General features: G+C 43.6%; 2 protein-coding genes, 1 long non-coding RNA gene and 1 pseudogene across 7 annotated transcripts; 3 read left to right on the top strand and 1 right to left on the bottom strand.

Annotated features, from left to right (window-relative positions):
- The first annotated feature begins 5015 nt into the window (after window positions 1–5015).
- Window positions 5016–97476, top strand: LOC115158132 (ankyrin repeat domain-containing protein 13C). The gene is made up of 13 exons (XM_029706706.1): window positions 5016–5681; window positions 19021–19062; window positions 50976–51080; window positions 72669–72754; window positions 73937–73982; window positions 75301–75367; window positions 77769–77913; window positions 78145–78276; window positions 78569–78730; window positions 90235–90314; window positions 94331–94429; window positions 95006–95106; window positions 95248–97476. Exons 1-13 carry the CDS (start codon window positions 5300–5302, stop codon window positions 95376–95378), a joined length of 1578 nt encoding a protein of 525 aa, XP_029562566.1. The 5' UTR covers window positions 5016–5299; the 3' UTR covers window positions 95379–97476.
- Window positions 97477–97478: 2 nt separating this feature from the next.
- On the bottom strand, window positions 97479–105461 carry LOC115158133 (serine/arginine-rich splicing factor 11). 5 transcript variants are annotated; one of them, XM_029706709.1, is made up of 13 exons: window positions 105142–105261; window positions 104459–104569; window positions 104171–104304; window positions 101437–101546; window positions 101227–101313; window positions 100242–100291; window positions 99984–100114; window positions 99742–99817; window positions 99432–99545; window positions 99224–99313; window positions 98982–99071; window positions 98705–98870; window positions 97479–98527 (listed from the first exon to the last, which is right to left on the bottom strand). In XM_029706709.1, the coding sequence occupies exons 2-13, from the start codon at window positions 104491–104493 to the stop codon at window positions 98297–98299; spliced, it is 1314 nt and encodes a 437-aa protein (XP_029562569.1). In that variant the 5' UTR covers window positions 104494–104569; window positions 105142–105261; the 3' UTR covers window positions 97479–98296. The 5 variants fall into 5 exon arrangements, with proteins under 5 accessions (XP_029562569.1, XP_029562570.1, XP_029562567.1 ...); XM_029706710.1 differs by having other exon boundaries at window positions 104565–104569; window positions 105142–105218; XM_029706707.1 differs by lacking the exon at window positions 104459–104569 and having other exon boundaries at window positions 105142–105461.
- A 5968-nt stretch (window positions 105462–111429) lies between these two features.
- LOC115158952 (xyloside xylosyltransferase 1-like) lies at window positions 111430–166587 on the top strand (annotated as a pseudogene).
- On the top strand, window positions 119758–143160 carry LOC115158131 (uncharacterized). Its single transcript, XR_003868622.1, has 3 exons — window positions 119758–121037; window positions 139033–139166; window positions 143032–143160. It is a non-coding gene; the product is annotated as an uncharacterized LOC115158131 (long non-coding RNA).
- Window positions 166588–229942: the final 63355 nt, after the last annotated feature.

Below are 229942 nucleotides of genomic sequence, written 5' to 3'. Positions count from 1 at the left end.
GGGTTTTTCACACTCAACAGATTCCCGTGTGTATCAAGAATGGTCCACCACCCAAAGGGGGTGGAGACAAGCACAAAGACAGGTGAAACAGATCAGGGTGTGACAGTACCACCCCTCTAGGGGCGCCACCTGGCGTCCTACCTGAGCGCATACCTGGTTGACCGGGGTGCCGGTGTTGGAAATCTGCAAAGAGGCCTGGGTCCAGGATGTCTCTGGCAGGGACCCAGCACCTCTCCTCCGGGTCATAACCCTCCCAGTCAACAAGGCACTGGAACCCTCTGCCCCGAGGTTGAACCAACAGGAGACAAAGGGCTGTGAGACATGGGCTTAACTCTGGACACATGAAAGGTGGAAAGTATATGAAGGGTACGGGGCAACAAAAGACGAACAGCAGAGGGGCTAATGATTTTGGAGATGGGAAATGGGCCAATAAACCAGGGGAAGAGTTTGTGGGATTCCACCCGGAAGGGCAGATATTAGGGTTGGCAGAGAACAGGCAGCGCAGAGTAGTCTCAAGGTCCTGGTTGGCTCGCTCCGACTGGCCGTTGGACTGGGGGTGGAACCCGGAGGATAGGCTAGCTGACAACCCAATGAGGGTGCAGAATGCCTTCCAGAACCAGGACGAGAACTGAGGACCCCGGTCGGAGACCATGCCAGCTGGCAGTCCATGGATCCGGAAGACGTGCTGCACCATGAGCTGGGCCATCACTTTGGCAGAGGGTAACTTGGGAAGAGGAATGAAGTGGAAAACCGATCCACAACGGTCAAGATGGCGGTGTTGCAATCAGATGGGGGAGACCCGTGACAAAGTCCAGTGATGGTGAAGGACAGGCAGCGGTTGGAAGAATCCAGCCGGAACTTGCCGATGAGTCTTGTTCTGTGCACAGACCGTGCAAGGGGCAACAAATGTGGAGACGTCAGGAACCATGGTAGTCCACCAAAAGCGTTGTCGCACAAAAGCCAGGGTCCAACGGGAGCCTGGGTGGCAGGCAAGCCTAGAGGAGTGGACCCACTCCAGGACCACGTAAGGCACGAACATCTGGTTATCTGGACACCCTCCCCCCCCGGAGTTTGACTGGGAAAGCTGCGCCTCCCAAACCTGGTTCCCTATTCCCCAGCTGAGTGCCATCGCCAGGCAAGAGGCGGGAAGGATGGTCTCAGGTTCCGGGGTAGTAGTCGTGGGGCTATAGCGGTGTAATAGTGCATCCGGCTTGACATTCTTGGATCCCGGCCGATAGGAGAGGGAGAAGTTGAACCGGATGAACAGTAGGTTCCATCTAGCCTGCCTGGAATGGAGGCGCTTAGCGGTGCAGAGATATTCCAGGTTCTTGTGGTCGGTCCACACAATGAATGCATGTTCTGCCCCCTTCAGCCAGTGCCTCCACTCCTCCAATGCCATCTTCACCGGAGGAAGCTCACGATTCCCCACATCGTTGTTCTTCTCCGTGGCATTGAGGCGGTGGGAGAAGGCGGCGCAAGGATGCAACTTGAGGTCCAGGGCAGACCGCTGGGACAGAACAGCCCCCACTCCGACATCCGAAGCATCGGTCTCCACTACAAACTGGCGGGACGGGTCAGGATGAACCAAGATGAGAACTGTGGTGAAGCGGTGTTTGAGATCCCGGAACGCCCGGTCAGCAGCTGGGGACCACATGAACGGAACCTTTGGAGAGGTGTGTGCAGACAGGGGGAAAGCCAGTGTGCTGTTGCCCCAGATAAAGCAGTGATAAAAATTGGTGAAACCCGGGAAACGCTGCAGCTGTACGTAGGACGTAGGCTTGGGCCAATCCACCACCACTCTTACCTTCCCGGGATCCATCTGTACGCTCCCTGCAGTGATGATGTAACCCAGAAAAGGGATGGTGGAGCGATGGAATTTGCACTTCTCTGCTTTTACAAATTGCTGGTTCTTCAGGAGGCGTTGGAGAATCTGTCGGATGTGGAGCACATGTTCTTGGGTGGAGCGGGAGAAGATGAGGGTGTCATCGAGGTAGATGAAGACAAACCGGTTCAACATGTCATGGAGAACATCATTAACCAGAGCCTGGAACACAGCAGGGCTGTTGGTAAGGCCAAAGGGCATGACCAGGTACTCGTAGTAGCCGCTGGCCGTGTTGAGGGCAGTCTTCCACTCGTCCCCTTCCCGTATCCGCACCAGGTGGTAGGTGTTCCGTAGGTCCAGCTTGGAGAACACTGTGGCCCCCTGGAGCGGCTCGAAGGCTGAGGAGATGAGAGGTAGCAGTTAGCGATTCTTCACCGTGATGTTGTTGAGACATCGATAGTTGATGCACGGGAGCAGCGATTTGTCCTCCACAAAGAACACTGCGCCGGCAGAAGGACGGATGAACCCAGCAGCTAGGGAGTCCTCTATGTAGGTCTCCATAGCCTTGGTCTCTGGACCCGACAGAGAGTACAGTCGTTCCCGTAGCGGAGTGATGCCTGGAAGAAGAACAATCCTGCAGTCATATGGTCGGTGTGGCGGCAGCGAAGTGGCCTGGGCCTTACAGAACACCTCCCGGAGGTCCTGGTACTCCGCGGGAATGGTGGAGAGGTCCAGGGCAACTTCTGAGGCCCCAGGAAGATGAGCGTAGCAGAACGGGCTCCAGCCCATGATGGCACCGGCAGACCAGTCAATAAGGGGATTGTGTCGCTGGAGCCAGGAGAATCCCAATACCACGTGAACCTGAGGAGATTTGTTACGGCTAGACGTTCCGCTTTTCGACAACATCCGGTGAAATTGCAGAGCGCGAAATTCAAATTAAATTATTAGAAATATTTAACTTTCATAAAATCACAAGTGCAATACACCAAAATATAGCTTAAAGAGCAGGAGTTGGATCATCTCGCTGTGGTTCCCTGACACACGTAGATTGATGGGTGGTATTGTGGGTGACCTGGCCTATAGAGCGCCCGTCCAGTGCTCTAATGTCCATGGGAATGGAGAGGGGCTGAGTGGGGATATCCAGCTCGGAAGCCAGGGTAGCGTCCATAAAGCTCTCATCGGCCCCAGAGACGATGAGTACCCGGAGAGATTTCGACTGGTTCTCCCACAGCAACATGGCATGAAAGGGGATGCGAGTAAGGGGAGAGGAAAAGTTCTCCGTATGGCCCACCAGAGTACCCATTCCTACCAGTGTGCCTGGTTTTTTAGTGGACAGGTGGAGACGAAATGACCAGTAGTCCCTCAATACAGACAGCTCTTAGTGTGAAGCCTGTATAGCCGTTCAGCTGGAGACAGCCTAGCTCTGCCTAGTTGCATGGGCTTGGGAAGAGGTGGATCAGCAGTCTCCGGAGGCTCCCGGGGAAACTCGGGTAGCCTTGGGTTCTCTCGGTAACGGAGCCGTTGGGGACTTCCAGGATACTTCAGAGGCGAGGTGGAATCCTTGGACGGGCGAGTGAAATCGAATCTCCTTCCTTCCTTCATTCTCGTAGTCGCCCATCGATCCGAATGGTCAAGGCGATGAGCGAGTCGAAATCCGCCGGTAGTTCCTGGGCAGCAAGCTCGTCCCTTACTTCCTCGAAACTCTGTGCAGGAACATGTCGAACAGTGCTTCCGGGTTCCAGGCACTCTCAGCTGCCAACGTGCAGAAATCCACTGCGTAGTCTGCTACACTGTGGGAGCCTTGCCGAAGCTGGAGTAACTTCCGGGCAGCCTCTCCCCTACAATGGAGCATCGAAAACCTTCTTAACCTCTGCCACAAACTCCTCCCGGCTGAAGCATACGGCTGACTGTTGTTCCCATACTGCCGTAGCCCAGGCGAGAGCCCTCCTGGACATCAGTGTGATGAGGTATGCTATCTTAGAGCAGTCTGAGGGAAAGGATGAGGGCTGCAGCTCGATGATGAGTGAACACTGAGCGAGAAATGCTCAACAGGTGCCCGACTCTCCATCTAAGTGCTCCGGCGGAGGTAAGTGGGGTTGCCGGGAAACAATGGTGACTGCGCTGCTACCAGCCGGGTAACTGAGGGAGGTTACCGTCATGGTAGGCTGCATAGTAGACAACCCACGGAATTGCTCTAGCAATGTGTTCAATGCTTGGTCGTGGCGTTCGGCCAAGGTCTGGAACCCTTCCATGAGACCACAAAGAAACTCCTCGTGCCTTCCAATTGTGGCTCCTTGAGAGGAGTTGACGTGGCAGAGCTGGTCTGAGTCTGCTGGGTCAGTCATGGCCAGTTCGTACTATCACAATTTCAGGTATGACCCAGATGCAAATGACTGCTGTCTGAACACGCATAAATCTGATTTAGTTACTTGTAACATGCTGTTTGGACCATCATTATTCCAAAACAGATTTGAAAAACAAGCATTAAAGCCTTCAGTGTGAACAAGGCTTAAGTGTCACCTATGAGTTGTAACTGTGGATGCTATATCGGTCTATGGTTGAGATGAGTTGAGCAGTGTGTCATTTTATTGGGAACAGGAATGATGGTGGTCATCTTAAAACATGTGGGAATTGCAGACTGGGACAAGGAGAGGTTGAAAATAACCGTGAACATACCTGCCAGCTGTTCTGCACATGCTCTGAGAACACGCCCTGGAATACCATCGGCCCCGCGGCCTTGCGGTATTGACCTGACTAAAGACTTTACTGACATTGGCCTTGAAGAGCGAAATCACCTAATCTTCTGGGTCGGTGGTGGCCCTCACAACCAACACAATGTTGTTATTGTCAAAGCGTACATAAAATGCATTGAATTCCACTGACTGTGCGTGTCTGTCAGTCAAGTGTTGTAACCATTAACTTTTTGAGGACACTACAATTTGACTTGCAGTTGCTAGTGTCCTAGTTTGCTTTGCAACATGTTTTTTACAACTAATGTTAATAACTTATTGATCCTTAGTGTGCATAATAGTAGCCAATGCATTTCATGATGTGTAGGCCTGAACACTGTAGCTATTGGGTTGTAACATTGTAACCACACTGGTTTGTAATATCCCCTGATACAATGTAACAACCAGAAAATAAATAATGTAAAATCTGTAACCGTAAACTCTCGCGATACTACTGGCGGAAGATGGCAGATGCGCTCTGTAGGAGCCGCTTATGCAGGGACAGTTTCGGCAATGAGAAGAAGGGGACAGAGTTATGGTAGTTACTTAGTTATTGTGGAGTATTTGCTACCGATTTAAATTGCATTGTTATTTCATTGTATTCATTGAAGAATTTGTGGTTTTCATGTTATGCAATCTACAGTTTTTGGGTGAACTACCATTGGCATTCTTGCCAACGAAATCCATCTATTTGCCCAGAGGGTCATCGTCAACGGCACCCTCAGTTCTGCTGTCAATTGTTTAGAAAATGACCGGAGAAAAGATCCGCTCCCTGCGCAAGGATCATAAACCGAGCAAAGAAGAGGATTTACTGGAACCGGACGAGGAGGCTGCAACTGGGACATTTACTTTAACCAAGACTAATAATAAAGGCAAAGCAAGTAAAATCTTTAGCAATCACAAGTTGGTCAAATCTCCATCGACACAGCAACAACATCAGAATCAGCAAGCGCAGATAAATGCAAACACTAACACATTATCTACGGCGGACGTTATCGATGATAACAACAAAAACCCTATCATACGAACCCGCGAAGACTTTCCAGTCCATGAATGTGTATTCAAGGGGGATGTCCGACGCTTGTCCTCGCTCATTCGAACTCAGAATATCGCTCAGAAAGATATCCATGGTAAGAATCGAATTGCTCTTTATCTCCATGTTCCAAACTAGGATACTTGACCCGGATGACACCAATACCGATACCGTCGGTAATATCGTTTTGTTTGAACTTTTCAGCTGATTAAATTGACAAACCATTTTTTATTTTGGACGCAGTAATTACAGATTAACTGCAGTGTACTGCAGTTAAAATGCAGTTATACTACTCTGTAACTGCTGTTAATTTGCAAAATGACTGCAGTAAAAAAAACGGTGTTATTTTGGAAGCAGTATTTGCAGCATACTTCAGTTTTACTGCATTCTAACCACAGTTATACTACAGTGTACTGCAGTTATACTGCACTCAGACAGCAATCTTTTTTCAACAGGGAATTTAGGGACACCGCAATTTACTGGAGAGGGTGGGTTTGGCAGACTTTTATTTTTGCTTTGGGGAGGGTTGTGTGTTTTCTTTATTGGGCACAGGGAAGGGTAGTGTATTTTCCCCTAGTTACATTCGCTAGTTGCAGGTTTTACTATATACTTTCTTCTATCCTAGCCAAACTTCTTAATCTGCTAGCATGCGCCTCCCCTAAATTAATGTGTTTTGGTACTTCCCATATGCACTATGCTTTTCCTTTTCAGTGTGCTAACTCTTATTGTAAACTGGGTGGTTTGAGCCCTGAATGCTGATTGTTTGAAAGCCGTGGTATATCAGACCATATACCACAGTATGACAAAACATGTATTTATACTGCTATAATTACGTTGGTAACCAGTTCATAATAGAAATAAGGCACATCATGGGTTTGTGGGATATAATAATATTTATTTAACAAGGTAAGTCAGTTAAGAACAAATTCTTATTTACAATGACGGCCTACCAAAAGGCAAAAGGCCTCCTACGGGGACGTGGGCTGAGATTAAATAAAAAATAAATAAAATAAAAATATAGGACAAAACACCCATCACGACAAGAGAGACAACACAACACTACATAAAGAGAGACCTAAGACAACAACATAGCATGGCAGCAACACATGACAACACAGCATGGTAGCAACACAACATAACAACAACATGGTGGCAACACAACATGGCAGCAGCACAACATGATAGCAGCACAAAACAGGGTACAAACATTATTGGGCACAGACAATGGCACAAAGGGCAAGAAGGTAGAGACAACAATACATCACACAAAGCAGCCACAACTGTCAGTAAGAGTGTCCATGATTGAGTCTTTGAATGAAGTGAGAGAAAACTATCCAGTTTGAGTGTTTGTTGCAGATCGTTCCAGTCACTAAGCTGCAGCAAACTGAAAAGACGAGTGACCCAGAGATGTGTGTGCTTTGGGGACCTTTAACAGAATGTGACTTGCAGAACAGGTGTTGTATGTGGAGGATGAGGGCTGCAGTAGATATCTCAGATAGGGGGGAGTGAGGCCTAAGAGGGTTTTATAAATAAGTATCAACCAGTGGGTCTTGCGATGGGTATACAGAGATGATCAGTTTACAGAAGAGTATAGAGTGCAGTGATGTTGCCAATATACCACGACTAAGGGCTGTATCCAGGCAGTCCACGTTGCATCGTGCCTATGTAACCGATGTGAAATGGCTAGCTAGTTAGCGGTGGTGCGCGCTAATAGTGTTTCAATCGGTGACGTCACTCGCTCTGAGACCTTGAAGTAGTTGTTCCCCTTGCTCTGCAAGGGCCGCGGCTTTTGTGGAGCGATGGGTAATGATGCTTCGAGGGTGGCTGTTGTCAATGTGTGCAGAGGGTCCCTGGTTCGAGCCCAGGTTGGGGCGAGGAGAGGGACGGAAGCTATACTGTTACGTTGGTGCCGTGACCCGGATCACTGGTTGCTGCGGAAAGGAGGAGGTCAAAAGGGGGGTGAGTGTAACCGATTTGAAATGGCTAGCTAGTTAGCGGTAGTGCTCGCTAATAGCGTTTCAATCAGTGACGTCACTCGCTCTGAGACCTTGATGTAGTTGTTCCCCTTGCTCTGCAAGGGCTGCGGCTTTTGTGGCGCTATGGGTAACGATGCTTCGTGGGTGAAAGTTGTTGATGTGTGCAGAGGGTCCCTGGTTCGTGCCCAGGTAGGGGCAAGGAGAGGGACGGAAGCAATACTGTTACACCTAAGAACAACTTTGAGCAGTTGGTATATTGGCCATATACCACACCCCCTCTGACCTTATTGCTCTAATATACCACAGGTCAGTATAGTCTACCAGTCTAACAGTTCATCCTGCCCTCCATCCACCATTCATTGTGACAATAGTGCTGGTTGGATAGTTTGTCCAGATCTGCAATAGGCTAACAATCATACCACACATAAAAGCATTCAAAGCTGCATCCATTTTGAATAATAACCCACAAGAACAAATAGGAATAGTTGATAGGCAGCAGAGAGGCCAGGTACTGTGTGAGTGAACAGTGAAGACATGACACACAGCTCAAAAAGCTCCCCGTATTGATCATGTTTAGGGACAATACAATTCTATTCTAGGCTGCAGTGAAAATGTCATTTGAATAACGTCTCAAAAGCCCTGTGATTTGAATATTTAATTCGATTTGGATCAGTTGTGGAACTACTCTGGAAAGCTTCAATATACCCTTAATATTTATAATTTAACTTTTAAATTGTATGACCTTTTATATGTGGCAGAAACACAACCAGTCACAATGTTTTAATGTGATTCGGCCACTTCAAAAGTCTCCTGTAGGCATGCACATGTTCATCCATGGTTAACCAGGTTTCCATTCAACCTTTTTATGCGAGTAAAGTAGCCTACATGTCAGATATGTTTTTTTCATGACATCATGACAAAGCATGCAGTTTATTAGGCTACAGATGAAATAAGTTATGATGAACTTCACAGGGTGGTGAAAGTGCACAGTGATGAGCTTGATGCTCCTATACAATAAATATCGAGGGTCTTATTCTGGTGACATGACGATCAATGCTTGGCTGCCATTTGACCAAAATAATTCTTGCACTTTTGTCCATAATCTCATCATGTAGTAGGCTATATCTGCGATGTATCTGCAAGCTGTTGGCTAGAGTGCATGTGCCAGTACCAGAATGGGCACATAAAATTAAATGTATTGGTCACATACACATGTTCAGCTGATGTTATTGCGGGTGTAGCGAAATGCTTGTGTTTCTAGCTCCAACAGTGTAGTAATATCTAAAAAGTAATATCTAACAATTTCACAACAATACACACAAATCTAAGTAAAGGAATGGAATTAAGAATATATAAATATTTGGATGAGCAATGTCAGAGCGGCATAGACTAAGATACAGTAGAATATAATAGAATACAGTATATACAGTGCCTTGCAAAATTATTCACCCCCTTGGCATTTTTCCTATTTTGTTGCATTACAACCTGTAATTTAAATGGATTTTTATTTGGATTTCATGTAATGGACATACACAAAATAGTCCAAATTGGTGAAGTGAAATGAAAAAAATAACTTTTTTCCAAAAAATAAAAAACGGAAAAGTGGTGCGTGCATATGTTTTCACCCCCTTTGCTATGAAGCCCACAAATAATATCTGGTGCAACCAATTACCTTCAGAAGACACATAATTAGTTAAATAAAGTCCACGTGTATATAAACTCAGCAAAAAAAGAAACATACCTTTTTCAGGACCCTGTCTTTTAAAGATAATTCGTACAAAATCCAAACAACTTCTCAGATCTTCATTGTAAAGGGCTTAAACACTGTTTCCCATGCTTGTTCAATGAACCATAAACAATGAATGAACATGCACCTGTGGAACGGTCGTTAAGACACTAACAGCTTACAGATAGTAGGCAATTAAGGTCACAGTTATGAAAACTTAGGGCACTAAATAGGCCTTTCTACTGACTCTGAAAAACACCAAAAGAAAGATGCCCAGGATCTCTGCTCATCTGCGTGAACGTGCCTCAGGCCTGCTGCAAGGAGGCATGAGGACTGCAGATTGGGCCAGGGCAATAAATTGCAATGTCTGTACTGTGAGACGCCTAAGACAGCGCTACAGGTAGACAGGACGGACAGCTGATTGTCCTCGCAGTGGCAGACCACGTGTAACAACACCTGCACACGCCTTCCCTGTAGCTCAGTTGGTAGAGCATGGTGTTTGCTAACACCAGGGTTGTGGGTTCGATTCCCACGGGGGGCCAGCACAGGAAAAAAAAAAATGTATGATATGTATGAAATTGTATGAAATGTATGCATTCACTACTGTAAGTTGCTCTGGATAAGAGCGTCTGCTAAATGACGTAAATGTAAATGCACAGGATCGGTACATCCGAACATCACACCTGCGGGACAGGTACAGGATGGCAACAACAACTGCCCCGAGTTACACCAGGAATGCACAATCCCTCCATCAGTGCTCAGACTGTCCGCAATAGGCTGAGAGAGGCTGGACTGAGAGCTTGTAGGCCTGTTGTAAGACAGGTCCTCACCAGACATCACCAGCAACAACGTCGCCTATGGGCACAAATCTACCGTCGCTGGACCAGACAGGACTGGCAAAAAGTGCTCTTCACTGACGAGTTGCGGTTTTGTCTCACCAGGGGTGATGGTCGGATTCGTGTTTATCGTCGAAGGAATGAGCGTTACACCGAGGCCTGTATTCTGGAGCGGGATCGGTTTGGATGTGGAGGGTCCATCATGGTTTGGGGCGGTGTGTCACAGCATCATCGGACTGAGCTTGTTGTCATTGCAGGCAATCTCAATGCTGTGCGTTACAGGGAAGACATCCTCCTCCCTCATGTGTTACCCTTCCTGCAGGCTCATCCTGACATGAACCTCCAGCATGACAATGCCACCAGCCATACTGCTCGTTCTGTGCGTGATTTCCTGCAAGACAGGAATGTCAGTGTTCTGCCATGGCCAGCGAAGAGCCCGGATCTCAATCACATTGAGCACGTCTGGACCTGTTGGATCGGAGGTTGAGGGCTAGGGCCATTCCCCCCAGAAATGACCGGGAACTTGCAGGTGCCTTGGTGGAAGACTGGGGTAACATCTCACAGCAAGAACTGGCAAATTTGGTGCAGTCCATGAGGATGAGATGCACTGCAGTACTTAATGCAGCTAATGGCCACACCAGATACGGATTGTTACTTTTGATTTGACCTCCCCTTTGTTCAGGGACACATTATTCAATTTTTCTTGTTCAGTTTATGTCTCAGTTGTTGAATCTTGTTTTGTTCATACAAATATTTACACATGTTAAGTTTGCTGAAAATAAACGCAGTTGACAGTGAGAGGACGTTTCTTTTTTTGCGGAGTTTATATACCTGTTCTGAAAGGCCACAGAGTCTGCAACACCACTAAGCAAGGGGCACCATCAAGCAAGCGGCACTAGACCAAGGAGCTCTCCAAACAGGTCAGGGACAAAGTTTTGGAGAAGTACAGATCAGGGTTGAGTTATAAAAAAATATCCGAAACTTTGAACATCTCACGGAGTTCCATTAAATCCATTATTAAAAAATTTAAAGAATATGGCACCACAACAAACCTGCCAAGAGAGGGCCGCCCACCAAAACTCACGGACCAGGCAAGGAGGGCATTAATCAGATTGGCAACAAAGAGACCAAAGATAACCCTGAAGGAGCTGCAACGCTCCACAGCGGAGATTGGAGTATCTGTCCATAGGACCGCTTGAAGCCATACTGGGCTTTACGGAGGAGTGGCCAGAAAAAAATAGGCAAACATGTTTGGTGTTCGCCAATAGGCATGTGGGATACTCCCCAAACATATGGAAGAAGGTACTCTGGTCAGATGAGACTAAAATGTAGGTTTTTGGCCATCAAGGAAAATGCTATGTCTTGCTCAAACCCAACACCTCTCATCATCTTGAGAACACCATACCCACAGTGAAGCATGGTGGCAGCATCATGCTGTGGAGATGTTTTTAATCGGCAGGGACTGGGAAACTGGTCAGAATTGAAGGAATGATGGCGCTAAATACTGGGAAATTCTTGAGGGAAACCTGTTTCACTTCCAGAGATTTGAGACTGGGACGGAAGTTCACCTTCCAGCAGGACAATGACCCTAAGCATACTGCTAAAGTTTTCCCTTGAAGAATGGCCCAAAATTCCAGTGGCTAGATGTGCCAAGCTTATAGAGACAAACCCCAAGAGACTTGCAGCTGTAATTGCTGCAGAAGGTGGCTCTACAAAGTATTGACTTGGGGGGGGGGGGGGTTGAATAGTTATGCACGCTCAAGTTTTCAGTTTTTTTTGTCTTATTTCTTGTTTGTTTTACAATAAAAAAATATTTTGCATCTTCAAAGTGGTAGGCATGTTGTGTAAATCAAATGATACAAACCCCCCCAAAATCCATTTTAATTCCAGGGTGTAAGGCAAGAAAATAGGAAAAATGCCAAGGGGGTGAATACTTTTGTAAGCCACTGTACATATGAGACGAGTAATGCAAAATATGTAAACATTATTAAAGTGACTAGTGTTCCATTTATTAAAAGTGGCCAGTGATTTCAAGTCTATGAATATAGGCAGCAGCCTCTAATGTGGTAGTGATGGCTATTTAACAGTCTGATGGCCTTGAGATTGAAGCTGTTTTTCAGTCTCTTGGTCCCAGCTTTGAAGCACCTGTACTGACCTCGCCTTCTGGATGATAGCGGGGTGAACAGGCAGTGGCTCGGTTGGTTGTTGTCCTTAATGATCTTTTTGGCCTTCCTTTGACATCAGGTGCTGTAGGTGTCCTGGAGGGCAGGTAGTTTTCCCCTGGTGATGCGTTGGGCAGACCGCACCACCCTCTGGAGAGCCCTGCGGTTGCGGGCAGTGCAGTTTCCGTACCTGGCGGTGATACAGCCCGACAGGATGCTCTCAATTGTACATCTGTCAAAGCTTGTGAGAGTTTTAGGTGCCAAGCCAAATTTCTTCAGCCTCCTTAGGTTGAAGGAGGGGTGGGTGGATCATTTCAGTTTGTCAGGGGACTGCTCCCTCTGCTGTTTCCTGAAGTCCACTATCATCTCCTTTGTGTTGTTGACATTCCTGGCACCACACTCCTAGAGACCTCACATCCTTCCTGTAGGCTGTCTCGTCATTGTTGGTAATCAAGCCTACTACTGTTGTGTTGTCTGCACACTTGATGATTGAGTTGGAGGCGTGCGTGGCCAGGCAGTCATGGGTGAACAGGGAGTACAGGAGGGGGCTGAGCAAGGGCCCCAGTGTTGAGGATCAGTGAAGTGGAGGCGTTGTTTCCTACCTTCACCACCTGGGGGTGGCCGTCAGGAAGTCCAGGACCCAGTTGCACAGGGCGGGGTTCAGACCCAGGGCTTCAAACTTAATGATGAGCTTGGAGGGTACTATGGTGTTGAATGCTGAGCTATAGTCAATGAACAGCATTCTTACATAGGTATTTCTCTTGTCCAGATGGGATAGGGCAGTGTGCAGTGCGATGGCAATTGCATCGTCTGTGGATCTATTGAGGCGGTAAGCAAATTGAAGTGGGTCTAAGGTGTCAGGTAAGGTAGAGGTGATATGATCCTTGACTAGTCTCTCAATGCAATTGATGATGACAGAAGTGAGTGCTGTGGGGAGATAGTCACTTAGTTCAGTTACCTTTGCTTTCTTGGGTACAGGAACAATGGTGGCCATCTTGAAGCATGTGGGGAAGGCAGACTGGGATAGGGAGAGATTGAATATGTCCGTAAAGACACCAGCCAGCTGGTCTGCGCATGCTCTGAGGACATGGCTAAGGATGCCATCTGGGCCGGCAGCCTTGTGAGGGTTAACAAGCTTAAATGTCTTACGTCGGCTACGGAGAAGGAGAGCCCATAGTCCTTTGTAGCGGGCCACGTCAGTGGCATTGTGTTATTCTCAAAGCGGGTGAAGAAGGTGTTTAGCTTGTCCGGAAGCAAGACATCGGTGTCCGTGACGTGGCTGGTTTTCCTTTTGTAGTCCGTGATTGTCTGTAGACCCTGCCACATTAGTCTTGTGTCTGAGCCATTGAATTGCAACTCCACTTTGTCTCTATACTGAAGTTTCTCCTGTCTGATTGCCTTACGGAGGGGATAACTACACTGTTTGTATTCTGCTATATTCCCAGTAACCTTGCCATGGTTAAATGCGGTGGTTCACACTTTCAGTTTTGAGTGAATGCTGCCATCTATCCACGGTTTCTCGTTAGGGTAGGTTTTAATAGTCACAGTGGGTACAATATCTCCTATACACTTCCTGATAAACTCAGTCACCGTATCAGTATATTCGTCAATGTTATTCCAGCTACCCGGAACATATCCCAGTCCGCGTGATCAAAACAATCTTGAAGCGTGGATTCCGATTGGTCAAACTAGCGCTGAATAGTCCTTAGCACGTGTACTTCCTGTTTGAGTTTCTGCCTATAGGAAGGGAGGAGAAAGATGGAGTCGTGATCAGATTTGCCAAAGGGAAGGCGGGGGAGGGCCTTGTAGGCATCCCGGAAGTTGGTGTAGCAGTGGTTGAGTGTTTTAGCAGTGAGAGTACTGCAGTCAATATGTTGATAGTACTTCTGTAGTGTTTTCTCAAATTTGCTTTGTTGAAATCCCCAGCTACAATAAATGCGGCCTCAGGATATGTGATTTCCAGTTTGCATAAAGTCCTGTGAAGTTCTTTGAGGGCCGTCGTGGTATCGGCTTGAGGGGAGATATACACGGCTGTGACTATAACCGAAGAGAATTCTCTTGGGAGGTAATACTGTCGGCATTTGATTGTGAGGTATTCTAGGTCGGGTGAACAAAAGGACTTGAGTTTCTGTATGTTATCACAATCACACCATGAGTAGTTAATCATGAAACATACACCACCGTCCTTCTTCTTCCCGGAGAGATATTTATTCCTTTTTGCGCAATGAACTTAGCACCCAACTGGCTGTATGGACTCAGACAGTATATCCGAGAGAGCCATGTTTCCGTGAAACAGAGTATGTTACAACCCTGGATGTCTCTCTGGAAGGAAATCCTCACCCTCAGCTCATCAACTTGATTATCCAGAGATTGAACACTAGAGAGTAATATACTCGGAAGCGGTGGGTGGTGTGCGCGCCTCCTAGTACCTCTTCTCCGCCGGCGATGTTTTGGGTCAGCCTCTGTAATCAGTTCAATTGCCCTGGGGGGTACGAACAAGGGATCCAATTCAGGAAAGCCGTATTCCTGGTCGTGATGCTGGTAATGCTGGTGAGTTACCGCCGCTCTGATATCCAAAAGTTCTTCCCGGCTATATGTAATAACACAAAAAAATGTCTGGACTAATAATGTAAGAAATAACACATAAAAAAAACCGAAATCTTGCAAAGTTGCCTAGGGGCTAGAAGCTCGGCTGCCCTATCTATCGGCACCATTTTTCACATTTCACATGTTTTACTGTGTTCAGAGTTTGTTATTGATGTGATTATGATATGCTATAGGTCAGGCCTTATTGGTCACGTGCCTGCGATGCATAAGTGTCACGTAAAGAGAGTGAGGGCTGAGGGAATCAGGAATGTTTTTCCTTAACAAAAATGAAAGATTTCGGTAACAGAACTTTTCAATCAGAAAAAAAATAAGTAAGAAACGTATTAAAATATAAAACGCAACATGTAAAGTGTTGGTCCAATGTTTCATGAGTTAACATAAAAGATCCCTGAAATGTTCCATATGCACAAAAATATTATTTCTCTCAAATGTTGTGTACAAATTTGTTTACATCTCTATCAGTGAGCATTTCTCCTTTGCCCAGATAATCCATCCACCCGACAGGTGTGGCATATCAAGAAGCTGATTAAACAGCATGATTATTACACAGGTGCACCTTGTGCTGGGGAAAATAAAAAGGCAACTCTAAAATGTACAGTTTTGTCACACAACACAATGCCACAGACATCACACATTTTGAGGGAGTGTGGAATTGGCATGCTGACTGCAGGAATGGCCACCAGAGCCATTTCCAGATAATTGAATGTTCATTTCTCTGCGATAAGCAGCCTCCAACATAATTTTAGAGAATTTGGCAGTACGTCCAACCAGCCTCAGAACCGCAGACCACGTGTAACCATGCCAGCCCAGGACCTCCACATCCAGCCTCTTCACCTGCGAGATGGTCTGAGACGAGCCCCGACAGCTAATGAAACTGTGGGTTTGTTAGAAACCGTCTCAGGGAACCTCATCTGCATGCTCTTCGTCCTCACCAGGGTCTTGACCTGACTGCAGGTTGGCTTTGTAACCGACTTCGATGGCTACTGGCATGATGGAGTAGTGTGTTCTTCACGGATGAATGTATGGCGTTGTGTGGGGCGAGCGGTTTGCGGATGTCAACGTTGTGAACAGAGTGCCCCATGGTGGCGTTGGGGTTGTGGTATCGGCAGTCCATGAACACAATTTAATTTTATCGATGGCAATTTGAATACACAGCAGTGGAGGCTGCTGATGGGAGAACGGCTCATAATAATGTCCGGAACAGAGCAAATAGAAGGGCATCAAACAGAGATACCGTGACGAGATTCTGAGGCCCATTGTCATGCCATTCATCCGCCGCCATCACCTCATTTTTCAGCATGATAATCCACGGGCCCATATCGCAAGGATCTGTACACAATTCCTGGAAGCTGAAAATAGCACAGTTCTTCCATGGCCTGCATACTCACCAGACATGTCATCCGTTGACCATGTTTGGGATGCTCTGGATCGACGTGTATGACAGCATGTTCCAGTTCCCGCCAATATCCAGGAACTTCGCACAGCCATTGAAGAGGAGTGGGACAACATTCCAAAGGCCACAATCAACAGCCTGATCAGCTCTATTCGAAAGGAGATGTGTTTGAGCTGCATGAGGGAAATGGTGGTCACACCAGATACTGACTGTTTTTTAATCAAATTCTAACAACTTGTTTTAAATAGGCTAAACAGACTTACAGGCACCATAATTGCTTCCAGTGGGCATATAATATTGCAACAACACAAGACTATGGATGGTTTTATGCACATCCAAACTTTTCACATTAGCTAGACGAAATCCAATATAAAGAGAAGAGGAGAATGTCCACTCACTGTTATAATGCTCCCAAATAGGCCTGTTTTATATACATATTGGAACCATCTTACAGATCGCATTTACACTTCTCCAGAAGTTGCATTGCATGCGTGCCACGGACATTGTCACCATAAACCCAGGACAGTGAATCATTCTAATAAGTTTGGTTTTAATAAAATTAAATAAAAAACAAGCAATCGATTTGTTTTTTAAACAACAACAAATACATATAAAATCTAATGACATTATAAAATCGGCAGTATAAAAAATTACTTGACGCATTGCTGTTGAACCAGCCTTCGTTATACAGTTGAAGTCGGAAGTTTACATACACCTAGGTTGGAGTCATTAAAACCCGTTTTTCAACCACTCCACAAATGTCTTGTTAACAAACTATAGTTTTGGCAAGTCGGTTAGGACATCTACTTTGTGCATGACACAAGTCATTTTTCCAACAATTGTTTACAGACAGATTATTTTACTTATAATTCACTGTATCGCAATTCCAGTGGGTCAGAAGTTTACATACACTAAGTTAACTGTGCCTTTAAACAGCTTGGAAAATTCCAGAAAATGATGTCATGGCTTTAGAAGCTTCTGATAGGCTAATTGACATCATTTGAGTCAATTGGAGGTGTACCTGTGAAATCAAATCAATCCCAGAACAACAGCAAAGAACCTTGTGAAGATGCTGGAGGAAACAGGTACAAAAGTATGTATATCCACAGTAAAACGAGTCCTATATCGACATAACCTGAAAGGCCGCTCAGCAAGGAAGAAGCCACTGCTCCAAAACCGCCATAAAAAAGCTAGACTATGATTTGCAACTGCACATAGGGACACAGATCGTACTTTTTGGAGAAATGTCCTCTGGTCTGATGAAACAAAAATAGAACTGTTTGGCCATAATGACCATTGTTATGTTTGGAGGAAAAAGGGGGAGGCTTGCAAGCCGAAGAACACCATCCCAACCGTGAAGCAAAGGGGTGGCAGCATCATGTTGTGGGGGTGCTTTGCTGCAGGAGGGACTGGTGCACTTCACAAAATAGATGGCATCATGAGAAAGTAAAATTATGTGGATAAATTGATATATCAGTCAAGAAGTTAAAGCTTGGTTGCAAATGGGTCTTCCAAATGGACAATGACCCCAAGCATATTTCCAAAGTCGTAGCAAAATGGCTTAAGGACAACAAAGTCAAGGTATTGGAGTGGCCATCACAAAGCCCTGACCTCAATCCTATAGAAATGTTGTGGGCAGAACTGAAAACACGTGTGCGAGCAAGGAGGCCTACAAACCTGACTCAGTTACATCTGCTCTGTCAGGAGGAATGGGCCAAAATTCACCCAACTTATTGTGGGAAGCTTGTGGAAGGCTACCTGAAACGTTTGACCCAAGTTGAACAATTTAAAGGCCATATACTACTACCATATACTAATTGAGTGTATGTAAACTTCTGACCCACTGGGAATGTGATGAAAGAAATATAAAAATATGAAATATGAAATAAATAAATAATTCTCTCAACTATTATTCTGACATTTCACATTCTTAAAATAAAGTGGTGATCTTAACTGACCTAAGACAGGGAATTTTTACTAGGATTAAAGGTCAGGAATTGTGAAAAACTGAGTTTAAATGTATTTGGCTAAGGTGTATGTAAACTTCTGACTTCAACTGTAGTAGGCTTAGGGTAAGGGTAGCCTATGGGGGGCTTGATTTAAAAAAAAAATGAAATGTAAAACAAACCATTGTTACAGGAAAATAACTTCTAAATACGAGGTTCACTGATATACACCGAGGTTATCATCTCTCGTTTCATGATGTGCATGGACATGTAGCCTACATCACAGAGGGGGTTTTATGCACGTCCAAAGCATGGCTAAAATAATGTAGGCCTGCCTACAATACATAGATAAAAATGGGATGTCACATCTTGTCCCATGCACATATCGGCAGTGTGCACCACCGCTATATAGGCTGCATTTCCGCTGTCAAAATTCATGCCATAACCAACTGCCTTACTGCTAAAACCAGCTTTTGGTTGGTCTTAAATATCCCTACCAGCACTGCCTGAAATTAGCACTTTGGATAATGTTTTTAAACACACCTCAATTATTTCCACCCCTCCCATCTGAACACAAGCGTGCTGATGTTAGACAGGTAAATTGCCGAACATGGCGTTAGTGCTGGAAAATGCCAGTGTGCCAGTTTTTACATGACGAAATTGCAAGCTAACGTGCGTATGACACTAGCGCTTCTTTAATGGCAGCCAGAAATAGAGCCATCAGAGTGTTTGTATGTTGGCCTAACTGTAATGCACAGTCTAAACTCTGTATTGTATTTATCCTCTTCAGGAAACACACCCCTACACCTCGCTGTCATGATGGGTCACAAAGGTGAGTAGTGCACTGAGTTCATTAGGGTGTTTGTGTGTCTGTGTGTGTGTGTGTGTCTCTGTGTGTGTGTGTGTGTGTGTGTCTCTCTGTGTGTGTGTGTCTCTGTGTATGTGTGTGGGTGTGGGTGTGTGTTTCTGAGGGTGTTTGTGTGTGTGTGTGTGCGTGTGTGTGTGTGTGTGTGTGTGTGTGTGTGTGTGTGTCTCTGTTTGTGTGTGTGTTGTGTCTGGCATGTGTGTGCCTGGTATGTCCATATGCGGAGGGTAAAGTGCCAGACTTTTGTCACAGATCACAGTTCTCTGAGGCAAACTCTAAAAGGCAGGATGCTCAACAGGTTGATCTTTTGGATTTATAACTGACCAAAATAAGTTTGCACTGGCAACCCCTTTTAATGGACTTGCCTTCAGACTAAAACCTCTAGAGTGGACTCCCGTGCTAGAACGGACTGTCACGAGAGTAGTGAAGATTGCATAACTAGCCTACTATTGAATCTAAGGCTGCACAAAACAGAGACTCTCCATTGCCGCTTGTCTATGATTGAGATGGGTAAATGTGGCACATTTGGCACACACATACCCTGACAGATGGAACTTGGCAGTGATGATGATTAGCTGTACAAATGACTAGAGATTTGTTTCTCCTAAATGTAGTCTGCTATGACTGTTTCAGATCCTTCATGTTAGTGATCATCTCTCTGGATCAAGGGATTTTGTTCAAAGTCAGACTGTTCAAAAGGTAGCTAGTCTCATCCAATGATTTATACAGTATATACACGTCATTGGCCTCATCCCAGAAATATCTAGGCAGAGACCATACCCTGTCTCATCAGTTCTGGCATGTTGCATATTACGGAAGTTACATATTTTTTATTTATTTACACAGTGGGATAATATATAGCCTATGTGGGTAGTTTGACACAAATAACTATCCCCACAACTGCTAGAAGGCTTTGTGGAATCCATTAGTACATCTATATTATTGTGTTGAGTTATATTGGCTCGACCGGAAACATACTTCTGAGTAAAATATTAATGGAATACCCCTTTACTAGATGCCTACATGCAATTTCACTGGGAGACTAAAGTACATGCTATTGAAAGATTCATGCGTTTTTGCAGGGGACTTTCAGTGCACGATCTAGGCTTATGTATTTTGATTTATATATTTTTTTATTTCACCTTTATTTAACCAGGTAGGCTAGTTGAGAACAAGTTCTCATTTACAACTGCGACCTGGCCAAGATAAAGCAAAGCAGTTTGACACATACAACAATACAGAGTTACACATGGAATAAACAAACATACAGTCAATAATACAGTAGAAAGAAATCTATATACAGTGTGTGCAAATGAGGTAAGATAAGGGAGGTAAGGCAATAAATAGGCCATGGTGGCAAAGTAATTACAATATACCAATTAAACACTGGAGTGATTGATGTGCAGAAGATGAATGCGCAAGTAGAGATACTGGGGTGCAAAGGAGCAAGATCAATAAATAAATACAGTATGGGGATGAGGTAGTTGGATGGGCTATATTACAAATGGGCAGGTGCAGGTGCATTACAGGTGCAGTGATCTGCTCTGACAGCTGGTGCTTAAAGCTAGTGAGGGAGATATGAGTCTCCAGCTTCAGTGATTTTTGCAGTTCGTTCCAGTCATTGGCAGCAGAGAACTGGAAGGAAAGGCGGCCAAACATGGAAATGGCTTTGGGGTGACTAGTGAGATATACCTGCTGGAGTGCATGCTACGGGTGGGTGCTGCTATGGTGACCAGTGAGCTGAGATAAGGCGGGGCTTTACCTAGCAGAGACTTGTCGATGACCTGGAGCCAGTGGTTTTGGCGACGAGTCTGAAGCGAGGGCCAGCCAACGAGAGCATACAGGTCGCAATGGTGGGTAGTATATGGGGCTTTGTTGACAAAACGGATGGCACTGTGATAGACTGCATCCAATTTGTTGAGTAGAGTGTTGGAGGCTATTTTGTAAATGACATAGCCGAAGTCGAGGATCGGTAGGATGGTCAGTTTTACGAGGGTGTTTGGCAGCATGAGTGAAGGATGCTTTGTTGCGAAATTGGAAGCGATTCTAGATTTAATTTTGGATTGGAGATGCTTAAAGTGAGTCTGGAAGGAGAGTTTACAGTCTAACCAGACACCTAGGTATTTGTAGTTGTCCACATAATCTAAGTCAGAACCGTCCAGAGCAGTGATGCTGGTCGGGCAGGCAGGTGCTGGCAGCGATCGGTTGAAGAGCATGCATTTAGTTTTACTTGCATTTAAGAGCAGTTGGAGGCAACGGAAGGAGAGTTGTATGGCATTGAAGCTCGTCTGGAGGTTAGTTAACACAGTGTCCAAAGAGGGGCCAGAAGTATACAGAATGGTGTCGTCTGCGTTGAGGTGGATCAGAGAATCACCAGCAGCAAGAGTGACATCATTGATGTATACAGAGAAGAGAGTCGACCCGAGAATTGAACCCTGTGGCACCCCCATAGAGACTGCCAGAGGTCCAGACAACAGGCCCTCCTATTTGACTACTCTCTCAGAGAAGTAGTTGGTGAACCATGCGAGGCAGTCATTTGAGAAACCAAGGCTGTTTAGTCTGCCGATAAGAATGTGGTGATTGACAGAGTCGAAGCCTTGGCCAGGTGGATGAATACAGCTGCACAGTAATGTCTCTTATCGATGGCGATTATGATATCGTTTAGGACCTTGAGCATGGCTGAGGTGCACCCATGACCAGCTCTGAAACCAGATAGCATAGCGGAGAAGGTACGGTGGGATTCGAAATGGTCGGTAATCTGTTTGTTAACTTTGCTTTTGAAGGGTAGGATAGATATAGGTCTGTAGCAGTTTGGGTCTAGTGTGTCTCCCCCTTTGAAGAGGGGGATGATCGCGGCAGCTTTCCAATCTTTGGGAATCTCAGAGGTTGAACAGGCTAGTAATAGGGTTTGCAACAATTTCGGCAGATAATTTTAGAAAGAGAGGGTCCAGATTGTCTAGCCCGGCTGATATGTAGGTGTCCAGATTTTGCAGCTCTTTCAGAACATCAGCTATCTGGACTTGGGTGAAGGACAAATGGGGAGGCTTGGGCGAGTTGCTGTGGGGGGTGCCAGGCAGTTGACCAGGGTAGGGGTAACCAGGTGGAAAGCATGGCCAGCCGTAGAAAATTGCTTATTGAAATTAAAGGGCAGAAGGCGAGACCCAAATGCAGACACAGGAGGCAGATGGTTGAGCTCCGATATTTATAATACCAAAAGGGGTAGGCAAAAGGCAGGTCGGGGACAGGCGAGAGTTCATAAACCAGGTCAGAGTCCAAACAGTACAAGGCAGGCTCGAGGTCAGAACAGGCAGAGTGGACAGGCAAGGGTCAAAACCAGGAGAGCTAGGAAAAAACAGAGACTGGGAAAAATAGGACCTAGGAGAAACACTGGTTGACTTGGCAAAGCAGGATGAACTGGCACAGAGAGACATAAAACACCAGGATAAATACACCGGGGACTAATGGGGAAAACAGGAGACACCTGGAGGTGGGTGGAGACAATCACAAAGACAGGTGAAACAGATCAGGCCATGATATTATGTTCCTTGTTCACTGCTTTGTGTTTGTCAGATCTAAACACAACTGGATTGAATTTACATGGAAATCTCATTCCCACTAGAGTATACAGTGCCTTCAGAAAGTATTCACACACTTTGACTTTTTCCACATTTTGTTGTGTTACAAAGTGTGATTAAAATTGATTTCATTGTCATTTTTTGTCAACAATCAACACAAAACACTCTATGATAATGAATGAAAAATAAATCACAAATAAATATTTATATTAGATAAGTATTCAACCCGATGATGATAGAATCAGCTATGAGTCTTTCTGGGTAAAAGGCTTTGCATGGTCAATCTGACATCTGCAGTGGCCAAAATGCTAGCTGAGATCTACCGCACAGATCCATTTTTTTTATTTACTTAAAAAAAAATTACCAATTAAAAACAGTTCTGTAGCAATGAGGTTTGTGCAGTAGGCTATAGGCCAAATACATTATCACAGCATATTGGATATGCTTGAATTACCCTGCCAATGTTGTTCCTCTCAGACCATTTTGAAATATATATTTCTTAATTAGGTATATTTTAAAAAACACATTTTTAATTTAACCAGGCAAGTCAGTTAAGAACAAATTCTTATTTACAATGATGGCCTACCAGGGAACAGTGGGTTAACTGCCTTGTTCAGGGGGAGAACGACAGATTTTTACCTTGTCAGCTCGGGGAATCGATCCTTTCGTTTACTGGCTCAATGCTCTAACCCCTAGGCTACCTGCCGCCCCAGTATATGACCACAATGGTAATACATTATTTGTTGTATTACTTGAGGCACAGCTGCGTGAGCAGAATTATGATTTTCTTTTTTTTTACTGGACTGATGGCCTGCATCTGATGGTCAGTCTGAGGGGAGGGAGGGTGCAACGGTGAGGCTGACACCGTCCCTCCGCTCTCCCTCCCTCCCTCACTCCGCTGAGAAAATGGGACACGGTCTTCCAGCTGATGGAGAAACTCAAGTCGCACTGCGTTATTTCTGCCTCATACACCAATTCATATTGTTACTCCTATGACCAGAGAAAGTGAAATATTCCTTGATATTAAAAGGATCCATGCTGCAAATAATAACAACGCAAGCTTATCGGAAAACTTTGCTATACTCATTAATTGCAGCTGCAGTGCTGGCCGTAGGGAGAATGTGCATTTTATGGCTTATAGAAGTGTTGAATACAAAGTGTTGACAGTGCTGAATAACAACTTAAACATGAACTTACTCATAAAAACAGCAGCTCTTTGTTCTAATTTTTGAGTCTCTCTCTAGTCATGTTTTTAAAAGTTTTTAAATCTCACAGTATCAACTTTGCTTTGAGTTCGAGGTTTCTTTTTACAGTCTATGACTTGAGGAAACTGTGCAGACACGGTGATCTGAGCTATCTGATTGGCCAGCGGTAGGCCTATAGGTGCACTTAAATTGCTCTCTGGGCTCTGCCGGATAGGCGGAGTTCTACCTTCAGACACATGAAATGGTTCAAAATGGGAACACGTTGCCTTCCCGGCGCTGGGACGGCTGAATCAAGAGCCAACAGCATGAAATTAATACAAAAAATAGTAACGCAAGATTTTATCGTTGGGTTTTTAACAAAAATGTTGGGTGATCGACTAGGAATGCCTTGGTGATCAACCAGTCGATCATGATCGACCAGTTGGTGACCACTGCCCTACAGCATTTACTGCGATGTGACTTCCGCAGACACAAGGACATTCATACTTCTTGCGCTTCGCGGGGCAGAGGTATAGTGAAGGAAGCAACAGTTGAAGTCAGAAGTTTACATCCACTTAAGTTGGAGTCATTAAAAATAGTTTTGCAACTACTCCACAAATTTCTTGTTAACAAACTATAGTTTTGGCAAGTCGACTAGGACATCTACTTTGTGCATGACACAAGTAATTTTTCAAATAATTGTTTACAGACAGATTATTTAACTTATAATTCACTGTATCGCAATTCCAGTGGGTCAGAAGTTTACATACACTAAGTTGATTGTGCCTTTAAACAGCCTGGAAAATTCCAGAAAATGATATTGTGGCTTTAGAAGCTTCTGATAGGCTAATTGACATAATTTGAGTCAATTGGAGGTGTACCTGTGGATATATTTCAAGGCCGACCTTCAAACTCAGTGCCTCTTTGCTTGACATCATGGGAAAATCTAAAGAAATCAGCCAAGACCTCAGAAACAAAATTGCAGTCCTGCACAAGTCTGGTTCATCCTTGGGAGCAATTTCCAAATGCCTGAAGGTACCACGTTCATCTGTACAAACAATATTACGCAAGTATAAACACCATGGGACCACGCAGCCGTTGTACCGCTCAGGAAGGAGACGCGTTCTGTCTCCTAGAGATGAACGTACTTTGGTGCGAAAAGTGCAAATCAATCCCAGAACAACAGCAAAGGACCTTGTGAAGATGCTGGAGGAAATGGGTTCAAAAGTATCTATATCCACAGTAAAACGAGTCCTATATCAACATAACCTAAAAGGCCGCTCAGCAAGGAAGAAGCCACTGCTCCAAAACCGCCATAAAAAAGCCAGACTACGGTTTGCAACTGCACATGGGGACAAACATTGTACTTTTTGGAGAAATGTCCTCTGGTCTGATGAAACAAAAATAGAACTGTTTGGCCATAATGACCATTGTTATGTTTGGAGGAAAAAGGGGGACGCTTGCAAGCCGAAGAACACCATCCCAACCGTGAAGCAAGGGGGTGGCAGCATCATGTTGTGGGGGTGCTTTGCTGCAGGAGGGACTGGTGCACTTCACAAAATAGATGGCATCATGAGGCAGGAAAACTATGTGCATATATTGAAGCAACATCTCAAGACATCAGTCAGGAAGTTAAAGCTTGGTCGCAAATGGGTCTTCCAAATGGACAATGACCCCAAGCATACTTAAAATGTGGTGGCAAAATGGCTTAAGGACAACAAAGTCAAGGTATTGGAGTGGCCATCACAAAGCCCTGACCTCAATCCTATAGAAATGTTGTGGGCAGAACTGAAAAAGCTTGTGTGAGCAAGGAGGTCTATAAACCTGACTCAGTTACACCAGCTCTGTCAGGAGGAATGAGCCAAAATGTACCCAACTTATTGTGGGAAGCTTGTGGAAGGCTACCCGAAACGTTTGACCCAAGTTAAACTATTTAGAGGCAATGCTACCAAATACGAATGGAGTGTATGTAAACTTCTGACCCACTGGGAATGTGATGAAAGAAATAAAAGCTGAAATAAATAATTCTCTCAACTATTATTCTGACATTTCACATTCTTAAAATAAAGTGGTGATCCTAACTGACCTAAGACAGGGATTTTTTACTAGGATTAAAGGTCAGGAATTGTGAAAAACTGAGTTTAAATGTATTTGGCTAAGGTGTATGTAAACTTCCCACTTCAACTGTATATGGCGCTCTCCCAATTGTTAAAAAACTTGAGAGGCACACAGCAATGCGGGCGGAGCATGATTTGGCCTTTGCGTGCCTCCGGGGCCTCCGCAATTGCGTCACACCCTCTATACAGAGCCTCCAGACAGTCTTTCCAGAATAAGCATAAATAGGCTATAAGTCTCTAAGAATATTCCACACCTGGATTGTGCAACATTTACCCATTATTCTTTTCAAAATTCTTCAAGCTCTGTGAAATTAGTTGTTGATCATTGCTAGACAACATTTTTCAGTGTTGCCATAGATTTTCAGGCAGATTTAAGTAGAAAATTAGGACCATTCACTGTCTTCTAGGTAAGCAAGTCCAGTGTAGATTTGGGCTTGTCTTTTAGGTTATTGTCCTGCTGAAAGGTGAGTTCATCTCCCAGTGTCTGTTGGAAAGCAGACTGAACCAGGTTTTCCCCTAGGATTTTGCCTGTGCTTAGCTCCATTCCATTTATTTTTTTATCCAGATAATATCCCCTGTCCTTAACAATTATAAGCATATCCATAACATGATGCAGCCACCACTAGGCTTGAAAATATGGAGAGTGGTACTTAGTAATGTGTTGTATTGGATTTGCCCCCAACATAACACTTTGTATTCAGGACAAAAAGTGAATTGCTTTGCCAATTTTTTTTAGGTTTACTTTAGGGCCTTGTTGCAAACAGGATGCATGTTTTGGAATACAATGTATTGATCCATCCTCAGTTTTCGCCTATCACAGCCATTAAACTCTGTAACTGTTTTAAGGTCACCAATGGCAACATGGGGAAATCCTTGAGCGGTTTCGTTCCTCTCCGGCAACTGAGTTAGAAAGGATGCTTTTATCTTTGTAGTGACTGGGTGTATTGATTCACCATCCAAAGTGTAATTAATAACGTCACCATGCTCAAAGGGATATGTATTTGTATTTTTACTGATCTTCCTCTAAGTACTACCCTTCTTTGCAAGGTATTGGAAAAACTCCCTGGTCTTTGTGGTTGAATCTGTGTTTGAAATTCACTGCTTGACTCAAGGACCTTAAATATAATTGTATGTGTGGGGTACAGAGATGAGCTAGACAGTAAAAAATCATGTTGAACACTATTATTGCACACAGATCCATGCAACTTATTATATGACTTGTTAAGCAAATGTCTACTCCTGAACTTATTTAGGCTTGCCATAACAAAGGGGATGAATACTCATTGACTCAAGACATGTCAGCTTTTCATTTTTTATTAATTTCCACTTTTACATTATGGGGTATTGTGTGTAGGCCAGTGACAGAAAATCTAAATTTAATCCATTTTAAATTCAGACTAACACAACAAAATGTGTAAAAAGTCAAGGGGAGTGAATACTTTCTGAAGTCACATTAGATATTGCTTAGTGCTTTCTAGCCAACTAAGTGTGTATAGTGTTTGAATTGATTGTTGTAATGAGCCTAGCCCTAGCTAATGACACTACCCTATTCTCTGGAGATTCCTCCGGAGATTCCCTGGCTAGACAGGCGATAGCAACAACATCTCATGTTGTGGGTGTGGTCCTCCTATTGGGATTTCTGTTTTGGAAGGAGACACTGCACTGCTTTGTGTGTATGTGTGTAATGTGTGATTGCCCCTGTAGCATACAGTGAGGGATGTGTCTTGTTTGTGATTAGGTGCTGGATACTGACACTAATACACACACTCTACACACACGTATATATATATGGATTTGGTTTTGTAGATATGTTGTAGTAGTGTGTAATAATGTGTAATGTTTTAGCTGAATGTAAATTGCCTTCATATTGCTGGACCCCAGGAAGAATAGCTGCTGCCTTTATAGCAGCTAATGAGGAATGGGCATTTCCATGTAAAGGACCCATGAACACCAACATGTGAAGTTCATAGGAGCATGTCAAATTTGGTGTGAAATGAAAGCTAAGAGTCTATATTTTTGCTGTTGAAATGAAGGCATATACATTTTTCAACCATTTCTTTGCATGCTTTGATTTCTGGTCAAACAGATGTAAAAAGTATTAAAAGGAATTAGAAATACATCAAAACACAATCATTTTGAAGTAAAGACCAATGCCAACTAATATTACAACTTATATTTAATTTTGAAGAAATTATTTTCCTTGTGGAAGTTTAAGAAACATTGCCCTGTGGATCGAAATGAATTATATTACCAAATACCCACATATATTTAAGATATTATGAAAGTTCACAGAAGTAACAAGTCAAATCAAATGAAATGTATTTATAAAGCCCTCTTACATCAGCTGATATCTCAAAGTGCTGTACCCAAACCCAGCCTAAAACCCCAAACAGCAAGCAATGCAGGTGTAGAAGCACGGTGGCTAGGAAAAACTCCATAGAAAGTAAAGGCAGACCTACCAATTAGTTATATTATTTTGACTGATATCTATTTGGTTTATGAATTAATGATTAAAACCAAATTGGTAATAGAATTTCAGAAAAATCTGTAACGGAATTACTGCAATTTAATTGGCTACAATGAGAAATCATAGTAGTCACAAACCACAGTTGGGTCACCTGCTACAGTCCTCCCTTCCACTGGCATCGTCCACTGGCATGTTCCACTGGCATACTGTTATTTTTCTTTTTGTCATCTGGTGGTCAAAGCAAGTGTGAAAACAGTCTGGACAACCCCCCCCCTCTGTCTCCCTCTGTCTCCCTCTCTCTCTCTCTCTGCCCCTCTCTCTGTCTCTGCCTCTCCTGTCCCTGCCTCTTTCCCTCCCTCTCTCTTTCTCTCTCTCTCTCTGTCTTTGCCTCTCTCCCTCCCTCTCTCAATTCAATTCAAGGCATGGGAAACATATGTTAACATTGCCAAAGCAAGTGAAGTAGATAGTAAACAAAAGTGAAATAAACAATAGAAATGAACAGTAAACATTACACTCACAAAAGAATAAAGACATTTCAAATGTCATATTATGTCTGTATACAGTGTTGTAACGATGTGCAAATAGTTAAAGTACAAAAGGAAAAATAAATAAACATAAATATGGGTTGTATTTACAATGGTGTTTGTTCACTGGTTGCCCTTTTCTTGTGGCAATGTGTCACTAATATGGTCATATATTTGGTAGGAGGTTAGGAAGTGCAGCTCAGTTTCCACCTCATTTTGTCTCTCTCTCGCTCTCTCTCTGCCTCTCTCTCTGCCCCTCTCTCTTCTCTTCTGTGGTCAGTCCACCCTGACCTTGATTTCAACGTCCATAGATGTTGATTTTTGGTCCGGAATAGGGCTGTGGCGGTCACAAAATATCGTCAGCCGGTGATTGTCAAGCAAACAACTGTCGGTCTCACAGTAATTGACCGTTAATTAACATAAACACATTTAGCATCTCCTGGCTTCCCCACATAGCCTACAAGCCATTGATGCAGACCTTTAGAACATCTACATTTGATAAAGTCTAATAAATCCATTTAATATAGCCTACACCTTCACAATAAATCCGTTATTTATTTTAGACGGGTCTAAAGAAGCATGAAATGAAGAAAATGTAGTCTATTTCTGTCACGACTCCCGCCGAAGTCGGCCCCTCTCCTTGTTCGGGCGGCGTTCCGCGGTCGACGTCACCGGCTTACTAGTTGCCACCGATCGATGTTTCACTGTTCGTTTGGTTTTGTCTTTATTGTGTACACCTGTTTTTGATTTTCCCTAATTATGTTCATTATTTAAACCTCTGCATTTCCTGTTTGTCTTGTCGGTGATTGTTTCCTGTTTTGTATGGTCGGAGGTGTTTCTCCGCAATATGTATTTTCCTAGGAGAAGATTTATTGATTTTTTCAAGTAAACACGTTTGTTTACATTGATCCCTGTGTCCTGCACCTGACTCCTCTACTTCTCCTAAAGATAATCATTACAATTTCAGAATAACAGAATAGTATAATCTGAGTTTTCCTTATGTTAGGGCCAGATCTGGCTATGCCAAATGGCTGTGGGCTACACTAGTTCATTTAGCAGACCAGATTTGCTTAGAATTCCATTGCATTATTTTATAGAATGAATAATACAATTGAACAAAGCTGAATAAATTAGAAAGGTTATTTTCTCCTAACGATTTTGCTTAATTTTGAGATATTAATGTTATTTTAGTTGTTCTACAAACGTTGGGCTATATGTTTGGATTTTAATACATTGTAAGGCTACAAGATGCAATTCTAATGATAATTTGAAAAACATTGCTTGAAAAGGCATGAGCTCTGCTTTGTTTTTTGTGTAGGTTGTACACACTACATCAGTCACTCATTCACAATTTGACAAGCACTTGATAATGCCTAGAATTTGACGCCGGCATCCCCTTTGTGTGGCCGTAATGCACCCTAAAAAAAGTCCAGGCCTTTTGCGGCCAGTGGCCGTTGTGCCCTTCTCCCTGAGTGCTGTGCACTCCATCACGTGATTGGGTCTTTCTCACAGGCTACAAGTGAAGACCGACACATCGGGGACTCAACTGCGTGCGCCCTTATCCAATTCCGAGGTGCATATTGAAGATATTAGAAGAACTGTTCACATTTACTTTTTGTCAGCCAAAAGAGATGAGTAGGCCTAACAAACAGCAAAAGCACTAGCCTATGTCATACTGTCCCCCATAGTACAAAAGTCGACCTATTCTGTGCGATAAATAAATATTCCAAACATAGTCTTGGACAGTTTTGGGATGCGATAGATCCCAAATTAATACAACCACCAGCATCAAAAAAATGTTTTTATGCAATGTGGCTGACGCAACAGATCAGAACGTTTAGCTTAAAATGTTAATAAACTATTAGGCTATTTTTTCACATTATAAGCGCAGCAATGCGCACATGATAGTAGGCCATAAGCGTGAATGTTCCATTAGCGGAAAACACCATTATCCTAAGTGACCGCAATTGCAATTATGCATGTAATGCTTTTATTATAAAGATGCATTTTATGGCGAAAATTATCTTCCCCAAACTTGAAACTCATGCGCTGCTTATGTATGCCAGTTAGTCTCTACACCCCTTGTAAAGCGGATTAATGTGCTTAATTTTAAGAAGTCATATGGCCACTTTAGTTGTGATACAAACCTTATTAAAGCATACAGGCCTTTGGACTAGGCTACATGAGGTTTGCGACTATGATTACAAAAAGTCGGGGGGGGGGGGGGAGGAATAAGGCATCTTTTCTAATGCTGGGCATCATTCACAAGTGATAATATATAATTCACAAGTGATAGGCTAATATTGTCCCCCATCAGACTATTCTTGATTGAGTCTTGTCTTTACATATACTAAATAATATATGTGTGAAATTTGTTTTGATTTAGAATGGACCATTATCATGCACCTTTATCGAAACAGGGGCAGCGGGAAAAATACATGTCATTTATGCACTTAAACAGCGAATGGAGGACGCTTTTCCCCATGGTTTATTTTCATGCCAGCCATGTAGGCTATACTCTTGTTGTAAATATAAGCAATGTGCTTAATATTAGGCAAGTTGAGAAATAAATATAGTAGGCCTAGCCTATAGAAAGCTGATGGGATACTCCTCTTTTTAGTAGAGGCCATCACTCTGTTTTCTCGCGCAATTGCATAGCCTATAGAAATGTTGCGCAAAATGAGCTCATGGGATATCATGAAGTGTTTGATTAGATTTTCGAAGACATTTGCATTGATGTCAGAGTGATTAGAGGGACAATAGAGTGCTGAGTACTGTATCGGTCACATGGAATTTTACTGCCTTCTTGACTCGTGACCGCCTGTGTTGCGGTAATATGGCCACCGTAACAGCCCTAGTCCGGACCGGCCTTGACTTGGCCCAAACATAGACGTCCATGACTGTTTCAGATTTGGTCCAGTCCGAATCTGAACCAATCATAGACGTCTATGGTTTACAAGTTTGGAGAGTACAGTACAGTACAGTAGAGTACATACAGTAAAGTAAAGTAAAAAAAATGTATGTAAGGGATAAACACAGAAGTTCTGTACTAATGGACGACACAGCGGGACGAGGGGGAGCTGAGTCCCTTTGTGGAGTTTATTTTTCTAAGGTAATGTACAGAATGGAGGTGTTTATCCTGCTTATACCACAGTTGCCAAAGAAAACAACACTAAAGCACACATTTACCGGTTGAAATAAAAATAAATCATTTATATTTTCATTTTTATGGCGTCGGGCTGAACAATTCCATTTACCTGTAACTGTATTCATGCCTTTTGTGCGTTTTTTCTTAAGTACAGTACACAGTAGAGCACACTGAAGATGAGTACACTATAATGTACTGTATTGTACTGTACTGAACAATACTGCACATTACTGTACTCTACTCTACTGTACTCTACAGTGCTGTGCCGTACTTTGATGTCCAAACTTAGACGTCTATGATGTAAAACATAGATGTCTATGATTGGTTCAGATTTGGTCCTTCTGCATAACGTTTCCTACAGGTTTCCTCGTTGTTCTATTTAAAGTCATGTTCTCAAATTGTTCAGAGAACGTTAAGAAACAACGTTCTTCTTTGGGAATTTCATTACTTCAGCATAACGTTTCCTACATGTTTCGTCATTGTTCTATTTAAAGTCATGTTCTCAGATTGTTCAGAGAGTGTTAACTAACAACATTCTTCTGTGGGAATTTCAATACTTCAGCATAACGTTTCCTTCAGGTTTCCTCCTGGTTCTATTTAAAGTCATGTACTCAGAACGTTCCGAGAACGTTAAGAAACAACGTTGTTTTATAGGAATTTCAGTGCTTTAGCACTGTGACGTTAAAAGAACATACGTTATTTCAAAACATACATTCTGTTCTCAACGTCATCCAAACTCCTCTATCTTGTTAAGTGTGTTCAGGTGTTTTGGCCACACCCACTAATTGGCCACACCTGATCTTAATGAGGGATTGTTTCCTTTGAAATAGGGTCTGTTTGAATAGACTAAAATGAACAGTTTTGTATGAGTTAAAAAAACACAGCATGCTAGCCCCATCCTGGTGGCACAGTGGACTAATTCCCTGTGATAGCAAACAGAAGATCATAGGTTTGAATCTCACTGATTAATTTCCATGTGTCCTATCTGTGCTTGGAGTTCAAAAATCACTAAACAAAAATATAGATTTAAAGTGTTGGTCCTATGTTTCATGAGCTGAAATAAAAGATCCCAGAAATGTTCCATATGCACAAAAAGCTTGTGCACAAATTTCTTTACATCCCTGTTAGTGAGCATGTCTCCTTTGCCAAGCTCATCCATCCACCTGACAGGTGTGTCATATCAAGAAGCTGATTAAACAGCATGATAATTACACAGATGCACCTTGTGTTGGGGACAATAAAAGGCCACTCTAAAATGTGCAGTTTTGTCACACTACGCAATGCCACAGATGTCTCAAGTTTTGAGGGAGCATGCAATTGGCATGCTGACTGCAGGAATGTCCACCAGAGCTGTTGTCAGAGAATTGAATGTTCATTTCTCTAACATAAGATAATTTTAGAGAAATTGGCAGTTTGTCCAACCAGCCTCCTAACCACAGACCACGTGTAACCACGCCAGCCCAGGATCTCCAAATCCGGCTTCTTCACCTGTGGGATCATCTGGGACCAGACACCTTGACAGCTGATAAAACTGGGGGTTTGCAACTGAAGAATTTCTACACAAACTGTCAGAAACCGTCTCAGGGAATCTCATCTGCGTGCTCATCATCCTCACCAGGGTCTTAACATGACTGCAGTTCGGCGTCGTAACCGACTTCAGTAGGCAAATGCTCACCTTCAATGGCCACTGGCACGCTGGAGAAGTGTGCTTTTCATGGATAAATCCCGGTTTAAACTGTACCGGGTAGATGTCAGACAGTATGTATGGCGTTGTGTGGGCAAGCAGTTTGCCCCATGAACTTTGTGAACAGTGCCCCATGATGGTGGTGGCGTTATGGTATGGGCAGGCACAAGCCATGGACAACGAACACAATTGCATTTTATTGATTGCAATTTGAATGCACAGAGACTCTGTGATGAGATCCTGGGGCCTATTGTCATGCCATTTATCCGCCACCATCATATTAAGTTTCAGCATGATAATGCACGGCCCCATGTTGCAAGGATCTGTACTCAATTCCTGGAAGCTGAAAATGTCCAAGTTATTCCATGACCTGCATACTCACCAAACATGTCACCCATTGAGCATGTTTGGGATGCTCTGGATTGACGTGTACAACAGTGTGTTCCAGTTCCTGCCAATATCCAGCAACTTCACACAGCCATTGAAAAGGAGTGGGACAACATTCCAAATGCCACAATCATCAGCCTGATATCAACTCTATGCGAAGGAGATGTGTCGCGCTGCATGAGGCAAATGGTGGTCACACCAGATACTGACTGGTTGTCTTATCCACACCCCTACTGTACCTCTTTTTTTATAAGATATCTGTGACCAACAGATGCATATCTGTATTCCCGGTCATTTGAAAACCATAGATTAGGGCCCAATGCATTCATTTAAATTGACAGATTTTCTTATATGAACTGTAACTCAGTAAAATCTTTGAAATTATTACATGTTGAGTTTATATTTTTGTTCAGTGTCGTCAACCCAAACTAGCAGTGTTATTAAAAGTCTTATTAAAACATTTTGTGAAAGTTGTAAAAAGTTATTCAAAACCCTCCAAATAACCTTTACATTTCAATCAAAACATTCACAACATTTAGAAAATGTTCTCAGAATGTTATTTAATTACCTTCAAATAACCTATAATTTAGTAACAGAACATCACTGAGCTGCCTGTATCTGACGTAGTTGTTAGGATGGTGTTTGTTTGGCATCCTGTCCTGTTGTGCCTCTAATCCTGTAGTGCTTGCACAGAGAGACAAAATGATAGGCCATCTCAAATGGATTTGTAAGATCCAGGATAACGAGTTGCGTGTTTGGTACCAAGGTACGAGATAGAACTTGTCGACAGACAGCAAAATCTGACATTCAAGTGCATCAAATCAAGTGCATCAAATCAGAGAAATGCCTTCAACATCAGGAAGGACAGTATCTATTTAGAAGATAGATGAGAAAGCCCAAATACGTAGAAGTTAGGCTAATTATCGAGGAGTGCAACCAATAAATTGAGATATTTATTTGCTCCTGTCCCTAACCAGTGACTGTTGCAGCATCTCACTTCTGTTAGAGATTATGGAAAAAATGAAAATAAGACAGAAGAGAATGAATGAGAAAGCCATATATATTTAATTCTCGATTAAATGTTATAGAGCAGGGGTGACAAACTCATTCCATGGAGGGCCTAGTGTCTGCAGGTTTTAGTTTTTTCCTTTCAATTAAGACCTAGACAACCACGTGTGGGGAGTTCCTTACTAATTAGTGAGCTTAATTCATCAATCAAGTACAAGGGAGGAGCAAAAACCTGCAGACACTCGGCCCTATGTGGAATGGTTTTGACACCTGTGCTGTAGAGATTGTGATAAGATAAGTTATCTTACCAATGAGGTTGTACAGCAGTGGTCCACTCAGTAGGACGAGCCCACCCTAGCCTAGTGCTCCTATTCCCTGAAATGCCAAGCCCTGCTCTTGGGGCCTTGCCAGAGAGACATGCCGTGCCGTGCCCTGCCCTGCCCTGCCTAGCTGGTCTGCTTGCTTGCTCAGGCTTACATAAAGCATTTCTGCTAAATGCTGTGCTTATTACACAATCAGGGAATAGGCAGGGAAATATAGGCCAGAGGGGTGAGTGCTGGCTGGCTTATGTCACCCGGGTGGATGCTAGTCGTGCACTCAACCGCCTGGACCACGGTGGTCGGACAGGCGAACTCTGTTTCCTCTACATCAGGGGTGTCAAACTCATTCCACGGAGGGCTGAGTGTCTGCTGGTTTTTGTTTTTTTCCATTCAATTAAGACCTAGATAACCAGGTGAGGGGAGTTCCTTACTAATTAATTACCTTAATTCATCGATCAATTACAAGGGTGGAGTGAAAACCGGCAGACACTCGGCTCTCCGTGGAATGAGTTTGACACGTGATCTACATTAACCAGTCTTATCAGCTGGCCCTGGGTCAAGAAGAGGCATGTGAGCATTTTTCTTTTCAGTTCGGAGATGGATGCACGACCTTTTGTGACCCAACGTCACCTCATTAGTGGAGGACAACTTTATTATTATGAATCATTTGATTTAATCATGCAATAGGCTATATTACCCAATTTCCTATAAACACTGGCCCTGTCCGAATACATATATTTGCATCCTAAATAGTAGGTTGTTTGAGTATGCGGGAAAAATCTAGTTTAATACTATACTTTAAATGCCCGGATCTCATACTAATTTCTGCTTTGACAAGAGCTGATCAGTTAGATATGGGGATGCGCTACCAAAATCAACAAATAGTGGGAAGCGACGCAATCACGTGTGACCTGTTCTCAGCATGCGAACATTTCGAAAATCATTTTTGAAAATAGTCTTTAAAAAAAATGTTTTACCCAAAGTGGATTTGTGTTTTTTCATTGAAGAGTGTTTCTTGATCTCTTGGGCTTCGTCAGAGCTTTTTAACTAAATACTAAACCATGTTCAGATTTGGAATTGAAAATGAACTATTATCAGGCTGGTTAATGCTTTGCCAGTCTGTTGAATTTGGAAAGATCCACCTGCACTGGGCCCCGCCCAACCTACTCAGCCAATCAGAAGCTTCTACTGCGTTACGACCGTGGCATACTGCATACTTTTTACTAAACAGTACGTGCTAAATAGTATTCGACGATGAGTAAATAGTATGCAGTTTAAGTATGTGGTACGCTAGTATGGGTATTCGGAAACGGACAGTATGTTCCCCTTCTCGTTACAAATGTTTTCTTCCGTTCTCATTTTCCGCTCTTTCCTCACAGTTACTGACCTCTTCAAGAGGAATTGACTAGAAATGCTGCTCTAATTCTCTCTAAGTATGTGGAAGCTGAGCTCCCAACTGTCCTCTGTACCTAATACCTCCCATTTGTCCAATTATTCTGAAATGTATCATTTCCATTTTCCTTCTTCCACACTCTGGCCGACATTCAGTAGTCATCCAACCCATCTTATTACTTTATTAGGTTGTAATTGCACTCAAGGGGGACACCCAACCCACTGGGCACAAACTGATTAAATCAATGTTGTTCCAACGTAATCTGTCAATGTATTGTGACATTGAATCACTGTGGAAAATACATTGGATTACAAAAAAGTCAACGCAACTGTTGTTTTGAAGGTAAAATCATCATCATTATGGTAACCAATTTTCAACAAAGACAACATTTGTATAAAATATGTTGAATTTTTGCCTTTGAAACAACGTCAGATCTTCAACATAATATCCACTATACAAAAAAACAATAGACTGGGCAGCACCTCAGATCCTACTGGAGAGTTGATCTTTCTACAGCTAACTCTTCGGTCTCCCATCCAGGGTTTTAATCAAGCCCTGCATAGCTTTGATATTTGTCACTGAAATCTCCACTTAATAGATTCATTGTTGCTATCAAAGTAATTCCAAAGAGTCAGTTAAACAAAGCAAATGTAACCATACTTTATCAATCAAACACTATACAGTATATACAAAAGTATGTGGACATCCTTTCAAATTAGTGGCTTTGGCTATTTCAGCCACACCCGTTGCTGACAGGTGTATAAAATCGAGCACACCGCCATGCAATCTCCGTAGACAAACACTGGCAGTAGAATGTCCTGAAGAGCTCATTGCCTTTCAATGTGGCACCGTCATAGGATGCCACCTTTCCAATAAGTCAGTTTGTCAAATTTCTGCCCTGCTAGAGCTGCCACTGTCAACTGTAAGTGTTGTTATTGTGAAGTGGAACGTCTAGAAGCGACAACAGCTCAGCTGTGGCAACAGTTTGGGGAAGGCACTTTCCTGTTTCAGCATGACAATGCCACTGTGCACAAAGCGAGGTTCATACAGAAATGGTTTGTCGAGATCGGTGCGGAAGAAATTGACTGGCCTGCATAGAGCCCTGACCTCAACCCCATCAAACACCTATGAGATGAATTGGAACGCCGACTGTGAGCAGGCCTAATCGCCCAACATCACTAATGCTCTTGTGGCTGAATGGAAGCAAGTCCACAAGGAAACATTACAACATCTATAGGAAAGCCTTCCCAGAAGAGTGGAGGCTGTTATAGCAGAAAAGAGGGGACCAACTCCATATTAATTCCATGATTTTGGAATGAGCAGGTGTCCACATACTATTGGTCATGTAGTGTATGCCATCAATTAAGCTATTTAGGTCTATATAGCATTTGGGAAGTCATCAACAGCTATTGTTTAAATTCAGCCCAGGATTCAACAAAAATAGACAATACATATAGGCTTAGGGTTTCAAGCTTTAGTTGATTTCAAATGGAATCTACAAGGTAATAATACATTTGTTGGATTCACGTCTCCACCTCCAATAAAAGTTAAAGAATAGGATCAAATCAAACTATTTAAAGTGCATTTAAAATGTGATTTTATTCGATTTAGTTCCTATTCTTTAACTTAGATTTTTGGTTAAAATGGTGTGAATATCCAACATATCAATTATTAATTTGTAGACAAAATGGTATTAAAGCCAGACTCAGTGGCACAGATGGAGCTATCAAAGCAGAAGATACATCTCCTTCAAATGTTGATATTTGGTTTAATATCACTTTTGCAATACAGTAAATAGCCTATTAACTTGTCGACAATTTAACTAACTTTATGTTGGATTCACATCTTCATTTCAACTAAAAATAAAAGTTAAGGAATCCCAGCTAGCACATTTGGTTTCTTGGAAGTTTTGGTTTCCCATTGGTTCTGGGAACAAAGCCATACGTTTCCTGGTCTGTAAAACTGATTTTTTTTTTTAACAGAAATTAAGATAAATTAATCAAATTGGAAATTAGCTATAATCAAGCTGGTTAATGCGATGTATGTCTGTTGAATTTGGAAAAATCCACTGGAACTCGGCCCCGCCCCACCTACTTGTTCTAAGAACAGAAGTGAACATTTTGCCTGCTGTGGGAAAGTTCATTTTTAGGTTGCAGGGAGGTTTTAAAAACGTTTTACTATGGTTCCCTGAAAGTTTTCCAGGGAGGTTTTATTAACTTTTTGAAAACGGAAATAGGTTATTTGAAGGTAATTAAATAACGTTCTGTAGACATTATAACATTGCTAGCTGTTTGAAGCTGGCGGACCAAAACCAAACTTTTGTTTTGGTCAACCAGCTTCAAACAGCTATAAAATATATTTCACAGCGATTTTACGGGACTTTGAGCAAACTGGAAACCGCACATCCCGAGGCCACATTTGTTGTAGCTGGGGATTTTAATAAAGGAAATCTTAGGAAAATGTTCCCGAAATCTCCTGTGCCACACAGGGAGAGAAGACGCTTGAACAATGTTATTATCCCTATTCTGTGATGGTTACAAGGCCCACCCCCGCCCGCCCTACAGCAAATCAGATCACTCCTGGGATATGTTCCGAGTCGCCTCTGGGAATATCATCGACGTCTACACTATCTCTGTCACTGGTTTCATCATCAAGTGCATAGAGGATGTTGTTCCTACAGTGACGATTAAAACATATCCAAACCAAAAAAACGTGGTAATTGGCAGCATTCGAGCAAAACTAAAAGCGTAACCACCCCATTTAACCACGACAAGGTGACTGGGAACATGGACAAGTACAAACAGACCAGCTACAACCTCTAAGTCAATCAAAGCAGCAAAAATATATTAAAGGGGAAAGGTGCAGTCACAATTCAGTGGCTCAGACACAATACGCATGTGGCAGGGACTTCAGACAATCACAGACTATAAAGAGGAAACCAGCTATGTTGCGGACACCGATGCCTCACTCCCAGACAAACTTAACACATTCTTTGCCAGCTTCAAGGAAAACAACACAGAGCCGCCATCGTGGGCCCCCGCTGCTCAAGAGGACTACAGCTTCCCGATTATAGGACTTTCAAGCATGTTAACCCTCGCAAGCTGTGCACTCAGTGTATGATGCAGACCAGCTGGCTGGAGTGTTTACGGACATATTCAACCTATCCCTATACCAGTCTATTGTCCCCTCTTGCTTCAAGATGTCCAGCATTTTTCATGTACCCAAGCAAGCTAAGGTAACTAAACTATGTGAGAATGCTATTCATTGACTACAGCTCAGCATTCAACACCATAGTGCCCTCAAAGCTCATCAATAAGCTAAGGACCCTGGGACTAAACACCTCCCTCTGCAACTGGATCCTGGACTTCCTGACGGGCCGCCCCCAGGTGGTAAGGGTAGGTGACAACATACCCGCCACGCTGATCCTCAACACGGGCCCCTCAGGGGTGCGTGCTCAGTCCCCTCCTGTACTCCCTGTACACTCATGACTGCACGGCCAGGCATGACTCCAATACCATCATTTGCCAATGACACCACAGTGGTAGGCCTGATCACCGTCAACGACGAGACAGCCTATAGGGAGGAGGTCAGAGACCTGGCCGTGTGGTTCCAGGACAAAAACCTCTCTCTCAACGTGATCAAGACAAAGGAGATGATTGTGGACTACAGCAAGAAGATGACCGAGCACGCCCCCATTCCCATCGACGGGGCTGCAGTGGAGCAGGTTGAGAGCTTCAAGTTCCTTAGTGTTCACATCACCAACAAACTAACATGGTCCAAGCACACCAAGATAGTCATGAAGAGGGCACAACAAAACCTATTCCCCCTCAGGAGACTGAAAAGATTTGTCATGGGTCCTCAGATCCTCAAAAGGTTCTACAGCTGCACCATTGAGAGCATCCTGACTGGTTGCATCACTGCCTGGTATGGCAACTGCTCGGCCTCCGACCGCAAGGCAGTACAAAGGGTAGTGAGAACGGCCCAGTACATCACTGGGGCCAAGCTTCCTGCCATGCAGGACCTCTATACCAGGCGGTGTCAGAGGAAGGCCCTAAATATTGTCAAAGACTCCAGCCACACTAGTCATAGACTGTTCTCTCTGCTACCTTTCTGCTACAAGCGGTACCGGAGCACCAAGTCTAGGTCCAAGAGGCTTCTAAACAGCTTATACCCCCAAGCCATAAGACTCCTGAACATCTAGTCAAATGGCTACCCAGACTGTTTGCAGTGCACCCCCCCAACCCCTCTTTACACCACTGCTACTCTCTGCTGTCATCTATGCATAGTCACTTTAATAACTCTACCTACATGTACATACTACCTCAACTAACAGGTGCCCCCGCACATTGACTCTGTATCGGTACCCCCCCTGTATATAGTCTCGCTATTGTTATTTTACTGCTGCTCTTTAATTAGTTGTTCATTTTATCGCTTATTCTTATCCGTATTTTTTGAAACTGCATTGTTAGTTAGGGGCTTGTAAGTAAGCATTTCACTGTAAGGTCTACACCTGTTGTATTCGGCGCATGTGACTAATAACATTTGATTTAATTTGATTTAAATCGCCCCGTAGCACTCACCTCTGTTATCATGAAGTGCTTTGAGAGGCTGGTCAAGGACCATATCACCTCTACCTTGCCCGACATCCTAGACCCACTCCATTTTGCATACCGCCCCAACAAATCCAAGGATGACTCATTCGCCATTACACTGCACATTACCCTATTCCACCTAGACAATAGGAATACCTATGTGAGGATGCTGTTCATCAACTACAGCTCTGCTTTCAACACCATAGTACCCACCAAGCTTGTTACTAAGCTCAGTGTTCTGAACCTCTCCCTGGGCAACTGGGTCCTAGATTTCCTGATGGGTTAACCCCAAGTGGTGAGGGTAGGCAACAACATCTCTGCCATGCTGATCCTCAACACGGAGCCCCCCAGGGGTGTGTGCTCAGCCCCCTCCTGTACTCCCTGTTTACCCATTACTGTGTGTCTACGCACTACTCCCAACTCAATCATCAAGTTAGCTGAAGACACGACTGTGGTAGGCCTGATTACCAATAATGACGAGACAGCCTACAGGGAGGAGGTTAGAGCCCTGGCGGAGTGGTTCCAGGAAAATAACCTGTCCCTCAACGTCAAAAAACAAAGGAGGACTACAGGAGACAGAGGAGGCAGCACGCCCCCATCCACAACGACGGGGTTGCAGTGGAGAGGGTCAAAAGCTTCAAATTCCTTGGCATGCACATCACTGAGGACCTGAAATGGTCCCACCACACCAACACTGTGGTGAAGAAGGTGCAACAGCGCCTCTACAACCTCAGGCGGCTGAAGAAATTCGGCATGGTCCCTAAGACTCTCACAAAGTTCTGTAGATGCACCATTGAGAGCATTCTGTTGGGCTGCATCGCTGCCTGGTAGGGAAACTGCAGTTCCTCTGTCCAGTGTCTGTGTTCTTTTGCCCATCTTAATCTTTTCTTTTTATTGGCCAGTCTCAGATATGGCTTTTTCTTTGCAACTCTGCCTAGAAGGCCAGCATCCTGGAGTCGCCTCTTCACTGTTGACGTTGAGACTGGTGTTTTGCGGGTACTATTTAATGAAGCTTCCAGTTGAGGACTTGTGAGACGTCTGTTTCTAAAACTAGACACTCTAATATACTTGTCCTCCCACTCCTCTTTCTACTCTGGTTAGAGACAGTTTGCGCTGTTCTGTGAGGGAAGTAGTACACAGCGTTGTACGAGATCTTCAGTTTCTTGGCAATTTCTCGCATGGAATAGCCTTCCTTTCTCAGAACAAGAATACACTGATGAGTTTCAGAAAAACGTCTTTGTTCCCTGTAATTGAACCCACAAATGCTGATGCTCCAGATACTCAACCAGTCTAAAGAAGGACAGTTTTATTGCTTCTTTAATCAGAAGAACAGTTTTCAGCTGTGCTAACATAATTGCAAAAGGGTTTTCTAATGATCAATTAGTCTTTTAAAATGATAAACTTGGATTAGCTAACACAACGTGCCATTGGAACACAGGAGTGATGGTTGCTGATAATGGGCCTCTGTACGCCTATGTAGATATTCCATAAAAAAATCTGCCGTTTCCAGCTACAATAGACATTAACAACATTAACAATGTCTACACTGTATTTCTGATCATTTTGAAGTTATTTTAATGGACAGAAAATGTGCTTTTCTTTCAACAACAAGGACATTTAAAAGTGACCCCAAACTTTTGAACGGTAGTGTATGTACTGGATTCTTGACATAGCTAACTGTAATACAGTATATATTCTGCTGAACAGTGCCTTCAGAAAGTATACACACCATTTAACTTTTTCCACATTTTATTATGTTACAGTTGATCAAATTTAGATTTTTTTGTCCCTGGCCTACACACAATACTCCATAATGTCAAAGTGGAATTATGTATTTAAAAATGTTTACAAATTAATAAAAAATGTAAAGCTGAAATGTCTTTAGTCAATGAGTACTAAACCCCTTTGTTATGGTAAGCCTAAATAAGTTCAGGAGTAAAAATGTGCTTAACAAGTCACATAAGTTGCATGGACTCACTCTGTGAGCAATAATAGTGTTTAACATGATTTTTGAAGGACTACATCATCTCTGTACCCCACACATACAATTATCTGTAAGGTTCCTCAGTCAAGCAGTGCATTTCAAACACAGATTCAACAACAAAGACCAGGGAAGTTTTCCAATGCCTCACAAAGATGGGCACCTATTGGTATATGTGTAAAAATAAAAGAAAGCAGACACTGAATATCCCTTTGAGCATGGTGAAGTTATTCATTCCACTTTGGAGGGTGTATCAATATACCCAGTCACTACAAAGATACAGGCGCTCTTCATAACTCAGTTGCCGGAGAGGAAGTAAACCGCTCAGGGATTTCACCAGGAGGCCAATGGTGACTTTAAAATAGTTACAAAGTTTAATGGCTGTGATAGGAGAAAAACTGAGGCTGGATCAACAACATTGTAGTTACTCCACTATACTAACCTAACTGACAATGTGAAAAGATGGAAGCATGTACAGAATAAAAATATTCCAAGACCTGCACAAGGCACTAAATTAATACTGCAAAAATATGTCAAAGCAATTTGCTTTTTGTCCTGAATTCAAAGTGTTATGTTTGGGGCAAATCCATTACAACACATTACTGAGTACCGCTCTACATATTTTCAAGCATAGTGGTGGCTGCATCATGTTATGGTTATGCTTGTAATCGTTAAGGACTGGGGGGGGTTCCAGGATAAAAAAGAAAAGGAATGCCCAATTTGACAGAGCTTGAAGAATGTTGAAAAGAATAATGCAAATGTTGCACAATCTAGGTGTGCAAAGCTCTTATAGGCTGACCCAGAAATGGGGTTGGGCGGTACCTTACCAGGGTATATGGTATTACTGGAAGTGCACACAAGGGGCACTATTTGTTTTCGAATCAAATCAAATTTTATTGGTCACATACACATGGTTAGCAGATGTTAATGCGAGTGTAGCGAAATGCTTGTGCTTCTAGTTCTGACCGTGCAGTAATATCTAACAAGTAATCTAACAATTTCACAACACCTACCTTATACACACAAGTGTAAAGGATTGATTAAGAATATGTACATATAAATATATGGATGAGCGATGGCCGAACGGCATAGGCAAGATGCAGTAGATGGTATAGAGTACAGTATGTACATATGAGATGAGTAATGTTGGGTATGTAAACATTATATAAAGTGGCATTGTTTAAGTGAATAGTGATACATTTATTACATCCAAATGTTAATTATAAAAGTGGCTAGAGATTGAGTCTGTATGTTGGCAGAAGCCACTCAATGTTAGTGATGGCTGTTTAACAGTCTGATGGCCTTGAGATAGAAGCTGTTTTTCAGTCTCTCGGTCCTAGCTTTGATGCACCTGTACTGACCTTGCCTTCTGGGTGATAGCGGGGTGAACAGGCAGTGGCTCGGGTGGTTGTTGTCCTTGATGATCTTTTTGGCCTTCCTGTGACATCGGGTGGTGTAGGTGTCTTGGAGGGCAGGTAGTTTACCCCCGGTGATGCGTTGTGCAGACCTCACTACCCTCTGGAGAGCCTTACGGTTGTGGGCGGAGCAGTTGCCGTACCAGGCATTTGTAAAAGTGCATTTGTAAAAGTGTGCATTTGTAAAAGTGTGCATTTGTAAAAGTTTGTGAGTGTTTTTGGTGACAAGCCAAATTTCTTCAGCCTCCTGAGGTTGAAGAGGTTCTGTTGCGCCTTCTTCACCACACTGTCTGTGTGGGTGGACCATTTCAGTTTGTCTGTGATGTGTACGCCAAGGAGCTTAAAACCTTCCACCTTCTCCACTACTGTCCCGTCGATGTGGATTGGGTGGTGCTCCCTCTGCTGTTTCCTGAAGTCCACGATCATCTCCTTTGTTTTGTTGACGTTGAGTGTGAGGTTATTTTCCTGTCACAACACTCCGAGAGCCCTCACCTCCTCCCTGTAGGCCGTCTCGTTGTTGTTGGTAATCAAGCCTACCACTGTAGTGTCGTCTGCAAACTTGATGATTGAGTTGGAGGCGTGCATGGCCATGCAGTCATGGGGGAAACAGGGAGTACAGGAGAGGGCTGAGAACACACCCTTGTGCTGCCCCAGTGTTGAGGATCAGCAGGATAGAGATGTTGTTTCCTACCCTCACCACCTGGGGGCGGCCCGTCAGAAAGTCCAGGACCCAGTTGCACAGTGCGGGGTTGAGACCCAGGGTCTCGAGCTTAATGATGAGTTTGGAGGGTACTATGGTGTTAAATGCCAAGCTGTAATCGATGAACAGCATTCTTACATAGGTATTCCTCTTGTCCAGATGGGTTAGGGCAGTGTGGTTGCGATTGCGTCATCTGTGGACCTATTGGGCGGTAAGCAAATTGGAGTGGGTCTAGGGTGTCAGGTAGGGTGGAGGTGATATGATCCTTGACTAGTCTCTCAAAGCACTTCATGATGACAGAAGTGAGTGCTACGGGGCAATAGTAGTTTAGCTCAGTTACCTTAGCTTTCTTGGGAACAGGAACAATGGTGGCCCTCTTGAAGCATGTGGGAACAGCAGACTGGAATAGGGATTGATTGAATATGTCCGTAAACACATCAGCCAGCTGGTCAGCGCATGCTCTGAGGACGCGGCTAGGGATGCCGTCTGGGCCAGCAGCCTTGCAAGGGTTAACACGTTTAAATGTTTTACTCACGTTGGCTGCGGTGAAGGCGAGCCCGCATGTTTTCGTAGCGGGCCGTGTCAGTGGCACTATATTGTCCTCAAAGCGAGCAAAGAAGTTGTTTAATTTGTCTGGGAGCAAGACATCGGTGTCCGCGACGAGGCTGGTTTTATTTTTGTAGTCCGTGATTGACTGTAGACCCTGTCACATACCTCTCGTGTCTGAGCCGTTGAATTGCGACTCTACTTTGTCTCTATACTGATGCTTAGCTTGTTTGATTGCCTTGCGGAGGGAATAGCTATACTGTTTGTATTCGGTCATGTTTCCGGTTGTCTTGCCATGATTAAAAGCAGTGGTAGGAGAATTTCCCATTGTCATGACTAAGGGAGGAATGTTTTGGCCATTTTCTGTGACGTTTGGCAGAGTAACTAGGCAGAACAATACGTTTAGACTTGATTGAAAGAGATTAAACTTGGGTTCAATTAGTTGGGTAACAGGGTTGTCTGGTTGACACACGTGCCCAGGATAAAGAAACACATTATTGTTCCACACAGAAGAGCATCCATGTGGCTTTTCTTCAATGATTAGAGTCATGCATTGTAACAGGTTGCCAAACAAGGAGTGATGAAAGTCCCAATTCCAGCCCATGAAACACCTGGCCTATATATTTTCCATTCAGCGGATTGTTGACACTTTCCGCATTTGACCTGCTTGTTTTTTGGCATTAGCCAAAAAACATAGTTGCATGGAAGCCACCATTTTAATTAGAGATGTCACTCCTATATTGACAGTCGGAACAACGGGCTCCATTTTCTCTATTGTTGTTGACAAGTTGCCCAACCCAGGAAGTAGAAAACTTATGTTATTCACATGCTGCTGTGCTGCTTCCTGTATAAATATAGGCAAGGCCTGGGGGTTTGGGCTGTTGTATTGTCCCATCAGAGTACACATGAATTTATGTCTGTTTACTTCCTGGCCTAGGATATGTTCTGGTCAAGCCAGAGATCAAAAATCTAATTTCCTACAGACTTCATCCCGCTGGGCAAAAACTGGTTGAATCAACATTGTTTCCATGTTATTTCAACGCCAAAAAATCTATGCGATGATGCTGAATCAACATGGAAAACTGATTGGATTTGCAAAAAGTCATTAACGTAAGGGCATTTCGTCTTTATTTCACCTAACTTTGAACCTAAATGCAATCACATGGTGAGCTTCTTTGTTGTTGAATTCACATTAGTTGTAAACCCAAGCATATGCAAATCAAAACTAGACGCTGAACTGACGTCTGTGCCCAGTGGGATGGTTGTTTGACATTGCATATGTTGTTTGTGTATGGCATATCGGAAGGGATCCTAGCTTTAAAGTTATAAGCCTGTATGAATGCATGAGGTCATGTGGTTTAACGGAATAGTTCTGAGTCATCCCACAAAATGAGTCCCTTTTGGGTAGTTCAACTTGGGGAAAAAAAACATTCACTTAATTATAACATTTTTCACGACGAACACGTTCAACTTAATAAAAAACATGTTTTCCCATTTTAAGAGGTTAAATAAAGAATGGATTATAGTAAGTGCATATTAAAGGGGAATAAATTCCGGAAATTTGTCTATGTGCCTAAACCTCTGACTCATTGTTGGACTGTCTGTCACAGTGCGCACCTCTCTCACTCAGGGAGAGTGGAGGCAGAGCTCGAGCCTGCTATGTCACAAGGTTATGTTACTGCAACGCTAGATAGAACTTTGTGGAATAATGCAAATCTACGGAAAAAATGTTGTCACAGCGATCATACTAAATTCTGGAAGCCCAATCGATTGTGAGATATGGCATATACATTTTATGTGATAAACGTCGCAATTTGAACTTTTCTGAGATCTGTGCCAAGCAAGGAGGAAACAGCAGCCCATATGCTTACTGCTCATGCGACAACACACACACACACACGTGGGAACTCCTCATAAACACAACACACTAGGAAGTTTTCAAAATACATCAGACTTTAGCACATCACCCAACACAACACGCCTTTTACTATATTGTCAGAAGCATCATCAGATGTTGGTAGTAGCCTATTTCAAAACTCTCTTTCAATGCATTTATCTGGAAACCAAGCAGAAATGCTGTGCGCTAAAGATGGCATTGTAGACACACAAATACATTCAAATATAATTGTCGATCTGATCAGAAACTCTTTATCTCCTAAATGGTGTTGCTGTTTTTTTGTTGTAATCTTTGAATATATTGCTCAAAAGCTATAAGGGGGAGGGGGGAACATAGCCTGCTCAAGCTCTGCCTCTGCTCTCTCTGAGTGACAGAGATGCGTACTGTGATAGACAGTCCAATAGTAAGTCAAGAAGTTTTAGGCACTTAGACAAATTTCCGAAATATGCAATTATTCCCTTTTAAGTGCCAAATAAAGTAGCAGGGTTGACTGTAACAGGGTTGACAAGTTCATTTTAAATCAGCCATAAATCCCCTTGTGTGCAACAAGGAAGGGCAATTGAATGCAAGCTTCACAAAAATGTTAAAGCATTTCTAGCATGTCTATCTATGGGTAACAGGATGTGTTCTGCTCGACCCACTCTGTTTGCCACCACAAAACACCAGAAAATTGCCAAAAAGAGTAGAACCAACTCACCTGCTTTTACGCTATGATTTGACTATTAGATGTGCAATGTTTATTTTGATAATTATAATACAAAATGAATAGTTTCACCGGTGGCGTGTATTCATGGATGCCAAAGGGAAGCCAGACTCCCCCCCCCCAAACATTTAGCAAGAAAAATGTTTTTCAAACATTTGAAATAATGTATCTTTCGTCTCTGTGTTTCATCATTTTCCTTCAATTCGCAATAGGATGAATGTATCTCACCGGAGATAGCATCCGAGCGAGCAAAACAGCACTCCTCTGTCTCTGTATGTGTAGGCCATCTATTTGACGCTGTCTGGTCAAAAAGTGTATGACATTGTTACCGCCCGTAGCATTGAATGCAAGGGAAGCCAGCAAGCATTTGACCTCCCTTGATGTAAAAAGTAAAAAATAATAGCCAATCAGTGTTGAGCTAAACTGAGTGAGCTCAACTGTGAACGTTCCGGGCGCACCAAAAAAAAGTGTCAAGGGAAGTGATGTGATGTGATTGGCTTCACACCAATCACATCACATCAAAAGCAAAACATAATTGATGAAAAAACATGAATTGTTGCATCTCCTTGTGTCATTGTCCTCCGGTAGCAAGCTCGCTAAAATTGGCCCTTTCCTAAATTAGCCATGGATGGAGATAGGGATTTGGACTTGTGGTTTTACTCCTGTTTTCTTTGCGACTTGCAGTAACTCTCCGTGGTTGTAAATCAATACTTGTTTAGTAGTCTGAAAATGTGGGAAACATGAACTTACTTTACCATGTTGTAGGTCATGTAACTGTTTGTTACATGCAATATGCTTGGTGTACTTCACCGGACAGAGGTTGCTCTCTGGTTTTGTGATGAAACAAAGGTGTGGTTATAATTTTGTGTTCTTATTGTCTCTGCATTAGGTCTATATATCACGGTGGCAAGGCATATGAAGTAACAGGTTACAGAGCAAATAACACAATTATCACAACACAGGTTGTAATATGGCTTTTATTTACCTCCCTACCGCTACTGAGTTTCACCATATTAAAACAAGAGTTTGTTCACAGGGTTGACCTTAAAATGAGGGACAGGTTGTTGTTGTCTTTTTTTTTCTTAAAATGAATCACTAATCACATGAAATAAATAATCATCTTCAGAAATGACTTTATCGAAGTAACAAAATAACTAGGGCTTTACAGTGATGGTGAAAACTTGGAAAAACTTTGGGGTTAAGTGGGTAAAACTCTTCCAAGATGTCAGAAAGACTGCACAGAGGGACATGCTGAATTCTGACACATTACCAAGTCTTTATTAATATAAAACGTGATGTATTGAATTGTCCACGTGGTCTCTATATTAAATAGCACTTCATTTAATATATAGGCTTTTAAAATCCAATATTGGTGCACAATTTCTACTTAAAATACCTAAGGGACTCAAAACGGACTCATTTCGTGAAACGACCCTTCTATTTCCATCCCATTCTTACTCCCTATCTGACCCTCCACTATTCTCAGGTTTAGATGAATGATGCTCTACTGCTACAAAGCATTTGTCTCCTTTATTATTCGACATGAAAACTGTCACACAGAAAGAGAGAGCCTCACAGTGGAATGTATGACAGTACATTCCCTTTATAAAATCAGAATGAAATAGTCGGATTGGGATGGCTAAGAATTCAGATACAATCCTATGAGGCCTTTTCGAAGGTCTATGTGACCAAAATGTTGCATTTTGTCAGTAAATATATGAATTTGAAGTGAAGCATACACAATGTCTCACTTTATTGCAAAATTCAATTTCAGGAAGCTTTCCCTGGAGAAGGGAAGTTAAATGTCTAAATTAGAGCTTGTTCCGACATGGGCATGGTGTCAGGTTGGAGATAAAATTAGCTTCCAGGGCCTCTTTTGTCTGTTTGATGGGAAAGCTCAGTGGAGTTTGAATGAAATACTTCACAACAGAGGGCTGGTGGGACATTTTTGGTGGGAAACCTGGTGTACTGTTGACTTGTCATTCTTTGTTCGTTTCAGGCTATGAAGAAACCGTTACACAGAACACAGTTGATAAAGATTTTGGAGGTCAATAATTTTGTGTCTTTTCCATGCTCGACCTTTGTCCCCTCTAGTCGGTCCACACTGGGCCATGTAGCAGCGCAAATCAGATTAACCATTGATAAATTGTCAATTAACCAACAAGGCAGTACTCTCTCCCACTAGCTCTAACTCTGTAATAAGTCAATTACTGTTTCCTCTTGTCTCTTTTTCCCACAGAGTGTGCCCATCTGCTGCTGGCTCACAATGCACCAGTGAAGGTGAAGAACGCTCAGGGATGGAGTCCCCTCGCCGAAGCCATCAGCTACGGAGAGCGACAAATGAGTAAGCAACTACTTCCTGACTCATATACTGCCACTATTGTCACTGTACTGAGACCATCAATCCTGACCAGAATCGTTCCACCTATCATAGAAGGGGGTGGGTGGACGTAGCCAACACACCGATTGCTATTGCCTTCCTAATGAAAATGATTTGGCCTCAATTGGTGTCCATGAAGGATTTTGGTATCAGAAGTGCATCTTTTCTTGAGGGCCCCACCTGTGTGCGAGAGAAATCAACAAGTAGGGGGAAACACGGTGCCACTTCCGATCAACAGATGTTTTGTGCTTTCCTCCACATGGCTCTCAGAGTGGGCACCAAGCCGTCCTCTTTGTCTGTCAGAGAGGCGGAAATTCCTCACGGATCTCAGGCTTTTGTGTTCAGATGAAAAATAATACATTAGAAAATGCAAGCCTCTCTCTCAGCGCTGTGTGTCCCACAGACATGGCCTGGCAGTGTTACAGTGCCTGCAGAAGGTATTCGTACACCTTGACCTATTCCACATTTGGTTGTGTTACAGCCTGAATTTTTCTCACCCATCTACACACAATACCCCATAATGACCATTTTTTGCAAATGTATGCAAATTAAATACAGAAATATAATTTACATGAATATTCACACCCCTGAGTCAATACTTTGTAGAAGCACCTTTGGCAGCGATTACAGGTGTGAGTCTTTCTGGATAACTCTCTAAGAGCTTTCCACACCTGGATTGTGCAACATTTGCCCATTATTATTTTCAAAATTCTTCAAGCTCTGTCAAATTGGTTGTTGATCATTGCTAGACAACCATTTTCAGGTCTTGCCTTAGATTTTCAAGTAGATTTAAGTCAAAACTGTAACCAGGCCACTCTTGGTAAGCAACTCCAGTGTAGATTTGGCCTTGTGTTTTAGGTTATTGTACTGCTGAAAGGTGAATTCATCTCCCAGTGTCTGGTGGAAAGCAGACTGAACCAGGTTTTCCTCTAGGATTGTGCTCCATTCCATTTATTTTTTATCCAGAAAATATCCCCTGTCCTTAACAATTATAAGCATATCCTTAACATGATGCAGCCACCACTAGGCTAGAAAATATGGAGCGCGGTACTCAGTAATGTGTTGTATTGGATTTGCTCCAAGCATAACACTTCGTATTCAGGACTAAAAGTGAATTGCTTTGCCACATTTTTTGCAGTATTACTTTAGTGCCTTGTTGCAAACAGGATACATGTTTTGGAACATTTGTATTCTCTATAGGCTTCCTTCTTTTCACTCTGTCAATTAGGTTAGTATTGTGGCGTAATTACAATGTTTTTCATCCATCTTCAGTTTTCTCCTATCACAGCCATTAAACTCTGTAACTGTTTTAAAGTCACCATTGGCCTCATGGTGAAATCCCATGGTGAAATCATGCAAAGGTGCAGTATTCTGTGGGAATAGGAAAACCGTGAAAACAAGTGTTTTTTTCTCCAAACTGATTCAGCTTCACACGGGTGACGCAGATTGGGACTGCATTCTGTCACTTTGACCGTATTCTGTCACTCTGACCATGGCCAACCACCGGCCACTGTTATGGACCTTACTCAGCACAAAGGGAGCTTTTGAAGTGTTAAAGCGAGTGAGAGACAGAGCAGGCGGCCATAATGGAAAATTGCACTCAAAAAGGGACTAGAATGACGTATCTTTTGAAAGCTGTTCCTCTTTCTTCCCCTTATTTCATTTGGCTGTCCATCACTGTCTCTCTAGCCTTGTGAACTTCTGCTTGTCAGAATAATGATAGCTGAGTTAGCATTAGCCGTTCTAACTCTTCAAGAACACACCGCCCCAACTTCTTCCCTCTATGGCCAGCTTTGATGTCTTTTGGGTGTGTAAGAAGCCAGAGGTTTTGTATACTTCCTCTTTTTTCCCCATGGATCCTGACTGTACAACTATGAGAGGAGGAGTGTGCTTTTATGGATTTATTTGGGTCTTTGGTTGCACTGCAGCCAATGCTCTGTGGTATGAACCAGTGTACACCATGGCTGACCTCTGTAGTGTACATGGCTACCCAGCATCCATTTGGTCTGTGTGACTTAGTAACTGTTTCAAAAGAGAGGCACTCTCATTCATTTTAAAAACGGATACTTTTTAAATAAATTCTAGAATTAAATAAACAACTAGGTCTACCAGTTTTGAAAGGAGCAAAAATTGCACATCTCTTTTGAAATGACTATGATGTTCGGCTACACTTCGACTTGTGTTGGTCGATACATGCACCTACCAGTGGTGGAAAAAGTACTCAATTGTCATACTTAAAAGTAAAGATACCTTAATAGAAATTGACTCAAGTAAAAGTTAAAGTCCCCCAGTAAAATACTACCTGAGTAAAAGTCTAAAAGTATCTGGTTTTAAATGTACTTAAGTAGAGTGGTGGGAAAAGTAATTCATTGTCATATTTGAGTAGTAGTAAAAAGTAAAAGTAAATGCTATACATCAAATTCCTTATGTTAAGCAAACAAGATGGCATGATATTTTTATTTATTTTTATTTACGGACAGCCAGGGGCACACTCCAACACTCAGATATAATTTACAAACGCAGTATTTGTGTTTATTGAGATCAGAGGCAGTAGGGATGACAACGTGTTATATTGATAGGTGCATAAATTAGACCATATTGCTGTCCTGCCTAGGCATTCAAAACGTAACGAGTACTTTTGTGTGTCAGGAAAAATGTATGTGAGTAGAAAGTACATATTTTCTTTAGAAATGTAGTGGAGTAAAAGTTGTAAAAAATATAAATAGTAAAGTATAGATACCCAAATAAAACTACTTAAGTAGTACTTCAAAGTATTTTTACTTAGTTCATTTACACCGCTGGTACCTACCTTCTGACTCACTAACTGTCTAATTTCAAGGCATCATGGGGCATTGTTATCACACTGATATCCTCGCTTAAATGAATCACTTTTATTCCTGGCAGTTGACTTCTGGGAATGTTGCACATTGTAAATGATTACAGTAGGCGCATAATCCTGGCCCTGTGATAGGACCTGGTAGGAGAGTAGCACTGAAGGAAACAGTGGCTGCTTTCCCTATTCAGTAATATAAAATGGAGTAGGTAGTTAACATGGTTCGCCTAGAAAAGCACTGCCCAGTGTTTCTGACACATTAGCAGGTTCAGCACTTTTCTGGATATGGTAGGGAAGTGGGAGGGGATGTCTGTGAGAGGATGGAAACATCTGAGTGAATGAGGCCACTGAAAGATGCTGATATCACACTTTTCCAGGAAGAACTGGTCTGGTCTTTATAGAGATTCTAAAACCCCGTATTCAGGAAGAACTGGTCTGGTCTTTATAGAGATTCTAAAACCCCATATTCAGGAAGAACTGGTCTGGTCTTTATAGAGATTCTAAAACCCCGTATTCAGGAAGAACTGGTCTGGTCTTTATAGAGATTCTAAAACCCCGTATTCAGGAAGAACTGGTCTGGTCTTTATAGAGATTCTAAAACCCCGTATTCAGGAAGAACTGGTCTGGTCTTTATAGAGATTCTAAAACCCCGTAGTCAAAGTGCCCTTTCTGATTTCTAAAAAGACAAGACCAGTACTCTGCCCTACAAAGGCAAATCGCAGTAACTACATTTTTCAGACTGAAATCAGTCTTTATAGTATCTGTTTTATCTTGTGATAAAGTGTCCTTGTTCAATTATGCTCAGTTTCAGAGAAAATATAGTGTAAAATGTGCAGTAACTTCAAAATCCAAGTAAAAACCAAGGCAAACAGCAGTTACTGAAGTTACTGTACTTTGGCTTTGTGCCACCGTGTTGTGACTGTAGTTATCCGCTCTGCCATACAAAGGCAAAGAGCACTAACTACACAAACAGTGAAACTGAGAAAAATGTATTTAAAGTTTATTAGCTGTCCAGCTAAGTATGTTGTAGGTAGATAAGTGATAATGCACTGATGTATTATCTTATTATGAAGTACATTTTTATGCATATCAACAATGACTACTGATTTGACCTATGACCTCTAAGTCAATAAATGACCATTCCAGGCTGTATCACAACCGGCCGTGATTGGGAGTCCCATAGGGCGGTGCACAATTGGCCCAGCGTCGTCTGGGTTAGTGTTTGGCCGGGATAGGCCATCATTGTTAATAAGAATTTGCTCTTAACTGATTTGCCTAGTTAAATAAAGGTAAAAAAATAAATAAGTGAAACAGAAAAACACAAGGAAATTGGGTAAACACATTAAGATTGTAAATACTGCACAAAGTAGTATAAGTATAAACATTCTACGTCATGAAATTGTACCTTATGGAGAAAAATGCTTAAGGTGTTACTGCAATACAACATAAAAACATAACTACATAAAACCATTAAATACAGTTGGAATATAGTTAGAACTGTCCAGCAAACAGCAAAACAACAAGGAAGTTTAATAAACACATTTAGATTGTAGATACTGCACTTTGCCTTTGTTTTACCCGTATAGTTGTTTAAGGTCATGCAAAGGTGCAGTATTTGTGTCACGGTTGTCGTCTTCGTCTTCCGACGATATAACGAAATCGTCGTCTGAAAATGTAGACCAATACGCAGCAGGTACGTGTATGCTCATTTTGACTTTTATTTAAATTATCCAAAAGAGCACTCCAAAACAACAAAACAACAAAAACACGAAAACGAACGAACAACTAACAGTCTGGCAAAGCCTAGGGCTGAACACAGAACAATCACCCACAAATCACAAACACACCCTCATATATGAGACTCTCAATCAAAGGCAGATAGACAACACCTGCCTTCAACTGAGAGCCCCAATCAACCAAACATAGAAACACACACACTAGATTCCACATAGAACTACCTAGACATAAACCAAAACCCGGACATACTAAATCAAACACCCTTTACACAAACACACCACCCCGAACCACATAAAACAAATACCCTCTGTCACGCCCTGACCAAACTACAAAACAATTAACCTTATATACTGGCCAGGACGTGACAGTACCCCCCCCTTAAAGGTGCTACCCCAGAAGCACCTTAACACAAAAAAAATGTAAATACCCCCAAACAATACCCAAAAGAAAAATTCCCCCTTTCTAAAGGGAGGGAAGGGAGGGTGGCTGCCGTCAACGACGGCCCTGTGCTACACCCCCCCTCCCCAACCCACCTATATTGGAGGCGGCTCCGGCTCAGGCCGTTCCAGGCTGTCTGGGCAGTCTGGCAGCTCGGGACGGTCAGGGCAGTCTGGCCACTCGGGACGGTCAGGGCAGTCTGGCCACTCGGGCAGGTCAGGGCAGTCTGGCCACTCGGGCAGGTCAGGGCAGTCTGGCCACTCGGGCAGGTCAGGGCAGTCTGGCCACTCGGGCAGGTCAGGGCAGTCTGGCCGCTCGGGCAGGTCAGGGCAGTCTGGCCACTCGGGCAGGTCAGGGCAGTCTGGCCACTCGGGCAGGTCAGGGCAGTCTGGCCACTCGGGCAGGTCAGGGCAGTCTGGCCACTCGGGCAGGTCAGGGCAGTCTGGCCACTCGGGCAGGTCAGGGCAGTCTGGCCACTCGGGCAGGTCAGCGCAGTCTGGCCACTCGGGCAGGTCAGCGCAGTCTGGCCACTCGGGCAGTTCAGCGCAGTCTGGCCACTCGGGCAGTTCAGCGCAGTCTGGCCACTCCGGCAGTTCAGCGCAGTCTGGCCACTCCGGCAGTTCAGCGCAGTCTGGCCACTCCGGCAGTTCAGCGCAGTCTGGCCACTCCGGCAGTTCAGCGCAGTCTGGCCACTCCGGCAGTTCAGCGCAGTCTGGCCACTCCGGCAGTTCAGCGCAGTCTGGCCACTCCGGCGACTGTTGACTGGCGGGCAGCTCCGACGACTGTTGACTGGCGGGCAGCTCCGACGACTGTTGACTGGCGGGCAGCTCCGACGACTGTTGACTGGCGGGCAGCTCCGACGACTGTTGACTGGCGGGCAGCTCCGACGACTGTTGACTGACGGGCAGCTCCGACGACTGTTGACTGACGGGCAGCTCCGACGACTGTTGACTGGCGAGGCTGGGTTTACGCACTTGCCGTTTAGTGCGGGGAGCGGGAACAGGACGAGTCGGACTGGGTGGACGCACTTCCGGGTCCGCACGAGAGACAGGAGCTGGAAACCCAGGGCTATGGAGGCGCACAGCCGGTCTAGATCTTACCTCCTGCACAACCCACCTTGGCTCGATGGAACTAGTAGCCCTGCACGAGCGGAGTGCTCGTACAGGGCAGACTGGGCTGTGCAGGGGCTTGATGGTAGCCGTGCGTAGAGCGGGAGTTGGGTAGCCTGGTCCTCGGAGGCGTACCGGCGACCAGATGCGCTGCGCAGGCATCCTCCTACCAGGCTGGATGCCCGCTCTAGCACGGCACCTGCGAGGGGCTGGAATAACTTGCACCGGACTGTGCGTGCGTATGGGTGAGATATTGCGCTTCTCAGCGAAACATGGCGCTCCCCACCTCATACGCTCCTCCATATAACCACGGGTAGCTGGCTTCCGGCTCTTCCTTCGCCTAGCCAAACTACCCGTGTGCCCCCCCAAAATTTTTTCTTGGGGGTGCCTCTCGTGCATCTCCTTCAGCGCGTCCACTCTGGCCTCGTACCAACGCCTCTCTGCCTTGGCTGCTTCTATTTCCCACTGCGGGCGGCGATACTCCCCAGCCTGATGCCAAGGTCCGGCCCCGTCCAGAACTTCTTCCCAAGTCCACTTCTCCCGCCAGTCCAACTCGAACGCCTTCTGCTCCTTCCTCTGCTGCTTGGTCCTTGAGTGGTGGGTGATTCTGTCACGGTTGTCGTCTTTGTCTTCCGACGATATAACGAAATCGTCGTCTGAAAATGTAGACCAATACGCAGCAGGTACGTGTATGCTCATTTTGACTTTTATTTAAATTATCCAAAAGAGCACTCCAAAACAACAAAACAACAAAAACACGAAAACGAACGAACAACTAACAGTCTGGCAAAGCCTAGGGCTGAACACAGAACAATCACCCACAAATCACAAACACACCCTCATATATGAGACTCTCAATCAAAGGCAGATAGACAACACCTGCCTTCAACTGAGAGCCCCAATCAACCAAACATAGAAACACACACACTAGATTCCACATAGAACTACCTAGACATAAACCAAAACCCGGACATACTAAATCAAACACCCTTTACACAAACACACCACCCCGAACCACATAAAACAAATACCCTCTGTCACGCCCTGACCAAACTACAAAACAATTAACCTTATATACTGGCCAGGACGTGACAATTTGCATTTTAGGGGTCAAAGGTTAAATCAGTGGTTATGGTTTATATGCATTCAAATGACTTTATAATAAGATGATACATTAGTGAATTATCACTTATCTACCTACAACATATTTGTCTGACTAACCCCAAAAATGTAAAGCCATTTTTCTGTTTCACTGTTGGCGTAGTTACTGCATTTTGTCTTCAAATCAAATCAAATGTTATTGGTAGCATACACATATTTAGCAAATGTTATTGAGGGTGTAGCAAAATGCCTGTGTTCCTAGCTCCAACAGTGCAGTAATATCTAACAATACACAACAATACACTGCATCCACAATTATTAGGCAAATTGTATTGATCAGGATTCATTTTATTGTTGAACAAACACAATGCTCTCAGTCAATCCAAAACAAAATGTTATTGAACCTCAAACCTGAATGTTTAACAAAGGAAAAGTGAGTTTTGTCTTTCTCAGGGGAATATATGTGTGCACAATTATTAGGCAACTAAATGACAAAAATAATTTCTCCCAACTCACTTGTTTATTCTCAATTTTTAGAGTAAGTGTTACAAATAAATAACACAAAATGACAACAAATAACATTTTTGGCCAATATAGCCACCCTTCTTTTCAATAACTGCCATGAGCCTTCCATCCATAGAGTCTGTCAGTTTATTGATCTGTTCACAATCAACTTTCGCTGAAGCAGAAACCACAGCCTCCCAAATGCTGTTCAAAAAGGTGTATTGTCTTCCATCACAGTAAATCTCACGTTTGAGAAGGGCCCACAAGTTCTCAATAGGATTTAAGTCAGGTGAGCAAGGGGGCCAGGTCATTATTCAGGCATCTTTGAGGCCCTTGCTGGCTAGCCAAGCAGTGGAGTGCTTGGATGCATGTGATGGAGCATTGTCCTGCATAAAGATCATGGCCTTCTTGAATGCTGAGGACTTATTCCTGTACCACTGCTTGAAGAAAGTATCTTCCAGAAACGGGCAGTAGGTTTGGGAGTTGAGTTTCAGTCCATGTTCAACCCGAAAAGGTCCAACTACCTCATCCTCAATGATAGCAGCCCTCCTTCACCTTGCTGGCACCTGACTCGAAGTGGTGCCCTGTGTCCATTACTGATCCAGCCACGGGCCCATCTATTTGGTCCATCAAAAGTCACTCTCATTTCATCTGTCCATAAAACCTTTGAAAAATATGTCTTCAGGTATTTCTTTGCCCAATCTTGACGCTTCAACTTGTGAATCTTATTCAGTGGTGGTCTTGTTTCAGTCTTCTTGACCTTGGCCATGTCTCTGAGCACTTGACACCTTGTACTTCTGGACACTCCAGGTAGGTTGCAGTTCTGGAATATGGTGGCACTGGAGGATAATTGGTTCCTGGTAGCTTGATGTTTAATTCTTCTCAAGTCTTTTGCAGTTAATTTGCGCCTTTTCTTCTCCATGCGTTTTTTTGCGCCTCCAGTTGACTATTCGCAACAAAACGTTTGAATGTCCGGTGGTCACGCGTCAATAGTTTAGCTATTTGAAGTGTGTTGCATCCGTCTGAAAGGCATTTTCCAATTTTTTACTTTTCAGTGCCAGTTAAATCTCTTTTTTGGCCCATTTTAACTGAGGTAATGAAGCTGCCTAATAATTATGCACACCTTGATATAAGGTGTTATTCACTTTCGCCACACCTTTACTCATTACTCATTACACAAATACATATCACCTGAAAATGATTAAATCCAATAAGCATTCAAGTTTTTATGGTTTGGAGTTGGAAAATGTGCATAGAAGTAATGATAAGATCAGAATACTCACTTGCCTAATAATTGTGCACGCGGTGTACACACAAATCTAAAAAGTAAAAAAATTGAATTAAGAAGTATAGAAATATTAGGAGTATAAATATATATGTAATGGGGTGAATAGACAATATGGACAGTATATGGATATAATATGTAGTATATTAATAACTATGTACAGCAATAGTTAAATTGGATAGGCCTTAACTAGAAGTATTTACAGTGCCAGTCAAAAGTTTGGACACACCTACTCATTCAAGAGTTTTTCATTATTTTACTATTTTTATTACATTGTAGAATAATAGTGAAGACATCAAACGATGAAATAACACATATGGAATCATGTAGTAACCAAAAAAGTGTTAAACAAATCAAAATAGATTTTATATTTGAGATTCTTCAAAGTAGCCACCCTTTGAGTTGATGACAGCGTTGCACAATCTTGGCATTCTCTCAACCAGCTTCACCTGGAATGCTTTACAGTCTTGAAGGAGTTCCCACATATGCTGAGCACTTGTTGGCTGCTTTTCTTTCACTCTGCGGTCCAACTCATCCCAAATCATCTCAATTGGGTTGTGGTCAGATGATTGTGGAGGCCAGGTCATCTGATGCAGCACTCCATCACTCTCCTTCTTGGTCAAATAGCCTTTTCACAGCCTGGAGGTGTGTTTGGTCATTGTCCTGTTGAAAAAAAATTATATTACCACGAAGCGCAAACCAGATGGGATGGGGTATTGCTGCAGAATGCTGTGGTAGCCATACTGGTTGTGTGCCTTAAATTCTAAATAAATCACAGACACTGTCGCCAGCAAAGCACCCCCACACCATCACACCTCCTCCTCCATGCTTCACTGTGGGAACCACAGATGCAGAGATCATCCGTTCGCCTACTCTGCGTCTCATAAAGACACGACGGTTGGAACCAAACATTTCAAATTTGGACTCATCAGACCAAAGGACAGATTTTCACCGGTCTAATGTCCATTGTTCGTGTTTCTTGGCCCAAGCAAGTCTCTTCTTCTAATTGCTGTCCTTTAGTAGTGGTTTCTTTGCAGCAATTCGACCATGAAGGCCTGATTCACGCAGTCTCCTCTGAACAGTTGATGTTGAGATGTGTCTGTTACTTGAACTCTGTGAAGCATTTATTTGGGCTGCAATTTCTGAGGCTGGTAACTCGAATGAACTTATTCTCTCCAGCAGAGGTAACTCTGGATCTTCCTATGGTGGTCCTCATGAGAGCCAGTTTCATCATAGCGCTTGATGGTTTTTGCGACTGCACTTGAAGAAACTTTCAAAGTTCTTGAAAATGTCCATATTCTCTGACCTCCCTGTCTTAAAGTAATGATGGATTGTGATTTCTCTTTGCTTATTTGAGCTGTTCTTGCCATAATATGGACTTGGTCTTTTCCCAAATAGGGCTATCTTCTGTATACTAACCTTACTTTGTCACAACACAACTGATTGACTCAAATGCATTAAGAAGGAAAGAAATTACACAAATTAATTTTTAACAAGGCACACCTGTTATTTGAAATGCATTCCAGGTGTCTACCTCATGATGCTGGTTGAGAGAATGCCAAGAGTGTGCAAAGCTGTCATCAAGGCAAAGGGTGACTACTTTGAAGAATCTCAAATATAAAATATATTTTGATTTATTTAACACTTTTTTGGTTACTACATGATTCTATATGTGTTATTTCCTAGTTTTGATGTCTTCACTATTATTCTACAATGTTTAAAATAGTAAAAATAAAGAAAAACCCTTGAATGAGTAGGTGTGTCCAAACCTTTGATTGGTACTGTACTTGTGAAGTTGGTAAAACACTATATAAACATTATTAAAGTTGCCAGTGTTCCATGTCTAACTACATAGGGCAGCAGCCTCTAAGGTGCACGGTAGACTAACTGGGTGTTTACCAACTAGTGACAGTGAATAAAGTTCAGGGCAGGGTACTATTTAACAGTCTGATGGCCTTGAGGTAGAAGCCTTTTTGTTTTTCAGTCTCTCGGTCCCAGCTTTGATGCACTTGTTCTGACCTAACCTTCTGGATGGTAGCGGGGTGAATAGGCCGTAGCTCGGGTGGCTGATGTCCTTAATATCTTCTTGGCCTTCCTGTGACACCGGGTTCTGTAGATGTTGCGGATGGTGCAGCCCAACAGGATGCTCTCAATTGGGCATCTGTAGAAGTTTGTGAGGGTCTTGGCCAAGCTCAATTTTTTCAGCTCCTCAGGTTGAAGAGGCGCTGTTGCGCCTTCTTCACCACACTGTCTATATGGGTGGACCATTTCAGATGGTCAGTGATGTGTACACTGAGGAACTTGAAGCTTTTTACCTTCTCCCCTGTCGATGTGCTCCCTCTGCTGTCTTCTGAAGTCCACAATCAACTCCTTCATTTTGTTGACATTGAGGGAGAGGTTATTTTCCTGGCACCACTCTGCCAGGGCCCTCACCTCCTCCCTGTAGACTGTCTCGTTGTTGTTGGTAATCAGGGCTACCACTCTTGTGTTGTCTGCAAACTTGATGATTGAGTTGGAGACGTGTGTGGCCACGCAGTCGTGGGTAAACAGGGAGTACAGGATGGGGCTGAGCACGCACCCCTGAGGGGCCCCAGTGTTGAGGATCAGCGTTGTGGAGGTGTGGTTGCCTCCTTTCACCACCTGGGGTCGGAAAACACGAAGTCCAGGACCCAGCTGCACAGGGCGGGGTTCAGACCGAAAGCCCCGAGCTTAGTAATGAGCTTGGAGGGTACCATGGTGTTGAAGGCTGAGCTGTAGTCGATGAATAGCATTCTTACAGAGGTATTCCTCTTGTCCAGATGGGATAGGGCAGTGTGCAGTGCAGGGCAAGGCAGAGCTTTGTATGTCATTCTGTGTCTGGAGTAAAGGTGATCTAGAGTTTTGTCTCCTCTACAGTAGTTGCACAGGTAGTAGTTGCACATGATGGTAGAAATGAAGTAAAACGGATGTCAGTTTCTCTGCATTAAAATCATCGGCCACTAGGAGCGCCACCTCTGTATGACCAGCTGGTTGAGTGCTGTCTTAGAGCCAGCATTGGTTTGTGGTGGTAAATAGACAGTCACGAAAAATATAGATGAAACTCTCTTGTTAAATAATATGGTCTACAGCTTACCGTGAGGTCTTCTAACTCAGGCGAGACTTCCTTAATATAGATTGCACACCAGCTGTTGTTAACAAAGAGACACACCCCTCCTCCCTAACCTTACCCGACGATGTCGTACGGTCTTGACGATGTGTCGAAAAAACATCTAGATGTATATTATCCATGTTCTTGTTCAGCCATGACCCTGAGAAACAAAGTTATTCAGGTCCCATAGAAAGGATTGTTTTTTTTTCACCCCTATTTTATCCCCAATTGGTAGTAGTTACAGTCTTGTCTCATCGCTGCAACTCCTGTACGGACACAGGAGAGGCAGAGGTAGAGAGCCATGCATCCTTCGAAACACAACCCAACCAAGCCACACTGCTTCTTGACACAATGCACATCCAACCCAGAAGCCAGCTGCACCAATGTGTCAGAGGAAACACCGTACACCTGGTCAGTGTGCACTGCGCCCGGCCCACCACAGGAGTTGTTAGTGCACGATGAGACAAGGATATCCCTGACGGCCAAACCCTCCCTAACTCAGACAAGGCTGGGCCAATTGTGCACCGCTCCATGGGCCTCCCGGTCGCGGCCGGCTGCAACAAAGCCTGGGCTCAAACCCAGAATCTCTGGTGGCACAGCTAGTATTCAGTATTCAGATATAAAAAAAATAGTCAGACTCACAACAACACCAACAACAAAAAGACACCGAACGTCTCGAAGGCGAGGGAGGGGCCGTACTGTTCGGTAGGTGTAGAGTAGACAGTACTCCACCCTGCCTATGGGCAGTAGAGTAGACAGTACTCCACCCTGCCTATGTGCAGTAGAGTAGACAGTACTCCACCCTGCCTATGGGCAGTAGAGTAGACAGTACTCCACCCTGCCTATGGGCAGTAGAGTAGACAGTACTCCACCCTGCCTATGGGCAGTAGAGTAGACAGTACTCCACCCTGCCTATGGGCAGTAGAGTAGACAGTACTCCACCCTGCCTATGTGCAGTAGAGTAGACAGTACTACACCCTGCCTATGGGCAGTAGAGTAGACAGTACTCCACCCTGCCTATGGGCAGTAGAGTAGACAGTACTCCACCCTGCCTATGGGCAGTAGAGTAGACAGTACTCCACCCTGCCTATGGGCAGTAGAGTAGACAGTACTCCACCCTGCCTATGTGCAGTAGAGTAGACAGTACTACACCCTGCCTATGGGCAGTAGAGTAGACAGTACTCCACCCTGCCTATGTGCAGTAGAGTAGACAGTACTCCACCCTGCCTATGTGCAGTAGAGTAGACAGTACTCCACCCTGCCTATGTGCAGTAGAGTAGACAGTACTCCACCCTGCCTATGTGCAGTAGAGTAGACAGTACTACACCCTGCCTATGTGCAGTAGAGTAGACAGTACTACACCCTGCCTATGTGCAGTAGAGTAGACAGTACTCCACCCTGCCTATGGGCAGTAGAGTAGACAGTACTACACCCTGCCTATGTGCAGTAGAGTAGACAGTACTCCACCCTGCCTATGGGCAGTAGAGTAGACAGTACTCCACCCTGCCTATGTGCAGTAGAGTAGACAGTACTCCACCCTGCCTATGGGCAGTAGAGTAGACAGTACTCCACCCTGCCTATGGGCAGTAGAGTAGACAGTACTCCACCCTGCCTATGGGCAGTAGAGTAGACAGTACTACACCCTGCCTATGGGCAGTAGAGTAGACAGTACTCCACCCTGCCTATGGGCAGTAGAGTAGACAGTACTGCACCCTGCCTATGGGCAGTAGAGTAGACAGTACTCCACCCTGCCTATGGGCAGTAGAGTAGACAGTACTGCACCCTGCCTATGTGCAGTAGAGTAGACAGTACTCCACCCTGCCTATGGACAGTAGAGTAGGCAGTACTCCACCCTGCCTATGGGCAGTAGAGTAGACAGTACTGCACCCTGCCTATGGGCAGTAGAGTAGACAGTACTACACCCTGCCTATGGGCAGTAGAGTAGACAGTACTGCACCCTGCCTATGTGCAGTAGAGTAGACAGTACTCCACCCTGCCTATGGGCAGTAGAGTAGACAGTACTGCACCCTGCCTATGTGCAGTAGAGTAGACAGTACTCCACCCTGCCTATGGGCAGTAGAGTAGACAGTACTCCACCCTGCCTATGGGCAGTAGAGTAGACAGTACTCCACCCTGCCTATGGGCAGTAGAGTAGACAGTACTCCACCCTGCCTATGGGCAGTAGAGTAGACAGTACTCCACCCTGCCTATGGGCAGTAGAGTAGACAGTACTACACCCTGCCTATGGGCAGTAGAGTAGACAGTACTACACCCTGCCTATGGGCAGTAGAGTAGACAGTACTCCACCCTGCCTATGGGCAGTAGAGTAGACAGTACCACACCCTGCCTATGGGCAGTAGAGTAGACAGTACTCCACCCTGCCTATGGGCAGTAGAGTAGACAGTACTGCACCCTGCCTATGGGCAGTAGAGTAGACAGTACTCCACCCTGCCTATGGGCAGTAGAGTAGACAGTACTGCACCCTGCCTATGTGCAGTAGAGTAGACAGTACTCCACCCTGCCTATGGGCAGTAGAGTAGACAGTACTCCACCCTGCCTATGGGCAGAAGAGTAGACAGTACTCCACCCTGCCTATGGGCAGTAGAGTAGACAGTACTGCACCCTGCCTATGGGCAGTAGAGTAGACAGTACTCCACCCTGCCTATGGGCAGTAGAGTAGACAGTACTGCACCCTGCCTATGTGCAGTAGAGTAGACAGTACTCCACCCTGCCTATGGGCAGTAGAGTAGACAGTACTCCACCCTGCCTATGGGCAGAAGAGTAGACAGTACTCCACCCTGCCTATGGACAGTAGAGTAGGCAGTACTCCACCCTGCCTATGGGCAGTAGAGTAGACAGTACTGCACCCTGCCTATGGGCAGTAGAGTAGACAGTACTACACCCTGCCTATGGGCAGTAGAGTAGACAGTACTGCACCCTGCCTATGTGCAGTAGAGTAGACAGTACTCCACCCTGCCTATGGGCAGTAGAGTAGACAGTACTGCACCCTGCCTATGTGCAGTAGAGTAGACAGTACTCCACCCTGCCTATGGGCAGTAGAGTAGACAGTACTCCACCCTGCCTATGGGCAGTAGAGTAGACAGTACTCCACCCTGCCTATGGGCAGTAGAGTAGACAGTACTCCACCCTGCCTATGGGCAGTAGAGTAGACAGTACTCCACCCTGCCTATGGGCAGTAGAGTAGACAGTACTACACCCTGCCTATGGGCAGTAGAGTAGACAGTACTACACCCTGCCTATGGGCAGTAGAGTAGACAGTACTCCACCCTGCCTATGGGCAGTAGAGTAGACAGTACCACACCCTGCCTATGGGCAGTAGAGTAGACAGTACTCCACCCTGCCTATGGGCAGTAGAGTAGACAGTACTGCACCCTGCCTATGGGCAGTAGAGTAGACAGTACTCCACCCTGCCTATGGGCAGTAGAGTAGACAGTACTGCACCCTGCCTATGTGCAGTAGAGTAGACAGTACTCCACCCTGCCTATGGGCAGTAGAGTAGACAGTACTCCACCCTGCCTATGGGCAGAAGAGTAGACAGTACTCCACCCTGCCTATGGGCAGTAGAGTAGACAGTACTGCACCCTGCCTATGGGCAGTAGAGTAGACAGTACTCCACCCTGCCTATGGGCAGTAGAGTAGACAGTACTGCACCCTGCCTATGTGCAGTAGAGTAGACAGTACTCCACCCTGCCTATGGGCAGTAGAGTAGACAGTACTCCACCCTGCCTATGGGCAGAAGAGTAGACAGTACTCCACACTTTCCATGGTGCTGATACAACCAAGCCGAGATACAGATTTTGTGCCAACCTGTCTCTTCAAAATCCCTAAATGGTCTCAGCATTGGAACGTTTATGTTTATTGTGGTATAGTGTGATATAAGCAGAATTCAATCTAATTCCAATGTAAGAACTCAAATGACGCCCCTGGGTATAGCAATGTATCGTTATGTTTCATCATAACTACTTTCAGCATTTAGTTTGCATTATTTTGGTAAGACAGCTGTGTGAACGGCCGCATTCCCATAGGCTGTTTGTAATAGGTTAATTACCCTATCTATCTTGTAGCCTATATCCTCAAATTAATTGTGCCCCCTTGCTGATTTCAAATGCCCCCGTAGTCACTTTATCCTGGTGCCGGCCCTGCTAATAAGTGAAGAAAAACAATAATTAAAAAAACATAATGTTCTCGCTCCTGATAATTGCATGAAAGTCGTTAGTTAATGACTCACATTGTGCTCACATCAATCGCCATGTAGCCTATGAAATAGTTCAAAAGCAGCCTCTGGTCCCCGGGGCGGGGGTCTATGATGGCTAATTGTCTATGGGGCTTTTACTGTCCAGTGCCCCGCTGGGTGCCCTGCTGGGTGCTTTGATGAGACTAACAGGGGACTTTATCCATCAAAGCCCAGTAGAGATGGAAGGGATTTGTCCCATAGCCTCTGATGTGGCAGCTGAACTGGAAAACTGGAGCACCCTGGCCTGCCTTGCCATGCTCTGTCTGTAACTGACTGCTAGCTTAGCTTGGTCTGTGAGGTAACCTAGCTAGCTGTCGTCTTAGCAGTTGTGTAACCAATAATGAGTAGGCCCTTGGCCCGCAGTGAAGCCTGGTGCAGCCTACACTGTGTCAATATTTACTGTCCTATCTCTGCTACTCGGAAGCTGGCTGGTAGCCGTAGTACATTTTTCACCAGTGGGGGTTGGAGGAGTGTTTGATAAACAATATTGCCTCAGGTCTTTTGCCTGTTTCATGTCTTGGTTATGTGGGTGATTCTTTAGCATTAATAATACATTATTTAATATTATTAACACTCCAGACCCCTTTCAGACAGGACATTTTCCTATTCTATTGCTTCTATTACATCTACAGTGCATTCGGAAAGTATTCAGACCCCTTGACTCGTTCCACATTTTGTTATGTCACAGCCTTATTCTAAAATTGATTAAATAGTTTTTTTTATCATCAGTCTACACGCAATACCCCATAATGACAAAGCTAAAACAGGGTTTTAGACATTTTAGCAAATGTATATTTTGAGAAACATGGTCTGATGAAATCAAGATTGAACTCTTTGGCCTGAATGCTGAGTGTCACATCTGGAAGAAACCTGGCACCATCCCTACGGTGAAGCATGGTGGTGGCAGCGTCATGCTGTGGGGATGTTTTTCAGCGGCAGGGACTGGGAGACCAGTCAAGATCAAGGGAAAGATGAATGGAGCAAAGTACAGAGAGATCCTGGATGAAAACCTGCTCAGGACCTCAGACTGGGGTGAAGGTTCACCTTCCAACAGGACAACGACCCTAAGCACACAGCCAAGACAACGCAGGAGTGGCTTCGGGACAAGTCTCTGAATGTCCTTGAGTGACCCAGCCAGAGCCCGGACTTTAACCCAATCGAACATCTCTGGAGAGACCTGAAAATAGCTGTGCAGCAACGCTCCCCATCCAACCTGACAGGGTCTGCAGAGAAGAATGGGAGAAACTCGCCAAATACAGGTGTGCCAAGCTTGTAGCGTCATACCCAAGAAGACTCAAGGTTGTAATCGCTGCCAAAGGTGCTTCGACAAAGTACTGAGTAAAGGGTCTGAATACTTATGTCAATGTAATATATCAGTTTTGTTTTTTAATACATTTGCAAAAATGTCTAAAAACATGTTTTTGCTTCGTCATTATGGGGTATTGTGTGTAGATTGATGAGGGAAAAAAACAATTTAATCAATTTTAGAGTAAGGCTGTAACATAACAAAATGTGAAAAAAGTCAAGGGGTATGAATACTTTCAGAATGCACTGTATTTGCCTCAGACCCCTTTCAGAAAGTTATGGCAGCAAAATAGCCATGATGTGTGAATGAGGGGGAATAGGCCTAAGCCTAAGTAGCGAGGGGAGGTCCGGTGGACGGACCACCGTGTACGGTGGGTGGTCCGTGGGCAGATGGTGAGTTAGTCCTCCCTCCTCTCCCCCTCTGGTCTCCCACACCGATGGGTGGTAAGGATCAGGAGGCTGTCGAATCTCATTAGGCAGCCAGGCCTGAGAGGGAGAGAGAGAGACGCCTGGCCCCCAAAACACCAAAACATAGCCCAGCGTGTGTAAGGAGTGGAGCCCAACCCAGCCTTTGTTTGTGTATTTGTGTGTGTGGGTGTTTGGCCCCAGACTGGGCCTCCGTGGCCTAGTTTCATTAGCAGCACCAAGGTCCCAGCTCCCTTTGTTTGCGTCTTTAGGTTGGTGGACTGGGGTTACACAGGATTAAGGGTACCAGTGTAGGACTACAGTCAGCTCATTATTGGGGGATGTATTGTGTATGTATGTGTGATAGGAAAACATCCTGTATGATTGAATACAGTAGGTTAGGCCTACTTCAGCCCCTGCATTTGAAGTGACCATATCAAACACTAGGATTGATCTGTGACAGTCAGTCATAATTCCATACCTTGAATTACAGGTTTGTTGTTTTGATCTAATAAAATGCTGTGTTTTCTTCTAAAAGCATATTACAGGTGGATCGCCCCGTTGTCGTTTATTCCCCTGACACCTCACTAACTGCAATTAGCTCTTGTTCCCACCTCTTTCCAGTAAACATGGGTAAACATTAGTCGAATGTGGCTGTTTCAGCTCGGTCTTATTTGTCTGAAAACAAGCGAGCTCGTATTAGCCAGTCAGTCAGGAAAGCTGGGCCGTCATGGTTAGAAGTCTCTATTCTGTTTGGCTTCCTTCGGGTCATTAAAGCGCTTACAGACGTATCTCATTAACGGTCAACTTTATTGTTTATCTCCCAGACTCTTCACCTCTTTGAACTTCCTGGAATATATGTGATCCTACCGGCGGTGTAGTGGGCGAGGTCCTGTTATGCCATTTCACCACGGGAAGCCAATATAGTGTAGGAACTAGAAATACCAGTCTCACCACGCTAGGCGAGCCTCTCCCATTATTGACATTCATCGACAGTCCTGTATGTGCTTTGATACTGTGGAATACTGTACTGTGTGATCAAGTTTTGCATGATGTGATATTTAGTTACCCGGCGGCCAAATGATTCAGTCATCGCAACTTAGCTTACACACATAAAGTATAAGGTGGGGTTTGCATGGTGAAATGTGGTCCTCTATTTAGCAATACGCAATGCAGTTGATTGGATACCTTATCTTGATTACCTTTACCTACACTCTCAGAAATAAAGGTTTAGATTTGTTCTTAAAGGGGTACAAACTATTCACTGTAGTGGTACCCTTTAGTCCTTTGTACCTTTAGTTATAGGTACATAATTGTACCCTTGCAGTTCATACCTTAAAAGAGCCAATAGTGTACCTTAGGGGACAAGATAGTACAGGTACAAAGGGTACCTTTGGAAAAGGTTAAAAAAAATTGCCTTTTTAGGGGACCGCCACCATGACAAAGTCGTTTGTTCTCTTTAAGTGGCTGAAATGTACCTCTAAAAAGGTTTTTGGATGTTGTTTTAACACTGTAGGGTGTAAAGCCTTGTTTGCATGTTTCCCAGGGTGCCTTTCAAGTGAATTGTAGAGTTACCAATACCACCCATGACTGTGTTTGCTAGTGGTTGTTGCATTCAAAGGCTTTCAGTCCTGTAGCCTAAACCAAGTGAGTGCTTAAGTGAATATTTTATTAGCGAAATTATACTCTTTCATTTCTTTCTTTCATCAAGATGCATTTGCCGAAAAGAAACCCATACTTTCTGTAAAATATCTGTGGTGGATCTTTGATGTTATGGGGCTATTTTGCTTACACTAGCCCTGAGGCCCTTTGTTAAGGTCAACAGCATCATGAACTTTACCCAGTAACAGGACATTTTAGCCAAAAAACCTGGTTGCCTCTGCCAGGAGGGTGAAACTTGGCCGCAAGTGGATTTTCCAGCAAGACCATAACCCCAAGCACACATCAAAATCCACAAAGAAATTGTTAATTGGTTGCAAAATCATCATTTTGCAATGGCCATCTCAGTCTCTGGACTTGAACCCCATTGAAAACCTGTGGTTTGAATTGAAGAGGGCAGTCGATAAGAGCAGACGATGGACATCAAGGAACTGGAAGGATTCTGTATGGAGGAATGGTCTAAGATCTCTCCCAATGTGTTCTCCAACTCATAAAACATTCAAGAAAAAGGCTCAGTGCCGTTATCCTCACAAGGTGAGGTAATGAAAAGTATTGAAAATAGAATAGTCAATCATTTTGAATCCTACCTATTTGAGATTTTTTGTATTACTTTTTAAACACAAAATTTTTGTCTGAGCAATTGTACTAGCATAAAATAATATAATTTCCCCATACAATTTCCCTATACAATATAGCTCAGTATTTGAATTATTTATTTTATACAGTAATTTTTGCTCATCTTTATCAAGGGTGTCAACCATTTCAGACCCCACTGTATATCATAAGCCACTACTTTGACAGCCTAGTTTTTACCTCAACACAGTGGTCTGAAACTCGTGGTTTGCAGGCCACATCGGGCAAGTAACATTATGCTGGCTTGCAAAGTGATATGTACAGTAAATCCTACTTTTAATCACGTGCAAACTGTACTTAGAATGATTGCCAAGGTTGAGAAAAATGATAAATGAGACCACCTAAACTATCTAAATGGGAACAACCATCTCAGTAATGGGTGCAATAAATCCAACTACTAACAGATTGTATTAGTTTAGAAAAATGTATGTTATTTATCTTTGTGTAGCATAAGATCAATTAATCAATGTATGTGCAAAAACACACATATTGAAACAAACTATTTTAGAAAATTGACCTGCAATAGGGCATGCTGGGAAATATGATAATGATGGGTATGAGATTGTGATGTTTGTACATTTATATTTAAAATATTGGGTACAAACATATACCATTATACTACATTATCCACACCCTTAAATGTACCAAACAGTATCATGCAATGATGTCTATAAACCCTGGATTGCTAATGCTATCTATTGGCCAATAAGAGCCTTTGAAGCCACCGGTTGGCCATATAGGCACTCCTCAGAAGAAACAGTCCTTCATAGGAATGAATGGAATTCTACAGTATTTCAATTAAATGTTTGAAGGACAAAATGACATGTATTTCATTATTTTTGTAAAATAATTGTATATATATTTTTAAATGTGTTTCTATAGCTTCCAAAATATGTTTTACAATGATGGGGGAGTACCAAGATGGATTTGCGGTGGCTTCAAAGCAGCACCCCCTGTCAGTCATCTAGTGTATATATAAACCATGTGTACTTCGGGAGGTACATTGTGTGCATTTTCCCATTTTTGTACCCCCAAGAACAATACTGTACCCTAACCATACCTTTTTATCTGAGTGTAGAGATTCCAGTAATGATGCTTGATGTTACTGTATGTAAATGTTGTGGTCTCACCCCTCCCTCCCTCCTCTCTTCTCTCTGTCAGTCACAGCGCTGCTAAGGAAGCTCAAACAGCAGTCCAGAGAGACTGTGGAGGACAAGAGGCCAAAGCTACTGAACGCCCTCAAAGAGGTACGGTACATTCTCTCTCTCTCTCTCTCTCTCTCTCTCTCTCTCTCTCTCTCTCTCTCTCTCTCTCTCTCTCTCTCTCTCTCCCTCCTTCCTCTAGTTTCACATCCCTGATCCCTCATATCTGAAACCGATATGAAGGCTGATATACTGTGTATTCCCGTCTCGTCTCTACCCTCTCCACCTCTCCCCTCCCTACCTTACTCCTCTCCCAAAATGAAGCATGATCCAATGCGCTGTGGGGCAGGCTGTGTACTCACTCCACATCTGCCAGCAGAGTCCTCCCAGTCAGAAATGCCACTCTGCGGCACGCACACAGACACGTACAGACCCAGGCCCTCTCTCAGTCACTCAGTCACACGCTATCTATGGTCATCACAACAACGCGGCCCCTTAGCACAGCCCTCGGCATGCAGTAAGCATTCCCCCAGGCCTACGCTCAAGGAATATGCAAACAGACAGCAACATGGGCCCTGGGCGGGAGGGAGGGTCAACCTGCAGGAGCGGTGACATTCTCACAAACCTCCCTGGATGGCATGGCACAGGGGAAGGCAGATGCTTCCACTCCACACCCATACACACGCATGCGCACGAACGCATGTGCACACACACACGTACACACACACACACAGTTGATCGTCTGGGCTTTGGGGAGCCTCGCGGTGCTGCGGCTGGCATGATGTTATTGAGGGTTCTGTGGGCATAAACATCTGGTGCTCTGGGCGTAGGCCACAGCCAGGTTAACTGTGACTCCCCAAGGGGAGTGATAAAGGGAAGGAGAGGGCGGTGGAGGAAAGGGATAAAAGAGCAGCTTTAGGCATGGCCTTGGAGCCTGTCGTGTGTTCGACACGAGAATTTCATACTGTAACCCCTGTGATGAAGCAGGCGTAGATGTCACCGATAGTTTTTCTCCTGACTCCAGGGGATTATATTTCCTCAGAGATGCGCAATCATTCATATTACGTCACTGGAGTTTTTTTTTATTTCCGGTCAGTATTACCCTGAGATTAGGTGGGCCAGCTGTGTAATTTCAGAGCATTTGAACTACATATTGGATCCTAAACTCATTCGAGAAAATATATGTTTGATACGGAAATGTTTATCAGTTCTACTGTTCCTCCACTTTTACTCTCTATGGTATATTTTGATTGCTAATCATATTGTTATTCTATTTTCTTTCTCCAGCTGGGAGACTTTTATCTTGAGCTTCACTGGGACTTTCAGAGTTGGGGTGAGTTTGCTTTGCATCTATACAAGTATCTGATAAGTATATGATCAGGCCAACTCACTACAATGGTTCAGTTTCTTTGCAATTTTCAACTACACAAAGTGCATTTAACCAGATTAAAGTTGATTTAGAAGCGCTAGAATGGTTGATGTTGTTAAACTGTGTGTGTGTGTGTGAGAGAGAGAGTTAATGTGCTAGCATCTCTGAGAGCCCAGTTATGTGGGTGTCAGTAAGGGCTCTCTGCCCAGCTGGTTGGGGACAGAGTGATACTGAGAGATTGTTTACAACACTGAGGTAATCCTCTGTAGGGAGTGGCCTCGCCTCCCCACACAGGCAGACCCTCCCCCTGGTGGTGGCTATACGTCCTTACAACGTCGCACCACCAGCATTACTAAGGCCTATGAACGCTTACATCAATTAAGCTTATGTTTTAGATCCATTGATCTTCCTACCGTTTCACTGAATTAATTACAGAAGAAATGCTGTTACAAATGTCCCACATTTCTGTGGCTAAATGTCTAGTGGACTCCAGAGAGCATGCTAACAGAGTGTCAACATGTCAAGTTAAATATTGACCTGCTTGGAAAGATTACATGACTGTTGACAACAGTAAAGAAAGGGTTGCTGATTGTGTAAGTGTTACCTGGTAGTATTTGACAGGGGATGTAGTGCCCCTGATTGGCAAGAGCTCAAATCCAAAGATTGTATTGGATTTCTATTAGGACTGTTCAGGAGGGTGAAACTTTACAGAACTAGATAGAAATGTATAGTGCAGAGCAGATATAATAGGGAATTGTGCCAGCTCTATTCATTCCATTTCTATCTGCAATGTTCTGAACGTTTCACCTCACAGAATACACCCCAAGTGTTATGCACTGCACACACATTGAGAGAAGCCAGGGCCCCACCAGCCCTATACAATATGCTGGGGGTAGAACAGTCTCAAACAGACACATTGTCCAGTCTGTACTAGTGCAGATCAAACGGAATTCATTTCCTATCGGAGAGGTGCACTGAGTGCACACATGGCATTCACAGGCTCTGTTCCAATATCCACACTAGCATACCTACATATACTGTACATTATAATTAAGCAATATATTATAGCATGTTAGTGTGGTGATTGGAACATGGATGGTGCCCTCCAAGGGTTTGAATTGGCCTCATACCGTACTTGTAAAAAGAGCATTACATATTCAACTGCAGAACTACATATTCTGTTGCTGGTATGGGCTCTGAAGCGGTTGGTGATTTTCATTATTAAGCGGAGTTTCAATACCTAGGCCTATCGATATCCCTGTGTCTTTTTTCCATGTTGCAGTGCCTTTGCTCTCCCGAATCCTGCCCTCTGACGTGTGTAAGATCTACAAACAGGGCATCAACATCAGGTAAGTCAAGTAATCCTTTTAATAATCCCTTGTTTTCAGGAAGTTGTAACAAGCAATAATTAGCGTGAAGCCAGTAGATAAGGCATAAGATGAGATCATTGTAAGATATAAGCATGTCAAACAGATCACCACACACGTAAGAATCAACACAGTATCACTGAAGGACCCCTTGGCTATGCCTTGGACAGATCTGTCTGTCTGTACTGGTCTCAGCTGTCACAGCCTATGTACAACTCTCCCACACACACACGGTACACAATGTTGCTTGTCCTCCTCAGCTGAGTTGATACACTGATCATCACCAATCTTTAGTCTTGGTTGTGTGCCAGTCTGTTTCTGCCCCAGCCATCTGGTTCAGTCTTGGCAGAGCATAGATGCAGTCTTATTGGATGGAAAGAGTCAGGTACTGATGGTTGCCCTGTTGACATACCAACAACATTTACTAGACTGGCGCCTCTACGGCGTGATGTCCACAGCCTTCAGTATTATACTGAAAAGGGCAACGTGATATGGTAAAACCCGCGATAATAAAAGTAAATATGCCTTGACAAAGCCCTTTTTTGAAGCACTTTCTGGCTTTTAGGGCCCTTTTTCAGTTGATTAGAAAACCCTGGCTTTGAACACTACACCCTCTCCCAGCTTATGGGAAGCTGTAGTGCCAGCCCCAGCACGGCGGCTAACGACAAGCTTGGTTAACCAGAGTGTGAAATCCGTTCTCGCACTGCTGTGACTGAGTAACACAGCATCTGTTTGCAGATCTATTACCTCTGCGCCCCTCTCCAAATAATTACACTTAGATCGAGGGAACCAGCACGTACCTTTGCCTTAACTTTTACCCACCTACCGGCTCCATCATAATTGGACCAGCGCCAAGTAGTACCGTCCAGTAACAAAACACGATTCACTATTCACAGTTGGAATACACAGTGCGGTTAGAATTGCTTGTCTGATACAGACCCGGGTTCGGTCCCAGGCTGTATCACCACCGGCCCTGATCGGGAGTCACATAGGGCGGCGCACAATTGGCCCAGCGTCGTCTGGGTTAGGGGAGGGTTTAACAGGAGGTGCTTTACTTGGCTCATCGCGCTATAGCGACTCCTTGTGGCGGGCCGGACACCTGCAGGCAGACCTTGGTCGTCAGTTGAACGTTGTTTCCCGCCGACGCATTGGTGTGGCTGCCTTCCGGGTTAAGCGGGCGGGTGTTAAGAAGTGTGGTTTGGCGGGTCATGTTTTGGAGGACGCATGACTCGACTTTCGCCTCCCGAATCCGTTGGGGAGTTGCAGTGATGAGACAAGATCGAAACTGGGGAGTAAAAGGGGGGTAAAATACAAACAGAAAAAAATGTAAAATAACAAGAACGAAAGACAATTTGCTTGTCTGGCTTTGATGTGCTAGCAGGCTGGTTAATGTATGCTGATCTGCTGAGCTTCGGTGTTCAGTGAGAAGAAACCAGGTTTAGGCTGTTTTGTTCTTCAAATGGCCTGTATTTTATCCCACACAGCAATGACACACACACACACACACACACACACACACACACACACACAGACAAATGAATGAGTTTTAAAGTGTTGCTAGGTTACCTGCCTCACAAATTGCCCCCCTCCTCCCCACCCCCTCTACCATGCTCTGAATCTATCCAACACTGGAGATTCAGGGCAAATCATTCTCAGGCACATAAAACTGTGTGTGTGCGTGTGGTGGTGAGAAAGTGGTGAAGGGAGGGCGTAGGTTGTCATATATTTACCAGGGTTGAAAGTTGTCTAATAGACTTTCATAACGTCTGTTTGATATTCCCGAGGCGGGGAAAGAAACCGACCGAGGCATAACTTCATTTACATTCCAATGGTTGAAATTCTCCAGCTCTGTCATACCTCTCACTCTCCACTTTGTGTCTATGTGCAGCCCATAAAGTAGTTCAGTTATTTTCTTTGTTGTGACACCTCATTCCCCCACTACTCCATGAAACTAGCTTTTGTCGGAAAACATGGAAATGGGTTGTCGCCCATGGCAACTATTAACACAAAAGCTGTCTCATAGCTTTTAGAGACCAAGTTTGAGTTCTTTAGTTTTATTGAAAAAAGCTTTACTTTTACGCTGTATGTTGCTTGGTAACAAGAACGTGTACTTATACTCCGTGTGTGTGTGTGTGTGTGTGTGCCCCTCACTGTTGTCTCTCTATTTCTCTATTTCTCCTTGCTTCTTTCAGTCTCCTTTTGGTTTCTGAGGGGTGTGGAGGGATTATGTAGATGCGATGAAGCAATTAGTATAGACATGAACTAGACGCAATATGTGCTGTTTTAATGTGCTGTTGCTGGTGCTATTGACATTATGTTGGCCCATGAAGTGGTTTGAATTTCAATTCTATCCCTCCTTCCCCTTCTTTCTGATTGGTCATAGACTGGACACCACCCTAATAGACTTCACAGATATGAAGTGCCAGCGTGGTGACCTTAGTTTCATCTTTAATGGTGACGCCATCCCCTCTGAGTCCTTTGCGGTGCTGGACAATGAACAGAAGGTGTACCAGCGGATACACCACGAGGTGAGACACACGCACGCACGCGCACACACAAACACACGTGCACATACACGCACGCTCGCAGACGCACAAACCCGCACGCGCACGCACGCAAGCCTACCGTCGTGCATTTCTGCATGCAGAAGTCGAGCTAGTGACGCTCGATGTCTCGTACTCTGCCTTTCAAAATGATCCCTGTGTCTGTGAAGTGTGTGTGTGTGTGTGTGTCAGAGGGCTGTGTTCCCTATGTTGCAGGAGTCAGAGATGGAGACAGAGGAAGAGGTGGACATCCTTATGAGCAGCGATGTTTACTCTGCCACTCTCTCCACCAAGTCCATCACCTTCTCCAGAGCCCAGACCGGCTGGCTGTTCCGAGAGGACAAAACGGTTGGTTTTCATACATCTTGGTCTTGTTATTCAATGCCGTACAGGACGCCCATGTCCTTTTCACGTTAACCGAGCCGTATCTCCCCACCACAAAGTTCAGGGGCAACAGAGTAACCAAAACATAGTGGTCGTGTTTGATAAGCCTCCTGGGAGAGCCACAGGTGTTCACCTGAGGGCAGAGTTCATGTGGGGGGGGGGGGGGGGGTATTGCTGTCTGTCTCGGTCCTTTGAAGTGTATTGAAGGGAAATTTGTGACTCAGAGGTTTTATTTTCTTGTCCTTTGTGGCTCCAGGAGCGTGTGGGAAATTTCCTGGCGGATTTCTACTCAGTGAACGGGCTGGTTCTGGAGTCACGGAAGCGTCGGGAGCACCTGAGTGAGGAGGACATCCTGAGGAACAAGGCCATCATGGAGAGCCTGAGCAAAGGAGGGAACCTCATTGAGCAGAACTACGAGGTGAGCTCTGCTGTGAGGTCCTCTGGCTGCAGAGTACGGGAATATGGTCACAATGTAAACATTTACCCAACTCTTAACCATATTTTCATATCCAGAACGTTCTGCTGGGGCCTACTGGTATGATGTCACCTGTTGCGGTTGTGAGCTGGCTGCTATGTGTTAAGTGAAGATACTGTTTGCTTGTACCTGCAGCCTAAGTGTGAGTCCAGTCCGGAAACTCTCCTCTCCTACTGGACCCTCGGGGTAGGCCCTCTGGCTTGCCACTCTTATATCACCATCCTATGGGATCTCCTCTCACCTCCAGTCACTCCTACCAAAACACGAGAGCGTTATATTTTTCCCCTTAGCATCGGGCTCTGTTGATGTAGAACACGTCTGCATGGTTTAATTGGAAATACTTCAATTGGACTCCTCACCCCTCTTCGGTTTCTTTGTAGTTTTATATAGACATACCGTCTGTCGGAATGAAAACCGCCCTTCTGATCCTCGTCTGTGGCATTCCGACCCCTTTCCTCCACCTTTGCGCATATATACCAGGCACAGCACCCCCCTCTAGTGATGGAAGCTCACAGCTGAACTTTACACAAAGCTCCAGTGCTTTCCCTCTCTTTCGGCCTCTAGATTGTTCGAGAGTTTGCTTTGGGAGCCCTTGTCTATGCACTGTACATAAAGCTGTCACACAGGGACGTCACTGCCTCACAATGCTCAATAGATGCTTTTTAGTGGCTCTGTTGTTTTCGTTAGTCCTGTCCTGTCATGAACTGGGTTTTGTGTTGTCGATGTGTCCTATGGTATTTACTTCTTGTGGTATTGTTGTCTTTGTACTGTGACGGTAAATGCTTTTAAGCATTTTTCATCTGTTGTCCAAAGTTTATTTTTACTGTGCATTTAACCGGTATTGAAACATGTGAGCATATAGGTCAAGGTCAGGTCAGCACAGTATTGAACGGGAAAAACTGCTTACACAGTCCGTTGTGCATCCATCCATCCATGTTTGTACAAGTGCTTCCCTGCTCAGTGTAAACTGTTTCGCAGAAGTAGGTTGAGGGAAAAACAACAGTCCAAGTTCATCCAAGCACTGACGTCCCCCTCTGTTTACTCCGACGGCAGTGGCATAGCAGAGCGGGTCAGCGCGGCGCCTGGGGACACGGATAGCAGGGGGTTTAAAGTAGGGCTCTGCACTATTGACTGTGTGGATGAAGGCTAAAACCCCTGGTGCCACAGAGCGACGGGGGGGGGGGCACCGGCTGACAGACGGACTGGCATACCAGGAGATCACTGGCTGGAGGCTGTGTGTACTCTGCCCCCGTCACAACAACAGCGGCGGCGGGAGCGAGAGGCGTGCGAGCCAACGGCCATCATGATGCCACAGCAAATGCATCAAAACACTGTGATCCACCACCGCTCAGTGTCACATGGGGATAATAACATTGTCCGGTTTGAAGTAAAGGGAACCCTACGTTTGAATGATGAGATACTGACAGTGTCATCTGGTGCCAGTTCTGTCTTTCTTCTCTTGAAGTAGGCCATAGGTACATTATAGTGGATGCTTCTCAATTCACGTTTCAGAAAACACAGCCATTCCTAGTGAGGGGTCAGTTAGAGAGAGTTCAGTATTAGTGTGGGTGTGCTTGTGTTTTTGTGCATACGTGCGTATTTGCGGACGTGCGTCGGTTGGTATCCTCGATGTGGCCAAGTCCTCAGTATTGGCAGTAGCCTACTGTTGAGTAGCCAGGAGTCCTGGCCAATGTGAGGTAGTAAGCCTCACAAGCCACTTAATAAATCTCGCTGGATTGATTGCTCTCATTTTACTCCTGCGACTCTTTCCTACTCTTGCTTGTGCCTGTGGTTTGTTTTTCGTTAACGTGTGTGATGACCTGTCAAACACGCCGGTAATGGCTGAAACGGGCTCGATGGAAAATACTGCCTTTCCGTTGAATCTATAAGAACGTTAAAGCGTTGTTGGGAATTTAACACACCGTCTCGACACCTACATCACAAGAAAGAGAAGGAATTTAAAAAAAGTAACCATTTAATACAGTCGAAATGTTTACAAATTAGATGCGCTGGAATGAAAGCAGCTTTCGAAAATGAACACTGATTAGAAATAATCATATTATGTTTGATCTCGCAAACAATGTAAAGGATGTTTAGATAGGTGTAATCTAGAGCCAAGCCTGTTGGTTTTTAATCCCAGGGTTTTTGATTTTTAATCCGAGATCCGAGGGTTTTTGATTTTTAATCCGAGGGTTTTTGGTTTTTAATCCGAGGGTGTCCTGCTATTGACAGGCACTAGGCAGTGCAGAGGTGCGTTCAGTTCAATGGTTTGTACTGAATGACACGTTTCCCCAAAATGTTCTTGTACATTCTTGAACAGACTTTGAGGTACGTCCGTTTGGTGGGTGGGGTTGAGGTGTGGCTTGAAGCAATGCAAGTGACGTATTTAAAGGGCAGTTGCCATGCTGACAGCGTTCCCCTGCCCACAACCCGACGCCTCCCCGTTTTTCAACAGGTCATTCAGTACAGCACCTTTTCTGTTCAATTTAACGTTTGAGAATGTAAAAACGTACTGGTCACATTTCAACTGTCCAGAACATAAAAACACCCCGTTTGATTGAACCTTTGCTACGTTGCAGAACAGTTTATACTGAACGACACATTTCCCCAAAACGTTCTTGAACAGACTTTGAGGCATGTTTGCTTCCGTTTGGTGGGCGTGGCGCAGTGTGGCTTGAAGCAATGAGTGACGTTTCTAAAGGGCAGTGGCCATGCTGACAGCGTTCCCCAACCCACGTTCCCCAACCCCCAACTGGTCGTTCAGCACAGCACCAATTACGTTCAATTCAACGTTACAGAACGTAAAAACGTACAGAATGCAGCCCTGGTGAGTGCAGGTACGGTAGACAGCCCTGGTGAGTGCAGGTAGGGTTGACAGCCCTGGTGAGTGCAGGTAGGGTAGACAGCCCTGGTGAGTGCAGGTAGGGTAGACAGCCCTGGTGAGTGCAGGTTGAGTGGACAGCCCTGGTGAGTGCAGGTAGGGGAGACAGCCCTGGTGAGTGCAGGTAGGGTAGACAGCCCTGCTGAGTGCAGGTAGGGTAGACAGCCCTGGTGAGTGCAGGTAGGGTATACAGCCCTGGTGAGTGCAGGTAGGGTAGACAGCCCTGGTGAGTGCAGGTAGGGGAGACAGCCCTGGTGAGTGCAGGTAGGGTAGACAGCCCTGGTGAGTGCAGGTAGGGTAGACAGCCCTGGTGAGTGCAGGTAGGGTAGACAGCCCTGGTGAGTGCAGGTAGGGGTGACAGCCCTGGTGAGTGCAGGTAGGGTAGACAGCCCTGGTGAGTGCAGGTAGGGCAGACAGCCCTGGTGAGTGCAGGTAGAGTAGATAGCCCTGGTGAGTGCAGGTAGGGTGGACAGCCCTGGTGAGTGCAGGTAGGGTAGACAGTGCAGGTAGGGTAGACAGCCCTGGTGAGTGCAGGTAGGGGCGACATCCCTGGTGAGTGCAGGTAGGGTAGACAGCCCTGGTGAGTGCAGGTAGGGTAGACAGCCCTGGTGAGTGCAGGTAGGGTAGACAGCCCTGGTGAGTGCAGGTAGGGGAGACAGCCCTGGTGAGTGCAGGTAGGGTAGACAGCCCTGGTGAGTGCAGGTAGAGTAGACAGCCCTGGTGAGTGCAGGTAGGGTAGACAGCCCTGGTGAGTGCAGGTAGGGTAGACAGCCCTGGTGAGTGCAGGTAGGGTAGACAGCCCTGGTGAGTGCAGGTAGGGTGGACAGCCCTGGTGAGTGCAGGTAGGGTGGACAGCCCTGGTGAGTGCAGGTAGGGGAGACAGCCCTGGTGAGTGCAGGTAGGGTAGACAGCCCTGGTGAGTGCAGGTAGGGTGGACAGCCCTTGCGTCTTCCTTACGCACATACATACACACGAACAGTAGATATCCTACGCACATACATACACACCAACAGTAGATATCCTACGCACATACATACACACCAACAGTAGATATCCTACGCACATACATACACGCGAACAGTACGTAGGATGTATCCCTCCACAGAGTTGTCACCACTGTTTATCACTACCCAGCGCTGTCCGTTCCATTCCCCCGAGATTAGAGAAGCCTTGAGTAGTACTTCCTGTCCTATCATAAGTTTCTCATTGTTCTAGCCAAGTCGAGCCAAACACAGTCTTAATTGTTCTCGGTATTTTCTTAGGCACACACACACACACACACACACACACACACACACACACACTTCTCTTCCTCACAGGTCTCTACTGAACCTTATGGGACTTACGTTTAGTACTTTATTATTCATTATACATGCTGCATGAACTAATAATCACTAATAGTTAGGTTTCAGGGTAGAATTATTTAATCATTACATTTAAACATATAAATCCCTTATCAGGTAGACAGCCCTGGTGAGTGCAGGTAGGGTAGACAGCCCTGGTGAGTGCAGGTAGGGTAGACAGCCCTGGTGAGTGCAGGTAGGGTAGACAGCCCTGGTGAGTGCAGGTAGGGTAGACAGAGCAGGTGAGTGCAGGTAGGGCAGACAGCCCTGGTGAGTGCAGGTAGAGTAGACAGCCCTGGTGAGTACAGGTAGGGTGGACAGCCCTGGTGAGTGCAGGTAGGGTAGACAGCCCTGGTGAGTGCAGGTAGGGTTGACAGCCCTGGTGAGTGCAGGTAGGGCAGACAGCCCTGGTCAGTGCAGGTAGGGTAGACAGCCCTGGTGAGAGCAGGTAGGGTAGACAGCCCTGGTGAGTGCAGGTAGGGTAGACAGCCCTGGTGAGTGCAGGTAGGGTAGACAGAGCAGGTGAGTGCAGGTAGGGTAGACTGCCCTGGTGAGTGCAGGTAGAGTAGACAGCCCTGGTGAGTGCAGGTAGGGTTGACAGCCCTGGTGAGTGCAGGTAGGGTAGACAGCCCTGGTGAGTGCAGGTAGAGTGGACAGCCCTGGTGAGTGCAGGTAGGGTAGACAGCCCTGGTGAGTGCAGGTAGAGTGGACAGCCCTGGTGAGTGCAGGTAGGGGAGACAGCCCTGGTGAGTGCAGGTAGGGTAGACAGCCCTGGTGAGTGCAGGTAGGGTAGACAGCCCTGGTGAGTGCAGGTAGGGTAGACAGTGCAGGTAGGGTAGACAGCCCTGGTGAGTGCAGGTAGGGGGGACAGCCCTGGTGAGTGCAGGTAGGGTAGACAGCCCTGGTGAGTGCAGGTAGGGTAGACAGCCCTGGTGAGTGCAGGTAGGGTAGACAGCCCTGGTGAGTGCAGGTAGGGGGGACAGCCCTGGTGAGTGCAGGTAGGGTAGACAGCCCTGGTGAGTGCAGGTAGAGTAGACAGCCCTGGTGAGTGCAGGTAGGGTGGACAGCCCTGGTGAGTGTAGGTAGGGTAGACAGCCCTGGTGAGTGCAGGTAGGGTAGACAGCCCTGGTGAGAGCAGGTAGGGTAGACAGCCCTGGTGAGTGCAGGTAGGGTGGACAGCCCTGGTGAGTGCAGGTAGGGAAGACAGCCCTGGTGAGTGCAGGTAGGGTAGACAGCCCTGGTGAGTGCAGGTAGGGTGGACAGCCCTTGCTTCTTCCTTACGCACATACATACACACGAACAGTAGATATCCTACGCACATACATACACACCAACAGTAGATATCCTACGCACATACATACACGCGAACAGTACGTAGGATGTATCCCTCCACAGAGTTGTCACCACTGTTTATCACTACCCAGCGCTGTCCGTTCCATTCCCCCGAGATTAGAGAAGCCTTGAGTAGTACTTCCTGTCCTATCATAAGTTTCTCATTGTTCTAGCCAGGTCGAGCCAAACACAGTGTTAATTGTTCTCGGTATTTTCTTAGGCACACACACACACACACACACACACACACACACACACACACTTCTCTTCCTCACAGGTCTCTACTGAACCTTATGGGACTTACGTTTAGTACTTTATTATTCATTATACATGCTGCATGAACTAATAATCACTAATAGTTAGGTTTCAGGGTAGAATTATTTAATCATTACATTTAAACATATAAATCCCTTATCAGGTAGACAGCCCTGGTGAGTGCAGGTAGGGTAGACAGCCCTGGTGAGTGCAGGTAGGATAGACAGCCCTGGTGAGTGCAGGTAGGATAGACAGCCCTGGTGAGTGCAGGTAGGGTATACAGCCCTGGTGAGTGTAGGTAGGGTAGACAGTGCAGGTAGGGTAGACAGCCTTGGTGAGTGCAGGTAGGATAGACAGCCCTGGTGAGTGTAGGTAGGGTAGACAGTGCAGGTAGGGTAGACAGCCCTGGTGAGTGCAGGTAGGGTAGACTGTGCAGGTAGGGTAGACAGCCCTGGTGAGTGCAGGTAGGGTAGACAGTGCAGGTAGGGTAGACAGCCCTGGTGAGTGCAGGTAGGGTAGACAGCCCTGGTGAGTGTAGGTAGGGTAGACAGTGCAGGTAGGGTAGACAGCCCTGGTGAGTGCAGGTAGGGTAGAGAGTGCAGGTAGGGTTAACAGCACTGGTGAGTGCAGGTAGGGTAGACAGCCCTGGTGAGTGCAGGTAGGGTAGACAGCCCTGGTGAGTGTAGGTAGGGTAGACAGTGCAGGTAGGGTAGACAGCCCTGGTGAGTGCAGGTAGGGTAGACAGTGCAGGTAGGGTTGACAGCCCTGGTGAGTGCAGGTAGGGTAGACAGCCCTGGTGAGTGCAGGTAGGGTGGACAGCCCTGGTGAGTGCAGGTAGGGTAGACAGCCCTGGTGAGTCTAGGTAGGGTAGACAGCCCTCGTGAGTGCAGGTAGGGTAAACAGCCCTGGTGAGTGCAGGTAGGGTAGAGAGGGCAGGTAGGGTTGACAGCCCTGGTGAGTGCAGGTAGGGTAGACAGCCCTGGTGAGTGCATGTAGGATAGAAAGCCCCGGTGAGAGCAGGTTGGGTAGACAGCCCTGGTGAGAGCAGGTAGGGTAGACAGCCCTGGTGAGAGCAGGTAGGGTGGACAGCCCTGGTGAGTGCAGGTAGGGTAGACAGTGCAGGTAGGGTGGACAGCCCTGGTGAGTGCAGGTAGGGTAGACAGTGCAGGTAGGGTAGACAGCCCTGGTGAGTGCAGGTAGGGTAGACAGTGCAGGTAGGGTAGACAGCCCTGGTGAGTGCAGGTACGGTAGACAGTGCAGGTAGGGTAGACAGCCCTGGTGAGTGCAGGTAGGATAGACAGCCCTGGTGAGTGTAGGTAGGGTAGACAGTGCAGGTAGGGTAGACAGCCCTGGTGAGTGCAGGTAGGGTAGACAGTGCAGGTAGGGTAGACAGCCCTGGTGAGTGCAGGTAGGGTAGACAGTGCACGTAGGGTAAACAGCCCTGGTGAGTGCAGGTAGGGTAGACAGCCCTGGTGAGTGTAGGTAGGGTAGACAGTGCAGGTAGGGTAGACAGCCCTGGTGAGTGCAGGTAGGGTAGACAGTGCAGGTAGGGTTGACAGCCCTGGTGAGTGCAGGTAGGGTAGACAGCCCTGGTGAGTGCAGGTAGGGTAGACAGCCCTGGTGAGTGTAGGTAGGGTAGACAGTGCAGGTAGGGTAGATAGCCCTGGTGAGTGCAGGTAGGGTAGACAGTGCAGGTAGGGTTGACAGCCCTGGTGAGTGCAGGTTGGGTAGACAGCCCTGGTGAGTGCAGGTAGGGTGGACAGCCCTGGTGAGTGCAGGTAGGGTAGACAGCCCTGGTGAGTCTAGGTAGGGTAGACAGCCCTGGTGAGTGCAGGTAGGGTAACAGCCCTGGTGAGTGCAGGTAGGGTAGACAGTGCAGGTAGGGTTGACAGCCCTGGTGAGTGCAGGTAGGGTAGCCAGCCCTGGTGAGTGCATGTAGGATAGAAAGCCCCGGTGAGAGCAGGTTGGGTAGACAGCCCTGGTGAGAGCAGGTAGGGTGGACAGCCCTGGTGAGAGCAGGTAGGGTGGACAGCCCTGGTGAGTGCAGGTAGGGTAGACAGCCCTGGTGAGTGCAGGTAGGGTGGACAGCCCTGGTGAGTGCAGGTAGGGTAGACAGCCCTGGTGAGTGCAGGTAGGGTGGACAGCCCTGGTGAGTGCAGGTAGGGTAGACAGCCCTGGTGAGTGCATGTAGGATAGAAAGCCCCGGTGAGAGCAGGTTGGGTAGACAGCCCTGGTGAGAGCAGGTAGGGTAGACAGCACTGGTAAGGGCAGGTATGGTGGACAGCCCTGGTGAGTGCAGGTAGGGTAGACAGCCCTGGTGAGTGCAGGTAGGGCAAACAGCCCTGGTGAGTGCAGGTAGGGTAGACAGCCCTGGTGAGTGCAGGTAGGGTGGACAGCCCTGGTGAGTGCATGTAGGGTAGACAGCCCTGGTGAGTGCAGGTAGGGGTGACAGCCCTGGTGAGTGCAGGTAGGGTAGACAGCCCTGGTGAGTGCAGGTAGAGTGGACAGCCCTGGTGAGTGCAGGTAGGGGAACCAGCCCTGGTGAGTGCAGGTAAGGTAGACAGCCCTGGTGAGTGCAGGTAGGGTAGACAGCCCTGGTGAGTGCAGGTAGGGTACACAGCCCTGGTAAGTGCAGGTAGGGTAGACAGCCCTGGTGAGTGCAGGTAGGGTAAACAGCCCTGGTGAGTGCAGGTAGGGTGGACAGCCCTGGTGAGTGCAGGTAGGGGAGACAGCCCTGGTGAGTGCAGGTAGGGTAGACAGCCCTGGTGAGTGCAGGTAGGGTAGACAGTGCAGGTAGGGTCGACAGCCCTGGTGAGAGCAGGTAGGGTAGACAGCCCTGGTGAGTGCAGGTAGGGTAGACAGTGCAGGTAGGGTCGACAGCCCTGGTGAGAGCAGGTAGGGTAGACAGCCCTGGTGAGTGCAGGTAGGGTAGACAGTGCAGGTAGGGTCGACAGCCCTGGTGAGAGCAGGTAGGGTAGACAGCCCTGGTCAGTGCAGGTAGGGTAGACAGCCCTGGTGAGTGCAGGTAGGGTAGACAGTGCAGGTAGGGTAGACAGCCCTGGTGAGAGCAGGTAGGGTAGACAGCCCTGGTCAGTGCAGGTAGGGTAGACAGCCCTGGTGAGTGCAGGTAGGGTAGACAGTGCAGGTAGGGTAGACAGCCCTGGTGAGTGCAGGTAGGGTAGACAGTGCAGGTAGGGTCGACAGCCCTGGTGAGAGCAGGTAGGGTCGACAGCCCTGGTGAGAGCAGGTAGGGTAGACAGCCCTGGTGAGTGCAGGTAGGGTAGACAGTGCAGGTAGGGTCGACAGCCCTGGTGAGAGCAGGTAGGGTAGACAGCCCTGGTCAGTGCAGGTAGGGTAGACAGCCCTGGTGAGTGCAGGTAGGGTAGACAGTGCAGGTAGGGTCGACAGCCCTGGTGAGAGCAGGTAGGGTAGACAGCCCTGGTCAGTGCAGGTAGGGTAGACAGCCCTGGTGAGAGCAGGTAGGGTAGACAGCCCTGGTGAGAGCAGGTAGGGTAGACAGCCCTGGTGAGAGCAGATAGGGTAGACAGCCCTGGTGAGAGCAGGTAGGGTAGACAGCCCTGGTGAGAGCAGGTAGGGTAGACAGCCCTGGTGAGAGCAGGTAGGGTAGACAGCCCTGGTGAGAGCAGGTAGGGTCGACAGCCCTGGTGAGAGCAGGTAGGGTAGACAGCCCTGGTGAGTGCAGGTAGGGTAGACAGCCCTGGTGAGAGCAGGTAGGGTAGACAGCCCTGGTGAGAGCAGGTAGGGTAGACAGCCCTGGTGAGAGCAGGTAGGGTAGACAGCCCTGGTGAGAGCAGGTAGGGTAGACAGCCCTGGTGAGTGCAGGTAGGGTAGACAGCCCTGGTGAGTGCAGGTAGGGTAGACAGCCCTGGTGAGAGCAGGTAGGGTAGACAGCCCTGGTGAGTGCAGGTAGGGTAGACAGCCCTGGTGAGTGCAGGTAGGGTAGACAGCCCTGGTGAGTGCAGGTAGGGTAGACAGCCCTGGTGAGAGCAGGTAGGGTAGACAGCCCTGGTGAGTGCAGGTAGGGTAGACAGCCCTGGTGAGTGCAGGTAGGGTAGACAGCCCTGGTGAGAGCAGGTAGGGTAGACAGCCCTGGTGAGTGCAGGTAGGGTAGACAGCCCTGGTGAGTGCAGGTAGGGTAGACAGCCCTGGTGAGAGCAGGTAGGGTAGACAGCCCTGGTGAGAGCAGGTAGGGTAGACAGCCCTGGTGAGTGCAGGTAGGGTAGACAGCCCTGGTGAGAGCAGGTAGGGTAGACAGCCCTGTTGAGTGCAGGTAGGGTAGACAGCCCTGGTGAGTGCAGGTAGGGTATACAGCCCTGGTGAGAGCAGGTAGGGTAGACAGCCCTGGTGAGTGCAGGTAGGGTAGACAGCCCTGGTGAGAGCAGGTAGGGTAGACAGCCCTGGTGAGTGCAGGTAGGGTAGACAGCCCTGGTGAGTGCAGGTAGGGTAGACAGCCCTGGTGAGTGCAGGTAGGGTAGACAGCCCTGGTGAGTGCAGGTAGGGTAGACAGCCCTGGTGAGTGCAGGTAGGGTAGACAGTGCAGGTAGGGTAGACAGCCCTGGTGAGTGCAGGTAGGGTAGACAGCCCTGGTGAGTGCAGGTAGGGTAGACAGCCCTGGTGAGTGCAGGTAGGGTAGACAGCCCTGGTGAGTGCAGGTAGGGTAGACAGCCCTGGTGAGTGCAGGTAGGGTAGACAGAGAAAGTGTTTGGTGGTTGCAACTCTGTTCTTTCCCTTTATGTTAATGTGTTCATATATACAAACACACCTGGTGTATTTATGCAAATGAGGCACATGTCATTTTCTTTATTTTAACACAGAATAAGAACTATTTGCTGTTACAGTAAGAAAATGTATATATGAGTGTATTCTAAGAGAAAAAAATAATGAATATTTCAATACATCCCACCAAGTCCCTGAATTCCATTCGTTATTTGTCCGTGCCAGTAAAATGTTTTATGTGATATAATTCAGTCAACATCTGATGGATTATACAAATTCAAAATGTTTGGAGTGTCTTTATCCATTGTCCAACTGTTGCATTTATTAAAACCTTTTAACGATTTCGATGAACGTTCCTACTTTGATGTCCAGAGAGATAATAACCTAAGGTCAAGGTGCTGGTAACGAGGCTCGTGTCGAGAATTAAGACTGAGTCTGTGCTTTATTGAAATGACCCCTTTTCATTCATGCCGTTTGTGTGCAGCTGTAAAATCATCAAGTTGGTTTTACCACTGGCGGTGTGTTGTTCATGTGGTCAATCCCGCTCTCAGCATTAGTGTTGTATGTGGGCCCTCTAGTGACCCAAATGTGGTTGTGCGTCCTACATTTCATTCACCTCAGGTGGATACAGGCAAAATCTTACAAACAACTCAGCAAAAGAATAATGCCATTTTGAGAAGCTCAAAAAAATCTATATTGAAGTCATTAGCTTGGGATTTTTAAGCTTTTAGTGTGCTGTTTGTTTTGTCTGAATGCGTTTTTGTTTTTCTTTGTAGTCTGACTATGACTTTGTTTATGATATTTGTGTGCTCTGTGCTGATGTCTGACTTTGTTCTGTGTAGATTTCTATTGCCAGGTGTCTGTTCTTGCCACTCATATGTGTTTCCCTCTCTCTTTAGCCTGTGAGGCGACAGTCACTAACTGCCCCTTCAGCCAACACTATCTCCTGGGAGGAATACATCAACGCAGAGAACGGGAAGTATGTGTGACCATCACCTTCTCACACGTACACTTCTTACACGCTTCCTTTCACGAGGGCCCTCTTCCTCATTGTTAGTCTCAAATGTCTACATACAGGGTTAAATCGAATCGAATCAAATGTTATTTGTCACACGCTTCGTAAACCACCGGTGTAGACAGTGAAATGCTTACTTAAAGGTCCAACAGTGCAGAGTTAAAAATGAGATGTAGTGACACGAGGAATAAATACACAGTGAATAACAATAAAGGGTAAAAACAACATGGATATAGACAGGAAGTGGGAAAGCCAGTATGAGGGTTAGCGCTCAGGCTAGAATGAACCGCGGCCGGTATGCGATGGAGAGAAAATATCTGTAGTGTTCGGAAAAAGTACTCAACGCACTCAAAACCATGAAGAGGAAAACCCCAAGGGGGCCGAGATGCAGAAATAATATCATTAATTTAGCAAGTGGAAGTGCAAGGTGCTATATAAAAACAAGGAACCTTATGCCTTCATCAGTGCTGTACAAACAAATGAAGAAGACACACACAGCAGGTGCATAGTTAATTAGAGACTGGCGAATCGGGAGTCAATGTATATGAACAAGGAATATATATATATTATGAGGTAATTGAGGTACCTATGTACATATAGGTAGGGGTAAAGTGACTAGGTAACAGGATAGAAAATACAGTAGCAGCAGCAGCGTATGTGGTGACTGTGAAAGTGTATGTGTGTGTGGCGTCAGTATGCATGTGTGCGCGTGTTATGTGTGTGTGGGCGTATACAGTGTGTGTGTGTGTTGGGTTGTCAGTGTAAGTATGTGTGAGTGTGTGGATAGAGTCCAGTGTGTGCATAGAGTTAATGCAAGAGAGTTAGTGCAAAAAAGGGTCGATGCAGGTCGTCTTGGTAGCCATTTGATTAGCTAATTAGCAGTCTTGTTTAGCAGTCTTATGGCTTGTGGGTAGAAGCTGTTCAGGGTCCTGTTGGTTCCAGACTTGGTCCACTGGTACTGCTTGCCCTGCTTGCCCTGCGGTAGCAGGAAGAACAGTCTATGGCTTGGGTGGCTGGAGTCTTTGAAAATGTTTTGGGCCTTCCTCTAACACCGCCTGGTATAGAGGTCCTGGATGGCAGGGAGCTCGGCCCCAGTGATGTATTGGGCCGTACTCACCGCCCTCTGTGGTGCCTTGCGATCAGGTGCCTTGTAGTTGCTGTACCAAGCCGTGAAATGTTTTGAGAATCTGAGGCCTATGCCAAATCTTTTCAGCCTCCTGAGGGGGAAGAGGCACTGTCATCCCCTCTTCAAAACTGTGTGGGTGTGCGTGGACCATGTTAATTCCTTAGTGATGTGGACACCGAGGAACTTGAAGCTCTCAACCCACTCCACTACAGCCCCATCGATCTAGATGGTGGTGTGCTCACCCCTCTGTTTCCTGTAGTCCACGAACAGCTCCTTTATCTTGCTGACGTTCAGGGAAGGTTGTTGTCCTGGCACTACACTGCCAGGTCTCTGACCTCCTCCCTATAGACTGCCTCATCGTAGTCGTTGATCAGTCCTAGCAACGTCTTGTTGTCAGCAAACTTGATGATGGTGTTGGAATCGTGCGTGGCCACGCAGTCATGGGTGAACAGGGAATACAGTAAGGAACTATGCACATGCCCCTTGATGGTCAGCATTGCGTGAGGAAGTCCAGGATCCAGTTGCAGAGGGAGGTGCAAATTGCAATGTCCGTACTGTGAGATGCCTAAGACAGCGCTACAGGGAGACAGGATGGACAGCTGATTGTCCTCGCAGTGGCAGACCACGTGTAACAACACCTGCACAGGATCGGTACATCCGAACACCACACCTGCGGGACAGGTACAGGATGGCAACAACAACTCCCCGAGTAACACCAGGAACGCACAATCCCTCCATCAGTGCTCAGACTGTCCACAATAGGCTGAGAGAGGCTGGACTGAGGGCTTGTAGGCCTGTTGTAAGGCAGGTCCTCACCAGACATCACCGGCAACAACGTCGCCTATGGGCACAAACCCACCGTCGCTGGACCAGACAGGACTGGCAAAAAGTGCTCTTCACTGACGAGTCGCGGTTTTGTCTCACCAAGGGAGATGGTCGGATTTGCGTTTATCTTCAAAGGAATGAGTGTTACAGCGAGGCCTGTACTCTGGAGCGGGATCGATTTGGAGGTGGGCCCGTCATGGTCTGGGGCGGTGTGTCACAGCATCATCGGACTGAGCTTGTTGTCATTGCAGGCAATCTCAACGCTGTGCGTTACAGGGAAGACATCCTCCTCCCTCATGTGGTACCCTTCCTGCAGACTCATCCTGACATGACCCTCCAGCATGACAATGCCACCAGCCATGCTGCTCGTTCTGTGCGTGGTTTCCTGCAAGACAGAAATGTCAGTGTTCTGCCATGGCCAGCGAAGAGCCTGGATCTCAATCCCATTGAGCACATCTGGACCTGTTGGATCGGAGGGTGAGGGCTAGGGCCATTCCCCTCAGAAATGTCCGGGAACTTGCAGGTGCCTTGGTGGAAGAGTGGGATAACATCTCACAGCAAGAACTGGCAAATCTGGTGCAGTCCATGAGGAGGAGATGCACTGCAGTACTTAATGCAGCTGGTGGCCACACCAGATGCTGACTGTTACTTTTGATTTTGACCCCCCTTTGTTCAGGGACACATTATTCAATTTCTGTTAGTCACGTGTCTGTGGAACTTGTTCAGTTTATGTCTCAGTTGTTGAATCTTGTTATGTTCATACAAATATTTGTTCATACATACACACGTTAAGTTTGCTGAAAATTAACGCAGTTGACAGTGAGAGGACGTTTATTTTTTTGCTGAGTTTAGTCATAGTCTGATTTGCCAAATGCAGGGTGCGGGAGGGCCTTGTATGCGTTTCTGTGTTTGGAGTGAAGGTGATCTTGAGTTTTGTCGCCTCTAGTTGCACATGTCACATGTTGGTAAAAGTGAGGTCCAACGGGATTTCAGTTTGCCTTCATTAAAATCACTGACCGCTAGAAAAGCTGCCTCTGAATGTGCATTTTCTTGTTTGCTTATAGCCCCCTATACAGCTAGTTAAGTGTGGTCTTAGTGCTAGCGTTCGTTTGTGGTGGTAACTAGACAGCTACCAAAAATATAGATGAAATAGTATGGTCTGCAGCTTATCATGAGGTATTCTAACTTGAGACTTCCTTAACATTGGAGATCCCGCACCAACTGTTGTTAACAAAGAGACACACTTCTCCTCCCCCTGTTCAGCTAAGACTCTGAGAAACATAGACTATTACAGTTTTTCAGGTACCGTTGAGAGGATACGGAGCTCTTCCAGTTTGTTCTCGAGTGACTGCATGTTCGTCAATACAACAGAGGGCAATGGTGGTCTATTTGCTTGCTAATGTACTCTCATCAGGTTGCCGCCTCGCCTGTCTCTCTTTCGCTGCCGCTTTCTCTTTTGAGTCCCAGGGATTAGTTCCTGGTCCGGAGGAAGCAGAACGTCCAGAGGTTCTGACTCGTTTAAGTTGGAATGTTTGTCCATTCTGATGCCTTGAAGCTGTTTTCGGTCATAGGAAATGATGCTGGAGACATTATGTACAAAAAAGTTACGATCAGCGCAAAAAACACACAAAATAGGTCATGAGCCCGTAAGACGGCTGCTATCCACCGGAGTGCCATCTTGCCAGGGGGAATGATGGACAGACAGACAGATCACTTATGTACAGTTGTGACAGGGTGGATAGTGCCATTTAAGGCCATTCCCTCTTACCTCATCAGTTAAAGCTGTGGAGAGCTGTTCTACTTCCTGTTGGAGAAACTTGACCCATCGACTTGATGGGTATGGGGTTTCAGTAGCAACTGGTTACTGCTTCCCACTTCCATCACCTAGCAGTGAGTGGTTCCTCATAGAAAATGTGTATTCTATTGTAAGACAAATTATTTTTAAAAATTGCCCAAATTACCCAAATGCATCATACCCATACCATTATTACCACACATTTGCAAAATTCTCCCTCTTCTTCTCCTTCAGAGCGCCTCATCTAGGAAGAGACCTGGTATGCAAAGAGAGCAAGAAGAACTTCAAAGCGACCGTAGCCATGAGTCAAGACTTCCCTCTGAGCATTGAATCGTAAGCATCCTCTTCTGTTACGCCCAGATGAACTTGACGTCTAGACTGACACAAGTAGTTGCCAGACGGGATAGCTTTTAATAAAGTTTATTTTTTTCTTCATAAAGTATTGAAATCTGAGATGAAGATTGTGTGAATGAATGGGCTAAAGAGGTTGATGGACACAGTACATTTATTTATTTGCACCAAAGAAAACACATGATAGAAACAAATGAATACTAAAAAGAACAGTGTGCAGGTGTGGTTGGAAGCCCAAGGGCTTACATGAAAACCACACCACAACAGAAACAATATACAATACATAAGTACAAAAATAAAAAGGTTTGTTAAAACAGATAACAAAACCTACTCATTATAAATGTATAAATGAATTGATCAGTAATCACACCAACAACAAAAATGTTAACCTCACTTTTGGGGTGTGCAGAGGCCTCATTTTCTCATGATTATCCCCGTCGCTAATTGAATGTGCTCGTGACTGTAACTTGCTGTACTCTCTGGCATGAAGTGATGCATGAAATCCATTCTTCATTGAGTGAGACTGAAAGACTGATCTTTTTTGTTGTTTATTTTCAGGTTATTAAACGTTCTGGAGGTGATAGCGCCCTTCAAGCACTTTAATAAACTCAGAGAGTTTGTTCAAATGAAACTCCCTCCTGGTTTCCCTGTCAAACTGGGTAAGTACTATCGTATAGTATACTGCTTAGTGGGAAACATATTCGAAAATATAAGAGATCCAGTTGGACGCCTGCTGACTGGCTGACCAGCTATATTCCCTGATGTTATAACATGTTTCCATTTGTCGTTTCTCCACAAAGATATCCCCGTCTTTCCAACCATTACGGCCACGGTGACCTTTCAAGAGTTGCGCTACGACGAGTTTGAGGAGTCCATCTTCACCATCCCCAATGAGTACAACGAGGACCCCAGCCGCTTCCCTGACCTTTAACCCCTTTGGGTGGACACCAGAAAGGGGTCATCTATGAAAGGGCATTGATATTTCATCAAGTTGTCATCGGAGAAGAAGACAGGAAAAGGAAATTGTACGTGTAATGTTTTAAATGGAAGTGAAAAGATGTAGCTACTATCCAGAGCTTTGTTTGGAGGTTCACTGAACGTTGAGCACTGGTTAGATGCACTACAGCCAGTCAGTACTGGGCTGAGTTGGCCTTGGCAGCAGAGGGGAAGACCTACTGCGCCAGTCGATACTCAACTCTTTGGTACTCCACCTGAAAGCAATGATAGACATGCTAAGAAATTGAATTGTACCAGAGCGAAGTTGTCTTATCCTATTTGACTGGCAGCAAGTGTGGCATTATAAGTATTGCGTATAAGAATTGTTTTCATATTCTACCTTTTTAAACTATGTAACAAACTGTACAATTCAGTTAAAGGAAATGAACCAGGAGTGAAAGTTGTCTGTAGATGATTAGGTACGATTTAAGTACAATGTAAAGGGCTCGATTCAATCCATATCACAGAAGTTCAGCGCCGCAGCTCGATAGAAATGTAAAGTCAACGTGCCCGCGTTAGCAGAGACTGCGTTCATGGTAAACACTGCATATGTCGGCTCAATAGAAAATTACCTTTACATTTCAATCACGCTATAGAGTTAAACGTCCGCGGTATGGATTGAATCGAGCCCTAAATGCAATTTTTAAAGCTAGCAAAAACCAGGCCTTTTCCTTGCGCAAGGTGTAAATACCGCTGTCTTTATTTTGTGTTTTTTTTTTAACTTTCTTTGTGTTAATATGGGTGTAGATGTCTTCTATGACAAGAACAGTTTCTGAAGTTTGATGCCAAGCCTAGTTGATGTGAGTTCACCCAAGAGGTAATTGGTTTGTATCGTGGTGGCAATGGATATTTTTGTACATATAATATTGTGCTGGTAAAAGTCTCCAATTCTCCTTTGTTTTTTGTCTTCATTGTCACACTTATGTGAACTCTTTGTGGACTTCTCCCCTGCAGACCTATGTATGAGCCAAGTGTACAAAGCACTGAGGTCTTACATCCTTGAGTTTTACAAGGACTGGATTATTCAGCAGAGTTTCCGTCTTCAGAAGAACAGCTTTAGTTGAGTCCTGGTTGCTTCTGAACATTGCAAAATGTTGCTCTTTAAGCCCCGTTTATACCTGGTTCCAACATGCATCCTTGTCCTGATTTTGTTCACATTCTGATTGTGCCCACATTTTCAGATGGTGTAAACAATTAAAAGACTCATTGTTATCAGATCTTTCTGACCACCTCCGGAGGTAGGATATCTTACAAGTGTAGACAGATCTGGATAGTGAAACCATTTAAATCATTATCCCTTCTAAAATCATTGACAGGTGGCACCATTGAATTATGGCATCAATATGTGTCTTAAAACAAATCAATATTATTTTGAAAGAATAGCTGTCAAATAATTTGCATATAGGGAGGGACCTGGAACTCTGGTCACAATGCAGACACAAAGGATGGATATTAAACACGTTTTAATTATGTGTAGACATATTTCTGAAAATATGGCCAATCAATGTGGACAAGATTAGGACAAATAACACATGTTAGCACCAGGTATAAACAAGGCTTTACGTTCAAGGAAAAGGTCAAATCCAATAAGCTTAGCTATCTACGCCTTGCTTCAGGAATGAAATAGGACTTCTCTGAAATGGTGCTCATTTGGTTCTGTGTACAACAGGGTTTGCTGAGCTGCAGTGTGATCAATACTGCACCAGCAGCAATAGAAATAGCAGAATGCTTTGTACCCCGACTCACTTCCTTTGTACATTGATCAGGGCCCTATTGACCCCTCCAGTAGTTATAAACCTTTCCATCATGCTTCCACGCCACACTATTGGTTAGTGCTGCAAATGGAAATGTGCTTTCTTCACTTTGTTGTGGGCTGAATGTTGTTTTACTCCTTACCATGGCTTTAGCTGCCAGGTGCTGATGTAAACACGTTTTCATTCATCTACATGCCAGTTGTACAACAAACCTTGTATAAGCCTGTCACTATTTTCATATGAAAAACATTTTTACTAAATTAAAATGTCCACATATAATGAACTTGTGTACCATTTGTTTATTATGCATTTCAAAACTGGTGCAGGCTATCAAACATATCCCACCACAAAACCATAGCTATTTTGACCACGTTTTATTAGACTTTCCTTTGTTAAACATGTAGACAGTACAGGGTGTTCCATCATAATAATCCAAACACTGATTTGGATCAACAGTATATCATCACAGGTGGAAGGGTATGTCTACAACAGTATTAAGCGCTTTACAGATTGAGTCAATTTGTCAAGATTACAACAAAGAATAGAAAGCTGCACTGCACCGAAACCAGAATGGTACCAGGCTAAATACGATTTAACAGTCTGAGTAGGCGAGGGGCAAACAACCTGTCCTGTAAAAGGTTTAAGTACACATAAGTTCAGTGAGTCATTTAGGAGAAAACAGTTCCTCTATGTTCAAGATGGAGAAAATCTTTGAGGCCAAAAAAGGAAATCACTTTCAAAATCCCTCACATTCAACAGGCCCTTCAACTTAAAAGTACAGCAATTTGACATTTTATTTTTTGCAAAAATCATTTGGGACAGAATTCCTACACATGCTCACCAGACACGGTCCACTACAGAAATAAACTGGCTATTTCAAACAGGAACAATATTTTCCCTAACCAGTCTAGAGATGGAAAGTGTCTCTATAACTAAAAACTGTACATTTTCCCCAATAGGACTACAACCCACCAGACTCCCACAAGTATTCATTTAAAAGATCAGACACGTTATCTAGGCGCCTTTAAAAAGACAACGGTAGGGAATGGAGCCTATGTCGGTTCAGTGACATCATCTGGCTGGGTTTCCCTGGGCGTACTCAGTCGCTCATCTCCATGTCTTCCTCATCATGGTGGTCATCTCCGTTCTGTTTGGACTTCTTGCCGCTCTCCCCTGCAAGCTTCTCGTCAGACTCCTGGGGCTTCGGGGGAGACGCAGAATCTGAGTCGCTCTTCCTCTCCTCTTCGTCATCTACCTCTCCCTCTTTTCCACTGTCATAGCCTTGCTCCTCCTCATCGTAATCCCTGGTCACCTTCAAGAGCAAAGCGTTCTGAGCAAGAAAGGAATAAGTGGCACACGAAACAGGTCAAACTCAGGACATGAAAACATTCAGGGTCGGTGTCCCTGTACAGATTAAGCCTAGTCATGGCTAAAAAGCCATTTCGATGGATATTTAACAATACGATTAGAATGAGCCGTTAATGTGGGAAAGTCAGTGGCTGCACACCTTGACATCTCCTTTCTCACTGTCAGATTTGCGGTCTCGGTCCTTATCCTTGTCTTTGCTCTTCTTACTAGTGGAGCGTTCTCTTTCGTCTCGGCTCCGATCTCTGACGTCTTTCCTCTCCCGGTCCTTCTCTCGCTCTTTGTCCTTCTTTTTGTCCTTCTTGTGCCTGTGGGAACAAAAACTATTGTTTAAATACAGACAGGTACACCTACAGATTACTGCACTGTGAAGCCCAGTGTGGTTCTGAACTAGGAGGACCCTCTTTTGTACCACTCACCTTCTAGGGGAAGGGGACCTGGACAGTTTCCTCTTTGGGGACCTGGACTTCTTCGGTGACCTAGAGGCGCTGCGGCTTCTTCTACGTCTTCTGTGGAAGACCAGATATTAAAGATGGGAGGGAAACCTTTAACCCTACATTCCACTGGTTGTCTTTGGGTTCCTGAAAGGTCTAGAACATCAAGCGGGATCAATGCATTTTGGTCAAGCTAACTAGACTCCTCCTGTATTTAAACCACTCACCGATTGATGCTTCGAGACCTCCTGGTACTGCTGTAGCTCTTGGGCGGCGTCTTGGAGCGCTTCTTGGATTTCTCTTCTTTCCTCCTATCCCTACAAGCAGGAAAAACAATGAAGGCAAAAGGATTTGAAGGAATCCTGAGAGGTACATCATGCACCACATTTCCCCTGATCCCCCGCTGTGAATATAACACTGTAGATGGCCACCCACCTGGATTTGCTGCGTCTACCCCTCTCTCTGGAGTGGGACTTCCGTCTGCGGGGGCTCTTCGACCGCCTCCTGCTCCTCGAGTGGGACCTCCGTCGAGACCTGCTCTTTGATCGCCTGCAATGAGATTAGACTGTTTTTTTTTTACCAGAACTCAGAGCTGTCCCAACTAATCTATGCACTCAAATCACTCAAGGTGCATCATGACTGATTTGTTGATGTTTTCCAACATGCATGTAAAGTGGGGCTAACCTTCAGCACATCCAAAATTGCTGATTTAATTAAGGTATGCAGTTTCTCATCAGCGGCGTACCTGTGACGAGACCTGGACCTCCTCCGCCTCGACCGGGACCTGGAGCGGGAATGTTTGCGCTTGTCGTCTTTCTTATCTGCAAAGAGGAAGAATGAAAGCTCAGGAAACTCCAACGTGACAATACAAATCTGTTGGAACTGACTAACATGACAGCCGTCAATGTCTGAAAAGAGGAATGAGTAATTCAGTCAAAATACACGTGTAATACTGCAACTATGGGGTCTAAATTAGTGAGAACTCACTTCCAGGCTCGATAGCGGCAGAGATGAGTGACTGGGCCTCTCTGACCCTCTTCATGGCCTCCTCTATCTCCTTGTTGGAGTCATTCTTCATACCAGGATTAATCATCATACCAGCAGCCATTGGATTCATCCTGCAATGGTCAAACCCCAGTTAGTCACCCAGAAAAATGACAGATAACTTTTCCACATACTCAATAATAACAATAACAGTTCTTTAATATTCTTTATAAACTGGCCAGAATTGGAGGTGATACTTACTTAGTAGGATCCATGGACTGCATAAGCTTCAGAAAGTCAGCAGAGAGGGTCTGAAATAGAGAACATGAAATTGCATAGCTATATACATTAATGTGATAAGTAGATCAATAGGTTATTATTGGGGGGGGTCTACTAAACTAACATATGCAATTGTTTTAAGATGGTCATACCATGTTTGATTTCATTATTTTATTTTTTTATTGCCTTTACTACTATAGCTCATAGAAACGCATTGAATAACATTCATAAATGCCAAAAACATTATCACAAAATAAATCAGAAGGAATATAGTTTTGAAGTGTCTGTCCTATATCTAGGAGATAAGAAAGCTCAGGAAATGTTTGTTTTTTGGACACGTTTAACACCTTATATTTGTTGCCACAAAACTACCTACATACTTCCATTCATTTGTATTAGCCAGGTCCTGTGACACTTGTGGGGGTGTAGCGCAAAACGGAGAACACAATTGTGTTCGTGAGTCTCCCCTTTCCACAATGGGGTCATTAGTTTGTCATTAGTTTGTAGGCCAAACAATTTGGATGCTACAGACAGAAGTTGGCACATCATCGTTACCGACTTCAGTCGTAAAGCAAAACACAGAACAACCATCGTGTTCGTAGGCATTCCATAGAGTGGAAATATTATTAGTTTGTAGACCAAACAGTAGGAAGCTTTGTGAGAAGACTGATTTTTGTCTCACTGTCTGACAAAGACCGCTGTAGCTCGGCCACTTTCCACCACAGATGCGGAAGGCCGCCATAGTCGGTTGCGGTGGATTGAGACGCAGCCCATGCAAAAAAACAGACATCTCTAGCTTAAACTGACAGATTGAGACGCAGCCCATGCAAAAAAACAGACATCTCTAGCTTAAACTGACAGATTGAGACAGGGATTTTTTTTATTAGGTTACTTACAGGTGAATACTATAACCTACACCCATTTTAAAGTACAGAGAGTTGTGAAATAGAAAGTAGCCATGTCCAACCTGGGGGTTGATGTTGCCAGACATGCCCATGGCAGCCATGTGATCCATGTTTGGATTTCCGAGAGCTGAAAGAGGTACGCCTCCCATCTGCAAGGACAAGGGACACACGTCAGACAAATCTTCCTTCCAGCTACTTTTTTTGTTGTCAAAATGGGGCCTTTGGTTACACAGTTGATAGGTCTCATTTCGACACCAACAGATAACACTTACGGACGCCAAAGGATTTGGAGTGGGGAGAAGGCCTCCTCCAGGCATGCATCCTGCCACGGCGTTCGCTGGTGCCAGCAGTGACAGAGCTTTAGACTCATCAGGAATCACTCCTAGAGAAAAACGCCACAGAATTAGTACAGGTCTTTGCAAACATCCACCACACTCAAACAGAGCCACAAACACACCACCTCAACCTAACTACTCTTACCACAATAGATATGTAGTAAGACATACATTCCATTTTGTGTTGTCGGAAACTGTTGGTCCCTGATTTGCTAAGTATGATTTCAGAATACTACGAGAATAAAGTCACAATACACACTATGGTCAACACTGCCAAGATTGTATCACCTGAACTTGTTTTTTTAAGTCATGAACCAAACGTAAGTAAGCACAGCCAGTTGTCCAGTGGGATGTGCTCTCAAGTTTCATTAGATGTTTTATGAACAAGCGACTCGTGACGGCTGCTTCGCTACAAAGCACACAAAAACATCAAGATACACAAAACAAAGTTCAGGGAAAAGGTAACTACTTTTGCCTAAAAACACTTACCATTACAAAACAAACCAAACAGAAAAAGGCTCAACCAAATTCTGTTTTCTGGGCTTTTGCTGGTGGCTTCTTTCTTCCAAAGAGCCTACAGCACTGTTGATTGGCTACTGTATTCACCAGAGGGGTATACTACGAAGCAAGCTAGATCTACTCAGGGTTTTCTACAGCTAACCAGCATTAGTTAGCTTCACATTCCACCTCCGGCTTCATCCATACTACAAAAGGTGGATATTGCCCGTCCGCCTGCCTCTAACTCTAGCAGGCCTATATCTGCGTGTCTATGTCGCACATGGCTAAGCAAACGCTGACATTTAAAAAAATGCATTCTGTCATTACTAAATGTGTAATGTGATATATAAACATTACTATTTTTAACACAAAAACATTTGATTAATAAAATTCTGAATCAATTGTCTTCCTCAAATGAAGCGGATGACGCAATCTTTGCAAGAGGGAGGGAATCTGATTGAATTGGTCCTCAACTCGTTGCTCAGTCATTTCATTCAGGGTAAGTGGAGTTAGCCTGCCCTGGAGCTGGTTAGGATCTGTTGCCATAGAAATGTACCTGGCTAAAAGGCGAGAGCCACTTTCGTATGACTGGTTATCCTGACTTGACCAAAGTTACTTCGACAACTCCTCAAAAGCGCTTCGTAGGATACCACTCATGTACAGTGTTGTAAAATGTAACTTGCAACTAACAGAAAGAATAATATATAATAATTTGGGGGTTGTTTATATTTCATCCTGTTACTCACAAGTGTGTAATTGAAATGTGTTTATTTTTCTAAATATCCCAATTCCCCGAGGACCTGCAGAGAGTGGGGTCACAGTCACAATTGTACAGCGCCCCTGGAGCAATTAGGATTAAGTGCCTTGTTCAAGGGCAAAGCAACAGACTTTCTTCCTTCACCTTGTCGGCTCTGGTATTCGAACTGGCCCAAACTCTAACCTCGAGGCTACCTGCCGAAGAGTACTGAGTAGGCTCTGACAAAAAAGGGAAAATGCCAGCAAAAGCCCAAATAGAAATGGTTAACTATGTGCCCAATGCTGCAGAAAAAAACTACACAATAGTGAAATAAAAACGAAAATCTTATGAGATGGTCCATGGGTGTGCAATCTAAAATTAAGCTAATTTCAAATCAAACAAGGTTTCATCTTTTCTGAGAGAGAAAAAAAAAACGACACTTGAGAAACAGGATAAGCTGCAGAAGACAAAACTGTTGGGTGGCATTTTCAGCAGGGCCTGGTGTATAGGGCTGAACCAGGAAAAACAACTGTAAAAACAACAAGAAAAGCCTCCGTTAAATGTGTGACTTACTAAACCCGTTCAGAGTCAAGTGGAGAGGATCATTATAAAGCATTTCACTACAACAACCAGTCCTACTTTTACCTGCAGTTAGTGAAAATATATGGGGACAGAGATGCACATATGTATAAAAGGACTGCGAAACAAAGCTATTCAAATTGGGTGGGTTAAGTCCAAACATAAGATAAGCATGTAAATCATAACCAAAATGTTCAGAATTTTCCAGGCCAGTAGCTGAAAGTAGCTAAATGGATGATGGCCGAGTACTATACAAATCTACTCTGGCATGCATTGTCGCAATCAGTTAATTTACTTTTGTATGCTTCCTTTAGTTTATTAGATGCATACCTACTATAGATTGTGGCCTTTAAACTTGGATTACTTTGATCTCGTTTCCAGATTTAAGATTGTTGATATGAGGGATAGGGAGGGCTGTTGGCCCCTGCTATTGCTATGGTTCATTGAGTGGTTATCCTTACAATGAAAAGATGCTTTGGAGATAAAGATAAACTTTCTTTCTCTACAGTAGAACAACAGTGGGAAGGGGCTCAGGAGCTGAGCAGCCATTTATGTGTCTAATCTCTTGATGGCTGTAGAGGACCCTGTTCAGTCTGCAAGGAAGGGGATCAGCAAATGCCTTGTCCATTTCGAAAACCACAACACACAAATTACAGATAAAATAGTTGTTTTTTATTAATAGGCTATACTAGAACCGCAAGATTACACGTATTCCCGTTTACCCCTATTATATGGTCAATCTCTGGTAAGACTTTTGTACTAAATCTTGCTTTAAATTAAATATTGATAAACAAATGGGATTTAATTGAGCTTTGTTGCATGTTGGAAAACGTTAGAAATAGGACAAAGATTACCAACCTTCTGCGAATGGGACGACAATCAGGGCTCTGTCCACAAAGACAGTGTTGGTCAGATGCTGGGACACTCCAACCGACTCAGACTCAAGGAACTTTACAAAACAGACACGTGAAGTCACAGGCAAGGAAGATTCACTGGAAGAAAATACACATTTGTTGTGCAAGAAATACAAAGATTCTCGACATATGGTATTAGAAACGTGGTACTGACACTGTTAGTATACTTTCTTCCTGAAAACATAAATGCTCACTTTCCTAATTAAACATATTTTATGTCTGGTTTAGTTACAATTGGGAAGAGAGAGCAATGAAAGAACGTTGCATCTCTTGCAGTCTTTTCTTGTCTTTGCCATGAGAGCTTCAGAGGGATGATCAAGACGTCTTGTAATTCCTACCTTAACTGCAGTGCAGCCAGGTGTAATTCGACAGGTGAAAAACAGCAAAGCACAGAACAGATTAATTAGCTCCTACTACCCTGCCCTGTTATTCAATGGAGCCATGTGTTTTCACAGTATCATTGTAATTCAAAACAGTTTGATTCGCGACAGTTTTTTTGTCAACTAGTTACTATAGTACTGACTGCAGGATTGATTTATTATTCGATATCACAAGATAACTTACTAGCCAGTTGTTTCTCAGTACAGTTAGCTGGTTAACGTTAGATGTTTCATATAGGCACTGAGGGACAAGAGTTCGCAGATATCCTACTCCATGAGCTTGCTGTAAGCAGTGTTTACTAGCTAGCCATCTAGCTAAATTGCGAGCTCACAGCCAAGTAGGCGCGAGTTTGGCTCCTCTGTATCAGTTGCATGAGCAAGCGCACACTCGTGTGTGCTAACTAATTACTACTAGCTAGGGGTGGACTGAGGCCGCACAGGCCCCAACCTATGTGATGGCCAAATTTGGCAGAATTTTCATGGGAAATGTACGTCGCTACTAGCTAGCTAATTGTTTAATATTCATAATACTCACTCTGGTGGAAATAACTTCAGTTCTTCAATATTTCCAAGAAACCCGAAGAGAGTTCTCATCTGTTCTGAGGTGGTACTCGGAGAGACATTTGTCACCTGAATAACGTTCGTCATTTTCCACGACTAGATGTTAATTTGAAACGCACAGACGTCTAGCTAGATGTAACAACCCAACTAATTTAGCATCTAAAGAACGTAACATATAATTGTGCAGTCAAGCAAGCATAAACAACAATCATTTCCACTGGCTAATGCTACACAATTGAATTCCCACGATCATTAGCGCGCTACCAAAGAATTGTATAACTAAACCAAGATAGACCACAGCCTTTCGTTTCAAACGGGAACAAATGAGTCATATTGGGCAGAGCCAAGCACGAGCTGGCGAAATGCAATTGGCACGTTCTAGCGGACATCTGCATATTTCCGTTATGGAACGCCACCTCTGAAGTGCACATGTGCAATAACTCAATTCGCATTTGCACTCCTTATAATACAAAATTAAAAAATACATGTTTTTGTATTTAACCTTTATTTAAACAACGCGATTAAAAAAAGAAAAGAAAAGTGCAACGAGTAAAGTCTACAAAACGTAGTCCACTTTGTTCATAACACATTTTAGTTTTGGGAACAGAAAACTATATCGAGGTCAAATGTTTCATCAGGGAGAAAATTTGCAGAATGTCCGCCAAAATCCATTTCGTTCCATCTTCTCCCAATGCCGGCCACTGGGCTTCCTCTTACTACCATATTTGGTAGTGAGTGGAAATGCCACGCGGATGCTTCACATTTAAACATCCGGTGAAATATCTGTCTCATTGTTCTATCTGTGACGCTACTGTAAGGAGTACAACGCTAGCTTCTGCCTCTACTTCTATGATATTATGGCGGTCCGCAAACAAACGTTGAGGTGCATGTCGCCACCTACTATACTGGAGTGTAGTCAATCACAGTTTACAGACTAAATTAATAAAGGTACAAACATTAAGAAAAACGAAACCTTCCTACTTAATCCGTACTACTAATAACATTTTAAAAAGAGCCCTACTAACAAACTCCCCATCCCCATCTTTCCTAATAATAACAATAATAATAATAATAATAATGTAAAATTAACACCTTGACAGAAAGACCTGTGTGAAGGCCAACTTATAGAAGAGGAACTTTTTGAGGCAATACAATATTTTCAGTCTGGAAAAACACCAGGGCTTGATGGTATACCAGTAGAGGTATTTCCGACCTTTTTTGATGTACTCAAAGATCCATTATAAATATGTCTTAATTACTCTTATACAAATGGTAGACTTTCAGGTACTCAACAAGAAGGTCGGATTTCATTACTACTAAAACAGGACCCAGATGGCAAGTAAAGATCCAGTCCATTTAAAAAACTGGAGGCCTTTAACGCTTCAATGTTGTGATGTGAAAATCCTGGCGAAATGCATAGCACATAGAATAAAAAAGGTTTTACCAGATATTGTTCATCCTGACCAGACAAGTTTTTTACATGGACAATAAACGACAATTACTTAAAACAATTGAACATTATGAAACATCAAAGATACCAGGCTTGGTCTTCATAGCAGATTTTGAAAAGGCGTTTGATAAAGTAAGACTAGAATTTATATATAAATACCTGGATTACTTTAATTTGGTGAATCTCTTATACAATGGGTTAAAGTTACAGTATGTACAGCAACCCCAGATGTAAAATAGTAAATAATGGTTACTTCTCAGAAAGTATTGAGCTTTTAAAGAGGAGTAAAACAAGGCTGTCCATTGTCTCCATATCTATTTATTATGGCAATTGAAATGCTAGCTATTAAAATTAGATCCAACAAGAACATCAAGGGGAAAGAAATTCAGGGGATAAAAACTAAAAAGTGTCAAAGTATGCTGATGACTCTAGTTTTTTTCTTAAATCCCCAATCTGGATCCCTGCACAGTCTCATTGAAGATCTTGATCACTTTTCTAGCCTCTCTGGATTAAAACCTAATTATGACAAGTGTACCATATTACGTAATGGATCGTTAAAAAATGTGTTTACGCTACCTTGTAGTTTACCAATAAAATTGGTGGATGGTGAAGTAGACATACTTGGTATTCACATCACAAAAAATATAAATGAATTTACCACAATTAATTTCAATAGAAAGTTAGCAAAAATAGACACGATTCTGCAACCATGGAGAGGTAAATACCTGTCTATTTATGGAAAAATCACATTGATTAACTCTTTGGTCTTATCCCAGTTTACTTACTAATGGCACTGCCTACTCCAGATGACTAGTTTTTTAAATCTAGTGAGCAAAACACATTTTATTTGGAATGCTAAGCCAGACAAAATTAAACATGCCTATTTATATAATGAATATGAGTTTGGGGGGCTAAAATTATTAAATATTAAAGCTTTAAACCTCTCACTAAAAGCTTCACTCATACATAAATTATACTTAAACCCAAAATGGTTCTCCAGTAGATTATTAAGAAAGGCTCATCCTTTGTTCAAAAATTGCCTTTTTGCCTTCATACAGATTACAACTTCTCATTTCCGACTAATTGAAAATGACATTTTGTATCACCCTTTCTTAAACAAGCCATACAAAGCTGGTTACAATTTCAGTTTTATCCTCCAGAAAAGATAAAACAAATATTAAAACAAATGTTATGGTTAAGCTTAAATATACTGATTAATAAAAAACTATTCTTTTGGGATTTTTTTTCCAAATTTGTTTTATATTTATTAATGATATTATGAATAGAAACGGAGGAGTTGTCACATATGCAGTTATCAAAAATATATGGGAATATCTGCTCAATCCAAACTTACAACCAACTGATTGCAGCACTACCCCAAAAATGGAGGAGGCAGGTGGAAAAGGTAGGGAACTTGTTTGCCTGCCATATATTAAATGATACAAATCGTCTGAAAGAAACTGGCATAAATAGAAAAATATACCAGTTTCAACTGAGGACAAAAATGTTGACAGCTGTGCCAGACAGGTTGCAAAATAAATGGGAGGAGATTTTCGATGTACCAATTCCATGGCACATGGTTTATGAACTGGTACAAAAAATTACACTTGATTCAACACTTAGAGTTTTTCAATTTAAATTATTATATAAAATTCTTCCCACCAAAATAATGATTATATATATATGGGGCATACAACATTCTCAGCTCTGTAGATTTTTCTGTAAAGAGACAGAATCAATTGATCATTTATTCTGGTATTGCCCCTATGTAGCTTGTTTCTGGACACAGGTTCAGGAATGGTAAAAAAAAATAAAAAAAATAAACATGCACTTAAAATTAACCTTACAAATAGGAGTGTTGGGCGATTTGGAAAGCAATAGTGAGTCAATAAATAATGTAATAATACTCGTAGGAAAGGTTTTCATCTTTAGCTCACAATCTGTGGATAATATACGATTAGAAAGGTTAACATTTTTTGTAAAACATCACAACAGAATTAAAAAATATATGGCACATGGAAACCAAACGAGGGTGGTCTATGGTGATAGGTGGGATGGGCTGAGGGTTGGGATTAACGAGTTTATGTTTGGTAATGTATTATTGTTATGTGATTGCTTTATATAAAAAGTACCATGTATGTAAAATGTGTATGTAAAAATGTATGTATATGTAGCACAAACACTGTATAAAAAGAAGATATTTGAGGGGGGGGGGGGGGTGATGGAGGGGTTAATACTTTTTTTAATAAAAACCCTCTCCCACATCCTACACATGAATATTCCCTCTCTTCCACATACTAGTACCTACAACAATACATCTACATATGTTTCACTATTTCATTAACCATATATTCCACACAAACCATTTACATGCTTGCAAACCAGATGTAATGACTTCAATGTCAAATCAAAACCAATTTTATTGGTCGAGCACACATATTTTAGAGATGTAGTTGCAGCAAAATGCTTATGTTTCTAGCTCCAACGGTAAGTAAAGTAATACAATACACACAAATCCCAAAAATAAGAAATATCAGAACGAGCAATGTTAGAGTCTGGAATATAAATATATACAGTACCAGTCAAAAGTTTGGACACACATTTTCATTCAAGAGTTTTTCTTTATGTTTTACTATTTTAGACATGTTTTACTATTTAAGACATCAAAACTATGAAATCACACATATGGAATCATGTAGTGACCAAAAATATTTTATATTTGAGATTCTTCAAAGTAGCCATCCTTTGCCTCGATGACAGCTTATCTCCGCTCACTGGTCACCATAGCAGCACCCACCTGTAGCACGCGCTCCAGCAGGTATATCTCTCTGATCACCCCCAAAGCCAATTCCTCCTTTGGCCGTCTCTCCTTCCAGTTCGCTGCTGCCAATGACTGGAACGAACTACAAAAATCTCTGAAACTGGAAACACTTATCTCCCTCACCAGCTTTAAGCATCAGCTGTCAGAGCAGCTCACAGATCACTGCGCCTGTACATAGCCCATCTATAATTTAGCCCATACAACTACCTCTTTCCCTACTGTATTTATTTATTTAGCTCCTTTGCACCCCATTATTTCTATTTCTACTTTGCACTTTCTTCCACTACAAATCTACCATTCCAGTGTTTTACTTGCTATATTGTATTTACTTTGCCACCATGGCCTTTTTTGCCTTTACCTCCCTTATCTCACCTCATTTGCTCACATTGTATATAGACTTATTTTTCTACTGTATTATTGACTGTATGTTTGTTTTATTCCATGTGTAACTCTGTGTCAAGTGCAGCGGTTTCTGAAAGCACGTAATTATATTCCATTCTGTGGAACTTTCTGTCCATTGATGAACATAGGGTGTCCATAAACTCTGTCACATGTTTTAAAAAAATAATAAAAATATTTCACCTTTATTTAAACCAGGTAGGCAAGTTGAGAACAAGTTCTCATTTACAATTGCGACCTGGCCAAGATAAAGCAAAGCAGTTCGACACATATAACAACGACCCCAGGTTTAAGAAGTTTGCCTTCAGTGATGCCAGAGTGATTGATGAGGCTCTTCAAAGAATAACCTCAGCAGCAGGGAGGGATAGCCCCAGCAGTCAGCTGGCTCAGGCACTGTTTGACGGGAGAGCAACTGGGGATGCAGCACAAAGGAATCCCTCAGCAGATGCCATAATGGAGGTCCGATCCTATTTGGAGGAGCCCCTCCTTCCTCTAAAGATCTGCAGATCCTCTGAGTTGGTGGAAGAACAAGGTCTCTGTCTACCCACGTCTTACTAATGTCATGACAGGGAGACTTTGCATAGTGGCCACATCCGTTCCCTCTGAGAGGGTCTTCTAGAAAATGGGACAAAAAATAAATTATTAATTTTTATTTGATATGGTGCAATATTCTATTATGCTGTTCAGAATGTATTCGTTTTGAATGGTTAGATAAATATGCACTTTGTTTATATACATTAAAAAGTTATACTTTAAATGCAAATGTTTAATAGCATTCTTTTTCATAACAAACCAATGCATTTGTAAATACATTGTGGTTAAGGTAGAGTATGATTTCATTTAATAATTTAATTAGAATTGTTTTAACACCAATCATAGTCAAACTATCGCAAACAGATTGACTTGAAAAAATACAAAACTTATTTTTTTTAAAGAGCCGTTTGGGAGCCAAAGGAGCCGTCTCTTTTTGGTGAGCTGAGCCAAACGAGCCGGCTCACTGATAAGAGCCGGAATGCCCATCCCTAGTTCAGTCTTCAGTGCATCAGCTGCTGTTTTACCAATCATAGTGTCTGCGAGGATAACAGCAGCAGGCACTCTAGCGAACCGAGCAAAGGATCACGGGCACTTGGCGCGAGCAGAGAACCAAACCCCGGGCAGGCAGAGGCCAGGTAAACAGTGCAATGCACACGCACCGAAACAAAATTTGAAAAAGTAGGCCTATAAATATAAAATATCTAGAGATTTCACACTAGTGACCCCAGTAAATGTTTTCCTGCCTATTATGATTTAAAAAAAACTTGATCATATTGTTTTCCCTTTTCAAAATTCTTCCCACGTACCTTCTGGGGACTGCCTTCTTAAACATATGGGGACCCCCTTTTTGGAATCACAGCTCTAGGACAAAGTGACTTTTATCAACATATTCGCCTATATTCACACTCCAGTGTAGTGGGATACACGGCACATCCAGAAGAGTACTTGCCATCCCTAGAGCCTGGTTCCTCTAGGCTTCTTCCTAGGTTCTGTCTGGCCTTTCTAGGGAGTTTTTCCTAGCCACCGTGCTTCTACATCTGCGTTGCTTGCTGTTTTAGGCTGAGTTTCTGTTTAGCACTTTGTGACATCTGCTGATGTAAAAAGGGCTTTATAAATACATTTCATTGATTGTAAGCACCTTTCAGTTGGTTGTGATCCGCCAATGCAAATTTAAAGAAGAATAAGAAGTATGCTGGTATTTACAGAATTACGAGATGTGTAGGCAGCATAATGCCGCGTTCAAAACAACTGGGAACTCGTGAAAAATTGCTCTGGCTGGGAAAAATCGATCTGAACGGTTATCCAACTCGTAATTCCACATCGAACTCGGGCCTCTTTATAGAGTTCCGACCTGATGATCCCTGACATGATTTGACCTCGTATTTTTCCGAGTTCGCAGTTGTTTTGAACGAGGCATTAGACATCACCGGAAGTGTAATTTAGATTAGTGTGACAAACTAGCTAACTACAACCAAAACATTATCACATTTCAGAATACATATTTTATGGAATGGTCGTTATTTCAAGTTGACAAGCTATAGAGTCACCTGTGGAATATTTTGCGGACTTCACAGCGTTCGTGACATTATTTTGTCTGTATAAACCTGTTGAGTCCATTGAACGTTAATGTACATCTTTAGCAGCTAGCTAACTATCAACGGTCTACCTGCTCCAACTCGGCTGACTGCATCGACAGTTCTCCAACCCCAGAGTGGTCAGTAAATCAATGTACTTTCTTTCAAAGGTGTACATTTGTCTTAGTGTTCTTGACTATGTTGCATGCTCATTGCTAGATGAGGCACACTCAACTCCCTTCGTTCTCTTATATCGAGACGGAGTATAGACATTAAATGGTCGCGGTATTTGTTAGGAACAACATTGAGTCAATAACTACTACTTGTAAAAATGTATTTCGAAAACGCTTACCAGTACATATGTTTGTCCTGTACAACTGTGGTCCTTCCGCAGCATGTTTTTAAATTAATACTTTTAATAAAAACGTTTCAAATACAACCACCGACCTTTTCCTAATTTGTGGTGTTCAAATGCTGTTGTCAACCGAGTTACAATCGGCACAAGCGCATTCGGACTGATTTGAGCAACACATGAGGAAAAAGTCGGTGGTTGTATTCGATAATAAAAAATAAATACATTGTTGAATTTAAGCACCGCACGGAATGAACGTAGTTGTACAGCTAAGCATTTTTAGAAGTATCAACTGTTGGTGATTCAATGTTTTTGCTAGCAAATTGCGCGACCAGTTATCAATAGTGAACTTATTGAGCGTTCCTCAGGTAGGTCATTGCATGCTGGAGAACCTAGCTTCAAGAAAAGCTCCTGTCTTTACAAGCTCAGCTTAGCTCTTCACACAAGAATGTCTGCTGTTGCAAGAATCGCTGTTTTTGGGGGGAGGGGGAAGAACATTACATTATTTAATGTGACTCAGCTACTTTATTCTGGATGTATTTAATTTGCACTACACATCACATTTCTTTCATCTGACAATATTAACTTTGTTGTATTGTACAAAGGTACACCATTCTGAAGGGTAAGACTGACCTTAGTTATACATTCATTCCAACTTTATAGGAAAAGGACTACTCAAACTTGTCAGGGTGCGGACAAGACTAGTAAATGAATGGCTTCTTTCTGAAACCAACACTGCATTAGAAACATACAGGATGTTGAACTCAGGGTTCATCCCCACATCGTCACAGCTTGCAGAATAAGGGCTTTGACACTCATCTGTGGGAGTTACAGCATGGGCACCTTCAGGTTCCATCAGTTTGTCCTACTCCTCGCAGCAGCTCTGGCCGTTGTAGCCTTCTACTACTTTGGCTCGGAGAGGCATGATTTCTCAAGCACCACCAAGCGCATCAAGCAGACCCAGGCCAGCCAAAACGCCAACCAGAACGACGCAGACCTTTCCCTGGACACCAGGCTGCTGCACCCCGAGGGTGGAGATGGGGAGGAGAGCGAAGGCAGGACTAGGAGGGCGGATATTGGGGCAGACAGTGGACCCAAGGTCAGCCAGTACTACCATGCCCTCATGATGTTCACCGAGGTGGACAAGAGCCGGAGCCTTCAGGAGAAGTTCTGAGTGGCCATGTTATCCATGGCCAAATACGGTCTCTTCCTGGACGAAGAGGTGCTGGTCCTTCATTTTGTGAGCGACGAGGCCAGCCGAGAGCTGGGCGAGAGGATGCTCCCGGAGGCTGCTCCTCGACGCAACGTTTCAGTATGAGGCAAGTCTGATTGGAGCCCTGATGCATTTCTTACCAGGGTGATCACTTATCAGTCAGTGTATATGTGCTGGTGTTACATGGCATGTTAGTCCTAAAGTGTGGAGACCCAAGTTTAATTCTTAAAACGAGGCTTAATCCTGAACCTGGCAAGCACAGGCCCCGCTTGGAGGAGCAGACTGGCTAGAGAGTGCAACAATGCACTGAGTGAAGTTTTATTCTTTAACACAGGGGGCAGTGTTGCCCTTCCAAAACATATTACGGTTTAGAAATACCCCTTTTCTGCTTTTTTCAGCCACTGGGAGGATTATGCTGTACCTAATATAGTCCATGCATGGTCTTGATGCATCTTTAGAATGTCTTCACTGACAGAAGCCCTGTACCTGAAGAGTATGTGACAGTCTGATTTCAAACCTGCGTAAGAGCAAAACATGGCAGACTTTCTGCCATAGAAATTTGACCTCTGATTCCTAACTATGAATTCCTCTTGATCTGAGTACAGTTTGTTGCAGTAAGGGACTCTGCTCACCTCTTTTGTCTGCATCACAGAGCACGCGATAACAAACTTGTTTACAAGTTGTTTATCCCCCTCTAATGAAAAGAAATCCTCCCTCACCAGCCAGGCACGTCCCCGGTAACATATCTTCATCTGATGGGGAATGTTGAGGCACTGCATTAGCTTAGTCTGATCCTCTGCCTTGGATTGAGTAGCAGTTTCCTCAGCTTAGCATCTTAGGCGGCTCATAGCCAGAGGGACAGATTACTCCCTCTTCAGCTAATGCTCCTCTCCCTCGCTCCCAACCGAACCATGCTCCAGCCCCCTTTGCCAGGCACAACAGGGTAATGCTATATAATGAGAACTTGACAGGCCGTGACATCCAGTTTATTCCTCTGCGCTCCTGTCAGCCCCTGCCATGGGATTCAGCAACAGCTCTCAGATGAGTAGCGCTTTACTGAACACCCAGGGCCCACTGAACACACACAAACACATCCTGCACAGTCACTAATGGGACGGATCTTCATGGGGCTGGCGATGAACTGCAATGGCCTGTGAGCATGTTGACATGCTTTTCAGCAGATCCTCACCTAATTTCTTTAATTATTTATCTCTCAGGAGCGCCAACACAGGACAGTGGTTATGTAACCCCTCCGTTACTTTTTAGTGACAAAACACTGTCTGAGACCCAATGGTGGAAAAAGTACCTAATTGTCATACTTGAGTAAAATAATAGAAAATGACAAAAAAAAAGACTAAAAGTCAAAGAATTTAGTTTTAAATATACTTAAGTATCAAAAGTAAATGTAATTGCAGAAAAATACTTGAGCATCAAATGTAAAAGTATCAAATGTTCAAATTCCTTATATTAAGTTAACCAGACAGAACCATTTTCTTGTTTTTAAAATGTACGCATAGATAGGGACACACTCCAAGACATAATTTACAAACGAGGCATCCGTGTTTAGTGAGTCCACCAGATCATCAGTAGGGATGACCAGGAATGTTGATAAGTGTGATTTTTGACCATTTCCCTGTCCTGCTAAGCATTCAAATAATGAGTACTTTTGAGTGTCAGGGAAAAGGTATGGAGTAAAAAATACAGTATTTCCATGAGGAATGTAGTGGAGTAAAAGTTGTCAAATACCCCAAAAAACGACTTAAGTAAAAATACTTTAAAGTGCTACTTAAGTACTTTACAATACTGCTGAGACCCCTGTAAAACCAGCGCAAACAGCCTATACAATCCCACCGCCGGGGGCCATGCTCATTACAGCAGCTCTGACCCACACTCACACGCGCATGTATAAGTTACTCGCACTCTAACAAGTGAGTGTATATGCTTGTGTGTGGCCTTGTTGACAGAGTAGCCCATATGAACTGAAGGAAAATTGTTGTTTCTGTTATTGCCCAGTCCCATGGGTGTTGCCCACATTGCTTATGATTTGTTAGGCAGTAGGTACAAGCATGGGACAGGACAATGGGCTTTCCACCATCCCTGTGGTTGCTCGTACTGCAGGCTCTCATGACGTAGAGGGGTGACAGTCGGTGACCCCAGTCCCCCTGTTCAGTGGACTGGAGTCAGCGAGCCAGCCAGGAAAAGCTGAAAGGAAGCTTTTCTCAATGTGGGCTTCCCTTCTCAAACCAGTGCAGAACCAAATACCTGCCCACATTTAAATTCTTATTAACTTGCTTGTATCTAACCCTTTGATTGTGTTTTTGTATGTTTTATTTTGACTGTACTGTATCCTGTTAATGTAAGCTAGGCTACGTATTTAGGCCTATACTGAAATGGCTGTTTTCAATTGAAAACATTCTTCTCAACAAAGCGGAAGTTTGACTCAGATTTGGAAAGGAAACTGTTATTCTCTACCCAACAAGGTGACTGGAAATGTCACCTTTTTTGTTTTTCTCACTTGTGAGTCACTCACAATGGAACATTTGCTTTGCTTAGACTGAGTATTTTATTCTTCTTACCTAATTCTGTCTTGTTTGCTAGCGTATAACCCAATTGTTATGAAGAACATTTAAACTGAAAATCACTTTTGTAGTCTAATTATGGATGGAATTGTGACTTATCAATATAGTGTTGGCTTAGCAAAATGTTCTCACTCTCTGTTTTTGTTTGACACATTGTAGCCTCACATGAGTCATGATGGTGTAGTGAGTTACGCTATAATGCTAGAACTAGTAGAGATAATGGGATAATTATGTGGTCATGCCATGGTCTCAGGCCTTAGTGGTTTTTCAGATAATCAGCCTGCTGCAGACAGACTGACAACCAGCTGCCTCTGTGCTAATGTCCCATAGGGTTTAATACAGAGTGGCCTTTTTTAATTTGATAAAGCTCCCCTTTCCTCAAGTAAGTAATTATCCCAGTGCTTTGTGTGTAAAGGAGGCTTAACCTCTCCTCTGTTGGGTGTCATGTACTTATTAGTCAACTATCCAACTTAGAACATGCTCTTCTTATTGGCTATAGTAAGCAATTGGATTTAGTTGTACTCAGTGGCATTAGTAAGCAACTTGGTTCAGTCTGCGTTGTTCGGTTTAGATTCAATGTTTTCTTGATTGAATTTATGCTGAACAAAAATATAAACGCAACATTCAACAATTTCATTTATTTTACTGAGTTAGTTCATATGAGGAAACGAGTCAATTGAATTAAATCCATTAGGCACTAATCTATGGATTTCACATGACTGGGAATACAAATATGCATCTGTTGGCCACAAATACCTTAAAGAAAATGAGCCTCAGGATCCCGCCACAATGTTTTTGTGCATTCAAATTGCAATCAATAAAATGCAATTGTGTTTGTCTGTAGCTTATGCCTGCCCATGCCATAACCCCTCTACCACCATGGGGTACTCTGTTCACAATGTTGACATGCGCAAACCGATTGCCCACACAACGCCATACACATGATCTGCGGTTGTGAGGCCGGTTGGACGTACTGCCAAATACTCTAAAATGACGTTGTAGGCGGCTCATCATGCTTGCATCATGCATCATCAATACATCATGCTTGTCTCTATGGTAATATACAGTATATTAGTATCATATCATGCTTGTCTCTATGGTAATATACAGTATATTATAATATTAGTAACATATCATGCTTGTCTCTATGGTAATATACAGTATATTATAATATTAGTATCATATTATGCTTGTCTCTATGGTAGTATACCATATATTAGTATCATATCATGCTTGTCTCTATGTGTGTAACAGTGATAACACCAAGTAAAACTGAAATAACTTAAAACAAAATGTAAATATCCATTAAACTTCTTATAGCTTATCAGACACATTTCCACTTGCTGAACACATACTACTTAAATAAAACACAGCCTTTCTTAGTAAAAACGCAAAAGTAAAAATTAAATACATTAATATTCAGCTCTGATGGATATTCTTGCACTCAGCATGCCAATTGCACCCTCGCTTAACTTGAGACATCTGTGGCATTGTGTGACAAATGTACACCTTTTTTTGTCCCCAGCACAAGATGCACCTGTGTAATGATCATGCTGTTGAATCAGCTTCTTGATATGCCACACCTCTCAGATGGATGGATTATCTTGGCAAAGGAGAAATGCTCACTAACAGGGATGTAAACAAATTTGTGCACAACATTTGAGAGAAATAAGCTTTTTGTGCGTATGAAACATATTTATGGGATCTTTTTATTTCAGCTTATGAAACATGGGACCAACACTCTACATGTTGCGTTTTTGTTCAGTGTATAATCACAATGACAATCGTAGACAGCCTATTTTTTTCTCTACTAGAGGTCGACCGATTATGATTTTTCAATGCCGGTACCGATTATTGGAGGGCCCAAAAAAGCCGATACCGATTAATCGGCCGATTTTTATTATTTTTTTAGAAAATGTGTTGCAATTTAAAAAAAAGTTTTATTTGATTTAATTATTTATTTATTTTGATTTTTTTGTAAAAAATGTACTTTTTTTTTGTAATAATGACAGTTATAACAATACTGAATGAACACTTATTTTAACTTAATATAATACATCAAAATCAATTTAGCCTCAAATAAATAATGAAACATGTTCAATTTGGTTTAAATAATGCAAAAACAAAGTGTTGGAGAAGAAAGTAAAAGTGCAATATGTGCCATGTAAAAAAAAGCTAACGTTTAAGTTCCTTGCTCAGAACATGAGAACATGTTAAAAGGAACCACCAGCTTTCATATGTCTTCGATATTCCCAGGTAATAAGTTTTAGGTTGTAGTTATTATAGGACTATTTCTCTCTATACCGTTTATTTCATATACCTTTGACTATTGGATGTCCTTATAGGCACTTTAGTATTGCCAGCCTAATCTCGGGAGTTGATAGGCTTAAACGGCGCAATGCTTGAAGCACAGCGAAGAGCTGCTGGTAAACGCAGGAAAGTGCTGTTTGAATGAATGCTTACAAGCCTGCTTCTGCCTACCACTGCTCAGTCAGACTGCTCTATCAAATCATAGACTTAATTAGAATATAATAAACACACAGAAATACGAGCCTTAGGTCATTAATATGGTGGAATCCGGACACTATCATCTCGAAAACAAAATGTTTATTCTTTCAGTGAAATATGGAACCGTTCCATATTTTATCTAACGGGTGGCATCCATAAGTCTAAATATTCCTGTTACATTGCACAACCTTCAATGTTATGTCATAATAACGTAAAATTCTGGCAAATTAGTTTGCAACGAGCCAGGCGGCCCAAACTGTTGCATATACCCTGACTCTGCGTGCAATGAACGCAAGATAAGTGACACAATTTCACCTGGTTAATATTGCCTGCTAACCTGGATTTCCTTTAGCTAAATATGCAGGTTTAAAAATATATACTTCTGTGTATTGATTTTAAGAAAGGCATTGATGTTTATGGTTAGGTACAGTCGTGTAACGGTTGTGCTTTTTTCACAAATGCGCTTTTGTTAAATCATCCCCCGTTTGGCGAAGTTGGCTGTTTTTGTTAGGAAGAAATAGTCTTCACACAGTTCGCAACGAGCCAGGTGGCCCAAACTGCTGCATATACCCTGACTCTGTTGCAAGAGGTGACACATTTTCCCTAGTTAAAAGAAATTCATGTTAGCGGGCAATATTAACTAAATATGCAGGTTTAAAAATATATACTTGTGTATTGATTTTAAGAAGGACATTGATGTTTATGGTTAGGTACACGTTAGAGCAACGACAGTCTTTTTTTGCGAATGCGCACCGCATCGTTTATATGCAACGCAGGACAGGCTAGATAAACTAGTAATATCATCAACCATGTGTAGTTAACTAGTGATTATGATTGATTGATTATATAAAAAAAAAAAGTTTAATGCTAGCTAACAACTTACCTTGGCTTCTTACTGCATTTGCGTAACAGGCAGGCTCCTCGTGGAGTGCAATGTAAAGCAGGTGGTTAGAGCGTTGGACTAGTGAACCGTAAGGTTGCAAGATTGAATCCCTGAGCTGACAAGGTAAAAATCTGTCGTTCTGCCCCTGAACAAGGAAGTTAACCCACTGTTCCTAGGCCGTCATTGAAATAAGAATGTGTTCTGACTTGCCTAGTTAAATAAAGGTGTACATTATTAAAAAAAATGTAACGGCCAAATCGGTGTCCAAAAATACCGATTTCCGATTGTTATGAAAACTTGAAATCGGCCCTAATTAATCGGCCTTCCGATTTAATCGGTCGACCTCTATTCTCTACTGCTCCACTTTGCCTCCCCTTTCCTTTGTTCTATAAAGTCGAAATAGAATGTATGTTGTAATTTGGTTCAGTACAGCTGAGGAATATAACGGTATAAGAGTATAACTTCTCCTGTATTAGGCTATTTAGTACATGTGGTTTGCCCTGTCTTGTTTACGATCTGAATTATTCATACATAGCTCTTAAAAAAAGAACATAATCTATTAAATATACAAGCAAAATCTAGAAATAAACATCATATAAATGTTTAATTTGCTGCTCTCGTTCCCGCATTTTCTAAGTCGAGGCTCTCTCAGCTGCAAGTCATTTGGGAGAGGCAAAATCAGCACAACATTCAGATTTCACACAGTTAGCTTTATAAGATGTATTTGATTAAAACTACAATTAATGTGATGGTCTTTTAATTGCACTGTGGGTAGTCTATGGGCTAACGTAACAGTTAGCTGTTCCCAAAGCTAGGCTTACGTTCCACAATACAATCTCCAGGGCTGTTTTTATTGCCAGACGTAGGGGAGGCTTATCTTAATCAGTTATGGAACATTAAATTATGTCTGCATGTCCAAATCACACATCTGCTTTTAAATATGTCTAATCCCCACCTTTACCACACACAGTCAGTCTCTCTCTCACACACACTTCTTTTAATGCAGTAGCATTTAACCGAGACACAATCTGGAACATATTTGTTTCTGCAGTAATAAATTACTGCAAAATCCTCTTTCATTAATCTGGAGGGAGATCCACATGATCTGACTGGGGACCGCTGGAGCCAAATCCCTGCCCTGCACTGTGGGATTAGGCCCACTGGGGGCAGCAGGGTTTCATGGGCTGGGAGAGTGACCTGCAGAGGAGAGGAGGGAGGGGAAGTGGGACAGGGGAATCTTTGTTTGAAAGTGATGTACCCTTATGCCCAACCCGATTTTGCCCATGGCATTATTATTCTAATCACATGTGTCTTGTGCAATTGACAATATCAAGTCAGAATGACTTGACTGTCTGAATGAGATGTTTCTCATATGACTGACTGCCCTCGTTTGGGGGCGGTGTTCCACGACGGAGGTGGTGTTCCACGACGTGGGGGTCCTGAGCCAGAAGCTCTTCCCCATCGTGGAGGCCATGCAGAAGCACTTCGGCTCCGGGGCCTACTACAGCAACGCCATCTTCTTCCTGTCCGTGGCCATGCACCACATCTTGTCCATAGGTAAGAGTTGCCTTAGTTACAAAGATAAATATGAATGTGTAACTTTTTCATAGGTATTTACAGTATGTCCAACTCCACAGTTAATACCATCAGAAGATGTCTTGGCGGTTTGACATGTTTTTGACCATTACTGTTTAAAACTATGAAGTTCAGTCTTCCACATTATACTAATTGGGTGTTTTTTTTGCTCCCACACTCTATCAGATGTTTACTGCTATTTATTTATTTATTTATTTTGGGGGGGATGACTCAAAGTACACCCCAAGGTGACCAGCTCAATCTGAAGTTATGTTCTTGGTGGATGACTAATCTAGCCCGGGTGCCAGTCTGTTTCGGCTCTCTTATGGAATGCTCATGCAAAACAGTTTTGGCATGACAATGGAGTGGGCAAAAGCACAAACAGATCTGGGACCAGACTATGACTAATCAATGTTAATGTATTCTAACGAAGTCAGAGTCCCAGAAGGCTGTGTGGAGTAGACAGCTAGCCTCGAAATAACACCTTCCTGTCTGTCTCTGCACACTATCTTGTTTCCTCAACCTGTCTCTCTCCAACACTCAGTGAGCCATGACTAGTGAGTGGGCTCTCAATGGGAGACTGAGGAGTGTTTTGCAAACACTCACTCTCTCACACATGCATACTCTTTCATGCTCAAATACACTCATGCATTCTCTCATTCACACCCATACACTCTCCCTCTTACATAAACAAACCGCAACACTGTTTCTTACAGTTACACTCAGTGAAATGTATACGCTCTCGTTTATTCTGTGTTGCCTCACAGGATGCTTGGGGAGAACTGAGGGGATGGGTGTTGAGGGTAGGGGTGGACACAGCTGGATAAAGGTGTACGCAAACTGCACCAAACATGTTAGTTAGATGTAAAATTGCGTGACTAAGATCTCGTCAAAATTAATGACAGATTTCTTGTTGTCTTTTTAATGGAGTATGCGAGCACACTTGTTCGTTTTACCTAGCCGAAGCATGCGGTAGACTGGCAGGGGCCTGAAGGACACTCTCCCAGGGAGGGAAGTGTTCTGTTCGATGGTCACATGACGCTTCAGTGTCCCTCCGTGTGAACTGATGATGGCAGTCCCCTCTGGCTGAGCACTTTTAACACCCCGCTGGAAGGACAGCATGGGGCGCCACTCAGCCAGTAGAGCCAGTGGCCAGGCTTTTGGGGCCAAATTAGGGCTGGGCGATTATGGCCAAAATATCATATTACAATGTATACAGTACCAGTCAAAAGTTTGGACACAAAAAAGTAGTAACCAAAAAAGTGTTAAACAAATCAAAGTATATTTGAGATTCTTCAAAGTAGCCATCCTTTGCCTTGATGACAGCTTTGCACGCTCTTGGCATTTTATGGAAGGATGGTTTGGAATAATAAAAGTTAAACATTTGCTTTGAGTTGTGCATGACTCTAGAGTTGAAACTCATACATTGTAAGTGATTTTCAATGGGGCTTTCTCCATTTGTGATTTGTTTTATACCGTTCAATCAAACTTCAACCAAAGTTGATCTCATTTGAGAGAATTTCGACACTGCCTTGTAGGGCGGCACGATATGGTCAAAAATCGATTTGACTTCCGATTTAGATCAAAACACTTGCGTGGAATGTTGGAATCATGGAAGTAGAATTATTTAATGTTTAAAAATGGTATACCGCCTTATACCGAATCAATGCTCACTACACAACACCTTGACACACACACACAGTGGCCCTACTATGAATCACTTTCATAAAAGAGGAGTGGGCATTGGAACATGAGTGTGTTGTGCTCCTTCCTTACAGCAATAAGGAAGCATTAGGAGTAGAAGAGTTCAATGAATGCTTTTCCAACAAGATGTTACATCCAGAGGTTATAAGGTCACGGTCAGTCAGTTGTCCATTTAAGTCGTAGCGAAACAAGGTTTCAGTGTAAAAATTACGTACGGTGCCCTCTAGAAATTAATGCACCTGAATACCAAGAAATCCTGAATTCCTATAAGAAGCAACATCCAGGAGAAGACCTTAAGGTTGACAGACTTCACGGACTGGTGGATGAGTGCTTTTTTAAAATACTTAAGAACCAGAAGTGTCATTCACACTAGACTGGTTAATAATGCCTGGGCCTGGAGCGACGTGAAGGGGGCTGAAGAAAAAGTTAATTGCACACATGAAAACACACTCAAAGGAACCATACAAAGTCAACAGTCTGAGAGGGGAAGGAGTAGGATTGAATGCGCTGTGTTCCGCTGTCTGAAGTGACCAGTTGTCACTCAGCTTTCAGTTCCGTGAGGCCAATTTACTGAAGAATCCGATCCATTTTCCAAAGGACTTTGAACATGGTTCTTCAGTTCAACGTTGGTGTTTGCCAAGCTGCTTGCCCCTTCAACTAGCAATTGAAGGCTAACCTGAGGTTGAATAGATGTTTTTCTGCCCGTCTAAATTGCAGAGGCGTGTGTGTGTTCGTGTGGCTTCTTTGTTTACTGTGTTCTGAGCTGCTTTCTCCAAAGGTTGCTTCAGAGTCACCAAGTAGCTATTCCTCTGTCGGAGGGACTGTAATATCTGCAGGGGGCTGCTGGAATCTTCACTTGAAGATGGGCAGTTTGTGTGAATATGATAGTGTGTGTGGACCACTGGACATTTTTTGCTGCACAGTTAAGCGCTAGCTAGAATTGACACAGATGTGAGGGGGAAGTGCATTTGTATTTTATTTATCGTTTTAATGTTGATCGTTTGTGCGGAAATGTTCCAGCTATTTCGGAAGGATGTAGGTCTCTGTGGGGGCAATAGATGAGTTTTGTTAGGCTTCCTCCCTCTCTTACCCTAACCATACAGAATGCTATGCACCCACCTGAGTAGCATGAGGCAATGCAAATGGGGGAAATGGCAACCTGGTTATTCCAGGACACAAAAGTTTCATCATACAATGCAGTCAGTTGTCAAACGTTCATCTCCAAAGGGATACGATGAGGGATTGAACAACAGCCTAAAAATAAGTATCATACGTAGAACTCGCTCTTCAAAATAGACGAGGGGAAGTACACAATGGAAATATTTCTCACTATCTTAATTTAATGAAGCCCCTGAGTGATTTCATCCTTTTATAGATGATGAGTTTGCCTGTAAACTCCCAGGGGGGGGCCTCCAACATGTTCTGACCTGACTGTCCCCCTGGCCTCAACCACACCTGGCCCCCTTCCTTTTCCACCTGGCCTTTTTAATAGAGCAAGAGAACGGAGTCTGTGTGAAGTACTTTGTTAGTGTGAAAGTGGTTGGGCAACAGATGGAGCTGTTTGAGGTGGCAGTCGTGCTGTTTTTCATCTATAATCAATATGATAGAAGACAGATGGCGCCTGTTTAGTACCTAGACAGTTGTTAGGCCTGGACAACTTTGACGGGATCGGGGGCCACAAAAAAGCTGAACTCATCGTGAGGGGCCGCAGTTGCTCAAGGGTCTGCATACCAACATCCATATCATGGCTCAACAGTGATCAATAATAGCTTATTTTTATATCTCGTACAGTGGTAGAGAGCAGTGTGTGTGTGTGAGACAGGTCCTTCAGCTTGGCTTGTCTAGCAATTATCGACAGCCAATTTGACAGAGCTTGAAGAATGGGCCATTGTTGCAAAATCCAGGTGTGGATAGCTGTTAGAGATTCAGAGCAGTAATCGCTGCCAAAGGTGCTTCTACAAAGTATTGGATGTGAATACGTATGTCAATGAGATTTCTATATTTGAGTTTCAATACATTAGCAAAAATTTCTAAAAACATGTTTTCACTTTGTCATTATTGGGTATTGTGTGTGTGTGTGTGTGTGTGCATTTTTAATTCAGGCTGTAACAAGAACATGGGGAAAAAACAAGGTGTATGAGAACTTTCAAAGTCCTTGTCCTCCTCCCAACTTTTATCTAGACCCACATCTTTTAGTTTTTTTGCAACAACAAAAAACACCCCCACACACATCACTAATCGGCACTAGATTATGTTTAGGAAGTGAGTGCAGGTCGATGACTCAACACAATTGTTGGAATATACTAACTGTTTATTTTTCATTCATTCTGTCTTAAGCAGTATGTCCCCTAAGTCAGTGGTTCCCAAACTGTGGGGCCAGAGGGGCACGGGGGTCCCCCCCCTCCATTTTTTTTTACCCTTTAGACCCCAGTAGAATTCTAGAATGTTGCTGTAGATTACTGAGAATTTAAGATTAAGCTTGTTTCCTCACACATTTCAAACATAGACATAGCTCAAAAACAAAACTTGTATTTGTAATTTGTTAACTTAGTTTAAGAGCACAACCTATTTAATGACATCACATTCATGTCAATAGAAATAACACCAATTTTGTCTTCCATTGTGTAAAGACACTCGCTGTCAATGGCTTTTTTTAAACACCAGATCTGAACATAAAAAAAAACAGACTCCTACCACTTTTAAAACAACTCCAAAACCCCTGCAACTGTCACTTTAGGCCCAGGGTATGTGGTACAAGGGTGAATGGTGGGAATTGGGGCAGATGCCCTCCATGGAAATGTAGGGCTACCCTCTCAGGTGTGCTCTCCCTCTGCTGCCTCCTCTCCCTCCACTCCTCCCTCCACAGCTCTCCGATCATCTCATAACTGCGCATCCTCCATGCCTTCTGCTGCTGAACCCTGAGTCTCCATATAACTTCCTTCGCTTTCACTGACCTAGAGGAACAGACTAACGGGGAGGGAGAGAGAGAATAGAATTTTGGTCAGGATCATCGTCTCTTCCTTCCTGTCTTTTTCTCAACCATACACATTCTCTTCCTAATAATCACCTCTTAGAGGTTTCCATAATAAATTGTATGATAGTTACACGCCTCCATTACACACACACACACACACACACAGTAAACAGTATCATCATTTTCAATCAATCAATTAAAAGGATTTTATGAAGTTCGTAGCAGCCAGATTGTTTTTCAGTTCACGGTGTGCATATGTATGACTAATAGATAATCCGACGGGATAGATTACACAAGAATATGTTCATAGATGGGCCAGATTATAACCAAAAAGGCAATATAGGATACACATACTTCAAGACCCATGGTCAGATTTATTTTTCATAGATGGTAAGAAGTCAAAGTATGTTGCACAACGGTTTACAGATTCAACACATCAACTGGAGGTCGACTGATTTATGATTTTTCAACGCCGATACCGACTATAGGAGGACCAAAAAAAGCCCATACCGATTAATCGGCCGAATTATTATTATTATTATTATTATTATTGTTATATATATTTTTTTATATATATATTTGTAATGAAGACAATTACAACAATACTGAATGAACACTTATTTTAACTTAATATAATACATCAATAAAATCAATTTAGTCTCAAATAAATAATGAAACATGTTCAATTTGGTTTAAATAATGCAAAAACAAAGTGTTGGAGAAGAAAGTAAAAGTGCAATATGTGCCATGTAAAAAGCTAACGTTTAAGTTCCTTGCTCAGAACATGAGAACATATGAAAGCTGGTGGTTCCTTTTAACATGAGTCTTCAATATTCCCAGGTAATAAGTTTTAGGTTGTAGTTATTATAAGACTATTTCTCTATACCGTTTATTACATATACCTTTGACTATTGGATGTTCTTATAGGCACTTTAGTATTGCCAGCCTAATCTCGGGAGTTGATAGGCTTGAAGTCATAAATGGTGCAATGCTTGAAGCACAGCGAAGAGCTGCTGATAAATGCAGGAAAGTGCTGTTTGAATGAATGCTTAGGAGCCTGCTGCTGCCTACCACCGCTCGGTCAGACTGCTATATCAAATCATAGACTTAATTAGAATATAACAAACACACAGAAATACGAGCCTTAGGTCATTAATATGGTCAAATCCGGAAACTATAATTTAGAAAACAGAATGTTTATGCTTTCAGTGAAATACAGAACCGTTCCGTATTTTATCGAACGGGCGGCAACCCTAAGTCTAAATATTGCTGTTACGTTGCACAACCTTCAATGTTATGTCATAATTATGTAAAATTCTGGCAAATTAATTACGGTCTTTGTTAGGAATAAATGGTCTTCACACAGTTCACAACGAGCCAAGCGGCCCAAACTGCTGCATATACTCTGACTCTGCTTGCACAGAAAGCAAGAGAAGTGACACAATTTCCCTAGTTAAAAGAAATTCATGTTAGCAGGCAATATTAACAAAATATGCAGGTTTTAAAAAATGTACTTGTGTATTGATTTTAAGAAAGGCATTGATGTTTATGGTTAGGTACACATTGGTGCAGCAGTGCTTTTTTTCACAAATGCGCTTGTTAAATCATCACCCGTTTGGCAAAGTAGGCTGTGATTCGATGATAAGTTAACAGGCACCGCATTGATTATATGCAACGCAGGACAAGCTAGATAAACTAGTAATATCAACCATGTGTAGTTACCTAGTGATTATGTTAAGATTGATTGATTGTTTTTTATAAGAAGTTTAATGCTAGCTAGCAACTTACCTTGGCTCCTTGCTGCACTCGTGTAACAGGTGGTCAGCCTGCCACACAGTCTCCTCGTGGAGTGCAATGTAATCGGCCATAATCGGCGTCCAAAAATGCCGATTACCGATTGTTATGAAAACTTGAAATCGGCCCTATTTAATCGGCCATTCCGATTTATCGGTCAACCTCCAACATCAACTATTGTTATTTATTTAGGATGTTGAAAGTAAAAGATTACAGGTATTTATGTCATCTTTGTAAATACCTATGAAAAAGTTACACATTCATATTTATCTTTAACTAAGGCAACCCTTACCTGTGGACATGATGTGGTGCATGGCCACGGACAGGAAGAAGATGGTGTCACTGAAGTGCTTCTGCATGGCCTCCACGATGGGGAAGAGCTTCTGGCTCAGGACCCCCACATCGTGACGCAATTTAGCCAAACGGGTTTAGAAAAATGTCATCTATTTCGATGGGCATAGTTAGCTGGTTGTCTTTTGTAGGGAGGGAGTGACTGGATCAAGTGTGACAGCGTTGCGAGCGAAGCATTTTCTCATGTTCTTACCTTATAGACCAACTACAGAGTTCACCAATGTTAGCTGATTAATTATGAAGGTGGGACAGTTTCCAAATGAATTGCATCGGTAGGTACATGACCAAACAAGCAACTTGTTATCTGGAAACGAGGCAATGTATAGCCTATGAATATCTGTACCTAGCAACCATGACAACAGAAACACAAATGACTCATCTCTGTTTCAGTGGCTAGTTAGCTGGTTGTCTGTATGGCTTGCTAGTGAAAGTGACAGCTGAGGATGACGCTTCGCTAGCACAGCCCAAATTTACCGCCACACAACCTTTCTTGCCTGACAGACTAGCTAACTAACTATAGCAAGAAGCTTGGGACATTTCCATATGAATTACATCAGTAGAAACGAGACAAAACAACCAACTATTTAGCTGATTATTTACAGCTAAGCACTGCAACTATTTCCATGAGACAGAACAATCATTCAAGCTCCACTGCTGATGTGCTCACCTGTACCAACCAAGTGATCATGACAGGATTTGCTAATCTGAGAACTATTCCCCAAGTTTCACAGCATCAATCAAAAACAACAAACATATCTGCTGTTTTACTTATTTCACTCATCTCGACATCATCATCATCGCTTTCAAAGTGCAAGGACGTGTCCGAAGCCGTATCACCAACCTAGGTACAGCTTCTTCCACAATGAAAATTCGTGGCCACTTCAGCACTTTCATTTTGAGTAATTAAGTAACTTTTTCATTTAAAAGTCAAATGACCGCAAACCCTGTTTCCGGTTTCTGATTGATGACAGCCACACAAATACAACAGGTTGTTAACAAGTTAATTTTGCGATATTGATACAGTTATTACTGTTAGAAAAACAAGGCTGTTCGCGGCCGCTATAGTAATTTAAAGAAAGACTGACGGCCGCTATGGGTTCAGAACTCAGTCCATCTTTCAACTTACTCTTCAAAGTTGTAATAGTAGAATGCACAAGGACAAATTTAGAAATTGGGTAGTGCATCGTCAGTATTCCTCTTGCCATGTCTGTCATTACATTAGAGAGCTATTTTATAAATGGTCAAATGTCCAGATCAACCAGCCCATGTCAGCTAATGTTTTTAGCTAGCTTTTTTAGCCCATAGATTTTGTAGTAATGTTTAAGTTACTCAAATATCACATGAATACACATTAGACATAGTCAAAAACCCAAGCCCCCCATTCAATGCCACATGCTTGACCTCAGACACAACATTCCTTCAAGGCATGATTTAGACAAAGCAGCGTTGTGCAGCCAGCCCGCCTGCCCCATCATGGCCTGCTGAAACCTGGTCCGTGGAGACGGTCTTTGCTTGTCCGCACGCTCGGCTGGTCGCCAGAGGTGGGCTGTGGCAGTGAACCTTGCCGTGATCCCTCCGGTTCGGGAATTGGTCTCTCCCTCCGGGTAAACTAGGCCTGGTGAAATGAATCTGAGTTGGCCGAACACAAACATTCTGTTATCGTGCACTGTAACGTTACCCCGAGGCACCGGCCAGAGAGCCTCCAGCTCCTCCGATATGGTCAAATGTCACCCTGCATTGCCCTATCGGTATTAATTGGGAATTTGACCTCTTGCAGTTCATGTCAAAAGCACATTTCTTTTAAAGGCCATTCTGCACTGCCTGTCAGCATTAAATGGTCTCATAATAGCTGTCATTGACGGTTAAAGAGAAATGGCGATTGGAGAGTCTGCGTGAATGCGGCTTTGTCTGTGTGGGCCTTCATGATTTATGTGGTTATATTATAGCTTAGCACAATCATGTATCAGCCGAAGACTCTCTTCCTGCTTTCCCCTGTTCCAAAGCAGGCTGTTTTAAGCCCCCTCAGAACAAACAAAGTCAGCGTTAGACTCAGCGCCAACCTCCCTCTGCTAACGCAACACATGAAGGCATTTTGAGGGGGACTTCCTTGTTTAAAGAGCAGGGGAGAAAATGGTTGACACTCTGCAGACAGTTTAGTTTCCGCTGCTTGTTTGGACAGAGACCGACCCTAAAATATCTCTCTGGCCAAGGTCTCCGTGGAAGCCCTGCTCTAGCCCAGTCACCCAGCATTGTTCTTGTTTCAACAGGCTTAGTTTAGGACACTTGTTTTCCTTTTTCCATATACAGGGCCATTGTCTGTGCAGTCTGGCCTCTCCAGGCCAGAGCCCCGAGTTGGGTTGGCCTTTCCACTGTCTGACCGCAAGAAGCTGGAAAACTGTTTCTTGTTCTGTTATTTGTTAGTATTGTTAACTGGAATCACGTTTTTCTTGCTTGACTTAGGCAGCGATTGCTTCTACTGTAGATAGGCCTAGATTATATTGGCTTGAAAAACAGTGAGCTGGGTTGGGGTCAATACCGACACATCACTGGTGTCTTACTTTGCGTTATAGATACTCAGCGTCATAGGTGTCAAACCCCTTACCCTAATTAACATTGATCCAATAAATTAATCCGAGATGATTTTTTGGGGGGGAAAAATTACTTTTTTGCTGAAGTCCTTGAATGGTTTAGAAATCAAAAAACGGGTCTCGCACCCAGGGGTGTAGTGAAGGAGCGGCTCTCCCTCACTTTTTCAATTTGAGAATATTCGGAGCTGTTAACTTATAAATAAGTTATCAGAATACATTTATATTTAATTACCACTAAAATTCCATGAAAAATGATAGTATGACAAACCAGATAAATATGTATAGCAGCCTAGAGGTAGGTAAATGGTGGTTTCTAACCAGTCTTCTCTCTGGCAGTGGTGAGAATGATGAACTGTAGGCTACATGTGTGCACTGCGGAGGCCCGTCAGGCTTGGCCACTTTAATCAATCAGAACGTAAAAAAAACAAATCCTTAGATTTGTCATCATTACATCACTTTGCAGCATGCACGGTTAGCAGAGGTACATTTTTGGACAGCTGGCTAGCTGTCATAGACATAATGGCGACAAAACAGACATTGGTGCATTTTTTTTTTGGGGTTGTTGCAAAAGCTGCAGCAACTACTACAACCAATAGGCCTGACAACAACACAAACAGCCAGCAAGTTGACCTAGGTGAATATCCTGATCCAGCTCCCTCATCTGTCCTGGCTACTAGCATGCAGCCCGCACCACAACCTTGACGGCTCCCTCGCTGCCCTGTCCCCAGGTCCAGGCCTGATCTCCGCAACACTGACAGTTCCCGATCACACGTCCTCAGCTACCTCTGTTCCCTCAGATGACAGAACAGCTCCTCTCCCTGCAGCTGGCACCACCACCACGGCACCAATAGGCCTGCTACCATGTGCTGACGTATGGACAAACAGTATGTGGAGGAACAAACAGGAGGCATACTCATGAATAGTTTGTAAAGAAGATATGTGCAGATGTCACATGTCTGTCATTTTACAAGTCCGATTCAGATCAACTTTATTATCCCATCAGGGGGAAATTCATTTGGTCATGTGCTTAAGAAGACCGTAAATAAAACATGAAAACACAGAAACGACACACAATAATTCATTCAAAGTGCTATAGCTACACATTTATAGTGAAAGTGCAATATGCTGTATACTGGAGGGACCAACAGACTATCTATTATACAGCCAAATGGCTCTTGGAATAAGAGTCCCCATATCTATCTGTTTTAATTTTATTTTTAAGTATTTTTTTCTCCCTTGTCTAGCTGCTGCTGTGACTGAATTTTGAGGGAAGGGGATGAGTACTGTCCTGTAAAATGCTTTCAAGTTTTTGGAGGATGAGTTTTGTGTACAGGATAGTTGCTGATTTCTTGATCTATAGCAATTATCCTTCCTCGCCATCTTAATCAAGACCAAGCTTGACTTGGTCTTGCACTCGCATATCAGACCAACCCAGGGCCATAAGCTTTTTTTTCTTTCTTTTTTGATGAGTCTGCAAGCCTTAGCAGCAAAACTATGCTGATTAGTTTATTTCAAATGTAAAACCGACAAGCCCCGTGACCCAGATTTTGTCTTGATTTTATCAAGCTTCCTGACCAAAAGGCGGATACTGTGAAACATTTGTTTGAACGCTTGTGTGGTCACGCATTCAACGACAATTGTCTGAAGAAACACTTGGTGTCCTTCGCAAGTGATTGTGCCAGTGTCATGCTGGGGAAGAAATCAGGCGTTGCACGCAGGCTCTCCCAGCACTATCCAAACCTTGTGTGGCACTGTCTAAACCATAGACATGAACTGGCGGTAGGGGATGAAGTGTCAGAGGTTGGTGGTGTGAATCACTTCCATATCGTCATGAACAAATTGTACACTAAATACAGTCGATCTCCCCAAAACCAGAACCAACTTGCTGATTGCATTGCCGAACTGCAGAAACAAGTAGCAAAAATAAGGCTCGTATTGGGAACACGCTGGGTGGCTAGCTTTTTCTGCACAGTGTGTGCGGTATGGTCCATCTTTGAAGCACTCTGTGCTCACTTTTCAGATTTAGAGATTGAGTGTTTAATAGTCACATGTACAGGGTTGCAGGTGTGATTGCAGGGTACAGTGAAAATCTTAGGCTCTGAGCTCCAACGTGCAGGACAAAGTGAAATAAAATAATGAAAATGGTAATCATAAAGCAACAATAAAATTAGAAATAGCACTATATACACTTCATAAGTGTAGAAGGGATGAATAAATGTCCATTTGGAGTGGAGGCAGAGTGAAGACTGTTTAGGGGATGTGGGGGAATGACCATAGGGGGAGCAGCATAAACATATAGGGGTGGGGACCAAAATAAAGACAATTATAATTAGTCAATAATATACATATTAACTGCAACAGTGATGAATGTCGTTGGGGTGGGGGAAGAGTAAAAGCTATTTGGTGGGGGGGGGGGGGAAATGTCCATAGGGGGAGCAGCATGTGAGGTAAGTGACCATTGAAGGGGTGTGAGGGGAAAATGTCCATAGGGGGAGTAGCAGGTAGCTGACTAGTGGTGGCTATTCAGCAGCCTGATGGTCTGAAACAATTTTCCAGTTTTTGCCATGATGTTCCTGTACTGCCCGCGTCTGAGTGATTTGAAGCAGGGAGAACAGGGCATGGCTTGGGTGGCTGGGGTCCCTGATGATCTTCTTGGCCTTCCTGCGACACCTGGTGTTGTAGGTGTCCTGGAGGGCAGGCAGTGTGCACCCAATGGTGCGTTTCGGCTGCCCGTGTCAGCTTCTGAAGCGCCTTGCGGTCTGTGGCGGTGGAGTTGCCGTACTAGGTTGTGATGCAGCCTGACAGTATGCTCTCAATGGTGCTCTTGTAGAACACTGAGGGCCATACGGGACAGGCCGAATTTCTTCAGCATCCTGGGGTTGACGAGTTGCTGTCGTGCCTTCTTCACCATGGTGACTATGTGGTTAGACCAGCTTTCAGCTTCTCCGAGATGTGTATGCTGAGGAATTTGAAGTTATTGACCGTCTCATGGCAACCCCATTGATGAGGACGGGAGTGTGCCCAGCCTGGTTCCTCCTGAAGTCTACAACCAGCCTACTTCCACTCTGTAGGCTGTCTCGTCATTGTTGGTAGTCAGGCCCCACTACTGTTGTGTTGACATTGAACTTGATGGAGTTGGAACTGTGAGGCCACGCAGTTGTGGGTATACGGGGGGGGGGGGACTGAGGACGCACCCTTGTGGGACCCCAGTGTTAAATCAGTGTTGAGGAGGTAATGTTGCCTAACTTCACCACCTGGGAGCGGCCCGCCAGGAAGTCCAGGACCCAGTTGCATAGGGAGGAGTTCACACCCAGGGCTGTGAGCTTTGTAATGAGCTTATTGCGCACTATGGTATTGAAGGCCGAGCTGTAGTTGATGAACAGCATCCTCACATATCCATTCCTTTTGTCCAGTTGGGTAAGGGCAGTGTGCAGTGCAATGGCGATTTGCATTTTCTGTGGATCTGTCAGGACAGTAGGTGATTTGGAAACGGTTGAGTGTGTCAGGGAGGGAGGAGGTGATATGGTCTTTTGACTAGCCTCGAAGTACTTTATAATGACAGAAGTGAGTGCTACTGGTTGGTAGTCATTCAGTTCAGTTACTTTCCCTTTCTTGGACACAGGGATGATGGTGGACATCTTGAAGCAGGTGAGTATAGCGCCCTGAGCTAGGGAGAGATTGAAAAGGTCAGAACACAACTGCCAGCTGGTCTGCAAATGCTCTGAGGGCACGGCTAGGGATGCCATCTGAGCCTTGTGAGGGTTAACACGTTTGAATGACTTACATACGTCCTCAGTGGAGACTGAGTGTGTTGCCCACATTGTCATCGGGGGCTTGCCTTGGCAGCTCAGCGTCATTGTGCTCAAATCGTGAGGCAAAATGTGTTTAGCATATCCGGTAGGGTAGCGTTGGTGACGGCGACGTGGCAGGCATTATTTTTGTAATCAGTGAACGTTAGGAGCCCCTGCCACATACGCCTTGTGTCCGACTCGCTGAATTGCTTCTCCACTTTGTCCCTATACTTGTTTCACCATCTTTATCGATCTTCATTGGTTGTATTTATACTGCTTAACCACACTATTGTCCTCGGTCACCTTGCCCTATTTATAAGCAGCATCCCTCTTTCAGTTTTCCTACAAGGCTGCTATCAATCCATGGTTTTTGATTCGTTAACGTTTTGAAAGACACTCGGTATCACAACTATGCATCATTTTTTTTTATCCGGTGACTGAGTCGGTGTATTCATTTATGTTATCTCATTTACATTACATTTACGTCATTTAGCAGATGCTCTTATCCAGAGCGACTTACAAATTGGTGCAATCACCTTATGATATCCAGTGGAACAACCACTTTACAATAGTACATCTATATCTTTTTTTTGGGGGGGGAGGGTTAGAAGGATTACTTTATCCTATCCCAGGTATTCCTTAAAGAGGTGGGGTTTCAGGTGTCTCCGGAAAGTGGTGATTGACTCTGCTGTCCTGGCGTCGTGAGGGAGCTTGTTCCACCATTGGGGTGCCAGAGCAGCGAACCGTTTTGACTGGGCTGAGCGGGAACTGTGCTTCCGCAGAGGTAGGGAGGCGAGCAGGCCAGAGGTGGATGAACGCAGTGCCCTTCTTTGGGTGTAGGGACTGATCAGAGCCTGAAGGTACGGAGGTGCCGTTCCCCTCACAGCTCCGTAGGCAAGCACCATGGTCTTGTAGCAGAGGCAAGCTTCAACTGGAAGCCAGTGGAGTGTGCGGAAGAACACCAGACGGGCTGCGGCGTTCTGGATGAGTTGTAAGGGTTTAATGGCACAGGCAGGGAGCCCCGCCAACAGCGAGTTGCAATAATCCAGACGGGAGATGACAAGTGCCTGGATTAGGACCTGCGTCGCTTCCTGTGTAAGGCAGGGTCGTACTCTGCGAATGTTGTAGAGCATGAACCTACAGGATCGGGTCACCGCCTTGATGTTAGCGGAGAATGACAGGGTGTTGTCCAGGGTCACACCAAGGCTCTTAGCACTCTGGGAGGAGGACACAATGGAGTTGTCAACCGTGAGGGCGAGATCATGGAACGGGCAGTCCTTCCCCGGGAGGAAGAGCAGCTCCGTCTTGCCGAGGTTCAGCTTGAGGTGGTGATCCGTCATCCACACTGATATGTCTGCCAGACATGCAGAGATGCGATTCGTCACCTGGTTATCAGAAGGGGGAAAGGAGAAGATTAATTGTGTGTCGTCTGCGTAGCAATGATAGGAGAGACCATGTGAGGATATGACAGAGCCAAGTGACTTGGTGTATAGCGAGAATAGGAGAGGGCCTAGAACTGAGCCCTGGGGGACACCAGTGGTGAGAGCACATGGTGCGGAGATGGATTCTCGCCACGCCACCTGGTAGGAGCGACCTGTCAGGTAGGACGCAATCCAAGAGTGAGCCGCGCCGGAGATGCCCAACTAGGAGAGGGTGGAGAGGAGCATCTGATGGTTCACAGTATCAAAGGCAGCAGATGGGTCTAGAAGGATGAGAGCAGAGGAGAGTTATCTTTAGCAGTGCGGAGAGCCTCCGTGACACAGAGAAGAGCAGTCTCAGTTGAATGACCAGTCTTGAAACCTGACTGATTTGGATCAAGAAGGTAATTCTGAGAGAGACAGCAAGAGAGCTGGCCAAGGACAGCACGCTCAAGAGTTTGAGAGAAAAGAAAGAAGGGATACTGGTCTGTAGTTGTTGACATCGGAGGGATCGAGTGTAATTTCTTTGAGAAGGGGTGCAACTCTCGCTCTCTTGAAGACGGAAGGGACGTAGCCAGCGGTCAAGGATGAGTTGATGAGCGGGGTGAGGTAAGGGAGAAGGTCTCCGGAAATGGTCTGGAGAAGAGGTCAGGACTTTGTGATGGCCACTCCAATACCTTGACTTTGTTGTCCTTAAGCCATTTTGCCACAACTTTGGAAGTATGCTTGGGGTCATTGTCCATTTGGAAGACGCATTTGCGACCAAGTTAACTTCCTGACTGATGTCTTGAAATGTTGCTTCAATTTTTCTACCTCATGATGACGTCTATTTTGTGAAATGCACCAGTCCCTCCTGCAGCAAAGCACCCCCACAACATGATGCTGCCACCCCCGTGCTTCATGGTTGGGATGGTGTTCTTCAGCTTGCAAGCCTCCCCCTTTTTCCTCCAAACATAACGATGGTCATTATGGCCAAACAGGTCTATTTTTGTTTCATCAGACCAGAGGACATTTTTCCAAAAAGTACAATCTTTGTCCCCATGTGCAGTTGCAAACCGTAGTCTGGCTTTTTTATGGTGGTTTTGGAGCAGTGGCTTCTCCTTTGATGAGTGGCCTTTTCAGGTTATGTTGAAATAGGACTCGTTTTACTGTGGATATAGATACTTTTGTACCTGTTTCCTCCAGCATCTTCACCAGGACCATTATTGCTGTTCTGGGATTGATTTGCACTTTTCGCACCAAAGTACGTTCATCTCTAGGAGACCGAACGTGTCTCCTTCCTGAGCTGTATGACGGCTGCGTGGTACCATGGTGTATATACTTGCGTACTATTGTTTGTACAGATGAACGTGGTACCTTCAGGTGTTTGGAAATTGCTCCCAGGGATGAACCAGACTTGTGGAGGTCTGCAATCTTTTTTTCTGAGGTCTTAGCTGATTTCTTTTGATTTTCCCATGATGTCAAGCAAAGAGTCACTGAGTTTGAAGGTAGGCCTTGAAATACATCCACAGGTACACCTCCAATTGACTCAAATGATATCAATTAGCCAATCAGAAGCTTCAGTTTCTGGAATTTTCCAAGCTGTTTAAAGGCACAGTCAACTTAGTGTATGTAAACTTCTGACCCACTGGAATTGTTATACAGTGAAATAGTCTGTCTGGAAACAATTGTTGGAAAACTTACTTGTGTCATGCACAAAGTAGATGTCCTTACCAACTTGCCAAAACTATAGTTCGTTAACAAGAAAATTGTGGACTGGTTGAAAAACGAGTTTTAATGACTCCAACCTAAGTGTATGTTAACTTCTAACTTCAACTGTGTGTATATATACAGGTGTGTGCCTTTCCAAATCATGTCCAATCAATTGAATTTACCACAGGTGGACTCCAATCAAGTTGTAAAGACATCTCAAGGATGATCAATGGAAACAGGATGCCCCTGAGCTCAATTTCGGGTCTCATAGCAAAGGGTCTGAATATTTATGTAAATAAGGTATTTCTCTGTAGATTATTGCAGAACAAAAATGTGTTTAATCCATTTTAGGCTGTCATGTAACAAAGTAGAAAAAGTCAAGGGGTCTGAATACTTGGCTACATCTGTCGGTATTTATTTTTTGCACTTCCTCACCTAAACAAATTGTACTACACCACTGCTCGCACCAATAGATCATGTGGTTTTCCCATCAAATCACCCTTCTAGATTTGGGACTTACTTCTTCTTGTACCTGAATTTCCTTCTTGGAGGTTGGTTAGCAATTCAGTTATTGGAACCACAGATAACTTTCTTGAACCATCAGGGGTCATACCGAGATCGCTTTCTTAGACTACTGGATTGGCTTTTTGGACCATCTGCGTACGTGGTCTAGATCTGTTTTTTGGACTTCCAGAGGACTTCTTTTGGAGGCCCATCAAGTATCTAGATACTTATTTTTTTTTTGCACTTTAAGGTTACTATTTTACTATAACACTCGTTAACTGTATGGTACAGCATACACAATTGTGTGTGACATCTTTAGAGTCACTAACATTTTAGCAGTTCAAGATGTCAAGACCCAATGCATGGTTTTCAGATTGGCACAGTATTTTGTCCATTGCACAGCAGTCCAGCACCCTAAGAATGTCTTTACTTTTCACTGCCATGCCAACCACCAAAACACAGGAAGGTGAAACAATGAACAGAGGATTCTGTATTTCCTGGTAACTGGGGTGACCATGTCCACAGAGTGCTGCTTCCTGGCTATTAGTGATGGGGGGGAAAATCGATACAGTTACATATCGGGATATTGTTTTGACTATCACAATATTATTTTTGGGCTAGCTGGCTCTACCTGCACCAATACTCCAGTATGTTTCCTTCATAGCTTGTTCTACACATGCTTTTTAAACAGACAATTTTGTTTTCAGGACTTCTATTTCCATGACTGTTCAAAACTCGTCATCTCATGGCTCTCTCTTGTCCCTCTGCAGCAGACATATGATGAGCAATATGTTTGGAACATCAAATAGCAATAAAATCACAATGCATATAGAATCGCGATCCATATCGTATCGGCACCTAAGTATGGTGGTAATATTGTATCATGAGGTCCCTGGCAATTCCTAGCCCTGCTGGCTATTGACCAGTGGTAGCTACCCAGAAACAGGGCCTACATCAGAGCTATGATTAGAGATGCATGATATCTTCATATTGGTATCAGATGATGGCTTAAAACATATTGGTATCAGACGATAATCAGAATAATTTCATAGCTGATCATTTTGGCTGATATGATGTATAGCCAAAGTAATCTGCTACTCAAGGGGTGCTAGCAATACGTTTGAATTTCTGAGTAAAAATGTATTGAACTCTTTGTTTCAGATCTGTAGTGCATTGTACAGCTGGACCTGGATCTGAAGTACAGGAGCAACATCAGGGAGCTGTTTCTGGAGTTCGATCGCTTCCCTTCTGGAGTTGTGATCGGCATTGCCTGAGAGATTCAGCCGGGTATACAGGTATTCAACACATAATAAACACACGCATTCCTTTTTGTTTTACTATCCTTGTTGGAACCAAACAATTGATTCCCATTCAAAGTCCATAAGTGTAAACCTCACCCCTAAGCCTAAAATACCCTTTTTTCTTTTGGGGACCGGTGAAAATATGTGCCCACAAATATCCCACACAACACAAAGACATTATGTATAGTGTGGTCTGAAATTATTGACACCCTTGAGAAAGATGACTATATAAAGTAAATAATTCAAATAGTGAGCTATATTGTATGCTTCAAAAAATTGGGAAATTATATTTTATCGTAATACAATTGGTCAGAGAAAGAGATTTTGTTTAACAAGTAATACTTTTTTTCTCAAGGGTAGGGGTCAAAATTATTAACACCCCTAAAGATTCTTATAAATAAAGTAGTACAATTTTTCTTGTTTTACTATCCTTGTGAGGACTTTGGTCACCACAAGGATAGTGAAACCAAGCACACATGTGCAAACATGATGTGTGGACTCTTGGCGTTCAAAAACATCAGTGTGTTACTGAAGAAATTAAATCACTGCCACAAACTATTGTACAAACCATTTCACATCACAAAAATCTATATCTTAAACTGAGAGAAACAACATCACAGTACTTAGACGAGAGAGCAGACCAGAACTTTCTCCTGAAACATGGCTTTGGGTGGCAGAGGGGCAAGACTGGTCGATATGGTCTTGTGGCCAGTCGTGGCCAGCCTGTTTAAAGTGGGGCACTCTAAAAGCTGAAAGGAGATGGCACTTTTTGCGTTCCGAGTGCTCCCTTGCCACACATTCCCACTAAAGTGACAGTAACAGGAGCTGGCAGAGAGGAGATCCGCTCAGAGCCCTGCTGTCAAGGGCTGTCCAAATGGAAAGGGGGAGGAAGTGACAAGAGGGGAGTTGAGAGAGACCGAGATGTGTTGAGTCTGAGGAGGAGGGTCGAGAGTCCAGTGGGAGGGGAGGGGAGAGGTTGGAGGTGGGGGAATCAGAGAAGGGGACGGACTCTAGCACCAAAAGGAAACATGTGAGTGTGGACATGTTATGACATTCTGAAGGTCACTGTGTTTTTAGCCTGCAACAACAGGAAGCACTGTGCTGCTGTGCTCATCAGTGCTGCCTCTCTCTCTCCACTGGAGGACAGTTGCCGTTCTTCCTCTCCTTTACTCTGATGCCCTCTCCTTTCAGGTGTCAAGTAAAACGAATTGCGGAGACATAAGAGCCAAGTTTATGGTTCTAGGAAGCATCCAGTTGCCCTGTGTGTGTCCACTGTCCACAGTCCTCTGCTTAATTACTTTCCTCTCTAAGGAATTTGTCTGCTCACGTGAATCCTACGGTAATTAGCTCTGCCACAAAGCTGTGTTTTGAAGGGAAAACTTGCACTAGATAAACATACTCTGTAATATTCAGGAGACAAACAGAGAATGTTTTAACAGGTACTTAAGCAGAAAATTGTTTTATTTGTCTTGCCATTACATCAATGTCATCGTCATTCATCAAGGAGCTCTGGGGTAGATTCTCTGAAAAAGTTTCAACTACTTAGTTCAGTAGACAAGCTCCCAAAATACCATATTGTTCTATTTGGTATAGAAGTGTGAAAATTTTGCGCTGAACAAACCCCGAAATGGTGCTATTTCAGTGAACACTGAGGGTCAGACTGTAGCGACCTCCTCCTATAGATTAATGGTGAAAATGCATTTACCTGCGATTGGGTCTACTTTGCCCCAAAATAGCTTAAAATGTTTGTATTGGTTTGAGGAACACACTCCATCAATGACCAAAACCATATGTTCTTTGTTTTTACCTTGATGATCACAACAATGATGAAAAACCATCAGAAATAGCAGTAAAATGTTGATATTTTCACTTTCAAAGTGGTGTATTAAATACAAAGTTACTTTTATACCATTATAAAAAAGTGATGTGTTCCCTGATGTCTACTGGTTGCATGTTACCGTTTATATATTATGTATCATTGTAACAATTCCAAAGATTATCTTGCTGAAACATGAGGTGATGGCGGTGGATTAATGGGCCTCAAGATCTCGTCACGGTATTTCTGTGAACTTAAATTTCCATCGTTTAAATGCAATTGTTTTTATTCGTAACTTATGCCTGCCCATACCGTAACCCCACTGCCACCATAGGGCACTGTGTTCACAATGTTGACATCAGCAACCGCTCGCACACACAGCGCCATACACGCTGTCTGCCATCTGCCCAGTACAGTTGAAACCGGGATTAATCTGTGAAGAGTATTACTTCTCCAGCGTGCCAGTGGCCATCGAAGGTGAGCTTTTGCCCACCAAAGTCGGTTACAACGCCGAACTCCAGTCAGGTCAAGACCCTGGTTGAGGACGACGAGCATGCAGATGAGCTTCACTGAAGTTTTCTGACAGTTAGAAATTCTTTGCTTGTGCAAACCCACCATTAGATCAGCTGTCCGAGTGGCTGGTCTCAGACGATTTATTAGGACCCCCATTAATCATACATGTCAAGCAGTGAAGTTTCAGCTCTGTCCGTGGCCTCTTCCTCGGTGTGCACTGTCACTGTGTCCGGTTCCATCTTATCCAGCTGTGTCTGTAAAATTTCACGTAAACCCATTTTTTTTTTTTTTTTGTCTGCATTAAAGTAGCGGTCCTTGTACCTAGCATCGAGCATGGTGGCGACACAGTAAAGAGGCTCAGAGAGAATGACACCGAATCGCTTGTTCACAGCCTCTTGTAGAGTACTTTTGCAAGTTTTAACCCCACAGTATGTCGACAGTTTTTTGTTGAGGCGTTTTAATGTCTGCGTTTTAATGTCTGCAGACACAGTTGAGCTTATTTCTCAATTCAGTTGTTCGGATGGAGCTAGGAGTGTTCATGTTTCAATCATGTTCACAAATGTTGTTGAAATGGCAAATAAATATACTGGCAAATTCGATGTACTAGTAACCAACTAACGTTACAGTAGGTAGCTAACATACCCGGGAATGCTGTAATGCTATGCGTTTCAAAAGGATAGCATAGCTAACATTGTCAGCCAATGTATTGTAATTTATTAGAAAAGTTATTACTTTATTACATTGCTCAACTTTTTCTTAGTATTTGTGATAATTATTTAAAGCAACGAATTTGTATCCGCTCGCGTCAGACTTCGGCTGCATATTTTCCGCAATTTTCTTCAAATCTGAAAACGTTCACATCCATTTTTGGAAGAATTGCATTATGGGCCCTAAAAGCACGGAAATAGTGTCCATTGCTTGTATACTTCGTATTTTGGCAAATGTAGTACGACATCCGGGAACATTTGGCATACTAACTATATCCATACTAGGACCAATAAGCATACTGCATACTCAATTTACATCGCAAATAGTAGGGTTAGTGCAGTTAGTATGAGTATTCGAACACAGCTATTGTCATTGTTCTATTATCATTGGCAGTTAGGTAATATCTGACCCACAAACAAATACTATTCTATGTTGACGTTTTAACAGGTCAGATAAAACCTACCAAGTGATGGTTTCCCCATCAAACGACCGAGGCTGGCATCTGGCAAAAGCATCTACAGTCCTCCATCTGTAGAAATAGGCAGAGTTGAGGCAGAGTTCATCAGTGACACATGGAAGGAAAAGGGTATTGCAAATACTGAACATTTCTGCTGTACTGTATTATTAGTAATCACCTTCAGTGCCAGGTCTCTCTCCGTTATTAATAGACGTCCGTATTGAGCCTGTCTGTCGGTCAGGACTCCCATCACATCATCTTGCAAGTCTCCAAGTGCTGGCTCCATAGATGCATCTGTGAACTTGTATTCTATTACCAATAGCAGTAAGGATAGGTGATATCTGACAAACACATTCTTTTAACAGGTCAGACTAAGCTTACCCAACTCCCCATCGACGACCGGTGGTGAGCAGGCAAGAGGTGAGGCTGGAGGTAAGGTCTTTGCCAGTGCCCCATTGATGGCCATGGCAGGGCAGATCAGCTCTTGGGCCCTCATCAAAGATACTGGTCAGTCACACACCGAGCACTGATTTCATTGTCAATGGTGGTTATGATTAGCATGGTGGAACCAACCTGATTGCTGCATTCACCTTTCTATTTCACTTCAGATATCATGATATGTGAAGTGAAGTAGAATAGTAAACACAGGCTAGGTTATGAAGGTGAATTGGGACAAAACTCAAAACGGTTTTGACCTTTTGACCAGGTCAAATCTCCCCAACCTGATTTCAAGTGTCCTCCCTATTTCATTTATAGGAATGTTCACAGCGAGGGCATGTCTGTGTGATGCTGAGAGTCCACTTGCTGGTATTTTCTATGTTGCTTGTTTGGTTGCAAAACTGGACATCTCTCGAACAACTGCAGCAGGCAATCCTCTTAAGCAATGTGCTTCCTCATCTTATGAGGTGATGTGGAAGATGTCAAGGGGTGTGAATACTTTCTAAAGGCACTGTATAATATCATTATGTATCATTGTAACCAGTAGACTTCAGGTTACACTTAAAGAAAATTTTTGTTTAAACTAGGGTGAAAACATTTTTAAAAACTAGTAACCGGGCTTCTATAACCCGGTATTATTTTGGGGCAGTTTTTTTTCCATCTTTCTGCAAGTGTACAAAACATTAAGGACACCTTCCTTATATTGAGTTGCCTCTCCAAGGTGTCGAAAGCATTCCACAGGGATGCTGGCCCATGTTGACTACAATGCTTCCCACAGTTGTGTTAAGTTGGCTGGATGTCTTTGGGTGGTGGACCATTCTTGATACACACAGGAAACTGTTGAGTGTGGAAAAACCCAGCAGCGTTGCAGTTCTTGACACAAACCGGTGCGCCTGGCACCATACCCCGTTCAAAGGCACTTAAATATTTTGTTTTGTCCATTCACCCTCTGAATGGCACACATACACAATCCATGTCTCAATTGTCTCAAGGCTTAAACATCCTTGAACCTGTCTTCTCCCCTTCATCTGCACTGATTGAAGTGGATTTAATAAGTGACATCAATAAGGGATTATAGCTTTCACCTGTATTCACTTGGTCAGTCTGTCATGGAAAGAGCAGGTGTCCTTAATGTTTTGTACACTCAGGGTACATGGCATATTTGGGCCATTTTATTGTGTTCGCAACACCAACTCAAACATTTTAAGCCATCATTGGGCATTATATAGCATGTATTGAAATACTGCCATGTTAAACCTGTCCTATTTGACTCCATGGAGTTGGTTGGTGGCCATTTTGGGAAACTGCTGCCCGAGAGTGTAATAGGCTAAATCTGCAATGGCATTATAGCTGGACATCTTTGAGACATCCTAGCTTTTTGTAAACGTTCTGTGGTCTCATCAAGGGATTTTGTTTAAATGGGTTACCTCTGTCCCTGCTGGACATAATCCATTCTGTCGTGACTTTCCTTTCATTAATCTGAAGACTTATTTATTGAATCCACTAACTGTTTGTTTAATTGTTACCCAATTACATTATAATCATGTAACAATTAACTCATTAGTATTTGGGGCACCACGGAAGAAGTTGTTTAAGGAGTTACCATCTCCCAAATTCAACTCTAAGGTATATCTATTTGATCAATAAACAGACATCTTATTAATCATTACCTCTTATCATATCATCATTCCGAACAATCATAACCTTCTTGGATCTATAAAAACCCCAGCCTTGTTCATAATTCAGTACTACACAAATTGGTTTAATTATTTATTTACTAGCTAACTAAATAATACACACACACACACACTTACTACATGAGACAAAGGTCCCTAGCGGACATACACAATATGGCATTTTACCCAACAACATAAATAGAAAGACACTTATCGTCGATACATTATATAACTATTCTCCCATTAATCATGTACTTTGCACACAAACTGCCACCCGTTTGGAATAAGACATCATGAATGTATTTACGTATGGCTGTCCTTGTCCGTCATGTAGTCCTGAACAGAACTACAGAGTTCACTCTTCCATTTGCTCCTAAAGCTGCTAATTTGACGATAAGCCGGCCATGCTGATGGTTCCAGTGGGGTGATGAGAGTAGAGTACGGTGATTTGAGAATCGTAGTAGGATGGGATGGTTTAAAGAGTTTGAGATATTTGACCCAGGACCGCTAATCAGCTGTACGGGTTATTGTCTGAGAGGGGAGTTTGTTGCCTCTTCCTCCTCGTGTTGATTATTCAGAGTTCAGGATTCAGACCACTATGGACATGAGCTGCTGCTCTTTGTCTCTCTGGTCTAAAGGAAGATGAGTTTATTTCTTCACCTCATGTTGAGGTTCAAAGTTTCAACCATTACAAACATGTAGCTAACGCCTCGTGTTTCCTGGTTTAAAGGTTGGTTTCTCTTCCAAGCCTTTTATGCACTCTTGGTCAAAAGGGAGTTCCGTCATGCTGACAAGCTCTCTGACCTCACTCTGGGTTGGGCTAGTTACTGTGCAAAGTACACTGCTCAAAAAAATAAAGGGAACACTTAAACAACACATCCTAGATCTGAATGAAATAAATAATCTTATTAAATACTTTTTTCTTTACATAGTTGAATGTGCTGAGAACAAAATCACACAAATAATCAATGGAAATCCAATTTATCAACCCATGGAGGTCTGGATTTGGAGTCACACTCAAAATTAAAGTGGAAAACCACACTACAGGCTGATCCAACTTTGATGTAATGTCCTTCAAACAAGTCAAAATGAGGCTCCGTAGTGTGTGTGGCCTCCACGTGCCTGTATGAACTCCCTACAACGCCTGGGCATGCTCCTGATGAGGTGGCGGATGGTCTCCTGAGGGATCTCCTCCCAGACCTGGACTAAAGCATCCGCCAACTCCTGGACAGTCTGTGATGCAACGTGGCGTTGGTGGATGGAGCGAGACATGATGTGCTCAATTGGATTCAGGTCTGGGGAACGGGCGGGCCAGTCCATAGCATCAATGCCTTCCTCTTGCAGGAACTGCTGACACACTCCAGCCACATGAGGTCTAGCATTGTCTTGCATTAGGAGGAACCCAGGGCCAACCGCACCAGCATATGGTCTCACAAGGGGTAGCCTGACTACCTAATGGCAGTCAGGCTACCTCTGGCGAGCACATGGAGGGCTGTGCGGCCCCCCAAATAAATGCCACACCATGACTGACCCACCGCCAAACCGGTCATGCTGGAGGATGTTGCAGGCAGCAGAACGTTCTCCACGGCGTCTCCAGACTCTGTCACGTCTGTCACATGTGCTCAGTGTGAACCTGCTTTCATCTGTGAAGAGCACAGGGCGCCAGTGGCGAATTTGCCAATCTTGGTGTTCTCTGGCAAATGCCAAACGTCCTGCACGGTGTTGGGCTGTAAGCACAACCCCCACCTGTGGACGTCGGGCCCTCATACCACCCTCATGGAGTCTGTTTCTGACCGTTTGAGCAGACACATGCACATTTGTGGCCTGCTGGAGGTCATTTTGCAGGGCTCTGGCAGTGCTTCTCCTGCTCCTCATTGCACAAAGGCGGAGGTAGCGGTCCTGCTGCTGGGTTGTTGCCCTCCTACGGCCTCTTCCACGTCTCCTGATGTACTGGCCTGTCTCCTGGTAGCGCCTCCATGCTCTGGACACTACGCTGATAGACACAGCAAACCTTCTTGTCTCAGCTCGCATTGATGTGCCATCCTGGATGAGCTGCACTACCTGAGCCACTTGTGTGGGTTGTAGACTCCGTCTAATGCTACCACTAGAGTGAAAGCACCGCCAGCATTCAAAAGTGACCAAAACATCAGCCAGGAAGCATAGGAACTGAGAAGTGGTCTGTGGTCTCCACCTGCAGAACCACTCTTTTATTGGGGGTGTCTTGCTTATTGCCTATCATTTCCACCTGTTGTCTATTCCATTTGCACAACAGCATGTGAAATTTATTGTCAATCAGTGTTGCTTCCTAAGTGGACAGTTTGATTTCACAGAAGTGTGATTGACTTGGAGTTACATTGTGTTGTTTAAGTGTTCCCTTTATTTTTTTGAGCAGTATATTATAAAAAATATATATAATTACAAAACTAAAATCACATTCCTATCTTAACAAAAAATACTTTCATGTTCATATTATATGCACAACATATTGGATGATAGCTTGACAGATAAAGGGGATATACTTTTCAAGTTACAGTATTTTTAATGACAACACAAAATGAAAACCCATATTACATTCATTTTTCATAGTTCCCCCACTGACCATTCCCCACATTGTTACGTTAGAAATACAGTTTCCGGTTTTCACTTTTTGGATGTTAGTTTTGGCGGTAACAAGTCTGTGAAACAAAGGCACATTCCTTTCACCAATACTGGAGGGTAGAGAGGGAGAGAGTCCTCGCCTGCTTAATTTATGACCGGGTGAGAGAAACTCTGGTTATTATTGGCCATTGCCAAGCTGATCTGACTCATTGTGATCCTCACAGGACAGTCATGACAATTCCTATGGGATTTTGCATAGAGTGACGTGTACAGGGCAGGTTTCCTATCACATTTCTTAAGTGACACAGGATATAATATCATATTCTATATCATTGTAATCAGTAGACTTCAGAGAACATAGAATTCTACTGATTATGAAAATGCACAATGTAATCATGTATGTTAAAAGCACTGTGTATGTTTGAGAGTGTCCATAACCTTGCCAACAGATAGAGCTATGAATGTATCAGTGATTCACCAATCAGGACCTTGATTGGTTTAGCAACAGTAGCAATGCATGATGTGTAATGACATTTTACATTTTTGGGGGAGTACGTTTCTTTGGGACCATCAGAAGACATCCTGACAACTGATACACAGAAATATTACTGCAACGTTCCCATTATTAATCAATCAATCAAATGTATTTAGAAATCCCTTTTTACATCAGCCGATGTCACAAAGTGCTGTACAGAAACCCAGCCTAAAACCTCAAACAGCAAGCAATGCAGATGTAGAAGCACGGTGGCTAGGAAAAGCTCCCTAGAAAAGCAGGAACCTAGGAAGAAACCTAGAGAGGAACCAGGCTCTGAGGGGTGGCCAGTCCTCTTCTGGCTGTGCCAGGTGGAGATTATAATAGTACATAGCCAAGATGTTCATAGATGACCAGCAGGGTCTAATAATAATAATAATAATAATAATAATAATAATAATAATAATAATAATAATAATAGTTGTAGAGGGTGCAACAGGTCAGCACCTCAGGAGTAAATGTCAGTTGGCTTTTCATAGCCAATCATTCAGAGTTAGACAGCAGGTGCGGTAGAGGGAGAGAATCGAAAACAGCAGGTTCGGGACAAGGTAGCATGTCCGGTGAATAGGTCAGGGTTCCATAGCCGCAGGCAGAACAGTTGAAACTGGAGCAGCAGCACGACCAGGTGAACTGGGGACAGCAAGGAGTCATCAGGCCAGGTAGTCCTAAGGCATGGTCCTCGGGCTCAGGTCCTCAGAGAGAATATATTGGAGGGAGCATACTTAAATTTACACAGGACACCAGATAAGACAGGAGAAATATTCCAGATATAACAGACTGACCCTATCCCCCCCGACACAAACTATTGCAGCATAATTACTGGAGGCTGAGCTAGCAGGTTGGGAGACACTGTAGCCCCGTCCGACTATACCCCCGAACAGGGCAAACCAGGCAGGCTACACGCCCACCCACTTTGCCATTAAATGTGTTTAAAACATTCTTATATTCTGAGAACATGGCAACTATGTTTATTGTAACGTTGATGGAATATTCTCCTAACCTACAGAACTGGACACATGAATGTTCTTGCAACGTTCCCATGAAATGTGTCTAGAACATTAAAATCTTAATGTTTGAAAGCAAAAACATCAACATTTTACTGTGATTTCTGATGGCATTGTTAGGACAAAACACAGGCCATAAGGTTTATGCTGTTGATTGAATGTGTTCCCCAAACCAATGCTAACATTTTAAGCTATTTTGGGGCCTGTGGACCCAACACGGGAGGCCATTACCCAAAACGTCATTACAGTAATTGTTTTTACACCACTGACCTGTAGGGGACGCTACAGGTCGACCCCTGGGCTTTGCTGAAAAGGTGCTATATCAGGTTTTGTTCAGCATAAAAATTATACAAGTGTGCCAATTTAAGCTTCTATACCAAATCGAACAATTTGCAGCATTTTTACTGGACTAACTCTGATTTAGCCAGAATACTTCTCTCATAACAACTGATTCGGACTCGCCTCATGTTGCTTAGTCACACTTGACTTGAGTAAACCTGCTAACTGTGTTCACCAGTGTAAACCAGCCAGCATCACCCACCTACAGTGACCTTGGCTTTTTCCACATTTACAGACTGAATTTAAAATGGATTAAATTTTGGATTTTTTGCTGAAGGCACTATACCGTAAACATGCCATAGACCCCACCTCCTCTACGTCAGTGTTTCCCAACCCTGGTCCTCGAGTACCCCCAACAGTACACATTGTTGTAGCCCTGGATAAACACACCTCATTCAGCTCATTGAGGGATTGATGATTAGTTGACAAGTTGAATCAGGTGTGCTTGTCCAGGGTTACAATAAAAATGTGTACTGTTGGGGGTACCCGAGGACCAGGGTTGGTAAACACTGCTCTAAGTGGTACTAGAGACAGCTAATATTCTGAGCTCATGGTTTTGTTTTCTCCTGTTCCCTCCCTCCCCCTCTGTCCAGCCATCCTAGCCGGAGAGGGAATACACAGCACTCAGCCCATTGTTTTACCCCTTCCAAAACAGATGTCAAGCTGCAGCAATGTGCGTACCGGCACATCCCGTAAATAGCTGTAAACATAATACTTCAGTCAGTGTATGTTGAGTCACTAAGTGTTCACTATATAAGGCCCCATTTCATTTACTGTTATGTGAGTGAAGTAAGACTTGAGAAATTTATTGGCGTATAGTGTCAACATTTTTGCTTGCAGGTGTGAGACAAACTGATATAAGCATGGATGGATGTTGCCTAAGGAAAAGCAGACTCCCGAATCACAGTGCTGTGATATGATCTAATATGTGATCCCATTCCCCACCACACACATTCCCCCTTCTCTCCCACCATCTGTGGCTTGGGCTGGAGGAAGGCACACAATTTATACATTTTATTTAACCTTTATTTTACTAGGCAACTCAGTTAAGAACAAATTCTTATTTTACAATGATGGCCTATCCCGGCCAAACCCTCCCCTAACACGGACAATGATGAGCCAATTGTGCGCCACCCTATGATGACATAATACAGATTAGGGAGAGGCTCAACCGTACCTAATGCTGTGTATAGTGTATATACAGTGCCTTCAGAAAGTATTCATACCCCTTGATTTACTCCACATTTTGTTACAGCTTAAATAATAATTTGTTTTATTTTTTATTCTGTCACCCATCTATACGCAATACCCCATAATGACAAAGTGAAAACAGGTTTTTAGAAATGTTTGCGAAATGTATTGACAATTTAAATGAAGAAATATCTAATTTACATAAGTATTCACACCCCTGAGTTAATACTTTGTAGAAGCACCTTTTGGTGGCGTTTACAGCTTTGAGTCATCTTGGGTATGTTTGTATCAACTTTGCACATCTGGATTTGGTGATTTTCACCCATCCTTCCTTACAGATTTTCTCAAGCTTTGTTAAGTTAGATGGGAGCGGCGGTGAACGGCAATCATCCTGTCTTTCCACAGATTTTCAATGTGATTTGAAGTCTGGACTTTGGCTGGGGCCACTCAAGGACTTTCACATTCTTGTTCTGAAGCCATTCCAGCGTCGCTTTGGCTGTATGCTTGGGATCATTGTCCTGTTGGAACATAAATCTTCGCCCCCAGTCTGTCATTTGCACTCTGAAGCAGGTACTCATCAAGGATTTGCCTGTATTTGGCTCCATTCACTGTTCCCTCAATCGTTACCAGTCCCCCGGGTACTGCCGCTAAAAAGCATCCGCATACCATGATGCTGCCACCACCATGCTTCACGGTAGGGATGGTGTTCAATGGGTGATGAGCTGTGCCTGGTTTTCTCCAGACATGGCGCTTTGCATTCAGGCCAAGGAGTTCAATTGTTGTCTCAGATCATAAAGCAAGAGATTCTGATGTCTTTCACATGCCTTTTGGCAAACTCCAGTAGTGCTGTCATGTACCTTTTTTCTCAGGAGTGGCTTCTGTCTCCCATGAAGCCCAGATTGGTGAAGTGCTGTAGAGACTGTTGTCCTTCTGGCAGGTTCTCCCATCTTAGCCAAGGGACTCTGTAGTTCTGTCAGAGTGGTCATTGGGTTCTTGGTCAGGTTGGTCGGACGGCCAGCTCTGGGTCTGGGTATTTGCATATTTTTTCCCATTTAAAAAACAATGTGCTCTTGAAAACAATTTGTAGAGTATTTCAAGTTTTCTACCCTTCCGCTGAGATATGCCTCATCACAATTCTATCTCTGAGCTTTACGGACAGTTCCTTGGACTTCATGTTATAGTTTCTGCTCTGACATGCACTGTCAACTGTGGGACCTTTATATAGACAAGTGTGTTTCTTTCTAAATCATGTCCAAATAGTTGAATTGGCCAATCAAGTTGTTGTGACATCAAGGATGATCAAGGGAAACTGGATGCAAACTGGATGCACAGCTCAATTTGGAGTGTCATAGCAAAGGGGTGAGAATACTTTTTTGTAAGTTAGATTTCTATATTCCTTTTTCAATACATTTTGAGCACATTTCTAAAAACATGTTTTCACTTTGTCCATCATGGGGTATTGTGTGTAGATGGGTGAGAGGAAAAACATGGATTTAATCCATTTTTAATTCCGTCTGTATCACAACAAAATGTGGAAAAAGTCTAGGGTATGTGAATACTTTCTGAAGCACTGTATACTGTACTATAGGGGGAGACTAAACGGAGTGAACGCTTTAGTATAGGAAGAAGAATAATCACCCTCCATTCTCTGAGAAAAGAGCCATGCTTACACATGAGCTGTGCTCCTTAAGAGATGTGATGCAATATTGTTGTATCAAGAGACTTATCATAGATGTTCATGCTATTTTCAGAAAAATATTTGTTCTACTTTACTGCCAAGCTGATCAGTGGTCAGATAGGTAAAGGGTGTAAGATAAGGCAGCATGGTATTGGACCTGTTCCAGAGTTGTGTGGGAGGGAGCCTGGGCTCCGGGCTCAGTCATCCCCAGCCTTTGTTCTGGGCCTGATTGTGACATCCCATTAACAGCCACTAACAGAAACGCCACTGGTCCGTTTAAACTGCAGCGCTGTTTTCCACCCGGGTCCTGCATCAAAACAGGACGTCACGGCCGGAGGGAGGTGTGTGTGTGTGTGTGTGTGTGTGTGTGTGGGCCGTGCTCACAGGAAGGGGTTGTGGAGCAGCTGCTTACTGCTGTAAACAAAAAAGTCTAGGATTTTAGAGGGAGTGTGAATGTGTGTGTGTGTGAGTGAGTCTGTGTGTCTGCAAGTGTATATGAAATGAAGATGGAGTGAGTGAGTAAGTGTTTGCATCTCTAGCATTTTAGACTTAGGCCTGTTGCTGTTTAACCCCTCTCTCACTTTTGAGTAGAGGTCCCACCTTTTTTTGAGTACAAATGCTATGGAGATGGATGGGGCAGTGTGTGCTGTACCTATTACATACATCACTTTTCATAGAACATTCTATGCAATTTATGAGTAGTTGAAGTGCACAGGATCTCTCTGCTCATATTCACCCAAGTGTCAGAGGGGAGTCTGTCTAGAGCAGGAAATGTTGCTACTTTTCACCACATCCGGAGCAAATTCATCTCAGCAAGACTTTGAAAGGAGGAAGACTGAGAAAGGATCCAATTTAACTGGACTTGCATATCATCAATCTTGCACACACTTTAATGGAAAGCTTTTTTCCTCAATATTCACTCTCCAGAAGGTTGTGTAGACTAGATTTAATGTTTTTTGTTTACTGCTCATTATTTTACTCTTAGCAGAAATCCATTACCCATACATTTGCATGAATGTAAATTGGCTGGTTTAATTACCATTTTATACTACAGAGCACTTTTCACTCCTGAGTCACTAAACCGCAATCCTCAGCAAACAAAAAACATAGATTCTGCAAGTCTCCAGTGAAATAAACACAACTTGTATAGGCTTTGTATGGCAGTTCATGCCAAACTGTATCTGGTCACTCTGTGTACTCAAGCACTCTGTTGTTGAAGACATCGGTTCTGGTGGATTTTTTGTATATAGTGTATAAAGTGTTTTTCTTGTGTCACTCATGTCCCCTTGTCTCACATGTATATCTCCCGTTGTCTGTCCCCCATGGAAGTGAAGACTCCAGCCCTGTCTATCCTGTGCTCGCCTTTCTGGTCCTCTTTTTGGGTTACACTAGTGTTCACATAGAGAGGTTATCGTCCTAACGCTGTGTCTCTATGCAGTTTTTCCAGTAGAGATGCTGTCTGCCAGAGCAGAGGGAGGGTTTATATTTCAGGGGAACCCCAGCATTCTTGGCAGGTCGCAGAGGGCTCCAGTTTCTCCAAACAGATCCCTGTCTCTGCTCCCACCGTAGACCTGCCACTGTTGCCACTCATTGGGGGAACCCCCCCCCTTAATGTTCTCTGTTCCTGGATGTACACAAACAGACAAGTGTCCACATAACTTACTGCACACAGTTGTACTGGCCTCTAGGGTTTACCGTATCCCACGAGGACCTACGTCAAGACCCAGTATTTTTCCAATTTGTGTGTGTTCCCAGGCAGTGATGATGTGTTTGTCCAAGTCGTGGTGGCAGCATAACTCAACAGGCTGAAGTAGAATCAGTAAAACAAGTCAGCTAAAGTTGTGGGAAGAAAAGGGGACAAGAAAATGGGTGACAGCTTTTTTTGGGGGGGGGATCAAATGTTTTTACAGCAGTGTATTTAGTTTGTCAGACAAAGGCCCAAGGTTTTTTGGCAAAAAAAACTCTTGAATTTAATTGTAATAAATCTGCTTAATCCCAAAAGCAATTTGTCTTGTTGAATATCAACTATTTTGTAGGATTAAACTGCCGCCAGCCCTTAAATGCTTAGTAACGACAGTAGGCAGCAAATGTTAATGATGTAATTGTGGGATGTTTTCCAGTATTACAGATACACTAGGAATATTAGCATCATACTCATACAGTTCGTTTTCTGCTGTTATACACCTTGTATGTTCATGCAAAAATATAAATGTTTGTGTGCGTGCATGCATGCAAAGGGGTTTGTGAATGAATACTGTTTTGTTTGTGTAACCACCTCGGGTGATCTCCGAATGAGTGAGAGGGCTGAGAAGGCTCTTTGCTCCTCATCTTGTTAGTTGCTAACAGAAAACGCGTTATGCAGGAGTGCACAGCCCTCCTCGTCCTCATTCACAACACGTCCCTCCAATGAAAAGTTAATTACTGGAAAACATGTTCTTCCTGTCTCATCCTTAATGTTTTAAAGCCCAGTAGCCCCGCTTACGTAACACCTGGATGTACAGCCAGACCATTGTGTACCAGAGACAATAACTATAAGCCATAAACTATAAGACCTGGTTTACTTCAACACCTCCATAGTCAACTTAAGCTGTGTTTACACAGACAGCCCAATTCTGATATTTGTTCCACGAATTGGTCTTTTGACCAATCACATCGGATCTCTTCACATCAGATTTTTTCAGAGCTGATCTGATAGGTCAAAAGACCAATTCGTGAAAAAAAAGATCAGAATTGGGCTGCTTTGTAAAAACAACCTTGGTTTGACAGGGGAGATCTGGAGTAAGAAGACATCCTTGTAAAAGCCTATTAGAAAGTAATACTGATTGAGCTCAATTATGGACCATTTATCAAATAAAATGTTATTGGTCACATACACATGGTTAGCAGATGTTAATGCGAGTGTAGCGAAATGCTTGTGCTTTCAGTTCTGACAGTGCAGTAATATCTAATGAGTAATCTAACAATTCCTCCACAACAACTACCTAATACACACCAATGTAAAGGGATGGAATAAGAATATGTGCATATAAATATATGGATGAGCGATGGCTGAGCGGCATAGGCAAGGTGCAATAGATGGTATAAAATACATTACTCATCTCATATGTATATCATATGTATATACTGTAAGATATGTAAACATTATTAAAGTGGCATTATTTAAAGTGACTAGTGATCCATTTATTAAAGTGGACAATGATTTCAAGTCTATGTAGGCAGCAGCTTCTCTGAGTTAGTGATTGCTGTTTAACAGTCTGATGGCCTTGAGATTGAAAAACAGCTTCTATCTCTTGGTCCCAGCTTTGATGCACCTGTACTGACCTCGCCTTCTGGATGGTAGTGGGATGAACAGGCAGTGGCTTGGGTGGTTGTTGTTCTTGAGGATCTTTTTGGCCTTCCTGTGACATTGGGTGCTGTAGGTGTCCTGGTGGGCAGGTAGTTTGCCCCCGGTGATGCGTTGTGCAGACCACACCACCTTCTGGAGAGCCTTGCTTTTGAGGGCTGTGCTGTTGCTGTACCAGGTGGTGATACAGCTGACAGGATGCTCTCAATTGTGCATCTGTAAAAGTTTGTCAGGGTTTTAGGTGACAAGCTAAATTTCTTCAGCCTCCTGATGTTAAAGAGGCACTGTTGTGCCTTCTTCACCACACTGTCTGTGTGGGTGGACCATTTCAGTTTGTCTGTGATGTGTATGCCGAGGAACTTAACTTTCCACCTTCTCCACTACTGCCCCGTCGATGTGGATGGGGGGGTGCTCCCTCTGCTGTTTCCTGAAGTCCACAATCATCTCTTTTGTCTTGTTGACATTGAGTGAGAGGTTGTTTTCCTGACACCACACTCCGAGTGCCCTCACTTCCTCCCTGTAGGCTGTCTTGTTGTTAGTAATCAAGCCCACTACTGTTGTGTCGTCTGCAAACTTGATGATTGAGTTGGAGGCGTACATGGCCACGCAGTCATGGGTGAACAGGGAGTACAGGAGGGGGCTGAGCATGCACCCTTGTGGGGCACCAGTGTTGAGGATCAGTGAAGTGGAGGTGTTGTTTCCTACCTTCACTACCAGGGAGCGTTCCGTCAATGTCCAGGACCCAATTGCACAGGGCGAGGTCGAGACCCAGGGCCTCAAGCTTAATGATGAGCTTGGAGGGTACTGTGGTGTTGAATGCTGAGCTGTAGTCAATGAACAGCATTCTTATCTCGTCATTTCCTGAAAATGTTCTTGACACACAGAATGACTACGCAGCATCCACTTAACTACCAAGGTCATCGTGAGTGCTATAATCATTAGCTTCTGATTGGTCTTAATACTGTTTTCCTCACTGCACTGTCAAAGAGCCATCTCTCAGAGAAATAAGACCTACCTACCTGTAATTCTAGTTGTTTCAGAGAATACACATACTGTAGGCCTATGTGATTTGATGACAGACTCATGCTGTGTTTGTGGTCGAGGGGTTATTTTTGTACCAAGGTGTAATTTCCTTCTGAGGGGGTTGGTACATAATTTAATGTGAATGCGTATGAAGTGTAGGCTGATGTTTCCACCGGCCAAGTAGTTTCTTATTACATACCCCTTTGGCCTTTTTCTGGATGAATCAAAATATGACTTCTTTTTTTTTTTTTTTTAGAGGGGGTTCTGTTTTCGTGCTTCACGTTGTCAAAGGATAATTGGTCGGGAATATAGCGTGAATGTTTTATTAAAGGTGTGGATGTTTTCACCTGCCAATTTCCAACTCTTTTTATATTCTTGTTATAACCCCATTTCTTTCTCCTTATTGAAACACTCTTTGCAGGTATAGCAAAATCTGCCGAACAGCAATGCAATGCAGAGAACAAGCGTTTTGTTTTTTTATCTCTGTAAAAATAGTATTCCCCATCTCCGACTCATTTAATCTGCTCTGTGAGATCTGGTTGTTCCATGCTCTGAAAAATGTGGAGGCAAGATTTGAATGAGGAGCGTTACAGATCATCCCTGACGTTCTGTCATGCTACTGTTTTTGAGAAGCTTCACGCCACAGCCTGGTGTCTTCCTATGAACTCACAAAGAAACAGCAGATGAGAGCGCCGACAGTGGACTGTTCTGAATCTTGACCTACTTCATGTACCAAGTAGAGTACTATGGTCTCAAAGGCAAAGAATGACAATTCAGCCATTAAGTCCAACACCCAGGCCCTTTTGGCCTCATGCGAATTGGTTACATATTCGTTGCCTGTACCCCCTCATCTACATGCATCGAGTTCATTTTAATCAAATGTTGAATCCTGGTTTATCTGTTGCTTTTAGAGTTTGGGCTGAAAAACAGCAGAGAACTATTTGACATGGAGAAGTGAGTGGTGAAATGTTCTGGTACACTTGTAATTGTAAACGCGTGTCTTGGCACATTAACCATGCTGTCCCCTTTTGAACAGTTCCTTCTGGGCTCTTCTGTAAAGCTTTTATTGGAAATAGTTTCATGCACATTTCGCTCAATTGATGTAGATGGATGGGCCTGAACAGAGTTTATTTTTTGTTTTGTTTTAGTATTTTTTTATTTTTTTTGTGTGTGCGTGTGTTCCATTCCTATAAGGGAACATGTTAACTCGACCTTTTGTCTACAGTACCAATCAAAAGGTTGGACACACCTATTCATTCAAGGGTTTTTCTTTATTTTGACGATTTTCTACATTGTAGAATAATAGTGAGGACATCACAACTAGGAAATAACACAAATGGAACCAAGAAAGTGTTAAACAAATCATAATATATTTTCTATTTGAGATTCTTCAAAGTAGCCACCCTTTGCCTTCAAGACAGTGTTGTACATTCTTGGCATTTTCTCAACTAGCTTCACCTGGAATGCTTTTCCAACAGTCTTGAAGGAGTTCCCACATGCTGAGCATTTGTTGGCTGCTTTTCCTACACTCTGCAATCCATCTCATCCCAAACCATCTCAATTGGGTTGAGGTCAGGTGATTGTGGGGGCCAGGTCATCTGATGCAGCACTCCATCACTCTCCTTCTTGCGCAAATAGCCCTTACACAGCCTGGAGGTGTGTTGGGTCATTGTCCTGTTGAAAAACAAATGATTGTCCCACTAAGTGCAAACCAGATGGGATGGTGTATCGCTGCAGAATGCTGTCGTAGCCATGCTGGTTGTGGGCCTTGAATTCTAATTGCTTGTGTTTCTTGGCCCAAGCAAGTCTTTTCTTATTATTGGTGTCCTTTAGTGGTTTCGTTGCAGCAATTTGACCATGAAGGCCTGATTTCATGCAGTGTCCTCTGAACTGTTGATGTGTCTGGTACTTGAACTCTGTGAAGCATTTATTTGGGCTGGTAACTCTAATGAACTTATCCTCTGCAGCAGAGGTGACTCTGGGTCTTTCTTTCCTGTGGCGGTCCTCATGAAAACCAGTTTCATCATAGCGCTTGATGATTTTTGTGACTTTCAGTTCTTAACATTTTCCGGATTGACTGAACTTACTTTAAGAAATGAATGATGGATGGACTGTTTCTCTTTGCTTATTTGAGCTGTTCTTGCTATGATATGGACTTGTTCTTCTACCAAATAGGGCTATCTTCTGTATACCTCCCCTACCTTGTCACAACACAACTGATTGGCTCAAACGCATTAAAAAGGAAAGAAATTCCACAAATTAACTTTTAACAAGGCACACCTGTTAATTGAAATGCATTCCAGGTGACTACCTAATGAAGCTGGATGGGAGAATGCCAAGAGTGTGTAAAGCTTTCACGGCAAGGGTGGCTACTTTGAAGAATATCAAATATAAAGCATATTTTGATTTGTTTACTACATGATTCCATATGTATTCTACAATGTAGAAAATAGTAAAAATAAAGAAAAACCTTTTGAGTAGGTGTGTGCAAACTTTTGACTGGTACTGTATGTCACTGTGATGTTAACGTCCTTGGACATGAGGACTTTAAAATGAGTCATTTTCACATTGCAATTTCCCTCATCAGAGGATTGGAATTACTTAAGTGGACAGAAGTTCGTGTACTGCATACTTGTGGGTGTGTGTTTATGCATGTTACCTTGTGGACATTTTCAGTCAGCCACCAAGAGAATTTTATCCAACCCTAACCCCACGCTGTACTCTCCCCTACATATGTATTTGGACACTGACGCAAAACATTTTTTATTTGGCTCTATACTCCAGCATTTTGGATTTGAGATCAAATGTCTCCATTTTTTGTCACCTTTTGTTAGATGTTGTATACATACCTGATTTACCGTTTAGAAATATAGATCTAGTCCCCCCATTTTTGAAGATGTCAAGTATTTGGACAAATACCACTTATAGTGTACAAAAGTAGTCAAGTTTAGTATTTGGTCCCACATTCCTAGCACGCAATGACTAATGATGACTGGAGTAATTTTCTTTCTGAGTAGATAAGATGTTTTTGAACACTTAAAGTCAACCCTGATAATTCCATGATTAAGCAAACTCATGAATAATGATGAGTGAGGCTTCAACAACGCATGCTACCTCTCAACATTACAAAGAGTGGAGGAGATTAGCATTTTTGGGGGGTGTGATCTTTGTCCCTCAAACTTCCTCGCTCATCATCATTCACGATTAATTTATTATTATCCATAATCATGGTAGTGTCCACATTCTTGTCAAAGTGTTCAAACATGATTCTTACTTTCAATAAAAGTGACTCCAAAATGACACAATGCATTATTCACCATTCATTTCCTATTGGACAAAACATTATCCAAAACACAACCAAAACAAGCTGTAAATGCATCCAACAAGTTTGTGGAGTCACAAGCTTGATGTAGTCATTGTGTGCAAGGAATGAGACCAAATACAGCATTTTGGACTACTTTAATACACTGAGTGAAATTTGTCCAAATACTTATAACGTCTTCAAATGGGGGGGACTAGACATATAAATTGCTTTCATTTCTAAACGGTCAAACAGGTGTATGAAAATATCCTAAAATTAAAAGTTTACATTCTTTACTGTCGCCTCATAAAACATTTGATCTCAAATCCAAATTGCTGGAGTAGAGATCAAAAATGTAAAATGTTAGCATCACTGTCCGAATACATTTGTAGGGGAGTGTACTTCCATTTACATTTAAGTCATTTAGCAGACACTCTTATCCAGAGCGACTTACAAATTGGTGCATTCACCTTATGATATCCAGTGGAACAACCACTTTACAATAGTGCATCTAAATCTTTTAAAGGGGGGGGGGGGGTTAGAAGGATTACTTTATCCTATCCTTCCCCCATCGTAGCTCGCTCCTCACCTTGACCCTAGCTCAGCAGTTGGTATAGGCCAGGGTTTTCCTCCACTGCAGTCTTAGTGCCGTTTATCCTCCGTCTGTAAGATGGCTTCCTATTCAACGTAAAGCCTGGTCTCAAAACAGCCATGTGAAAGGCTGTGTCAATGTTGCCCTAGTCGATTGCAGAGGTCCCAAATATGTGGCTGAGTGCACATAGCACTCTGCCTAACTAGACTTAGGAAAGAAGGATGGTTTCCAAGATCTGGATTGAGGCACAACAAGTGCCTTCTCATAAATAAGACGTGAAAACCACCAGGCCAGAACATTTTCACCAAAACACCTATGCTTTCCCTTGTTTAGTTGACACATGATGTCAATAAGATAAATGATTCCAAGAAGCATTTTAAAAAGGGACAAACACTGCATTGGGAGGTTGACATTTGACGCCAGTAGAAAACTCTGAGCTGAAAGATTTAGTTCATGTGATTTGGCTGGTAATTGTGATGGTTCACCTTTCGTATTCCGCTTTTAGATCCTCATCTCATAGTGAAGGCCGCTTTGTGCGGCAAAGATTGTTGACAAGGTCATTATACATTTTAACTTTCGCCAGGCAAAGGTGGTGGCCCTGCAAATTCATCGTCCTCTTCCTCTCAAGCATCAAAACTTTGATCCTTTGATTTAAAAGGTTTCAGTCATTGTATTACTGGGATTACTATTTCATGGTAGAGCTCACAAGTTAACCTGATGCACTTTAAAGACAACCCATGGAATGGAGATGCAGTACTGTAACTCAGAAACTCTCAGTTCACCAAATCAGGTAGTGGAGACAAAACAATTGGTTAGACTTTCAGATCTCCCTGTTTCTTATAAGTTTTCTTGTTCTTGTGGCTTTTCAAGCTAAAGTCCTGAGTGGAGGTTACACAGATAAAAAGCAGGAGGCGTAACATTGCAGGTGCCTCCCGGGGCTTCAAAGAGCAGGAGTTAATTCCAGGAGGACTTTGAGATGTGGTTGTGATCTCCTGGTTGTTTACCTGGACAGCTTTCAGCTCCAAAGTAGAGGAGGGAGTTTCTCTGAATTGGAGGCATGTGGATAAGTCTTCCTTGACACTGCCTGAGCCTCTCCACAGCAGTCAAGGAGAGTTGGGCAGAGCTTCTCTACTGGGAGGCCATTGTTTTCTGACTGTAGACACTGAGTTAACTGCACAATCCTTGAGAATAGGCTGCAATGAACTTCAGTCCACAAAGTCTTCTTTGAGATAGAGAGGGAAGGATGAGTTTTTCACCTTGCCTGTGTTTTGACAGGGCTTTTGTGCAAACCATCTTCTGAATGGTTGTAGAGCATTCTGTGGATTTCCTGCATGAGCTGCTGCTTGTGAGAGATGGGCCTCCTCGGCAGGTATGTGTTATTCACTCTCGCACGCTGCAAAGGGCTAAGCCTGCAGTGGGTGGAGGGCTAAATGACTCTCAGTCCTGAGTCCACCCTGAGCTCCCTTAAATCGATCCATACTGCATCTGCCCCTCGGTCACCATTAGGGAGTGCTGTGGTGTCGACATGGTGGAGAGTCAGAGTCTGGCCCTGAGGGTAACCACAGCTGAGCAAACAAACTGTTAGACTACTAGGCTTCTGGCCTCACATTCCTCTGTTTGATTTGGAGAGCAGAGCACCGCATGTTGGAAGCAGGCTACTCCTTTCCTAGAAAATACCCTTCAGATCAGAGCTCCCTGGGGTTAGCCAGAAGGCTAGGCTCAAATCAAAGAGCTCCTGAACTAGGCCAGGACTAGGCACCTTGCCTGGCTGTTAAAGGGATAATCCACTCCAGAAAGGAAACTCATGAAACTCCTGTCAATTCGGTCATAGCCTAAATTCAATGAGTGGGTAAAATAATGATTTAACTTAGAAGTGGTCTGTCTGTGAAATCAGGAGATCCTGTTGTGCTGCGTCAAGGTTCTGGAGATGTGGAGATGTGGAATAACGAACTATCACGTTTCTTAATGCTTTTAAAACAATTACCTGCACTCCAGATCGCAAAATCAGCCAGTAGATGGTATACCTATCTGGAACATATCGTCATGACAAAGTATTTATTTAGTCAAAATGTCCTTAATGTCCCAATGCAGCCATTTTTGTGTCTCAATATTAAATCATGTCTGGGTTAAAATTGAACTAACTTACTGTAATAGTTTTCAATTAAAATTGACCAAATTTGGCTTTTTAGCAAAAAACTATTTCTCAAGCAAGAATTTTTATAGGACTGTCTGGGTAGTGAGGGTAACACTTAAAACTAGTTGTTTTTATCCCCAATTTCATGATATCCAATTGATAGTTAGTCTTGTCCCCTGGCTGCAACTCCCGTACAGACTCGGGAGAGGCGAAGGTCGAGAGCCATGCGTCCTCCGAAACACGACCCTGCCAAGCCGCACTGCTTCTTGACACGCTGCTCGCTTAACCCGGAAGCCAGCCGCACCAATGTGTCGGAGGAAACACCGTCCAACTGGCGACCATGTCAGCGTGCATGCTCCCGGCCCACCACAGGAGTCGCTAGAGCGTGATGAAACAAGGACATCCCGGCCGGCCAAACCCTCCCCTAACTCGGACGACGCTGGGCCAATTGTGCACCGCTCAAACCCAGATCTGTAGTCAGTGCAAAAATATAAATAAAATGGAAGGGTCAATGCAGATAGTCTGTGTAGCCAATTCGTTAGCTATTTAGCAGTCTTATGGCTTGGGGGTAGAAGCTGTTGAGGAGCCTGTTGGTGTCAGACTTGTTGCGCCAGTATAGCTTGCCGTGAGGAAGCAGAGAGAACTGTCTGTCTTGGGTGGCTGGATTCTTTAACAATTTTCCGGACATCCTTTCACACCGCCTGTGTAGAGGTCCTGGATGGCAGGGAGTTTGGCCCCAGTGATGTGCTGTGCTGTGCTGTCCACACCACCCTCTATAGCGGTGTGATGTGGATGGGGGTGTGCTCGCCCCCTCCGTTTCCTGTAGTCCACGATCAGCTCGCTTGTTTTACTGATGTTGAGGGAGAGGTTTGTGTCCTGGCACCACACTGCCAGGTCACTGACCACCTTCTTGTTGGCTGTCTCATCTTCGCCGGTGATCAGGCCTTCCCCCGTTGTGTCATCAGCAAACTTGATGCTGGTGTTGGAGTCATGCATGGCCACACAGTCGTGGGTGAAAATTATTGTTGATCATAAGAAATTATAGCGGATACATTTTACTGCCAAAAAACTAAAGATAAACACCAAAAGAATCACAAAATGGCAAAGCTCACAAGACGGCAGCCATACAGTATGGTGCCATCAGTAGAAGGTCCTGTGTAGATTGTATTTTCACCAAGCAATTATCTTGAAAAAACACTTTTTTTACTTTTACTGTGTTAGTTTCATCAGCTGTTGTACAATATGATCCGAAACACAGGAACAATAGAATGTTGACTGCACTGGGCTTTTAAGGGGGGGGGAAAATGTAACTATTTGTAACATATTGATTTGCATTATTATACGCATCAAAAGTAGGCTTGACCGGTATACCGTATACCGGGTATTTGGAAATATACGTTTTTTTTAATAAATTGTTATATTTGTAGCTACTTTTTAAGTAAATGCCTGCAGTCATCTTGTGCAATATGTTATAATATAAACCAGATCACGTTCATTTCACTTGTCAAATTTTATATTGAAGCTTAGCGTAGTTCCCCAGAACAGCTGAGCCAGTCACGTTTTTGTTTGTAAGTAGCACAATGGGAGAAAGCGGGAACAGGTGAGTCCAGCTGGGTGGCATTGCCATGCTGAAACAGGAAAGGGCCTTCCCCAAACTGTTGCCACAAAGTTGGAAGCACAGAATCGTATAGAATGTCATTGTATGCTGTAGCGTTAAGATTTCCCTTCACTGGAACTAAGGGGTCTAGCCTGAACCATGAAAAACAGCCCCAGACCATTATTTGTCCTCCACCTACAGTTGGCACTAAGCATTGGGGCAGGTAGCGTTCTCCTGGTATCCGCCAAACCCAGATTCGGCCATTGGATGGTCAGATGGTGAAGCATGATTCATCCCTCCAGAGAACTCGTTTTTATTTTATTTGTATTTAACCTTTATTTAACTAGGCAAGTCAGTTAATAAGGACAAATTCTTATTTACAATGACGGCCTACCACAAAGGTCAAAAGGCCTCCTGCAGGGACGGGGGCTGGGATTAAAAATAAAAAATATAGGACCATACACAATTCACGACAAGAGAGACAACACTACATAAAGAGTGACCTAAGGCAGCAATACATGACAACACAGCATGGTAGCGGCACAAAACATAGCCCAAACATTATTGGGCACAGACCACATCGCAAAGGGCAAGAAGGTAGATACAATACATCATGCGAAGCAGCCACAACTGTTAGTAAGAGTGTCCATGAATGAGTCTTTAAATGAAGAGATTGAGATAAAACTGTCCAGTTTGAGTGATTGTTGCAGCTTGTTACAGCAAATTGAAAAGACGAGCGACACAGGGATGTGTGTGCTTTGGGGACCTTAACAGAATGTGACTGGCAGAACGGGTGTTGTATGTGAGGATGAGGTCTGCAGAGTCCAATGGCGGCGAGCTTTACACCCCTCTAGCCAATGTTAGGCGTTGCGCATGGTGATTTTAGTCCAATTTGCGGCTGCTCGGCCATGGAAACCCATTTCTTTAAGCTCTCGACAAACAGTTATTGTGCTGACATTGCTTCCAGAGGAAGTTTGGAACTCGGTAGTGATTTTTGCAACTGAGGACATGCAATTTTTACGCGCTACGTGCTTAAGATTTTTCCACTTCACAATAACATAATTTACAGTTGACCAGGGCAGAAATTTGACAAACTGACTTGTTGGAAAGGTGGCATCTGATGAAAGTCACTGAGATCTTCAATAAGGCCATTCTACTGCCAATGTTTGTTTATGGAGATTGCATGGCTTTGTGCTCAACTTTATTCACCTGTCAGCCACGGGTTTGGCTCAAATAGCCAAATCCACTAATTTGAAGGGGTGTCCACATATTGTTGTGTATGTAGTGCACATCATTTTATTTAAACTTTTATTTAATGCCATCTAATCAGTTATCAAAGAATGTTCTCTAGTTATCCTAACCCGGCAAACTATCCAGCCAGCTAACATTTGTTTTTTTAACACGCTAGCTAGCCTAGGCCCTAGCCAACCACCACGGTCGGCATAAGCACCAAGCCAGAGCCTGTCAACTCGAGACTAGCCAGCACCGGCAGGAACCCACAGAACAAAACTTAAACAAAGTCCTTGCCAGCAGATCAAAAGCAAAGCGAGAGCGGAGACTTACAGATTGATGGCTGGGCCCCATCCGAGAGAGGGGAGAGGACCTAGTAGTTATAGCTAGCCAGCGAACAAGGAGGGGGAGGTGGGATCGATTTTCATTGGGCAGAGGGAGATTTAGTGAGGGTAATCAAATAGCGAAGTAAATCAAAAGTAGATGGATTCCAGAGGTAATAATCCAGAGCCGGCACAGGGGACAAGGGGAACAGTCAACAAGACTTTACTCCCTCAAAACCATATATCTTTGTGGAGACGGAGGTCCATACGTTTTAATATTTTAATTGACTTAAAGTGCAGGTGCAATTGTACCAAACTTTTTGCTCCCAATTTGCCATCAGTGCCATCTCTCGGTCTCCCACACAAGGAAAATGCATATTCTCTACACTACCTCTCGATCTACCTCTACATTGCTTTATCTACCTTATTCTAAACATCCTGCTTTACTGAACAACCATTGGTTATTTCTCTAAACTTTCCTTTGTGTCCCCTTCAGACACACCTTCTGGCAGTACCGTAAAGAGAATCCTCAGTCCCATGTGGGTGAGCTTCCTCCGGACGGCTTGCCGGGCTTCAACAGTGGCGTGATGCTGCTGGACCTGGGGGTCATGCGGACCTCGGCCCTCTACAACTAGCTCCTGGAGCCCAGAAACGTGTCCCTGCTGGCTGACCAGTACCACTTCAGGGGCCACCTGGGCGACCTGGACTTTTTCACCATGATCAGCATGGAACACCCAGGGTTGTTCCATTCACTGGCTTGTGGCTGGAACCGCCAACTGTGCACCTGGTGGAGGGAGCACGGATATGGGGGCGTGTTCCAGCTCTATTACCACTGTGACGGGCCGGTGTATATCTACCATGGAAACTGTAATATGCCCATACCCGATGACTTAGTTGGGACCTCTTAAGGTGTTTTCCAAAATGGTGGACCTAGACCAACTGGTGGGTTGTGGTGAACTCATTGTAAGTCTTGGTTCAAGACTTGGTTCTGGAGAGAAATAAGATATTTGCTATACAACTTTCTGGGTCACAACAAAACTCCAAAAAGGCTTTAGTTTGGCAACAAACGTTTTGGAACCAGAACCACTTTGGTAATGTGCCACTGCTACTGTAAACGCCGCTCCCACTCCAGCCCCGTGCTGGGCTGGTTTGCAATACAGATAGTACAAGGCGTCTCACTCACTCCACTAATGTCAAGTGGGTAGCTAATAACCAATGTGGACCATTAATCCTTAAAGCGTCAATCTAAGTAACATAGAGATGTTTTTTTGCATGTGCTGCGTCTCGATCCACCGCATCTGTCTATGTTGGCCTTCTGCATCTGCAGTGGAAGGTGGCCGAACTACAGCGGTGTTTGTCAGACCATAAGACATCCTGAAAATCGGTCTTCTCACGAAGAAGTCTGTAGTGCCTAGAAACTAATATGTTTTACTCTACGACCCCCACAAGTGTCACAGGACTCATCTGAAGGTAACTCATACAAATGAATGGAAGTATGGAGGTAGTTTTGTGGCAATAAAAATAAGGGGTTAAATGTGTCCAAAAAAACAAATATTTCCTGAGTTGTCATATATCTCCTACATATAGGACAGACACTTCAAAACCTTATTATATTATTTTTTTACTGTCTTTTTTGCCATATATGAATGTTATTCGATGCGTTTCTATGGGCTATAGTAGTAAAGGCGAAATTCAATATTTTATCCCCCCAAAAAGTATATATTTTTTATATCTAAAGGTCCTAAAATGCAATATCATATAGCTAAATGATCCATGGTTTGACCATCATAAAACAATTTCCCAACGGCTTAGACTTTTAGTGACTCCCTTTTTATCACCCTCAGGTTTGAGACTAGGTCAGGGTTAATAATCAGTGCCCATTCACTTCACGTCCCGGTGACAATCTGAGGGGGCTTTTGTTTGCCAATTCTGGACTCTTCTCTGGCAGGCTGAGTGGGCAGGAGGCAAGACACACTGGCACCCACTAGGACATCCCACTGAGTGCCTAAAGGAGAGAAAAGAGGGAGAGGGTAGAGGTGAGGGATGATGAGACTGCTGATAGGCTACACCTACAGATACTTGACCCAATCACACACAAGGTTTTTTTCAAGTGAGACACAGACACCATAGTGACTGTACACACTGACCCACTTTTGTTCCCTATTTCATCAAAAAAGAGGAAGCTTTTAATGTATAGTCCAGTTGAATGTGTAATTAATCTATAGGGGGTAGTATTTCCTTCCACTGTACCTTATGCCTACCTCCAGTATAGTGATAAAGATGTTCATTAGATAGCAGCTGATTTGATTCATATTTCCAATGTATTTACTAAATAAATCTAAAGGCAAGCTAATGAGGTCACTCTTTTTTGGGATTTGGTCCATTGACTAGATCCTATGTGTATATACCCTAAGAGCCTATCGAGTAGATTAAGTGTAGTTGAACCCAGCAATCAGCCTGCAGGTAAGAGGAATCCACTGCTCTAACACATCAACCTGAGTACACTGTGTTGTGCAGCCAAGAATAAGGATATGCCACTCCAGACTTGTCGATGCACTCCAGACCATATAAAACAAAATGCAATAGGAGAGGTCATCTGCTGCTGTTGTGTGATGATGGAGCCAAAGTCATGCATTTTCTTTTCATTTGTCGAGTGAAACAGAATCACTTGTCTTTTTTCTTCTTTTTTTTTTTAAAAGCTTGTCAAGTTAATTGTTGTCTATTTTGGGCTCTGTGGGTTATGACATTTACATGTTTTTGTGTTACTGCTTTTGTACTGTACTTATTATTTAAAAACGTCTTATTTTGGTGCTGTGGATGTTCATGTGAAGAGTTGTATTATTGTAGTCAGTGCCACTTGTTTGTATCATTTTGTTGCAATGTCATTTTAAAGGGCAACTAGGGTTCGAAAGACCCCAACTATACTTTCTCGCATGTATCTTTTAAATTACCTGTCTGCATTCCAAACCACTGCATAGACTGGACTCAAATGCTCCTGTATTGAATGTAAGTGTTGTGTTTTCTACAAGGGCATATTCGGCAAACGAGTGAAGTCAACACAGTGAAACACATGCATTATGTATTATATTTGTAAAAAATCTCAGGACCTTGTGTGTCTTTGCAGTCTGTAGCATTTTCTATGGCTTTTTTATAACCTCTGTCTCCTCGAAGATATCACTTTAACATTGACTGAAAAGGAGAACCTGTCATTTGTATTCAGTATTATGCTCTATATTAAATGGGAAACCACTCACTGATGGCACTTCTCATACTTTTCTCTAGCATTTACCTTTGGCATCGTGAAAGGATCCCTAATCAGTCATTCACGTACCCTGGTTTTTATCATATTTGTTAAATAAATGAAAACATTTTGGATATTTTTGTTTCAGACTAGCTTGTGGGACCTCTGATAATGGTAGATGGAAGTAACATGAATAGAGTAGATCATCTGTTTCATGTGAAATTCTGACAATGGCTGTGTGTCCCAATAGACAAGGCAAGAACAAAGTGTGTTTTCAAGAGCGATTTTTGTAGTCAACATCCAATGTACAGTATCTTTCGCCAGGCAGCTAAAACTCCCAATTTGGCGGAATATGATTAGATTCATTTATATTTTTACAGAAAAGTAGGTTGATTTTGTTAAATATTTTTGGTAATTAGTACTATGAATGTACAAAACATTAGAAACACCTTCCTAATATTGAGTTGCACACCCTTTTGCTCTCAAAATAGCCTCAACTCGTCTGGGCGTGGACTCTACAAGGTGTCAAGCGTTCCACAAGGATGCTGGCCCATATTGACTCCAATGCCTCCCACAGTTGTCAAGTTGACTGGATGTCCTTTGGGTGGTGGACCATTCTTGATACACACAGGAAACTGTTGAGCGTGAAAAAACGTTGCAGTTCTTGACATAAACCAGTGCGCCTGGCACCTACTGCCATATCACTTTTAAAGGCAGTTACATTTTTTTGTCTTGCACATTCACTCTCTGAATGGCACACATACACACTCCATATCTCAATTGTCTCAAGGTTTTAAAATCCTTCTTTAACCTGTCTTCTCCCCTTCATCTGACACTGATTTTGAAGTGGATTTAAAAAGAGACATCAAAAAGTATCATAGCTTTCGCCTGGTCAGTCTGTCATGGAAAGAGCAGGTGTTCCTTATTTTTTTTTCAGTTTTCTGATTTAGCCTCATCTTATCCTGCGCAGTAGGTGGTGGCATGCACATTCAAAGTTTGTTTGGGGACCGCCAGGATGAAGAGCAAGAAGAAGTTAATGGTGGACGGAAGTACCCGCTTCGGATAAATAAAACTAGTATAGCTAGCTAACAAGTGATCTCATCCGAATTTGCTTATCAGCTGTTTAGATGAACTAAACTAACTGCTTGTGAATTTAAGAATATGTAAATTCTGAATGCCCGGACACACTTTTAAATCCTGAATTGGTGAACTTGCTAGCCAGCTAATTATATTTTTTCAATCTGTTTTTTGGGGTCTAAAGAGGGCAACTGATGGGTTCACTTCATTGCAAACACTGCCTCTTTACCGACTGGTTTGGAGGTAAGACATTTTATTATCTAATTAAAAATGTGAGATATGCAGCTAGCTGTGTTGTGCCCAAACTAGGCTTGCTAGCTAGCCAAGTCATTTGTGCATTTGATTAATATGTACCATAATGGTCAGTGGTGATTTTAGCATGTAAATCTTGGTGGGTCAAAAAAATGAATAATTCTGCCAATATATCCTTTCCATGTGAAAAACCTCCTTGTCGATGATGCAAGAGTTTAATTAATGGCATAGTCAGCATTAAATCCTGTGATTGCTTTACGCCAGCCCAGGACCTCCACATCCGGCTTCTCCACTTGCGGGATCGTCTGAGACTAGCCACCCGGACAGCTGATGAAACTGTGGGTTTGCACAACTGAAGAATTTCTACACAAACTGTCAGAAACCGTCTCAGGGATGCTCATCTGCGTGCTTGTTGTCCTCACCAGGGTCTTGACCTGACTGCAGTTCGTCATCGTGACCAACTTTAGTGAGCAAATGCTCACCTTCAATGGCCACTGGCATGCTGGAGAAGTGTGCTCTTCACAGATGAATTCCGGTTTCAACTGTACCGGTCAGATGGCCAACGGCGTGTATGGGGTCGTGGGCGAACGTTTTGCTGATGTCAACATTGTGAGTAGAGTGCCCCATGGTGGGGTTGTGGTATGGGCAGGCATAAGCTACAGACAACAAACACAATTGCATTTTATCAATGCCGGCTTCTCCACTTGCGGGATCCGGCTTTTAATGCACAGAGATTAGATGAGTTTCTGAGGCTCATTGTCCTGCCATTCATCCGCTGCCATCAACTCATGTTCCACGGCCTCATGTTCAAGGATCTGTACACAATTCCTGGAAGCTGAAAATGTCCCATACTCACCAGACATGTCACTCATTGAGCATGTTTGGGATGCTCTGGATCAATGACAGCGTGTTCCGGTTCCCGCCAATATCCAGCAACTTCGCACAGCCATTGAAGAGGAGTGGGACAACATTCCACGTGCCACAATCAACAGCCTGATCAACTCAAAGGAGTTGCGGCGAATGGTGATCACACCAGATACTGACTGGTTTTCTGATCCACTCCCCTACCTTTATTAAGGTATCCATGACCAACGGATGCATATCTGTATTCCCAGTCATGTGAAATCCATAGATTAGGGCCTAATTTATTTCAATTGACTTATTTCTTTTATGAACTGTAACTCAGTAAAATCTTTGAAATTGTTGCATGTTGCGTTTTTATATTTTTGTTCGGTGTATAGGAGTTTTGTCAACCAGCCAGTACATCGCACCACTCTTAGAAAATACATTGGCTCTTGCAGGGACGCCCTATGCTAGTTCTAAATCACTAGTGTCACTTTTCATACCTCTCTGTTGCCTCATGTCAGGTGCTACACAGATTATCTGAAGATGACAGATTGTGTTTTTGTTTGAGAGAGAAAGACACTACCTATTTCTGTCCCTTTCCTCCCACACATGCCATTCTTTCATCCCAAGGTGCTAGTCGCTTGGTAGCATCACTGTACGGCCATTCCACACAGAGCAACGACCAGTAACCTTGCCTCTCAACGTGTAGAGTAAGGTGAATTTCACAAGCCGTTTCCTACATTAAGATAGAAGCATCCATGTAGTAATTAATGCTTGGATAAAAAGTGATGTAATTTTCCTCCTACTTGTAATTGGTAGCCATAGTAATTTCAAGCTGGAACAGCACTCTGCAAGGACATTCATTAGAGATACTTCACCTGTGTGTCTTCATGGGACCTGTCATTGTCTCTCGGCTCTTGCCACTTATTCTGCACTAGGTAGTAGTCATGACTTGAGTCACGTACTGTAAAACGTCAATTTAAATGCTTGTCTCAAATAGCTGCCTGTCCCTTTTAATAGGAAGGCATCGGCACACATTTCAGCCAATAAACACCTGTTTCAAATAAACGCTGGGTCTTAATGAATTGCTTCTGAGTAGGCTACCGTAAAGATTGCGCAAAAGAAGATGGAGAGCAACATCATTGCTTGGATGAGACATCGGTGTGGTTTGACATGGTTGGCTCAACTGTGGTGCATATAAGAGGGGCAATGAGTGAGATTGCTGCTGAAGCGCGAAATTGGGGGGTGTATGATAGGCCGCCTAGTCTGTGCAAGTCTGATCTACGATAGATTTGTTGTGTTTTTACTGGTCATAATAAACAGTTTGGTAGTCTTTTCAACATTTTATTGAGCAAAAGTTGTGTGCATGAAGGAAATAGATGCCAGGCTCAAATAGAAGCGCCAGCTGTGTTCAGTGATTGAAGCAAATAAATGCCCAGGCTATTCGAAGTTTTACGGTACATTATTCCTATATGACAAGCTTGCATTTTTCACAGAATTCAGCCAGATAGACAATGGAATGGCCTCTTATTCTTACCGTTTAGGCTACACACAGAGAGATTGTCTATCATTAACGTTGTGCATGCATAGGTTTGTGGAATAAATTGGAAGTTAATTATTTTGAAGAGTAAAATGTTTATACCTTATCAACATTGTCTGCATATTCATGTTGCAAAATCAGTTCCATTGAGCGGAATTTACTCCTGCAATTGGATGCCACTGTTTGATAGTCCCCCTTCACTTGAAAGAGCTATGGTAATGCACACCTCTCCAATTACACTTTCTGTTTCCACTCTGCCTGCCAGCCCTGCTTCTGTTCTTCTGAAAGGCAGAGGAAGAGAGAGGGCAAGAGCAACAGAGAGTAAGTGCTTGACTTTCATCTTCGTCAGAATGTGGGTCAAACTAGAGGTGGACATGGCTGCTCTAGTAAATCAAATCAAATTGTGTTTGTCACATGCGCCGAATACAACCGGTGTAGATCTTACCGTGAAATGCTTACTTACAAGCCCTTAACTCTATTTCTTGAACTGCATTATTGGTTAAGAAAATATTTCCGAAAACTACATTTTAAAAAATCTAATCAAGAACTAACACAAAAAATGTACATAACAATAACAGGGCTGTATCCAGGGGGTATCGGTTCCGAGTCAATGTGCCGGGCTACAGGTTAGTCAAGGCGGAAGGAAGTAACCCGCACCGTGACTAAAATACCAATTCAATCACGCAAACGACACATCAGACTCATTAGGCTGTTGAGGACCAGACATGGTCTCACGCACACACACACACAGGCCCCTGTGTCCTGTCTCTGTTACACATCTGGCCTTTAAGACAGTGGGATTGGTTTGTCTTGTAGTGACGGAGGTGAACAGGTGACAGATATGGCCTGCAACATACTGACCCATATCCCTAAGATTGTACTCCAATAATTGTAAATCTCTATTCTCTTCTCTACCTCACCATTTAAGGGACAAAGACGTCACCCCTGTGCTTCCCAGTAATGATGGAAAATTGTTTTGCTGATATTTGCCCGTATAAATGTGTAGTTTGAGGAAAATAAATAGGTATACGTCAGAGAATGATGAGCCTCACAACAAAGTAAGTTGGACAGCATGTTTTTCCATTAGTGGTTTTCTATTCCTGGTGTCCTTAAATTAGGAGACTAAACTCACCAATCAATAGCTCCAACAGTGATGACACGTGACACTGCTCTTTGAAAGAGAGTTCTGCTGGCTGCAGCAAGTTTCCATTTGCCAAGCGGCAGCAGTTATCTTAGTCTTAATTAGGCCATTTGACATCCTGGTCCTCGTCAGAGGCTTTATGTAAGAGGAACTGCAGGGGGATGAGAGCAGCAGTACCAGTAATATTGCCTCCTTCACACATCTCCTTTCCTTCAGGACTAGAGCCTGGAGATTTTACTGACTATCTGATCTGTCCGGGAAAAACGATTGGTCCCACAGAGGATATAACTTGGGCCTGTTCTTTTTCCTGGTCAGGTCATTAATGATTACTGATTTATGAAAGGACTGAAAAGTTCGATCAACTGCACCCAGGAGAGATTTTTGGGGAAACAGGAAAACCAGAGGACGGCACCCACTCCAAAGGTCCTCATTGAATCATGGAAAAGTGAGTAAACACACACACAGGGGGATAGGAGGAGAAGGAGGGGCGTGCACTGCCGCCGAATCGCTGAATGACACTGATGAAGGCTTAGGCCAAAAAGTTTGTCTATCTACCCACTCCTGAATGTAATAAATACTAAAAAGAAACCTTGAATCTCCTTTTTGAGTGCGGACTAACTACACAATTTTGGACTGGATAGTTTCCGTCATATTACTAACACCTACCATGGTCATATCAAAGGAAGGGTTCAAGGACAATAATATACACTATTGAAAGACCGTAGCCAGGGATCCCACCGGGCAGAAGTCAGTTCAACATCTAGTTTTGATTTATATTTGGTTGAGTTGTCAACTAATGCGAAATCCAATCATTTTTCCCACGTTGATTCAATGTCTTCACATAGATTATTTATTTTTTATTACAATGATGTGGAAGCAACGTTGATTCAACAAGTTTTTTTTGCCCAGCGCGATGTCTCTCCGGTTCCCCATATACTGTTGCCTTTTCTTATTAGTTACGACCAGCTGTCACTTATACCCCTTTAAGTCTAAACATTAATGGCATCCATTTCTGGTCCCTCCCACCTCAATTCATCCTCAGTGGGTGTTTTGAAGGAAGTTGACTGATTCAGTTTCCACAAAGTTGAGCTCTATAGGAGCTGCCGGTCAAGTCGGGTGTGACGGATGATGATTATGTTGGCGGTCTGAATTAGTCCTTTGCAGGTAGTGATTATAGTCCTTCTGTGGAGGGATGAGAGCAGAGTAATTGAGCTTCACACACTGATTGGTGCTTCTACAGTGTGTGGTGACGTTGAACTCGTTTTGGAAGAAATTGCCACCTTCTGAGATGCACTACCACCCTGAATTGGTTTCAGGGGATCAGGTGTGCAGTATTACGGCGCAAACGCACGTGTAGAGTATCATCAGGTGCTACGTATTACCTGTGATTGAAAATGTGCTGTCAGGCGACTGGTGTCTTTGATTGTGTGTGTGCGCATCAGTGGAGGCTGTTTCCCCCGAAAATCTTTGAATTATTCATTTCTTAACCATTGAATAATAGGTTATGTTACAAAAGAGCACTAGGAAACCTTTTGAAGTTTGTCTATTTTGAGACCTCATCTCAGGATGAAATATTATATGGATCAGTATCAAAATGGTTCAGTCTCATGGTCTGGTTACTCATACAGCCTTTGTAGTTGTCCTGTGAATAGACGGCTTAAACAGGCCTGGTTTAGGTCTTGAGACAGCTTTTTCCTGTATCACACTGTTCATTATGACCAATAGGGATCCCCTGTGGCTGGTGACCAGGACTTCTCAATGCACTTTCTATTTCTATTTCCATCAGTCCTTCTCAACCCTGGCAGTCTTGCATCACTCACATGATGGAAAATAAAATGTGGCGTATGCACAGGAAAAACAGGTCAGGATGTCCTAACTCGGTAATACTTTACTTAACACCCAGTGTCATAACATGTTATGACACGGTCATAAACAAGTCATAGTATGTCATAACAGCTGACATAACTTGTCATAACACTGTCATGACTCATATATGGGGCGGCAGGTAGCATAGTGGTTAGAGCGTTGGGCCAGTAACTAAAAGGTTGCTAGATCGAATCCCCGAGCTGACAAGGTAAAAATCTGTCGTTCTGCCCCTGAACAAGGCAGTTAACCCACGGTTCCTAGGCCGTTATTGTAAATAAGAATTTGTTCTTAACTGACTTGCCTAGTTAAATAAAGGTTAAATAAATAAATAAAATAAATATATATATATATATATATTTACACATGTTCTGTTATATTTTTGCATTATTTTATGGCTGGTTATGACACCTACATAAGTCTTTTCTTCAAATAATGTTTTTCGAGAAGTTTCCTTTCAGTTCAAAGTTTGTTTCTTAAATCCGTTGTTGTAAGGATTTCTTTACAGTCGTTTTTTTTTCATTATATTTTAAATAACTTGACACTGTCAAAAAGCATTATGACCATCCTGTGTCACTTTACTTGGACTAAGAAAATACACTTTATAACACTGTCAAGAAGCATTATCACCATCATAATCATATAAGCCAGATAGGCATATCATGTACTTGCCCTTAAATCAGTCATCAGTAAAAAAGAGGGTGTCTTGTCCTGCTCCCAGTCATCAGCAACAGAGCATTGGGGTAAGTGTATGTCTGACATTAATATGTGCACAATTACAATGATCATTTAATATGGTCAATTTAAAAAATATATATATATGTTTATGCGATATATATATATCATAAACATACTGTTGTTGATAAGTAGGCTATGGTGTAATGGAATGTTTTTCCTTGTGTGGAAGGTTTTGTGCGTTTTGACACTCTTATGTATGTGTTATTACCAACAATAAAATAACTACTGTGGTAGGTTTTGTTGGTTTGTACACTCTTATGTATGTGTTATAACCAGTCATAAAATAACGCAATATGTCACAGCAGGTCTATGACAAGTTATGTCAGCTGTTATGACATTATGACATTGTTCTGTCCATGTCATAATGTGTTATGATGCTGGGTGTCAAGTAAAGTTTTACCAAAAATTATAGAAACATAACATTTTCCTCTAACTTTTTACCTGGGCTTTTCTCCCTTCATATTTATTTTGATCCTGACCAACTCCCAAGTCCCTGCCGTTGACAAGCATACCCATAACATGATGCTTCCACCACAATATTTGAAAATACAGAGGGTTTCACTCTGTTGTGTTGGATTGAAATTGACCCAAATCTGTAGTTTCTAATTTAGGCCAAAAAGTAAATTTATTTGCCGTGTTGTCTTGCACTATTATTTAACGGCCTGTTACAAGCAGAATGGATTATTTGGAGTGGATATTTTTTACCACAGGCTTCCTTAATTTCACTTTGTCATATAGGCCAGTAATGTGAAGTGAATGCAATGTTGTGGATACTCTGTATTTTCAAGTATTGTGGTGGCAGCATGATGTTATGGGTATGCTTGTCATCCGCAGGGACTGGCGAGTTTGTCAGGATCAAATTAAAGATGAAAGGAGCAAAGCCCAGGTAAAAAGTTAGATAACCTCAATCTTCTGAAAATCTAACCCTGGGATAGAGTCTTAAATCTGCTTGAAATCAGAGAAGGTTTGAATATTGCTGTCCATCAATGATTCCCAACCAAATTTACTGAGCTTGAGCGATTTTTACAAAAATAATGGATATGTCATCTTAAGAGTTGTGCAAGGTTGATAGAATCTTGTTCAAAATGATTCACAGCTGTAATGGCTGCCAAAGGTGCTTTCATCAAGTGTTAACTCTGGGGTGTGCAGACATACACAATCAATACATCATTCATTTTTTATTAATTTGGAGAAAACAATTCTGACTTTGAAAATGTGGAGTAGGTTGTGTAGATTGGTAGGAAAACAAGTGTAATCCTTAGATCACATTTTAAGGCAGCAAAATGTGAAATGGAGTGAGTAGACTTTCATTAGCGACTGAATGTGCATGTCTCTCAAGGATTTGGCCCTAAGCTCCCATATTGATAACAGCAATTGAACAGTGTGTTCCTGTGTTTTCTGGGTTCTCAGGGATGGTATTGGTATTCTGTGGCACAGTAGTAATCAGTGGCGTGCTGACCTGGTTTCCTGCACACTGGCTCTCTACCCACTGAGCCATACAGCAATGCTCAGGAACCATTTCCCTCTAATTTGTATAAATTATGGTGTATGTGTGGGTGTGAGAAAGAAGAGGGAAAGCCCCCCGGACAATGATCCTGCCGCAGGCGACGGCGTTCTCCCTTTACTTGCATCCGTCCTGACCTCATCATCCTCGCTTCAGCTGATTAGTGGCACTTCCTCCCCACCAGAGACCTGTCCTGATAGCAGATAATAACATCATAACGTCAGCCAGACCCCCAGGGGATGGACAGACACAAGAGCTGCAGAACACACTGCCTGTCCGTGTTTCCGTCCATCTGTCTATGTGCTCTCTCTGTCTTTCTGCCAGCCTGTCTGTCCGAGATATCCAACAAAGTGAACCAAAGCGTGGGATATCTGGTCCAGACCAGTAAGTGATATCCCTACAGGAGTCCCCCCAAGGTCCACATCCTGTTGCGACTCAGTTCGTACTTGTGGCAAACACGCTATAATGTCAACACACTGTCCGTGGTGACGCAGAACTTCAGATCGACTGAACGACTGACCTGTATCTGGAGGAAGAAAGATGCGTGCTAGTTCTCTAACTGGTGATGCTTCATTAAGGTTCAGCTGTTATTAAATTGGTAAACAACTAGTCAACTGCTATAACAACTAGTCAACTGCTATAACGGTTGTGACGTGTATGGAGGATCATGTAGTAATGTGTAGACTACCAACTTTCTAGGGATGCATGTAAATACATCGTTTTTTTCCCGCACAATATAGAATGGGATTGAAAATTGTTAACAGAAAACTAACATTTTAACAGATAATGTCAACAGAAACACCAACTTGCAGTAAATACCCAACCGAGAGTAATTTCGCAAACATCCTCCTGAATTTTCAGTCTGACACATGAAGTCTTCCCACACATCAGGCGTTGTGCAGCGTTGGCCCTCTCCTTGAGATCGGGCAGCATTTTGCCAAACTATTCATAGAGATGTCAAGAGAAGATGGAAAAATGTGCCTGCTTGCTTTTAGGCTGCTCAACAAAACAGGCAGAAAGGTCTGAGAAAAACTGATTTTACCTCTGAGCCTGTGAGTGAATGGAAGGCATTTTTTTGACAGTCTTTAGGGGGAATAATAATATGTAAAGGCAAGCTCAGGCGAACGTGGTTCTGTCTAGAAGAAAAGCACCATCATAGGATGGAAATGAATAATGAGGCTAAATGTACTTATTCTGGTGGCTTTGCTTTCAGCAAACAGAATAAAGACAGCAAATGGATTTCAAAACAGAAATGATCAATATACGGAAATGGCTAAATTAACATTGATATATGAAAACATAGAGATATAGCCTTTAATCTGACAGTCAATGTGATGTCGGGATTGATTTATGTTGCAGACTGAGGTACCTTTTGCACCCACACACACCTCTCTCTCTCTCTCTCTCTTTCACTCTCACACACACTCACACACACACACAGGCGCAGACTGGGGGTGGATGTGTGCAGATGGATGAAGGTGGTCCATTGTCAGACATGAAACTGGACAGCACAGAAACTCCTTCCTGGCCTGGCTGGCTGGGGACAGACACAGAGAGCACACGGGAAGTGCAGCACACATACTGGCACCCAACCACACATACACTCAAGCAGGCACATACTGTAGGTAAACACACACACACACAATCATGTCTCTTTGATGTTCCTTCAGCAGCTTCTGCCGCTAGTCTGGAAATACATTGTCCTGACAGGTCAAGCAATTGCAAAGCTTACTCACTCTAGGGTTGTGTGTGTGAGTGAGTGTGTGTGTGTGCATGCATTTGTGTTTGTGCACAGGAAATATGTGTTTATGTGTGTTTTGGTGTCAATGGGGAGAGAAGACATCACCAGTTTTGGATTTGACATGGCCTGAGATGTCCAGTAGACAGTTATATAAAGTCATTACTGCCAGTGGAGTCTGTGTTATTATATTAATTATTTCCTGTATTATGTTAGATCAGTTTTCTGTCTCTCCTGCCTGCATCTTTTTCCCCCATCATAGATTCTCTCTCAGCATCTATCTGGTTTTCTATTACATCCTTCTATTGACATGATGTGTGTATAATATAATTGTGTGTGTTCACTTCAGAGACTGTCTATTTTGAAGACTTGCTGGGTTTTTTTCCCCTGCAAGCTTTCTCGCAGTAATTGCCATGGTGACAAGGCCAAAACTGTGCGATGGATAGGACCAGCAAAATATTCTGCACATGCCTACAAGCCTCCAAGTTGTTTGCATGCTACATGAAAGATGTTTGAACATTTGATATTAGGCTTGGGCGGTAGCCAGATTGTCATACCTTCTTACCGACCTTGTGCCATCCAGGTATTGTTGGTAATACCGGCACTGAACACAAGGGGTGCTATTTTCAAACCCCACTTAGCCTCTGTCATCCGAAGGTTACCAATGCTAACAAGTACATGTAAAATCCCATTGCGAGTGCTAGCTAAATGCTAACAAGCTCATTGCAAACATTTTATACAGTCTTTGACATAAACTATTTGTAGGACAGACATCCCAGCTAATAAAGTTATAGATGAAACACAAAAATATTACTCACAGTTTGCTGCACGCACAAAACAAAAATTAGACAGCAAGCCTCTTGATCCAGGAGGGGATTCTCTGCTGTTACCAAGACAAGCTTGATTTTGCAAGAAGCTAACCAGCTAGATAACTAATAAGTTAACAAACCAAATGCACAACTGCAAAGCACATTTTAGATAGTTAACTTAATAGTCAGAAGATATCTAGCTGGCAAACATTTAGTTGTGAATTCCATATTGTAACTAGATCACCTGCCACGTGCTGCACAACAGTCGGTGACTCACAAGGCTCCAGTCTCTTGTCGTTGTGTGCTTGTTAACAAACACCATGTGACTGGGGACTACTGGTAAGCTTCATAATGAAAAATAAGTGAAGTGAAAATGAAATCTGCTTTATAACCCAACGTATTGCACAAGATGACTGCAGGTATTTATTTAAAAAGTCGCTACAAATAAAAAAAAAAAAAAAGTAGTTTAAATGGTATAAACGGTATTGAAAAACCATCCTGTGGCTATTTCCAAATAGCCCGTCATACTGTACAGTCCCTTCATAAAGTATTCACACCCCTTGACTTTTTCCACATTTTGTTGTGTTACAGCCTGAATTTAAAATTGATTGAATTGAGATTTTGCATTTTGTCCTACACACAATACCCAATAATATACAAATTAATTACAAATAAGCTGACATTTCTTGAGTCAATAATTATTCAACCCCTTTGTTATGGAAAGCATAAACAAGTTCAGGAGTAATAATGTGCTTAACAAGCCACATAATAAGTTGCATGGACTCTGTGTGCAGTAATAGTGTTTAACATTATTTTTGAATGACTACCTCATCTCTGGCCACACATACGATTATCTGTAAGGTCCCTCAGTCGAGCGTGTGTGTGTGTGCGTGTGTGTGTGTGTGTGTGTGTGTGTGTGTGTAGGCCTACTGTATGTGTATATGTGTGCATGTGTGTTTGTACATGTAGGCCTATGTATGTAGAGATAATCTAAGGACACTCACATGCTGCGAAATTGGCTGAGTGAGTCAACAAACAATAGACTAGTGAAGTAACTTCTCTGCCGCTGTAGCGCTTTAGCCTTGTCTCTGATGTCAATCTGTCGGAGTCGGAGAGCCATAGCACTCCTCTTGACTCTCACACAGAGCAGGATCTAGTTATCTGTGTTCTTTGGATTGGGAACAAGAAGACTAGGAGGCTGTTTTCAAGCTAGGTTGTTATAAAACATGTAGTTGTGTGTATGATTGGAACTTGGCAGAAGAGATGAAAACATTTTGAGGATTTCATCCGTTCCATCGTGATCTACTGTTACCGTGGTGGGTACACAGTGTAAAGTGTAGTGGAATTAAATGTCATTTTTGAAGATCCGAGTATCCAGACAACACTGAAGCCAAAAAGAATGGAAATGGAACAGAATTGCATCAAACTATTTGATCATGCTTCTCCACAGGTGGATAATGGGATGATGGAGTTGGATAACAAAGTGTGTGCGTGTGCGTGTGGATGCTATGTTACCATGGAGACTGCACCTGACTCTGTGTCATAGTCGCACATTCTCTCCAGATATTCTCACCAGATATAGCAGTCACTTCATGTTTACAGACACCAGTAATCCCATTCCGTGCAACAATTGCCCCTAATGTGCTCATCATGACTGTTTTAGCCTGGCTATTATGGTAGCTAATGGGCAATATAAAGGCGTATTGCTCTCATGGTGATAGAAAGGCTGGTCACGGCTCACATCAATACCATCATCCCAGACACCGAGGCCCACTCCAATTCGCATGACCCCCCATAACAGATCCAGATGACGCAATCTCTATTCCACTCCACACTGCCCTCACCCACCTGGACAAAAGGAAGATGTATGTAAGAATGATGTTAATTGCCTACAGCTCAGCATTCAACACCATAGTCCCCTCCAAACTCATCACCAAGCTCAGGACCCTGGGACTGAACACCTCCCTCTGCAACGGTATCCTGGACTTCCTGATGGGCCGCCCCCAGGCGGTGAGGGTAGATAACAATAAATCTGCCACCCTGACCATTAACACGGGACCCCCTCAGGATTGTGTGCTTAGTCCCCTCCTGTAATCCCTGTTCATCCATGACTGCGTGGCCGCGAACGACTGCAACACTATCATCAAGTTTGTTGACCACACGATGGTAGTAGGACTGATCACCGACGACGATGAGGCAGCATATAGGAAGGATGTCAGAGACCTAGCACTGTGGGGCCAGGACAACAACCTCTCCCTCAATGTCAGCAAGACAAAGGAGCTGATCGTGGACTACAGGAAAAGGGGGGCGGGCACGCCCCTATCCACATCGATGGCCCTGTAGAGAAGCGGGTCGAGAGCTTCAAGTTTCTCGGTGATTCCAATCATCCAAGGAATGAACATGGTACACACACCCCCCACACAGTTATTAAGATGTAAAGACGGCACTGCAGTGGATAGCAGCTGTTTTACGGTCTACTGACCAATGCTGCTATTTTGTGTGTTTTTTTTACACTGACCTTAACTTTTTTTGTACATAATGTCTCCGCCATCCAGTTTTTTGACCAAAAACAGCTTCTGGACATCAAGACACTGATCAGGATAGCAATCACTGTCCTGATGTCCACAATTTCTATTTTTCTGTCGATCGTCAAGGCCTGTCGGCAGCCTCAGGTAAAACGAAGGGGGGAGGGGTGTGTCTCTCAACTGGTGCACAATCTTTAATGTTAAAGAAGTCAGGTTTTTGCTCGCCTGAGTTAGAATACCTCATGATAAGCTGTAGACCATACTATTTACCAAGAGAGTTTTCATCTGTATTTTTCGTAGCTGTCTATTTACCACCACAAACCGATGCTGGCACGAAGACCTCACTCAATGAGCTGTATAGGGCCATAGACAAACAAGAAAAATACACATCCAGAGGTGGTGGTGCTTCTCGTGGCCGGTGATTTTAATGCAAGGAAACTGAAATCAGTTTTAACATATTTTTACCAGCATGTCACCTGTGCAACTAAAGGCAACAAAACTTTAAATCACCTTTACTGCACACAGAGAAATGCATACAAGGCAGCCCCCCGCACCTCTCTGATTTAGAGGGGTTTGGTTAAATGTAGAAGACACATTTCGTTTGAATGCATTCAGTTGTGCAACTGACTAGGTATTCCCTTTCCCTTCTCTTTGGCAAATCTGACCATAACTCTATTCTCCTGATTCCTGTTTACAAGCAAAAACTTAAACAAGAGGTACCAGTGACGCACTCAATACGGATCTGGTCCGATGAGTGGATGCTAAGCTACAGGACTGTTTCGCTAGCACAGACTGGAATATGTTCCCGGGATTCATCCGATAACGTTGAGGAGCTTACAAACATCAGTCACCGGCTTCATTAATAAGTACATCGACAATGTTGTCCCCACAGTGACCGTGCGTACATATCCCAACCAGAATCTATGGATTACAAGCAACATCCGCATTGAGCTAGAGCTGCCATTTTTAAGGAGCGGGACACAAATCTGGACACTTATAAGAAATCCCGCTATGATCTCAGACGAGCCATCAAACAGGCAAAGGGTCAATACAGGACTAAGATCACATCCAACTACACCAGTTCTGACACTCGTCGGATGCGTCAGGGCTTGCAAAATATTACAAAGTGAAACCCTGCTGGGAACCTTCCAGACAAGACAGATAATTGTAGTACAGAGATGAGGTAGTCATTCAAAAATCATGTTAAACACTATTATTACACACAGAGAGTCCATGCAACTTATTATGTGAACTGTGACACAAATATATTATATATTTTTTTACCCCAATTGGTAGTTACAGTCTTGTCTCATTGCTGCAACTCCTGTACGGACTCGGGAGAGGTGAAGGTCAAGAGGCATGCGTCCTCTGAAACAACCCAACCAAGCCACACTGCCCGCTTAACCCGGAAGCCAGCCGTGCCAATGTGTCGGAGGTAACACTGTACACCTGGCGACTGTGTCAGCGTGTACTGTGCCCGGGCCGCCACAGGAGTCACTAGTGGGCGATGGGACAAGGACATCCCTGCCAGCCAACGCTAACCCGGACAACGCTGGGCCAATTGTGCACCTCCCCATGGGTCTCCTGGTCGCAGCCGGCCGCATCAGAGCCTGGACTCGAACCCAGAATCTCTAGTGGCACAGCCACTGCGCCACTCGGAAGGCCAAGCACATTTTTACTCCTGAATTGATTTAAGCTTGCCATAACAAAGGGGTTGAATACTTATTGGCTCAAGACATTTCAGCTTTTCATTTTTAATTACAAAAAAATTCCACTTTCAATTTCATTTCAACTTTTCATTTTTAATTAATTCGTAAAAATGTGTAAAAACCTAATTCCACTTTTACATTATGGGGTATTGTGTGCAGGCCAGAAATACAAAATCTAATTTTAAATGCAGGCTGTAACACAACAAAATGTGGAAAAGTCAAGGGGTGTGAATACTTAGTCAAGGGGTGTGAATACTTAGTCAAGGGGTGTGAATACTTAGTCAAGGGGTGTGAATACTTAGTCAAGAGGTCTGAAGGAACTGTACGTAGGTGGTGCCATGCTTTTCTCCTGGAAAGACTTTTTTCTAATGATGCATGCTGTACAGCTCCTCAGAGAGTGATGGAGAGTTACTGGAGAATGTGACCTTATGATGCAATTCCGTCATATAGCCGAGTAGGCTATATTTTTGTTAATGGTTGCAACTTGGAAAATATGAGGTTCACACAAAATGCGTAAGTGATTTGAAGTTGTATGAACTGTTGTTTTTGATGAAGAGAACAAATGTATTTTAGATGAATTTCAATGGTTTGGCCTAGATTTACAGTAGACCGAGGGCCACTCACTGCCCATATGGTCTCTAATACTCCTCCTTGGCTGTGCCACTTCCACTTCACCGCTCTGGCCCAGTGGCCTCTGCCAGGCCAGCCTTGGCACCAACCTGTGCCACTCACCCATGGCGGGCGTTTGGTTATGGAGCCGCTTTATACATGGCACCGCAGTGTGGCTGCTGAGAGGGACAATGAGATGAGCGCCCCCACTCAGATGTGCTGCCAGGCTGATATTCATTCCTAGAACTGGAGCAGATGCTGTGCCTCCATCTTATCGCTCTTGTAACATTGGTCACAGCTTATTATTTAGGGTCTGTTGGCTCTGTGTGACTATGCTGCTTTTAAAGACACACTGCAGTTCATCTACATCGTTAGGATTTCATTTTCTCTTACCGTGTTAGTATGGTTGGATGTATTTCCTCTGGGTTTCGGTGCAGGTAATTTCACAGCAGCATGGATCAATAATATATATATATATTTACCTTTATTTAACTAGGCACGTCCAGTTAAGAACAAATTCTTATTTACAATGACGGCCTAGGAACAGTGGGTTAACTGCCTTGTTCAGGGGCAGAATGACAGATGTTTACCTTTTCAGCTCGGGATTCGATCTAGCAATATTTTAGTTACTGGCCCAATGGTTTAACCACTAGGCTACATGCTGCCCCTGATAATGGGGTATTCACATATGTTGTGATCTGAGGAGAGAGATCAGACAACCAGTAAATACAAACACACAAACTGAGATCAGAGAGAGGGTTGCAGGGGAGCACTAAACCAGCTGAGTGACATTCACGCCCTCCAGGTGGGACATACAGTCATTAGCCGTGACTTCCCTTCACTGCTTGTAGGGGCCACCTACATTCTCTTTGGAAGGCTGCTTTACAGTTGCTTGAACCACTCTCATACTCACAATAAATGTGCACACACGCACGCACACACTTTAGTCTAATCTGACATTTTTATGAATTTGTTTATGGGGGTGTTTATTTGTATCCCCAACAGATTGCTAGTGAGTCTGAGCAGCTTGAAAAGTGCAGCCCTCTATTTCTCTCTCTCTCTCTCTCTCTGTCTCCCTCCCTCCCTCCCTCAACCCACTGGGGATTAGTCTGGACCAGGTGCTGCTGTCCCATCTCCCAACCCCAGAGAAAGAGAGAGGGATAGACAGTGAGGGAGAGAAAGGAGGGCATGCTTGCAAATAGGGAAAGAGAGAGTGTGAGAGATGAGGAAGACAGAATGCACAGGGAGGGTGGAGGGAAAGAGGGGATAGTCAGGGAGAGATCAAGGGAAAAGAAGAGAGAAGGGAATAAGGAAAACGTGGGAGGGAGAGGAAAGGAAGGTCAGAATGAGACATGGTGAAAGAGGAATTAGGGAGAGAGAGAGAGAGAGAGAGAGAGAGAGAGAGAGAGAGAGAGAGAGAGAGAGAGAGAGAGAGAGAGAGAGAGAGAGAGAGAGAGAGAGAGAGAGAGAGAGAGAGAGAGAGAGAGAGAGAGAGAGAGAGAGAGAGAGAGAGAGAGAGAGAGAGAGAGAGAGAGAGAGAGAGAGAGAGAGAGAGAGAGAGAGAGAGAGAGAGAGAGAGAGAGAGAGAGAGAGAGAGAGAGAGAGAGAGAGAGAGAGAGAGAGAGAGAGAGAGAGAGAGAGAGAGAGAGAGAGAGAGAGAGAGAGAGAGAGAGAGAGAGAGAGAGAGAGAGAGAGAGAGAGAGAGAGAGAGAGAGAGAGAGAGAGAGAGAGAGAGAGAGAGAGAGAGAGAGAGAGGGTGGTTGGTTGGTTGGTTGTGTGGAAGCTCTGACCCAGCTGTGGTGCAGTGGATGGAGTGTGAGACTGAGCACTTTAGTTTTACTGAACTGGTCTTTATCACAGAAAATAGCTTTAGTCTTGGGAATTCCTAGGAAAGAGTGTGAGTTTTTTTCCTCAGATTTGGTCTAAGCTTTTCTCATGTGAGAATCTTTAAACTTACCCTTCGACCATTTTTGGTCCCACATGTGGCAAAACCTTTTCCTTCTTGCTTTTCATAGTACCACATCACTTCAAATCTGCTGCAAATGCATTGCCAGATAAGAGCTGAGAGCAGTCACTGTAGCATGCACATACCCTTCCACTTAGATAATACCAATACTATTGCTTTTCTTCACATATGAGCTGATAGCGTTTCTATGTTGAGCTAGGTTACTGTGAGGGTCGTTCTGTAGTGTCATATGAGCTACACTGTACTCAAGTATACTGTACACTACAGAGAAATACAAGTCTATAAATAGTAAAAGGCCAATCGATCTGTCAAACCATTCTTCACTTCTTTCTCTGTCTTTGTCCCGTGTCTCTCACGTATCTCTGTCTTTCTCTGTTGCTGTATTTCCCTCTCTCCCTCACTGTGTTGTTTTCTCCCTCTTATTCTCCTCCTTCCCCCTATTTCTCCTCTGATCTTCGAAGGTGTGCTTTGCTGTTCTTTACACACTGACATACATTTGTGAATCGATGACCTACATTCAGGATACTCATGTGTTATGCTCCGTGGGCCTCTGTCTTCACAGGCACTCACTCTCTCACACTCTTCTCGCTCTGTCACTCTCTCTCGTTCATTCTTCAGTACCTCTGTTTCTACCTTTCACACTCTACCTCTCTTTCTTTATCTATCTACCTCACTCAGTCTCTTTCTCTACCTCTCAATTCAATTCTATCTCTGTGTGTCTCTCTCTTTGTCTCTCCCACTCCTTTTCGTCAACACCCCACTATAACAGACTACAGTGCTTTTGGAAAGTATTCAAAACAATTATGTTACAACCTTACTCTAAAATGGATTCAATTGTTTTTTTCCCCCTCATCAATCAACTCACAATACCCCATAATGACAAAGCAAAAACAGGTTTTAATACATTTTTGCAAATGTATAAAATATTTCGACTGAAATATCACATTAACATAAGTATTCAGACCCTTTCCTCAGTACTTTGTTGAAGCACCTTTGGCAGCGATTACAGCCTCAAGTCTTCTTGGGTATGACACTACAAGCTTGGCACTCCTGTATTTGGGGAGTTTCTCCCATTCTTCTCTGCAGATCCTTTCAAGCTCTGTCAGGTTGGATAGGGAGCCTCGCTGCACAGTTATTTTCATGTCTCTCCAGAGATGTTCGATCGGGTTCAAGTCCGAGACTTGTCCTGAAGCTACTCCTGCGTTGTCTTGGCTATATGCTTAAGGTCGTTATCCTGTTGGAAGGTGAACCTTCGCCCCAGTCTGAGGTCCTGAGCAGTCTGGAGCAGGTTTTCATCAAGGATCTCCCTGTACTTTGCTCCGTTCATCTTTCCCTCGATTCTGACAAGTCTCCCAGTCACTGCCGCTGAAAAACATTCCCACAGCATGATGCTGTCACCACCATGCATCACTGTAGAGATGGTGCCAGGTTTCCTCCAGACGTGACGCTTGGCATTCAGGCCAAAGAGTTCAATCTTGGTTTCATCAGACCAGAGAATCGTGTTTCTCATGGTCGGAGAGTCCTTTAGGTGCCTTTTGGTTAACTCCAAGAGGTCTGTCATGTGCCTTTTACTGAGGAGTGGCTTCCGTCTGGCCACTCTACCATAAATGCCTGATTGGTGGAGTGCTGCAGAGATGGCTGTCCTTCTGGAAGGTTCTCCCTTCTCCACAGAGGAACTCTGGAGCTCTATCAGAGTGACCATGGGGTTCTTAGTCACCTCCCTGACCAAGGCCCTTCTCCCCCGAGTGATCAGTTTGGCCGGATGGCCAGCTCTAGGAAGTCTTGGTGGCTCCAAACGTCTTCCATTTAAGAATGATGGAGGCCACTGTGTTGTTGGGGACCTTTAATGCTACAGAACATTTTTGATACCCTCCCCCAGATCTGTGTCTCGACACAATCCTGTCTTGGAGCTCTACGGACAATTCCTATGACCTCATGGCTTGGTTTTTGCCCTGACATGCACTGTCAACTGTGGGACCTTTTATAGACAGGTGTGTGCCTTTCCAAATTGTGTCCAATCAATTGAATTTATCACAGGTGGACTCAGATTGAGTTGTAGAAACATCTCAAGGATGATCAATGGAAACAGGATGCACCTGAGCTCAATTTCGAGTCTCATAGTAAAGGGTCTGAATACTTATGTAAATAAGATATTTATGTTGTTTATTTTGTATAAATGTGACTTTTTTCAGGAAACTAGGAGCGCCATTTGAAAGTAAACAATTTTTTAAAATCAAAATGCGTTTTTTTTGGCAGAAATGTCTTCTTGACATGTGAACTTTCATGTGCCTTAATAACAAACGTGTATGCCACCTGTAAATACGAATAAAATTGTTCAATTACAAGCCTGTTTGGTTTAGCGATGGAAAAGGACAGCAACCTTCCCACTAGCCATGATTTGCTGAGATAATGAGGGGGCTGCACATGCCGAGAGATGAGTTTGGATTGGTCTGCCATGTAGCACGCTTCTGTCTATAATATGAGCTGGTCAGTATGTGTAGGTAATCCTTTCTAATGCTGCTTTTTGAAAGATATCTCGTAGTAGAACTGCATAAGTGTTGCTCTCCACTTTCTGGAGGACCGAGTTTTGAAATCAGTGAAATCAGAGTATAATAGCTAAGGAGATGGAGAAAGTTCTGGCGTTTGATTGCAAATATGCAGACAGAGTTGGAAAGAGAACACACAGAAGACTGTTTTATAAAACAGCTGTCTCCGGATTACATCTTCAAACTAAGGGCAACCATGACATCTGTGACAGAGGGAGAAGTGTCCATCCATGTATACGGGTAAGAGAGTCTAGCTAGCTACATTTTCAGATATTACACATTTCTAATTTAGTTGAAAAGTTGTTTTTATTTCAAGTTAAAGTGTACTGTTAGATAGCTAGCTAACTTCACTGGCCAATGGAGAGTCAAGAAAATCCCAAATAGATAGATTCCAGATGTCTGTCAGCTAGCGCGCTAGCACTAAGCCAAGGTGGAAAAGGTTACAAAACTCCCTTAGCCTACATCACAGAGAACATGCTGAAAAGTTGACAAAACAAAAAGGAGAACAAACAAGCTACTACAAAATTAGAGCAAGCACGTATTAATTTTTTGTTTGTTTTGAGCCCATGGGAAGAAAGCACCAGAGCCTGCCATGCTAAAGGGTTCCCACTAGATAACACAGCCCCAGCCCACGAAGAGCATGCTGCATGGCCGCATGTTCCCCATCTGCTTGTTGTTTACATCACACTTCCTTTGATTGTTGGATTGTAGCTCACCACCGCCAACTCTTGGTCTGGAATGTAATTGCATGCTAGAATGGCTAGTGTCTAGCATACCAAACTAGCATACGAACTCGGTAGCACAGAGTAAATCCTCCATATGAGGTTGAGAAATAGTGCATTGTGAGTAGATTTGAAGATATCCGGAAATAAGTTAATAAATATGTAATAACACAAAAACATAACTATGTTTGTACTTAAAGGTAATCTAATTGTGACTACAACTGAGTTTCTAAGTCTTTGACCACACTGTGTTGTTACATGCTTCCTACCCTTTAATATAGGTCCTTATAAACCATTTACTAATCATTAGTTAAGTATTTTTTTGTGTGGCCTCATCTAGTGTGGGCTATTTATACTTCATAATAATTTATAAATGTTTTGAGTGACCAGTGTAATTTCTCACAAAAAGATGGACATGCAATTGGGACATTTCAGCAGTACCCTGATGCTCCTTAAGGTCTCAAAAGGCCCTTGGAACATATCAATGGTTAAACAATAAGTACATAATACAGAGGATGTTTAAGAAGGTCACACTGTCGTAATAGTGTGATGTGTAACTTCAGACACAGTCTGCCGAGTAAAATAAAGTTTGTAGTCCAAAAATGCTAACAAAAGCGTTTCTTGGCAGTGACTTTTCTACCAAATCCAAAGTGTGTATTGCAGTCATTCCTTAAAGCAGTCTAATGTCGGTTAACCCAGAACTAAAATCTCACGTAATTTGGTCAGCTGCGTGATTAAGTTCTGGGTCCATACGTGTTAGAAACCAAATATTTTTTTACTTTTACTCAAGTAGTATTTTACTAGGTGACTTTCACTTTTACTTGAGTCCTTTTCTATTAAGGTATCTTTACTTTTACTTAAGTATGACAATTGGGTGCTTTTTACACCACTAGTTGCGTGCTTATTCTTTTAGTATTGATATGTTCCGAGTACGAATTAGACTGTGACATTCAGGGGTCTCTTTATTTCATGGGACTTCCTTGCACACATTTTATTTATGGGCCTAATAGTAGGGGCATGTATTTTAAAGGTAAACATGCATTACCTTTTTGTAGGATGAACATAAGCAGTGGCAATTTTAGTATGTAAATCTTGTTGGGGCCAACTAAAAATGTTTTTGGGGATGCATGCCAGCAAAGCCACTACACAACACAAAACAATACATTTATTGCACTATGACGGTGACAAACGGTGCCCACAAACTGTTAGGGCCTTCATAAAGCTGTCCCAACAGCAGAGCTTTCTTTTCAGCACCATGGTGTGAGTCCTTACCACCGCTACACCTGGCTATCATCGGAGCCTTGTCTGGCAGCGAAACAGTTCATTCAGCCTCATTTACTGCCTTTTTAAAAAACAAACACTACCGTTCAAAATTTTGGGGTCACTTTGAAATTTCCTTGTTTTGTCAAAGAAAAGCAAAAAACATTGTCCATTAAAATAACATCAAATTGATCAGAAATACAGTGTAGACATTGTTAATGTTGTAAATGACTATTGTAGCTGGAAACAGCTGTTTTTTTAATGGAATATCTACATTGGCGTCAGAGGCCCATTATCAGCAACTATCACTCCTGTGTTCCAATGCCTAGAAGGCCAGCATCCCATGTAGGGGAGCTTGTGTCTCTGAAATCATCCCCTATGAAGCATTTGGATTTCTGTATTTTGAAAGTTACATGTCTTGAAGACTAATTTTCAACCTCTCCTAGTCCCAGTCTGTAATCCCCACGTTTTAAGATGACCAACGTCATTCCTGTCCCCAAGAACTCTAAGGCTTCATGCCACAATGACTACTGCACTGTAGCACTCACTTCTTTAATCATGAAGTTCTTTGAGAGGCTGGTTATGGCACACATCAACTCCACAATCCCAGACACCATAGGCCCACTCCAATTTGCATACCACCCCAACAGATTCATAGTTGACGCAATCTCAATTGCTCTCCACACTGCCCTCACCCACCTACTGTAGAAGAGAGGAATACCTATGTGAGAATGCTATTCATTGACTACAGCTCAGCGTTCAACACCATTGTCCCCTTCAAGCTCGTCACCAAGCTTAGGACTCTGTGTCTGAACACCTCTCTCTGTAACTGGATCCTGGACTTCTTGACCAGGCGACCCCAGGTGATGAGGGTAGGCAACATCACCTCCACCATGCTGACCCTCAACACAGGGGCCCCACAGGGTGTGCTTAGTACCCTCCTGCACTCCCTGTTCACCCACGACTGCATGGCCATGCACGATTCCAACACCATCAAGTTTTCTGACTACACGATGGTGGTAGGCATGATCACCGGCAACGATAAGTCAGCCTAAAGTAACCTGGCAGTGTGGTGCCAGAAGAACAACCACTTCCTCAACGTCAGTAAGACCAAGGGGCTGATTGTGGACTACAGGAAACTGGGGGCGAGCACACCCCCATTCACATCGACAGGGACGCAATGGAACAGGTTGAGAGCTTCAAGTTCCTCGGCGTCCACATCACAAAAAATGTAAAATGGTCCAAACACACACGCACAGTCATGAGGTTGAAACAGTTTGGCATGGGCCTTCAAATCCTAGAAGTGTACCATTGAGAGCATTTTGACTGGCTGCATCACTGCCTGGTATGGCAATAGCACCTCCCTCAATCTCATGGCGCTACAGAGGGTGGTGCGGACAGCCCAGTACATCACTGGGGCCGAGGTCATCTATATCAGGCGGTGTGGTAGGAAGACCCATTAAAGACTCCAACCACCCAAGCCATAGACTATTCTCTCTGCTTCCACACCGCAAGCGGTACCGGTGCATCAAGTCTGGCACCAACAGGCCCTTGAACAGCTTTTGTCCCCAAGCAATAAGACTGATAAATAGCTAATAAAATAGTTACACGGACTATCTGAGTTAACCTTGTATCCTCATTGACCTTTTTATTTCTGTATCTATGCACACTCACAGGGCCCTACACACTCACACACACACACACTAACTCCATCATCTGCTCACTCACACATAATATGCACGTACATTTATACTGACTCTTCACACGCACACACCCACTCACAAACAAGCTCCTGCTACTCTCTATCCTATATCCTGATGCATAGTCACTTTACCCCTATAAATATCTACCTCCATCACTCCAGTATCCCTGCAAGTTGTAAATATGATATTGGAAATGACCCTGTATATAGTATGCTTACGTACTTACTTGTTGTGTTATTCATATTATTTCTCATCTTTTTTTAGTATTACATTGACTTGCCTAGTTAAATAAATGTTAAGTAAACATTTTTTTTAAAACATTGTTATTGATTATTGGGTTTTGAGTTTGCAAGAAAGGTATTTCGCTGTACTTGTGCATGTGAGATTAGAACTTCAAACTTGAAACATGAAACTAGACAGGTGGATAGATGGGCAGACAACCATACGGACAGATAAACAGATGTACAAATTGTCAGATGGACAGACAGATAGATGGATACCTGGTTACTGTTTTGATTGAATAAGGCCCCCAGTCATGTTCCAGTGGGGACTGACGCCAGACTCACCCTCTCTCTCTCTCTCTCTCTGGGTGGCTAATGTTTCCCCAGGCCCCTACACAAGGGACATGCATCCTCCCTATGGAACCCAACACCTCTTGCTTCAGTAGACACAGAGACAAGACTTTATCCAACAGCTCTTTTGGAGGTCTGGCTGGAACCAGCAGTCTCACTTGAGCTGAGTGAGGTGACCTGTTACAAAAACCAAAACAAATTGCTAGGCGTGCTTCTCTTTTCGCAAAAATAAATAAAAAGATTTGCTTCAGAGATTTGTTCCGCCTCTCCCATACTTGTTACTTGAGGTTTTCTGGGTGGTGTACTGTTGAATTTCCCACAGCTTCACCACTTCTCTGTGTCCTGGAGGAGTGCTTGAGTTCTGAGACAACATTCTACATTCTCATGTTCTGTGTATGGAGCTAAAATTACAGCATTACACATTCAGCATACTGCACCACAGTTCCTCTCTTCATTCCTTTTGGATACATGCTCTTAGTTGTGGAAAAAGTACCCAAATGTCAAACTTGAGTGAAAGTAAAGATACCTTAATAGAAAATGACACAAGTAAAAGTGAAAGTCACCCAGTAAAATTATACTTGAGTAAAAGTCTAAAAGTATTTTGTTTTAAATATACTTAAGTATCAAAAGTAAAAGTTAAAGTATAAATAATTTGAAATTCCTTATATTAAGCAAACTAGACTGCACCATTTTCTAGTTTTTTTCATTTACGGCACTCTCCAACACTCAGACATTATTTAGAAACGAAGCATGTGTTTAGTGAGTCCGCCAGATCAGAAGCACTAGGGATGACCAAGGATGTTCTCTTGATAAGTATGTAAATTAGACAATTTTCCTGTCCTGTTAAGCATTCAAAATGTAACATACTTTTGGGTGTCAGAGAAAATGTATGGAGTAAAAAGTAAATGATTTTCTTATTTTCTGCATGCTCTTGATCAACTCTTAAATGAAAGAAAGATGACAGGAGTACTGATTGAAAAAGGTTCATCTAGTTACTTTGATGTTTATATCATCTGGCATAGTGTTGGAGATACATGTAGACTATTTTGGTCAGAATGGTTTCTCCTGGGTGTGAGAACACAAGCTGTAAGACCATGGTCAGTTGGTGGTGAAACTAATACATGCAGATACTAGGCTTGGGCGGTATCCAGATTGTCCTACCTTCATTCCGACCTTGTGCCATCCCGGGACATTCAATAATAAGGTTGCAAGATCGAATCCCCGAGCTGACAAGGTAAAAATCTGTCATTCTGCCCCTGAACAAGGCAGTTAACCTCCCACCTCCCCAAGAGAGGTTAACCCACTGTTCCTAGGCTGTCATTGAAAATAAGAATTTGTTCTTAACTGACTTGCCTATTAAATAAAGGTAAAATAAATAAAAATATTTAGAAAATGCCGTCACTAAACACAAGGGGCGCTATTTTCAAACCCCACTGAGCCTCTGTAATCCAAAGGTTAGCAATGCTAACAAGTACATGTAACATCCCAAGGTAAATGCTAGCTAAATGCTAACGAGCACATTGCAATCCTTTTATACGGTCTCTGATATAAACTATTTGATAGATAACTACTAAGTTAACACACCAAATACACAACTGCAAAGCGTTTAGCATATTTTAGATAGTTAACTTAATAGTTATAAGATATCTAGATGGAAAACTTTTAGTTGTGATTTCCAAACTGTAACTAGATCACCTGGGGTGTGCTGCACAACAGTGAGTGAGGCACAAGTCTCCTGTCTTTCTTTGTTTTGTGCTTGTGAACAAACGCCATTTGACTGGGGACTAATCTTAAAAATGAAAAATAATGTGACAGGTGAAATGATGACCTCAATCTGCTTTATCTCCTAACATATTGCCCAAGTTGACTGCAGGATCAGGATATACCTAAAAAGTAGCTACAAATATTGAAATTAATAAAACAAAGTTGAAATAAATAGTTTCTGTGGCTGTTTCCAAATACCCCAGTATACGGTATACTGCCCAAGCCCAGCAGTTATAGGCCTGATACCTCAGCGTTGGATGCAAGGAAGCCTGTAATTGAATAATTTAACACTGGATTTCTTAACCCTCTGAAACTCAATACACACTGGACAACAGCCATTTTGGTTCTACCCTTATCTATTTTGTTCAGTCACTGCCTTAAAGGCCTTAGAGTTAACCTGCCTGACCGTTCTGAAATAGACCAATAGGGCAATTAAGTGTCAAGTTCTAAGACATTGTGTGCATGCGTTTCAATGGAAAGTTCTGTGAATTGCAACAAAATACTTTTAGGTAACTTGGCATACAATATGCTATAGTATGTGTGTGTGCCAACGACCCATTTCGGATTAACTCTCTCAGCTAAACCTTTCATTGCAGTTGTACAATAAAGTGCTCTGCAGTACCAACAAAATTCTCTTCCAGCATGCCCACCACCACCCGTCAACAACGTGTTACCAGCACGTTACCAGTTGCCATCGCTTTTGTTTTTTGGCCTGCATTTCCGTGACACACTCAGGAAGGGAAAATAAGTGCTAGCGTTCAAAAGTACAGTAATTGCCTTTGAAACCTGCATCCTGTCAGAGGAAAGGGAAGGGAGCTGGAACAGGGAGAGATGAAAGGGCCAGGGCAGCATGGCCAGCGAAGTTAGGCTGATCTTAATTGAAGAGTGGAGCCCTGGAATCTGGGATTAGACAGGGGCTTTGCCTAAGATTCAATTTCAATCGCTTAATGGGGATAAAAGTGCTTTGAGATACGGAGCAAGAGAGAGAGAGAGGGGGATTCTCTCTTTGTCTTTCCCTAGAGTACAGGCATTGATCTTTTCATCAAAAGCAGAGTTTAACAATGCTCAAATGTTGCAATGCCCTCCAGTTCACTATTAAATTGACGTGAGTGTACAGTACCTTATAAATCCTCATAACACTGGTCACTTCAACCTCATAATTTTTTAAGACATAATTCAGTGTGTCCTGGCTTCAGGGTAGCTCCAGCACTCTTGTTAATTGGCTTTGCAGCCAGAGGGTCTGCTCTTTGGGATGGCATATAATTGGAAGGGTTAGAGGACCGGGCCGCCTGCACTCCGCTAACCCAGTAATTAACTTTTGCTCGGCCAGAGCTTCACACAGCCAGACTCAATTTGACATTGTGTGTGTGTGTGTGTGTGTGTGTGTGTGTGATAGATAGAGAGAGAGTGAACGAGAGAAAGAGATGTAGAGTCACTCACAGTTGCATTCCTGTAGTTGCCAGGGCAATGATGAAGTGGCAATTACTCTATGACTGTTTATTATAGTAGCTACCGGTAATTAACCAACAGTGCTGAGATCCCATATCTCTGACTTCTACTCACTGAGCACGGTTACATGCACACAATAATATGATTATTGTGAATATTCAGATTAATATAATAGCTTGTTTAAAATGTGTACATGCTTTGCAAGAAGAAGGATTTCCCAAATAATCCTGTTTACATGGAAACGTCTGAAATGCAGAAAATGGCCTATCAAAAATAAACGTTCTACCACACCGACCATGTTATTTTTGAGAAACCTTTTTGATTCTGAGTTCGGACATGTAAAGTTTGTATGCGACAACTCTTTCTAAGATGCATTTCTAAGAGTTTTTCCCGAACTCACTTCACTCACAATAAGAGGGAGGATCACTCGGCTGGTGCTGGCACATGCGCAGATCAAATACACCGCTGAAACGCCGATTAAGCTGTTAACATGTCCTAATCATTTGAAACATTGCTTAGGAAACCAGGTGTTTTCATCTGCGTATGCTTACTTCGATTTTGACCTTACGCCGATTAAGATAAGCAGAGTAAGGTGTTTACATGACTATTTTCATACTCGGCCTGCTGCCATAATCAGTTTAATATCGAATTATTAGTGTGCATCTAAACATACTCACTGTTTTTCGAAAGCATACGGTATAATATTACCTTCTAACACACTGAATTCCCAGTGATGCCAAAATCAATTACTGTGGGATTCATGTAATTAGCCTACCTCACAGCAATTTGATTCCGATGCAATTTAGTTTGAAGTGCTTTTGCTGAGGTTACAGAAGAGGCATGCTGTATTAATGTGGTGAACGTGGTTCAATTAACAATGTGAATATGAAAAATATGTTTCTGAAACAACCTTGATTGAGAACAAAGGTCATTCCATTCCCATTGAAGCAATGAGCACTTCCCTGGCCTTGTCTTCCCCTTTTGTTTCTCCTCTACACACTCCACTCAAAACATTACTGAATAATGGTACAATGTAATGAAGATCAATCAAGCCTTTCAACCGTTGAATCTACTGTATCGTCATAGGTGAAATGTACGTTTCATGGTCACAGAATAAGAGGTATGCTGTTTAACAGTTTTTAAAAAATGTTTGTCAGTGTTAGTTTAATACGGAATGAATACTGCTTTCATTCATAATTAATCATTCCCCCTTTTTCTCTCACCCTCTGTGTGTGTGTGTGTGAGTGAGTGAGTGTATGTGTCTGCATGTGGATGAGCATGTGTCTCTCTATCTCTCTCTTTCCCCTAATCCCCCCTCTCGCATTTAATTGCTTTTTTGACCTCTTTCTTTGCATGCCTCCTGTCTGAACTGCCATTATTGTTCCACGAAAGGTTTTCATAATAGAATCAGCATGTAACCTTCAGAGAATTTGGACTGTCTGTCTGAGGTGGAGCAGGGAAGGAGGTTGGGTGAGGTACAAGGTACTCTGAACCCAGGAGGCCAGATTTTATGGATAGGATGCTCTACGTATTACATTATGAAAGACAGAAAGCCTTCGTTCATCTGAGGACAAGCAATCTTGAGAGCAGAGAAAAGCAAACACAGGAGTGAAGCATATTTTGATAATGTGGACAATGAATGTTGTCTGTTTTGACAAGGTCGCTATGAGCCCCTCTATGCAGAACCAACTTTTTATAAAAAATTGCCATGGACACAATAATAACTCATTTGTAGTCACCTGAACTAAAGCACTTTAAATGATCAATGGTGGGATGGAACTCAGTGCCCTCTGCCCTTCTGGATAGAGCTGTATCCCTGCACATACTTTATCATAGTACACTATTTTACCAGATTGGTCCATTGAGAACCAGTTCTCATTTGCAATTAACCAACAGCCTGCTATAATGTAACCTCTGCTCTTCTGAAGCCACTCCTGCAGGCTGGCTGCACCAATTTGATAACAGCCCCTAACTACTGGATGTCCTTGAGTCAGGTCAAAATGCCCTCTGAATTGATGTGGGCATAACAGTGTGGGCCCTCACACATGATGGCCTACAGCTCGAGGAACATTTACATTTTAGTCATTTAGCAGACGCTCTTATCTAGAGTGACTTACAGTTAGTGCATTCATCTTAAGATCAGTGAGGAAACCGCATATCACAGTCATTGTGTAACGCCCTGGCCATAGAGAGGGGTTTTTTGTTCTTTATTTTGGTTAGGCCAGGGTGTTACATTGGGTGGGCGTTCTATGTTCTGTTTCTATGTTTTTGTATTTCTTTGTTTTGGGCCGTGTGTGGCTCCCAATCAGGCACAGCTGAAGTTCGTTGTTGTTGATTGGGAGTCACACATAAGTGCATGTTTTTCCGTTGGGGTTTTGTGGGTAATTGTTTCTGTCATTGTGTTTCACCTGACAGGACTGTTTGGCTGTCAGTTTCTTATTTTGTAGTTGTATAGTGTTCTGTTAAATAATTAAATATGATGAACACTAACTCTGCTGCGTTTTGGTCCACTCTCTCTCACGGCAGTCGTTACAGAATTACCCACCAAACAAGGACCAAGCAGCGGAGGAAGGAGCAGCACCAGGAGAGCAGCATGATGGACTCATGGACGTGGGAACAAATACTGGACGGAGAGGGACCATGTACTCAGGCTGGGGAGTATCGCCTCCCGCAGTGGGAGATCGAAGCGGCGAGAGCGGAGAGGCGATGGTATGAGGAGAGAGAGCGCAACGGGCACGAGAGGTAGCCCCAAGATTTTTTTTTGGGGGGGGGGCACACGGGACAGTCGGACAGTCCTCCTCAGACCAGGCCTCCAGTGGGTCTCCCCATCCTGGTCTGTCCTGTGCCTCCTCCTCGGACCAGGCCTCCAGTGGGTCTCCCCATCCTGGTCTGTCCTGTGCCTAGCCTTCCCTGTGGCTCAGTTGGTAGAGCATGGTGTTTGCAACGCCAGCATGGTGTGTGCAACGCCAGGGTTGTGGGTTCGATTCCCACGGGGGGGCAGTACAAAACAAAAAAAATGCATGAAATTAAATGTATGAAATGTATGCATTCACTACTGTAAGTCGCTCTGGATAAGAGCGTCTGCTAAATGACTAAAATGTAAATGTATGTAAATGCCTCCTCCTAGGACCAGGCCACCAGTGGGTCTCCCCATCCTGGTCTGTCCTGTGCCTGCTCCACGGACCAGGCCTCCAGTGGGTCTCCCCATCCTGGTTAAGCCTGTGCCTCCTCCTCGGACCAGGCCTCCAGTGGGTCTCCCCATCCTGGTCCGTCCTGTGCCACCTCCCAGGACTAGGCCTCCAGTGGGTCTCCCTATCCTGGTCTGTCCTGTGCCTGCTCCATGGACCAGGCCTCCAGTGGGTCTCCCCATCCTGGTTAAGCCTGTGCCTCCTCCTCGGACCAGGCCTCCAGTGGGTCTCCCCATCCTGGTCTGTCCTGTGCCTGCTCCACGGACCAGGCCTCCAGTGGGTCTCCCCATCCTGGTCCGTCCTGTGCCACCTCCTAGGATTAGGCCTCCAGTGGGTCTCGCCAGTCCGGAGCCGCCAGAGCCACCCGCCAGTCAGGAGCTGCCAGAGCCGCCCGCCAGTCAGGAGCTGCCAGAGCCGCCCGCCAGTCAGGAGCTGCCAGAGCCGCCCGCCAGTCAGGAGCTGCCAGAGCCGCCCGCCAGTCAGGAGCTGCCAGAGCCGCCCGCCAGTCAGGAGCTGCCAGAGCCGCCCGCCAGTCAGGAGCCGCCCGCCAGTCAGGAGCCGCCCGCCAGTCAGGAGCTGCCAGAGCGGCCCGCCTGTCCGGATCTGCCAGAGCGGCCCACCTGTCCGGATCTGCCAGAGCGGCCCGCCACCCTGGCGCAGCAAGGGACACCCGCCAGCCGGGCGCAGCCATCGCCGCCCGCCAGCCGGCCGCAGCCAGCCGGGCGCAGCCATCGCCGCCCGCCAGCCGGGCGCAGCCTGGGTCATCCGCCAGCCGGGCGCAACAAGGGTCGCCCGCCAGCGGTGCGAAGTCAGGGTCGCCCACCAGACCTTCGGCGCGGCCAGGTGTGCCACCTAAGAGGGTGACGCCAAGGGTGGGGCAGAGGCCACGTCCCGCACCTGAGCCGCCGCCGTATGAAGGCCCAGCCAGACCCTCCCCTTCAGTGTCAGGTTTTGCGGCCGGAGTCCGCACCTTGGGGGGGGGGGGGGGTACTGTAACGCCCTGGCCATAGAGAGGGGTTTTTTGTTCTTTATTTTGGTTAGGCCAGGGTGTTACATTGGGTGGGCGTTCTATGTTCTGTTTCTATGTTTTTGTATTTCTTTGTTTTGGGCCGTGTGTGGCTCCCAATCAGGCACAGCTGACGTTTGTTGTTGTTGATTGGGAGTCACACATAAGTGCATGTTTTTCCTTTGGGGTTTTGTGGGTAATTGTTTCTGTCATTGTGTTTCACCTGACAGGACTGTTTGGCTGTCAGTTTCTTATTTTGTAGTTGTATAGTGTTCCGTTTAATAATTAAATATGATGAACACTAACTCCGCTGCGTTTTGGTCCACTCTCTCTCACGGCAGTCGTTACACAATTTAAGTACATTTTATCTCAATAAAGTAGCTATTAGCAAAGTCAGAGCTAGTAAGGGGGGAAAAGTTAACATTTGAGTGTGTGCCGGGGTGAGGAGGGGGTGCAAGTGGGGGGGGATTGCTGTAGGATTATTTAAGATACTCTTTGAAGAGGTATGGTTTCAGATGTTTTCGGAAGAAGGGAAGGGACTCTGCTGTCCTAGCTTCAGGGGGAAGCTGATTCCACCATTGGAGTGCCAGGACAGAGAATAACAGGAGGGCCAAGACACCAGAGCCGACAGAACGGAGTGCTCAGGTTGGGGTGTAGGGTTTGAGCATAGCCTGAAGGTAGGGAGGGGCAGTTCCTCTTTCTGTTCGGTAGGCAATTACCATGGTCTTGTAGTAGATGTGAGCTTCGACTGGAAGCCAGTGGAGTGTATGGAGGAGTGGGGTGACATGGGAGAACTTGGGAAGGTTAAACACCATGCAGGGCTGCAGCGTTCAGGATAAGTTGCAGGGGTTTGATGGCACAAGCGGGGAGCCCAGTCAACAGCGAGTTGCAGTAATCCAGACCGGAGATGGCAAGTGCCTGGATTAGGACCTGCGCCACTTCCTGTGTGAGGTAGGGTCGTACTCTAAGGATTTTGTAGAGCACAAACCTGCAGGAGCGAATCACTGCTTTGATGTTTGCAGAGAATGACAGGTTGTTGTCCAAGTTCACACCAAGGTTCTTTGCACTCTGGGAGGGGGACACCATGGAGTTGTCAACCGTGATGGAGAGGTCTTGGAGCGGCCAGGTCTTCCCTGGGAAGAAGGACATACCAGGCTGGGGAGGTGCACTGGAGGCCTGGTGCGTGGAGCCGGCACAGGACTTACCGGGCTGGCGAGGTGCACTGGAGGCCTGGAGCGTGGAGCCGGCACAGGTGGCACCGGACTGGTGACACGCACTTCAGGGTGAGTGCGGTGAGCAGGCACAGGACGTACCGGGCTGGGGAGGCGCACTGGAGGCCTGGTGCGTGGAGCCGGCACAGGACGTACCGGTCTGGGGAGGCGCACTGGAGGCCTGGTGCGTGGAGCCGGCACAGGTGGCACTGGACTGGTGACACGCACTTCAGGGAGGGTGGGGGGAGTTGGCACAGGACCTACCGGACTGGGGAGGCACACTGGAGGCCTGGTGCGTGGAGCCGGCGCAGGTGGCACCGGACTGTTGACACGCACTTCAGGAAGGGTGCGGGGAGCTGGCACAGGACTCACCAGACTGCTGACAGGCTCTTCAGGTCGAATGCGTACAGAACACACCTACATGAAATCTCTCTACTCTCTCTCTCCCAACTTCTCCATCGCCTCCCTGACGGTCTCTGGCTCTTCAGGGCGAGTGCGAGGAGCTGGCAGAGATGGCACCGGACTGGTGTCACTCTCTTCAGCACCCCTGCGCTGCAGCATACTCCTAGCCAAAACCTCTCTCCGGTATCCCTCATTGAACTCCTCCAGAGACTCCCATTCGGGCTCTGGCACTCTCCACTGCTCAGCCGTCCGCCCCATGTGCCCCCCCTAAATCTTGGGGTTTCTGTGGCCGCGGTCTCCGGCGTCGTCGCTGTCCTTCCTGCGTCCTCTGCAACTCCCGCCAAGGAAGGGTCTCGTGTCCACTCATGACCTCCTCCCATGTCCAAAACTCCTTTACCTCATGAACACGCTGCTTGGTCCTCACTTGGTGGGATATTCTGTCACGGTGCTGATAAGAGATGGACCAAGGCACAGCGTTTGTTGTGTTCCACATATTTATTTAACTTGTTTGGCATAGGGGGCAGTATTTTCACGGCCGGATAAAAAACGTACCTGATTTAATCTGGTTACTACTCCTGCCCAGAAACTAGAATATGCATATAATTAGTAGATTTTGATAGAAAACACTCAAGTTTCTAAAACTGTTTGAATGGTGTCTGTGAGTATAACAGAACTCATATCGCAGGCCAAATATCAGAATTGTACGGGGAGGTCTGCTCAATCCAAGAGTACAACCAATTGATTACAGCATTACCTGAAAAATGGAGAAGGCAGGTGGCAGCGGGGGGAGGTAGGGAACTGGTCTGTCTGCCCAACATAAATGATCAAAACTGGCGGAGGAATAAAAATAGCAGAAATAGGAAAGTATACTATCATTTTAGGACCAGGATGGTGACATCTGTGCCATACAGATTGCAAAATAGTTGGGAAGAGATTTTTGATGTACCGATTCCATGGTACAGGGTATATGAGTTGATATGTAAAACAATGCAAGATTCAAGACTTCGTGCTTTTCAGCTAAAATGATTATATAGAATTCTTGCCACCAACAAAATGTTGAATATTTGGGGCATAAAATCATCAAAGCTCTGCAGATTTTGTTGTGAGGATCCAGAATCAATAGACCATTTATTTTGGTATTGCCCTCAGGTAGCCAGTTTCTGGTCTCAAGTACAGAAATGGCTGAAAATGCATAGCATTGATCTAAAATTGACCCTAGAAATAGTACTGTTAGGAGATCTAGAGAGACCGGGTCAGTCAATTACTAATATACTAATACTCTTAGTAAAAGTATTTTTCTTCAACTCGCAATCTGTGGATTCTATTCGATTAGATAGATTGAAATTGTACGTTAAACATCACAGCATAGTTGAAAGATATATGTTGCATAGAAATCCGAAGAGGGTGGCCAGCAGAGATATGGGCTGAGGGAAGCTGAGGGTTGGGATGTGGAATTGGAGACAAGTGGGAGTGGAGTTGCTGTGTGGGAGATAGAATGATGGTCAAAGATAAAAGTGAAAAATAAAGTCAAAATAAAACATAATCAAAAGTATGTTTGAATGACACTGAGGGGCAGTGTTTTTACAGCTAATGCTGGTTTGCCTGAGGCTGATGCCGTGCAGGTGTTTGTACACATGCATATACACACACTCTCATTCAAATAAATGCATACAAGAACACACACATACATGTAATAGTGCCAGACATGCACACAAACATACAGTTGGCATTGCTGTTATGATTTTAGTTGTCCTTGATGTCCTTTGTATGTTTAAAAAAAAAAAGATCATCAAAGGTAAGGGATTAATTTTATCGCTATTTCTGACTTTTGTTACTCCTCTACTTGGCTGGTAACTGTATGTAATGTTTTGTGTGCTGAGCGCTGTCCTCAGATAATCGCATGGTATGTTTTCTCCGTTTAGCCTTTTTGAAATCTGACACCGTGGTTGGATTAACAAGAAGTTAATCTTTAAGCCGATGTATAACACTTGTATGTTTTATGAATTTTTATAATGAGTATTTCTGGTTTTGAATTTGGCGCTCTGCAATTTCACCGGATGTTGGCCAGGTGGGACGGTAGCGTCCCACACCCCCTAGAGAGGTTAACCAATTTTAGAACAAGGCTGCAATGTAACAAAATGTGGAAAAAAGGAAGGTGTCTGAATACTTTGAATGCACTGTACATGTAAGGTACCTCTGTGCCAAAGTTGGTGCTTTTATCACAAAGTGTACTGTCGAGTTTACATTTTCATCTTAGCACCACTAGTGTACAAAAGATAGATTATTTTTTTCATTTCTCCATATTTGTCAGTAACTAGATGATTGACAAAGTCCCAATTTTTCAGAAGGATCAAAAAAAGGTTTGACATTTTTGACAACATTTTTGTCAAAATGTATCCCTGTTGGCGCTTTTAGGGTTAAACAGACAGCATGTACTTTTGTAAAGTGAATGGCAAAACAGTTTCATCTGGTTTGTGAACCTGAGTGAACTGTATTAGGATAGGTAGGACAGCAGGCCATATTAACATGCAGTCAGTCTGCCAGCCTCTGTCCGTAGGCGTCCATTTAGTGCTGCAGACGGGATAGACGAAACGTTGAGTATCAGCAGGGCCAAAACATGCATCACTAAGCAGAGCCACCCGATCAGTAGTCCCTGAATACCCAGAAATCCCCAGTGGAGATCTGGCCGCCTCTCACTGTGAATAATGAGAGACAGTGTTATGATGGGTTTTATGAGTTCAGAACACATATAGATCTATATCTCTATGGTTTAAAATGCCCTAGTTCTGTGACTGTGGGAACTGCGCTTCACTACTCCCTGTACTTTGCCATGGCTATGAGCATAATAAAAGCAGTCATATATTTACTTTTATAAACCATGCCTTTATGTACAGTATCAGACTGTTTTCTATCAGGCTACCACTGATGTCACCGATGTGACTGTTTAGAGAAAATAGTAACTATATAGACTACTATTTTACAGCAACTGAAAAAAATTGGTTTGTTCAAGTGGATTTGAACAAAGACAGGTAACAGACTCTGTCCTTAGGTATTGTTGCTATAGTACATATGCGTGACATCAGAGCAGAGTTGGACATTATGTAATTGAACTTAGTAAGACGGATAAATGCGTGTTAACACATTATCCGTGCTCCAGATAACTCCTGAACACAGCCTTACGTAATGCTCTCTAACAGGGTGATTCATTTGTGTTAAACAACATTGTTTTCTTCGTTTTTTTTCCTTGAGCCCTTCCTCTTAAATTTTGGTCCATCAATTAGCAATGTCCTTGCAGCGTTGGAATATGTTGGAGCTGTGTCATGTGTTATGACAGTTTCAATGCCTAAGGATTCAATGTCGATCAACAGGTGTATATGAATGTGTTCCAGGACAGCATGGGTCTGTGAAAGGGCATCAGCACCCAAATGGTGTACTCTGCACACCATGATTTTGTTTCTAAAAAGAATGTCCATTTGAAGAAGTCTGAGGTCTGACAAGGTCATGTTGAAAACATGGTCATAGAGAGTGTTTCTAGTTGTTTGAGCCGTTGTTTGGTAGCTGGCCCCTCTCTGTGGGATTTCTCTGTGGGGTTTGTTGATGGGTTAGAGACTGAGTGCAGTGTGAGTGCATTCTGAGTGCAGTAGCCTAGTTTGGTGGTGAACTGCACTATGTGCGGTGGGACTGTGAGCTTGTGATGGGGATACTGGGTGAGTGAGGGCTGATGGACCCACTGGCCTTGTCTTTGTGGAGACCGTATGTCTGATTCTCCTGAGTTCACCAGGTCTTCTGTTCCAGCCGCTGCTGCTCAATCCACTGCATCGGGTAACACACATTTTTAAAGGTGTGTGTGTGTGCGTATGTGCACTTGTGCGTGTGTGATTTAAACTTGTTTGATTAATAGTGAGTTGTCTCCCTCGTTGCTGTAATGAGAGACCATGCACTGTCATGTGTCTTTTACAGCCTCCATGTGGCCAGCCCCACACAACCAGAGGATGGGCCTCAGAGCAGGGCCCGGCTTCTAAAGGAGCCCATTGTATTCAGATCAATGGTACCGCTCAACTTCTTCAACGTTACAGGGATATATCATGAACTTCGATCTGGGAAATTACATTTACAACCCCGTAAGGACCTTAGTAAGCCTCAAACACAGCATGGCATTGTGTGTGTTATCCGAGCATCTTGAGACACGGTACATTAGGATTACAGTGAGCCGTGCTGGAGCTGTGCTGTGTGTGTGCGTGTGTTTTTCTCAGCATGACTTGGTTCTCTTAGTCAGCTGTCTCTTTGCAGCCTCTCATTGCTAGAGTTCATAAGCAGGACCAAGCACATAAGACTGTACAGTACCTGCTTACGACAGCCTTTTTGTCTGCCGTACCTCAGATCCATCCCAGCATGTGGGCTTGTGTAATTTTTTTGGACTGTACTAAACGTCAGTGGTGTAAAGTACTTTTAAGTAAAAAATACTTGAAAGTACTACTTAAGTAGTTTTTGGGGATATCTATACTTCACTATTTATATTTTTGACAACTTTTATTTTTACTTCACTACATTCTTAAAGAAAATGTATACTTTTTACTCCGTACATTTTCCCTGACACCCAAAAGTACTCTTTACATTTTGAATGCTTAGCAGGACAGGAAAATGGTCTAATTCACACACTTATCAAGAGAACATCCCTGGTCATCCCTACTACCTCTGATCTGGCGGACTCACTAAACACATACTTTGTTTGTAAATGATATCTGAGTGTTGGAGAGTGCCCCTGGCTATCCGTAAAACATATATTTTTTAAATGGTCTGGTTTGCTTAGTATAAAGAATTTGAAAGGATTTATACTTTTACTTTTGATACTTAAGTATATTTTAGCAATTACATTTACTTTTTATACTTAAGTATATTTAAAACCAAATACTTTTAGACTTTTACTCAAGTAGAATTTTACTGGGTGACTTTCATTTTTACTTGAGTCATTTTCTATAAAAGGTATCTTAACTTTTACTCAAGTATGACAATTTGGCACTTTTTCCACCACTGCAAAACGTTTTCTACCCTTTTATTAGCAACGTGTATGCCCCGCCCACCTGAGGATCTGTATTTTCCAGCCATCTATTTCCTGTGTTTGAGGGGTGCAAAATCCCGTTGTTACTTAAATCTCGCTGTATTGATTGCTTTCATTTTACTCCTGCAACTCTTTCATACGCTTGCTTGTGCCTTTCGATTTTTCATGTTAACATTACGACCGCGGAAATGTTTGTAATGACCTGTCAAACACACCCTGGTAATGTCTGAAATGGGCTCAATGGGATACATTGGCTTTCCATTGAATCTATAAGAATGCTAAAGCTTGGTCTGGGATTTAACACATCATCTCAACACTTACATCACAAGAAAGAAGAAAGATAACTTTATTTTGATGGGTGTTCATTTTTTGATGAATTGAAAAAAGTAGTCATTTAATAGAGTTGAATTGTTTACAAATTAGATGCGCTGAAATGAAAGCAACTTCCAAAAATAAACACTTGGATTATAGTGATATTATGTTTGATCTCGCAAACAATGTATAGTATGTTTAGTGTGCTGATTTTGAATTGGAGACAGCCCTGGTGAGTGCAGGTAGGGAAGACAGAGCAGGTGAGTGCAGGTAGGGTCGACAGAGCAGGTGAGTGCAGGTAGGGTCGACAGAGCAGGTGAGTGCAGGTAGGGTAGGCAGCCCTGGTGAGTGCAGGTAGGGTTGACAGCCCTGGTGAGTGCAGGTAGGGTCGACAGCCCTGGTGAGTGCAGGTAGGGTCGACAGCCCTGGTGAGTGCAGGTAGGGTAGACAGCCCTGGTGAGTGCAGGTAGGGTAGACAGTGCAGGTAGGGGAGACAGCCCTGGTGAGTGCAGGTAGGAGGGACAGCCCTGGTGAGTGCAGGTAGGGTATTTATTAAAATTGTTTTTAAAATCTTTTAACAATTTTGATGACCATTGCTACTTTTATGTACAGTGGGGGAAAGAAGTATTTGATCCCCTGCTGATTTTGTATGTTTGCCCACTTACAAAGAAATGATCAGTCTATAATTTTAATAGTAGGTTTATTTGAACAGTGAGAGACAGAATAACAACAAAAAAATCCAGAAAAATGGATGTCAAAAATGTTATAAAATGATTTGCATTTTAATGAGGGAAATAAGTATTTGACCCCTCTGCAAAACATGACTTAGTACTTGGTGGCAAAACCCTTGTTGGCAATCACAGAGGTCAGACGTTTCTTGTAGTTGGCCACCAGGTTTGCACACATCTCAGGAGGGATTTTGTCCCACTCCTCTTTGCAGATCTTCTCCAAGTCATTAAGGTTTCGAGGCTGACGTTTGACAACTTGAACCTTCAGCTCCCTCCACAGATTTTCTATGGGATTAAGGTCTGGAGACTGGCTAGGCCACTCCAGGACCTTAATGTGCTTCTTCTTGAGCCACTCCTTTGTTGCCTTGGCCGTGTGTTTTGGGTCATTGTCATGCTGGAATACCCATCCACGACCCATTTTCAATGCCCTGACTGAGGGAAGGAGGTTCTCACCCAAGATTTGACGGTACATGGCCCCGTCCATCGTCCCTTTGATGCGGTGAAGTTGTCCTGTCCCTAGAGCAGATTCCTCCTCCTCCAAACACGGCGAGTTGAGTTGATGTCAAAGAGCTCCATTTTGGTCTCATCTGACCACAACACTTTCACCAGTTGTCCTCTGAGTCATTCAGATGTTCATTGGCAAACTTCTGACGGGCATGTATATGTATTCTTGAGCAGGGGGACCTGCAGGATTTCAGTCCTTCACGGCGTAGTGTGTTACCAATTGTTGTCTTGGTGACTATGGTCCCAGCTGCCTTGAGATCATTGACAAGATCCTCCCGTGTAGTTCTGGGCTGATTTCCTCACCGTTCTCATGATCATTGCAACTCCACGAGGTGAGATCTTGCATGGAGCCCCAGGCCGAGAGATATTGGCAGTTCTTTTGTGTTTATTCCATTTGCGAATAATCGCACCAAATGTTGTCACCTTCTCACCAAGCTGCTTGGCGATGGTCTTGTAGCCCATTCCAGCCTTGTGTAGGTCTACAATTTTGTCCCTGACATCCTTGGAGAGCTCTTTGGTCTTGGCCATGGTGGAGAGTTTGGGATCTGATTGATTGATTGATTGCTTCTGTGGACATGTCTTTTTTTACAGGTAACAAGCTGCGGTTAGAAGCACTCCCTTTAAGAGTGTGCTCCTAATCCCAGCTCGTTACCTGTATAAAAGACACCTGGGAGCCAGAAATCTTTCTGATTGAGAGGGAGTCAAATACTTATTTCCCTCATTAAAATGCAAATAAATGTATAACATTTCTGACATGCGTTTTTCTGGATATTTTTGTTGTTATTCTGTCTCTCACTGTTCAAATAAACCTACCATTAAAATTATAGACTGATCCTTTCTTTGTCAGTGGGCAAACGTACAAAATCAGCAGGGGATCAAATATTTTTACCCCCACTGTAGCATAACCATGATAGGTTAATGTATTTCACGTTCATACAATTTTTGAATGACTAATGAGAGACCAGATATTATAAGAGAATATTACAGTCACATCAAGTATTTATTCCATTTACTTTGATTTAATGGTTCAAAAGGATTTTTAACCAGTGAATAACTTTGAAACTTCCTTCTGACTAGACTCTCTTCGTCCAAGATGGCATAGCAGTCAGACGTCCTTTGTCCTCCTCTTGTCGTGTCCTGTGTATATATATATATTTACATATTTTCTTCGCATATCTTTTTAGATATTTTTTTCTAAAAACTCAACCTCAAAACATTCTCCTGCAACCCGCCTCACCAATTTAAAAAAAGTATTATTTACCTCAAATCTGAAATCCACAACAGAAGCTAGCCAGAGGGTAGCCAGAGGTTGGCCAGTTCACTGGCTAACGTTGGAGTTCAGCTAGCCACGGTTGGCGGTCATCAGCTATCCCTTAGCTAGAAAAGCTATCGGCAGTTTTGTACAGCACGACTCAGACCAGAGCATACCGGACCTATTTTCTCTCCATATCACCGGATTTCTACCGCAGGTTCTGGACATTTACACCTGGATCTTGCAGCTAGCTAGCTGCTACCCGAGTGACTGTTGACTAACGTCGGTCCCGGAGCTAACATCAATTATTCCGGAGCTAGCCAGCTGAAGAGTTCCATCAGCCACTCCTGGGCTACAATCACCTATCCGGACCCGTTTTACAGCCAATGCGGAGCCCCATCGGGCCTTCATGACTGGACTACCGACGTTATCTGCCCTAGGGAATTATCCAACTGGCCCCTCCATCGCGACGTAACCTGAACGGCCATCTGCGGCCCGCTAATCGTTAGCTGTCTTATCGGCTGCTATCTGAATAGGTCTATCGGACAATTTTCTTGGGCCACTATAACTATAACTATTTTGCCAATTGGACTGGTTCCCCCTACCACACGGAACCCCACTAATCTACAGACGGAAACGCACGAAGTAGCTAAAAACAGACCTCCCTCCATCTTCTGCCAGCTTGCTACCTATGGCCCGGCTAGCTGTCTGAATCTCACAGGACCCTTATGATCACTCGGCTAAGCATGCCTCTCCTTAATGTCAATATGCCTTGTCCATTGCTGTTCTGGTTAGTGTTTATTGGCTTATGTCACTGTAGTGCCTCTAGCCCTGCTCATTATACCTTATCCAACCTTTCAGTTCCACCACCCACAAATGCTATGACATCTTCTGGTTTCAATGATGTTTCTAGAGACAATATCTCTCTCATCATCACTCAATGCCTAGGTTTACCTCCACTGTATTCACATCCTACCATACCTTTGTCTGTACATTATACCTTGAAGCTATTTTATCGCCCCCAGAAACCTGCTCCTTTTACTCTCTATTCTGAACGTCATAGATGACCAATTCTCATAGCTTTTAGCCGTACCCTTATCCTACTCCTCCTCTGATCCTCTGGTGATGTAGAGCTGAATCCAGGCCCTGCAGTGCCTAGCTCTACTACTATTCCCCAGGCGCTCTCTTTTGATGACTTCTGTAACCGTAATAGCCTTGGTTTCATGCATGTTAACATTAGAAGCCTTCTCCCTAAGTTTGTTTTAGTCACTGCTTTAGCACACTCTGCCAACCCGGATGTCCTAGCCATGTCTGAATCCTGGCTTAGGAAGTCCACCAAAAACTCTGAAATCTTCATCCCTAACTACAACATTTTCAGACAAGATAGAACGGCCAAAGGGGGCGGTGTTGCAATCTACTGCAGAGATAGCCTGCAGAGTTCTGTTGCTACGCAGACGACACACAATTAAGCTTCTCCTTTCCCCCTTCTGATAACCAGGTGGCAAATCGCATCTCTGCATGTCTGGCAGACATATCAGTGTGGATGACGGATCACCACCTCAAGCTGAACCTCGGCAAGACGGAGCTGCTCTTCCTCCCGGGGAAGGACTGCCCGTTCCATGATCTCGCCATCACGGTTGACAACTCCATTGTGTCCTCCTCCCAGAGTGCTAAGAGCCTTGGCGTGACCCTGGACAACACCCTGTCGTTCTCCGCTAACATCAAGGCGGTGACCCAATCCTGTAGGTTCATGCTCTACAACATTCGCAGAGTACGACCCTGCCTTACACAGGAAGCGACGCAGGTCCTAATCCAGGCACTTGTCATCTCCCGTCTGGATTACTGCAACTCGCTGTTGGCGGGGCTCCCTGCCTGTGCCATTAAACCCTTACAACTCATCCCGTCTGGTAGAAAGAGGAGGAAGGGAAGCGCTACTAAGGTACACAATAGTAAATGTTGGTAGACAGAAGGTGCTCTTTGGTAAAAGGGTTGAGTTGGTCTTCAAAAAGAAAGGAGGACCAAGGCACTCTTCATATAATTGATTAAAATGCCTTTATTAGTATGGCATGTTCAATAGAAACAATGTTTTTAAAAAACCGACGCGTTTCGGCTGCATGGCCTTCATCAGGGTGTACAAAGAAATAATACAATGTTCTCTGTTTAACAGCTTTTCCAATTAACCCTAATTAGAAGGGGGAGTGGTTAAAATTGATTGGACACACCTAGTAAGCAATAGTATACACACTTTAAAGTGAAATGCTGTAGCTATCATAAAAATGTAACTCCAAACTAGAAGTATCAGAACACTTAGAAAGGTAGTTCTAACCTTAAATATGTCTGGGCGAAGTGTCAAGAATAAGAAAGCAATACATTCCATAGTACACTAGAACACAGCAAAACATGAACAACAAGAGTCTAAACATAGCTGAGGGCAATTGAGCAAAGATATCCACTAGATGACAGCAAATGTACCCATCACAACCCTACAGGAAGGGTGAGAAATCCATATCTTCATTCAAACCCGGGTATTTAGTGGCCTGTAGTTTGTAAATCCAAAAACTTTCCATTTGGTTTAACTGTTTAAGGCGGTCCCCTTTTCTAATAGAGGCCGGGATATGATCAATACCCATAGCTTGTAGGGAGGCAGGGTTGCCATGGTGTAAGGACTTGTAGTGCCTTGCCATGGGGTAGTCTTCATTGCCTACCCGTATGGCGTACTTGTGTTCCGCTAGGCGATCTTGAAGGCGTCTCTTTGTCCGTCCAATATAGAACACCTTGCACTGTGGACATTCCAATCTATAGATGACATGAGTGGTTTTGCAGTTAATGAAATGCTTGACGTAATACTCCATTTTGGAAGCTGTATCAACGAAATACTTTTTCTGTGCAATATTTCTGCAATGGTTGCACTGGTTACATTTAAAAGAGCCCTTGGGTTTGTGGCCAAGCCAAGTTTTTTGAGAGTCACCCGGAAGATAACTGTGGACTAATTTGTCCTTTAGGGTAGGACATCTCTTAAAGCTTATGACTGGTGGCTCAGGAAAGACTTGGCGTAGTAGCGTATCACTTTGGATGATTCCCCAATTATTTTTAATGATTCTTTTAATGTTCTCTGCTTCAGTGCTGTATTTTGTAACAAAATACACTCTCTCTGATGCATCACGAGGCACTCCCCTTTGCAACAAGTTCTCTCTGTCAAGTAATCCAGCCCTTATACCTGCATCTTTCAGGACCTGGACGCTGTAGCCCCGATTCAAGAAACGATTCTCCAATTCAGCAGATTTGACAACATAGTCTGTTTCCTGATCGCAAATTCTGCGGACTCTTTGGAATTGGCCATATGGAATATTCTCTTTTAGCCTTTTGGGGTGAAAGCTGTCTGCTCTCAGAATGGTATTCCCATCTGTAGGCTTCCTAAAGATTGATGTGTGCAAACAACCTTTGTCATTTTTACTGATGTCGAGGTCCAAAAAATGAATGTTATCCTTGCTATACTCCATAGTTAGTTTGATGTTAGGGTTAATGCTGTTAAGGTATTGGTGGAAGGAAATAAGTTCATCTTCTGAGCCGGACCAAAAAAGGCAAACATCATCAATATAGCGTCCCCACCATATAATCCGGTCAAAGAAATGGTTATTAGAAGGATCCAAAATGAAGTCATTTTCCCATTTACCTAAGTACAAACCAGCATAGGAAGGGCTATAGCAAGCTCCCATGGCACATCCTTTGACCTGTTTAAAAATACGGTCCTGAAAGATAAAGATGTTATGATTAAGAGTCCATTCAGTCAGTGAGACAATGAATTCTGTAGGAGGCATCTCAGTTTCAGGTCGGGTACTCAAGAAATGGTGCATAGCTGCCAAACCTTGTTCATGTTCAATGGTGGTGTAAAGAGACTCCACATCCATGGTGACTAAAAAGGAAGCTGTACCTATATTATTCAATTCCTTAATTTTGTTCAACACATCTGTGGTATCTTGAAGATAGGCTGGGAGTGACGTCAGAAAAGGCTTAATAAAGTAGTCAATGTACTTAGAGATGGGTTCTGTCAGACTTTCATTACCACTAATGACTGGCCTGCCTGGGGGATTTTCAAGATTTTTGTGGACTTTTGGAAGAAGGTAAAAAGAAGCCATACGTGGACTGCCATTGAAAAGAAATTTGAACTCATTGTCTGAAATGTAGCCATTCTCCTTAGCTTCTGTGAGGATCCCTTTCAACTCAATTTTTAGGTTCTCTGTAGGGTTGAAGCTAAGAGATTGGTAGAATTCATCATTGTCTAATTGACGGTAGGCTTCTGTCACATATTTGTCTTTACTCCACACTACTGTAGCGCCACCTTTGTCTGCTTTTTTAACCACAACCCGTTCATTTTTGGACAATGATTCAACTGCATCCCTCTCTATCTTCGAAAGGTTACGTCGTGATTGGTTGGAGTCAATTTTACCCTTAAACAGATTTCCCGTCTGGTGTTCAACCTTCCCAAGTTCTCTAACGTCACCCCGCTCCTCCGCACACTCCACTGGCTTCCAGTTGAAGCTCGCATCTGATACAAGACTATGGTGCTTACCTACGGAGCTGTGAGGGGAACGGCACCTCCGTACCTTCAGGCTCTGATCAGTCCCTACACCCAAAGAAGGGCACTGCGTTCATCCACCTCTGGCCTGCTCGCCTCCCTACCTCTGCGGAAGCACAGTTCCCGCTCAGCCCAGTCAAAACTGTTCGCTGCTCTGGCACCCCAATGGTGGAACAAGCTCCCTTACGACACCAGGACAGCGGAGTCAATCACCACCTTCCGGAGACACCTGAAACCCCACCTCTTTAAGGAATACCTGGGATAGGATAAAGTAATCCTTCTAACCCCCCCCTTAAAAGATTTAGATGCACTATTGTAAAGTGGTTGTTCCACTGGATATCATAAGGTGAATGCACCAATTTGTAAGTCGCTCTGGATAAGAGCGTCTGCTAAATGACTTAAATGTAAATGTAAGATGCTCTCAATGTTGCAGCTGTAGAACGCTTTTAGGATCTAAGGGCCCATGCCAAATCTTTCTTAGCCTCCTGAGGGGGAAGAGGCGTTGTAGTGCTCTTTTCACAACTGTGTTGGTGTGTGTGGACAAGGGCTGTTGCAGTGACCGTATTACCGCCACACCGGTAGTCATGAATCATGACCTCAGTCAAATTCTACATGACCGTTGAGTCACAGTGATCTCCTCTTATACCCTCTGGACATGCGTTAGTAGTACCCAACTCGTTAAAGATCATCAGACCACTAATGGCCTGGTACTCAGGGCTCTATTGTCCCTCACTGACATCAATGCAAATGAGATGCAAAATCACAACAAACAGTTATCATCAAAACAGTAAGTGCTTTTAAAACTCACCTCACTGTGATTGATCAATTTGAAGAAAGAAGTTCAACAACAGGTTGAAACTGAGTGGAAAAGATGGTTGTTGTGGGTGTCGTTTCAAAGCCTAATACAAAGAAAGGGACAGTGCTTTCTAAGGTGATTATTCATTCAAAAAACCATATACATATTAGAGCTTTTGCATGGGCATAGGCCTATACATGAGCCCAAGCCAGAAAAAAATACATCCACAGGTACACCTCCAATTGACTGAAATTATGTCAATTAGTCTATCAGAAGCTTCTAAAGCCATGTCATAATTTTCTGGAATTTTCCAAGCTGTTTAAAGGCACAGTCAACTTTGCGTATATAAACTTCTGACCCACTGGAATTGTGATACAGTGATTATAAGTGAAATAATCTGTCTGTTAAAAATTGTTGGAAAAATTACTTATGTCATGCACAAAGTAGATGTCCTAACCAACTTGCCAAAACTATAGTTTGTTAACAAGACATTTGTGGAGTAGTTGAAAAATGAGTTTTAATGATTCCAACCGAAGTGTATGTAAACTTCCAACTTCAACTGTATCTCTGATCAAACTTCTAAAGTATTTGATCAAGGCTTCTGGTTAAGGCTTTAAATGTATAACACATCCCACTGGGGCAGTTGAAGGATGGTCATAGAAGTCTTATGATGGGCACTGGGTCATCAAGCCAACTTCTGTGGGTCCTAATGGATTAGTATTTTCCACACATAGTGATTTAAGCGCGCCTGAAGTTCCTTGCAACCTCTGAGTGGATGAAAGAATGAAAGAGATGTGCATCAAAGTAGAACGGCAAAGTCTAAAAGGAGACTTTTGGTCTGGATGAAGTCCCTGATCACTACCCTGGCCTGCAATGATCATAGCATGGCACAGAAAACTAGGTCAGTTGTCAGACGCCCCTCTGATGTCGCCTCGTTTCACACCTGATACAGATTTTCTTTCCCTTTTGAAACTACACATCTTATCATTAATGAAAATGAAAGCAGAACAAATATGAATACTGAAAATGCCTGTGCCTGTCCATTGAAACTATCAAGAGGCCACGTTTCTCAGAACCTCAGATGATTTTAATGAGGTACAGTGCAACCGTGATGTACAGTACTGTATCCAATGCTCTCTGCTCTTGCACAATAGTCATCCTCACTGTTTACTATTTTATTTATTTATTTTTTATTTTATTTCTCCTTTATTTAACCAGGTAGGCAAGTTGAGAACAAGTTCTCATTTACAATTGCGACCTGGCCAAGATAAAGCAAAGCAGTTCGACACATACAACAACACAGAGTTACACATGGAGTAAAACAAACATACAGTCAATAATACAGTAGAAAAATAAGTCTATATACAATGTGAGCAAATGAGGTGAGATAAGGGAGATAAAGGCAAAAAAGGCCATGGTGGCAAAGTAAATACAATATAGCAAGTAAAACACTGGAATGGTAGATTTGTAGTGGAAGAAAGTGCAAAGCACAAATAGAAATACTGGGGTGCAAAGGAGCAAAATAAATAAATAAATGCAGTAGGGGAAGAGGTAGTTGTTTGGGCTAAATTATAGATGGGCTATGTACAGGTGCAGTGATCTGTGAACTGCTCTGACAGCTGGTGCTTAAAGCTAGTGAGGGAGATAAGTATTTCCAGTTTCAGAGATTTTTGTAGTTCGTTCCAGTCATTGGCAGCAGAGAACTGGAAGAAGAGACGGCCAAAGGAGGAATTGACTTTGGGGGTGACCAGAGAGATATACCTGCTGGAGCGAGTGCTACAGGTGGGTGCTGCTATGGTGACCAGTGAGCTGAGATAAGGGGGGACTTTACCTAGCAGGGTCTTGTAGATGACCTGGAGCCAGTGTGTTTGGCGACGAGTATGAAGCGAGGGCCAGTCAACGAGAGCGTACAGGTCGCAGTGGTGGGTAGTATATGGGGCTTTGGTGACAAAACGGATGGCACTGTGATAGACTGCATCCAGTTTATTGAGTAGGGTATTGGAGGCTATATTGTAAATGACATCGCCGAAGTCGAGGATTGGTAGGATGGTCAGATTTACGAGGGTATGTTTGGCAGCATGAGTGAAGGATGCTTTGTTGCGAAATAGGAAGCCAATTCTAGATTTAACTTTGGATTGGAGATGTTTGATGTGACTCTGGAAGTAGAGCTTACAGTCTAACCAGACACCTAGGTATTTGTAGTTGTCCACATATTCTAAGTCAGAACCGTCCAGAGTAGTGATGCTGGATGGGCGGGCAGGTGCGGGCAGCGATCGGTGGAAGAGCATGCATTTAGTTTTACTTGTATTTAAGAGCAGTTGGAGGCCACGGAAGGAGAGTTGTATGGCATTGAAGCTCGTCTGGAGGGTTGTTAACACAGTGTCCAAAGAAGGGCCAGAAGTATACAGAATGGTGTCGTCTGCGTAGAGGTGGATCAGAGACTCACCAGCAGCAAGAGCGACATCATTGATGTATACAGAGAAAAGAGTTGGCCCAAGAATTGAACCCTGTGGCACCCCCATAGAGACAACCAGAGGCCCGGACAACAGGCCATCCGATTTGACACATTGAACTCTATCAGAGAAGTAGTTGATGAACCAGGCGAGGCAATCATTTGAGAAACCAAGGTTATTGAGTCTGCCGATGAGGATGTGGTGATTGACAGAGTCGAAAGCCTTGGCCAGGTCAATGAATACGGCAGCACAGTATTGTTTCTTATCGATGGCGGTTACGATATCGTTTAGGACCTTGAGCGTGGCTGAGGTGCACCCATGACCAGCTCTGATCAGCTCGGCTGATTTGTAGGGGTCCAGATTTTGCAGCTCTTTCAGAACATCAGCTGACTGGATTTGGGAGAAGGAGAAATGGGGAAGGCTTGGGCGAGTAGCTGTGGGGTCGCAGTGCTGTTGACCGCGGTAGGGGTAGCCAGGTGGAAAGCATGGCCAGCCATAGAAAAAAATGCTTATTGAAATTCTCAATTATAGTGGATTTATCGGAGGTGACAGAGTTTCCTATCCTCAGTGCAGTGGGCAGCTGGAAGGAGGTGTTCTTATTCTTACCAAAGCCAGCAGCATACCACCCTGCATCCCACTGCTGGCTTGCTTCTGAAGCTAAGCAGGGTTGGTCCTGGTCAGTCCCTGGATGGGAGACCAGATCCTGCTGGAAGTGGTGTTGGAGGGCCAGTAGGAGGCACTCTTTCCTCCGGTCTAAAAAAAATATCCCAATCCCCCAGGGCAGTGATTGGGGACGCTGCCCTGTGTAGGGTGCTGTCTTTCGGATGGGATGTTAAATGGGTGTCCTGACTCTCTGAGGTCATTAAAGATCCAATTGCACTTATTGTAAGAGTAGGGGTATTAACCCTGGTGTCCTGGCTAAATTCCCAATCTGGCCCTCATACCATCATGGCCACCTAATCATCCCCAGCTTACAATTGGCTCATTCATCCCCTGAAACTACTCCCCAGGTTGTTGATGAGAATGTGTTCTCAGTCAACTTACCAGGTGAAATATTTTTTTTTAATTCTCCATGGACTTTACAGTGTCCCAGAACTTGTTTGTGTTGCAGGAAGCAAATTTCTGCTTGAAAAAGCTAGCCTTTGCTTTTCTAACTGCCTGTGTATATTGGTTTCTAACTTCCCTGAAAAGTTGCATATCACGGGGACTGTTCGATGCTAATGCAGAACGCCACAGGATGTTTTTGTGTTGGTTAAGGCCAGTCAGGTCTGGAGAGAACCAAGGGCTATATCTGTTCCTGGTTCTACATTTCTTGAATGGGGAATGCTTATTTAAGATGGTGAGGAAGGCATTTAAAAAAAATAACCAGGCATCCTCTACTGACGGGATGAGGTCAATATCCTTCCAGGATACCCGGGCCAGGTCGATTAGAAAGGCTTGCTCGCTGAAATGTTTCAGGAAGCGTTTGACAGTGATGAGTGGAGGTCGTTTGACCGCTGACCCATTACGGATGCCAGCAATGAGGCAGTGATCGCTGAGATCTTGGTTGCAAACAGCAGAGGTGTATTTAGAGGGCAGGTTGGTTAGGATGATATCTATGAGGGTGCCCGTGTTTACGGCTTTGGGGTGGTACCTGGTAGGTTCATTAATAATTTGTGTGAGATTGAGGGCATCAAGCTTAGATTGTAGGATGGCTGGGGTGTTAAGCATGTCCCAGTTTAGGTCACCTAGCAGCACGAGCTCTGAAGATAGATGGGGGGCAATCAGTTCACATATGGTGTCGAGAGCACAGCTGGGGGCAGAGGGTGGTCTATAGCAGGCGGCAACGGTGAGAGACTTGTTTTTAGAGAGATGGATTTTTACATTTACATTTACGTCATTTAGCAGACGCTCTTATCCAGAGCGACTTACAAATTGGTGCAATCACCTTATGATATCCAGTAGAACAACCACTTTACAATAGTACATCTATATCTTTTTTTTGGGGGGGGGGGTTAGAAGGATTACTTTATCCTATCCCAGGTATTCCTTAAAGAGGTGGGGTTTCAGGTGTCTCCGGAAGGTGGTGATTGACTCCGCTGTCCTGGCGTCGTGAGGGAGCTTGTTCCACCATTGGGATGCCAGAGCAGCGAACAAACTATTGTTTGAACAGATGAACGTGGTACCTTCAGGAATTTGGAAATACACCTCCAATTGACTCAAATGATGTCAATTCACCTATCAGAAGCTTTTAAAGCCATGTCATCATTTTCTGGAATTTTCCAAGGCACAGTCAACTTAGTGTATGTAAACTTCTGACCCACTGGAATTGTGACACAGTGAATAAGTGAAATAATCTGTCTGTAAACAATTGTTGGAAAAATACGTGTCATGCACAAAGCAGATGTCCTAACTGACTTGCCAAAACTATAGATTGTTAACAAGAAATTTGTGGAGTGGTTGAAAAACTAGTTTTAATGATTCCAACTTGAATGGCTGCATCACCGCCTGGTATGGCAACTGCTTGGCATCCGACCACAAGGCGCTAGAGGTAATGCGTACGGCCCAGTACATCACTGGGGCCGAGCTCTCTGACACCCAGGACCTCTATACCGGGCGGTGTCAGAGGAAGGCCCTAAAAATTGTCAAAGACTCCAGCCACCCAAGTCATAGACTGATCTCTCTGCTACCTCACGGCAAGCGGTACCGATGCACCAAGTCTGGTACCAACAGGACCCTGAACAGCTTCTACCCCCAAGCCATAAGACTGCTAAATAGTTAGTCCGGGTAACTATTTGGTTAACTATTTAACTATCTGCATTGACCCTTTTTGCACTAACTTTTTGTAGAGAAAAAATTACGTCTATTATATATCATGTGGCCTAGTCACTTTATTCCTAGTTTTATGTATAGATCTACCTTAATTACCTCGTACCTCTGCACATCGACTTGGGTATTGTTACTCATTGTGTATTTATTATTACTTATATTATTACGTGTTGTTACTTTTCTATTATTTCTCAATTTTCTCTCTCTGCATTGTTGGGAATGGACCATACGTAAGCATTTCAGTGTTAGTCTACAATTGTTGTTTACTAAGCATGTGACAATATATATACAGTGCATTCGGAAAGTATTCAGACCGATGTACTTTTTCCACATTTTGTTACGTTGCAGCCTTATCCTAAAATGAATGATTTTGTTTGATTTCATCAATCTATACACAATACCTCATAATGACAAAGCAAAAACACCCAAGGACATTCAGAGACTTGTCCCAAAGCCACTCCTGCATTGTCTTGGCTGTGTGCTTAGGGTTGTTGTCCTGTTGGAAGATGAACCTTTGCCCCTGTCTGAGGGCCTGAGCGCTCTGGAGCAGGTTTTCATCAAGGATCTCTCTGTACTTTGCCCTGTTCATCTTTCCCCCAATCCTGACTAGTCTCCCAGTCTCTGCCGCTGAAAAACATCCCCACAACATGATGCTGACTCCACCATGCTTCACCGTATGAATGGTTCCAAGTTTCCTCCAGACGTGACGCTTGTCATTCAGGCCAAATAGTTAAATCTTGGTTTCATCAGACCAGAAAATATTGTTTCTCATGGTCTGAGAGTCTTTTGGTGCCTTTTGGCAAATTCCAAGTGGGCTGTTATGTGCTTTTTACTGAGGAGTGGATTCCGTCTGGCTACTCTACCTTAACCTCTCTAGGGTATCGTCCCACCTACTCAACAGCCAGTGGAATCGAGTGGCGCGATATTCAAATACCTTAGAAATGCTATTACTTCAATTTCTCAAACATATGACTATTTTACACCATTTTAAAGACAAGACTCTCGTTAATCTAACCACACTGTCCAATTTCAAAAAGGCTTTACAACGAAAGCAAAACATTAGATTATGTCAGGAGAGTACCCAGCCAGAAATAATCACACACCCATTTTTCAAGCTAACATATAATGTCACAAAAAACAAAACCACAGCTAAATGCAGCACTAACCTTTGATGATCTTCATCAGATGACACTCCTAGGACATTATGTTATACAATACATGCATGTTTTGTTCAATCAAGTTCATATTTATATCAAAAACCAGCTTTTTACATTAGCATGTGACTTTCAGAACTAGCAAACATACCGAAAACTTCCGGTGAATTTACTAAATTACTCACGATAAACGTTCACAAAAAACATTATTATTTTAAGAATTATAGATACAGAACTCCTTTATGCAATCGCTGTGTCCGATTTTAAAATAGCTTTTCGGCAAAAGCACATTTTGCAATATTCTGAGTAGATAGCTCGCCATCACTGGCTAGCTATTTTGACACCCACCAAGTTTGGCACTCACCAAAAAAAATTGGATTACCTTTGCTGTTCTTCGTCAGAATGCACTCCCAGGACTTCTACTTCATCCACAAATGTTGTTTTGGTTCAAAATAATCCATAGTTATGTTCAAATATCCTCTGTTTTGTTCTTGCGTTCAAGACACTATCCGAACGGTGACGCGCGGACGTGTAACGTGACATAAAATTTCAAAATATTCCATTACCGTACTTCGAAGCATGTCAAACGCTGTTTAAATCAATTTTTATGCGATTTTTCTTGTAAACTAGCAATAATATTCCGACCGGGAAACCCTGTTTTCGTTCAAAGACTCAAAGATGAAAATGGAGTCATCTCGTGCACGCGCGCCCCGTCTCATTGTTCTCAGATCGACCACTTACCAAATGCGCTACTGTTTTTCAGCCTGGGACAGCAGAGTCATCATTCAACGTTCTGGCGCCTTCTGAGAGCCTATGGGAGCCTTAGAAAGTGTCACGTTACAGCAGAGATCCTCTGTTTTCAATAAAGAGGGTGTAGAAGGCCAAGAAATGGTCAGAGAGGGCACTTCCTGTACAGAATCTTATCAGGTTTTGGCCTGCCATATGAGTTCTGTTATACTCACAGACACCATTCAAACAGTTTTAGAAACGTTAGGGTGTTTTCTATCCAAATCAAACAATTATATGCATATTCTCATTTCTGGGCAGGAGTAATAACCAGATTAAATCGGGTACGTGTTTTATCCGGATGTGAAAATACTGCCCCCTACCCTAGAGAGGATAAAGGCCTGATTGGTGGAGTGCTGCAAAGATGGTCATCCTTCTGGAAGGTTCTCCCATCTCCACAGACGAACTCTAGAGCTCTGTCAGAGTGACCATCGGGTTCTTGGTCACCTCCCTAAACAAGGCCTTTCTCCCCCGATTGCTTAGTTTGGCCGGGCGGCCAGCTCTATCAATCAAATGTATTTTTATAAAGCCCTTCTTACATCTGCTGATGTCACAAAGTGCTGTACAGAATCCCAGCCTAAAACCCCAAACAGCAAGCAATGCAGGTGTAGAAGCACAGAAGAGTCTTGATGGTTCCAAACTTCTTCCATTTAAGAATGATGGAGGCCACTGTGTTCTTTGGGACCTTCAATGCTGCTGATATTTTTTGGTACCCTTTCCCAGATCTGTTCCTCGACACAATCCTGTCTCGGAGCTCTATGGACAATTCCTTCGACCTCATGGCTTGGTTTTTTCTCTGACATGCACTGTCAACTGTGGGACCTTATATAGACGTGTGTGTGTCTTTCCAAATCATGTCCAATCAATTGAATTTACCACAGGTGGATTCAAATCAAGTTGTAGAAACATCTCAAGGATGATCAATGGAAACAGGATGCACCTGAGCTCAATTTCGAGTCTCATAGAAAAGGGTCTGAATACTTATGTAAATAAGGTATTTCTAAAAACATGTTTTTACTTTGTCATTATTGTAGGGGGTGCGTACTAGCGGCAGAGAAGTCAGGCGCAGGAGAACAAAAACTGATTTACTTCGGTGCAGTTTAATAAATAAAACCACCGTAAACAGAACAATAATTCAATGGGTAAACAAAACCCGCTACACACCAGCATAACGTGCTCAAGCACTATAATAAACAATTCCGGACAAGGACATGGGGGGAACAGAGGGCTAAATACACAACATGTAATGATGGTATTGAAACCAGGTGTGTGTGAAGACAAGACAAAACAAATGGAAAATGAAACGTGGATCGATGATGGCTAGAAGACCGGCGACGACGACCGCCGAACACCGCCCGAACAAGGAGAGGAAACAACTTCGGCAGAAGTCGTGACAATTATTTGGTATTGTATGTAGATTGTTGAGATAAAAAAATAAATAAGATAAACAAAATGTGGAAAAAGTCAAGGGATCTGAATACTTTCTGAATGCACTGTATAAGAGACTCACCGAAATGTAAATAGTCCAGGCATAAATAATATATTGAGCTTCAGCACGTGCTGCTGCTGACGGGTTATCACTGCACCAAGAACACAGGATGAGTCCTCAGGAACACTCCGTCTGTGGAGAAGCCTGGGAGATGAATTCACAACTTCTTCTTTATTAATATTGAACTTTATATCTGCTGTGGCCGCCTGTGTTGAGAGTACATGGGGACCACCCGGGACATAAACATCCCCTTTATTGCCACTTGTATTCCCAGAATGCAGAAAGACTTGGCCTGGGGGTGTCCTGAAAGGACCCCATGTGAGTGGTGGTCTCATTACCCACCCAGCAGGTTTAGAGCAATGAGGGCCTGTCTAAATTTAGCCTGCTCAAAGAAGAACAGACAAACACAAATAGAAAAATAAGCTGAATGGCGGCGAGAGGAAGGGCACATACTGTGTCACAGGGCATGGGGTGAAGCCATTTCCAAAAATAGGGAACATGTTTGTTTCCTGAAGTACAGTATTTTATATATATATATATATATATATATATAACTTCACTGTCTCTGAAGCAACTTGCACAGCTAAGCAGAGGTGGTCTTATATATGAGGACATAGAATAATAATGTATTTAGGTGAGATATCTCACATAGCCCTGCTGAAAAACCTGCATAGACCTGCATACATTTCACGCTGGTCCATGCTGGTAAGTGCTGGTCAAGCTGGTCTGACCACGACTCCTCTGGGTAAGTAAGTCTTGCGGCTAGCTATATAAATTTGTATGAATCATGGTTGAATTATCGACCAGGGGAACCCCATTGATTGTGTTAGTCACTCACATTCAGATATCATATTATATATCATGCAAACATTTAATTTCCACCCTATTGCAAAATGTGTAGAATTACAGGAAATTAACTGTAAAACATGTATTAAGGGTCCCAAAAAGTGTGAGGCCGGCTTTGACTGCATTTGTGGGTATGGATGTGGGTACACCATTTTTTTCCCCTTCCGTTTTTGGAAATTGATCCGCGGACGTACAAAAGGGGAGCCGCCAGTTGCCCATGCCTGGTCTAGCTGGTCAAGCTGGTCTGCAAAACCACGACCCTCATTATCATATTTGCCAGCATGCACTATTGCAGTTAGATTTTTAGGGTTGTTTGTTTCAATATTTTTTTGTTTGTGTTTTTGCATGTAGCCTATGTTGATCGATTTAATTAATCTTATTGTACTAAAGTAATCCAATCTGTTATTTGGATTAATTGCTCCCGTTACTGAAATTATTGTTCCAGTTTAGATGGTATTGGTAGTCTCATTTATTCATCTTTCGAACCCTGGCAGTCAGTGTGAATTAATATTGTGGGTGACTAAAAGGTCCAATTGTTGGATATCCCCACTCTGGCTGGATTCCAATAGGAATTAAACATAACTTTCAAGCCAGCATAATGTGACTTGATGCAGATTTTGCTGGTGACCAGCATATGCTGGTAGGCTGGTGACCAGTTTATGCCAGCTAATGCTGGTCACCAGTGTCCAAAACACAGCGAAGGCTGGGCATCAGCAAAACCAGCACAAGTCACCAACATATGCTTGTGACCAGCATGACCAGCCTATGTTGGTCGAAGTTTTCTTTGTCAGCAAGGAGTAATTTACCAAACAAAAATATAAACATAACATGCAACAATTTCCAAGATTTTGCTGAGTTACAGTTCATATAAGGAAATCAGTCAACTGAAATAAATAAATTAGGCCCTGATCTATAGATTTCACATGACTGGGCAGGCACACAGCCATGGGTAGGCCTGGGGGGGCATAGGCCCACCCACTTAGGAGCCACGCCCACCCACTGGAGAGCCAGGTCCAGCCAATCAGAATGAATTTTTCCCCACAAAAGAGCTTTATTACAGACATAAATACTCATCAGCACCTCGCCCTCCCCCCTTTGACGATCCAGCAGGTGAAGAAGCCAGATGTGGAGGTCCTAGGCTGGCGTGGTTACACGTGGTCTGCGGTTGTAAGGCCAGTTGCACATAATGCCACATTTTATAAAACGTTGTTGGAGGCAGCTCATGGTAGAGAAATTAACAATCAATTCTCTGGAAATAGCTTTGGTGGACATTTCTGCAGTCAGCATGTCAATTGCACGCTCCCTCAAAACTGTATTGCGTGACAAAACTGCACATTTTAGAGTGGCCTTTTATTGTCCCCAGCACAAGGTGCACCTGTGTAATGATCATGCAGTTTAATCAGCTTCTTGATATACCACATCTGTCAGGTGTATGGATTATCTTGACAAAGGATAAAATGCTCACTAACAGGGATGTAAATACATTTGTGCACAAGATTTGAGAGAAATACACTTTTATTTGCATATGGAACATTTCTGGGATCTTTTATTTCTGCTCATGAAACATAGGACCAGCACTCTGTATGGTGAGTTTGTATTTCTGTTCAGTGTATATTGCAGTTATGAACTGCATTACCCACTGATTTATTTATATTCTGAGAATAGAGATACATATTACTTTTCCTCTTCAGTTTCAATGTCAATCTTCCTGCTCCTCTGCTGTTCTTTGTTCTCCTCACCTCCACCTCCTCCTCCTGCCATTTCCTCCTCACGTCACCTCACTTCCTCTTGTCCAGAGTCTAAACCAATCTTAAGAGATCAGTGGCCATGTTGCATAAACTGTAGCTCACCTTGAACAAAACAGCCTCACCTTTTCTCTTTGTTGCCACAGCCAAGTCTCCTGTGTCAAACAAAAAGGGATCCTCAGTCTTTACACTCATAGTGGACTGTGGCAAGTGCCTGGATCGCTGATACTAACTAGTAGCTATAATAGGCTATTGCTGACAGATTCTCATTTCAGGCTGTAGCTCAGTTGGTAGAGTGGTTACACGTGGTCTGTGGTTGTGGACATACAATATTACCTTGACCTACTAGCCCCGTTATCATAGTAAACACATCACGACAGTTACTTCTTTCTGCATTCTCTCAAAACCACTCTACTGTCATTTTCAGTATTTTCTGTCAATTATTTGTAACTTCCCCTTTTCTTTGAATGTAGTCAGTTTTGGAATGTAAACATCCTGTTTTGACTTCCTGTGTTCACTCATGTGCAGTCAGTGTGTCTTATTTTCAAAAGGAAAATGTTGAACACTTCCTGAATTGCAGACTCTGATGAAACACCAGGGAGGGGTCAAAGTTGGCTTTTATCTACAGTACCAGTCAAAAGTTTGGACACACCTACTCATTCAAGGGTTTTTCTTTATTTTTCTACATTGTAGAATAATAGTGAAGACATCAAAACTATGAAATAACACATATGGAATCATGTAGTAACCCAAAAAGTATTAAACAAATCAACAAATATTTTTGATTTTAGATTCTTCAAAGTAGCCACCCTTTGCCATGATGTCAGCTTTGGACACTCTTGGCATTCTCTCAACCAGCTTCATAAGGAATGCTTTTCCAACAGTCTTGAAGAAGTTCCCACAAATGCTGAGCACTTGTTGGCTGCTTTTCCAACTCACCCCAAACCATCTGAATTGGGTTGAGGTCGGGTGATTGTGGAGGCCAGGTCATCTGATGCAGCACTCCATCACTCAACTCTTGGGTCAAATAGCCCTTACACAGCCTGGAGATGTGTTGGGTCATTGTCCTGTTGAAAAACAAATGATAGTCCCACTAAGCGCAAACCAGATGGGATGGCTTATCGCTGCAGAATGCTGTGGTAGCCATGCTGGTGAAGTGTGCCTTGAATTCTAAATAAATCACTGACAGTGTCACCAGCACCCCAACACCATCATACCTCCTCCATGCTTCACGGGGCGAACCACACATGCGGAGGTCATCCGTTCACCTACTCTGCGTCTCACAAAGACACAGCGGTTGGAACCAAAAATCAAAAATTTGGACTCTTTCTTGGCCCAAGCAAGTCTCTTCTTATTATTGGTGTCCTTTACTAGTGGTTTCGTTGCAACAATTTGACCATGAAGGCCTGATTCACGCAGTCTCCTCTGAACAGTTGATGTTGAGATGTGTCTGTTACTTGAACTCTGTGAAGCTTTTATTTGGGTTGCAATTTCTGAGGCTGGTAACTCTAATGAACTTATCCTCTGCAGCAGAGGTAACTCTGGGTCTTCCTTTCCTGTGGCAGTCCTCATGAGAGCCAGTTTCGTCATAGCGCTTGATGGTTTTTGTGATTGCAATTGAAGAAACTTTCAAAGTTCTTGACATTTTCCAGATTGACTGATCTTCATGTCTTAAAGTAATGATGGACTGTCGTTCCTCTTTGCTTATTTGAGCTGTTCTTGTCATAATATGGATTTGGTATTTTACCAAACAGGGCTATCTTTTGTATACCACCCCTACCTCACAACACAACTGATTGGCTCAAACACACTAAGAAGGAAAGAAATTCCACAAATAAACTTTTAACAAGGCACACCTGTTAATTGAAATGCATTCCAGGTGACTACCTCATGAAGCTGGTTGAGAGAATGCCAAGAGTGTACAAAGCTGTCATCAAGGCAAAGGGTGGCTACTTTGAAGAATATCAAATATAAAATACTTTTTTGGTTACTACATGATTCCATATGGGTTATTTCATAGTTTTGATGTCTTCCCTATTATTCTACAACATAGAAAATAGTAAAATTAAAGAAAAAACCTTGAATGAGTAGGTGTGTCTAAACATGACTGGTACTGTATATCTTGACAGTAGGCCTAGGTCTTAACTCTTAAATGTTATTGCAATTTAGTCAGTGACTGATGGATATGTTGTTATAGCTTTAACTCTTCATTGTGTCCATACCAGTTGGTGTGTGTTTTGACCACTGGGAGGTAGTAGCGGGGTTTCATCTGCTCTCTCTGCAGCACTCACTTACCAGCACACATTGGTCTGGGCGATACTCTGCTTCACTGCCAGACAAACAGTGGGGGACATCCTGAGAATCAAGGCAACATGCACAGCTGATACA

The sequence above is a fragment of the Salmo trutta genome, chromosome 22, assembly GCF_901001165.1.
Source record: "Salmo trutta chromosome 22, fSalTru1.1, whole genome shotgun sequence".
Taxonomy (NCBI): domain Eukaryota; kingdom Metazoa; phylum Chordata; class Actinopteri; order Salmoniformes; family Salmonidae; genus Salmo; species Salmo trutta.
Note: the sequence above shows the minus strand (reverse complement) of the source record. Positions and strands in the feature narration are given on the sequence as shown.

What these genes read in the sequence shown, in the direction of transcription:
- LOC115158132 (XM_029706706.1), top strand. Translation starts at nt 5,300, where the DNA reads ATGACCGGAGAAAAGATCCGCTCCCTGCGCAAGGATCATAAACCGAGC. An exon ending in TACTGAACGCCCTCAAAGAG is followed by an intron (nt 72,755 to 73,936) that starts GTACGGTACATT and finishes TTCTTTCTCCAG; the next exon opens with CTGGGAGACTTTTATCTTGA. An exon ending in ATCAACGCAGAGAACGGGAA is followed by an intron (nt 90,315 to 94,330) that starts GTATGTGTGACC and finishes CTTCTCCTTCAG; the next exon opens with AGCGCCTCATCTAGGAAGAG.
- LOC115158133 (XM_029706707.1), bottom strand. Translation starts at nt 105,254, where the DNA reads ATGACGAACGTTATTCAGGTGACAAATGTCTCTCCGAGTACCACCTCA. An exon ending in TGTCGTCCCATTCGCAGAAG is followed by an intron (nt 101,547 to 104,170) that starts GTTGGTAATCTT and finishes GTTTTTCTCTAG; the next exon opens with GAGTGATTCCTGATGAGTCT. An exon ending in GTGAGAAAGGAGATGTCAAG is followed by an intron (nt 98,528 to 98,704) that starts GTGTGCAGCCAC and finishes TTTCTTGCTCAG; the next exon opens with AACGCTTTGCTCTTGAAGGT.